The following is a 275,080-nucleotide window of genomic DNA, read 5'->3' on the forward strand; positions in this document are numbered from 1 at the left end:
TGTTTCCGCTCCCGTGCTTTGTAGACCTGATGCGGAGAAACCTTTTGCTTTGGAAGTTGATGCCTCTTCCGTAGGAGCCTGTGCCATTCTTACCCAGAGAAACTCCAAGGGTAAGACTGTAACATGTGGTTTCTTCTCAAAGACTTTCTCGCCAGCAGAGAGCGATAACTCCATCTGAGATCGAGAACTACTTGCTATAAAACTTGCCTTGGAGGAATGGCGTCATTTGTTAGAAGGGTCTTCACATCCGGTCAATATCTACTCTGACCACAGGAACCTTCTATACCTTCAGTCTGCTCAATGTTTGAATCCCCGCCAAGCAAGGTGGTCTTTATTCTTCTCCAGATTTTATTTCTTCATTCATTTCCGCCATGCTGACAAGAACATCAGAGCTGATGCTGATTTTAAGGTCCTCTGATGTCGTGGGTTTGGACTCATCGCCTAGGCATATTATTCCTCCGGATCATTTTATTCCAGCCATTCTTCAACAATTTCCTCCAGGAAAAACTTTTGTGTCCGCCAGATTGAGACACAAGGTTCTGAAATGGGGTCATTCTTCTTTGTTGGCAGGTCACCCTGGACTTCGCAAGACCTTACTTTTAATCTCCCGGCACTACTGGTGGCCGCATCTTGAACGTGATGTTTCAGATTTTTCGGTTCCTGTGTAACCTATGCCCGTGACAAAACTCATTGGCAGAGACCTGCGGAACTCTTACAGCCTCTGCCCATTTTGGAGACTCCCTGGTCTCACATCGCTATGGACTTTATTAGCGATCTGCCTCCATCTCGTAATAACACAGTCATTTGGGTGGTGGTTGATCGGTTTTCCAAGATGGCTCACTTTATTTCTCTACCTGGTCTCCCATCTGCTCCACAGCTGGCAAAGCACTTCCTGCAGAATATCTTTTGTTTACATACAAATCATATCATCTCGGATTGAGGAGTTCAGTTCATTTCAAAGTTTTGGCGAGCTCTCTGTTCCTGTCTTGACATCAACCTGGACTTCTCCTCTTCCTATCATCCTCAGTCCAATGGTCAAGTGGAGAGGGTTTACCAAATTCTGGAGACTTATTTGTGTCATTTTGTCTCAGCTCGTCAGGACGATTGGGTTCATCTTCTTCCTTGGGCCAAATTCCGAATCCACGAGGACTTTTCTGTTCTCTGTTGTATAAGGACATCATATTCGTCCTCCTCTCCCAGTCTCTGTTTCCATCGGTGTGCCAGCTGTTGATGTCCTGATCATGACTTCTCGTCGATATGGCAATAGACTCGGCAATTTTTGTTTCAAGCCTCCTCTCACATGAAAACCCAGGCTGATAAAAAAAGATCTCCTCCGTCTTTTTCTCTTGGTGATAAAGTATCGTTATCATGCAAGTACATTTGTTTCAAAATTCCCAGTTACAAGTTGGGTCCTTGCTTCCTGGGTCCGTTTATGGTCCTGCAAAGAATTAACCCAGTCTCATATAAATTCAGTTTGCCGTCTTCACTTTGTATTCCAAACTCCTTTCCAAACTCCATTTGTCACTCTTCAAGCCTCTAGTAATTAACTGTTTTTCTCCAAAGAACATTACCTGTACTATTGTTTCTGGTTCCTCAGATGTGTTTCAGTTTAAGGAGATCTTGGCTACCAAGACGGTGCGAGGTAAGAAATTCTTCTTAGTTGACTGGAAGGGATTTGTTCCTGAGGAAAGATCCCGGGAGCCCGGGGAACACATCCTGGATCGTGGTCTCCTCAAATGTTTTCTCAGCCCCAAAAGGAAGGGGAGACCAAAGGGTAGGGGGTACAACTTACGCTCCTGCTACTCACTCTGGCCATGAGCACATTGTCCCCCCCTCTTCCCCAGCTGGCGAGCTGGGATTCGCATCGCGGGATGCGCCTGCAAGATAATCCCAGCCCGTCACTCACCTCTGTTCTCTGCTGCTTCCTCTCAGCTCAGGCGCGTGTGCCCACGGCTCCTAGGGCGCGCGCACGTCAGAGCTCTAAGATTGAAAGGGCCAGTGTGCCCGTAATTATCCATTGCACCTGTCACACGGTTATAAGTTTCTGCACCTCCCACATACCCCTGCTGGATTTTTGTTGCCCTAGTGCCTGTGAGAAAGAATTTCTGTGAGTTGCCTTGCCGTTTTCTGACCTCTTTGTTCCGTGACCTGACTTTGCTCCTTTGCCGCCTGCCTACTGACCTCCTGCTACGTTCCTGACTACGCTCCTGTGCCGCCTGCCCTGAGCTTCTGCTATCCTGACCACAAGTTGCCGCATCCTACCTGTGCCTCTACACTCCTCAGCTGCCTGTGTGGTTGAGTCGTGCCAGGGGTAGCGTCTTGGGTGCCGCCTGCTGCTGCACATATACATATATTTTATCCTAAGCATATTATTAAAAGTTAAGTTTTACGTAATGCATATCCTCAATACTTACTTGTGGTTTGATGCAGAGGAATGTCTGTAACTGGGGAGCAGCACATATGTTTAGCACTATCCATATCTGTGAAGTGTTGGTGTGGAACCATGTCAATCTACTCTGATGCATCAGGCATTGGTGGGTTGAAATCCTGGCTGATCCATGCCTGATTCATCTTCACAAAGGCCAGTCTCTCCACATTTTACTTGGACAGGCGAGTTCTCCTTGGGGTTACTATTGCCCTCGCCACACTAAACACCAACTCTGATTGCACACTACTAGCCGGGCAGGACAGCTTTTCAGGGGCAAACTCTGCTAGTTGCGGCTACAAATCAAGTTTGGATGCCCAGAAGTCCAGCTGATCTTCAAGGTGTGTCGGCATGGTCATGTCAAGGTATGCCACCACCTGCTGGTTCAGGTCCTGATCCAGGTCTACCTTCTGCTGATGAGGTGCTTCACTATGCGGGTGAAGAAAGGTATTCATCAGCAACTGTACTCTCTGGCTGCTGTTGATGGAGCTGGTACTGCTCCTGCCACCCCATCCTTCCCCAGCAGCCATGGCAGTGGAAGGTGAGCACAGAGGGCCCCCGAGTCAGACCTGCGAGAGGATGGACAATGGGGCAGATAGGCATTGACCAACTGACTACATAGGATGTCTCTGTAGTAGGTCAGTTTGTCCTCCCTCTCAGTGTGTGGGCAAAAAGGCCCCCATTTAGTTCCGGTATCGAGGGTCCAATAAGCTGGAGAGCCAGAAGTCATCCCGCTGCTGAATGGTGACATATCGGCTATCACTACGCAAGGAAGTGAGCATGCATCGTGCCATTTGTGCAAGTGACTCGGAGGGACTCCCTGCCTCCATCTCCACTGCATACTGCCATGGTGTATCTGGGTACTCTGTCTCGCCTTCCTCATAACTCTCTAGCTCCTCTAGCTGCTCCTGTCCCTCCTCTCCTGTCAAATGACTAGAAAAACCACCTCTCTCGCGAAACCTAAACTGTGCTCCACTGTGCCCCTCCCCCTCCACCTCCTCCAGTTCAGCCCCCACAGGGCTCATGTGGCCGTGAGATGTAGCCGCCATGTCTCCAGTGTCCTTACCAGCCATCATATCAAACACGTGTTGTAGTAGATGAAGCAGTGGAATGACGTCGTTCATCTCGTAATCCTGGTGACTGACAATGATGTGGCTTTCTAAAAGGGCCTGAGCAAATGGCAGGTGTCACATATGAGCTGCCACTGGTTGACATTGAAGTTACAAAGGGGAATCCCCCTATCCACTTGGATCATCAAGAAATCGGTGATGGCTTTTCTCTGTTCCTATCGGAGAGAGGGTGGAATTCCAACATGTGGAAACGTCTCAAAGAATACCATACCTACTGTGAAGCATGGGGGTGGAAACATCATGCTTTGGGACTGTTTTTATGCTAAGGGACCAGGACTACTGATCCGTGTAAAGGAATGAATAAATGGTGCAATGTATCATGAGATTTTGAGTGCATGCAAAGTTTCCTTCTCATTGTTAGGTTGTCTTGCAGATGGGGGGAACACTTTAGGAACTGCTTGACAACCAGATTGAACACATGTGCCATGCAGGGTGCATGGCTCAGGCTTCCTTGTCGCAGTGCAGAAAAGATGCTCTTCCCGTTGTCGGCTGCCATGGTTCCCATTTCCAGTTTTAGTGGAGTAAGCCATGATTCGATTTCTTCATGAATGACTTTAAGAAGTTCCTCCCCTGTGTGACTCTGTTCGCCAAGACAAACCATGTGAAGAACAGCGTCACACTGCCATGCCCTGCACACATGGTATGCTGGAGGGGCACTGAGACTTGTCCGTGCAGTGGGGGCTGAAGACATGGTGGAGGACGAGGAGGCGGAGTTGCGTACTGTCACAGGCATTTGGAGCGACAGATGATGGGTTTGACACACAGCTCCCTTCGGCTGAGGTGGTGGAGCCTTTGCTGGCTGAAACAGGGAGCGGCGTGCCACTGGGTGATGCAGCAGGCTTGACCACCACATCTGAGCCACAGTTCTCCCAGGCCGCTTTATAGTGAAGCTGCATATGTTGGCACAGGGCTGTGGTGCCAACATTGGGACTCTGGCCACGCTTCACCTTCTGCCGACACATCTTGCATGTGGGCATGTTAACCTCCTCCAGATGCTTGAGGAAAAACTGCAACACCGCCGAGTAGCTGATTTTCCCACCAACAATCTGCACTGATTGACTGCTACTGCCGCTGATTCCAGGAACCCCTGTTTTACTACCTCCCTGGAAGGTAGGCTTCCACGAAGCAGGTGGTCTCCCCCCGGGCACGTTTTGGCTCCAGACTTTCCACTTCTGCCACCATGCTGACTTCCAACCATGCTACCACCTTGCTGACTCTGCTGTTGTGTCATGGCAACCTGCAACCCTCTTCTCCTGATGATGATGAAGTCCCTTCTGCACCCGGCTCCCAAGTGCGATCGGCTTCATCATCATCATCAAGTTGTGTCTGCACGTCACTGATGTCCTTCTCAGGTTCCTCAACAGTGTCTGCTTCAGGAGCCTGAACGCTCGCAACATCACCTCCCATGCCACTTTCCTCATCACTACTTGCCCACCTAGCAGAGGAAGAGGCGGATGTCTCCTCCACTTCTTGGCTGGGCAGTAGCTGCTGACTGTCCTCTATTAGATCATCCTCACTAAATAGTGGAACTGAACCCACAGCATAAGATACTTCTGTGGGGGAGGGAACAGCATAGGCCAGAGGCAATGGGAGGACAGGGACTGCTCCCAGGCCATGCCAACTGAGGGTTGTGTCTGAGGAACCCACCGACTGTTGACTGGCGGTGTCAGATATCACTTGTGATGAAGTGGATGATCGTGCTAACCAATCGATGACTGCAAATGGGTTGCTGGTCGAGACATGATCACTAGCTAATACCGGGAGCTCACGCCTCTTGCTACGACTCCTGGTGCCACTTGCCCCTAGTCTGCTCTCACCTCTGCCTGATGTATTTAGGCCTCTGCCACTCCTCTGTGCATGCACTGGCACTTCTCTGCCTTACATACTTAGTGTGTAAATGAGGGGAGGACCGTGCACTCCAGTATGCTTAATAAAGTATTTGTGTACAACACCAGCCGGTGTGTACTTTTTCCTGGACTTTCACAGTATCTAGGCCCTTGAGACTTTAACAGGAACAAAATAGTACAAACTTAGATGTACGTATGCGGTATGCACTTACAAGGGGAGGACAATGCACTCCAGTACGCTTAAAAAAGTATTTTTGTACCCACCAGTGCTGTAGCACAAAGACGATGTATACTACACCCAAAATTCTCTCTCAATCTCACTCCCTTTTCCATCAGTGCTTCTAGGCAGGATTTGGGCTTGAGCTGAGTCGCTGCTGTTCTGTGCAACACACTGCTCTCTGTTCCTCTCTGTAATAGAATGCTGTGGTGATTGGGAGGTGAATTGCTGCTGTAAGAATGCTTTTTTGTGCAACACACATTGCTCTCTGTCCTTCTCTCTGGAAAAATGCTGCTGGAAAAATTATTTTCTGGCCAACACACAGCGCTGTCTGTCCCTATCTATCTCTCTGCAATGAAAGGCTGAAGTGACTGGCCTCAATATGGCTGCCGAATATACAGGGCTGTGACATCCCAGGGGTGACTGGCTGCTAATAGGCTGCATACTGCATGTGATTCAGGGTCATCCCGCCTACCCTTGTTCCTGCTTTCCCAGGATTCCTTGTCCCGTGTTATCACATGTGGATCTGCCATTTTAGATACCCTGGACCACACTAAATGGAGTTTAGTGAAGCCATTATGAGTTTAATGAATGCGATATTCACATTCGTTGCAAATTGAATTTTTCCAAAAATTTGTAACAAATTCGGATTCGTCATTTTTTATTTACTAACTTTTTTTATTTTATAGGAAAAAAATAGTTTATGAGGGGACCCAGGGTGTTTTTATATTAATGTTTTTATATTATATGCAAAATCATAGGATGTTGCAGAATCTTGTAATACCTTTTTTATTGGATTAACAGTAGCTTGTAAAGACAAGCTTTTGGGATTTCTTCCTTTATCAAGTCAAAAGCATTCATGAGCACACAAGAAAAAATATACAGGTTCCATCTCACAAAATGTGCAGGGCTTAAAATAACAGATGTGGCGAATTTAAGAAGGTAGGGACCAGGGGTGAGAATGGTAATTAAAGAGTACTCTGCCCCTAGACAGGGGACAAGTTGTCTGATCGCGGGGGTCCCACCGCTAATAAACCCGCAATCTCTCCTGCAGCACCCCTTGTCATCTGGCGCACGGAGCGAGCCCTGCAGGCGGGACCCCCACGTTTAGATATCTTATTTCCTATCTTTGGATAGGAAATAAGATGTTTAGGAGCTGAGTACCCCTTTAAGCAGGACATGGGGAGATGTAGGAGAGAAGACAATCCAGCTACAGGACCATAGACTACAAATAAGGATGAGGCATGAGAGGGTGAGAAGGGGAGGAGCATCACTGGACACATCCTATGATTTTTGCATTTGCATCACTGGACTAAACCTCAACTATGAGAGACATAATGAGAAAAAAAATCCATAAAATCTGATTTTTTAAAGAATTTATTTGCAAATTATGGAGCAAAATAAGTATTTGGTCAATAACAAAAGTTATCTCAATACTTTGTTATATACCCTTTTTTGGCCATGACAGAGGTCAAACAATTTCTGTAAGTCTTCACAAGGAAGGAGGTTTTCACTCCAAATTTCATGATACATGGAACCATTCATTCATTCCTTTACATGGACCAGTCGTCCTGGTTAGTGTTGAGCGGCATAGGCCATATTCGAATTCGCGAATATTCGCGAATATATGGACGAATATTCGTCATATATTCGCTAAATTCGCATATTCGTAATATTCTCATTTTATTTTCGCATATGCGAAAATTAACATATGCAAAAATTAGCATATACAAAAATTAGCATAAGCGAAAATTGGCACGCCAGTCTCACACAGTAGTATTAGAGCCTTCTTTACACCACACAAGCTGGAAGCAGAGAGGGGTGATCACTGTGATGTGTACTGTGAATCGCATTGCGAATATTCGCGAGCAACACTAGTCCTGGTCCCTTAGCAGAAAAACAGTCCCAAAGCATGATGGCCCACATTTATCATTGTAGTGTAAGTGAAGCATTTTTTTACACCTTTTTTTTTTTATGTGCTGGTAATGTGTAGGAGCACCAAATTCATTAAATGGTCAAAGAGCATTTGATAAATTTTGTGCAGGTCACATTTTCTGAAATTTCTGTCTTCACATACACCAAAAAGCTACATCATGTCTGGGCTGGTGTAGTTTTAGAGACTTTTTAGTTGCTTTGCGCCTTTTTTTCTCCTTTTTACAAAAAGGGGCAATGATAAATCCCTTCCATATCATGTCTATTGCCAAAATCAGTGGATTGCAACTCAAAATCAGCAGAAATGTGTAAACAAAAAGGGTCAAAAAAAGGCACAAAAAACCCTGCTTGCTCCTTTTTTGCCCCTTTTTTAGACACAAAAAACAGTCTAAAGACAATGATAAATGTGGGCCGTTGTTTCCACCCCCATGTTCACAGTAGGTATGGTATTCTTTGGATGTAACTGCGCATTATTTCTCCTGCAAAAACGACTAGTAGAGTTTTTACCAAAAAGTTCTACTTTGGTTTCATCTGACCACATGACTTTCTCCCAATCCTCTTCTGGATCATCCAAATGCTCACTGGCAAACTTTGGATTGGCCTGGACATGTACTGGCTTAAGCAGGGGGACACGTCTGGCACTGCATGATTTGAGTCCCTGGTGGCGTAGTGTGTTACTGATGGTAGCCATTGTTACTTTGGTCTCAGTTCTCTGAAGGTCATTCACTAGGTCTCCTCGTGTAGTTCTGGGATTTTTGCTCACCGTTCTTGTGATCATTTTGACACCACGGGGTGAGATCTTGCGTGGTGCCCCAGTTCGAGGGAGATTATTAATGGTCTTGAATGTCTTCCATTTTCTGATAATTGTTCCCACAGTTGATTTCTTCACACCAAGCTGCTTGCTTATTGCAGATTCAGTCTTCCCAGCCTGGTGCAGGTCTACAATTTTGTTTCTGGTGCCCTTCAACAGCTCTTTGGTCTTGGCCATAGTTGAGTTTGGAGTGTGACTGAGGTTGTGGACAGATGTCTTTTATACTGATAACAGGTTCCATTGATATAGGTAACAAGTGTAGGACAGAGGAGACTCTTAAAGAAGAAGTTCCAGGTCTGGGAGAGCCAAAAATCTTGCTTGTTTGTAGGTGACCAAATACTTAGTTTCCACCATAATTTGGAAATAAATTCATAAAAAATCAGGCAATGTGATTTTATCGATTTTTTTCTCATTATGTCTCTCATAGTTGAAGTATAACTATAATGAAAATTACAGGCCTCTCTCTCTTTTTAAGTGGGAGAACTTGCACAATTGGTGGCTGACTAAATACTTTTTTGTCCTACTGGGTATAGATAGACAGCATCTGTAACTAAGCTGGGGCTTAGCATTAGCCAATAAAGGGGCTAATTCAAACCTCCACCACCATTATAACAACAGTTATAATACAGGGAAAAGTCAAGTTTTGGCAGGCTTGGGACCATCATAAAAGCTAAACCGAGACTGGAGCAGAAGCATGTAGTATAAGGTTGGAGAGGGCCAAAATAAACAGCCATTGCCACCATGATGGAACTAAACTGCTTCTGCTTGGTTTGTATATTGCTGGTTATGAAAAATAGGGGGACTCCAATTTATTTATTTATTTATACATGCATAAAGAAGTGTGGATCAAAACCAAACTATGAAAATATGAATATAATATGAAACCAATAAAAACTTCATATCACAGTGCAGGAAATTAGCTCTCACAGAGTTCTGTAGGCAAAAAAATTTAAAAGTTATAGGGGTCAATATAGGGTGATCTTAAAGGGGTACTCTGGTGGAAAACAAATGTTTTCAAATTATCTGGAGCCAGAAAGTTAAATAGATTTGTAATTTACTTGTATTCAAAAATCTTTTTCCTTCCAGTACTTATCAGCTGCTGTATACTCCACACGTTGTGAAGTTCTTTTTAGTCTGAGCACAGTGCTCTCTGCTGATACCTCTGTCCATGTCAGGAACTGTCCAGACTAGAAGCTAATCCCCATATCAAACTTCTCCTGTTCTGGACAGTTCCTGACACCAACAGAGGTGTCAGCAGAGAGTGCTGTGGTCAGGCAAAAAATAACTTCACAATTCATTTACAAATCTGTTTAATTCTGCGATTTGCGGCTATTCCGGGTCATATGGGTCTATAGTGACCCCCCACATGTGACCCCATTTTGGAAACTACACCCCTCATGTAATGTAATAAGGGGTACAGTGAGCATTTACGCCCCACAGGTGTCTGACAGATTTTTGGAACAGTGATCCGTGAAAATGAAAAATGTAATTTTCCATTTGCACAGCCCACTGTTCCAAAGATCTGTCAAATGCCAGTGGGGGGTAAATGTTCACTGCACCACTTATTAAATTCTGTGAGGGGTGTAGTTTCCAAAATATTGTCAAATGTGGGGGGTCCACTGTTCTGGCACCACGGGGGGCTTTGTAAATGCACATGGCCCCTGACTACCATTCCAAACAAATTCTCTTTCCAAAAGCTCAGTGGTGCTCCTCCTTTTCTGAGCATTGTAGTTTGCCCGTAGTGCACTTCAGGTCAACTTATGGGGTACCTCCATACTCAGAAGAGATAGGGTTACAAATTTTGGGGGGTATTTTCTGCTATTAACCCTTGCAAAAATGTCAAATTTGGGGGGAAACACACATTTTTGTGAAAAAAAAATATATTTTTTTTACATATGCAAAAGTCGTGAAACCCCTGTGGGGTATTAAGGCTCACTTTATTCCTTGTCACGTTCCTCAAGGGGTCTAGTTTCCAAAATGGTATGCCATGTGGTTTTTTTTGTTGCTGTTCTGGCACCATAGGGGCTTCCTAAATGCAACATGCCCCCCAACCAAAATTTGCTCTCAAAAAGCCAAATATCACTCCTTCTCTTCTGAGCATTGTAGTTCGCCCGTAGTGCACTTCAGGCCAACTTATGGGCTACCTCCATACTCAGAAAAGATGGGGTTACAAATTTTGCGGGGTATTTTCTGCTATTAACCCTTGCAAAAATGTGAAATCTGGGGGGAAACACATTTTAGTGGAATTTTTTTTTTTTTTTTTACATATGCAAAAGTCGTGAAATACCTGTGGGGTATTCAGGCTCACTTAATTCCTTGTTACGTTCCTCAAGGGGTCTAGTTTCCAAAATGGTATGCCATGTGGTTTTTTTTGCTGTTCTGGCACCATAGGGGCTTCCTAAATGCAACATGCACCCCAAAAAACATTTCTGATAAACGTACTCTCCAAAATCCCCTTGTCGCTCCTTCGCTTCTGAGCCCTCTACTGCGCCCGCCGAACAACTTACATAGACATATGAGGTATGTCCTTACTCGAGAGAAATTGGGCTACAAATATAAGTATACATTTTCTCCTTTTACCCCTTGTAAAAATTCAAAAATTGGGTTTACAAGAACATGCGAGTGTAAAAAATGATGATTGTGAATTTTCTCCTTCACTTTGCTGCTATTCCTGTAAAACACCTAAAGGGTTGAAACACTTACTAAATGTCATTTTGAATACTTTGGGGGTGCAGTTTTATAATGGGGTCATTTGTGGGGTATTTCTAATATGAAGACCCTTCAAATCCACTTCAAACCTGAACTGGTCCCTGAAAAATAGTGAGTTTGAAAATTTTGTGAAAAATTGGAAAATTGCTGCTGAACTTTGAAGCCCCCTGATGTCTTCCAAAAGTAAAAACACGTCAATTTTATGATTCAAACATAAAGTGGACATATTGTATATGTGAATAAAAATTTTTTTGGGGGAATATCCATTTTCCTTACAAGCAGAGAGCTTCAAAGTTAGAAAAATGCAAAATGTTCACATTTTTCATAAAATTTTGGGATATTTCACCAAGAAAGGATGCAAGTTACCACAAAATTTTACCACTATGTTAAAGTAGAATATGTCACGAAAAAACAATCTCGGAATCAGAATGATAACTAAAAGCATTCCAGAGTTATTAATGTTTAAAGTGACAGTGGTCAGATGTGCAAAAAACGCTCTGGTCCTAAGGTGTAAAATGGCCTGGTCCTTAAGGGGTTAAAGGGGTACTCCGGTGGAAAACTTTTTTTTTTAAATGAACTGGTGCCAGAAAGTTAAATAGATTTGTAAATTACTTCTATTTAAAAATCTCAATCCTAGCAGCTGTATGCTACAGAGGAGATACTTTTATTTTTTAATTAATTTTTTGTCTTGTCCACAGTGCTCTCTGCTGACACCTCCATCCATGTCAGGAACTGTCCAGAGCAGCATAGGTTTGCTATTGGGATTTTCTCCACAGTCCCTGATACGGGCATCAAGTGTCAGCAAAGAGCACTGTGGAGAAGACAAAAAAGAAATTCAAAAAGAAAATAATTTCCTCTGTAGCATACAGCTGCTGATAAGTACTGGGAGGATAAAGATTTTTTAATAGAAGTAATTTACAAATCTTTTTAACTTTCTGATGCCAGTTGATTTAAAAAATAAAAATTTTCAACCGGAATACCCCTTTAAAGTGAAGCTATTAACTAACCTTTCCCTAGTCCCCCTCCCCACCTGTCCCTGACACTAACCATCTCTATCCCTGTATTAATTTGTATTGAAATCCCCGATAAAATACCTGTTTTATGCCCTCTTCATTAGCTCAGTGTTGAGCTCTCTTCACAGGGTAGGAAGTGGGCGTGGCCCGGCAGGCACAACGTCATCAAATTTCACGCACCACGTGCGCACGAGCGCTGTGCTCACTCTCTGTTTGTTTCATGTACAGGCAAAGAGCGAGCTGTGAACAAGCATTTCAGACCACACTACACCACGCTGCGCTGCCAGCTGTGGTCCGAATGTGCTCATTGCAAGGGGGGGGGAAAGGAATTCTGAGCCATATAGGGTGACACCTAGTGGCCAGGTTTTCTAATGTAAAAAAAAAACAGTAAAAACAATCTTTTTTTTAATTAGCATATATTAGAAATATTTTTTATTTTTGCATAATCTTTTTAGTAAAAAAAAAATTACTTTAATGAGAGTACCCATTTAAGGACTCAGCAAATTTTCGTTTTTACATTTTTCTTTTTTCCTCCTTACCCATATAACGGGTTGTTTTTTGTGTCACCAATTGTACTTTGTAATTACATCACATATTTTATAATATAACCTGCGGCGAAACAAGAAAAAAAAAATGTGTGTGGTGAAATAAATAAAAAACGCCATTTTGCAACTTTTGGGGGCCCTCGTTTCTATGCAGTGCACTATTCGGTACAAATTACACCTTATCTTTATTCTCTAAGTTTATATGGTTACAAGGATACCCCATTTATGTAGGTTTTATTTTATTTTAATACTTAAAAAAATGATAAACTACATGCACCAAAATTATAAACACCAAAAAAGAACCCTTACTACAAGGTAATTAACTGTGCATTGAAAACTAAACACACCAAAAGAGGAAATGATGCACAGGACCGTGCAAAACTTTTTTTCACTAAAATGCTGGGTTTTCCCTAAATAGGAGAAAATGACCCACAAAATACTTAACCCCATTTATTCTGAGTATGGAAATACCCTATTTGTGGACATCAAGTGCTCTGCTGGCACACTACAATGCTCAGAAGAGTAGGAGCGCCATTGAGCTTTTGGAGAGAGAATTTGTTTGGAATGGAAGTCAGGGGCCATGTGCGTTTACAAAGACCCCCGTGGTGCCATAACAGTGGACCACATTTTTTCACGGACCACTGTTCCAAAAATCTGTCAGACACCTGTGGGGTGTAAATGTAGTTTCCAAAATGGGGTCACATGTGGGGGGTCCATTGTTCTTCCATTCCGGACAAATTTCTCTTCCAATGCCCAGTGGCACTCCTTCTCTTCTGAGCATTGTAGTTCGCCCGCAGAGCATTTTACGCCCACATATGGGGTATTTCCGTACTCAGGAGAAATTGCACATGGGGGGGACAAACCTCCAGCTGTTTCAAATCTACAACTCCCAGCATGTCCTGACAGACCGTGCATGTTGGAAGTTGTACTTTTGCAACAGCTGGAGGCACACTGGTTGGAAAACCTTCAGGTAGGTTCTGTTACCTAATTCATTATTTTCCAAGCAGTGTGCCTACAACTGTTGCAAAACTACAACTCCCAGCATTCTCTTCGGTGATCAGTACGTGCTGGGAGTTGTAATTATGCAACAGCTATAGGCACGCAACTACAACTCCCATCATGCCGAGACAGTTGTTTGCTGTGTGGGCATGCTGGGATTTGCAGTTTTGAAACATCTGGAGGGCTACAGTTTAGAGACCACTGCACAGTGATCTCCAAACTGTGGCCCTCTAGATCTTGCAAAACTACAAGTCCCAGCATGCCCAGACAGCAAACAGCTGGGCGTGGCCCGGCAGGAAGTGGGCATGGCCCGGCAGGCACAACGTCATCAAATTTCGCGCACCACGTGCGCACGAGCGCTGTGCTCACTCTCTGCTTGTTTCATGTACAGGCAAAGAGCGAGCTGTGAACAAGCATTTCGGACCACACTACACCACGCTGCGCTGCCAGCAGTGGTCCGAATGTGCTAATTGTAAGCTGTTTGCTGTCTGGGCATGCTGGGACTTGTAGTTTTGCAAGATCTAGAGGGCCACAGTTTAGAGACCACTGAACAGTGATCTCCAAACTGTAGCCCTCCAGCTGTTGCAAAACTGCAAATCCCAGCATGCCCAGACAGCAAAAAGCTGTCTGTGCATGCTGGGAGTTGTAGTTTTGCAACATCTGGAGGGCTACAGTTTAGAGACCACTGTACAGTGGTCTCCAAACTGTAGCCCTCCAGATGTTGCTAGGCAACTCACCGGCTTACGTAGGATCCAGGGAGCCGCATCGCCGTCCTCTGCCGCCGATCACCGCCGCCGATCGCCGCCCGCTGCCACCGATGGCAAAATGGACTTCGGCACTGGTCTCTGTCGGTTTCCCCGTTCTGCCTAGCCTGCTGTGGGTGGGCACAACGGGGGAACCGTAAGTTAACCCCCCTCCTCGCCCCGATCTGCTACTGGTCGTCGCTTCTTAATGACCAATAGCAGGGATAGGAGGGGTTGCACTCCTATGCTTTCAGAGGGATCGTGGGTGTCTTGGACAACCCGGATTCCCCTTATTTTTCCGGGTCACTAGAGACCCGTATGACCCGGAATCGCCGCAAATCACCAGTGTGAATTCACTGGTGATTGCCGGGATCGCCGACATGGGGGGTCTGATGACCATCCCCCCCCCCCCCCCCCCCCCTGGGCATTTGCGCGGGGTGCCAGCGCGTGGTGGGGACCGAAATTCCCATGGATGTACAGGAACAGCCGGGGTCCTTAAGTACCAGGGTGTCAGGGCATAACTGTACGCCCTGGGTCCTTAACTGGTTAAGGACCTGGGATGCAGTGTGTAACTGTACCCCCTGCGTTCACAAGAGGTTAAACATATTTCTTTAATAAAATTTAAAAAAGTTCTTTTTTTTTAATTTGTAAAAATAAAACAAAACTTATACAAATTGGATATCATTTTAATCACACTGACCTACAAAATAAAGAGAACATGTCATTTTTTACCGTAAAGTGTACTGCTAAAAACAAAACTCCCTTTTTCTCAATTTTACTACATAAAGACTTTTTTTTCAGTTTCATTGCAGACTTCCTGGTAAAGAAAATAGTGTAATTACAGCGTACATTTGGTCCCATGTAAAACAAGCCCTCATAGATGAAAATGTTATGGCTTGAGGAAGAAAAGATGAAAATGCAAAAAGAAAAAAAAAATGACTGCGTCCTCCAGGGTTTAAAGATTTGTGCTGTGATGCATTGGGTTTTATTTTTAAATTATTTTACATTTTTTCACCTATATATTTGAACTTTTTTATGTCCATAATGACGCAGGATGTATATTTACGTCCTGCGCTGACTCCCACCATACAATGCGGGGTCGCGCGGTGACCCAGTGTCATATCGGGTCGTCCCGGCGGCTATCAACAGCCGGGACCCGCGGCTAATACCGGACATCCTCCATGGGCGGTGATGCCCGGTATTAACTCTTCAGACGTGGCGATCAAAGCTGTTCGCCGCGTCTAAAGTGAAAGTAAAACCTTCTGGGCAGCGTAGTTGGGCTGATTGTGACCATCGCGGTGAAATCATGGTGTCCCGATCAGCTGTACGGACCTGAGGAGGATCCCTACTTGCCTCCTCGTTGCCAGATTGATGATTCACTGCACTGTGACTGAGAGCTAGGCAGGATCAGTGGAGCGCCAATAACACTGATCAATGCAATGCTATGGCATAACCTTGATCAGTGTCTGCAATCAATGTATTGCATGTTATAGTCCCCTATGAGGGTTATAACATTGCAAAAAAAAAAAAAATGTTAATAAATGGGATTTAACCCCTCCCCTAATAAAAGTTTGAATCACCCCTCTATTCCCATTTAAAAAAAACTATATAAATAAAAATAAATATAAACATATGTGGTATTGCTGCGTGCGTAAATGCCCGAACTATAAAAATATATTGTTAATTGAACCGCACGTTAAATGGCGTACACATAAAAAATTCCAAATTCCAAAATAGCGTATTTTTGGTCACTTTTTTATACCACAAAAATTTTTATAAAAAAGCGATCAAAAAATCTGATCAAAACAAAAATGGTACCGATAAAAACTTCAGAATAAAGATAAGGTGTCATTTTTATTTAAAAAAATGCACTGCGTAAAAATGAAAGCCCCCAAAAGTTACAAAATAGCGGGGGTTTTTTGTTAGTTTTTTTTGTCGCACAATGATTTTTTTTTTATTTCGCTGCAGATTTTTGGGTAAAATTACTGATGTCATTGCAAAGTAGAATTGGTGCCACAAAAGCCATCATAAGAGTCTGTAGGTGCAGAATTGAAAGGGTTATGATTTTTAAAAGGGGAGGAGGAAAAAACAAAATTGCAAAAACGGAAAAAACCCTGAGTCTTTAAGGGGTTAATAGCAAAATGTTACATCATGTTGCTCTTGTTTTCACATACAGCTGAAAGTTCCCCACCCCAATTTAAAAAAAGTGCACAATGTTTGTAGATATTAGGTGACCACATGTGATTCGCTGCCCCACTGCACGCACTTTGAATGATTTCATAATACAGATCCTGTATATTCTAATACTTGCACTAATCCATATATAATATCATGTAGGCGCCATCATAGCTGTGCCAAATGTAAAATCCATATTTTACTATACAGTAAATACAGTGTAGAGTGTAATTTATTATGAATACACAGTCAACTATACTAATAACCCGATTTTCAACAAGGTCATTGAGAAATATATATTACACAATTTTTGGACATCATGGCGCAGTTTATTACTTTTTTTATTAAATCAAACCATACAAAAATTTGGACATATATGTTTTTTCTAACCAGTTTAAGTTATTGATGATCTTTAATGTTTTTCATTTTTGGATAATGTGAAGTTTTGTTTCTGAAAAACTTTTTGATAGCACTTTTAACCTCCTGGTTTCGTAAGGTATATATTATTGGGTTTAATAAAGGTGTCAGCACTGTGTAGAGCACAGATATTAACTTATCTGATGGATAATTCACGGGTGGTCTTAAGTAGATAAATACACATGGTCCAAAAAAGAATGTAACAACCAAAATGTGGGAAGCACAGGTAGAAAATGCCTTCTGCCTCCCCTCTGATGAATGGATCTTTAAGATTGTTGTAATAATGCCAAGGTAGGAAAACATTAAAATAACAAAACAGATAAGAGAAATCATCCCACTATTGCCAATAATGAACATATCTATAAAGTATGTGTCAGTACAGGCAAGAACGGCCAGTGGATGGACATCACAGAAGAAGTGGTTGATTTTGTTTGGACCACAAAATGGAAGCTGGTACGTAAGAAAAGCCTGAGTGAATGAATGCAGAAATCCTGCAAACCAACTTAATGCCACCAACCAGAGGCAAAACCTGTGATTCATGACTATATGATATCGCAGTGGATTACAAATGGCCACATAACGGTCATATGCCATGACGGTAAGTAGGAAGCACTCTGTGCCTCCAAATAAGTGAAGGAAGAAAAGCTGAGATATACATTGGCTGAATGAGATTGTCTTTCTGTCTAAAAGGATATTAATAAGCATCTTTGGTATGGTGACCGTTGAGTAACATATGTCCAAAAAAGACAAGCTACTAAGGAAGAAGTACATTGGAGAACGTAGATGTGAATCTATATGTACTGCGGTTATAATGGACAGATTCCCAGATAAAGTAATTAAATACAAAACCAGAAAAACAACAAAGAAAATAAACTGTGTTTCACGTGAGTGGGAGAGACCACTAAGTGTGAACTCCAAAACTGAACTGTGATTGTTAAATGGCATTTTGTGCTCCACCGAGACCTGTTTATAACAGAATTGGACAAAGCTTTATAGAACTGAACACACACTTGGCATATAAGAATAGGTGCTCATGCTAACAGCTACATTATTGCTTCTTAAAACCTCTCTACAGAGCTATATTATTATGTCTATTGACTTTTATAAGTGTCTTCTGTACCTCTGCATGGCTGCAATTTCATACTTACAGATAAATGACTTTAAAAGCTGATATATGAGCCAGTTGCTGACAGTGTAGGGTTTTGGAATAATATTCCTGATCTATTATTTATATAATTCCTTCTACTTCATTTACACTTAGAAATTCCCATGAAACTCTTGCAAGAACACAAAAATAACTCTTTCAATTCTAATTAATATAATTGATAAATTATGTTTCCATTATAGAAGCCATTGGGTACAATTTCCACACTCGCTAGATGTAAACAAAATCTTTGTCTCTAAAATCCCTTTTAGGGTGGGTTCACACTACGTTTGTAGTGTACGGTTGCTGGATCCGGTTGGGAGGGGCAAAAACCGGCCGCTCCCATATCCCAGCCGGATCTGGCCCGAACCCCATTCATTTCAATGAGCCGACCGGAGTCAAACGCTGACTCTGGTTGTCTCATTTTTCCCCGAATACGGTTTTCTGAGCGGACCGGAGTCAAATGCTGTCTCCGGTTGTCTCATTTTTGCCCCGTATACGGTTTTCTGACCGGACCTAAAACCGTGGTATACCACGGTTTTAGGTCCAGTCAGAAAACCGTATACGGGGCAAAAATGAGACAACCGGAGTCAGCATTTGACTCCGGTCGGCTCATTAAAATGAATGGGACTCGGGCCAGATCCGGTTGGGATATGGGAGTGGCCGGTTTTCACCCCTCCCAACCAGATCTAGCAACCGTACACTACAAATGTAGTGTGAACACACCCTTAGATGTACTGAAGAGCTCCTGATAAGGATGACTGATCTTGGTGATCGGTGCTCATTTACTAGACCAATTTTATTGATGGGCAAAACAATCAGTGGCCAGATCATTTGTGTGGCCTTAAAATTATAAATTGTTGGCCACACATACTCTGTTTACAAAGGGTGATGTGCGGCCGATAACAATGATTTTATTGGCTGCACAAAAGATCCAATCAGCCAATGAACAAACTGATTGCTGGCCCTTTTATACAATTATCTGGAATTATTAACCCTAAAGACACTCATGAAGCTGATAATCAGCCGTATAAAAGAGCCTTTACTCACATGTCTTTATCCAGAGGCTGGGGTGAGAGGTAGATGGTGTAGCCAAAGGTCTAGATTACAGGTATAGAATACAATGGAGAAGAAATAAAGCTGTATGATTCATTCTAACTGGAACAGTGAAATGATATAGTTTTATGAAAACAAATAAGTGCATTCCGGTATAGGAAGGCAGGAATACTGGCAAATAGGCACAAGATAGCTTCACATAGTCTCTCAACAAAGATTTATACCTTACCCCATTGATACTCTATACGGTTAAGACATGGCGGCTGTGAAGGCCAGAGAGGCAGGAAAAACTTGCTATTATGTTTCTAAAGTGAGTTCATGATCATATGACATCTTGTGGCATAGCACATTGGGGGAGATTTATCAAAACCTGTCCAGAGGAAAAGTTGCTAAGTTGCCCATAGCAACCAATCAGATCGCTTCTTTCATTTTTCAGAGGCCTTTTCAAAAATGAAAGAAGCAATCTGATCTGATTGGTTGCTATGGGCAATTCAGCAAATTTTCCTCTAAGCAAGTTTTGATAAATCTCCCCCATTGTCCAGCTGAAAGATTCCATCAACCATATGGAAAACAGCTGCCATGGAGGGATAAACTTGGTCTACCACCATGCTTACATCAGTGTTACTGTCCAAACATTTTTCCAAATGTATCATAGGATCCAGGGTGTGCCATAAAAACATTCTACACACCATTACACCACCTCCAGCAGCCTAAACTGTTAACCAGGGTTCACCAATCCATACGGTTTCTGCCAAATTCTGATCCTCTCCTCATGTGCAACATACATCTGGATTCATCTGCCCAGGCTATATTTTTTTTCTTGCACCCCACCCACCTCTATCAGGTGTATTTAAGGTGCCTTGGATGTTTCAGATCCTGCAATGCCTGCTGAACTGTTCACACAGAGGCATATTCATAGTGTAGGGTCCGTCCCAAAATGAGGTCACCTTACCTTGGTGCGACGGTCCAAGCTATTTGGCTGCCAAATTTGCAAGCTAAGTACCTCACTGTTTCATAATTTCATATTTTCATTTGTTGCATTACAACTGTATAGCTTTTCATGTTTTATCTATATACTCATGTTTCATCTATATACTCATGTTTTATCTATATCTTTGTGCTAGCAGTGTGCTGCTGTATTCTCCTGTTGCTGTATATTTTTTTTCAATGACCATTGATCACATTTTTAGCACCCTTGGCCCACTGAAGTTTTCCCTTTCTCTTTTTCCCTCATACAGCAATCACAGTCAGACTGGTTGTCTACTGTTAGTACTATATGTAGTGTTTTTTACTTTTTATTTTATTTTGTGTTAGTGTAGTGTAGTGTTTTTAGGGTCGCACAGGGGGGGGGGTTCACAGTAGTTTCTCGCTGGCAGTTTGAGCTGTTGCAGAAAATTTGCCGCAGCTCAAACTTGCAGCCGGAAACTTACTGTAAGCCTCCGCCCATGTGAGTGTACCCTGTACATTCACATTGGGGGGGACATCCAGCTGTTGCAAAACTACAACTCCCAGCATGTGCTGACAGACTGTACATGCTGAGAGTTTTAGTTTTGCAACAGCTGTAGGCACACTGGTTATGTATCACGGAGTTTGTGACCTTACTCAGTGTTTCAAAACCAGTGTGCCTCCAGCTGTTGCAAAACTACAACTCCCAGCATGTACGGTGCATGGTGTAAGGTGACTGCTGGGAGTTGTAGTTTGCAACAGCTGGAGGCACACCGGTCGTGAAACACTGAGTTAGGTAAAAAAAAACTCTGAGTTTCACAACCAGTGTGCCTTCAGCTGTTGCAAAACTACAACTCTCAGCAGTCACCGACAGCCAACGGGCATGCTGGGAGTTGTAGTTCTGCAACCAGCAGATGCACCACTACAACTCCCAGCATGCACTTTAGCTGTTTGTGCAAGCTGGGAGTTGTAGTTATACAACAGCTGAAGGTACACTTTTCCATAGAAAAAATGTGCCTCCAGCTGTTGCAAAACCATAAGTCCCAGCATGACCATAAGGGAATGCTGGGAGTTGTGGTGGTCTGCCTCCTGCTGTTGCATAACTACAGCTCCCAGCATGCCCTTTTTGCATGCTGGGAGCTGTTGCTAAGCAACAGCAGGAGGCTGTAACTCACCTCCTGCTGCTGCTCCATCGCAGGCTGTCCCTCGCCGCCGCCGTCGCTCCTGGGGCCCCGATCCCAACAGGGATGCCAGGGATCGGGGTCCCCAGCACCCGGGGTGCATGTCCCGCACCCGCTCACGTCCTCCGGAAGAGGGGCGGAGCGGGTGCGGGAGTGACGCCCGCAGCAGGTGCCCTGATTGGTCGGCCGGTAATCCGGACGACGAATCAGGGCGATCGTGAGGTGGCACCAGTGCCACCTCACCCCTGCAGGCTCCGAACAGCCAGTAATTCCGGGTCACCGGGTCACTGGAGACCCGATTGACCCGGAATCGCCGCAGATCGCTGGACTGAATTGTCCAGCGATCTGCGGCGATCACCGACATGGGGGGGCATAATGACCCCCCTGGGCGATATGCCGGGATGCCTGCTGAACGATTTCAGCAGGCATCCGGCTCCGGTTCCCAACCGGCTAGCGGTGGGGGCCGGAATTCCCACGGGCGTATGGATACGCCCTGCATCCTTAAGGACTAGGGATGCAGGGCGTATCCATATGCCCTGCTTCCTTAAGAGGTTCAAATTTCCGACTACCGTATCACTTTTAGAATCCAACAATTTAGAATCCAATTACTTATCAGACTCCCCTCATGTAAATTGAAGGCAAGTACAATACCATGAGCACCTGCTCAGTTTGTGATTAGCTCCAAAGGAAAAATAGTAACTATTGCAGACGTTTATAGCAATTGAAACAAAAAAAGTAAAAGTGAGCTATGATGGTATACAAAATATATAGCACCAAATGCGTTTCTGTTACTCAATGTTTAGTAACTTAATCAGTGGTACATATTATGAATCTGCAGTGTCTGCAGTGTCTGTATTAAATCATAACCTGCAATAAAGATAACACCACTATTTTCATATTAAAGTCCATTTAGACCATCAAAAACTCCTCCTGTCAAAAACATAAAATATACACAATACAGGGAGTGTATAATATATAGCTCATGAGTTTCACATATCATATTGGTGGCAGTTTTTTTGAAGAATAATTCTCCTGCAAAAAAAATTAAAATAAATGCCAACTGGACTGCCCAGGGATTCCACTTGTTCATTATAGTGTGTTCTAGTAGTACCTAAAGAAAGAAATCTGAAACTATAGCCATGCTTTTCAGTGGAAATAGCCTGTAAAGGAAATCTTCTGGCCAGGCCAGTACCCACAGTTATGGAGATGAGGATTCTGCTTGTGGAGCAGAGCGCCACCTGCCGTCTTGCAGGAAGCCAAGTTTGCCCGGCTTCTGGCGCTTTAGTATGAAAATGGTGGTGTTATCTTTATTGCAGGTGATTGTTTAATACAGTCATTGCAGATATGCGCCACTAATGAAGTTACTAAACATTGAGTAACAGAAACGCGTTACGTGCTATATATTTTGTATACCATCATAGCTCACTTGTACTTTAGTGTTTTAATTGCTATTTGCCCTTTGGAGCTAAGCACAAGCAGCGCAGGTGCTCATGGTATTATCGCAACAAAGAAGCAGAGAAATAATCGGCAACTCACCGCGGCCAACTGAGTAAATCTTCTTTTATTTCATACTCACAAAAGTATCATATGGGAAGAGGGTAGTGGGGGGACACAGGATGGCGACCAAGCTCCGTTTCGCACGATGGTCGGAGGAAGCACGACCATCGTGCGAAACGGAGCTTGGTCGCCATCCTGTGTCCCCCCACTACCCTATTCCCATATGATACTTTTGTGAGTATGAAATAAAAGAAGATTTACTCAGCTGGCTGCGGTGAGTTGCCGATTATTTCTCTGCTTCTTTGTTGCGATTCCATGCACTATTGCTAGTCAGAGCACCACCTCCAGCAATCCCAGTCCTGGTCTGTCATTTCATCACCGTTCTACACCTAAGGGGAAGTAGTGTCGTGCTGGCTATCTATGAACTGTGCTCATGGTATTATACTTACCTTCAGAATACATGGGGGGAGTCTGATAAGTGATTGGATTCTAAATAAAGTATACAAAAAAGAAGGTTGCAGCAGCACTCTTGGTCAAAAAATGGAGGCTCTTAGTGCACTTTTTGATCAAAATGTGTCCCTCATCCACCACGCAGAGTTGGCCTCTTGTCAGATGGGACCCTAACACTCTCATTCCACTCACCTCTGCTGGGCATATGGCTTCTGACTGGGTGACATGCAGGATCGACTATCAATTTAAAAACCTCCTGTGAACAGGGAGGGGTGCATGGCTACAGAGGGTGCCACTCCACCTAACTTGCATAGCAAAAACAAAAAGACAAATAGCCAGCACAAGTACCTAATACACTGGTGCACGCTGCTGTGGCAAATACAAAGTATACAAAAAAGAAGGTTGTAGCAGCACTCTTGGTCAAAAAATGGAGGCTCTTAGCGCACTTTTTGATCAAAACGTGTCCCCCATCCACCACGCATGGGTGGCATGCAGGATCCACTATCAATTTAAAAACCTCCTGTGAAACAGGGAGGGGTGCATGCAGGGGCGTAGCTAGAAACCACAGGGCCCCGGTGCAAAAATTTGCCCAGGGCCCCCCTATCACCTGACAACTCGCTTCCCCAATCCCAGGTGACCCCTTACTCAAAGATATCAGTGACTACAGCACTGATGATACACAGTCAGAAGAATACACAACTATATAAGTGACTAACAGGCTGGGCCGGACAGACAAAACATATGCCCAGGCATTTAAGAATAAGCAGTCCATTTTTCTAGTGGGGATCCAACTGTTGGGACCCTCACTTATCACCTTGGTTCCAGTTGCTCTCCAGCTGTTGTAAAGCTATAACTCCCCTCATGTCTGGAGAGGCTAGGCATTATAGGAGTTGTAGCTTTGCAATAGCTGGAGAGCCACAGATTAGGCTACATCGTCACCTATCATCACTGCAGAACTAACAAGTGACTACAGCTCTGATGGGACAGTCAGGAGAATACACAATGATACCAGTGACCTGTTGTCTTTTCTTCTCCATCTGGTCCAGACGTCAGGACTTCTTCCAGCTCCATCTTCTCTACAGAGTCTGACACCCGGACATCATTAACTCCTCACTCTGTCAGTAGATCCTCATCCTTTGTATGAAGATATGAATCATTATTATTCTGCTAAATACTGTACCCCCTGAATATAATACTGCCACCCACTTTATCCCCTGAAAATAATACTACCTTCCACTGTACCCCTTGAATATAATACTGCCACCCATTGCACCCCCTGAATATAATACTGCCATCTACTGTACCCCCTGAATATAATACTGCCACACACTGTTCCCCTGAATATAATACTGCCACCTACTGTACCCCCTGAATATAATACTGCCACAAACTGTTCCCCTGAATATAATATTGCCACACACTGTATCCCCTGAATATAAAAACTACCATACACTGTACCTCCTGCATATAATACTGCCACCCACTGTACCCCTGAATATAATACTGCCACCTCCTGTTCCCCCTAAATAAAATATTGCCACCTACTGTTACCCCTGAATATAATCCTGACACCTACTGTGCTCTCTGAATATAATACTGCCACATACTGTTCCCTTTGAATACAATCCTGCCACACACTATACCCCTGAATATAATCCTGCCACACAATGTACTCTTTGAATATAATACTACCACACACCGTACCCTCTTAATATAACATTGCCACACAGTGCCCATGAACGTAATACTGCCACCCACTGAACCCATGAATATAATACTTCCACACACTGTGCCCTTGAATATAAACCCTCAAAAATAACCACGTTATACGCTGTACCATATAACCCTGCCACACACTACCTTCCAAATATAATAATCCCTCTATAATAATAATACTAATACTGTTGCATACTGTTTATTCTCAGTTTAGCTGAATCACACCTGTCCTCCTCCAGACCCCTCTGTCCTCCTCCTAGCTCCTCTGTTCCAACCCCCCTTTCCTCCCAGACCCATAAGTCCTCCTACATGCTCCTCTTCCCCCCTCCCTAGACCATCCGCCACCCCCCCCCCCCCCCGCCCCTCCAACACACACACATGCATAATACATACATAACAACCTAAAAAAAGAGTCCAAAAAATGGCTCAATTAAAAAATAAAATAAAAGGGGTCTGCTAGAGAGAGACCAAATATTAACCTACAGTACGCCACAAAGGCGTAACCCTTGAGCCCCAATGAAAATGAGGTACAAATAATCAGTATGTAAAAATATATATAATTTTATTTAATACAAAGACATGAAATAAAGATATGCATATAGGACGGAAAAAATTAATAATATACAGTCAATGTAAATACATTAATAAAAATTCATCTCAAAGTTACAACATATATTAAATAAAAAGCAGGGAGGGGGTGGAGTCCATATAGGTAGAATATAAAAATGTATATATATATATGAACCAATAAAAAAATGTGTATGTAAAAAATATATGATATATATTATAATATATATATATATATATATATATATATATATATATATATATATATATACATATATATATATGAAATAATCAATGTATATATATATATATTTATATATGTAAAGCTACATAAGTATAAGTAGTCCAATAGATATTAGTAAAAAAGGACACAACACGATTAAGGTATGTATATATATATATATATACACACACATATATATACATTGATTCTTTCATATATATCATATATTTTTTACATACACATTTTTTATTGGTTCATATATATATATATATACATTTTTATATTCTACCTATACGGACTCCACCCCCTCCCTTTGTTCATCCTGCTTTTTATTTAATATATGTTGTAATTTTGAGATTAATTTTCATTAATATATTTACATTGACTGTATATTAATTTTTTCCATCCTATATGCATATTTTTAATTCATGTCTTTGTATTAAATAAAATTATATATATTTTTACATACTGATTATTTGTACCTTATTTACATTGGGGCTCAAGGATTACGCCTTTGTGGCGTACTGTAGGTTAATAATACATACATATACACGCACATCATACACACACATACATTATACATAAACACATACACCTGCCGCTTCCAGATCTCCCAGCATAATACATCTCCACACATCATACATACATCTTGCTTACACACATCTATCATTTATACACACACCATTCATACACACACATCATTCATGCATCATACATACAGTACAGAACAACAAAGGAAAAAACCAAGGTATTCAGGGACATAAATTTCAAACTTTATTGTTTTAGAAAAAAGGACATACATTTAAAAACATTTAAAAAGGGGGGTACAGAATATCGGGATGGTCCTACAAATGCACAACCGGAGGTCCATAAGACAAAAGGTTAATCACCAAGGAAATATCTATATATACAAGTGGCTATAAAGAGCCTACTTTATAATAGCAAAAATGTCTCAACTAATGGCTATAATAACAAAAGTGTCCCAGCTAGTGGCTATATTTGGTAAGGTAACAGCCATATACATTTATACATCTAGCAAGAGGATGTTAATATCACCTTCCAAGGACACACCAGGACCTCCGTCACCCAACGTTTCGCAATTAAATGCTTCTTCCTGGGCGTAGTTTGCTGTGGGTCTGCCACCTATTTATACACCTAAATAGCCTATCATATGTGTCAACGTAGTATTGCCTCACCTCCGGGTATGCGTCATCCCTGCTTCCTTATTTCGCGTCGTGTCACATGACCCGTCGTGTCATGTGACTGCATATCACGAGGTCTAAGGGTCACGGGATTCATTGTACCATCGCGAGATCCTACCATCGCGAGATCCTACCATCATGTAGTATCCCACTGCCTAAGTCGAGGACATGTCAGGTGACCATCCTGGTCACATGACACAGCCTGAATTAAAGTATAATACGGGGAACTAGATCCCAAACCATGGAGACCACATTAATAATGATCTCCCTCTATATATTGGAGACTCCAATAGAGTGCTACCTACAGGTAAGAAAAGTGAAAGTTTAAAAGTAGAAAAGTGCAATAGTTGTCGATACCGATAAATAAAAAAAAAAAATAAAAAAAATAATAAAATAAATAATAGATAAAAAGTGCAAAAGTGCAGTGTTTGCCACAATCATTAATTCAGCTGTTAGGACACGTAGAACAGTTATTGTAAACTGTAAGAGTAATAAAGAATATAAAAGGTATTAAATAATTAGACAAAATAACCTATATATATCATCCTAATGACCTATTTCATATTATTCTCCCTCTTCTCCAACAATTCATTGCCCATATATATCATCCTATATATTATTCACCCCCTTCTCCAATAATTCATTACACATGAAAATTATTATTATATACAATACCAACAATAAATTACAATTTCATATTATGTACAGTCACATCCCTATATACAAACAATAGTGACTTAGCACCTATAGAGTTATGTTAAAAGATATGGCTCGTACCACAGGCACAAATATACTCATGGTCGAGTCATATCAGGTAACACCCAGTGTACAAGGTGAAATAATTAAGTATTAATTTTCTTTTATTTAGGATGGAGGACCACCCGTCGAAAGGACAGATAGTACTCCAATGGCCAAGTGAGAAAGAAGTGTAGTATGTGAGTGTCATAGTGATTAAACTAACTGTGATTGTAATTCCACATATAACACGTACAAAGACATACAGGGCCCACATTTACACATTGAATTCCACACGTCCAAAACACCACGTCACAACCAAACAAAAAACGACAAAATCAATATCAATTACAAAAACACCACGTGAGGTACATACCGTGACCATCACCATTGTGAAAAGACGTGACATATCTTGTGCTGTACTGGAAAGAAAGGGGGAATAATTATACGTGTTCATAGATATGTTGACATGTTAAAATACCTGTTCTAAGCGAGTCACTAGGTATAATGAGTAAACCCCATTTGGGAGAAGTGGGTCCTGATATTGAGCATCTTAGATACATTAGTACCATATGAAGGAGGGGGGAAGAGGGGGGGGGGGGAAACAGGGAAGGGGGGGGGAAGAAAGGGGAAAAAAAGGGGGAAGGAAAGGGGAAGAAAAGAAAAGGGGTGGGGAGGGGGGGGGGAAGAAAAGAGAAAAGAAGGAAGAGAGGGGGGGAAAAGAAAAGAAAAAAGGGGGGAGGGGGAAAAAGAATAGACAGAAGAAGAAGAAAAAAAAAAAAGAGAGAAAAGAAAAAAGGGGGGGAAAAAGAAGAAGAGAAACAGGAAGAAGGGAGAAGAATAAAGTTACCCCGTCATATGGTGAACCGAAAATTAGGATTGTATGGTCCACAGTATACTACATGAACCCCAATGGGTAATGTCAAAGGTGTAGTGCAGTTAATCAGGTCATGTAGCAAAGTCACAATTCACAATAGATATTACATATTGCACTTAGTCCATAGGATATATATTGCACAAATGTCCAGGATATTCCTCCTATAATCGCAATTATGTGTTTGATCTTGTATAGGGTATGTCCCATAATTTAAGGAATCAGGTGTCGCACCATCCGAAGATATTCATTACATAAGGCTACTAACTCAGTATTCCTAGGTAAAAAGGGAGGAAAAGTAAGGTGTAAATTCAGTTAAAATTATTTAAAAAAATGAAAAAAGGTTAAAACCCTATGTCAGAGATTTCGCATCACTCCCAAAAGTCTACAGAAAGGGGACAAAGCTGTTAACCTCATTTAGGCCTTGGGGAATCATCGTGTCAAGTCGAAATATCCAGCGTGTTTCCCGTTGGGCTACCACTTTCTGCCAGTTCCCTCCTCTTGGGCCAACAGGTACATGGTCAATGCCTCTGAATCTCAAGAGGCTGGCATCACAATCATGTTTAATCTTAAAATGTCGGGGGATAGTTTTCACACATGGGCGATCTGGTTGCTCTAGGGCCATTCTTATGTCGAGCACATGTTCCCGAACCCTTCTACGGAGCGGGCGTATAGTTTTGCCAACATATAATAGCCCGCAGGGACATATTGCAATGTAGACGACACCTTTTGTTGCACAGTTGATGTGATGTCTAATGTCATATGTGTGGGAGTTTGTAGAGTTTTTAAAGGTAGTACACCTATCCATGTTTGTACATGCAACGCAGTTGCCACATGGATAGCTTCCCATTTTGGGTCCCCTTGAGCCAAAGATGTAGGGTTCAGATCTAATTATATAGTGGCTTTGTACAAGTTGATCCTTCAAGTTTTTTGCACGTCTAAAGGAAATGGATGGCCTTGTCCCAACAATACTGTTAAGTGTTTCATCATTTTGTAAAATTGGCCAATGTCGCTCCAAGATTTCCCTTACTTCTGCACTACGTGAGTGAAAATCGAATATGCACCTCACCTGTTTAGAAGGTTGAGTGGCAGATTTTGGTAAATGAAGTAAAGTAGTCCGATTGCTTCTTTTAGCACGCCAGTATGCTCTGTTGATGACACGATTGCTATAGCCTCGTTCTCGGAATCTAATTTTTAGGTCTTGTGCCTGTTGTTCAAACAAACAATCGTCAGAGCATAATCTCCTGGCCCTTAAAAATTGTCCCACTGGTATATTCCTTACCAGGTGATCCGGATGTGCTGACGTAGCATGGAGTAGGGTGTTAGCGGCTGTTGCTTTTCGGTGTAAGTTGGTTTGTACTGTGCCGTCTTCCGCCACCTGTATACCAATGTCCAAAAAGTCGATGTTAGTTTTATTGCATTTATATGTAAGGCGTATATTCAAGTCATTTTGATTGAGGTAGCCTATAAATTCCTCCAATTCATTCACTGTACCCTGCCAGACAATCAAAATATCGTCAATATAACGGCCCCACGAAATCACCTTGTCGAGGTGAGGGGCCGTATCAGACGTAAAGAGGGTCCTCTCCCACAGCCCCAGGAACAGGTTAGCGTATGAGGGCGCACAAGACGCCCCCATCGCTGTGCCCTGGCGCTGCAGGTAGAGGGCCCCCTTAAACATAAAGAAATTTTTGCTGAGAGCAAAGGTAAGTAGTTCAATAATAAATGCACATAGATCCACGTCAGTGTTGTTTGCCTCCAGAAAGAATTTTGTTGCTGCTATTCCATCTGAGTGACGTATAGAAGTGTACAGTGATTCAACGTCACATGTCACTAAAAACATATTGTCTTCCAACTGTAACCCCTCCAGCCTTTTTAGGATGTCATTGGAGTCTTTGATATAAGATGGTAATAGCTCCACTAGTGGTTTAAGGTAAAAGTCCACTAACCTGCAAGCCGGTTCTGTTAAAGAATTGTTGCCAGATACTATTGGCCTTCCCGGAGGTGTAATCGGGTCCTTATGTATCTTGGGGAGCAAATAAATTGTTGGGATTTGTGGGTGTTCGGGTAGCAAGCCCGCCATCTGTCTCTGAGTTAGGATACCCTTTTCCTTGGCGTCATCGAGGATCTGGCCTAATTGTTGCCTAAAGGAGGATAAAGGATTAAATGTAAGTCTCTGATAACATTGAGTGTCCTTTAGTTGTTTATACATTTCTTTTTCGTACAGAACCGTGGGCCATAATACCACGTTGCCTCCCTTGTCGGAAGGTTTTATCACTATATTGGTCATCTCTTGCAATTCCTTAATCGCCTTCCTCTGGCAAAATGTCAGATTATGATATTTCTTAGTTTCAGGGATAGTTTTCAGTTCCCTTATCACAGTTTTAACAAATACGTCTATCTCTGGGAATAAAGATAATGGTGGAAAAGTAGTACATTTTGGAAGCAGGTATTCAGGATACCTGCCTTTAGGTGTCATATCTTGTTCTTCCAAAAGTGATTGTAAATCTCTCATAATAATTTGGTCATTATCAATAGTTCCCAAAATATCATCCTGTTCTTTGCTCCGGTTGGTATGTAGCTTATGGAGTACCAGCTTCCGTGCAAATAAGTGAATATCCCTTACTGTGGAAAAAAGATCATAATTAGGTTCAGGACAAAAGGATAACCCCAATCCTAAAATTTGTTCCTGTGTAGGCGTAAGTACGTTATCAGATAAATTTATTACCTTTAGCGGCTGCCCTACGTGGGTCTGATTGTATTGTTGTCTGGTTTGTCGTCTCTCCCCTTGGCGTTGCCTATAGTCAATACGGCGACGGTTACCACCCTGGTTACGTCGGCCTGAAGTGGTTGAGGATGTCACAGAGCTTGCTCCCACAGAGGATATGGAGGACATGGATGCAGTACGAGGTAGATTTCCTTGTTCATGTCTCCATCTATAGACTTTATTTTGCTGGAAATCCTGGAGATCTCTTTGGAATTTCCTAATCTTTGTAGTTTCTATTTTCACTTCCCATTCCTTAAACCATATCTCTAACTCCTGATTCCAGGAATTGAACTCTTCTGTGCTTAAATCAGATCGTATCTTTCGGGAGATTTCTTCAATTTCTGTTTCCAATGTCTGAAGGGTATGGACATTATGCCCCACAAGAAGTTCCAGAAAAACCTTAGAACAAGTAGTGCAAGCAGCTTCCCAATCCTTCTTAAAGGTCTCATTTTCAATAGGGAAGGAAGGAAATACCTGTATCCGTAGTCCTCGCGGGACCAAGCCCTGTACAAGATACTTTTCCAAGGTAATTTTATTCCACCAAGTTCTCGCCCTTTTCTGTAGAAGATTTTTGAGTGTGCGTTTGATCTCTGACTTAGAACTACTTTCTGCACCTGCAGAACCATCTCTAGAAAATGCTGTATCAGCCCGTGCTGACCACGATAGCTCACGGCTCCCCTTTTCTTTTCTTCCCCTTTCCTTCCCCCTTTTTTTCCCCTTTCTTCCCCCCCCCCTTCCCTGTTTCCCCCCCCCCCCCTCTTCCCCCCTCCTTCATATGGTACTAATGTATCTAAGATGCTCAATATCAGGACCCACTTCTCCCAAATGGGGTTTACTCATTATACCTAGTGACTCGCTTAGAACAGGTATTTTAACATGTCAACATATCTATGAACACGTATAATTATTCCCCCTTTCTTTCCAGTACAGCACAAGATATGTCACGTCTTTTCACAATGGTGATGGTCACGGTATGTACCTCACGTGGTGTTTTTGTAATTGATATTGATATTGTCGTTTTTTGTTTGGTTGTGACGTGGTGTTTTGGACGTGTGGAATTCAATGTGTAAATGTGGGCCCTGTATGTCTTTGTACGTGTTATATGTGGAATTACAATCACAGTTAGTTTAATCACTATGACACTCACATACTACACTTCTTTCTCACTTGGCCATTGGAGTACTATCTGTCCTTTCGACGGGTGGTCCTCCATCCTAAATAAAAGAAAATTAATACTTAATTATTTCACCTTGTACACTGGGTGTTACCTGATATGACTCGACCATGAGTATATTTGTGCCTGTGGTACGAGCCATATCTTTTAACATAACTCTATAGGTGCTAAGTCACTATTGTTTGTATATAGGGATGTGACTGTACATAATATGAAATTGTAATTTATTGTTGGTATTGCATATAATAATAATTTTCATGTGTAATGAATTATTGGAGAAGGGGGTGAATAATATATAGGATGATATATATGGGCAATGAATTGTTGGAGAAGAGGGAGAATAATATGAAATAGGTCATTAGGATGATATATATAGGTTATTTTGTCTAATTATTTAATACCTTTTATATTCTTTATTACTCTTACAGTTTACAATAACTGTTCTACGTGTCCTAACAGCTGAATTAATGATTGTGGCAAACACTGCACTTTTGCACTTTTTATCTATTATTTATTTTATTATTTATTTTTATTTTTTTTTATTTTTTATTTATCGGTATCGACAACTATTGCACTTTTCTACTTTTAAACTTTCACTTTTCTTACCTGTAGGTAGCACTCTATTGGAGTCTCCAATATATAGAGGGAGATCATTATTAATGTGGTCTCCATGGTTTGGGATCTAGTTCCCCGTATTATACTTTAATTCAGGCTGTGTCATGTGACCAGGATGGTCACCTGACATGTCCTCGACTTAGGCAGTGGGATACTACATGATGGTAGGATCTCGCGATGGTAGGATCTCGCGATGGTACAATGAATCCCGTGACCCTTAGACCTCGCGATATGCAGTCACATGACACGACGGGTCATGTGACACGACGCGAAATAAGGAAGCAGGGATGACGCATACCCGGAGGTGAGGCAATACTACGTTGACACATATGATAGGCTATTTAGGTGTATAAATAGGTGGCAGACCCACAGCAAACTACGCCCCGGAAGAAGCATTTAATTGTGAAACGTTGGGTGACGGAGGTCCTGGTGTGTCCTTGGAAGGTGATATTAACATCCTCTTGCTAGATGTATAAATGTATATGGCTGTTACCTTACCAAATATAGCCACTAGCTGGGACACTTTTGTTATTATAGCCATTAGTTGAGACATTTTTGCTATTATAAAGTAGGCTCTTTATAGCCACTTGTATATATAGATATTTCCTTGGTGATTAACCTTTTGTCTTATGGACCTCCGGTTGTGCATTTGTAGGACCATCCCGATATTCTGTACCCCCCTTTTTAAATGTTTTTAAATGTATGTCCTTTTTTCTAAAACAATAAAGTTTGAAATTTATGTCCCTGAATACCTTGGTTTTTTCCTTTGTTGTTCTAATTTTGCATGGTATGGGAACATACAAATAAATATTGGCATTTTGTATGCATACATACAGTACATACACACACACATCATTCATACATCATATATACAGTACATACACACATCATTCATACATCATACATACAGTACATACACACACATCATACATACACCATACATACAGTACATGCACACACATCATACATACACCATACATACAGTACATACACACACATCATACATACACCATACATACAGCACATGCACACACATCATACATACACCATACATACAGTACATACACACACATCATACATACACCATACATACAGTACATACACACATCATACATACACCATACATACAGTACATACACACACATCATACATACACCATACATACAGTACATACACACATCATACATACACCATACATACAGTACATACACACACATCATACATACACCATACATACAGTACATACACACACATCATACATACACCATACATACAGTACATACACACACATCATACATGCACCATACATACACCATACATATAGTACATACACACACATCATACATACACCATACATACAGTACGTACACACACATCATACATACCCCATACATACAGTACATACACACACATCATACATACACCATACATACAGTACATACACACACATCATACATGCACCATACATACACCATACATATAGTACATACACACACATCATACATACACCATACATACAGTACGTACACACACATCATACATACCCCATACATACAGTACATACACACATCATACACACATCATACATACCCCATACATACAGTACATACACACACATCATACATATACCATATATACAGTACATACACATATCATACATACCCCATACATACAGTACATACACACATCATACATACACCATACATACAGTACATACACACACATCATGCATACACCATACATACAGTACATACACACATCATACATACAAACTCTGCCTCTGGACCCGAAATCAACACGTACCCCCCAGTCCCCCCTCCCCTCCGGACCCGACATTAACACCGACTCCCACCTCACCCCCCCCTCTCCGCACCCAAAATTAAGCACCAGCAACCCGACCACCTGGCCAACCCCGCCGCTCCACCGGACCCCAAATTAAGCCCCCCGCCGCTCCTCCACACCCAAAATTAAATTAACCCCTCCTCACTCACTTGCGGCCGCCATAAAGTTCTGTGAGGAGACCTGCTGGTGATCCGGTCCCTCCTCTGCGCTCACTCGTAGGCCATTGCTGCAGGCATTAGGAGCGTGTCAGCATACGGTGAGGGGAGGAGGGGGTGTACGTCTCGGCAACATTAGGTGTGCTTAGGGGTTGTGGTAGAAGGGGGAAGGGGGGGTTGAGGCTAGCGCCGCTGCCACAAGCCTCCCCTTCAGGCTAGCGCCGGGCCTGGTCCTGGCAACGCTGCTGCCGCAGCGTCCGCGGCGACTAGTCTCCCGTTCAGGCCCAGGATCTCGGCTTTGCCTGAGGGCCCAAAGTGCGGCAATAGTATAGTATAGGGGCAGGGGAGCCCTGCGGGCCCCTGTGGTCAGGGGCCCGGTCACGAAGGCGACCTTTATAGCTACGCCACTGGGTGCATGGCTAGAGAGGGTGCCACTCCCCCTAACTTGCACAGCAAAAACACAAAAAAGAAAAATAGCCAGCACAACTACCTAATACACGGGTGTATTACACAGATATGCTAGTTAGGGGGAGTGGCACTATCTCTAGCCATGCACCCCTCCCTGTTTCACAGGAGGTTTTTAAATTGATAGTGTATCCTGCATGTCACCCAGTCAGAGGCTACATGCCCAGGAGAGGTGAGTGAATTAAGCATGTTAGGGTCCCATCCAGCAAGAGGCCACCTCCACGTGGTGGATGGGGGACACGTTTTGATCAAAAAGTGTGATAAGAGCCTCCATTTTTTGACCAAGAGTGCTGCTGCAACCTTCTTTTTTGTATACTTTATATAAGTGATCCGGTAGTCAGAAATGTTAAATCACCATCACAATTAACATTTTTTAAAGGAGTACTAATTAAGGTTACATTTTAGGAAAGGCACATATCCCTAACCGTTATTTGTGTTTCCATTTAGATCTTATTCTAAGTCACTCTCTAAGCTAAAAGAGAAGTTGCAAGACCAACTAAGGACTAAGGAGGTCAACATGAAACAATTTACTGAATAGTTGTCCATCTGACCTCTATGATGTTTAATTTTAGTGACCAAACGGAAATAGTCAGCATCTCCAGTAATACGATAAAGATGTGCAGGTGTACACTGATATGGCAAATGTAAAACAAAAGAAAAGTTGCAGCCGTGCTTTGCAAACACTAAGGCACATGAGCACTATAAATGTGGAATACTTTAAACTGCATTTCAGCTATATTAACTTAAAATGTAAATTTCAGACTCCTAAATGTACATTTACATTACATTAAATGTAAAGCACCCAAGTTACAGATCCCTAGTTCTTACATATGGATTTCTACATGACTAGGGGATAGTCTAGACTGTTGTGAAACTTGGTAGAAAAAGGCCACAGCAGCCCAATTTTATTAAATAACATATTTTAACAATATAAATAACCTTATAAATATTCCCATAACAATTAGGTAAACATTACCCATAACATTTTAACAGTGCAAGAAAAAACAGTGCAAGCAAAACGATCCTACAACCACTATCCCAGCGGGAGGGAGGCTTGAAGGCAGCACGAATGTTCAGTCTCCTACTTAACCCTTTGGCGTATCTCACCTGACCCAATGGCACCTCTTTCGGAGACCATTTCCCTTTGGGACTGCCCCCGCAGGGATTTCCACCACGGGGTGGGTACCACCCCAGCTCCACCATACTAAACTCTCCATACTCTTCTTCAGATCTCTCCCAATGCCTCCAAGTCCTCCTCCAGACCCTGCCACTGTGACAAGCAGAACCCCAACTACACCCCTACAACCCCCAGAGCTATATAAAGGTGGGCGGGCAACTTTCTCCTCCATAGCAGAACTGGAATCTACTTCCTATCCTGCCTGACTTCCCTCCCCAAGCCACCCCCCTTTAACCCCTTGTTAACCCTACCTAAGCTATCATCCTCCCCCTGTCATGTGCCCCTCCTCTCCCATACTGTCCGCTCCAGGGCTTCTTGACTAGGGGATAGTCTAGACCGCTGTGAACCACCCATACCCCCCAAAAATAAGCATAAACCAACTTGGTAGAAAAAGGTCACAGCAGCCCAATTTTATTAAATAACATATTTAAACAATATAAATAACAATAGAAATAACCTTATACATATTCCCATAACAATTAGGTAAACATTACCCATAACATTTTAACAGTGCAAGAAAAAACAGTGCAAGCAAAACAATCCTACAACCACTATTCCAGCGGGAGGGAGGCTTGAAGGCAGCACAAATCTTCAGTCTCCTACTTTACCCTTGGCCGTACCTCACCTGACCCAAGGGCACCTCTTTCGGAGACCATTTCCCTTTGGGACCGCCCCCACAGGGATTTCCACCACTGGCTGGGTACCGCCCCAGCTCCACCACTCTCCATACTCTTCTCCAGATCTCTCCCAATGCCTCCAAGTCCCCCTCCAGCCCCTGCCACAACGGGCATGAGTGACCTCTTACTCGCGGCCAGCCGCCCACAAAGCCACGGCCCATTCCACTACCTCCTGGATGGAGAGCGCCCACAAATCAGTCCCAATGGCGTTCAGATGAATACCATCGGACGCCATCATGTCCCTCGAAGGCACCTCCAAGTCCCTGTGTCACACAACAAAACCCCCATTTCTGGCAATAAAACGACCCACCGACCGATTCACCTTGGCCCGGGCCCCGCCCTGACCTTGCCTGACGCCAATCCAACCGCGCCACTATATCCGACCACACCAACAAGATCCCCGGGAACGAGGACCACAAGTGCAACATATCCAGTTTCATATCCCGCATGAGTGACCTGGACGTCCTCACTCGCAGATCACTCCACCCACATGCAAGACTAGAACATCAGGGTCCCTATACACCCCTAAATAAGACTGAATAAAAGGCAGCAAGCCCGGCCACAACATGCTCCCCTTACTCAACCACCAAACCTGGGCCACACCCCTGTCCAACCCCAACTGCCTCCCAGTCGGGCAATCTGCCAGTCGGGCGAACTGCCGGCCCTGCAAGACACAAGTAAAAAATAAATAAAACAACAACCACCCCGCAATGACCCACAAACAGCAAACACCAGCAAGCCCCCAGCAGGCCGTTTCCGTGGCAGCCCCTATTCGAAATGTATGGGAACTAAACTCCCCAGAGGATCTGTCCAACAACCCCAAACAATGCCGGTGCATTGCCGTGGAATGAGATTTGCCATAGAATGAGATGGTCCGCCTCCATCACATCCTATTGGCTCTCTCTTGTCACGTGACATATTTAAACGTCACGCATCGATGCGCACAACAGTGTCAGTTTGGCTATCACAGGGAGAGGATCTCCTCACCCTGTGATAGCTGAAGCTGTACGGAGCTCTCATGGCCTCTGTGGCCCGACAGAAGTTCACACATGTACACAGCTCATACGGCTGCCTCATATACATTTACTGTTGATGCACAGCGCTATCGGGATCCCTATGCCCGATGGCGCTGTCATCAGGATCCCCAGGCCCGCAGCTCTACTCCCCGTCCTCCGCCCCCCGCAACTGTACTCCCCGTCCCGTTAACGCTCAGGGAGCGGGGAACAGAAAGTAGAGCATCGGGCGCAGGTAAAGTAGTACTGCGCATGCGCAGCACTACGCGAATAACTTAACCTGCGCCCGATGCTCTACTTTCTGTTCCCCGCTCCCTGAGCGTTAACGGGACGGGGAGTACAGCTACGGAGGGACGGGGAGTAGAGCTGCGGGGGACGGGGAGTAGAGCTGCGGGGGACGGGGAGTAGAGATGCGGGGGACGGGGAGTAGAGATGCGGGGGACGGGGAGTAGAGATGCGGGGGACGGGGAGTAGAGATGCGGGGACGGGGAGTAGAGATGCGGGGGACGGGGAGTAGAGATGCGGGGACGGGGAGTAGAGATGCGGGGACGGGGAGTAGAGATGCGGGGGACGGGGAGTACAGCTGCGGGGGACGGGGTGTAGAGCTGCGGGCGTGGGGATCCTGATGACAGCGCCATCGGGCATAGGGATCCCGATAGCGCTGTGGATCAACAGTAAATGTATATGAGGCAGCCGTATGAGCTGTGTACATGTGTGAACTTCTGTCGGGCCACAGAGGCCATGAGAGCTCCGTACAGCTTCAGCTATCACAGGGTGAGGAGATCCTCTCCCTGTGATAGCCAAATTGACACTGCTGTGCGCTTCGATGCGTGACGTTTAAATATGTCACGTGACAAGAGAGAGCCAATAGGATGTGATGGAGGCGGACCATCTCATTCTATGGCAAATCTCATTCCACGGCAATGCACCGGAAAACCTGAGTGAACTGATATCGAGACAAAAACTCTCCGTTCTCATGAGCCAATAAGGACTCCCCCTCTGCGGGTGAAGCACCATGAACTCCAGGAAGCACTCCAGCGGGCACATAGGGGACCCACCCACCGAGGCCAAACAGACCACAAACCCCAACCCAACTGATTCTTCTTGGAACGACTAATGCAGCACTCCAGCACAGACCCCTCCAGCCTAACATCCGACACCAACAAGCAAACTGCCACCTTCCTGCTGGGGCGACCAATTCAGATACCCGAATGGCCCAGAAAAAAGCCAAACCAAAGGACAGTTTAAACAGCACTAGTGTTGAGCGGCATAGGCCATATTTGAATTTGCGAATATTCGCGAATATATGGACGAATATTCGTCATATATTCGCTAAATTCGCATATACGTAATATTCTCGTTTTATTTTCGCACATGCGAAAATTCCCGTATGCGAAAATTAACATATGCGAAAATTAGCATATACAAAAATTAGCATAAGCACGACAGTCTCACACAGTAGTATTAGAGCATTCTTTACACCACACAAGCTGGAAGCAGAGAGGGGTGATCACTGTGATGTGTACTGTGAAAAAAAAACGAATATTCGTAATTACGAATATATAGTGCTATATTCGCGAATATTCGCGAATTCGCGAATATGCGATATTCGCGAATAAAATTTGCATTGCAAATATTCGCGAGCAACACTAAACAGAACTACCTCGAACCCCGAAAAACATACATGCCCCAAAACCTCAACCCACTCCAGTAACAGAGAAAAAGACACCGGGCGCAGGGAGTCCCGGACCACCACCCCCTTCCTAAAACCTTTAGCCGCCTGCCGAACTAAAAAAGACTTGGTCGCATCCCCCAAGCCCCAGACCTTGAACCAAAATGCAATGGCCGTCAGCCGGCACCCAAGCCCAGATGGAGACACTCCATCACTAAACAACCGCTCCACATTAAACAAAACCAGTACTTCCCAATCACCCAGCCTACGCTCCCCACTAACCTCTAACAACAACGTCTCCCATTCCCCCCAACAACAACCAATGCCAGACCACGTGGTCGCACTCACAGACAGCTGCACCAGTGCCAGAGCAGCCCTCACACCACGTTCCACAGCTGATCCGGGCAAGGAATGCCCCGAACCTCCGCCTCCGGTGCCAGCTCCCGGAACCGCTCCCACTGGAAAGGAGTCAGCAATGTCATTGAGAAACCCAGGCACATGCAAAAGCCACACCACCGGCAGGGAGTTTGCTGTCTGCGCATTAACCACCCGCACCACACCCAAGTTGTCACACTGAAAACACACCTTCCGATTCCGAAGGCAGTCGCCTCAAATCTCAACCGCCACCAAAATGGGGAACAACTCCAAGAGCGCCAGATTACACACCAAACCAAACACTTTCCACGCCTCTGACCATGCACCCGCACACCACTGACCCTGACAATAGGCCCCAAACCCGTGACCGCCCGACGCATCGGTGAACAATTCAATGTCCCAATTGGACACCTGTTGTTCCATCATCAAAGTCCTGCCATTATACAACCCCAAAAACTCCTGCCACATCAACAAATCTGCCTGTAGATCGTCCGTCAGGCGCACAAAATGACAGGGCCACTGAACCCCCGCCGTGGCCACAGCCAACCGGCGGCAGAAAACCTGCCCCATCGCGAAATTAAGGCGGCCCAACAACGACTGCAGATCACGTAATTGAGTCTTGCGCACCCGAGCCGCCGACCGCCAACCTCAAGTCCTCCAACTTCTGATCCGGAAGCCGACATTCCATGGCAACCGTATCAATAGCGATACCAAGGAATTTCAGTTCTGTAGCAGGCCCCTCCTTTTTGTAGGACGCCAAAGGCACCCCAAAGCAGGCCCCACCCTTTCCATGGTCTGCACCAATATGGTGCAGAACGCCGACCCCCAAGGACCAATGAACAAGAAGTCATCCAGGTAGTGCAAAACGGAAGCCACCTGCGACTCCGAATGCACCACCCACTCCAAAGACATTGCAAAATACTGAAAGTAAGCACACGAAATGGAGCAACCCATCGGAAGAGACATGTCCACAAAAAACTCCCCCCTCCAACAACACCCCAACAAATGAAAACTGGCCGGATGCAATGGCAGAAGCCAGAACGCTGCCTCAATATCAGTTTTAGCGAGCATCGCCCCGACTCCGCACTTCGGGACCCAGACCAAGGCCTCGTCAAAGGATGTATACGAAACAGCGCAAAGGGCTGGATCGATACCATCATTCACCGTAGTACCCGCGGGGCGCGAGAGATGGTGAATCAGGTGAAATTTATTCGCCTCCTTCTTCGGCACCAAACCAAGTGGAGAAAGACGCAAATCTGGAACAGGAAGTTCCGCAAACAGCCCGGCCATCCGGCCCAAACTCACTTCCTTCAACAACTTCTCCTGCACAACCTCGGATGGCGAAACGCTGAAACTAAATTCCTAATGCGCCCCACCGGACAGTCAGATTCACACGGAATCCAAAACCCATCTGCAAACCCCACAGCCAACAATCTAGCAATCCTCCTATCGGGGTACCTGTCGAGGTAGGGAAGCATCCATCTCACCATCACTGGCATCGCCCCTCTTCTGGTCGGCATCACCTACCCCACGCCCCTTCCTTTTTCTGAAACACCTGGACAAGCTATGGCCCCCCCGCATCCAGAACACTCATGCCGGAAGTGGCAGGACTCGCCAAACTTACACTGACCCTCATTAAACTGCCAGCAGTAACCCTTTCTTGCCCCTGCCGGCTGCCCGGACCCAGATCCAAAGACTAATGTCCTTGTGATTCCACCGCAAGGACGCCCGAACCGCCTTCCGCTGACGAAACTGCTCGTCATAACCGAGCCAGGCCGTACCGCCATAAACTCGGTATGCCTCCCCTATGGAATCAAGATAACAAAAAATAACGGAACAGTGTTCCGGCACCTTCTCACTCAATCCTACCGGCGAGGATAGCAAAGGCCTGCAACCAATTCACAAATGTACGATGAATGAGGAGATACCGCCACCTCTCCTCCTGCTCTTTTTTAGACTTGTCCGGCTTAACCCGATCAAAGTTAAACTTCTCCAGAGGGAGCAGGGAGAAAATTTCCCCATGCTCCCCTTTCCAAATGCGCCCCCAGCGGGCCCTCAAAGCACACATACACATCCACCAAATGCACCTCCTCACCCCCCCCCCCTTTGCCAGTGCTGCACCGACATCCTGCGCACTCACCCCCACGGCCCCCGAGGACCCCCCCCCACCTCATCAGGCGGTCCAGCCACCACAGGAACCAGATTCACACCAGACCGGCCGCCACCTGGGACCCGCCTGCACCCCGTGCCACTCCAATAGCACCTGCACATCCCACATTAACACGTGCAAACCTGCCAACAACCCCCCCCCCCCCACAACCCCAGAACTGGAGAAGGTGTTTGACGCATTTTCTCCTCCAAAGCAGTACTGGAATCTACTTCCTGCCCTGCCTGACTTCCCTCCCCAAGCCACCACCCTTTAAACCCTTGTTAACCCTACCTAAGCTATTATACTCCCCCTGTCATGTGCACCTCCTCTTCCATACTGTCCATTCCAGGGCTTCTTACATGCATTTCCAACTTCTCACATGCATTCTTTACGGTACATGTATTCAGGGCCATTTGCATAATTTTGCAAAACAGTTGGTTCACAAGAAAGCGCAGAAACATCCAATTTCATTGTTATAAATGAATCATCATATTCTGGTACTTGATAAAACTGTTACAGTACAATGTACACATATTGTACATAATACTGTTATCATTTACACATAGGTAATACAGCAACTTTGCATAAATAAAGGTATGTCCTCATTGGCATTGGGAGCTTGCATCAGGATGCTCATGATATCTTATATAAAATTGGACAGTCTGATGGATCCCTTTATATAGCGATGAGATCTGTCTAGCCCCTTTTGTATCTATACTGTTACATATCCAGCATTCTTTGCTTGAGGAAAAAGAGTGCTGCTGCAACTTTTCTTTTGTTACTTTAGTGCCCTGCATGGGTGGCACGCTAAACTCTCTGTCTTGGACATGATAAGTGTTTGTCACACCCAAGACAATATAGAATAATAAAAATAATAATATAGTATTTTTTTTCTGTAGAAAATTCAAAGAAGAACGTATGTTAGTCCATAAAAAATGTCTACTTCTTTTTCTAATAAAAACAACTCATGTCCATATGTCATGCAAGGCTCGGAAGAAGTGTGAATAGATCCTTAGGGAAATAAGGGCATTTTTTCTGGCTTTTAAACATAATAGTTGACCCAATTATCCGGTCGCTGCAGTGTAAGGGGCTTTTGAACCACAAATAATACAAAAGTTTGTGTCTTGCAGTTATATCAGATATAAAGAGGGCTCAAGTCCCGCAGGAACGTGTGGGAACTGAGTTCCTGCACTTTTTTCATAGCAGGAACAACATTCCTATTAGCAGGACCAACCCTTGAGTGAAAATCTTGGGTGAGTACCCACACTTTTTTTTTCCAGGACTTGACCCCTGGGTATAAGCACTGTGTCTCTCAAAGCACAATAGTATTCAGCAGTGTCTTCAGGCACAACATGAGCCTTCTTGAGATATGTTGCTCTTTCGTTAGGAGGAACAGACATTATAAATGTTACAGCTATACTACTGCCATTGTATGCAGTAGAAAGAACATTTTGCCTTCCATCTGCTTCTTTTTTGTACCAGAAAATGATATCATGGCAAGTAACATTCTGATGGAAAGAGATTGGGATGTCTTGTCCTTCAGTTTTTCTTATGCGATAGTCCTGAAAGACTTAACATTGTGTTGTACTGAATACTAAAGAGAACAAAATGAAAAGCAACACAATTAATATCAGCAATGGTAGAAGAGAGACCAGCGTAAATGGGATCGGTAAAGATGTATCATAAGTCAATGATGAATCGTGAATACTATAGATGAGGCTGTAGAAGAGACATCAACTTTTAAGTGTATTCATTGTGTTATGAAAAGCTACAAAAAATGTCCGTATATGTTCTATCACAAAGTGTAGTTGGTTTCAAAATCTCTGCTTGCATTCATTTGATTTAAAAACAGTAATTGTTTACATTCAATAGCTATAAATCTGTCCTGGTCATGTGATACACAAGTACTCAGCTTTTTAGAGAAACAATACAATTATTAGGTTTATGTTATGTAACAAATTGTGACCCTGTGTGACCCATCCACCAGGACAGAATATATATATATTGGAAATGAACAATAGGGTTTTGTATTAAGTATACATTTATATATATATTTTAAATTATATAATCCAACCAAAAACATAAAATGTTCCAGCTCCCCTAAAAAATAACTTTTAATCTATAAGTTATAAAACATGTGCACAAAACAACCAAACTAACCCTATGATATAATAAATACGCTTTCTTTGCTGTAACATTAAAACTCTGTAAGATATTGGGGTTAGACTGGGTTGACACCTGCGGTTCAGGCTCAGTTGGATCGTCCGTTAAAAATACGCTGAACACCAATAAAGCAAATAGAGTCCATCAAGCGCCGCTGTGTGTCAGGGATCAGTTTTTTTTTTTGTTTGTTTTTTTGTTCTTCTCCAATCACTAGAGATGTTGCGAATTGTTCGCCAGCGAACTTGGCATGTTCGCGTTCGCATCGCCGGGCGAACATATGTGAAGTTCGATTCACCCCCTATACTTTAACATTGCGGTAAACTTTGACCCTGTGAGTCAGAGTCAGCAGACACATTACAGCCAATCAGCAGGAGTCCCTCCCTTCCAGACCCTCCTACCTCCTGCACGGACGCCATTTTACCTTCATTCGACATGCTGCAGGCTTAGAAAGTGGAAGGACAGAGAAGCTGCTCCTGCTGTAATAGGGAAAGCGATAGCTAGGTTGCTGCTAGGTGGTGTATTCAGGGTCCAGGACAGCACCCAAAAAAGCCCTTTTTAGGGCTCAAATATCAGTCCGTGTGTCTTGCAACAGCTGGAGGCACCCTGGTTGGGAGGTAACCGCTGGTTAAAAGGGGTACTTCAGTGTAAAACTTAAGTTCCTTCAAGCAACTAACTACAGTATTAAAAGGGCTATAAGTTCAGTCTGTGTGTCTTGCAACAGCTGGAGGCACCCTGGTTGGGAGGGGACCGCTGGTTATAAAGGGTACTTCAGTGTAAAGCTTAAGTTCCTTCAAGCAACTAACTACAGCATTTAAAGGGCTATAAGTTCAGTTGGTGTGTCTTGCAACTGCTGGAGGCACCTTGGTTGGGGACCTCTGCTTAAAAGGGGAACTACGCTGGCAACCTTTTTTGCTCATTGTCACACTAGTGCAAATCACATTTGGTGTGACAGTTGTTCAAATAAAAAAAATAAAAAAAAAACACTTTTGGCTGTGAAATAAAACCAGTGCTACCTAAAGGGGGGCTCTAACTATGTGCTACCTAATATGGGGGAATCTATATGCTGCCTAAAGGGGGGATCTAAATATGTGCTGCCTAAAGGGGGCTCTATGTACTGCCTAAAGGGAGGCTCTAACTATGTGCTGCCTAAAGGGGGCTCTATGTGCTGCCTAAAGGGAGACTCTACCTATGTGCTGCCTAAAGGGGGGAATATATGTGAGGCCTAAAGGGGGGATCTAACTATGTGCTGCCCAAAGGGGGCTCTATGTGCTGCCTAAAGGGAGGCTCTACCTATGTGCTGCCTAAAAGGAGGCTCTACCTATGTGCTGCCTAAAGGGGGGATCTAACTATATGATACCTAAAGGGGGGCTCTATGTGCTGCCTAAAGGGGGCTAAAGCATGTTATTCTAAAGAATTTAGGAATAATAGGTGATTTATGCCCTTTATGGATTAAAACCAGACTCTGCATCAACTATGTAATTTTCCAAGGGAGTTTTGCCATGGATCCCCCTCCGGCACGCCACAGTCCAGGTATTAGTCCCCTTGAAACAACTTTTAAATCCCTATTGTGGCTAGAAAGAGTCCCTGTGGGTTTTAAAATTCGCCTGCCCATTGAAGTCAATGGCGGTTTGCCCGGTTCGTGAACATTTGCGGAAGTTCGCGTTCACCGTTCGCGAACCGAAAATTTTATGTTCGCGATATCACTACCAATCACAGAGCAGAGCACCAGAAAATACTATGCTGGAGTAAACCCCATTTTAGTTGTCCTCATAAAAGCTCATGAACTGGGTAAGAGTTGAAAAACTTTTGTCATATCTTTGAACAAATGAATGAAGCTGAGATAATTTATTGCAAGTCAGGAGTTACATTCAAGCTCTTCAACTTCTATTGTCTGACTGACAGTATGAGAGGAGACAGAGAAAAGTTTACTGTTTGTGTTTCCTGTGTATTTATATGTCATACAGTTCACACTTCCTATCAGGCTTTATTGAGAGATAAGATGATCAGAACAGCTTTAACTAGCTTTACTTCTCCAATCTCCATCTACCAACATTTGCATTTTTTACAGCTATAACTCTTGCCCTTAATAATTCAAGAGATGAGTGATCTTTTTAAAAGTTTGACTTGCCGGGCTTGCAATTTTATTCTTATGTGATGCAAACTGGCAATACAATAAGCTCCTAAACACATTTATAACACTGCCTGACAGCTCTAAAGTCATGTATAACACTGCTAGGTGTGTATTCAACTAGTTTTAAAGTGGTTTTAAGGGTCAGTTATGGTATCATGCTGTAAACGATACTGATTGCTTAACACGGAGGTATCAGAAGACGAAGTGGCCTTTTCCAAACATGACAAAAATTATCCCCTTTTGGGAGCATAAATTGGTTTTGAGTCTGGCAAATGAAGAAGACGGCATGGATTTTTCCAGGTATTCCTAAAATTGTCCCATTTTGGCAGTTGAAACAGGATTGGTGTCCGAAAAAAGTGAAGTAGAATTAGCTTTTGTATAACAAGCTAACAAAAATGATCCCTTTTGGGCATCATGGGTTGTGTGAAGGCCTGGTTGAAACTACCAGCAATCAAGGGTGATGGTGGACTGGTGGAGCCTGTAGTAGCCAACATACAGCCGGAGGTTGTAAAAAAAAAAAAGATTTTTTTCAAATTTAAAAAAAAAATTCACATTTTTACAGCATGGATAAAAGTAGCAGCAGCAAGGGTGATAGGCGGACTAAAGGTTTATAGTAACCAGTAAACAGCAGGAGGAGGCAGAACAGTAATATCCAGCATATAGCAGGAGGAGGAATATTATTAGCCATCATACAGCAGGAGGAGGACTAGTAATATCCAGCATACAGGAGGAGATTTTATATTTAACTTTTTCACTTTTATCAAGGTCTGGCTGAAGGTAGCAGCAGCAAGGATGAGGCATTACTAGAGGGATCTGTAGTAGGTAGGGTACAGCAGGAGGAAACAGACTGGTAAGAAATGTAGTATAAAGCAGACAGCAGGAGGTTTCCAAACAGAGAATTTAAAGGAAAAAAAAGAAGAAGAAAGCAAGGGTGATAGCAGACTGGTGGAACTGATATGATCCAGCATACAGCAGGAGGAAGTGGATTGGTAAAATCTGTAGTAGCCAGAAGGTAGTAGGCTATCAGCCCCCAGTGTTTCTACTACCATTAGAAGAAGTAGATAATAATCTGACAACATTACTGCACCTGGATCAAAAAGTAAAGGACCACTGCAAACACCACAGGAAATGCGTAACACAAAATAAACATTGTGCAAAGCAGAACACGCTACATTACCCCATCCATGAAACACTATTATCTATCAGGTATGTTGTATTGCATACTTACAGTTGTATATATGCACTTTCGCTGATGTTTTTTATGTCATTGGGTTATACTGTATGCCAGTGATGGTGAACCTATGGCACGCGTGGCACAGGTGGTACGCTGGGCTCCCTCTGTGGGCACGTGGCCATAGTTCACCAGGCAGGGCAAACGGGGACATCCCTGTGACCTGAAAGATCTTTTCGGGACACAAGGATGTCCTGGTTACCTTTCTGCGCCCCCCCGTTAATTTAAAAAATGCACGGGCTGCCAGGAGGTAGCACACGCAGAGACGTCACTGACATGGAACTATACTGCTTACCTAATGTGGGGGAACTGCAACCTAATGTGGGGGAACTGCAACCAAATGTGGGGGTACTATATTGCCTAACTAATGTGGGGGAACTGCAACCTAATGTGGGAGAACTGCAACCTAATGTGGGGGAACTACAACCTAATGTGGGGAACTACAACCTAATGTGGGGAACTACAACCTAATGTGGGGGATCTATAATGCCAACCTAATGAGGGGGAACTACAACCTAATGTGGGGGATCTATACTGCCTAACAACTGTGGGGGAACATACTGCCTACCTAATGTGGGGGAACTACAACCTAATGTGGGGGAACATACTGCCAACCTAAGTAATTTTTTTTAAAACTTATACCTCCGTATTCTGATTTGATTGCTGTGCTGGCACTTTGAGGGAAAAAAAGTTGACTTGCATTATGGTTTGGGCACTCGGGCCCAAAAAGGTTCGTCATCACTGCTGTATACTGTGAAAGGAATTACTGTGTGTGTACAACCTGCAAACAGCCTAACTCTGATCTCGCGTCCTGAAAGGTAAAGAATGAGAAATAGCTGTGCTGCATAGTTGGGGGCTCTCAGGGGATCAATAACTAAATATTCACCTTGTCATCACTCTGAAGGGTCTGAAATAACTAAAAGCTACAACTAAAAGCTGATCGCGGCCATAGTTCACCAGGCAGGGAAAACCGGGACATCCCTGTGACCTGAAAGATCTTTTCGGGACACAAGGATGTCCCGGTTACCTTTCTGCGGTCCCGCGTTAATTTTAAAAATGCACAGGCCGCCAGGAGGTAGCACACGCAGGGCCGTCACTGACGTCCCGTGCGTGCGCCCATAGGAACGGAGGAGCGGAGCATCAGAGGAGCATCAAGGAGGACGCACGCTGGCAGCATGGTAAGTTACCAACTTACCAGCTACACTTCAGCTTCGGTGCTCCAACCACCGCTCCTCCAGTCCTGGGACCTACTGTCATAACCCCTGACCGGAGGAACGGTGGATGGAGCACTGTGAGGCAGTACACAGAAATACAGCCTCCAGCCATACACTGTATATGGCTGAAGGCTGTATGTCTGTGGGGGAACTATACTGCACCTAATGTGGGGGGACTAAACCTAATGTGGGGGAACTACAACCTAATGTGGGGGAACATACTGACAACCTAATGTGGGGGAACTGCAACCTAATGTGGGGGAACTGCAACCTAATGTGGGGGAACTGCAACCTAATGATGGGGGAACATACTGACAACCTAATGTGGGGGAACTGCAACCTAATGTGGGGGAAATATACTGCTTACCTAATGTGGGGGAACTGCAACCTAATGATGGGGAACTGCAACCAAATGTGGGGGAACTGCAAATTAATGTGGGGGAACTATACTGCACCTAATGTGGGGGGACTAAACCTAATGTGGGGGAACTACAACCTAATGTGGGGGAACATACTGACAACCTAATGTGGGGGAACTGCAACCTAGTGTGGGGGAAATATACTGCTTACCTAATGTGGGGGAACTGCAACCTAATGATGGGGAACTGCAACCAAATGTGGGCGAACTGCAAATTAATGTGGGGGAACTATACTGCCAACCTAATGTGGGGGAACTACAACCTAATGTGGGGGATCTATACTGCCTACCTAATGTGGGGGAACATACTGCCAACCTAAGTAATTTTTTTCTAAACTTAAACCTCAGTATTCTGATTTGATTGCTTTGCTGGTACTTTGAGGGGAAAAAAAGTTGGCGTGCATTACGGTTTGGGCACTCGGGCTCAAAAAGGTTCGCCATCACTGCTGTGTACGGTGAAAGGAATTACTGTGTGTGTACAACCAGCAAACAGCCTAACTCTGATCTCGTGTCCTGAAAGGTAAAGAATGAGAAATAGCTGTGCAGCATGGTTGGGGGCTCTCAGGGGATCAATAACAGCAATGAGAACATAAATATTCACCTTGCCATCACTCTGAAGGGTCTGAAATGACTAAACGCTACAACTTAAAGCTGATCCTGAACCTAACATAAAGCAATATGTACATAAAGATTTTGACTTGTTTTTACATCATTTGTTACAGACAAGCTTGAGGTAGGTAACATTATTATTTAGAGTATTATTCATTTTAAGTTCTCTATTTTTAGTAGTTCATGCAAATAACAAAAACTGAATAGAAGTCTGGCAAAGGAGGATAAAAAAAAATTGGGAATTCAGATAATGACACCCAATCACACTTGTCCTGTTGCACTCCAGAAATAGGAGTAGCAACTTGTGTTCTTTAGTCATTTTAGTGCATAGTAAACCAGTTGCAGCAGTATTTTTCCTTCAAAGAGTGTGCTTGTGAACTACAGAGCACAAAAGTTTATGTTCAGTAGTTACACCAGGTGAGACCATTGTGTCTCTCAACGCACAATAGTATTCAGCAGTGTCTTCAGGCAAAATGTAAGCCTTCTTGAGATATGTTGACCTTTCCTTGGAAATTACTGACATTAGAAATGTTCCAGCATTGGTTTTGCCCTCATAATGACTGGAAAGAAATTCAAGCCTTCCATCCATTACTTTTTTGTACCAGAACATGGTGTTATGACCACTAGCATTCTGGTGGCAGGAGATAGTGACTTCTTGTCCTTCCGTAGCCCTTATCTGATGATCCTGAAACACTTGACATTGGATTGTAGCAAAAACTATAGACAAGAGAATACAATGAATCCATATCAGTGGCAGTATGAAGACTAGCATAGACCTAGCAAATATCTTTAATAATTTCATGACTAAATGCCATTCTTCTTTAAACTTTATTAAAACATGTTGCAGAAGATAAAAGCCTAAGATTGTAATTACTTTACTAGACAAAAATTACATACCTATGAATAAGTAAAATGATCTGAGATAGTTCATTGCAGATTGAGTTCTCTTGCACAGTTTGTATATCGTGACTGACCCAATTAAGAAAAGTTCACTGTTCAATGTTTCCTGTGTGACAGCAACTCATGCATTTTTTGTCACATCCTGTCAGGCTGACGTTATACTATGGATAGATAGAAGTATGGATACATAGATGAACCTCTTTTAGAAAATAAACATAAATTGCAATATAAGAGGTCTTCTATTTATGTAGTCTTTTCCCAAAAAAAAAAAAATAATAATGTACGGTGGCCTGAATCTCACACATGAAACCTAGTATAGATAAGGGATGCTCTTCTCAAAGAGAAGAACCAAGATCCTAATAATGTGAAGCTGTTCTTTATACCAATATTATGGCAACTAACTATGCAAATATTGCAACAGCTTTCTTTAAACTTTTTTTTAAATGCTGCATAGGATGTCATTAAAAATAATGTACAGTAACTCCCGAAGTGAAGTTCAATAGTAAAGGAGAAAGTTAAGTGTAACAGTCTTACCGTGATCAGCTGAGAAGTGGATCCGCTGACCTGTGTGGACAATGGCTGAACCGCACCAGGGAGCGGAGTCTAAGGTGCTGCTGGTTTTCACCAGAGCCCGGCACAAAGTGAAATGGTCTTGCTGCGGCAGGCGGCACCCAGGTTGCTACCCCTGGAACGATCCATCCACACAGGTTGCCCAGATGTAATTTGGCACAGTGAATGAGCATAGTCAGACGTAGCATGGGTCAGCAGGCAGGTGACAAGGAAGCATAGTTGGGTCACAGGCACAAGGTCAGGAGGCAGGCGGCAAAGGAGCAAAGTCAGGTCACAAGCTGGAGGTCAGGAACACTAAATGGCACACTCACAGTAACGCTTTCTCTAGGGCTCTAAGCACAAAGATCCGGCACCATAATAGGGAAGTGCCGGACTAATATAGAGTCCGCCCAGCAGACAATCAATTATGGGCATACTGGCCCTTTAAACCAGCAATACTGGCATGCAGAGCAGGGTAGCTGACAGGAGCAGCATGAGGTGAGGGGCATAGCGAGTCCCAGAGCCGCCGGTAACACTAGATGGGGAGCGCTCACAGACAGACAGAACAGCCAGAGCGTTGCCCCTAGCAACACCAGGGACATGCGTGCGGGTGCCAGGATAGGTAGGAGAGGGGGGGGATCACGGCCAGGAGGGATGGCCAAAGCACTGCCCCTAACAGTACCTCCCCCCCCCCCCCCCCTTGGGTCTCCCTCTCTTTTTGGGTCTAAGAAAATCTCGAACCAGGCTGCAATCCTCCGGTTCCAAAGACCTTTCTTCAGGGCCAGAGCCCTTCCAGGTAACAAGAAAATAACGCTTTCCTCTCACAATTTTCATGGCGAGAGTCTCCTTAACCTCAAAAATGTCTGAAGAACCAGAGACAGGAGTTGGGGCAACAACTTTTTGAGAAAAGCGATTAATGACCAGGGGCTTGAGCAGAGAGACATGGAAAGAATTTCGAATGCGAAGGGTGGAGGGCAGATATAATTTGTAACAGGTAACAAGGACCCAAGTTGTAACTGGGAATTTTAAAGCATGTGTACTTAGAGGAGAGCCAGACATTGTCAACAGGAGAAAAAGATGGAGGAGGTCTTCTTCTCTTGTCCACTCGAGACTTTATTTGGAAGAAAAAAGATAGAAATGAGTGTCAAGTCTCCTGCCAGATGGGCACAAAATCTCTGATTAGGGTATCTACAGCCGGCCCTTCAGAGGAAACTGGAAGAGGAAGAGGTGGACGAGGATGAAGACCATAGAAGACAAAAAAGGGAGAAGTATTTGTGGACTTAGAGTCTCTATGATTGTAAAATAAATTCCGCCCAAGGCAGACGATCAACCCAATTGTCCTACTGGGCAGAAACAAAATGTCGCAGGTAGCCTTCCAGGACCTGATTAACTCTCTCCACTTGCCCATTGGATTGAGGGTGGTAGGCGGAAGAACAAATGGCACGCCAGAATTTGGAGACAAATTGCACCCCACAATCCGAGACAATGTGGGAAGGAAGACCATGTAGATGAAATTTTTTTGGGGAGAAAGTGTTTGGCCAACTAAGGAGCTGAAGAAAGACTGGGCAAAGTTATAAAATGTGCCATTTTGGAAAACTGATCAACGACCACCCAGATGACGGTATTGTTACCGGAAGGAGGAAGATTGGTGATGAAATCCATTGCTATATGAGTCCAAGGGGTATAAGTATCTGTAAGAGTCCTGCAGGTCTAAACCGAGGAGTCTTGTCACGAGCACAGGTGGTACAAGAACTGACAAAATCTGTGATATCTTGTTTCCGATGAGGCCACCAATAGTGTCAAGAGATTAACTGAAAAGATTTCTTAATCCCAGAGTGACCAGCCAACAACGAGGAGTGTCCCCAACTGAGGACACGACATCTGAGACAAGGAGGTACGAACGTCTTCCCAGGTGGGACTTGAAGAAGAGAAGCTGGGGCCGCAGTAATAAGGTACTCAGGAGGAATGATATGATGAGGAGTGACATCCTGACCAACAACATCAGAGGATTGAGAAAGAGCATTGGCCCTAACATTCTTCTCAGCAGGACGAAAATGAATGATGAAGTTGAATCGGGAGAAGAAGAGCAACTATCTAGCTTGATGAGGATTAAGGCGCTGTGCAGTTTGTAAATATAGGTTTTTGTGATCAGTATAAATGCTGATAGGATAGGTAGAGCCCTCTAAAAGATGTTGCCATTCTTTTAAGGCAAGTTTAATGGCGAGGAGTTCCCTGTCACCAATTGATTAGTTTCTCTCTGCAGGAGAAAAGATCTTGGAAAAGTAACCAAAAGTAATGTTCTTTCCTTTAGAGGACTTTTGGGTAAGAACTGAGCCAGCTCCGACAGATGATGCGTCTACCTTCAAACAGAACGGTTTTCCAGGATCCAGTCTTGAGAGAAGAGGTGCAGCAGCAAAGGCAGACTTTAACTGAGAAAAAGCCTCTTCAGCCTCGGGAGACCATTTTTTCTGTAATTGTTCTTTTTGGTAAGGGCTACAATTGGGGCAACTAGGGAAGAAAAATGAGGAACAAATTGACGGTAGTAGTTGGCAAACCTTAAAAAACGTTGAATAGCCCAAGACCAGAAGGACGTGGCCAGTCCAAAACAGCAGAAAGCTTAGAAGGATCCATCTGAAGACCTTGATGGGAGACTATGTAACCCAAAAAGGAAAGCTCGTTCTCTCAAAGAGACATTTCTCCAGCTTGGCAAATAGACGATTCTCCCATAGACGAGGACTTGGCGGAAAGGTCCACGATGAAGTTTTAGATTGGAAGAGAAGACCAGGATATCGTTCAGATAGACCACCATGCAGGAATACAATAAGTTACGGAAGATGTCATTAACAAATTCTTGGAAGACTGCTGGGGCATTACAGAAGCCGAATGGCATCACTAGGTACTCAAAATGGCCGTCACAGGTGTTAAAAGCTGGTTTACATTCATCACCTTCATGAATGCGAATTAAATTGTATGCTCCTCGTAGATCTAATTTGGTGAAGATTCTGGCTCCACATAGATGGTAAAAGAGTTCCGAGATCAAGGGCAAAGGATAGCGATTTTTTATTGTAATTTTATTAAGTCCCCGATAGTCAAGGCAAGGATGAAGAGAACCATCCTTTCTTCCAACAAAGAAGATTCCTGCTCCAACAAAAGAGGTGGATTTCTGGATAAAACCCTTTTGTAAGTTTTCTTGAATATATTTTTCCATAGCTTGTGTCTGGAACAGACAGCGGGTAAATTCTTCCCTGAGGAGGTGTAGTACCAGGTTGAAGATCAATGGGACAATCGTAAGAGCGATGTGGAAGAAGAGTCTCTGCTTGTTTATAGCAGAATACATCAGCATAAGTCACCATAGTGGAAAGGTATGCTTGAATTAATGAGTGGTGAAGTAATAGTCTTAGGTAGAAAGGGTTCCAGACAGTGACCTTGACAATTAGTTCCCCAATGAGAAACTTCTCCAGAATTCCAATCATATTGAGGAGAATGACACTGAAGCCAAGGAAGTCCTAGAAGAATTCTGAAGTACAATGTGGAAGCACAAAGAACTGTATCTTTTCCTTATGCAACACTCCCACTTGCATAGTAAGAGGTTCAGTTTGGTAAAGGACCATACCTCTCAGGTTCTCTCCGTTACCTGAAGAGATATACTGAGGCTTGTCTAGCCGAGATACCAGCAACCGATGCTTTTGGGCCAGGGTAGCAACAATAAAGTATCCCGTGGAACCAGAGTCCAGGAAGGCAGAAGCGAAGAATGACGACTTTGTAGGAGTATGAACTTTAACAGGCATGGTCAAATGTGGAGAGGTACTATTCACACCCAGAGATGCCTCTCCTACGTGCCCTAGGTGCGAGCGTTTCCCGGACGCTAAGGATGAAGAGTACACTCTTTAAAAGTGTTCAGGACATTGCATCGTTGGGTTCTTTCTTGTGAAGAAAGTCTAATGCGGTTCACCTGCATGGGCTCTTCTGCTGGTGGAATAGGAGAAAGTTGTAGAGGACGTTGAAAGATGGGAGCCAAATGGGGAAAACGCAGTGACCGGTGTGGTTCTCTCTCTCATCCTAGCTCCTCTTGTCTCTCCGAGAACCGCAATACGAGTGGCAAGATTAATTAGATCAGTCAGGGAGGTTGGAAGATCTCGAGTCGCCAAGGTGTCCTTAATCCTACTAGAGAGACCCTTTTTAAAAGTATCGCACAAAGCCTCATTGTTCCAGGCCAGTTCGGAGGCCAAGATGTGAAATTGTACTGTCTTTTCTCCCACCGAGGAATTTCCTTGAGAGAGATTCAGTAAAGCAGTTTCCACAGAGAATGCCCGGGCCAGTTCCTCAAAAACATTACGTAATTTAGCAAGGAAAGTCCAGAGGTTAGAGGACAATGGGTCATTGTGATCCCACAGCAGGGTGGCCCAGGCCAATTCTTTTTGAGAAAGAAGGCTGAAGACAAATGCCACTTTGGCATGTTCAGTGGTCCGCTTGGAGTTCTAGGTGCATGGAACACTGAGTTATGAAGCCCCTGCACAACTTCGGATCACCATCATATTTAATAGGCAGAGACAGACAAATTTTGGAGCCAACTGAAGCAACAGGAGCAGGTGCTGCGGTGGGTTCTGCCAGTGGTGGTTGCGGCTGTTGAGAAGCTTGGAGTTGCTGCACCAGCGCAGAAAACTGAAACATCTGCTGTGCTTGCTGTTCCAACTGTGCAGACTGTCGAGCCACAATTGTAGAGAGGTTGGCAACACTTGGTAGAAGAACCCGTGCTGGATCCATGGCCGGATCTTACTGTAACGGTCTTACCATGATCAGCTGAGAAGTGGATCCGCTGACCTGTGTGGACAATGGCTGAACCGCACCAGGGAGTGGAGTCTAAGGTGCCGCTGGTTTTCACCAGAGCCCGCCGCAAAGCGGGACAGTCTTGCTGCGGCAGGCGGCACCCAGGTTGCTACCCCTGGCACGATCCATCCACACAGGTTGTCCAGATGTAACTTGGCACAGAGAATGAGCGTAGTCTGACGTAGCATGGGTCAGCAGGCAGGCAGCAAGGAAGCGTAGTCGGGTCACAGGCACAAGGTCAGGAGGCAGGTGGCAAAGGAGTGAAGTTGGGTCACAGGCACAAGGTCAGGAGGCAGGCGGCAAAGGAGCAAAGTCAGGTCACAAGCTGGAGGTCAGGAACACTAAATGGCATGCTCACAGTAACGCTCTCTCTAGGGCACTAAGCACAAAGATCCGGCAAAATAGGGAGGTGCCGGACTAATATAGAGTCCGCCCAGCAGACAATCAATTATGGGTGTACTGGCCCTTTAAATCCAGCAATGCCAGCATGCGCGTGCCCTAAGGGACAGGGACGCGTTCCCCAGTGAAGCAGAGCATCTGCCTGACTACATCTCCCGCTGAAGCGTATGGGGTGGATTGTGGCTGGCAATAAGTACGCTTGGATAAATCCCCCTTTCACCCTTCTCCTCCATTATATATCTCCCATCAACAAAGGAAGAAGCTTTTGACTTCATATCCCATCCTCATGTATTGTTGTCATATCCTGTCCCAATATCCTGGCCTCATATCTCAACCTCATATGTCGACCTCATATCCAGTCCTCCTAGCTTGATCTCATATCCCGTCCTCATACCCTTACCTCCTATCCTGTCCTCCTATCTCAACCTCATATCCTGTCCTCCTATCCCGACCTCCTATCTTGACCTCATATCCTGTCCTCATATCCCGTCCTCATATCCCGACCTCCTATCCTGTCCTCCCATCTCGACCTCATATACTGTCCTCATATCCCATCCTTATATCTAGACCTCCTATCCTGACCTCCTATCCCAACCTCCTATCCCAACCTTCTATCATATCCTCATATTCTGTTCTCATATACCTTCCTCATAGCCGACCTCATATCCCGTCCCCATATCCCGACCCCATATTTTGCCCCATCTTTGTGAAATGGGGTGTGGCTTGCAAGCCATACCGACACATTCATCAGGAGATGCAGAGTGGAGCTTGTGGAGTAAGGTACTGGAAGTCCCATATACTTGCATGGGACTTAAAACAAAAACCCATATTTTAAATAAGGGTGTAATTAAGGGTTAAATTAACTATCCTAAATTTTTAGTGGACATATAAGTAACATGTGACCAAGTATTATCGAAATATCTCCAGTTATGCAGTAACATATATTTCCCATAGACTTGTATGGGACTTTAAACCAAAACCCCGACCCTGGCAAATGGGGGTGAGTAAGGGTTAAATCACCTATTCTATGTTTGTTGTTGACATATAAGTAACATGTGTGCCAAGTTTCATGTTAATATCTTTAGCCGTTTGGATGTGATGCTAGAACATAAATACATACACACATTGGGGTTTATTTACTAACGTGATCCCGACTCTTTTTGCCGGGTTTTGCAGCCAAATTGTGTCGCACATTCCATGCAACACAATTTGTGAACCAAAAAAACAAAACCCTCCATTTTCCAAGAAAAACCCGAAAAGGGGCGTGACCACAGGAGAAAGTGGGCATGGTCCCGACAAAAGAGGTGTGGCCCCAACAGTTTTGGAAAATCCCAGCACATTTACTAAGGTTTTCACAGAAAATGTGGTGGATTTGAGCTGAAGAAAACCCAACAGATCAGAACAGTTGTAAAAAAAAAAGCAAAATGTAGGGAAAAGTGCGAAATGTAGGGAAACCTTAGTAAATACCTTGGGAAAATACCTGTCGGAAATCAAAACCCACAAAGAAAACTACACAACACTCTTAGTAAATAAATCTCATTGAGTTTTATATATTTACATAAAGAAATGACACTCTGCTTCAGAGGTTGGCATTCTTTTTTGACATGATGCCTTCTTTAGAGGTTGGCATTCTTTTTTGACATGATGCCAATGGATACCTCTAACATACTGCAGAAACATAAATGGGATCCCCCAAATCAAAATTAATAAATCTATTTTCCCATAATTTTTTCGTTTCTTTTTTAACGCCCAGTGATGGATATATTTGTCATGATCAGGTGCCTATTCCTGCAACATGACGAAGATATATATATACAGTGGGGCAAAAAAGTATTTAGTCAGCCACCAATTGTGCAAGTTCTCCCACTTAAAAAGATGATAGACCTGTAATTTTCATCATAGGTATACCTCAACTAGGAGAGACATAATGAGAAAAAAAAATCCATAAAATCACATTGTCTGTTTTATACAGAATTTATTTGCAAATTATGGTGGAAAATAAGTATTTGTTCAATAACAAAAGTTAATCTCAATACTTTGTTGTATACCCTTTGTTGGCAATGACAGAGGTCAAACGTTTTCTGTAAGTTCTCACAAGGTTTTCACACACTGTTGCTGGTATTTTGGCCCATTCCTCCATGCAGATCTCCTCTAGAGATGTGATGTTTTAGGGCTGTCGCTGGGCAACAGGGTTTCAACTACCTCCAAAGGTTTTCTATGGGGTTGAGATCTGGAGACTGGATAGGCCACTCCAGGACCTTGAAATGCTTCTTACAAAGCCACTCCTTCATTGCCCGGGCAATGTGTTTGGGATCACTGTCATGCAGAAAGACCCAGCCACGTTTCATCTTCAATGCCCTGGCTGATCTCAAAATCCCATGATACATGGCCCCATTCATTTTTTCCTTTACAAGGATCAGTCATCCTGGTCCCTTTGCTGATCTCACTCAAAATCCCATGATACATGGCCCCATTCATTTTTTCCTTTACAAGGATCAGTCATCCTGGTCCCTTTGCAGAAAACAGCCCCAAAGCATGATGTTTCCACCCCCATGCTTCAAAGTATGTGTTCTTTGGATGCAACTCAGCATTCTTTCTCCTCCAAATGACGAGTTGAGTTTTTACCAAAAAGTTCTACTTTGGTTTCATCTGACCATATAACATTCTCCCAATCCTCTTCTGGATCATCCAAATGCTCTCTAGAAAACTTCAGATGGGCCCGGACATGTACTGGCTTAAGCAGGGGGACACGTCTGGCACTGCATGATTTGAGTCCCTGGCAGCATAATGTGTTACTGATGGTAGTCTTTGTTACCTTGGTCCCAGCTCTCTGAAGGTCATTCATTAGGTCCCCCCATGTGGTTCTGGGATTTTTGGTCACCGTGATAATTTTGACACCACAGGGTGAGATCTTTTGCGTGGAGCCCCAGATCGAGGGAGATTATCAGTGGTCTTGTATGTCTTCCATTTTCTAATAATTGCTCCCACAGTTGATTTCTTCACACCAAGATGCTTGCCTATTGCAGATTTAGTCTTCCCAGCCTGGTGCAGGTCTACAATTTTGTTTCTGGTGTTCTTCGACAGCTCTTTGGTCTTGGCCATAGTGGAGTTTGAAGTGTGACTGTTTGAGATTGTGGACAGGTGTCTTTTATACTGATCACAATTTTAAACAGGTGCCATTAATACAGATAACGAGTGGAGGACAGAGGAGACTCTTAAAGAAAAAGTTAGGCTAGGTTCAGACTACGGAATCTCCAGGCAGAAAATTTCTGCCCGGCGATTCCGAGTGCGGCCAGCGCCGGCTGAATCAGTCGGCGCTAGGACCGCACGGACACTGCAGTCTCCAATAGACTGCAATATGTTCCGCGCGGATTTCCGCCTGAAGAAAGAGCACCGCCTTTCTTCAGTCGGAAATTTCTAAGCGGATTTTCAAAGCGGATTTTCAAAGCGGATTTTCCGCTTCACAAATTCCGAAGTGTGAATTTGTGAACGGAAAATCATTCACTACACTATACATTTTAGAAAGCGGAATTTCTGCCTGCAATTTCAAAGCAAAATTGCAGGCGGAAATTCCGTAGTCTGAACCTAGCCTTATAGGTCTGTGAGAGCCAGAAATCTTGCTTGTTTGTAGGTGACCAAATACTTATTTTCCACCATAATTTGCAAATAAATTCTTTAAAAATCAGACAATGTAATTTTATGGATTTCTTTTCTCATTATGTCTCTCATAGTTGAGGTATACCTATGATGAATATTACAGGCCTCTCTCATCTTTCTAAGTGCAAGAACTTGCACAATTGGTGGCTGACTAAATACTTTTTTGCCCATCTGTACATCAGGAAATGTAACTGCTAGCCGATCAAGGACCGATCAGAGTGGTCCTCTGTCCAGCTAATACGTATAACTTTGTAAGACAAAAACCTTGGGGTCAACATGGGGTCACTTGTAGGGGTGCAGTATCATTCTGCCAGCTCAAATCCTTTGAAGACATGGACCGTGTCTATACTTCATAAAATTATGTGCTTAAAGTCGAATTCTGTGGCCAATCATCAAAATATGGCCTAAGTGGAGGCAGCGTCTAACATGGGACAAACAGGGTAATAAATGTGGGGGTACATTACTTCCATTTCAGAAGCAATGTACAAAAAAATTGCAAATGTTAATTATTTTCACTGACTGTAATAAATCCAACCACACATTAAGGGAGTAAAGTACTCACTACTGCCATAGGGGAATACTTCAGGGGGGTTATTTTCCAAAATGGGTGTCACATCTGTGTATGCGGTATGGTTCTGGCAGCTAGAATCCTTTGCAGGCATGGAGTGGGACCTATCATTTGTATAAAATTACCCTGAAAGCCAAATGTTGCTCATCTCCTTCAGGGTCCCAGCATGTTACCTTGCAATCGAAAGTGGCCTACCGTGGGTACTGCCTAACATGGGACAAGCAGCGTAACAAAATATGGGGTGCATTTTCTTAATTTTAGAAGCTATTTTTTTTATGTGTCCCACTAATTATGCATATGTGGGAAAAAAAGCTTTTTTTGTACACTGACTTATGCTAATACCATCAACACAAGTGGCCTAAGTGGGGGTATTGACAATGATGGGATAAATAACGTAATTTATGGGGGAGGGGAGCATTTCCTTCATTTCAGAAGTGATGTACAAAAAAATATGTACAGTACAACAAATGATGCCTTTTTGAAAGAAAAAGAAAATTTCTAGACTTTAAAATAATTTCATACACACAAAAAGGACTAAAAGTGCTCACTTTTAGCTTAAATTATAACTTTAGGGGATATAGTTGCCAGAATGGGGTCACTTGTGGAAGTGCGGTATAGTTCTGGCAGCTAGAATCCTTTGCAGGCATGTGCAGTCCATAATTAATTCAGCCTAAAATGATGCCCTGATAGCCAAATGGCGCTCCTTTCTTTCTGGATTTTACCGTGCGTCCAGACTACCAAATATGGCCAAAGCGGGGGTAAGTGCTGAACAGGGGGCAAACAGTGTAATATAATATGGGGTGCATTTCCTCCATTTCAGAAGCAATGTACAAAAAAATATGTCCCACAAATGATGCATTTCTGACTATGTCAGAACTGTTTTGATCTGCAAAACATTACCAGAGTTTTTCTCTAATAAAGTCATACATCCCATGTTTAAATAAACAGGCTGGGTCTTTAAGGGGCGTACCGGCCATATTAGCTGCGTCCTTAAGGGGTTAAGCACCATCAGGTTCCCAGTTGTATTATTAGATGCCTTCCAATTCCTATAATTGTATTCCCTGTGCACTCCAACTCCACAGGGAATAGCAAGTCCCAATGAAGACAATTACACAAAGATAAACAGTATTGGTAAGATTTTGCCAAACATTGGTCCTCAAACACAACAATCAAAAAATAGAATGTTGTTTATCTCATATACAGCCGAATGCATGGGGCCCGTCAGAACAAAATTATAGAAAAGTGAAGCAGCAGAGAAAAAAACACCATTTAGGATAGATTTACATATGTCAGTGGTGTCAGGCTCAGTATTTTAACTTAACTGTTCACAACTGATGGCACGACTGATGCTTAAAAAAGTTCCTCAATTGTCATCAGTATAAACCATCAGTTGCCATCAGTTTGAGCAATTACATTTTTTTTTTTTCAAATTTTGTACCACTTGCCCACCAGGATTGACAATGCCTACCTTGAAAATAAAGCTGGGGGAAAGGTAGGCATAGTCAATCCTGGTGGGCTAGTGGTACAATAACTGGAAAAAAAACTGTAATTGCTCAAACCAGAGTGCCTTTAGCATTAGACAGGGTGCCTCCAGCACTAGAACTCCCAGCATGCCCGCTGGGAGCTGCAGGGAGTTGTAGTTTTGCAACAGCAGGAGCACCCTGGTTGTGCAGTATTCATTTAGTTTTTTTCGAAGATTTGTCTATGCATGTTATAATAATTTTCCATGACGGTGTGTTCTCTTCTTTATACATGAGGATAGAAGCTTATTGCTTCTCCCTGTATTTCTACTTCCTGACTACTTATTGTGTTAGCTATAAACGAATTGGATAGGTCCTCTATGCTTGTAAATGATGTGAGTATAATCTGTGCTTATGCTGTGAACCTGTTAGTTCCAAATATGTAAGGCCTGTTGTAGACTGTTATAGAACATATTTTATTGAATCCTTTTATTTGAAAGTACTTGATCTCTACTTTCTTTCTTGGATGGGGCCCGGATGCATTGTGAATGTTACTCAGTTACCATACATGCTTATGGTGCATTGGCACAGTTTCTGTATATTCATTGGTGATAAAAGAACCTCTGTGGGACTCAGTGCACAGAAATACACAGCAGTGTCTTCCATGAGAAGATCAGTCACCGTGAGTGGAGCTGTGGAGTTTGTTTTATAATGTTTTATAAAGATCCTACTGCGGAATGTTTCCTCTACAAAGTGAAGGCCTGCATAGTCAGCCCTAGCTATATACTCCAGGTACTGGCCAGGTCTCTGTCTATACCAGAATATGTATGGGTTTGATGAGGTTTCATATGTACAGTGAAGAGTGACAAAGTGTCCTTCATGTTCTGTTAGTAAGGAGGGTATCTGCGTCACTGTATTGTTCTTCTGGCATTGTATTATATCAACTGTAAGACAAAAAGTAAATAAATACAAGTGATAAAGAATATATATTATTAAATAACAAGTCCCATTATTCACTGAATACTTTTCATAATGCATTTCATATGAACTAGGTTAGGTTTATATTTACCTGATATTATTATCCAAAGCCAGTGGTAAATGAATAACTTCATGTTCCTGGTGTTCTGAGCAGCGTTCTATTTAAAACAGGATGTTATACAGAGGAATAGGTGTGGCATTTGTGTTTCTGAAGGCAGTCATGTCACCTAATTTAGACAACATTTTGTTCTGGTTGGTGCAAATCACACAACCTGTAAATACAGTTTACATACATTATAATATAAGTAACCAGTTAAAATGAATAAATTATCTCCAAATGTTTAGTACAAAAACTACACAAAATTGAATTGTAAAGTTGCTTTTCAAACAAATCAACTTACATATTACATACATATTTTAATATATTGCTTCTTTTGTAATTATAAGACAATTTGCTATTTACTTGCTGTTAAAATTCTCAAACTTTATATGTTTTTAATGTCACTGAAAAAATGACCACTAGGTGGCTCTGTTCTGTTCCCTGCCACATGTACAACAGTTAATTTGGTCTCCTCTCAACCTGGCAGGAGACCAAAATCAGGAAGTGCGCGCAGGGCATGGCGAGGCACAGCTCTTGCAGGCTTCAGGGACATTGAACTGGCTGGAGAATGCCCACTTTCTCTTGCTGGGAGCTCACACAATGTGAGCAAGAGGAAAGGTATGAATTTTTATTTTAAGAGCAGGAGGGGTGTTAGGAGTAGTTAGGGAATATAATCTGAGTTAGTTTAGAAAATATGGTTTGATGACAGGTACTCTTTAACCCCTTTAGGATGCCGGGCGTATCCTTATGCCCCCGTTTTAAAGTCCTTAAGGACTGAGGGCGTATGGGTATGCCCATGGGAATTATGGTCCCCGCCGCTCGCCGGGCGGGGACCGGACCGGGGTGACTGCTGATATGTATCAGCAGGCACCCTGTGCAAACTCCCTGGGGGGGTCCTGAGACCCCCCATGTCGGCGATCGCCACATATTGCCGGTCAATTCAGACTGGCGATTTGCGGCTATTCCGGGTCAACCGGGTCTCTAGTGACCCGGTGACCCAGAAAAAAGGGTAAATGCGGCAACAGGAGCAACAAGATCGGTGGCAGCAGCGGCGGCAGTCCCAGCGGCAGGATACAGCAGGATGTGAGGCCTGTTCACCTCCTGCTGCAACAACTCGCAGCATGCACAGCCAAAGGGCATGCTGGGAGTTGTAGTTTTGAAACACCAGGAGTTCCAACTACAACGCCCAGCATGCCTTTGGTAGTCTGTGCATGCTGGGGGTTGTAGTTATGCAACAGCTGGAGGCACATTTTTTCTATGAAAAAGTGTGCATCCAGATGTTGCATAACTACAACTCCCAAAATGCACAGACTACCAAAGGACATGCTGGGAGTTGTAGTAGTGTGCCTCCAGCTGTTGCAAAACTACAACTCTCAGAATGCCCTTCTACTGTCAATGCATGCTGATTGTTGCAGTTTTGCAACAGCTGGAGACACATTGGTTGTGAAAATGAGTTTGTTATCTAACTCAGTGTTTTGCAACCAGTGTGCCTCCAGCTGTTGCAAAAATACAACTCCCAGCATGCACTGAGAGACTATACAAGCTGGGAGTTCTAGTTTTGCAACAGCTGGAGGCACACTGGTTGCGAAACACTGAGTTAAGTAACAAACTCTCAGTGTTTCGCAACCAAAGTGCCTCCAGCTGTTGCATAACTACAACTCCCAGCATATATGGTCTGTCAGTGAATGCTGGGAGTTGTAATTTTGCAACAGCTGGAGGTTTGACCCCCCTCCCCATGTGAATGTACAGGGTACATTCACACGGGCGGGTTTACAGCAAGTTTAGCTGCAAGTTTGAGATGCGGCAAATTTTCTGCCACAGCTCAAACTCCCATCGTGAAATTGACTGTAAAGCCGATCGTGTGAAAGTACCCTAAAAACACTACACTACACAAAGTAAAAAGTAAAACACTACATATACACAGTCCCCCCCCCCCCCCCCCCCCCACAATAAAAAAAATAAAAATTTCTTGCACGGCACTGTTTCCAAAAGAGAGCCTCCAGCTGTTGAAAAACAACAACTCACAGTATTGCCGGACAGCCACTGACTGTCAGGGCATGCTGGGAGTTTTGCAACAGCCAGGCCTCAAATGCGCATGGCGCTCTCTCACTTCGGAGCCCTGTCGTATTTCAAGGAAACAGTTTAGGGCCACATATGGGGTATCTCCGTACTCGGGAGAAATTGTGTTACAAATTTTGGGGGCTTTTTCTCCTTTTACCCCTTATGATAAGGTAAAGTTGGGGTCTACACCAGTATTTTAGTGCAAACAAATTTATTTTTACACTAACATGCTGGTGTTGCCCCATACTTTTAATTTTCACAAGCAGTAAAAGGACAAAAAGACCCCCAAAATTTGTAATGCAATTTCTCCTGAGTACAGAACTACCCCATATGTGGACGTAAAGTGCTCTGCGGGCGCACAACATGGCTCAGAAATGAAAGCGTGCCATGTACATTTGAGGTCTAAATTGGTGATTTGCACAGGGGTGGCTGATTTTACAGCCGTTCTGACATAAATGCAAAACAATAAATACCCAGATGTGACCTCATTTTGGAAACTTCACACCTCACGGAATGTAACAAGGGGTATAGTGAGCCTTAACACCCCACAAGTGTTTGACAAATTTTCGTTAAAGTTGGATGTGAAAATGAAAAAAAATAATTCACTAAAATGCTGGTGTTACCCTACATTTTTTATTTTCACAAGGGAGAATAGGAAAAAAGCCCCCCAAAATTTGTAGCCCCATTTCTTCTGAGCAAGAGCATACCCCATATGTGGATGTAAAGTGCTCTGTGGGTGCACTACAATGCTCAGAAGAGAAGGAGCGCCATTGGGCTTTTGGAGAGAGAATGTGTCCGAAATTGAAGGCCATATGTGTTTACAAAGCCCCTGTAGTGCCAGAACAGTGGACCCCCCCACACATGTGACCCCATTTTGGAAACGAAACCCCTCACGTATAGTAATAAGGGGTACAGTGAGCATTTACACCCCACAGGTGTCTGACAGATTTTTTCATTTGCACAGCCCACTGTTCCAAAGATCTGCCAGTGGGGTGTAAATACTCACTCCCCCGCTTCTTAAATTCAGTGAGGGGTTTAGTTTCCAAAGTGGGGTCACATGTGGGGGGGGTCCACTGTTCTGGCACAACGGGGGGGATTTGTAAACGCACATGCCCTCCCACTTCTATTCCGACCAAATTCTCTCACCAAAAGCTCAATGGTGCTCCTTCTCTTCTGAGCATTGTAGTTCGCCTGCACAGCACTTTACATCCACATATGGGGTATTTCCATACTAAAAAGAAATGGGGATACAAAATTTGGGAGCTTTACTCCAATTACCCCTTGTGAAAATGAAAAATTTGGGGTAACACCAGCATTTTAGTGAAAAAAAAATCGAATTTTTAATTTCCACATCCAACTTTAGCAAAAATTTGTCAAGCACCTGTCGGGTGTTAAGGCTCACTGTACCCCTTGTTACGTTCCTTGAGGGGTGTAGCTTCCAAAATAGTATGCCATGTGTTTTTTTTTTGCTGTTCTGGCACCATAGGGGCTTCCTAAATGTGACATGCCCCCCAAAAACCATTTCAGCAAAATTTGCTTTCCAAAAGCCAAATGTGACTCCTCTTCTGAGCATTGTAGTATGCCCGCAGTGCACTTGATGTCCTCACATGGGGTATTTCCATACTCAGAAGAGATGGGGCTACAAATTTTGGGGGGAGTTTCTCCTATAATCCCTTGTAAAAATGTAAAATTTGGGAGAAAACCAGCATTTTAGTGGAAAAAAATCTAATTTACACATCCAATTTTAACGAAAAGTCGTCAAACACCTGTGGAATGGTAAGGCTCAGCGGACCCCTTGTTACATTCCTTGAGGGATGTAGTTTCCAAAATAGTATGCCATGTTGGGTTTGTTGCTGTTCTGGCACCATAGGGGCTTCCTAAATGGGACATGCCCCCCAAAAGCAATTTCAGAAAAACTCACTCTCCAAAATCCCATTGTCGCTTCTTCCCTTCTGAGGCCTCTAGTGCACCCACAGAGCACTTGACATGCACATATGAGGTATTTCCTTACTCAAGAGAAATTGGGTTACAAATTTTGGTGGGCTTTTTCTCCTTTTACCCCTTGTAAAATTTCAAAAACTGGGTCTATAATTTTGAATTTTCTCGTTTACCTTGCTGCTATTCCTGTGAAACACCTAAAGGGTTAACACACTTTCTGAATGTCATTTTGAATACTTTGGGGGTGCAGTTTTTATAATGGGGTCATTTATGGGGTATTTCTAATATGAAGACCCTTCAAATCCACTTCAAAACTGAACTGGTCCCTGAAAAATTCCGAATTTGAAAATTTTTTGAAAAATTTGAAAATTGTTGCCGAACTGTGAAGTCCTCTTATGTCTTCCAAAAGTAAAAACATGTCAACTTTAAGATACAAATATAAAGTAGACATATTGTATATGTGAATCAATATATAATTTATTTGGAATATCCATTTTCCCTACAAGCAGAGTTAGAAAAATGCAAAATTTTCATGAAATTTGGGGATTTTTCACCAAGAAAGGATGAAAGTAATGACGAAAATTTACCACTTTGTTAAAGTAGAATATGTTACGAAAAAATTTCTTGGGATCAGAATAATCAGTAAAAGTATCCCAGAGTTATTAATGCATAAAGTGACAGTGGTCAGAATTGCAAAAAAGGGCTCAGTCCTTAAGGTGAAAAAGGGCTCAGTCCTTAAGGGGATAAACAGTTTTAACATTTAAAATTTTTACTTGATTCTGTGAAGTTTCATCTGGTCCATGTTACATAGTAAAACATGGATGTTTTAGTCTTTACTTGAGCATAGAGCTTTTGCATGTGAATCTAAGGCTATGTTCAAATTGATAATTTTAGATTTTTATTAGTGGTTCCTGTGTTTTTGACAGAAAAATAGCACAGTCTGCATAACTTTACTTTCAATCAAAAAATAAACAAAATACCTGATGAATTTGCAGGGATAACTATGAAAACATCTGGTAAAGATGCCATCATGACTTAATAAAAAAAAAAAAATCTAGATTTCTCTTTTAAATCCTTTGAGCTGTGTTTGGCTACCCTCTGGTGGCGCATATCACTCATTCTAGTCAACATTAAAGGGAATCTATAACTAGAAAACATTCCCCCTTTTGTGCAATAATTCATTAAAAACTTTTTTGTTTTCTTTTTAATATCATTTGTAATTTATTTTATCTTATTTTTCTGTTTATAAACATCTGTTTATGCTCCATTTTACACCACTGTTATACTTCACACGGTCTACATGAATTTTCCACTGCAGAACACAATAAAATTTGCATGTGTTAGGGCCTATGCAAATTCCACTAAAAAATTCCAAAGTAGCAGCCTCCCATTGTTTTCAATAAGATTCTACAGCACTGTGCACACTGCAAAATTTCTGTGGCTAAAATTCCAGATAATGGGCATTGTCATTAATGGGGTGGTGCATGTTGACACAGCCATTGTGCCAATTGTTTAATTTTGCTGCTATCCACTGCATATGGAATCTCCACCTAGAATATTTCATCCCCATGGGGAATTCCTTACATTTGTGTGGCAAAACCTAGCACCCTAATGCGCTCAATACTTTGGAGTGCCTTCTCTTAAATGTTTGCTTCATTTATTTTACACTGCTCAAAAAAAATAAAAAAATAAAAAAGAAACAATAAGATTACACATCCTAGATCCGAATGAACAAACTAATACTTTCGTCTTTACATAGTTGAATGTGCTGACAACAAAATCACACAAAAATTATCAATGGAAATCAAATTTATCAGCCCATGGAGGTCTGAATATGGAGTTACACTCAAAATCTAAGTGGAAAACCACACTACAGGCTGATCCAATTTTAATGTAATGTCCTTAAAACAAGTCAAAATGAGGATCAGTAGTGTGCGTAGCCTCCACGTGCCCGTATGACCTCCCTACAATGCCTGGGCATGCTCCTGATGAGGTGGTGGATGTTCTCCTGAGGGATGTCCTCCCAGACCTGGACTAAAGCATCCACTAACTCCTGGACAGTCTGTGGTGCAACGTGGCATTGGTGGATGGAGCGAGACCTGATGTCCCAGATGTGCTTAATAGGATTCAGGTCTGGGGAATGGGCAGGTCAGTCCATAGCATCAATGCCTTCCTCTTGCAGGAACTGCTCACACACTCCAGCCACATGAGGTCTAGCAATGTCTTGCATTAGGAGGAATCCAGGGCCAACCACACCAGCATATGGTCTCACAAGGGGTCTGAGGATCTCAGCTCGATACCTAATGGCAGTCAGGCTACATCTGGCAAGCACATGGGGGGCTGTGTGGCCCCCCAAAGAAATGCCACCCCACACCATTACTGACCCACTGCAAAACCGGTCATGCTGGAGGATGTTGCAGGTAGCAGAACGTTCTCCACCGCATCTCCAGACTCTGTCACCTCTGTCAGATGTGTAACCTGCTTTCATCTGTGAAGAGCACAGGGCGCCAGTGGTGAATTTGTGAATCTTGGTGTTCTCTGGCAAAAGTCAAATGTCCTGCACGGTGTTGGGCTGTAAGCACAACCCCCGCCTGTGGATGTCGGGCCCTCATACCACGCTCATGGAGTCTGTTTCTGATCGTTTGAGTGGACACATGCACATTTGTGGCCTGCTGGAGGTCATTTTGCAGGGCTCTGGCAATGCTTCTCCTGCTCCTCCTTGCACAAAGGCAGAGGTGGCGGTCCTGCTGCTGGGTTGTTGCCCTCTGATGGCCTCCTAAATGTCTCCTGATGTACTGGCATGTGTCCTGGTAGTGTCTCCGTTCTTTGGACACTACGCTGACAGACACAGCAAACCTTCTTACCACAGCTCGCATTGATGTGCCATCATGGATGAGCTGCACTACCTGAGGCACTTGTGTGGTTTGTAGACTCCGTCTCATGCTACCTCTAGAGTGAAAGCCCCGCCAGCATTCAAAAGTGACCAAAACATCAGCCAGGAAGTATAGGAACTGAGAAGTTGTCTGTGGTCACCACTAGAGATAAGCGAACTTTTGAAAAATTTTCCCAAATTTTTCGAAAACATATGCTTCGATTCTAATTAATTCACGGCAAATCTATATTAAAAACGACTATTTCTGGCCTACAGAGAGCCTCAACAGGGGTGTAGAACACTTTGCTGTGTTCTAACACGTATATGGAGTGTGATGGCGTGGTGAAATAATACTGCTATTCAGAATGACATGCAGATTACAGGCATCGCTTTTAGAATCACTGCCGCAGAGCGGCACAATGACAGAGCCTGGAGGTGGCATCAGTATGAGGAGACCATATAGTGGCTGAATGACACAGCGTGGAGGTGTTGGCATCATGAGGAGACCATATAGTGGCTGAATGACACAGCGTGGAGGTGTTGGCAGCATGAGGAGACCATATAGTAGAGGAATGACACAGCGTGGAGGTGTTGGCAGCATGAGGAGACCATATAGTGGCTGAATGACACAGCCTGGAGGTGTTGGCAGCATGAGGAGACCATATAATGGCTGAATGACACAGCGTGGAGGTGTTGGCAACATGAGGACACCATATAGTGGCTGAATGACACAAAGTGGAGGTGTTGCAGCATGAGGAGACCATATAGTGGCTGAATGACACCGCGTGGAGGTGTTGGCAGCATGAGGACATCATATAGTGGCTGAATGACACAGTGTGGAGGTGTTACAGCATGAGGAGACCATATAGTGGCTGAATGACACAGCTTTGATGAGGCTGAAGCATGAGGAGACCCTATAGTGGCTGAATGACACAGCGTGGAGGTTTTGGCAGCATGAGGAGACCATAAAGTGGCTGAATGACACAGCCTGGAGATGTTGGCAGCATGAGGAGACCATATAGTGGCTGAATGACACAGCGTGGAGGTGTTGGCAGCATGAGGAGACCATATAGTAGCTGAATGACAAAGCATGGAGGTGTTGGCAGCATGAGGAGACCATATAGTGGCTGAATGACACAGCCTGGAGGTGTTGGCAGCATGAGGAGACCATATAGTGGCTGAATGACACAGCGTGAAGGTGTTGGCAACATGAGGACACCATATAGTGGCTGAATGACACAAAGTGGAGGTGTTGCAGCATGAGGAGACCATATAGTGGCTGAATGACACCGCGTGGAGGTGTTGGCAGCATGAGGACACCATATAGTGGCTGAATGACACAGTGTGGAGGTGTTGCAGCATGAGGAGACCACATAGTGGCTGAATGACACAGCTTTGATGAGGCTGAAGCATGAGGAGACCATATAGTGGCTGAATGACACAGCCTGGAGGTGTTGGCAGCATGAGGAGACCATATAGTGGCTGAATGACACCGCGTGGAGGTGTTGGCAGCATGAGGACACCATATCGTGGCTGAATGACACAGTGTGGAGGTGTTGCAGCATAAGGAGACCATAAAGTGGCTGAATGAGACAGCGTGGAGGTGTTGGCAACATGAGGAGATCATAAAGTGGCTGAATGACACAGCTTGGATGGGGCTGAAGAATGAGGAGACCATATACAGTGGGGATCAAAAGTTTGGGTACCCCAGGTAAAATTTGTATTAATGTGCATAAAGAAGCCAAGGAAAGATGGAAAAATCTCCAAAAGGGATCAAAAAGATTAAACATTCTTATAATATGTCAACAAAAGTTAGATTTTATTTCCATCATTTACACTTTCAAAATAAGAGAAAACAAAAAAATGGTGTCTGCAAAAGTTTGGGCATCCTGCAGAATTTATAGCATGCACTGCCCACTTTGCTAAGCTGAGACCTGCAAGTGTCATGGATTGTTCTCAATCATCATCTGTGAAGACCAGGTGATGTAAATCTCAAAGGTTTTAAATGCCCAGATTCATCTGACCTTGCCCCAACAATCAGCACCATGGGTTCTTCTAAGCAGTTTGAAGAAATCTGAAACTGAAAATAGTTGACGCTCACAAAGCTGGAGAAGGCTATAAGAAGATAGCAAAACGTTTTCAGATGTCAATATCCTCTGTTCGGAATCCTTGCTAGATTAGCTAAACTACCCCCTTCTACCCTGTTTATTGGAGGGGACTTTAATATCCCATTTTCTACCTCTTCGGACAGGACCTCCCTAGATCACCCCACACCCTCACCCTCACTCATTCGTAATTCCACCCTATTTCGACAATTAATTAGGCGCCACCATTTATTTGACCTTTGGAGGGTGCTGAACCATACTCGCAAAGAATATACCTTTTATTCGCACCCCCACAAAACCCACTCCAGAATTGACACATTTATGGGTAACCTTATGGGCCTCCGCCTGGTTGACAAGGCCCTGATCCACCAGATTACTTGGTCAGATCACGCGCCTGTTACCCTTGATCTTAAACCGACCTCCACTCCACGGAGAGTTTGCCATTGGCGCTTGAATGAATCGCTGCTTAAGACGGAGGCTCATAGGGAATTCCTTAAGACTTGTCTTGAAGAATTTTTTGCCCAAAACACAGGCTCAGTTTCTTCTTTATCCATTCTATGGGAAGCCCACAAGGCAGTACTTAGAGGCCACTGCATCGCACTGTCTTCCAGACTTAAAAGAGATTCGCTCAGATTGACCAATGATACTAAAAAAAAACTGAAAATTTTGGAAGACAAAATGGCTAGATGTCCTTCTGTGCCTACACTCCGATAAATTGTTAATCTGAGGTCTCAACTGAAAGACATTGCAGTTGGGAAGGTTGAGAGGCTTCTTACCTTCATAAAACACAAATATTATATGAAGGCAAATAAATCAGACTCCTTGTTGGCTTCCCAACTGAATTCACAAACAATACAGACTAACCCATTCGCCCTAAAGGACTCCAAAGGCCATCTGGTATACGACCCCTCACATATGGCTAACTTGTTCCATGATTTCTATCATAAGCTATATAATCTCCCTCCTTCCCCCTCCACACAAATAGATGAGAATTTGTCCCGAATCCAAACCTATCTTGCCTCCTGTGATCTTCCGGTGGATGAACCGGATGATTTATGTACATTGAACACTGGTTTCACCGTTGAGGAGATACAGGAGGTGATCAAGGAATTACCCAATGGGAAGTCCCCAGGACCCGACGGTCTACCATATCTCTATTATAAAACGTACTCTGGAATTCTCTCCCCACATTTGGCACGACTGTTTAATTCCTTTATGCAAAATTCCCCCATCCCATCCACTATGCTAAATTCATTCATCACAGTCATCCCGAAAACTGGTAAAGACCCATCAGACTGTTCATGCTACAGACCCATCTCTCTTTTAAATTCGGACTTGAAATTATTTACTAAACTTCTAGCTAATAGGCTAGGCTATATCATCCCCTCTTTAATTAATAAGGACCAAGTGGGCTTTGTGCAGAATGGACAGGCAGGGGACGGCACCCGACGAAACATTGACCTGATAGACATATTGAACAAGACAAAAGCTCCGGGTGTCTTCCTGAGCTTAGACGCAGAAAAAGCGTTTGATAGAATCAGTTGGCCTTTCCTAATGTCAACTCTACGCGCTTACAGACTTTCGGGCCCTTTCCTCGATGCCGTCTCCTGCCTTTATACCTCTCCCACAGCCCAAGTCCGCCTACCTCATGCCACGTCTCGTAGCTTTACCATAAAAAATGGGACTCGCCAAGGATGCCCCCTATCCCCATTACTATTTGTTCTTTGTATTGAACCTCTTGCGATTCGTATCCGCAATGACCCTAACATTCAAGGAATTAAAATCAATTCAAGGGAATTTTAAATCTCCCTATTTGCAGATGACATCCTTTTGTCGCTCTGTAACCCCCAGATCTCCCTACCGAACCTACATATAGCCCTTTCTTAATATAGCAGTCTATCGGGTTATAAAATAAATTCCCACAAGACCGAAGCCCTGCCAATAAATATTTCTGATGAAGTCCTCAGGTCCTTAAAATCCTCCTTCCCGTATAAATGGCAATCTGACTCCATATCTTACTTAGGAATTCACCTCAGCACTAAATACTCAACTTTATATAAGGCAAACTTCCTACCCCTCCTGAATAATATCAAAGCTTTATTGAAAAAATGGTCTTCACTCCCGCTGTCCTTCTTTGGGAGGATGGCCACAGGGGGGATTACATCAAGAGGCGTAAACTGAAGGTTTTGCCATGGCCTTCACAATCTCCTGACCTCAACATAATTGAAAATCTATGGATAGACCTTAAAAGAGCAGTGCGTGACAGACAGTCCAAAAATCTCAAAGAACTGGAAGACTTTTGTAAGGGAGAATGGGCAAAGATACCTCAAACAAGAACTGGAAGACTCTTGGCTGGCTACAAAAAGCATTTACAAGCTGTGATACTTGCCAAAGGGGTCAGTACAAGATATTAACTCTGCAGGGTGCCCAAGCTTTTGCAGATGCCATTTTTTTGTTTTCTGTTATTTTGAAAGTGTAAATGATGAAAATAAAATCTAACTTTTGTTGACATATTATAGGAATGTCTAATCTGTAATTTGATGCCTTTTGGAGATTTTTCCATCTTTCCTTGGCTTCCTTATGCACATTAATACAAATTTTTACCTGGGGTGCCCAAACTTTTGATCCCCACTGTAGTGGCTGAATGAAACAGTGTGGAGGTGTTGGCAGCATGAGGAGACCATATAGAGGCTGAATAGCAAAGCCAGGAGTTGGCAGCAGCATGAGTAGACACTAGGCCTTCACAATCCCTAAGATTATAACATGAATTCTGAAATTTAAACCGAAGATTTTCAGTAGCTAGTACGATGATAACAACATTTTTATTCCCAGACGCAGGCCCAGCAGCATCAGTAAACCATATATTGACTGAATGACACAGCATGGAGTTGGCTGAAGCATGAGACCATACAGTGTCTGAATGGCACAGCCAGGAGTTGGCAGCAGCATGAGTAGACACTAGGCCTTCACAATCCCTAAGATTATAAGATGAATTCTGACATTTAAACCGAAAATTTTGGGTAGCTAGTGCTACCATAACAAAAGTTTTATTCCCAGACCCTGGCCCAGCAGCATAAGTAAACCATATATTGCCTGAATAACACAACCTGGAGTTGGCTGAAGCATTAGGAGACCCCAGGGCTTCACAATCCCTAAGAAAAAAAGACGAAGTTTGAAATTTAAATGGAAGATTTTGGGTAGCTAGTACTACCAAAACAAAAGTTTTTATTCCCAGAACCAGGCCCAGCAGCATCAGTAAACCATATATTGCCTGAATGACACAGCCTGGAGTTGGCAAAAGCATGAGGAAACCATTAAAAAATATAAGAATTTTAAATAGAAATCTAAGATTTTGAAATTGAAATTGAGGATTTTGAAATGGAACTTTTAACTCCCAAGTTTTAGTGTCCCGGGCCCCGGCATGTGGGTACAAAGGACCAAATCTAACAAGAAGTCACATGTCACATGGCAGCGCTATGACGGAACCTGGAGGTGGCATCAGTAGGAGGAGACCATATAGTGTCTGAATGGCACAGCCTGGAGATGACTGAAGCATGAGGAGACCATATAGTGTCTGAATGGCACAGCCTGGAGTTGGAGGTAGCTGAGGAGACAATAGGGTCTCACAAACAATCTCTAAGAATAAAAGATTAATTTTCCATTAAAGATGTATGGTACCTAGTGCTACCATAAACATATATAGGTAATGTCCTAGGCCCAGCAGCTTCACTAAACCATGTAGTTTCTGAATGACACAGATAGAAGCAGGCAGCAGCATGAGTACACAAGAGGGGTTCACAACCCCTAACATTAAAATGTGAAAGTTGAAATCTCTATTGAAGATGCATGTTAGCTAGTGCTACCATGAAATATAGAAACAGACATAAAACTGGGAATTACACTTAAAAAGTTCTTTATCTCAATATTCATTCATGTACAAACTTGCAATGAGATATACAGAACATAATCACCCGGTGCTCAATGAACTGCTCAGAGATCAATCCACTCTGTGTCTTCAGAACTCTCCATCCCAGACTTGCTGCTTGTTGGACTGTACGTTCCTGGCCATGTGGATGCTAATTCTAATTCAAGTCACCACCTGAAGAACCACTCCTTTATTGGGGGTGTCTTGCTAATTGCCTATAATTTTCACCTGTTGTCTGTTCCATTTGCACAACATCATGTGAAATTGATTGTCAATCAGTGTTGCTTCCTGAGTGGACAGTGTGATTTCACGAAAGTGTGATTGACTTAGAGTTACATTGTGTTGTTTAAGTGTTCCCTTTATTTTTTTGAGCAGTGTATTTTTTGCCATTTGACCCATCCAAGTACAAGCTCATAGAATAGACCATACTGTATTACATTATACATTAAGATGTTTGGTTTTCTAGAACTGGGCTCTCACCCATCTAGATCATCCACAAATAGCAAGTCATTCAGAAAATGGACATCTGAAGTACAGTGATCCCCTGATCTGTGATGGCCCCTACATACAATAATTTCAATATACGATGGTCTCTTAGAGGCCATCGCATGTTGAAGGCAGCATCAACATACGATGCTTTTGTATGTTGGGGCCATCGCATAAACGGCTATGCGGAAGCACAGACTGCTTCAGCTGCCATCGTATTGCCGTTTAAGGTGCCCTGTGTGGTCCGTTGATGGTCAATCACCTGTCCCCGACGTTCCAGACCGTCCTCTTCAGGCTCCGCTGCATCGCCGTCGCTCTCCTTCATCGTCATTACTTTGCCGCACAAGCCATCAGGTCATCTAATAGGAACCACGCGCGCAGCAGAGACTGTCCGGAGCGGCGGGGACACCCCGGGGACGTGGCGACAGCGATGGAGGGCGACATCCAGGGCAGCGGTGATGGTCTGGAGCGGTGGGGACAGGTGAGTATAACTGCCTATTCTTTTCATTGCACAGATCCCTCAACATACGATGGTTTCAACTAACGATGGTTCATTTGGAACGGATTACCATCGTATGTAGAGGGATCACTGTACATGTTTAGCATTACTTGCATACAGTATATTAAAAGAATCTTTAGATATGTTCAAAAGCATGTTGCCTATTATCTTCACCTACCACCTCTACCCCCTCTATAAACAGTGGGGATATATAGTAATTATTTATTTAGCAAATGAATATGTATAAAAGAAACATAAAATGTCTTCAAAATTGGTCATTTTGTGAAAATTGTGTAGAATATCTTGTAGGTCCACCTTCACCTCCAAACATTCTATTGGCTTTCATATGGTGGTCTTATTTTTGCATGTATTTGAAATGACATTCACTAATGTGTATAAAATGAGTAGTTGAAAGCAGATATGGATGGAATTCTAGAGATCATATTATGCATTTGTTTGTTATAATTGTCATAATCTTTAGATTTAGTGTTTTTGGTGAGGGAAAACCATTGAGCTCACACAGTGTGTCACTCAAAGCACAGAAGTACACTCCACCGTCTGAAGCTTTAGCATCTAAAATCATCAAAGGAATGACTTTTTTCTTTATGTTGTGCTTAGCTGAAATTCTTGGAGTAGCGTTTACTTCTTCTGATCTTCCAAGACTTCTGAGAATATACTGGAGGCCCCGGCCAGGATATTGAACATACCAGAAAAGATATGGAGCAGTATCTGTGGTACTGTATTCACAATCCAGGTTAATAAATTGTGTAGCCTCCACAGTTACTGCTCTTTTTGGCTGTGTTACACTGTTTGATGTACAGCTTCCTATCAAGAAAATGAGAATTAATCAATATTTCCATAAAAATATATTTTGGGCTCCCCTGGTCCTAAAACTACCTGAGAAAGAGAAGGCAATGACAGCCCAAAAGGAAAACTTCATGGTCGTACCAGGTGTCTTCTGTCCTGTGGTGTGTGCACATTTTCTGTTTCAGCAAGGTTATGATGTAAAGAAAAAAACACTTGGTAAAGAGAAGGTGGAGCTAAATGTGACATTGCTGCGTGATGATTTGTACTGCATTTCACTCATGTTTCTTACAATGGTCTGTAATGTACATAGAGTCATTCACAAGGTTGGTTCAGAAATTGATATGGTGCCTTTATTAGCTTGTTTCTTAAAGGGGCTATCCACCATAACCATAACATTTTAGTATATACCTGGCAGGCAGTAATGGACATGCTTAGGAAGAATCTGCGCTTGTCTTGGGGCTAAATGGCTATGTTGTGAGATTACCATGACACTTTGGCTAGCTTTTTGTGGACTGACTACAAATCCCACAATTCCATTCTCCTCCCTCCCACACATTAGCCACCCCACCCATTGAAACATAAATGAGCTGCATCCATTCAAAAGACCTGTGGTTTTCAATCAGGATGCCTACAGCTGTTGCATTAGTTGCAGATTGATCTCTCTCCCACCAAGCGATTCCTCCACACATTGAAGCAGACAGGCTCCCTGTCATCAGCTGACTAGTGAGTCAGGTCTCGGCCGCATTGCAACCTGGGAAAAATCTGAGACAACAGTCATTTTGTATGCTGATAAAAATAAATATTGGAGTGAAAATCACAGAAGAATTGTGAGAAAACCGTCACACACAGGTACAGACACTATATTATGAACTACTCTAACTTTACAGCCCCTGTAGCATAGTCAAATAAAAAAAAAATCCTGGAATGCCCCTTTAACTTCAAATCTCTACATTTCTGGATTATCTTCAACAGCATCTGAAAAATTGTTTAATTTCCATCTTTGAAAGACTGACAGGAACTGTGCCTGCTGCATTGCCCAATATGACCAATGACAAATCCTCAGCATTCATATATAGTTTAATACAATCTTGAAGCAGGGACCCATCAGTTATCTCCATCAGTTGTCTTCTCCTAGCCACAGCCATACACCAGAAGCTTACAGAAAAATCTGCTACAATATGAAAAGGGGGAGTATTCATCATAATATAGCTAGGGGAGTATTCATCATAATATTTTCAGGGCCACTATTTCTGTTAAGGGGTTGTACTAAGGCAGCATTACTAGTAAAGTTGAGCAAGCTTTTATAAAGCATGGTTCACCTGGCTGGCAGAACTTTTCTTTTGGTTTCCGGTAAACGATTTCTACACAAACCAGCAATGCAATAGCCCTCAAAACATGTGTATAACACTGCCTAAGAACTAGATGACACTACAAGGGTCATCTAGGAATGCATTCGGTTTTAAAGGGGTACTCCCGTGGAAAACATTTTTTTTTTAAATCAACTGGTGACAGAAATTTAAACAGATTGAAAAGTGATCCCACCAATAAAATCTTGGAGCAGCTCAGATCCTTTTTAATAAACAGGGTCGGATTGGGAGTCGTAGATGAGAAAACTGCAGAACGTCTTATGCCGTCTCATCCTTCTAAACCAAAATGGCACTTACTCCCAAAAATTCATAAAAATGTCAACCCCCCCCCTCCCAGTTGCCCGATCGTGGCCAGGAGGGGGTCAGTGACTGAGTTTCTCTCCAAATTTATCGATTGGACACTCAGACCCATCTTATCATGCATGCCTTCATATGTTAAAGATTCATGTGACATCATCCAGTTCACTGAGACTTTTTATTGGCAAAAGACCTTTATGTTAGCAACCATAGACATTGAGAGCCTGTACACCCGCATCCCTCACAATGCGGGTGTACAGGCTATCCGTTCTATTCTGAGCACTGCTAACAAAAGTCCTGAATTTATGAATTTCATCTGTGACGCCCTGCGGTTTGTGCTTGATCACAATACCTTCCGTTTGGAATCTCAATGGTTCAAACAAATATCCGGGACCGCGATGGGGAGTGCTACCTCATGTTCATACGCCAACCTCATTTTGTCATTCTTCGAAAAATAATATTTCTACTGTGCAGATAATCCCTATATGAAGCACATTAAAGGTGTACTCCGCCCCTAGATGTCAGATCGCCGGTGTCCCGCTGCTGGGGACCCCCAGGATCTACCATGCGGCATCCATCTTTAGCGGCTTCCGGAACCACTGGAGGTCCTCAGGCTGAGTCCATCTCGACCACGGGTACGGAAGATCGTGACGTCACGACTCCGCCCCTGTGTGACGTCACACTCCGGCCCTCAATGCAAGTCTATGGGAGGGGGCATGACAGCTGTCACGCCCCACACAGGAAACTCTCCCTATTTCCACCTAAAAGCCCTGGGAAATGGCACTGTTTGTGGGGGGAAATAGGGAGAAGTTCCTGTGTGGGGCCACCCTTTTTAGGATGAGTAACACTTGCCAAGAAGGGAATTAATAATGCGGGAGTAGGGCCTTACAGGGGAAGTTTTTACTTCCACCGGTTACAATGGACCATACGTTGTTCCTTTCCACCTTTTAGAGGTCTTTGCATCACATCAATACTTGGTGGTGTATGTGGCACATCCATATTTGTGAAGTATTGGTGTGGCACCATGGTCAATCTACTCTGATGCATTAGGCAATGGTGGGTGGAAATCCTGGCTGATCCATGCCTGATTCATCTTCACAAAGGTCAGTCTCTCCACATTTTTCAAGGACAAACGAGTTCTCCTAGGGGTGACTATGGCCCCCGCCGCACTAAACACCCCCTCTGATGGCACACTACTGGCCGTGCAAGACAGCTTTTCAAGGGCAAACTCTGCTAATTGGGGCCACAAATCAAGTTTGGCTGCCCAGAAGTCCAGTAGATCTTCAAGGTGTGTTTTCATGGTCATGTCAAGGTATGCCACCACCTGCTGGTTCAGGTCCTGCTCCAGGTCTACCAGCTGATGATGAGTTGCTTCACTATGCGGGTGAAGAAAGCTACTCATCAGCGACTATAGACTCAGGCTGCTGCTGATGAAGCTGGTACTTCTCCTGGAAGGTGAGCGCTGGGGGGCTCCAGAGTCAGACCTGCAAGAGGATGAAAGATGGCAACTGACTGCGTAGGATGTCTCTGTAGTAGGTTAGCTTGTTCTCCCTCTAAGTGGGTGTAAAAAAGGCCCCCATTTTGTGCCAGTAGCGAGGGTCCAATAAGGTAGAGAGCCAGACGTCATCCTGATGCCGAATGGTGACACTTCGGCGGTCACTACGCAAGCAAGTGAGCATGCATCGTACCATTTGTGCAAGTGACTCGGAGGGACTCCCTGCCTCCATCTCCACTGCATACTGCCACGGTGTGTCTGGGTCCTCTGTCTTGCCTTCCTCATAACCCTCTAGTTGCTCCTGCTCCTCGTCTCCCATCAGATAACTAGAAAAACCGCCCATCTCATGAAACCTAAACTGTGCTCCACTGTGCCCCTCCTCTTCCTCGTCCAGTTCACTCCCCACAGGGCTCATATGGCGATGAGATGTAGGCGCGACGTCTCCAGTGCCCTGACGAGCCATCGTTTCCAACACGTGTTGTAGTAGATGAAGGAGTGGAATGACGTTGTTCATCACGTAATCCTGGCGACTGACTAATAAGGTGGTTTCCTCAAAGGGTCTGAGCAAAGGGCAGGTGTAACGTATGAGCTGCCACTGGTTGACATTGAAGTTACACAGGGGATTCCCCCTATCTGCCTGGATCATCAAGAAATCGGTGATGGATTTTTTTTTGTTCGTATAGTCGGTCCAAAATATGGAGGGTGGAATTCCAACATGTGGAAACATCGCAAATCAGACTATGTTGGGGGATACCGTTCTGACGCTGCCGCTTAAGGAGGGTATGCTTTGCAGTGTACGAGTGGCTGAAGTGCATGCAATGTTTCCTTCCCATTGTTAGGATGTCTTGCTGATGGGGGGAACACTTCAGGATCTGCTTGACAACCAGATTGAACATGTGTGCCTTGTAGGGCGCATGGCTTAGGCTTCCTTGTCGCAGCACAGACAAGATGTTCTTCTTGTTGTCGGTCACCATGGTTCCCATTTCCAGTTTTCGTGGAGTAAGCCATGATACGATTTCTTGATGAATGACTTTTAGCAGTTCCTCCCCTGTGTGACTCCGTTCGATAAGGCAAACCGTGTGAAGAACAGCATGACACCGCCATGTCCTGCACACATGGTATGCTGGAGGGGCACTGAGACATGTCTGTGCAGTAGAGGCTGAGGACACGGTGGAGAATGAGGAGGCGGAGTCACACACTGTCACGGTACCAATGGCCTGAGAGCGTGGAGGAAGCGGCATGAACTGTCCAAGTTGCTGCTGTGGCTGTGCAGGAACCACATTCACCCAGTGGGCCATACAGTACATATATTGTCCCTGACCATAGTTACAGCTACACACATCAGCGCTGCCGTGGACTTTGGTACACACCAACAGGCTCAAGGACTGGCCCACCTTCTCTTCCACAAAATTGTGCAGGGCTGGTACTGCCTTCTTCCCAAAGAAATGACAGCTTGGGACTCTCCACCTTGGCTCGGCACAAGTCATCAGTTCTCTGAAAGGTGCAGAGTCCATCACTAGAAAAGGGAGGGACTCCAGCACCAGCAACTTGGACAGGAGCACATTCAGCTTCTGCGCCGTTGGATGAGTGGGCACATACTGTGGTCTCTTGGACATGGCTTCGCCGATGGATTGCTGGCGGAATGACTGACTCAAAGTAGGAGAAGCAGGAGATGGGTATGACACACAGCTCCCTTCGGAGCCTTGGCAGGCTGAAACAAGGTGCGGCTTACCACTGGGTGATGCAGCAGGCTGGACCACCACATCGGAGCCATGGTTCTCCCAAGCCACTTCATGGTGACTCTGCATATGTTGACGCAGGGCCGTGGTGCCAACATTCGGACCCTGGCCATGCTTCACCTTCTGCTGACACATCTTGCATGTGGCCATGTTAACCTCATGCTTGATGAAAAACTACCACAATGCCGAGTAGCTGATTTTCCCACCAACAGTCCGCACTAATTGACTGCAACTGTCGCCGACTCCAGTAACCTCTGTTCCACTACCTCCCGGGAAGGTAGGCTTCCGCAAAAAAGGTGGTCTACCCCGGGCACGTTTGGCTCCAGACTTTCCACTTCTGCCACCATGCTGACTGCCAACCATGCTACCATCTTGCTGGCTCAGCTGCTGCCTCACGTGCAACCTGCAACCCTCTTCTCCTGATGATGAGGAAGCCCCTTCGGCATCAAGCTCCCAAGTGCGATCGGCTTCATCATCATCGAGTTACATAGTTAGTACGGTCGAAAAAAGACATATGTCCATCAAGTTCAACCAGGGAATTAAGGGGTAGGGGTGCGGCGCGATATTGGGGAAGGGATGGGATTTTATATTTCTTCATAAGCATTAATGTTATTTTGTTCCAGGAATGTTGTGTTTGCACATCACTGATGTCCTCATGTTCCTCAACAGTGTCTGCTTCAGGAGCCTGAACACTTGCAACACCACCTCCCACGCCTCTCTCCTCATCTCTACTTGCCCGCCTAGCAGAGGAAGCGGCGAACGTCTTCTCCACTTCTTGGCTGGGCAGTAGCTGCTGACTGTCTTCTATTAGATCGTCTCAGTAAATAGTGAAGCTGAACCCACAGCATAAGATACTTCTGTAGGGGAGGGAACAGCATAGGACAGAGGCAATGGGAGGACAGGGACTGCTCCCGGGCCATGCCAACTGAAGGTTGTGTCTGAGGAACCCACCGACTGGGGGTGTCAGATATCACTTGTGATTTAGTGGATGACCGTGTTAACCAATCGATAATGGCAGATGGGTTGCTGGTCGAGACACAACCGCTAGCTGATACCGGGAGCTCAGGCATCTCGCTGCAACTCCTGCTGCTGCGACCTCTGCTTGATGAATTTAGGCCTTCGCCACGTCCTGGCACTTCTCTGCCTGACATACTGCGTATATGAGGGGAGTACAATATGCTCCACTACACTTAAAACATTATTTGTCTACAACAACAGCCGGTGTGTACTTTTGGCTGGCCTTTCACAGTATCTTGTCCCTTGAGACTTTACAGGAACAAAATGGTACACCACGTAGATGTACATATGTGGTATGCACTTATGAGGGGAGTACAATGTGCTCCACTATGCTTAAAACAGTATTTGTCTACAACACCGGCAGGTGTGTACTTTTGGCGGGCCTTTCACAGTATCTAGGCCCTTGAGACTTTAACAAGAACAAAATGGTACACCACGTAGATGTACATATGTGGTATGCACTTATGAGGGGAGTACAATGTGCTCCACTACACTTAAAACAGTATTTGTCTACAACACCAGCAGGTGTGTACTTTTGGCTGGCCTTTCACAGTATCTAGGCCCTTAAGAATTTAACAGGAACAAAATGGTACACCACTTAGATGTACGTATGTGGTATGCACTTATACGGGGAGTACAATGTGCTCCAGTACGCTTAAAACAGTTTTGTCTACAACGCCAGCAGGTATGTAGTTTTGGCTGGCCTTTCACAGTAACTAGGCCAGTGAGACTTTAACAGGAATAAAATGGTACTCCACTTAGATGTACACACTGTTTATACTTAATAGAGGACAATATGCTTTTAGTGCTCTGCTCACCCTAACTGGCTGTCTACTATAAGCTTTTCAGTTTTTGTACACACCAGTGCTGCAGCACACAGTCGCTGTGTACTACACGCAAAATTTCACTTTATATCTCAATCTCTCTCCCTTCCTTATCAGTTCTTCTAGGCTGGATTTGGGATGGAATTGAATCACTGCTGTCTGCAATAGAACGCTGATGTGAGTGGCTGCAAGATGGCTGACGATTATATAGGGCTGTGACATCACAGGGGTGGCTTGCTGCTGATGGGCTGCATGCTGCAAGTGATTCAGGGTAATCCCGCTGACCCTTGTTCCCACCTTACCACATTCCCTCAAGTTCGCTAGGAATGCAGATTTTTGTTATACCTAGCTAGAAATGCTATGTTTATTATTAAACCCAGGAAATACAGGTAACTTGGCCTAAAAGGCTTATTCTCCTGTTTTGCCTGTGAGTTGTATGCAAGCAAGGATTGGCTAACCTGCAGTCATGTGGTCTAGCTGTTAGCTACAACGTATGCTGGGCTACCCTGACTTTATCTCAATGTTACTATTTCCTCATCCTATGCTGAAATGGTGCCAGCACGCCATGTGTTTCTCATGTAGGGAACAGGTAAGATGCTGGAAGCACAAAGAGTCAAAGAGATCTAAGCAGCTAACTTTGTAGTTGAGTTGTGGCAGGGAGAAGCTGTCATTGAGGTCTGGGTTGGATAAAAAAAAATGAAATGCCGCTGCTCCACTCTTGCATTAAGGACCTCCAGTGTCTTGAGTGGAACTTTGGTTTCCTAAAGGTCCAGTAGGGTCTAATTTCCAAGTCATTAACCGATGCTCAGGCAACCTGGGTTTTATAAAGGAATCCCCTTCCTTCATTCTTGGCTTAAACAGTAATGCCTATTTTGTTCCTGTGATCTGCAAAGGTGAAATATTTTTGATACTTCCTTTTTGAGTCAGCTCACATATTTCACCATGTCAATTTGTCTGCTGCCTGCCGTGATCCCTGTCTGTCTGATAACCACATACTGTCTTCCATGACTTCTGCCTGACAACTTGGTAATGCCATCTGCTGACATCTGCTCAGTTCCTCAACAACATTTTGCTAAGGGAGACTACTCTTGGCATAGAAACCTAGGGACTAGAAGCTCTATACTGTATATAGCATAGTCAATTGATTTATTTAGATCTTTATTATTACAGACAACATTTTGCCTTGGTATGAGTTGGACTTTTATTTTGGTTCTATATATATATTTTCTTTTTGCTATATGTTATTGCTTTTCAGAAGGAAATTTGAGAATGGAACTTGCTCTACTATTCTTAGTAAAGACTGAGAAAAGATTAACAAACAAAATACACATTTGAAGGAAGAACATTGTGCACCATTATATAACAAGATTATTTGTAGAAATCTTAGATTCCTCATATTGAGCATTATTCAAAAAATTGTTTTCTAAATGTCATTGACTTTAGGATCACAGATAACTCGAAAGTTTCTTGTAGGGTAATGTCTGTACTGACACACTGTGTCACTCACAGCGCAGATGTAGACTCCAGTGTCAGAAGGAACAAGATCAGATATCCGCAAGGGAATAAACTTTTTGTCTAAAAGTGTGGCTGAAAACTTTCCATTGGATGATCCATCTTCTAACTTAAATCCTGCTATTCTTAAAATATTCTGAGGGTTTTTCCCAGGATACTGAACGTACCAGAATAGATATGGTGATGTACTTTTTGTTTCATATTCACAGTCCAAAGTTATAGAGTCCCCTTCCCTTGCAGTTTCTTCAAGGCTCGACTGTTTTACAAAGTCAGCTCTGCAAATACCTGCTGCGATAAAGAAAATGAATAGTGGATGTGATGATGAACAAGGTAAATGGAATTACATGAAAGCAGGTGTCCTTACCTGGCAATGCAATCCATAATAGTAGATACAATCTCATCTTCATAGCCATCGTTTGTTCTCTGGTAGGACCGTATTTACCAAAAAATGAATAAAACACAGAAGTATAGGAGGAGGAGTACTGGAAGATGCAAGAGTTTAGGCACACGCCCTTTGTATGCTATGTAATATCAGACCAGGTGCATCTCTGTAGTTTCTCAAAATATAGCACATTTACAGGAAATGTCTGTTCAGTACATAATGGTGGAGGAATTATAGTTATTAATATGTATTTTATCAATACTGAAAAAGACTGGCAACTTTGGTTCTCTTTGATGATTCAGGTAAAATAGAAGTTAGTGCACTGGCAATGAAATAAGCCTCAAAACTTGTATAACACTGCCTAAGAGCTCTAAAGCCCTGTATAACACTGCTAGGGTCACCGAGATGCAAGTAGTTTTAAGGCTAAGTTACATCGACATGCGGTAACCCATGGTAACTAACAGCTTGTTTAGAAACCCATTGCACTAGCGGATTTTGTATCCCTTTGAACACTAAAATGCAGCTGCATAAAATATCCCTTTTGTTGGCAGATGCCTGCCAGTGATAAAATGCACACAGGTATTGGAAGATGCAATTGACTTTTTCTAAGTGTTCCAAAATTCTCCCTTTTGGGGAATTTTTACGGGACTTGTTGTCCAATAATAGTGATGAAGAAACAGATTTTATATGAAAAAAAAAATGATGCCATTTGTGTATGTGTAGGCGTGGCTGGTAGTAGCGGCAGCAAAGTTAATGGTGGACTGGTGATAGTTGTACTCAGCATACAGCAGGCAGTGGTGGACTGGTTGGAGTTGTAGTCTCCAGTGGACAGCAGGTAGTCATGGACTGTAGGTATTTGTAGTATCTAGCGAACAGCAGACAGTAGTGGACTGGTGGTTGTAGTAGCCAGCAGACAGCAGGGGTAGAAGTAGTACTGGCTAATCATTGACATTTGGCACAGGAGTTTTAAATTCCTCACTGATCCATACCTCATTCATTTTAACATACATGAGTTTTTCCATGTTGCTGGTAGACAATCTTATTTGCTTAGGGGTGACAATGCTGCCAGCCATGCTGAACACTCTCTCTGATGCTACACTGGAGGGTGGATAAAGTATCCCTGGTTTTTGCCAGATGCCTGCTGGAGTTAAATGAACATCTAGGTATCGAAAGATGCATTGTCTTTTTTTCAAAGATTCCAAAAAGTATCCCTTTTCGTGAGTTGCAACAGGATTAGTAACAATGTCTGAAACAGTGAAGAATCTGACAACTGAAGAAATTGCTTTTGTAAATTTTGAAAATTTGTAAAAACTATAAAAAATTAGCTTTTTGGGAGAAGTAAAAGATACCTTTACACAATAAAGAAGTGTTTTTCTTTTAATTTAGAAATTATTTATGAATGATACAAAATTCTCCTTAAATTAATTTTTTTAAGTTAAATTTTCAAAAACAAAGTTTAAAAAAAATATATTTTAAACTTTAAAAAATGATATGCAATTCTCCCTTTAGGGGAGGACATTAACACCTTAAGGACTCAGCCCATTTGGGCCTTAAGGACTCAGACAATTTTATTTTTATGTTTTTTTTTTTTTCCTCGCCTTCAAAAAATCATAACTCTTTTATATTTTCATCCACAGACTAGTATGAGGGCTTGTTTTTTGCGTGACCAGTTGTCCGTTGTAATGCCATCACTCATTTTACAACAAAATGTATGGCGCAACCAAATAAATACAATTTGTGTGGGGAAATTAAAAAGAAAACCGTAATTTAACATATTTTGGAAGGTTTCATTTTCACGCTGTACAATTTACGGTAAAAATGACATGTGTTCTTTATTCTTTGGGTCACTACAATAAAATTATACCCATGATAACATACTTTTCTATCACTGTTGTGCTTAAAAAAAAATCGCAAACTGTTTAACCAAATTAGTACGTTTAAAATCCCCCTATTTTGAAGACCTATAACTTTTCAATTTTCCGTATAAGCAGCGGTATGAGGGCTCATTTTTTGCGCCGTGATCTGTACTTTTTATTGATACCATATTTGCCTATATAAAACTTTTAATACATTTTTAATAAATATTTTGTGAATAAAATGTTATAAAAAAGCAGCTAGTTTGGACTTTTTTTTTTTTTACATTCACGTCGTTCACCGTATCATTAACATTTTATTTTAATAGTTGGGATATTTATGCATGCGGCGATACCAAATATGTATATAAAATATATATTTTTACGCTTTTTGGGGGTGAAGATGGGACAATTTACGTTTTTGTTGGGGGAGGGTTTTTTTCACATTTTTTTAAACTTTTTTTTTACTTTTATTTTTACACTTCAATAGTCCCCATAGGGGACTATTTATAGCAATCATTCAATTGCTAATATTGTTCAGTGCTATGCATAGGACATAGCACTGATCAGTATTATCGGTCATCTTCTGCTCTGGTCTGCTTGATCGCAGACCAGAGCAGAAGACCTGTGGAAGGCAGCGGAGGCACGTGAGGGGACCTCCGGCTGTCATGCTTGGATGATCGGATCCCCGCGGCACCACTGGGGGCGATCTGATCATCCATTTTAGTGTCCGCAATGCTGCAGATGCAATATTAAAGTGATAACTCCCATGTGAGTAAACAGAATCATTTATCTAAAATGCAAATGTCTGCCAAGTATAGTAGAGAGCTGCAATTGTGCAGCTAGTCAAAACATGCTCTCCTTAATTATAATATTAGCAGAAAAAAAACATGAAATTGTCCCTGTCCAAACGTGTTTCCATGCAGGAGACCTAGTATCATTAGTCGCCCGCACATCATCAGGGGACAAGCATCTCATAGATATAAAGGAATCTAGACTATGCACGACAGTAATGTATACTGCAATTCTAGGGCTAAAGATAGGAGAGCCAACTCAGAAATTCCTCTGAGTGAAGGTGCTGACAAAAATTCAGTCAGTCCATAAACAGGTGCAAATATATAAAAAGCACTACTAAGGTTATCCAAAAACGTCCCGCAGGTAATTACTGCTAGGCTGGTGTAGCCTAAACTTGTCCGGTATGCAGTAACCTGAAATAGAAAAGATACAGTGCAATACTGATAAATAGTCCTTGCTCTCTTCAAAACAGTGGATGCAAGCATTACATGGGGCTTTATCAATGTCTAAAACCCACCTCTGTGCTGTGTCCTATTGGCCTTGGAGCCGAATGACGCATGAACATCAACAAACCATTGCTAAACCTGGGGTCATGTGATAGCTGAAAGGTAGGCTAGGTATACTGTGACGTTATCTTGATGTCCCAGTACTTCCTCCTTTCCCGTAGGTGTCCAAACTCCATATGTTCCTCATCCCTTGTGCTATTATTGCACATATTGCCAGGTTCTGTGAGCCATGATAACCTTAAAATTTGCATCAAATGAGGGCTTGCTAATTTTTACTCCTTATGATTGATATATATATATATATATATATATATATATATATATATATCAATCATAAGGAGTAAAAATTAGCAAGCCCTCATTTGATGCAAATTTTAAGGTTATCATGGCTCACAGAACCTGGCAATATGTGCAATAATAGCACAAGGGATGAGGAACATATGGAGTTTGGACATGGCTCTGGTGACATTTTTTTATTTATGATGTGGTTCTTTTTGTTTTGGGGAGTAATAACAGACAGCTTGTGGTTTTGTATGGCTTATCGCAGTCTCAGACTCTGCTCACAAAATCAGGGGTATGATATCACAATATCTTAGCTTTAACCCCTTCTGTTTTTGCATTTTCATTTTTCCTCATTACCTTCTAAAAATCATAACGCTTTAAATTTTGCACATAAAATTCCAAATTATGCTTATTTTTTGTGCCACCAATTCTTCTTTGCAGTGACATTAGTCATTTCAACTAAAAATCCACGACGAAACGGAAAAAAAATTCATTGTGCAACAAAATTGAAGAAAAATTTTATTTTGTAACTTTTGGGGACTTCCGTTTCTACGCAGTGAATTTTTTGGTAAAAATAACACCTTATCTTTATTTTGTAGGTCCATACGGTTAAATTGATACCCTACTTATATAGGTTGGGTATTGTCGTACTTCGGAGGGCTCATTTTTTGCGCCGTGTTCTGAAGTTTTTATCTCTACCATTTTTGCATTGATGGGTCTTTTTGATCGCATTTTATTCATTTTTTCATGATATAAAAAGTGACCAAAAATACACTATTTTGAAAATACACTATTTGCGTGTACGCCATTGACCGTGCGGTTTAATTAATGATATAGTTTTATAGTTCAGACATTTTCGCACGCGGCGATACCACAAATGTTTATTTTTATTTACACAGTTTTTAGTTTTTTTATGGGAAAAGGGGGTAATTCAAACTTTTATTAACTTTTGTTAACCTTTGTTAACCTTTTTTTCACTTTTTTTTGCAGTGCTATAGCTCCCATAGGGGGCTATAGCGCTGCACACACTGATCTTTTACCCTGATCCCTGCAAAGCCATAGCTTTGCATGGATCAGCGAGATAGGGGCTTGATTGCTTAAGCCTGTAGCTCAGGCTAGGAGCAATCAAACGCCGATTGGACGCGACAGAGCAAGGTAAGGGGGCCTCCGCTCGCGTCCTAGCTGATCGGGACATCGCGATTTTATTGCGATGTCCCAATCAGCCCGACTGAGCTGCCGGGAAGCGTTTACTTTCATTTTTAGACGCATCTAAAAGGTTACCAGCGCGTGGCACAACGATCGGTGCCGCACGCTATTAGCCCAGGGTCCCGGCTATCATTAGCGGGCGTGACCCCGGCGTGACCCCGTTTTAAACACCTGGACCGGGCGAGAGGCGTACAGGTAGGAGTTAACCCAGAAGGAGTTAACCCAGAAGTGTAATAGTTCAGTCCAATACAAAGCCCTCCTACCACAGGGTCACTTTATACAATTTCTCATTTGTCACTGTAGGCCTTTCCAGGCTAACCAAGACTCATTCTCTGCACCATAAATGTAAAGAAATTTGGTAGTACAATGGAGGCCTCATGTACTTTCAGAAGAGTCATGTTATAGGCTTGACAATTTATTCCACATCAAAATTTGCCAATTGATAACCAAACCCTATTTGCCATTCTCTAATATCGATATAAAAGTTACGGTAACTTTCATTAATGCAAAGCCTAAAATTGAAAACTCTGCAGGGATTCAGCCAATAGTATAGGAAATTACACTTAATGGACCTCATTTACTAAGAGTGGAGTGGAGTTTTATGTGTGTGTGTGTGGGGGGGGGGGGAGGTTCCAGACAGGTATTTTTTTAAAGTTTATGTTTTTATTATGTTAGTAATTTAATATCATACTTTACACTGGCTCTACTGCTGGCTGTCAGAGATATAGACTGTATTAGACTGTATTTTCTATAAAATTACTTGGACCCTTGGCTGGGTATTTACTTTTAGGCTTTGCATTAATAAAACTTAAAGGGGTACTCCGTCCACAGACATCTTATCCCCTGTCAAAAAGAATAGGGAATAAGATGTCTGTGGGCGGAGTACCCCTAAAAGTTTTATGTCAGTTTTATGTAATGGGAAATCGGGTTTTGGTTACCAACTGGTAATGTGAAGTGGAATTCATACCGCCCTCCAACCTTGAGTTGCATTTTTTTTTTGTGTTTACGTTTTCAAAAGTAATCTCTAACTTCAACCGACTAATATACATTAAAAGCTCTAAAAACAAACAAACAACAAACCAGTATAATATAAACAACATAAAACTTGACTAAACTTTTGACACTTAATAAAAAAAATAGTTATTACAAACTTTTAACTAACTAGTTTAAAAACTTATCTCTAGGGGTCTTAAGAGTGAAACATCATACAAGAGATGCCAACTACTTTGTGTAAAGTGACAATAATAAGAATCTAGGGAGCTGATATGACTAAGCAGTAGGAATTATTTTGGTTCATTTCCAGGAAATATTTTTCCCGAAGGACATGTCTTTCTAATAAAGCTGCCGTACACTCCTATACTGGAGTCAATTGAAAAGATGGTGATGAACATGTACAGAGCTTATTTATGACACTAAGCAGTTATGTTTGACCTCATTGTTACATGGATAAGAACAGGTAAGGGGAGAAACCTTGATCTGTAGCAGAAGTGTTTGGTGGGTATTATGCTGTACATAATCTAAATAAAGCATCATATTTATGCTATGCATTATGCAATCACTTTTCACCCTCCATCATGTACTAATATAACTACGTAAAAATTGGTACTACTTTTATATATAGTCATTTAACTGGGTACAAACTGTTACACAGTAAGGAGTTGGCAAGTTGCATACACCATAGGGGAACATTCATCAATGTTTGCTTATGTATTCCTTTTTTAAGTCATTTTTTTCTTACAATTTTTTTGCTCATGTGCGACTTATTTATCAACTGGTTTCAGCCTGTTGATAAATTTCTTTCATGTAATCAATTTGGAATAAATTTAGTAGGTTTTTTCATGTAAGGCGACTTTTTTGCGACTTTCGCACTTGATAAATCTCTGATCACTGCAAGTCAAAAATCACTTTTTTTTCACATTTTTATTTTTTGCTTAGGACACTGCGCAATCAAAAAAATCGCAGAAAAAAGAGAGTAGTCGCAAGTGCGACTTTTTTGCAACAATTTTAAGCAAAAAAAACTACTAAATGCTTTGATAAATGTCCCCCATAGTCACCTTATTGGTGTAGAGCTATTTAATGGTGCCATATAAAAAGCAGTGTTTACCTTAATTATGAAATCCCTTTAAAGTATTACTGTCATTTAACATGTCTCATAGAGACAAGTCAAAAGTTTAGTTGGTTGGGAGCTGGATGTTTACACCTCCACCAATCTGTGGAACAGACCACTGAACTTCTCTCTGGCTCCCTGCTCTTTCCGCCATGCTGGAAGAGATGGATTATATAGCAAATCTATGGAACCTTTCTCTTGCAGCAACTGGACAGAGCAATGAACAAGGGAGAGAAGTGCTCAGCCCTTCTCCTGGCACCTTCTAGTGCATGGTTAGGGTCTGAATACCCAGACCCTGACCAACCACATAACTAGACATGTCTCTCTGCCATTTTAGAAAGTTTTTTTGAAAATACAGCAACCTATATGATTTATGCAATATTTAGTGCAACCTATTCTATTCAGGGCCTTAGCACAGATGTTTACTGCTATTTCATGAAATACAAATTGAATTTTAGAATAAACATTTTAAATAAGGAAATTACTTGTTCAAAGTTAGAGATCACTGGAATTTATGGTGTCATAGGGTAATACAGTGATCCCTCAACTTACAATGGCCTCAATATACAATAGTTTCAACATACAATGTTACAGACAGTCCAGATCTGTGGAACATGTCAATGGCTGGAAGAACTGAATAGAATGGGAATTCACTGGTAAAATCCCTGTATTACTGAAACATATGCAGTGACTGGCTGTCTGGTAGCGCCTCCCTACAGTACAGGGAGGTATAACATGTTCTGTACTGAAATTTACCTATGCCACAGTTAGCTGCTACTTTGGACACCAGGTAAGGGTGGCTCATTTTACTTTCTTAGGACATTGCGTGTACTGTACAGGACCCTGAAGAAGCTCCTGTCCTCTACATAGACAGTGATTTGCATATCCCTGCTCATCTTTATTACTTTTACTAGCTGAGTACCCAGCGTTGCCCGGTTTTTCCTTCCTCATCCTTGTTGGGGAGGAAAATCAACAGAGGAGGAAGCTTTTGACTTCATATCCCATCCCCATATATTGTTGTCATATCCCAACCCCATATCCCGTCCTCATACCCCGACCTCCTATCCCAACCTCCTATACAGTCCTCCTATCCCGTCCTCCTATCCCATCCTCCTATTTCGACCTCCTATCCCGTCCTCATATCCCGACCTCCTATCCCTTCCTCCTATCTCCACCTCATATCCTGACCTCCTAAATTGACCTCCTATCCCACCCTCCTATCCCAACCTCCTATCCCATCCTCCTATCCCCTCCTCCTATCCCGACCTCCTAACTCGATCTCCTATCTCGACCTCCTATCTTGACCTCCTATCCCGACCTCCTATCCTGTCCTCCTATCTCGACCTCCTATCCCTTCCTCCTATTCTGACCTCCTATCCCGACCTCCTCTCCCATCCTCATATCCCGTCCTCCTATCCCATCCTCCTATCTCGACCTCCTATCCCATCCTCCTATCTCAACCTCCTATCCCGGCCTCCTATCCCGTCCTCCTATCCCGTCCTCCTATCCCATCCTCCTATCTCGACCTCCTATCCTGTCCTCATATCCCGACCGCCTATCTCGACCTCCTATCCCGTCCTCAAATCCCGTCCTCATAACTCAACCTCCTATCCCTACCTCATATCCCGACCCGTAATATGTGCACCAGGTATTGAAATATCCCCAGCCGTACAGATTTTATGTGGGAACATACATTTCCCATTGATTTTCATGGGATTTTAAACAAAAACCCTGCACCTCACAAATGGGGGTGGGTAAGGGTTAAATTAACTATCCTATATTTTAAGTGGATATATAAGTAACATGTGACCAAGTATTATCGAAATATCTCCAGCCGTTTGGAAGTTATGCAATAACATATATTTCCCATAGAGTTGTATGGGACATTAAACATAAACACCACCCCTGGCAAATGGGGGTGAGTAAGGGTTAAATTGCCTATCCTATGTTTATTGTTGACATATAAGTAACATGCGTGCCAAGTTTCATGTTAATATCTTTAGCCGTTTAGAAGTTTTTGTGGAACATACATAAATACATACATACATGCACTTTTTCCTATTTTTGGATGACATTTTAGAGGTTTCAGAACCAATTCCCAGGTTTCCATAGAGTTATGGTCTCAACATACAATGGTTTCAACATACAATGGTCATCCTACGATTAATATTGTAACTTGAGGGACTACTGTATTTGGTAGAAATATTTTTAACATAGTGAATATTTAGAAAATGATCTTGTCTCTTGCTTTATACTTTTTATGTTTAACATGGCAGTTTTAATGGCATCTTAAACATATTTGCAGATTTTAAAACAATCAATAAAAGAGACATCTAAAAAGTCAGTGCTTGAGACTGTTTGGGACGCTGTTTGATTTTTTCTGCTTTTGCGTCCCGCATGACAAACTCATACTAGCACAATTTGTCTGTTGTTTGTGTTGTCGTTATTAAAAACTCAATAAAAGTATTTGGAAAAAAAGTCAGTGATTAAAATTCAAAATATACTTTGTGTGAAAATCCAATAATCAGTCTCAACTTAAAGGGGTACTCCCATGGAAAACTTTTTTTTTTTTTTTTTTTTAAATCAACTGGTGCCAGAAAGTTAAATAGATTTGTAAATCACTTCTATTAAAAAATCTTAATCCTTCCAATTTTTAGGGGCTGTATACTAAAGAGAAATCCAAACAAGAAATGCATTTCCTCTGAGGTCACGACCACTGTGCTCTCTGCTGACCTCTGCTTTCAATTTTAGGAACTGTCCAGAGCAGGAGAAAATCTCCATAGCAAACATATGCTGCTCTGGACAGTTCCTAAAATGGACAGCAGAGGTCAGCAGAGAGCACTGTGGTCATGACATCATCAGAGGAAATGCATTTCTTTTTTGGATTTCTCTTTAGTATACAGCCCCAAAAAAGTACTGGAAGGATTAAGATTTTTTAATAGAAGTGATTTACAAATCTGTTTAACTTTCTTGTACCAGTTGATTTAAAAAGAAAGTTTTCCATGGGAGTACCCCTTCCTGGTGAGGTGGTACTTAACGCACCAGGACGTACATTTACGTCCTGTGCATAACCGCGGGCATCGGAGCGATGCCCGTGTCATGCGCGGCTGATCCCGGCTGCTGATCGCAGCCAGGGACCCGCCGGCAATGGCCGACGGCCGCGATCTCGCGGGCGTCCGCCATTAACCCCTCAGGTGCCGGGATCAATACAGATCCCGGCATCTGCGGCAGTGCGCGATTTGAATGAATGATCGGATCGCCCGCAGCGCTGCTGCGGGGATCCGATCATTCATAACGCCGCACGGAGGTCCCCTCTCCTTCCTCCGTCCGGCTCCCGGCGTCTCCTGCTCAGGTCTGTGATCGAGCAGACCAGAGCAGAAGATGACCGAAAACACTGATCTGTTCTATGTCCTATACATAGAACAGATCAGTATTAGCAATCATGGTATTGCTATGAATAGTCCCCTATGGGGACTATTCAAGTGTAAAAAAAAAAAGTAAAAAAATGTAAAAGTAAAAGTTAAAAAAAAGTGAAAAATCCCCTCCCCCAATAAAAAAGTTAAACGTCCGTTTTTTCCTATTTTACCCCCAAAAAGCGTAAAAAATTTTTTTATAGACATATTTGGTATTGCCGCGTGCGTAAATGTCCGAACTATTAAAATAAAATGTTAATGATCCCGTACGGTGAACGGCGTGAACTAAAAAAAAATAAAAAAAAGTCAAAAATTCCTACTTTTTTAAAACATTTTATAAAAAAAAATTATAAAAAATTAATTAAAAGTTTTTTATATGCAACTGTGATATCAAAAAAAGTACAGATCATGGCGCAAAAAATGAGCCCCCATACCGCCGCTTATACGGAAAAATAAAAAAGTTAGAGGTCATCAAAATAAAGGGATTATAAAGGTACTAATTTGGTTAAAAAGTTTGTGATTTTTTTAAAGCGCAACAATAATATAAAAGTATGTAATAATGGGTATCATTTTAATCGTATTGACCCTCAGAATAAAGAACACACGTCATTTTTACCATAAATTGTACGGCGTGAAAACGAAACCTTTCAAAATTAGCAAAATTGCGTTTTTCGTTTTAATTTTCCCACAAAAATAGTGTTTTTTGGTTGCGCTATACATTTTATGATATAATGAGTGATGTCATTACAAAGGACAACTAGTCGCGCAAAAAATAAGCCCTCAAACTAGTCTGTGGATGAAAATATAAAAGAGTTATGATTTTTAGAAGGCGTGGAGGAAAAAAATGAAAACGTAAAAATTAAATTGTCCTTAAGGCCAAAATACTTAAGTCCTTAAGGAGTTAAATACAATATAATTATGTCAAATGTATCCTTTTCATATACAGTGTTCCTTCAAGTTATTATATTAATCGGTTCCAGGACGACCATTGTATGTAGAAACCATTGTATGTAAAGACCAGAACTCTATGGAAAAGTGATAACTCGTTCTGCAGCCTCCAAAATGTATTCCCAAAATAAGAAAAAAATAATATCTTTAATATAGAAAAAATATACATTCTAATATCTAAGAGTGAGAAATAGCTGCTTTAAGCTATAAAACGCTTCCTACAGAGAGAGCAGGTGCCTCTTCAGAGTTTTGTACAGTACACACAGTATATCAAAAAAACTAATTGTAGCTGCCTTTACCTGGAGTCCAAGGGATCAGCTCATCCTGGCACAGCTAAAGGGCAGTATAGGACATGTAGCGCCATACTGTACCATGCAGAGAGGATGTTAGTCAGCCAATCAGTGCATGCATTTCAGTAATATGGCTGTTTTGCCAGTAAAATACCTGCTCTTATTGGTCAGATTTTCAATTCATACTTGCCATGGATCTGGACTGCCTATTGTATGTTAAATATGGTTTCAAGTTACAATGGCCAGGAACGACCATTGTATGTTGAAAATATTGTAACTTTCATTAATTGAAAATTATTTTAATAATAATGCATAGACTTACATATATTTTCTTTGCATTTACATGGCACAGCTATACATTGCAACCCTTGTCAATAAACTTTGGGTTGATGGACACAATTCAAAACATATCATTTTATCATGTACTGAAACCTACTCTTTTAAGACCCATAATGGAGATCTGTAATGTAACAGAAGTCACTGAATTTGTTTTTGTGATTTTTGCCTTTAATCCAAACATTCAGTACTTTGTCTTTTTCATTTTTCTGCTGATTTACATCTTGCTTCTTAGCGGGAATATTTTGATCATGTTGACCATCAAAGCAGATTATCGCCTTCACAATCCGATGTACTTCTTCCTCGGTAAACTCTCCTTTATCGATCTCTGCTATTCTAGTGTAACTGTGCCCAAGATGCTGATTGATTTCCTTTCAGATAGAAAGACTATTTCATTCAATGGCTGCATCACTCAACTTTACTTTTTCCACTTCTTTGCTTGTGCAGAATGTTTTATTTTTACAGCTATGGCGTATGATCGCTATGTTGCTATATGCAAACCCATGCAATATTCCACCATAATGAGTAAAAAGCTTTGTCTATGGATGGTAGCAGCAACCTGGGCTATTGGTTTTGTACATTCCAACATCCAGACAATGCTTACAATGGGACTATCATTCTGTGGCCCTAATGAAATTAACAGTTTTTTTTGTGACATCCCCCCATTGATCAGACTTGCATGCACAGATACAACCATGATTGATGCTATGATAGTGGCCAACAGTGGGATTGTGTCCCTAGGGTGCTTTCTGTCTGTCTTGATATCATATATTGGCATTACTAGGGCTATATTTAAAATACGCACAGTTGAAGGACGACACAAAGCTTTTTCAACCTGTGCTTCCCATCTCACAGTGGTAACCATTTTCTTTGGACCTTGTGTCTTTATCTACATGAGACCATCCAAAACCTATCAAGCGGATGAAGTGGTCACTGTGTTCTACACAGTTATAGCACCTATGCTGAACCCAGTCATCTACACCTTGAGGAACAAGGAGATGAAAACAGCAATGAAAAAATTGTGGGGGAGAAATACCAAATAAATTGTCTATTACAGATGTCAGTTTGTTGAAGTGTCTTACAGTACCATTAAGGTACAAAGTAAATATACTGTATAATTTTTAACCAAATGTAGTTTTAACTCCTTTAGGACACTGCCCATTTTGGCTTTGAGGACAGCAGCTTTCATTTGTGCCTTTTCATTGCTCCTTGCCTTTTAAGAGCTATAACACTTTATAATTTTCTCCACTTTTTCACTTTTTCCATCCACAGAGCCCTAATGAGGGCTTGTTTTTTGTGGGGCCAATTGTATTTCACAATGGCACCTTTTATTTTACCATAAAATGTATTGCGAAGCAAAAAAAAAAAAAAACATTTTCGGGGGGGGGGGGGGGGGGGGGACTTTGGTTAAAAAAAATTGCAACTTTGCATTACGTAAAATGTTCACAGCACTTTATGGTAAAACTGACATGTAATCAGCAATACTGGCATTTAGTATATATGTTTTTTTAACCATTATAATTTAATAGTTCAGACATTTCTGCATCCAGTAATACCAAATATGTTGGGAGGTGTGTCCCTAAGGGGTAAAAAAAAAAATACAGTAATATTGGGTAAAATTAATTAAACAAAAATAATAGTCAGATTTTTTAAATTCTGCCTTTGGGTATAATGTTTATGTGTATCCATCGTAGTAAGACATTTGTTTTACACTGTGAATATTCTTTGATTTTGTAACAATTACATATATACTTTATGGATAAATGTTTATAATAAAAGATATATGTGTTTAATGTAGGTAGCAGTTATGCAAACAGCATGGCTCTCAGCGCTACCCCGTTTGCATAACTCCCATTAAAGTCAATGGGAGTTACCTAAATTGTGTAACTTCCCCACCTCAGCTGCTTTCAGGTTTCCTGTCCACTTTAACAAGGTGGGAATACCATTTAACCCCTTCCCCTAGCTGCAATTTTTGTAACTTCTCATTTTATAATAGTTATAATGCTTTTTATTTTTTCACATACAGAGCCTTATGAGGGCTTTCTGTTTTTATTTAATTTATTTATTTATTTTTGGACCAATTTTACTTTTCAAAGGCACACTTCATTTTACCATAACATTTTCTGCGAAACAGGAGAGCTAAATAAATTATGGGCTCAGCACTGTGGTCATGATGTCAGCAGAGAGCACTGTGTTCCAAAAAGAAAAGAATTTCCTCTGTAGTATTCAGCAGCTAATAGTATTGGAAGGATTAAGATTTTTTAATAGAAGTAATTTACAAATCTGTATCAGGGTTAGAAAATAGCAGGCAGCACTCCAGGTACTTGTGCAATAAAACCGCTTCTTTATTTGCTCGATTAGCAGGTTACAGCAGAGAGGAACACACCAACAGTTTCACATCCACCAGAACGCTTTCTCAAGGCCTTGAGAAAGCGTTCTGGTGGACGTGAAACTGTTGGTGTGTTCCTCTCTGCTGTAATCTGCTAATCGAGCAAATAAAGAAGCGGTTACATAACTGTATGGCAATGAACCGTGAAATCAGTGATCTTTTAGTACAGTCTGCCACGATTAATTGCAGCATGCCCTCTGCATGCTGCAATTAATCGTGGCAGACTGTACTAAAAGATCACTGATTTCACGGCTCATTGCCATACAGTTATGGCAAACTACCATGATGGGACTATCGTACAGCTGATACCTGTCGCTCAGCTTGTGAGCTATACGCATTGACCACTGAGCACCATAAAAAGGGACGTCAGCAGTCATAAAGCTGTTAAATGATACAGAATATATCCACCACTGAGATCTAGGAGACACGCAACTTGACTCCAATTGACTACTTTCTTCATGCTTAAGTGATGTGGAACAGATGCTAACAGAGCTGAGGATGGGGTAAAACTTTGTAACATTCAAAGGAGATATATAACGAGGAAAAAGCGTACCCCTACCCACAGGAATATTCCGCACTGACTTTCCATTAAAAAAAAATAAATCACATATTGTCTAAATAATGGTGTTATGTTGAGTATTTTCAGTGCTGTTTTTTCAAATTTTACATGTCACTATCTGTATAAAAAAATTATTACAGTTTCCATGCTTATCACTTAGACTCCTAATAAGCTAACACTTCCTTATCTCTTATTAGCAGCCAAATAATTATCATTACAGACAGGATTACATTATAAGGTAATGCCTCTCTTATAAAGCTAGATATCTGATAACACAAGAAGGCACAAGATCCACCTTGAACAATAGAGGATAAACACAGCTCAACTCTCTGTACAGTGAGTTCACACATTACGGAGGACATCCCTAGAACACTCTGCCTTTCTGGTTGGACTTGATGGACGTATGTCTTTTTTCAACCATACTAACTATAGAAATCAATGAGGCAAATAAAAAAAAAAAAAAACGTCTGGAGCACTTATTGTCTTGTTGTCTATAACAACCAATCGTGTACAAAATGAAAGCTGTAATTGTTTATAATAAGTAAAAAAAACTTTTTTTCTACTAGACAGTGGTTCAAATCTTCACCAATGAGTCTACCCTATTCACTGGTATCCTGTGCTTATGTGACAGCTGTAAAGCATATTTTTCAAGTACAGTACTTAAAAAAAAAGCAGTAAAAAATTACTTTGTCTATGATCATGAACTGAAAATAAAATACTGAATTTATCGGGATATACCACGCACCGGCCTATAACACGCATCTTCATTTTTCCAAGGAAATTTGGGTAAAAAAAAGTTTTTTACGAAATATCCTTGTTAAATTGAGGGTGCGTATGTGTGCGTGTACACCCCAATAAACTGTTTCAGGCCCAGCAGAAGCCACTGCAGATCAATGATTTAAAGCAGGTGCTTTAAATCAATGAACAGCAGCAGCTTCTGCGAGGCCAGAGTCCCGCCGCCACTGCCCGATTTCCTCCCCATGTCCGGTATTATAGTTGCCTGTCCTGGGGAACATGCTCCTTCAGGCTCTAGCGGTGTCCTGCGCTGTCACTGTGCGCCGTGCACTGACAGTGACATCGCATTGAGGATGTCACTCGTCATTGCGCAGTGCACAGCAACCGCTCAGGACCCCGCCGGAGCTTGAAGGAGCACAGTCCCCAGGACATGTAACTATAAGACCGGGGATGGAGGAGGGAATCGGCACCGGGGATGGCGGCGGGACTCTGGCCCCAGGACAGGCAACTATAAAACAGGGGATGGAGAGGGAATCGGGCAGCAGCGGCAGGACTCTGGCCCCACAGAAGCCGCTGCAGTTCATTGATTTAAAGTGCCCACTTTAAATCATTGATCTGCAACTGCTTCTGCGGGTCCAGAAAAAGTTTATCAGCATATAACACGCAGATAGACTTTAGGCAAAAAATTTTATCCTAAAAAAATGTGTGTTACATGCCGATAAATATGGTAATCTACTATAAGAAAAGCAAAACACATTAGAAAAAAATAATCAGTATAATCCCTTTAACTTGGTCTATGTTTAGTAAAAATCAAAACATGCAGAGTTCATTTGCTCATACAAACTATTGAGATGATCCAATTTACTGGAAATAATCTTGTAACCTAAAATAAACCTCCGCCGGATGTAATCCCATTAGAGTCAATTAAATTGTTTTTATCCTCTGAGTTTATATTATGACTCTTCTAACAACACGTCTAGTGTCTACTGTGTATGGGCTAGTCCCCAAAGCATCAATAACAGTTCCATAGGGAAACATGAATTTCTGATACTCTAGTTTTCTAATTCAGAAGGCTACTGTGTGTTTCAACATTAAATCTGGTTTCAAACAAATGGTAAATATTTAAAGATCCACTTCCTAAATGTCAAAAGGAGTATGCAAATGCAATCTTTACTGAAGGTGTCCAAAACTCGACAGATGGTGACAGCACACTGAGAACTTAAACATATATATTTACTTGATAAATAAAAAAAATATTCCAGCAAATCTGAATCAAATGGATAAATGGATTTAATTTAATAGTTAAACTTTGGAGAATTAATCTTCTAGGGTTTTATGTGTGTGTGTGTTTTTTTTTCCCTTTTTCTTTCTCTTGTGGCTTGGGGTGGAGGGTGGCTATGACACAAAAGAGAAAAACTGGGATAAGTAATATTAAATGATATTTTGATACCTAATTTAATTTATTTTTTTGTTTCACGGTAGAAAGCTCTTTTTAGTTCTCTTAGAAGAAACCTATCTAAAACATTTATAAAAAAAACTGTGTAAATATTATACACTGCTAGAAATAATTTCCAATTGTGTTAAATTTCAGTGTACTCAATGGGGGAGGTTTATTAAAACCAGTCCAGAGTAAAAGCTGCTGAGTTGCCCATAGCAACCAATCAGATAGCTTCTTTAATTTTTCAGAGGCTTTGTCAAAACAGAAAGAAGCAATCTGATTGGTTGCTATGGGCAACACAGCAACTTTTCCTCTGGACAGGTTTTGACAACTCTCCCCCTATATGTTACAGAAATAGAACATTTTCTCATTAACAGAAGAACAAGGAACTCCAGCTCAGTTGTAGATCAATATGCCATCTTTATTCACTGGACGCTACATGGATCACAGGTAAGACAGCATGTGACGCGTTTCGCCAGGTGCTGGCCTTACTCATATGAGTAAGGCCAGCACCTGTCCAAAAAGCGTCACATCCTGTCTTACCTGTGATTCATGTAGCGTCCAGTGAAAAAGATGGCATATTGATCTACAACTGAGCTGGAGTTCCTTGTTCTTCTGCTTCTAAGTTCTCGGGTGCAGTCCGCACCCTGCTCCTTGCTCGTGTCATGGGCTTGGGGTGAGCTGATTCACATTTACCTCTTGCATTCTCTCATAAACTTACGTAGCAATTGGAGATTTTCCTAGTCTTGATGACGGAAAATATAGATTTTATTAAAGACAGGAGCCGAATATTATGCAAATTCTTCTTTGCTAGCTTATATAGCAGCAAAGTAAACAAAGGGTTAAAGAAAAAAACATAGTGTAGTGCCGTGTACAAAACGTAATGTAATCATGCGTACAACATATGTTTTCAGCCAATCATAGTAAAGTCCCAACTGAAATATCCTCTTCTTTGTAGCAAAGGTAAGTATTCAACATCAAAAGTTCAATAGAGAAAACGGTAACTGGAAAAATAAAACTTGACCACGAAGAATCCATCCAGGAGGTGGAAAAGCAGTCTTGAACAATGAATCTTCTGTGAAGAGTCATTATGCTGAAAAGAGAGAAAGAGACAATGATACAATAGGGAAGGTAATGGGAGGGATAATATTTGCCTCCTGTCTTTAATAAAATCAACATTGTCCGTCATGAAGACTAGGAAAATCTCAAATTTTATTGCAAGACTGGAGGCTCATATTATGCATTTTTAAGGCTAAATAGAAAATAAATCATAAATATAATGCTATAAATAGAACAGTATTATAAAACGTAAGAAGAGACATGAGGAGAAGGTCTAGAATAGAATGTCTTAAAAGTAGATTCAGAAGACCAATTAGCTGCTTTAAGAATATCAGATAAAGAACCTCCAGCTTGGAAAACTTTAGTGGACAGAGCACTTCTAGTGGAGTGGGCTTGAAATAAAGAAATGTCTATGCCAGATAAAGACATGAGCTGTCTAACCCATCTAGCTAAAGTAGGGGAGGAAACCGGAGCATGAGGTTTACATTAAGATAAAAGCAATTGTGAAGAGGGAAGTCTGATAGGGTTAGTTTTAAGTTCATAAACTTGAAGACAGCGAACAGCGCATAAATTATTATTAAGAGGAAAGACTGGATAAAAAAATTATTGTAGGTTGATTTTTGTACGTCTGTGAAAAAAAAATTTGAGGTGAGAATTGTCTATGTGAGATATCTAATGCACAAACATCTGATAGTCTTTTGAAAGAAATGAGACATACTAACATGGTCAATTTGAAGGTTAACATTTTTAGAGAAAGAGAATCATTGCCACCAAGTGAATCAATAAAGGAAAGAACTATATTGACATCCTAGGTAGAATTATATTTAGGTAAGGGAGGTCTCTTGAATTTAATACCTTTCATAAGTCTACAGATTAAAGGGTGTTTACCTACAGGTAAAGAATCCATAGGGGTATGATAGTAAGATATAGTGGATCTATAAACATTGATGGTGCGATAGGCTTTCATAGATTCAAAAGAGGAGGAAAGAGAATTCAGGATGTTAAAGATAGTGGAATGAAAGGGATCCAAATCCCGTTGTGAGCACCAATGTAACTAAAATTTCCAGGCAGATCGGTAAGCTGACATGGTACCTGGGGCCCAAGCTCCTGATAAGAGTTCTCTAGCTGATTGCGAAAGTTCAAGGAGAGATGATGAAGTCCCGAAATCCGCCACGCAATTAGACGAAGGGATTCTGGATTGGATGTGGATTCCCTGATGGATCTAATAGGATTGATTGGAAGCAAGGAAGAAGATGAGGATAATCCATGCACAAGCTTGAGTTGGCCACCAAGGAGTTATTATAATTAGAGTCGATCTCAACATCCAAGTTTGGAGAAGAACTCGAGGAATCATCGCAAAGGGAGGAAACGCGTAAAGAATCTCTTGAGGCCAGATTTGGCGAAACGCATCCACACCTAGGGCTTCTGGATCTGGTTGCTAACTGAAACATTTTTGGAGTTGGCAATTGAGATGAGATGTGAAAAAGGTCTATTTGAAGAGGACCCCAAAGAATGTTGATTTGAGAAAAAATTGCAGGATCCAAGCGCCAAGCGCTGCAATCGGAAAGGTAACGAGAATTCCAGTACGCAACAGAGTTCGGAGAGACCTGGAAGGTACTCTGCTTTGAGGATAATATCCTTGTCCAAGCATAAATGCCAAAAATCTTTTGAAATATTTGATAAAGTTTTTGATCTGGTGCCACCTAGACGATTGACATATTGGACAGCAGAAATGTTGTCCATTTTCAGGAGAACACAACAATTAGATTTTTCCCCAATAAAACTCTTCAAGGCAAAAAATTCTGCCAGGAGTTCTAAACAATTGATGTGTAATAACGATTGGTCTGTGAAACATTTGCCCCCTGTGGATAATGGGCCATAACGAGCTACCCAACATAGGAGACTCGCGTCCGATTCTATAATAAGGTCTGGAAGAGAATGAAAAATGGCTTTCCCATTCCAGCATTCTATGTGGTTCAACCACCAAAGTAATTCGTTCCTTGTTTCGGAAGTAAGTGATATTAAATCCATGTAACCTAGACCATTCCTCAAGTGTTGAATTTTTAGGCGTGCAAGGGCTCTGAAATGAAGGGGAAAAATGGCTTGAATTGAGGCAGAAAGGAGTCCTACAATTCAAGCGATGGTACGTAGTGAAATCATCTGTTTGTTTAAAACAGCATGAATTTCCCTTCAAATAGTTTTTAATCTCCTAGTAGAAATGCTTAGGGTTGCTAAATTGGTGTCGACCATGAAGCCTAAGAATTCTACTTCCCTTGAAGTGGTCAATACAGTGACCCCCCGACCTACGATGGCCCCGACATATGATGAAATCGACATACGATGGCCTCTCAGAGGCCATCGCATGTCGATGTCAGCATCGACATACGATGCTTTTTTATGTCGGGGCCATCGCATTAAGTGCTATCCGGCAGCGCCAAATGCTTAAGCTGCTCAGTTGGCATGGCCCAGGAGCAGTTGGCATGGCCCAGGAGCAGTCCCTGTCCTCCCATTGCCTATGTCCTATGCTGTTCCCTCTCCCACAGAAGTATCTTATGCTGTGGGTTCTTCCTCTGCTAGGCGGGCAAGTAGTGATGAGGAGAGTGACATGGGAGGTGGTGTTTCCAGCGTTCAGGGTCCTGAAGCAGACATTGTTGAGGAACCTGAGGAGAACATCAGTGACATGCAGACACTTGTTAATGATGATGAAGCCAATCGCAATTGGAAGCCGGGTGCAGAAGGGGCTTCATCATCATCAGGAGAAGAGGGTTGCAGGTTGCCCGTGAGGCAGCAGCTGAGCCAGCAAGGTGGTAGCATGGCTGGCAGTCAGCATGGTGGCAGAAGTGGAAATTCTGGAGCCAAACTTGCCCAGGAGAGACCCCCTGCTTCGCAACAGCCTACCCTTCCCGGGAGGTAGTGGAGCAGAAGTTCCTGGAGACGGCAGCAGTAGTCATACCCTTCTTCTGTCGCTTTAGATGCTCCTGCTCCTCCAACTTTGAGTCAGTCATTCCACCAGCAATCCATCGGTATAGCCATGTCCAAGAGACAACAGTATGCACCTACTCATCTAACGGTGCAGAAGCTGAATGTGCTCCTGTCCAAGTTGCTGGTTCTGCAGTCCCTCCCTTTTAAAGTGGTGGACTCTACACCTTTCAGAGAACTGATGGCTTGTGCCGAGCCGAGGTTGAGAGTGCCAAGCCATCATTTCTGTGTGAAGAAGGCAGTACCAGCCCAGTACAATTTCGTGGAAGTGAAGGTGGGCCAGTCCTTGAGCCTGTCGGTGTGTACCAAAGTGCATGGCAGTGCCGACGTCTGGAGCTGTAACTATGGTCAGGGACAATACATGTCCTTTACGGCCCACTGGGTGAATGTGGTTCCTGCACAGCCACAACACCAACTTGGACAGTTCACGCCGCTTCCTCCTCCACGATCTCATCCTGTTCGTGTCCTCAACCTCCACTGCACGGACAAGTCACAGTGCCACTTCAGCATACCATGTGTGCAGGGCACGCTGTTCTCCACATGGTTTGCCTTGGCGAACGGAGTCACACAGTAGAGAAACTGCTAAAAGTCATTCATAAAGAAATTGGAACATGGCTTACTCCACGAAAACTGGAAATGGGAGAATCATGGTGACTTACAACGGGAAAAACATCTTGTTTGTGCTGCAACAAGGAAGGCTGAGCCATGTGCCCTGTATGGCACATGTGTTTAATCTGGTTGTCAAGCAGTTCCTGAAGTGTTCCCACCATTTGCAAGACATCCTAACAATGGGAAGGAAACTTTGCATGCACTTCAGCCACTCCTACACCGCAAAGCACAACCTCCTTGAGCTGCAGCGTCAGAACGGTATCCCCCAACAACGTTGAGATTTGCGACATTTCCACACATTGGAATTTCACCCTCCATATGTTGGACCGACTATACGAACAGAGAAAAGCCATCACCGATTTCTTGATGATCCATGCAGATAGGGGGACTCCCCTGTTTAACTTCAATGTGAACCAGTGGCAGCTCATACGTGACACCTGCCGCTTGTTCAGGCCCTTTGAGGAAGCCACATTATTAGTCAGTCGCCAGAATTACAGGTTGAACAACGACATTCCACTGCTTCATTTACTACAACACGTGTTGGAAACGATGGCTGGTCAGGGCATTGAAGACAAGGCGCCTACATGTCACGGCCATATGAGTCCTGTGGGGGCTGAACTGGAGGAGGAGAGTGAGGGGTACAGTGGAGCACAGTTTAGGTTTTGCAAAATGGGCAGTTTTTCTAGTCATCTGACAGGAGGAGCAGGATCATCCAGAGGAGCTAGAGGGTAATTAGGAAGGAGAGACAGAGGACCCAGACACACCGAGGCAGTATGCAGTGGAGATGGAGGCAGGGAGTCCCTCAGAGTCACTTGCACAAATGGCACGATGCATGCTCACTTGCTTGCATAGTAACCGCCGAATTGTCACCATTCGGCAGAGGGATGACTTCTGTATCTCCACCTTATTGGACCCTTGCTTCTGGCACAAAATGGGGGCCTTTTTACACCCACTGAGAGGGAGGACAAACTGACCTACTACAGAGACATCCTACATAGTCAGTTGGCCGATGCCTATCGGCGCTATCGTCTATCCTCTCTCAGGTCTGACTCGGTGTGCCCTCTGCGCTCACCTTCCACTGCCATGACTTCTGAGGAGGGATGGGGTGGCAGGAGCAGTACCAGCTCCATCAGTAGCAGCCTGAGTCTACAGTCGCTGATGAGTAGCTTTCTTCACCTGCATAGTGAAGCAACTCATCATCAGCAGGTAGACCTGGAGCAGGACCTGAACCAGCAGGTGATGGCATACCTTGAAATGCCCATGCCAACATACCTTGAAGATCCGCTGGACTTCTGGGCAGCCAAACTTGATTTGTGGCGCAACTAGTAGAGTTTTCCCTGGAAAAGCTGTCCTGCCTTGCCAGTAGTGTGCCATCAGAGTGCTGCAGGGGCCATAGTCACCCCAAGGAGAACTCATCTATCCACGAAAAATGTGGAGAGACTGACCTTTGTGAAGATGAATCAGCCATGGATCAGCAAGGATTTCCACCCATCTATGCCTGATGCATCAGAGTAGATCGACCATGGTGCCACACCAACTATAGCCACTATTTGTTCTCCTCATGCTGCCGCCAACTCCAGGCTGTGTCATTCAGCCACTATGTGGTCTCCTCATGCTGCCGCCAACTCCAGGCTGTGTCATTCAGCCACTATGTGGTCTCCTCATGCTGCCGCCAACTCCAGGCTGTGTCATTCAGCCACTATGGGGTCTCCTCATGCTGCCGCCAACTCCAGGCTGTGCCATTCAGCCACTATATTTTCTCCTCATGCTGCCGCCACCTCCATGCTGTCTCGCTCAGCCACTATATGGTCTCCTCATGCTACCGACAACTCCAGGTTGTGTCATTCAGCCACTATATGGTCTCTACATGCTGCCGCCAACTCCAGGCTGTGTCATTCAGCCACTATGTGGTCTCCTCATGCTGCTGCCAATTCCAGGGTGTGTCATTCAGCTACCATGTGTTCTCCTAATGCTGCCGCCAACTCCAGGCTGTTTCATTCAGCCACTACATGGTCTCCTCATGCTACTGACAACTCCAGGTTGTGTTATTCAGCCACTATGTGGTCTCCTCATGTTGCTGCAAACTCCAGGCTGTGTCATTCAGCCACTATGTGGTCTCCTCATGTTTTCGCCAGATCCAGGTTGTGTCATTCAGCCACTGTATGATCTCCTCATGCTGCCGCCACCTCCACACTGTGTCATTCAGCACAATATGGTCTCCTCATGCTGCCACAAACTCCAGGCTGTGTCATTCAGCCACTATGTGGTCTCCTCATGTTTCCGCCAGCTCCAGGCTGTGTCATTCAGCCACTATATTGTCTCCTCATGTTACCGCCAGCTCCAGGTTGTGTCATTCAGCCACTGTATGGTCTCCTCATGCTGCCGCCACCTCCACTCTGTGTCATTCAGCCACTATATGGTCTCCTCATGATGCTTGTACATTAAACATTTTTAAGGTAGCACTAGCTACCATAAATCTTCAATTTAAATTTGAAAATTAATCTTTTAATCTTAGGGATTGTGAGGTCCTATGGTCTCCTCATGCTGCTGGGACATTACCTAAACATTTTTATGGTAGCACTCGCTACCATGAATCTTCAATTTAAATTTGAAAATTCATGTTTTAATCTTAGGGATTGTGAGGCCCTATGGTCTCCTCATGCTGCCGCCAACTCCAGGCTGTATCATTCAGCTACTATATGGTCTCCTCATGCTGCCGGGACATTACCTAAACATTTTTATGGTAGCACTAGCTACCATAAATCTTCAATATAAATTTGAAAATTTATCTTTTAGTTTTAGAGATTCTGAGGCCCTATGGTCTCCTCCTGCTGCTGGGACATTACCTAAACATTTTTATGGTAGCACTAGCTACCATAAATCTTCAATTTAAATTTTTAAATTCATCTTTTAATCTTAGGGATTGTGAGACCCTATGGTCTCCTCATGCTGCTGGGACATTACCAAAACTTTTTTATGGTAGCACTCGCTACCATAAATCTTCAATTCAAATTTGAAAATTCATCTTTTAATCTTAGGGATTGTGAGGCCCCATGGTCTCCTCATGCTGCCGCCAACTCCAGGCTGTGTCATTCAGCCACTATATGGTCTCCTCATGCTGTTGGGACATTACCTAAACATTTTTATGGTAGCACTAGCTACGATAAATCTTCAACTTAAATGTGTAAATTCATCTTTTAATCTTAGGGATTGTGAGGTCCTACGGTTTCTTCATGCTGCTGCAAACTAAAGGCTGTGTCATTCAGCCACTATATGGTCTCCTCATGTGTCTGCCAGCTCCAGGTTGTGTCATTCAGCCACTATATGGTCTCCTCATGCTGCCGCCACCTCCATGCTGTGTCATTCAGCCACTATATGGTCTCCTCATGCTGCTTGTACATTAAACATTTTTAAGGTAGCACTAGCTACCATAAATCTTCAATTTAAATTTGAAAATTAATCTTTTAATCTTAGGGATTGTGAGGCCCTATGGTGTCCTCATGCTGCTGGGACATTACTCGAAACTTTTTTTATGGTAGCACTCGCTACCATAAATCTTCAATTTAAATTTGAAAATTCATCTTTTAATCTTAGGGATTGTGAGGCCCTATGGTCTCTTCATGCTGCCGCCAACTCCAGGCTGCGTCATTCAGCCACTATATGGTCTCCTCATGCTGCTGGGACATTACCTAAACATTTTTATGGTAGCACTAGCTACCATCAATATTCAATTTAAATTTGAAAATTAATCTTTCTATTTTAGGGATTGTGAGGCCATATGGTCTGCTCATGCTGCCACCAACTCCAGGCTGTGTCATTCAGCCCCTATATGGTTTCCTCTTGCTGTCGCCAATTCCAGGCTGTGTCATTCTGACATTATGGTCTCCTCATGCTGCTGCCACCTCTAGGCTTTGTCTTTGTGCCGCCATGTGACTACTTATTGGATAACAATGAACCATAACTGATTAAATGAAACATTTGCACTTTCATAGTCACGGGGGTACTGAGAGGCAAGGGCTGGAACAGGTAATATCTTACCTGGCGGAGGACACCCCAGCTCGAATTTAAGATACAAGTACGAGCTTTTTCATTGCAGCCACTTCTAGCTTTATGCTTCCACTTATCCAATGGCACAGAAGCTGAATGTGTTCCTGTCCAAGTTTCTGGTACTGCAGTCCCTCCCTTTTCAAGTAGACACTTAGAGTATGGGGGTGCGCTGAAAGGCAGGGGCTGGAACAGGTGGTAGCTTGCCTCACGGTGGACCACCAGCTCGATGCTCACCAATTGGGTAATCAAAAATGTAAATAAATAAATAAAAATTAAATAAAATAAAAAATTACATAAAAAATCTGCCACATCCAGACATTCTGCAGCAGTGATTCTAACAGCGATGCCTGTAATCTGCATGTCATAGTGAATAACAGTATTATTTCACTAACACAGCACACTCCCTATGCATGTTAGGACAAGGCAAAGTGTTCTGCACCCCTATTGAGCCTCTCTGTGGGCCAGAAATAGCCATTTTTAATAACAATTTGCAAATAAATTCAGACCAAACCAAATTTTTTCAGAAAATTAGCAGAATCGGCTGAATCGAATTTTTCTAAAATTCGCTCATCTTTAGTTATGAGCCATGGAATTGCAAAGCATTAAACTCCAAATCCCGGCCTGGTTGGCACATCCAACTTTTTCTCCGCATTGACTTATGCAGAGAAAAGGTCAGATTTATTGACAGCCGAGGAGAGTAACTCGCTTGTAACTCTCGAAGGAATGAGACCTGGTGCAATCACAACTTTTGACATATCAACTTTTTAATATCTATTAAAATTAGATTCAAGTTTACAAGTAAACCCAATTGTATTAAAGGGGTACTCCGGTGGTCAACGTGTTTTTCCGTTTTTTACTTACCCTATTTGTTTTGTTTCATTTCTATTCTTGTTGTTTAGCCCACTCTGTTTCCGTTCTTTGTTGTTTTTTTATCCCCCACTTTGTTTTCCTATCTTTGCTTATATTTTCTGTTTATTGCTGTGCTGAAATCTACAAATCCCAGCATGCCACATGCCTTGCTGGTTTGGGGCGGCTCCTTTTTTTTTTTTTGTTTGTTCTGCCCTTTACCCACCCTACTATTTTCCCGGGTCGCCCCCCTTATACACAGCACACTAATATAATCAGCCCTGGTTGGGATACACTGTCATACACACACAAAAAGGACTACAACTCCCAGCATGTGTCATTCAGGAGTTTTCAGTCTGTGGTATAACACCAGCATGCTGCCACTGTAGTCTTCTGGGGGTTGTAGTTCACCACACCTCTATAGGGCATACACCAGTGTTTTCCAACTAGGGTGCCTCCAGGTGTTGCAAAACTACTACTACCAGCATGCCCGGACAGCCAAAAGCTGTTCAGGCATGCTGGGAGTTGTAGTTTTGATATAGCTGAAGACACCCTGGTTGGGAAACAATGCACTTTGCTTGTAATATACTGAATAAGCTAGGCCAGTGTTTCCCAATCAGTGTGCCTCCAGCTGTTGCTAAACTACAACTCCTAGTATGCCCAAATGTATCAAATACTTCACAATTGTTTCTCTAGAAATGATGTTTTTATGAATTCTGATAAACACACAGTATAGCATGAACATCTATATATGCCCCCATATGAACCTATGAACAAACCGCTGTAATTGTGAGAAAATTACAGCATAGGGAATATGTTTCCATAGGGAATAAAATATATAAATACACTAAAAAAGCTGTTTGTACAGGGAGAAAAAACATAATAAAAGGCAACCCTATGTTTCATGTTATTTTCTTTCTTTCTTCATATGTGGTGACATACTCAGAGCTCTCTATCTATATCTTCATTTTTTTGCACCTTTTCTGTACTGAAAGTATAACTTGGAGAGACTTTGGAAGTTTCAAGGAGGCTGAGAACCACTCAGAGAGCTTCGAGGTACCTCACTTTCTTCAGAACATCAGATGAACAACTCTATATGATACTATTATAAATATGACTATGTATTCATGACCAACGTGATTTAGTTGATAAAATATTATCTGCCATGTTTGATAAGTAATGAAATGTCCCATTTTGAAATAAATTTAAAAAAAAAGACATGAGGCACTTGAACCTTTCCTCGGTGACAGAGTTTGTCCTCATTGGTCTTCCCCACCCTGAAGTGATGAAAATCCCACTTTTCATGTTATTTTCCTTCATTTACTTGTGTACACTTTTGGGGAATGTTCTCCTAATTTTAGTTGTAAAAGGAGATCCTCACCTTCACAAACCCATGTACCTCTTTCTTCTTAACCTTTCTTTCTTAGACATTTGGTTGTCTACAGTTACATTGCCTAAAATGTTGACAAACTTTGTACAAAATGAAACAACTATTTCCTTCCAAGGATGTATCAGCCAGTTGTATTTCTTTCACTTTTTTGGAAGTACAGAGTGCTTCCTTTACACCATCATGGCCTATGATCGTTTTTTGGCAATTTGTCGTCCGTTACATTACCCTTACCTCATGAACTCGAAGCTCTGCAGGCGGTTTGCTGCTGGTATTTGGTTCACTGGATCTCTTCACTCAATGATACATACAACATTAACCTTCCGTCTCCCCTTTTGTGGTCCAAATAGGATTGACTACTTTTTTTGTGATGTAATCCCATTGTTAAAACTTGCATGTGCAGACACTACTCTAAACAAAGCAATAATAATCACTAACATTGGGGCTGTTGCTTTACTTTGTTTTATCATGATTTTGATATCCTATGCCCATATAATAAGCACAATTCTGAAGATCAAAAGTTCTGAAGGTAGACGGAAAACCTTCTCCACATGCGCGTCACACATGATATCAGTATTTTTCTACTATGGTCCGCCTGTATTTATTTATTTGAGTCCTAACTCGATGGACTATGTAATAGAAGAATCAATTGCTGTGTTTTATACTCTAGTAACTCCAATGTTAAATCCCATTATTTACTCTTTTAGAAACAATGACGTGAAGGCATCTTTAAAAAGAATCAAATGGAAGAAGCCAGAAAGATAAAAATCGGTGATTTTCCGAACTTTGGTGACGGAAAATATTGATTATATGAAGGCGTGAAGTGAGTATAATTGCATTAATCTCTCTTTAATGCTCAAATAGATAGACATTAAATATATTTCAGTGAATACATATAGAGAAAAAAACTGGAATCTGCGTGGTAACAAGTGGCTGATGCATCCAATCATGAACAAGCATAGTCTATATAAACTGCCATCTTGACTGACTCCTCTTCTTTCAAAGTGCAAATCAGGAACCAGGAACATAAAATACTATCCATCCGAACTAGTAGAAATTCATCGGGAACGTAGTAGAAAGAAGTTAAACAGATAAACTCAGAAACAAGGTAGTAAAACATCTTGGTTGATGTCAGCATCCAGAAGGTCTGATTCTAGAACTCTAAAATAGAAATTTACAGAAAATAGTATAGGGATGGGTTAAACGGAGACATGATGCTCGCCTCCCGTCTTCATAAAATCAATATTTTCTGTCACCAATTTTATATCAGATGGGAGGCATTGCAAATTTAAAGCTAACACAATCTATATATAAAAAACTCAATGGGGGATATTTATCAAAGCTGTCTATGTCCCGCATCAATGTAGACCAAACTACAGAGGGTTTGGCTGGTCTATTGTGCACCTAATTTATCAAAAGGCGCACAGCTCTTGATAAATTCTGCGCACTGACTTCAGGATCTATGCTTTAGATTGTATTTAAACCTGCTCCAACATGGTCTGACATTTCGGCGTACTTTCAGCCGATGCGACTTGTCGCAGAAAAGTCGCTTTTGATAAATTCAATTTTCCAATGCATTTCAGTCTAAAATAGACTAGAATGCATCATGTTCTAAAAATCCTCTAGAGCAAAAGTCGCAAAAAAGTCGCACATATTTAGACTGGGACTTTCTGTGCAACAAATTTAGAAAGGAAAAAACAGTCTAAATCCTTTGATAAAATCCCCCAATGTGTGTGTGTGTGTGTGTGTGTGTATGTATGTGTGTATGTGTATGTTCCAGCATCATGTGCAAGAGGCTAAAGATATTAACATGAAACTTGGCACACATGTTACTAATATGTTAACAACAAACATAGGATGTGTAATTTAACCCTTACTCCCATTTGCCAGGGGCGGGGTTTTTGTTTAAAGTCCCATACAAGTCTATGGGAAATATATGTTACTGCATAACTTCCAAACGGCTGGAGATATTTCGATATTACTTGGCCACATGTTATTTATATGTCCACTTAAAATATAGGATAGTTAATTTAACCCTTAACTACCCCCATTTGTCAGGGTCGGGTTTTTGTTTAAAGTCCCATGCAAATCAATGGGAAATGTATGTTCCCACATAACTTCCATATGGCTGGAGGTATAGGATGTCGAGATAGAAGGACGGAATATGAGGATGGGATATGAGGATGGGATAGGAGGTAAGGATAGGAGGTCGGGATAGGAGGTCGAGATAGGAGGTCGAGATAGGAGGTCGGGATATGAGGACGGGATATGAGGACGGGATAAAAGGATGGCATAGGAGGTCGAGATAGGAGGAGGGGATAGGAGGACGGGATAGGAGGACGGGATAGGAGGACAGGATAGGAGGTCGGGATAGGAGGTCGGGATAGGAGGTCAAGATAGGAGGACAGGACAGGAGGTGAAGATAGGAGGTCGAGATAGGAGGATGGGATAGGAGGTCAGGATAGGAGGTCGAGATAGGAGGTCGTGTGAGGAGGTCGAGATAAGAGGATGGGATATGAGGACAGGATAGGAGTACGGGATAGGAGGATGGGATAGGAGAACGGGATAGGAGGACATGATAGGAGGACAGGATAAGAGGTCAGGATAGGAAGTCAGGATAGGAGGTCGGCATAGGAAGTCGACATAGGAGGACGGGATATGAGGTTGGGATATGAGGACAGGATATGAGGATGGGATATGGGGTTGGAATATGACAACAATATATGAGGACAGTATATGAAGTCAAAAGCTTCCTCTGTTGATTTTCCTCCACAAGAAGGATTAGGAAGGAAAAACCGGGCAATGCCGGGTAGTCAGCTAGTCAATATATATAAAACTCAACGTGTGTGTTTATGTGTGTGTATGTTCCAGCATCACTTCCACACCGCTAAAGAAATTAACATGAAACCTGGTACACATGTTACTTATATGTCAACAACAAACATAGGATAGGTAATTTAACACTTACCCACCCCCATTTGTGAGAGCTGGTTTTTTTATTTTAAGTCCCATGCAAGTCTATGGGAAATAAATTTTACTGCATAATTTCCAAATAGCTGGAGATATTTTGATAATACTTGGTCACATGTTACTTATATGTCAAATAAAAATATATAATAGTTACATTTACCCTTAACCTGCCCCTATTTGTGAAAGATGCGGTTTTTGTTTCAAGTCCCATGCAAGTATATAGGACTTCTGGTGCCTTACTCCACAAGCTCCGCTCTGCATCTCCTGGTGAATGCGTCAGTCCGGCTGGCAAGCCACACCCCTTTTATTTTTAGCTTACAATATCTTTACTACAAAGCAGCCCCACCTGAGGATGGGATATGAGGATTAGAAATGAGGATTAGCTATGGGGACAGGATATGAGGACGGGATAGGAGGATCGGGATAGGAGGTCGGGATATGAGGACGGGATATGAGAACGGAATACGAGAATGGGATATGAGAACAGGATATGAGGAGGGGATATGAGGTCGGGATATGAGGTTGGGATATGAGGTTGGGATATGAGGTCGGGATATGAAGGTTGGGATATGAGGTCGGGATATGAGGTTGAGATATGAGGGCGGGACATGAGGACGGGATACGAGGACGGGATATGGGAATGGGATTTGGGGACAGGATATGAGGTTGGGATATAAGGACAGGATATGAGAATGACATATGAGGTCAGGTTATAGGGACGGGATATAGGGACGGGATTTGAGGACGGATTTAAGGTCGGGATATGAGGACGGGATATGGGGACAGGATATGAGGTTGGGACATGAGGTCGGGATAAAGGGATGGAATATGAGAATGGGATATGAGGTCAGGTTATAGGGACAAGATATGAGGTCGGGATATGAGGACAGAATATAGGGACGGGATATGGGGACAGGATATGGGGTCGAGACATGAGAACAAAATATGAGGACAGGATATGAGGTCGGAATATGAGGAGGGGATTTGGAGTCGGCATATGAGGAGGGGATATGGGGTCAGGATTTAGGAACAGGATATGAGGACAAAAGCTTCCTCCTTTGTTGCTTTTCCTCCCCCACAAGGATAAGGTAGGAAAAATCGGGCACCACCGAGTACTCAGCTAGTTGGTGATAAAATAAAATATTACACATTAGAAGGTAATATAGATATGGAAATGTGAGATTGAGGTCTAAAGTAAAAAGCCTTAAAGGTAGAATCAGAAGACCAATCTACCACTCAAGTTGATGATTGAAGCGAGAGGCAAAAAGATCTATCTGTATAGGACCCCAAAGAGGGAGTATCCTCTGAAAGATGAAAGGATCTACAGGGTGGGCCATTTATATGGATACACCTTAATAAAATGGGAATGGTTGGTGATGTTAACTTCCTATTTGTGGCACATTAGTATATGTGAGGGGGGGAAACTTTTCAAGATGGGTTGTGACCATGGCGGCCATTTTGAAGTTGGCCATTTTCAATCCAACTTTTGTTTTTTTCAAGAGGGTCATGTGACACATCAAACTTATTGGAAATTTCACAAGAAAAACAATGATGTGCTTGGTTTTAATGTAACTTTATTCTTTCATGAGTTATTTACAAGTTTCTGACCACTTTAAAATGTGTTCAATGTGCTGCCCATTGTGTTGGATTGTCAATGCAACCCTCTTCTCCCACTCTTCACACACTGATAGCAACACCACAGGAGAAATGCTAGCACAGGCTTCCAGTATCCATAGTTTCAGGTGCTGCACATCTCGTATTTTCACAGCATAGACAATTGCCTTCAGATGACCCCAAAGATAAAAGTCTAAGGGGGTTAGATCGGAAGACCTTGGGGGCCATTCAACGGACCCACGATGACCAATCCACTTTCCAGGGAACTGTTCATCTAGGAATGCTCAGACCTGACACCCATAATGTGGTGGAGCACCATCTTGCTGGAAAAAGTCAGGGAACGTGCCAGCTTTAGTGCATAAAGAGGGAAACACATCATCATGTAGCAATTTCGCATATCCAGTAGCCTTGAGGTTTCCATTGATGAAGAATGGCCCCACTATCTTTGTACCCCATATACCACACCATACCATCAATTTTTGTGTTCCAACAGTCTTGGAGGGATCTATCCAATGTGGGTGAGTGTCAGACCAATAGCAGTGGTTTTGTTTGTTAACTTCATTATTCACATAAAAGTTTGCCTCATCACTGAACAAAATCTTCTGCGTAAACTGGGGGTCCTGTTCCAATTTTTGTTTTGCCCATTAAGCAGCACCTGAAACTACGGATACTGGAAGCCTGTGCTAGCATTTCTCCTGCGGTGTTACAGAGATATTGTTATTGAAAACCTGAACTAGAGTTCTCTGGATCTCATGCTGGCAATAGGTTTACCTTCCAACAAGACAATGATAACACGGGAGTGTCACTTACACCTACAATGATGAATGCCCCCCATGTTACAGTTTTTATTTATTTCTGCTAGAATATTAAAACAAAATCATAATTTGTAAACATAACCTAAAATAAAAAGAAATACAGAATAAAAAAAAATATTGTACACGTCAAAAGTAAAGATATTTGTTATCATAGTTTAGGGGCATTCCTCATGGTTTCCTAGCATGAAAAAACTTGACTAGATTGCCATTGTATCCGTTAATTGATAATATTGTTGATTGTGTCCATGTATAAACATGTTTTAAGTGGGACAGCTTTATAAAACAAGGTCAGTCTTTCATTCATAGTACACAAATGCAGCTTATTATATAAATAAACTTATGATTCTGGACAGCATCAATATGGCCCCATACAAAAGCACCATATGTCACTTCCTGTATTATTTGTACATGTGGGGAATGTATTTAGGTCTTTACTCCAGTTTTCTGGCAGACAAAAAGTTAAGTAAAAGTAAAACATTTTTGTGCATACCATATTTGCACAGAAATATACAACTTTTTTGCTATTTTTGTACCACGTTCACCCATATGGCTTTGATCTCCTATAATTTTAAGTAGACATTTTAAATAGTTCTAGCAAAATCTATGCCAGCTCGAAGTTCGTGTACATTCCAGTGTGTGGTGCATGGGTAGCCAAAGATATGACAAATGTATTAAAGGGAAACTGACAGCAGGATCACAGCCAATAACCTGAATATACCGCTTAATAGTTCAGGATACACTTTACCTGGAAAAATCTGTTAAGTTGTTCCATATATGCAAATTTCATTTTTTGAGCTTTGGAGATGGTCTCCTTCCTTTTGAGCAATACTGGAGTATTTCTAAGAAGGAACTCACCTCCATTCACCTCAGAAAATGAAATTTGTATATAAGTTGATCATGGTGCAACGAGAAAAAAATTATGCTTGATAGCCCACTGGAGCTGATCGGACCACCACAATGAAATCACAGGGTCCCAATCATGCTGAGAAGACATGCGGAGTTCTCGTAACTTCCTTTCGGCTTGTCTGATTGGCGCTTTAATAGTAGAGGCAGCCTCAGCAGCCAGAACTAATGGAGCGCTGATAACACTAATCAATGCTGTGCTATGGCACAGCAATGTTTAATGTATGCAATCTAAAAAGAAAAAAAAAGGATAAGTTAATAAACGTGAATAAGCCCCTTCCCCAGTTAAAATGTAATTCACCGCCCTATTCCAATTTTTTAAATAAAATAATGTAAACAAAAATAACCATGAGCATATATGGTATCACTGCGTGCATATATGTCTGAACTATTAAAATATAATGGTAAAATAAAACAATAAAAAAAAATACCCATTTCCAGATTTGTGTATGTTTTATCACTTCATATAGGGAAAAAAAATTATATAAAGCTATCAAAAGGTCCCATCAAAACAAAAATGGGAGAAGATAAATACTAAAGATCACAGCACAAAAAAAAAGTTCTCATACATTCCTGTATATGGAAAAATAAAAGAGTAATATGGGTCAGAAGAGTAAAATGTTAAGCATACTAATTTTAGTACAAAAATTTTAAAAGTAGTACTATTAAACTAAATATATATATACCTTGGGTATCCTTTTAATTATATGGACCTACAGAATAAAGTTAATGTCACATTTTTACCTAAAGGTGGATGCCCCCATATTTGCAAAATGAAATTTTTTTGCCCCACAAATATATATATATATATATATATATATATATATATATATATATTTTTTTTTTTATTTTTTTTTTTGCTTCACTGTAGATTTGGAAGAAAAATAAGTGATGTCATTATAAAGTACAATTGGTGACACAAAAAACAAGCCCTCATATGGGTCTGTAGTTATAAAAATTTAAAGCGTTATTATGGCTATTAGAAAGCAGGGAGGAAAAAACGAGAGTGCAAAAAAAAAAAAACTTTGATGGAGAACTTCAGCCAAAACTAACTTATCCCCTATCTACAGGGTCTATATGGGTCTATATGAGGTCTCATTTTTGCACCATGATCTGTAGTTTTTAACTGTACCATTTTGGTTTTGAAGGGACTTTTGAATCCCTTTTTATTATAATTTTTTTCTACTATATGAAGTGACCAATGCGCAATTCTGGACTTTGATATTTTTTACGCACGCACATGGCAATACCACATATGTTTATTTTTACATTATTTTATTTATAAAATGGGAAAAGAAGGATGATTAAAACTTTTATTAGGGGGAGGGATTATACACATTCATTATTTTTATAAAAATTTTTTTTTAGTCCCCATAGAGGACTATAACATGGAATCTTTCGATTCCTAACACTTCTTTGCCTTATGTTGCTTTAGCTTGCCAAAGCAGGCTGGAGCCAAAGAGAGAAGACCGGAGGCAGGTTGGTACCCTCCGGACGTCATGTAAGGTGATCTGGACTTCACGATTACCCCACGGTGAACCCGATCACCCATAGCAACAAACCGGCAACATTGAATTGCCGGCTTTAGGTCATGTGATCGGCTTTAGTCACAGGATCTTAAGGGCTAATAGCCTTGCAGTGGCAGCTTCAGGCTATTAGCTGTGGTCCCTGTTTTTTTATTCCAGCCGGGGGCCATGCGGTATGGAGCAGTATGATGTCACAATGGGGGGTGGGGGTTGGAGGTTAAAAGCACTGAAAGTGAATGTGGCATAGCCTTCTTAATACAATCAAGCAAATTTTTTGGGGTTTAATTAAACATACAGTATTTCTAGCTTGGTGTAACATAGCTACCCATTCAAAAACATTGAGAGTGAATGTGGAATAGCCATCTAAGGTTAAGTTACATGTATTTTCCTGTGTTTAATCAAACATATAGTAGGGGATTTATCAAAACCAGTCCAGAGGAAAAGTTGCTCAGTTGCCCATAGCAACCAATCAGATCGCTTTCATTTTTTAGAGGCCTTTTCAAAAATGAAAGAAGTAATTTGATTGGTTGGTATGGGCAACTCAGCAACTTTTCCTCTGGACATGTTTTGCTAAATCTCCCCCATAGTGTTTCTACCTGGGTTTAACATAACTACGCATTTAAAAGCATTGGGAGTGAACACAGAGTAGCCATCTTAAGTTTTTTTTTTTTCTGGGTTTAGTCAAACATACAGTATTTCTACCTGGGCTCACCAAAATACATATTGAAAAGCAAACAGAAAGTAAGCAGTTGCCAGGCTACCAGCATAGGATCTACGTCTCTACACAGGCACATAGAGTGGCATCACAAGGGACAATCATGGGACAGTTGAGATGCCCCACAATGTGAGGAAAACCTTGCCCCTGCTGCTGCTGCTCCATCAGATCCCTCTCAGTTGTCTAGCAATCAGGCCTCTTCCAAAGGCAGTGCACTCTCTGTTTTGTTCTCATCAGTGTTATACAGTATTTGCCCAGTCACCCTCTTGTTGTGAACCGTAATTTGCACCTGGCTAAGTTGTCAATGATGTGGGTGATACCGTACCATCTTGTTGACTACACAGCCTTTAGGCAACTGATGGGGTGTGCCCAACCTAGACATACCATTAATTTAAAAAACAAAGTCATCCCCACTTTGCAAAATCATAAGGCGGAGATAGTGGGCCTTTCTATGCAGTTGTCAATGTGTAGCACAGTGTGTGCCACAGTAGATACCTGAAGTAGTAGCTATGGCCAGGGACAATACATGTCTTTTATTACCCACTGGGTCAGCATCCTGTAGAATGAGGCTCTACTGAAACAAGGTCAAGAAATAGAAGTGATACTCTCATGAATGCTACGATCTAGTTCACTTGGCACCTACCCTACTCCTCATCCGGGTCCTTCTCCATGGACATCTTGCATCTGCCCACAGGAAAGAGCATAGCATACCCTCCCCCTTCTCACCTCTCTATTCAAAAGTTCAAAGTCAAGCACTACCATGCTGTATTACATCATCTTCTAAGTATGGGCAATATAGGCTTCCCTGTCTGCCATAGGAAGTTTCATACTGGCTCTCTACTCTCAATCTGACATGGAAACGTGGTCGCTGATAATGACACAAACATCATAAAATTCCTGCATCTAGGTGGCATTACACATTCCTTTGTATGGCACATGTGCTAAACTTTTCTTGAGAAATTGTGACTAAGTGCAGGAACATTTGAATTTGGTTTAGCCGTTTGTATGCTTTTAAATATGCCCTCTTTGACCTACAGCGCCAAAATGGTCTTCCTCAACAACACCTAATTTGCAACATTCCAACAGGGTGTAACTCAACATTAGAAACATAGAAACATAGAATGTGTCGGCAGATATGAACCATTTGGCCCATCTAGTCTGCCCAATAATCTTAATACTATCAATAGTCCCTGGCCCTATCTTATATGAAGGAAAGCCTTATGCTTATCCCATGCATGCTTAAACTCCTTCACTGTATTTGCAGCAACCACTTCTGCAGGAAGGCTATTCCATGCATCCACTACTCTCTCAGTAAAGTAATACTTCCTGATATTACTTTTAAACCTTTGCCCCTCTAATTTAAAACTATGTCCTCTTGTGGTAGTTTTTCTTCTTTTAAATATGCTCTCCTCCTTTACCGTGTTGATTCCCTTTATGTATTTAAAAGTCTCTATCATATCCCCTCTGTCTCTTCATGTTAAGGTCCTTTAACCTTTCCTGGTAAGTTTTATCCTGCAATCCATGTACTAGTTTAGTAGCTCTTCTCTGAACTCTCTCTAGAGTATCTATATCCTTCTGGAGATACGGCCTCCAGTACTGCGCACAATCCTCCAAATGAGGTCTCACTAGTGTTCTGTACAGCGGCATGAGCACTTCTCTCTTTCTACTGCTTATACCTCTCCCTATACATCCAAGCATTCTTCTAGCGTTTCCTGCTGCTCTATTACATTGTCTTCCTACCATTAAGTCTTCTGAAATAATTACTCCTAAATCTCTCTCCTCAGATACTGCGGTCAGGACTGTGTCACATATTCTATATTCTGCCTGATGGTTTTTACGCCCCAGGTGCATTATCTTGCACTTATCCACATTAAATTTCAGTTGCCAGAGTTCAGACCATTCTTCTAGTTTGCCTAAATCCTTTTCCATTTGGCGTATCCCTCCAGGAACATCAACCATGTTACATATCTTTGTGTCATCAGCAAAAAGACATACCTTACCATCGAGACCTTCTGTAATATCACTAATGAAGATATTAAACAATATTGGTCCCAGTACAGATCCCTGAGGTATCCCACTGGTGACAAGACCGTGCTCTGAATATTCTCCATTGACTACAACCCTCTGTTGTCTGTTACTCAGCCACTGCCTAATCCACTCAACAATATTGTAGTCCAAGCTCAATGACTGTAGTTTATTGATAAGTCTTCTATGTGGGACAGTGTCAAAAGCCTTACTTAAATCTAGATATGCAATGTCTACTGCCCCTCCGCCATCTATTATTTTAGTCACCCAGTCAAAAAAATCAATAAGATTTGTTTGACATGATCTCCCTGAAGTAAACCCATGTTGTTTTTCATCTTGCAATCCATGGGATTTTAGATGTTCCACAATCCTATCCTTTAGTAGAGTTTCCATTAATTTCCCCACTATTGATGTCAGACTTACTGGCCTATAGTTGCTTGATTCCTCCCTACTACCTTTCTTGTGAATGGGCACAACATTTGCTAATTTCCAATCTTCCAGGATGGCTCCTGTTACCATTGATTGGTTAAACAAATCTGTAACGGTTTTTCTAGCTCACCACTAAACTCTTTTAATAATTTTGGGTGTATCCCATCAGGCCCCTGTGATTTATTTGTCTTCACTTTAGAAAGCAAACGTAGAACCTCTTCCTCTGTAAAGACACATGCATCAAACGATTCCTTAGTTTCCCTCTCTAATAGAGGTCCTTTTCCTTCTTTTTCTTCTTTAAAAACTGAACAGAAGTATTCATTAAGGCAGTCGGCTAGCCCCTTGTTCTCTTCTACATACCTTCCTTCCTATGTTTTTAATTTAGTTATACCTTGTTTTATTTTCCTTTTTTCATTTATATATCTGAAGAATGTCTTATCCCCTTTTTTCACAGACTGAGCTAGTTTTTCTTCTGTCTGTGCTTTAGAAGTTCTTATAACTTGCTTGGCCTCTTTCTGCCTAGTCTTGTAGGTTTCCCTATCTTCATTGCTCTGGGTTGTTTTATAATTACCAAATGCTAGTTTTTTGTTTTTTATGATTTTGGCCACTTCTGCTGAGTACCACAGTGGTCTCTTCCTTTTTCTGCTTTTACTGACAAGTCTAGTGCAATTTTCTGTTGCCTTTAATAAAGCATATTTTAAGTAGTCCCATTTCTCCTGAACTCCATGTAATTTGTTCCAGTCTGATAGGGACTCATTTATGACTAATCTCATTTTTGAAAAGCCTGTTTTTCTAAAATCTAAGACTTTTATTTTTGTGTGGTGTGACTTCTTCACTGTTCTCATATTAAACCACACTGATTGGTGATCACTAGATCCCAAGCTTTCGCCAACAATAACATCATATACCAAATCCCCATTTGTGAACACCAAATCCAAAATGGCCTCCTTCCGCGTTGGCTCCTCAACCACTTGTTGTAGAGATAATCGCGGTAGGGAATTTAGAATATCTGTACTCCTGGCAGAACTAGCTAGTTTGGTTTTCCAGTTTATATGCGGAAGATTGAAGTCTCCCATAATGATAACTTCTCCTTTCATTGTCATTTTAGATATTTCTTCAACTAGTAGATCATCTACTCCTTTAACTTGGCCAGGTGGTCTGTATATCACACCTACACGAGTTACTGCATGATTACCAAACTGCAACGTAACCCAAACTGACTCTGTGGTTGCCTCACTAACTTGTATTGGGTTATATTTTATGCTATCTTTCACATATAGGGCCACTCCTCCTCCTTTCTTGCCTTCTCTGTCTCTTCTGTATAAAGAGTACCCTGGTATGCATATGTCCCTGTCATTCCTTTCATTAAACCATGTCTCAGTAACAGCCACTAAATCTACATTCTCAGATGCCATTATTGACCCAAGTTCATTGATTTTATTACCTAGACTGCGGGCATTTGTAGACAGGACTCTGAGCTTGTCATTTCTTAACCTCTGGGCTAATTACATGTTTGGGCATTGTTTCGGGGGGCAATTGGACTCATGGATTTTCACTCTTTTGCCCCCCCCCCCCCCTTCCTAGTTTAAATACTCCTTAGCAAATTCTTGGAATTGTTCACTGAGTACATTTGTTCCTTTGAGAGAAAGATGCAAACCATATTTTTTGTACAGTTCCTTTCTATTCCAAGTAGAGCTATCATGAGACACAAAGCCAAATCCTTGCTCTTGACACCATTTACTAAGCCATAAGTTGAACTCTTTAATGTGCCTCTGCCTATCATGCTGAACGCTATGCACAGGCAGAACTTCAGAAAATGAAACAGTGGATGCAAAATCCTGTACATCATTACCAAGTGTGATAAAAGATTCCTTCACCTCTGAAACTTCATTGCAAGCCAGGTCATTTGTCCCTAGATGGACAAGAACATCAACTTCCCCTTCCTGCTTTGCTTGCTTAACAATATTAAGAATACGTCTTCTATCTCTTCTAGCAGTGGCTCCCGGGAGACATCTCACAAAACCATTTTCCTTAAGCTCCACACTTCTTATAATTGAATCACCCAGCAACAGCTGCTTCCTTTTAGATTTTACTTTATCTTTTTTGTCCTTGGCTGCAGTCTTGTATACATTAGACATAGGAGTCGATGGTTCCACACCTTCTGAGCTTGAGCCAATATCCATGTTGCCCTGACATTCTGAAAGTGCTGCAAATGAATTACGGAGACGCACAGACTGTGGGACATGTCTTCTATCCACAACTCTAAGTCTTCCCGAACCAACAGTAACCCATCTGACATTTCTAGGGGTCCTCTGTGGCAGTGGAATTGCAGCAGTCCCAGTCTGAGTTTGTTTAACAGTTAATTTAAGCATCTCAGATTTCAAAAAATGCTATTTCCTGCTGCAGTAAGGAGAACTGTCTACAGATCTGGCAGCATCCAAACCTCCTAAGATTGGAACCTGAAATAAATGCACAACAATTCATGCACAGAACCAAGTCTGCCATTTTAAATAGGAGAAAAAATTCAAAAAATAAAATCTTACCTTTTTTTTTTGAGTGTAGCCACCTCCAGCCAACCTCCTGACTATCTCCTGCAATATCTCTCCAATGCACTTAGAAACAGCAGCACTTGTATACAGCAGCATGTTGGACTGCCTGTACCAGCAGCGCAAAGCAGTGGCAGACTTTCTAATGCAGGAGACAAGGCAATTTTTGGAGCCAGTGTGACTTTCAGCTGAGGCTTTGGAAGCTAATCAAAAACATCTGTTACATGCTCAAGCTTTTTGAAGAGGCAACAAGATTTGTCAGCAAGGACAACAGTTGAATTAGTAATGTTATGCCACAGAAACTCCTTCTAGAGAAAAAATTAACATGATGATTAAAGGGGTACTCCGGCACTTAGACATCTTATCCCCTATTCAAAGGATTGGGGATAAGATGCCTGATCGCGGGGGTCCCACCGCTGGGAACCCCCGTGATCTTGCACGCCGCACCCCGTTAAAATCAGTCCCCGGAGCGTGTTCGCTACGGGTCTGATTACTGTCGATCACGGGGCCGGAGCGTTGTGATGTCACGGCTCTGCCCCCGTGTGACGTCACACTCCGCCCCCTCAATGCAAGCCTATGGGAGGGGGCTTGACAGCCATCACGCCCCCTCCCATAGACTTGCATTGAGGAATGGGGCGTGACGCCACATGAGGGCGGAGTCGTGACATCACACTCTTTCGCTCGCATGGTCGGGACCCGAAGCTTCCAGCGTTGCCAGAAGCCGTTGAGATGGGTGCTGCAGCCGAGATCCCGGAGGTCCCCAGCAGCGGGACCCCCGCGATCTGACATCTTATCCCCTATCCTTTGGATAGGGGATAAGATGTCTAGTGGTGGAGTACCCCTTTCAGGAAGGAGGGAGTAAGGTTCAAAACTGTCTGGCAGTAATATAGAAGTTCTTCTTGAGGAGGAGTTAAATGAGAAAGTGGGACCGTCGAAGGGATAGGAGATGGGAAACCTACACAAGGTCACAGTGATGATGACAACGAGGACCATGAGGACCAACCCTGGCAGTATGGGATAGAGGAGGAACAAGCAGGGTCCTCGGAAAAGCTTTCAAGAATGGTGAGCTGTATGCTTTCTTGCTTGAGCAGTGACATATTGTGCGCATGAAGAAAAGAGATGAGTACTGGATAGCCAAACTCTTAGACCCTCGGGAAAAAGCCAGAATGAGGGATTTTTTTTTCACCTTTCAAGAAGGAGGCTAAATTGCATTTTTATAGGGAGGAGCTATACAGACAGCTTGTTATGGCTTTCCCACACTAAACACCTGAGGAAGGGGTCCACTCTCTGCTCCCCCCTGAGTTAATGCTCCAATCCTTCTGTCAGCACTATACCTGCAAGAGGCAGTAGGAGCAGCACGATAGAGTACATAATGACAAAGTTTTTACATCTAGTATTTCACTCTTACCTGAATTATCATGATAGGGAAAAACATCACAACCTGAACAACCAGGTTGATGCATACCTATGATGTTTCCCTTCCCTGGCAGACATCCTGAGCCAAGACCCCATGGACTTCTGGGTCACCAGATTAGACCATTGGCCAGAAATTGCCCTGGGTTTGCCATGGGTTTTCTGTCTTATCCTCCTTCCAGTGTAGCAACAGAGAGAGTAGTTCATCACCCCTAAGCAAACAAGATAGCCAGCAATGTGGAAAAACTCATGTTTGATAAAATGAATCAGACAGGGATCAGTGAGGAAGTTAAACCTCCTGTGCTAGATGTCCTGTTGTCCGCTGGCTACTGTAACTCCCACTAGTATGCGATTGCCTGCTTGTGCAGTGTGTTTTTAAACAAGCTGTTAGTTACCATGGGTCGGCGCACATCGGCATAACTTTGACATTAACTTTTCCTCAAAAGTGCTTTAAAACTACTTGAACAGGTGATCCTAGCCAAGTTTTACAGCTTATTTTCTTGCCGGTTCACAAAATGAAACTTTGCCGAACCCCTAAACCTAACATTTTGTTGCACAACCTTTAAAGGCAGTCACAGCAATCAAGTGATTTCTGTAACTCTCAATGAGACTTTTGCACTCATCTACAGGTATCTTGGCTCACTCATAAAATACTGCTCCAGCTCTCTCAGGTTTGAAGGGTGCCTTCTTCAGACTGCATGCTTCAGCTCCTTCCAAGGATAGGATTCAGATCAGGGCTCATAGAAGGCCACTTCAGAATAGTCCAATATTTTGTTCTTAGCCATTCTTGGGTGTTTTTAGCTGAATATTTGGGTCATTATCCTATTGGAAAACCTATGACCAGTGACTGAGACCAACCTTCCTGACACTGGGAAAACAATTTTTCTCCAGAATGCCTAATAGTCTTGTACAGATTGTACAAGGGTCCCAGGTGGCTTCTGCCTGACCTACTGGCCTTGATTGATAGATCTATCTCTATATTCAAATAGGAAGACATCAATAAAGGCCAGTGGGGCAGGAATAAGCCATTAAAGGGGTTCTCCGGTGCTTACACATCTTATCCCCTATCCAAAGGATAGGGGATAAGATGCCTGATCGCGGGAATCCCGCAGCTGGGGACGCCCGTGATCATGCACGCGGCACCCCGTTTGTAATCAGTCCCCGAAGCATGTTCGCTCCGGTTCTGATTACGGGCGACTACAGGGCCGGCGGCGTGTGGGACTAAGCTGCGGGACTCCTGCGATCAGGCATCTTATCCCCTATCCTTTGGATAGGGGATAAGGTGTGTAAGCACCGTAGAACCCCTTTATTTGTAATTTCCAAGTACAGAACATAGTCCTGGACTACACTTAGGCCCTATATACAGTATAGAGGACCTTTGGAGGACTAATGAAATTGTCTAAAGGGCCTGTTAAATGTCACATGTTATATGTTTATGTTACCCAGAGAGTCACCAGCTTAACACATGACCCGCAGCTTGACCTAGGGGCTTCTAGTTCAGCCCCCCTTTATAAGGAAGGGAGGTGCTGCAATCGCTCTCTTCTTTTCTTTTTTGGTTCTCTTCCTAATGGTGTACAGTCAAGACCAGAAGTCTCAGTGCTATTGTCCAGCTACCAGGAAGGCCTCAAATCTTCCGTCACTTCCAATAAGTCAAGTCTATGTCTGCTGTCACTACCTACAGTCCGGCCAAGCCTAAAGTCCATTACAAGTATAATTGGTCCCAGCAAGCTGCAAGGTCATTCTGTGTTCCTGGCCACCTCTCTGGGATTCTGGCTGAGCTGTAGAGACTATAAAAACTGTCTTACCTCAGTAAAGCCTCTGTTAAACCATAACCTGGTCGTGGACTCTCATTTTACTGCCTAGCCATTGGAAAAGCGGAGATATCGTTTGGGTGGCTCCCGATACCCAAAAACCACTCTTGCCCCTGGGGTTAATACCATCTGCCCCATCCACCTACACCATTGCACCCAGTGGGCCCGCCATTCAACGTGGCTCACCACATATTAAAATCTGTGCAGAGAAAAAGTTGACCAGTTGCCAATAGCAACCAATCTGATTGCTTCCTTCATTTTTCAGAGGCCTTTTTAGAGATTAAGGAAGCAAAGCAACCTGACTGGTTGCTATGGGCAACTGGTCATCTTTTATTTGCACAGGTTTTAATTAATCTCCCCCATAATCTACATAAACAGTTAATTATCTGGGCAGACTGTGCATTACTTCTCATATACTGATCCAGAGTTTTTATTTATTAAATTTTTTAGTCGGTTCCACAGTGGAATGCGTTTTGTTTGTAACATAGGAAATAATCCCTGAATACATTTTCTCCCTGGACTCCTTCAGGCTATAAATGATAATTTAGCATCATTTAGAAAAACAGATCACTGAGAATAACAGAATGCAATGAGCTGTAGGCAGTCCTAGGGTTCTATTCATACTGATGGTGACGAACTATTTGGGTAATACATTATCTATGGTGACTATGGTCCAGGACAGCTATAGAGCTCATCTCCAAAAGTGTCCTAATTTCCAGGCACAGAAAACCAGTTTCTTCTGAACTGTAACACATATTCTTCTGAATGACAAGGATCTCTAGATTGTATAGTGATATTGAGCCTGTCTTATATTCCCTTCTATCGCCTTAGACTATGACATTTAGAATTAAATGGACGGAAGAAATTCATCTCTGTTTGTGAACTTCGTATTGAAAGGACTGCCATGTGTTGATGAACTACAAGTACCTCTGTTTGTATTTCTCTGTATCCTCTACACCTCCACATTGGTGGGAAATGTTCTCATTATTGGAGTGGTTAAAGGCACTCGCTCTCTTCATACCCCCATGTATTTCTTTCTTGCTAACCTTTCCTTTTTGGACATTTGCTTGTCTTCTGTGACTTTACCCAGGTTACTTGCAAATGTTTTATCTATGAAGACGATTCCCTTTGGTCAGTGTGTATCACAGTTATACTTCTTCCATTTCCTAGCAAGTGCTGAGTGTTTCCTGTACACAGTCATGGCATACGACAGGTTTGCAGCTATATGTCGTCCTTTGCATTATAGCAGCATCATGAGCTGGAAATGTGTCTATGTGCCTTGCTTTTGGGGCCTGGTTAGCTGGTTCTCTGCATTCAATCACTCATACAGTACTCACTTTTCACCTTCCGTTTTGTCATTCCAATGAAATAGATTACTTCTTTTGTGATATTATCCCAGTGCTGAAACTAGCATGTGCAGACACAACACTGAATAAAACTATGATATTGGCCAACATTGCCTCCATCTCCCTAAGCTGCTTCATCCTAATCATGATTTCCTATATACACATCATTGCAGCCATAATGAGAATTAAAACTGCAGACGGGAGGAACAAAGCCTTCTCTACTTGTGTATCTCATGTTATGGTGGTGACATTATTTTATGTTCCTTGTGTATTCACTTACATGCGTCCAGACTCTGGCTCTTCCTTTGATATGGCTGCAGCTGTATTTTATACATTAATCACTCCTTCCCTAAACCCCATTATCTATAGTCTGAGGAACAAGGAGGTAAAGGAAGCTCTGAAAAAAATATTGCTTTGAATCTACTTAAGACAACTGATACATTTCTTGGTTAGGAGCTTTTCTGTAACTTGATTCTGACTTTACTATACAGTTTGCAAATGCAATAAAATACAATGTATTAGCAAGATTTATGCAAAATAAATATGCAATGTGGAAAATACAGTTACATAGGTCTTGGTTATATAGAGCATCTGAAACACACATTTTACTGGCCAGCAAACCCCACAATACCTCAGCCATACTACAGCATAGTAGAAAAGTAGAGCTGGCACTAGGCAACCACACACAAAACCGCACTGTACTACAAACAAAACCACACTGTACCACAAACAAAACCATTTACATTTTTATGCAGGAATACAGATGTGGATAAGTGGAAAACCTGGCAGAGGTTTCCTTTCCTTCCAGTAGAAAGATCCGACTTTGGCAGGTAGCGCTACACCGGCGGGGAGACACAGGAGTCAGGTGTAAAGTGGGGATACTTTTTATTAAGATTCATAAAAAGTATAGTACAGGTGCAGACAACGCGTTTCAGAGGGGCTCCCTCCTTCGTCAGGTCCTAGTTCAGTTACACCCCTGCGAAGACCCTGCTTCTGTAAATACATCGGGATTGCACTAGAGAGCCCCCAAGTCACACACGTCTCCTCACATATGTGGTGTCCCAGCACCAAAGGCTGTCCTGTGGGCTGTGGATCTCCTCGGGCAGACCTGCTGTACAGGTGTTGGGCTCATTAAGAGACTAGTTGTTTGAGCGCTTTATCAAATGTTTATTATATTTTTCATATGCACTGTATTTTATGTTATTTATCGATGTTGTACCTTTAAGAGCAGAGGAGCAATGTAAGCCGTGTGACCCTGCCTATAGAGCAGTGGGGGGGGGGGGGGGGAGTTGCCCCAGCCTAACAGCAGTTCAATGCTAGTCACTGGTTTCTACTGAGCTCAAGTGTGGTCAAGGAGTTAGTTGTATGTGGAGAAGCTCTGAGGGAAGACCATGCACCAGTCTCTTCTCAAATCCTATCCAGCCATTCTGTGAGTGATCTCCCGTACAGTGGAAAGTTATGCCCTGGCGGAGAAAGTCACAGGACCTTGTCAGAACCCTAGTGGCCTGGAAAGTCTTCCATCCATGAGTGAACTCTGTGCACCCTTTAATCCCTATAACTTTTTTTTAGTAACACCCAACCCTTCAATATCATCTTCCCATATGAGAAGGAAAAATTTGTTTTGCCTCTAAACTCTCAATTATACCAAAATCCCCCCATGGATTAATTAAACTACAAAGTTGTAAACACAACCTATTTTCCTTATCCAAAATAAGTTTAACTATACGGGCCAGATAATAAAGTTTGAAATCGGGGCCGCACAGCCCCCCTCTCCAGGTTTAGCGCATAGGACCTCATATTTCAGTCTCGCCCTTTGCCTCCCCCAAATTAAACGATTTCACTTCCTATGAAACTGATTAAACCAGAATTCTGGAATCCAAACTGGGGCTGAGTTTAACAGAGAGAGAAGCTGTGGCAAAATTATTATTTTTATCAAGGCCACTCTGTCTGCCATAGAGAGGGGGAGTTTCCCCCATACCTGCTTCTTTTTCTCAATTTTCTTTACTAAGGGATTGATATTAGCTTCCATAAACCTTTGCGGGTTGATTGTAATCAATTAACTTGTAATTACAATGTATATTGTGATCAATATACATTAACCCCTTAAGGACTTAGGGTTTTTCCGTTTTTGCACTTTTGTTTTTTCCTCCTTACCTTTTAAAAATCTTAACCCTTTCAATTTTCCACCTAAAAATCCATATTATGGCTTATTTTTTGTGTCATCAATTCTACTTTGCAGTGACATCAGTCATTTTACCCAAAAATTCACGATGAAACGGAAAAATATCATTGTGCGACAAAATCGAAGAAAAAACGCAATTTTGTAAATTTTGGGGGCTTCCGTTTCTACGCAGTGCATATTTCGGTAAAAATTACACCTTATCATTATTCTGTAGGTCCATATGGTTAAAATGATACCCTACTTATATAGGTTTGATTTTGTCGTACTTCTGGAAAAAATCATAACTACATGCAGGAAAATGTATACGTTTAAAAATGTCCTCTTCTGACCCCTATAACGTTTTTATTTTTCCACATACAGGGAGGTATGAGAGCTCATTTTTTGCGACGTGATCTGAAGTTTTTATCGGTATGATTTTTGTTTTGATCGGACCTTTTGATCACTTTTTATTCATTTTTTAATGGTATAAAAGTGACCAAAATACGCTTTTTTGGACTTTGGAATTTTTTTGCGCGTACACCATTGACCGTGCAGTTTAATTAATTATATATTTTTATAGTTCGGACATTTACGCACACGGCGATACCATATATGTTTATTTTTATTTACACAGTTTTATTTTTTTTTATGGGAAAAGTGGGGTGATTCAAACTTTTATTAGGGAAGGGGTTAAATGACCTTTATTAACACTTTTTTTTTACATTTTTTTTGCAGTGTTATAGCTCCCATAGGGACCTATAACACTGCACACACCGATCTCTCATGCCGATCACTGGCGTGTATTAACACGCCTGTGATCAGCGTTATCGGCGCTTGACTGCTCCTGCCTGGATCTCAGGCATGGAGCAGTCATTCGTCGATCGGACACCGAGGAGGCAGGTAAGGGCCCTCCCGGTGTCCTGCAAGCTGTTCGGGATGCCGCAATTTCACCGCGGCGGTCCCGAACATCCCGACTGACTAGCCGGGATACTTTTGCTTTAGAAGCGGCGGTCAGCTTTGACCACCGCTTCTAAAGGGTTAATACCGCACATCGCCGCGATCGGCAATGTGTGGTATTAGCCGCGGGTCCCGGCCGTTGATGAGCGCCGGGACCGACGCGATGTGATGCGGGGTCGCAGCGCGACCCCGCTTCATATCGCGGGAGCCGGCGCAGGACATAAATATACGTCCTGCGTCGTTAAAGGGTTAATCAGGGGCCAATTCATGTCCTGGGAAAGACTCAATCGCTGATTCAAATCTCCTAAAGCAAGTCAATCCATAATCCAAGCAAAATTGAATTTTGCACCTTCTCCTCATTTCCCAGTGTCTGGTTAACTGTACACATCTCAAAATCAAGGGCATCCCAACAAACATCCCCAGTTAACAATAACAGGGATGCACCCCAGGGGATTTACATCAACAGCCCTCCATTGACAAGGCTGTGCACACCTAGAGCTGGGTTACACTGGGGTCTGCCACACAATTCACGGCACCGTTGACATACTAGGAGCACTAGTCTTAGCAAAAAAAACCCTGGGCCACTCACTAAGATTTAGTGGTAACCTAACAGGAATACACTGTATAATGCAGGGGGATCCATGATAAGCAGTTTCCTTCCTCTTCTGGAAGCAACATACACACGTGAGACTAGATTGAAATAGAAAGAAAGTGCGCCAAATGTAAGAGTACCTCTCTCGAGATCTGTGCAAGAGTGACGTCAGCTGATCAACATACAGTATGTGCGTGGCCCTGACACAGAACGCATCAACATCTGGAAGGCTTTTATCCGTTGTGGAACAATACAATTGGACCTGGGTATTGTTCCTTCTCTGTGGTTATTTTGCAGTGTGTATCTTATGCATCTCTTATCATTGACTTTTTCTAATCCTATGTTTACTGATCCCCTGTTGAACCCTATTGTTGCTAGGAATCAAACAGCAGGGAAATGGGTTGGGATATTTGCAACATATTTTTATGTTTCAAACTAGGAAATGTTTAGCATTTTCACTGGGGGACTAGTTAGGGTGGGGCTAAACTTATTTGCTTGACTTCACACTCTTGGTACAAATAATTTAACCTGCCAGAGCCTTTTTATAGTATTGGTTTTCCAATGATCATTCAGATATAATGCTGGAGTAATACTGGCTATTTTTTCACAATATTCATAATAAATTTAAAATGTTTCTACTGTGATAGCTTGATTTTATTTGTAACCTTATCAAAGTCCCTACTAAACTGTATTACAAATAAAACGGCAGATCCACTTCTGTCTCTATCAGTTTTTCTCCTTATGTTAAAGATGTGATCTAGTATTTTGTTTGGTAACAATATGTGCTCATTTGAGGAGGCTCTACAAACACTTCTCGAAATGTAATTTGGACTGGTTGTAAAAGCCATTACTTCTTCATTAGCCTGGCGGCCAAAACCTGTTACTGCTCCCGAAAAAGGAGAAAGGAAAGCCCCTGCGTCTTCCAATACCTACTTGTATGTTTTAACACCAGCAAGCAACTGCCAATAAAAATTTATCATTTTTGGACTTTTCTAAATTTTATAAACTATATAAAATCTGCTAGCACAGTTTGTTTTTAAATAATCTGTTACTTTCCATGGGTTACCAGAATATGTTGCTGTAACTTTGACATTAAATTAGCCTTAAAAAAACTTTAAAACTACCTTAAAACATACCTAGGTTACCCTAGCAGTGTTGTATAGGGCTTTAGGGCTCTTAGGCAGTGTTGTACACATGTTTTAGGGTTATTGGTGAGTTTTGGACAGACCTTTTTTGCTCAGAACTGAACTTTTTGACAAACGTTGGAATACCTGCAAATTTTTGAATAGCTTGCTCAATTAATTTATGTTATTTTTTAAGGTAGTGTCCAGTTCGGTAACAAAGCTCTTTAATGTCTCCCTTATAGTTAATGGACTAATAGCAAATTTTACTATCAATTAACACTAACAGCAAGCACTGGTGTGGTGCTGTGCAGCGTCCGTTGCTGGGGCCGCTCTGCCAGTGGGTCGTTCCCCCCATGGGCACTGGTGTCGCGGTGGTGGTGGTCACAACCCAGTGCTACGCCATTTTATGCTAGGGACATAAGGGACCCACTCTGAATAGGTGGCCTTGACGTGGCGAGTGGGCTTGTACTTTTTGATCATAAATGTATACTAACAACCTGTTAGTTTTTGATATTATGCTGAGAAGCAATCAGATCATTATACAAGATTGTAGATGTGCACCATGTCTGTTTTCTACCCGAATTCACACTGTGTTTTCTATCCCCTCCTTTTTTTTGTTTGAACATGTGCTGCACTCTTCCCCACCCCCTCAGCCCAACCCTATATAAGTAGTAGTTAGCTACACAAGGGCCATTTCTTTCCTAGCAGCCTCCCAATCTGACTGAGAGAGCATGGTAAATGAGCTTTTACACCTTCTTCACACTGGTGTGGTGCTGTGTGGCGTCCGTTGCTGCCGTGGCGCAGTGTCTGCGGGGAGGTGTGACCCATAGACTGGTTTTAGTGGCATTGGGGCCGCTCTGCCAGTGGGTCGTTCCCCCCGTGGGCACTGGTGTCGCGGTGGTGGTGGTCGCCGCCCAGTGCTATGCCATTTTATGCTGGGACGTTAGGGACCCACTCTAAATAGGTGGCCTTGACGTGGTGAGTGGGCTTGTACTTTTTGATCAAAAATGTATACTAACAACCTGTTAGCTTTTGATATTATGGTGAGAAGCAATCAGATCATTATTCAAGATTGTAGATGTGCACCATGTCTGTTTTCTACCCGAATTCACATTATTATAACCGAAACTGTAGGCAAAGTGCATATAACCAGTTTAATAGACATCTATATGGTATTTGCAAATTGGGCTACACAGCGTTTATAACACCATCAGAGGCTATGAGAAAATACTGTGTATTCCATCATTATATATACATCGGATCAGTTCTATAGTTGAGGCAGTTTAGAAATCTGTGGCCAAGCACCAAAATCCCGATTGCCTCCCTATTAGTAAACCTCAAAGGCCTGGCAGTTATTACATATTTTCCCAGTAGATGTCACTAATGTATAAGCAATACATTATGCATTGTAATGCACATAGGCAAACAGATAACACTTTAGTGCAATGTTAAAGGGGTTATCCAGCAAAATGGTTTCCTCAATAAAAGTGACCAAGCTGTGTGATAACATAATAAAATCCTATATTTACCTCTCTCACTGACCCATAGCCTCTGGTATCACGTTGTCCAGTCTCCAGTGAACTTTGCTTCCAGGAACTGCAGAGAATACATCACATTGCTGCTCAACTGATCACTGGCTACAGCGCTGTTTAACCTCAGTCAGTAATAGCAAATGTGGTGTCAATATTTAAAAAAAAAAAAAAAAGACCCCCAGGAATTATAGACCTGTTAGTTTAACTCCTGTTATATGTAAACTGTTTGAGGGTTTTCTAAGAGATGCTATTTTGGAGTAGCACTATGAAAATTAATGTAAAAATCCATATAAGCATGTGTTTATGAGGGATCGGTCCTGTCAAACTAACCTGATCAGCTTTTATGAGGAGGTGAGCTCCAGACTGGACCAGGGGCAATCGCTGGATGTCGTGTATATTGATTTTTCAAATGCATTTGGTACAGTACTACATAAAGTAACTGGCTCAGCAATAGGAAAAAGAAAACAGGGTAGTTATTATTGGTACATACTCCAATTAGGTCACTATGGGGTACCCCAGGGGTCAATTTTGGGACCTAGTCTATTTAATATAATTATTAACTAGCTGAGTACCAGTGTTGCCCGTTCTTCCTACCTTAACCTTTTGGGAGAGGAAAAGCAAAAATCATGCCCTCGTCCTTGTATACCATACTCAAATGCCATCCTCATATCCCATTCTCACAACCCGATCTCATATTATGTCCTTATATACTGACTTCATATCCTGACCCCATATCCTGATCTCATATTCAGACCTCTCATCCCTTCCTCATATTCCAGCCTCATATCCTGTCATTCAAGCTCCAGAGGCTTCTAGCAGCCTGTTGGGGATGTGGATTATTTGACCTGCTTCTCATACTGTTTACAAAGTATCCACCAGATGCCATTTTTACCTCAGTGCATGCACATGTTAAGCAGTATAAAGTAATACAGTATGTGTCAGACATGTTTAGGCTCACAGTACCCAAACAGGGATATATAGACAGAGATTAATTTACCACTGCACTACATCCTGTATTCATTAGAAGCAGATAGCTTGTGGTACTGGGTTACTGCACATGTATATGTCTCCTAAATATAAGGGTATTTGTGTATACACTAAAAACCTCTATATAAGTCCACCTCTTTAAGTTGACCACCCTCTTATCCAAACCAGAGATCATTTGCAGATTGTCATCAGTGCCAGCTTTAGCCATAGGCAGAGTAGGCGGCTGCCTAGAGCACTCCCTTAATGAGGGGGTCACCTTTTTTTGTGAAGCCGGCAGCGCTGCGTTGGCTTCTCTATCCGACTGTCAGGAGCGCAGATTTTCACTTCATACACTGTAATAATTACTGTGTATGTCATGTGATGTGACAGTGCTGTTCCTAACACCCGGATAGAGGAGCCAGCGCAGTGCCGCTGCACTCTCCTTCACGATTATCCAGGGCTTGAGTCTTGCAGGACAGACCCTAAAAATGGTTAATATATTGTTTTCATATTATGTTGTGTTATTTATATATGTTTGTACCTTTAAGAGAGGAGCTGTGTAAACCCATGTGACCCTGCCTGCCAAAAGGAACCTTTAAATTCTTAGCCATATAGTGTAGTGGGGAGGGGAGTTGCCCCAGTTCAGCCTAGAGCTGTCCGCAGAGCACAAGTCTGGTAAAGGTGTGAGGTGTGTGGAGAAGCTCTAAGGGAAGGCCCAGATCAAATCTATCTTATCCAATCATTCTGCAAGGATCCCCCACGCATAGGAAATTCAAGCCTGGCGGAGAAAGCTACAGGACCTTGACAGAACCCTAGTTACCAGGATGAATCTTCAATCCTATCTCATGTCAGTATCAATCTATTGGGTAAAAGCACCACAAGTCCCATCAAAGCAACAGGGCTCCCAAGGGGTTATGCTGCATCCTCTCCACTCTGCACCATACTGTCTGTGTATTAACATCTACATCCTGATCAGTAAAGACAGTTATCCACAACCTGACATTGGTGTGTTCCTTTACTCCCCCCTGTCTGGCCCAGGAGAAGCTGTCTCCAACCTTGGACCATGTATAGGCTAATGGTGCCCTGGCGTCACAAAGTGATAAGGTATTTCCTAGCACCCCCCGTGGCTACCACAAATGTGTCACCTCAGTAGTAAGGTGATTATATGAAGAGGAGGTTTGTTACAGTTTGTGTGAATCCAGTAGTAAGGATATAACATGAGGAGGGGTTTGTTACAGTTTGTCACCCCAGTATTAACCCCTTAAGGACGCAGAACGTAAATGTACGTCCTGGTGCGGTGGTGCTTAACGCACCAGGATGTACATTTACGTCCTGTGCATAACCGCGGGCATCGGAGCGATGCCCGTGTCATGCGCGGCTGATCCCGGCTGCTGATCGCAGCCAGGGACCGGCCGGCAATGGCCAACGCCCGCGATCTCGCGGGCGTCCGCCATTAACCCCTCAGTGCCGGGATCAATACAGATCCCGGCATCTGCGGCAGTGCGCGATTTCAATGAATGATCGGATCGCCCGCAGCGCTGTGGTGGGGATCCGATCATTCAGAACGCCGCACGGAGGTCCCCTCACCTTCCTTGTTACGCCGAGCGCTCCGGGTCCCCGCTCCTCCCCGGAGCGCTCGCAGCGTTCTCTCATTCGCAGCGCCCCGGTCAGACCTGCTGACCGGGTGCGCTGCGATATTACTCCCAGGCGGGATGCGATTCGCGATGCGGGACGCGCCCGCTCGCGATGCGCATCTCGGCTCCCGTACCTGACCCGTTCCCCGTCTGTGTTGTCCCGGCGCGCGCGCGCCGGGTCTCTGCCATTTAAAGGGCCGCTGCGCCACTGATTGGAGCAGCAGGCCTAATCAGTATTCTCACCTGTGCACTCCTTATTTATACCTCACTTCCCCTGCACTCCCTCGCCGGATCTTGTTGCCATTGTGCCAGTGAAAGCGTTTCCTTGTGTGTTCCTAGCCTGTGTTCCAGACCTCCTGCCGTTGCCCCTGACTACGATCCTTGCTGCCTGCCCTGACCTTCTGCTACGTCCGACCTTGCTCTTGTCTACTCCCTTGTACCGCGCCTATCTTCAGCAGTCAGAGAGGTTGAGCCGTTGCTGGTGGATACGACCTGGTTGCTACCGCCGCTGCAAGACCATCCCGCTTTGCGGCGGGCTCTGGTGAATACCAGTAGCAACTTAGAACCGGTCCACCAGCACGGTCCACGCCAATCCCTCTCTGGCACAGAGGATCCACCTCCAGCCAGCCGAATGGTGACATTCCTCCTCCCGGCTCCTTCTGCTCTGGTCTGAGATCGAGCAGACCAGAACAGAAGATGACCGATAACACTGATCTGTTCTATGTCCTATACATAGAACAGATCAGTATTAGCAATCATGGTATTGCTATGAATAGTCCCCTATGGGGACTATTCAAGTGTAAAAAAAAAAATGTAAAAGTTAAAGTAAAAAAAAAAGTGAAAAATAAATTTAATAGACATATTTGGTATCGCCGCGTGCGTAAATGTCCGAACTATTAAAATAAAATGTTATTGATCCCATACGGTGAACGGCGTGAACGTAAAAAAAAAGTCCAAAATTGCTACTTTTTTAATACATTTTATTTAAAAAAATTATGAAAAATGTATTAAAAGTTTTTTATATGCAAATATGGTATCAAAAAAAGTACAGATCATGGCGCAAGAAATGAGCCCTCATACCACCGCTTATACAGAAAAATAAAAAAGTTAGAGGTCATCAAAATAAAAGGATTATAAACGTACTAATTTGGTTAAAAAGTTTGTGATTTTTTTTTAAGCGCAACAATAATAGAAAAGTATGTAATAATGGGTATCATTTTAATCGTATTGACCCTCAAAATAAAGAACATATGTAATTTTTACTGTAAATTGTACGGCGTGAAAACGAAACCTTCCAAAATTAGCGAAATTGCATTTTTCTTTTTAATTTCCCCACAAAAATTGTGTTTTTTGGTTGCACCATACATTTTATGATATAATGAGCAATATCATTACAAAGGGCAACTGGTCGCGCAAAAAACAAGCCCTCATACTAGTCTGGCGATGAAAATATAAGAGTTATTATTTTTAGAAGGCGAGGAGGAAAAAATGAAAACGTAAAAATTAAATTGTCTGAGTCCTTAAGGCCAAAATGGGCTGAGTCCTTAAGGGGTTAAGGAGATTTTCATGAGAAGGAGGTTTGTTACAGTGTGTCACTCCAAAAGTAAGGACATTAAATGGGGGAGGGGGGTTGTTACAGTGTGTAACCCCAGTAGTAAGTTGGGGCGTGTCAACGGGCAGAACCAATGGCGGCGGAAAAATAAGCTTTTGCCTTGGGTGGCATAAATCCTTGCACTAGCATTGATTGTCATACTACTAAGGGTGTAAGGATTGCGGTCACAGGGGGGTGACTGTGACCAGGCCCAAAGTGGCGGGGAACCTAACAAACTGCACACTTATCCACCTTGCTCCTATACACAATCTTGTAGCAATGTGCATAAGAGCAAAGTGAGTGACTGCGGGCCCTCACAGAAGCAGAGAGAAGATCTCAAGTACCTGCTATCAGATACAGAAACAGTGGCCAGTGAACTTACCTTTCTGTATGGGTCCCTCAGGCAGATTGATAAACCTGGGCCATTGTCACCATTATACACATCATGCATCTGGTAACTGTTTATTTTATTCCTCTGCATGGGTAAGACATAACAATGTAAGAATTCAGGTAAAATCTGACATCACCACTTGTAACTCACTAAAATGGCCTTAAAGGACAAGTATCATATAAAAAAAAAAACTTATCTGCAGGGGTCCGAGTGCTGGGGCCCCCTGCAATCTCCTGTTTAGAGCCCCTGCTCTCCTTTACATGCCTCCTCCATAAAGCTCTATGGGAGAGCCAAAGATTGCTGAACAGTTCTCCCATAGAGCTACAGTACATGGAGGGGGTGTGGCGGCTCCCGCTTCAGGCGGGGGTTGTGACGCGCCTCTGTAAAGGAGACCCGGAGCTCTAAACAGGAGATCGCGGTGGGCCCTAGCGCTCGGACCCCTCCCCTTTGGATAGGGGATATGTTTTTTTTACATGAAAATTGTCCTTTAACTTTCTTCCTTCAGGGGTCACTGACACTAACTCAGCTCTGCAAATACAATCTATGGAGAACCTTCAGAAATATCATGTGAGGCTTCTGGATATGAATTCACCAGTTACTGGCTGGCCTGGCAAAAACATGTTCCACTAAAAGAACTTGTGTATATAGGACATACTGACCCATCTGATGGCTACACCAGAATCACCGACCACCACAGAACTTTCTGCAACAAATCTGCCATATGAGAATTCACCTAATATCATTGGTTTCAAAAATTCACACCCCATACTGGGAAAACACATTAATGTACATTGATGACTTGGCCAGGGAGAAGGAATGATATTTTATTTCCTCCCAGTCGTGTGTAAACTATGTTTATCTTAGCTACCGAAGATTCTGGTCATGTGACCCTGTACAGTTACGACTGTATATATATATATATATAGGAAATATTGTGCGCTAACAGAAGAGATGAAGCTTATCCTCAGCATCTTTCTTCTGCTCCTCTATATGGGTAAGAGAACAGGTGAGGGGAGATATAATGATATATATGATACTTGTGTCACCAATCCAGTCATCTCTTTTCCATTTCTCTATGTTATTCAGGGGTCAGGGCTGAGGTTCAGCTCCTACAGCCACAGTCAGAATCTGTACAATATGGAGGACAAGTCCAGTTATCATGTATTACTTCTGGATATCAGTTTACTGACTATCTCATTGCTTGGCTCAAACAAGTTCCTAGAAATAAACCTGAGTACATGGGTTATATATATCCTTCGGATGGATGGACATATTTCACAGATTTATTTAAAGGAAGATTTACCTTTAGGACGGATAATAGTAAGAACATGGCTTACCTGGAGATAAGAGAAGTAAAGTCAGAAGATGCTGCTGTTTATTACTGCGCTCGAGATCCACAGTGATCATATAACTCCCCGGCTCATACACTAATATCCTGTACACATTATCCTCATATCTCTGCCACAACGACGGGTACAGACATCTGTGATAGGGCACAATATATATAACAGATGTCAGCTGCTGGTGCCCATCATCAGATAAGCCTTGTTGGCAGTTACTAGAAAAGGCGCCTGGTTATCTTCCTAGTAGAATATATTTTTTGGTGTCTGTAGTGGATACCAGTAATAATAAATGACTATTCTCTGTATTTATTTATGATCAGTTGGATGAAACAGAAAGGTTAAATACATTTTATCTCATGAATGATTTTGTCCAATAGTTGTGACCACCTGCTGATTTCATGCTGGTCACAAATACACAGCCATGCAGGGGAACAATACGCACAACCAGCACGTAGGACATTATCATTTGAAACATAAATCTTACACAAAATATCATGTGCAAGAAGAAATGTAGGAGACCATTGAGGCTTGTGACTGGCTGCAGCCACCCATGCTAAGTAAACAAGGAAGTCAATAGGGTACTTTCATTGTGCAGTTTGGAGCACTAGTGGAGTGGTAGGTATGGGGACAGAAAACCCTTTAAAATTTTCATAAATGATTGACAAGGAATCACTAACCCTTTTTGTTAAGAAGAATAGGCCACTGCCAAACACCTCTGACTGTGACCTATCTCTCATAGGAATTAAGGATTTACATGTCAAAATCCAGCACTCCTAATCCTCCAACTCATCATTGTAGTTCAGGACTGCAACGAAGTTCAAACAACACCCAATATGATTAAAACATTATGTGGTGACACGGGGTGGTGTTAGTGGAAATACCTGATCACTTTGTGACGCCATGGCACATTTATCCTATACATGGTCCAAGGTTGGGGACAGCTTCTCCTGGGCCATGGAAATAAAGTTTGAAGAAAAAATGCACTGTAGCGGCACTTCCACCAATAGAGAGGATATGCAGGTAGTTGTAAGTTTCAAAGTAAGCTCCTTTATTAGAAGGCTTGGTACAGGCTTGGTGGCAAAACACATTTTGGGAGGGTAATCTCCCTTTCTCAGTTGCAGGTATATGGGTCGCATGCAAGATGGAGGGGTGAGGGAGTATATATACACACAGTAAAAAAATAAAATAAAAAAAAGACGAAAAGGGTGCCAAAATGTTAATAATCGTGATGTCATGAATTAGCATAAACATTGCCATCAATTAGCATAAACATGAGAAGAAGTGCTAAAGTGTGATAAAGACATTCTGATACATTATATTATTAAATATATATATATATATATATATATATATATATATATATATATATATAAAATATATTAAAAGCAATGCACAAATACAGGTAAGGTATGATGAAGATAAGTAGCACCAATCCAGAGGGGTTGTACAGTCCCAAAGTGTTTCGGTGCCAATCCGTGGCACGTGAAGATGTTTTGAAGATGGTTACCTATCAGGTAGTGTTGTGTATGGACAACGACCAATCACGTAGCAGTCATGGAAAAAACAGGTATTCGGGTACCTCATTGTGGATGGCGACCAATCACGGAGCAGTCTTGGAGAAAACAGGTATTCGGGAACCTTGGTATCAGTAATAGCTGACATTCTCAATGCATTCGTTCAGCATGGTACCAGGGATTTGAGGGTGAAAACTCCAAAAGTTTTCTCTTCTATAGAGGGTGGCAAAACATTGGTTGGTGTCGATGGGAATATGTTCGATTGGAGTGATGCTGAAACATTTGAAATTGCAGTCATTTTTAGCTGCTCCATGATGGGCCAGACACATCTACGTCAGGTTACGGATAACTGTTTTTACTGAGCAGGGTGCAGATGGTATAACACACACAGCTTGCCTTTGATGGGAGAGTGCAGCGTAACCCCTTGGGAGCCCTTTTGCCTTGCTGAGATTTGTGGTGTTTACACCAAACAGATTAATACTGATTTGTGAGACGGAAGAATGAGTTCTGGTTGCTAGGCTCCTGTCAAGGTACTGAAGACTGTTCCGCAGAGGCATGAATTTCCTCCTTGTGAGTAATACTTGCAGGATGACCAGTTGAGAGATTAGATTTGAAGTAGGCCTCTCCTTTGAGCAGCACACCTGAGCTAAGCTGTGCTAAGCTTTTGCTCAGAAGCTTTGTTGGAACTAGACTGACTATTTTCTCCCCTGCAACTTACTATACAGGGGATACTTTAGGGTTTCTCAGTGGCAGGCATGGTCACATGGGATTCACTGCTCACAATTAAAGATAAAGTAACATGGAAAACATATGTACATGTAACAATAATGAAATTAATTTAAGAAAATATATTATTCTGATATTATAGTACTTACATATTTAATCCAACAACAGAACTCTGGTGGACCCAACACCTTGTGCTGCCAAGCTGCCACAGACAGTCCAAAGCTATGGGGACAGCTACTGGTGCTGGGACACCACTATATTTTATTAGTATTCATTAAAATACAGTATTAAACATTACATAGTATTAGATACAGGGCTCAAGTCCTGCAGGAATGCATGGGAACTGAGTTCCTGCACTTTTTCCACAGCAGGAACACTGTTCCCATTAGCAGGAATCCTGCAGAACAAGCCCTTAAGTGGAAATCTTGGGTGAGTTCCCACCCTATTTTTCTCAGGACTTGAACCCTGATTAGATGGTACATGACAAAACTAGTGCAAAAAGAAATTAGCTACCTGTTCTATAATTGTGTAAATACACTCGCACTTTTTTTTGTATTTTTTTCACTTGGTGTACACTATGTTTATACTGAGTTCCCCTTGGGTTAAGAAGGACTAGTACAAGTAGTGATAAGCCCAGATGTACATCACTATGATAAAATGGAGACTTATTGTCATGTCTGTCTTGGTCTGTGTTCACACACAGCCTATTGGTTTTGCTTTGTGTGAACAGTTTTATGTTCCCTGGTTAGGGAAAGTTAATGTCTCTGGCTTTTTCAGCTTCAGCCTCTGTTAACCAATAGCCTTTTGGTTGTGTCTATTTAATGTCAGCCCAGTCTAGCCACTATCATGGTGATTATCCTCATTATATCCTGACTTGCTGCAATGCTGGACATGGTGTTAATTGAGGCTGGGTGAAACTCTTCTCATTTGAGCTTTTAATCTACTATCTCTGTTTTAGCATACACTTTGTATTTTCTGGTTTTAGCCTTGTTATTTGGCATGCTCTTTTTTAAGCTGTGTTTGTTTAGTCGGTTTTAGGATTTATTTATCCTTTCTGCTATGTGTCTGTTCACACTGTGTTTTCTCTTGTATCCGTTTATATGAAGTTCTGTGTTTTATATTTTGGTTTTCCTACTGGGCCAGCATCCTGACCTTGGTGGAGTGTGAGGCTGGCCAGTAGTCTATTTGGATTTATTATTAATGGCTACTCCTGTAGTGTAGTGGAGTGTCCAATTTGTGTTTCCAGTGTCCTATGTTAGGCATCCCTGTTTCTGCTCCATGGGGACATCCTTGTCTACTGGAGGTGTTCTGAAGGGATTGTGATATCTGTCTTGTGTTCAGTGTGATCATTGTTCTATAAATTTATCCTGTGTATCTGGCATTCCTATTACCTGTCCATGGGGACTTCGTGTCTACTGGAGGTTTTGCATAGGGAATGCGTATATTCCTGATTAGTGATAGATCCCTGTTTCTGGTCCAATGGGACATTATGTCTATTGGACGTTCTGGGGGGATTATGCTATATTCCTGTCTGTTCCTATAGTTAATGTTTTCCGTTTTCCGGTCTAGTGTTTTGAACTCTATGTTCATTTGTTCTTGATTTCAGATCTCTGGAGTTTTGTACATGACTACTGATCTATAGTGTCCTCTGTTCACGACCACTGAGTCCTCTATTCATGTCCGATGATCTATGGTGTCCTCTGTTCATGTCTGCTGATAGTGTCCTCTGTGCTGTTCTCTGATCTGTGTACTCTGAACTTATATATTATAGAGCTGTATGTTCCTGTTATGTTTCTGGTTTGTGACCGACTATTTATTAGTATGTGTTTTTAATTAGGCCCCTGCACTTTAGTTCATGAAGGGACCGGCGCCCAGTTGTTCATCCACCGGTTGGGTGGATGGGCAAGTAGGCAGGGAGAGATGGTTTTAGGGTCAGTTTAGGGCTCACTCTTCCTGTCCCCTGGTCAGTCCCTGACACTTATCTTGATTTTTGTATTCAATATTCTGTACTACTCTATACCTATGCCAGGGTTAGCTGCTCCTTTGGACACCAGGTAAAGGTGGCTTCATTAAATTTTTTTGGCGACACTGTATACTGTACAAGACCCTGAAGAAGCTCCTGTCCTCTACATAAACAGTGATTTACACCTTCCAGTAGATCTTTCTTACTTTTATATGTAAAGACTTGCTTTATCTGTATTAGGTATCGACTTATTTTATTATAAGAATAAAGTTGCAGTTTACAAAAGTCCCCTTTTGAAATCAAAACTAAAACCACAATACTGTAGTTTGCACAGAGAAGCTCAGTAGATTTTTTGAAATAATTTTTTCTTAAAGGATATCATCATATATATGATGTCTTACACAGGAATAGTCATCTAAAATTAATATTCTTAGACTCTCATGTGGTGTGAAGAGGGCAGATGGAATTACCCTAGGGGCAGATGGCATTAACCCCTTGTATTCATGATGCCAGGGCATGGTTTATCCTCTACACCACCCAAAGGAATACCACTGGATCCTGGGCTAGGCACGGAGGCAAATAATGACCCAACACCAAGTTAAGGAACAACGGCAGCTTTACTGAGTCAGACAGGTGAGTCTATACAGCTTGGCTAGGCCCACAGAGGTGACCAGTGACTTCAGAGACCCCAGGGCTTGCTGGGACTTATAGTAGACTTGGACTATTTGATGCAGGCCACGCTGACTTGGACTGACTTGACTGAGATTGACTATACCCCGTTTGTAGGTTACCAGGCTTTGACTTGGACCTGGGGGGTAGTGGACTTGTGGATCAGTAGTAGACTTTGGCCTCTTCTGGACTCCAGACACACTCTTATAGGACTTGACCTTACTGCAACTCAGCTAAGCAGGTAGAGAGCAGAGCTCCAAGAGAGAGAACTAGCTCCACCCAGGGCTTATATGGGGGAGACTAGGAGGGGTCCCATAGGTCACCCTTAGGGCACATGGTCACTAGTACCTCACTGGGTTACAATCACATGACAACAGGTCTTGAAGGCACAACACATTTTATATGCAATACACTATATAACACAGGCACTTAGGAATATACATAGGTTACAGGTGAAGGGGGGGCCCAGGGGTCACTATATGGAGACTGCCCGACGGGGCAGCAAGGGTACAGGGGTGCAACTCCTGTACTGGGCCACCACAAACTCCTCCTCTTAACAACAGCCGTCCTTGGGGCCCAGTCCTGGAGGGCAGACTACATTAAAGTGGCCACTGGAGCTTGGTGATAACAAACAGTTCCTGGGGTATTGATACCAAATGTCCTTCTCAGGGCTGGTGAATAAATAACAAATAACTGGGGACGAGTCCATGTGGCATTGGTGAAAATGTCCTTACATGCGCCTTTGTTAGCAAGGGTGTTGATAACTGAAATGGTTATGGAATGTGAAGTTTTTGAGTCTTGTAACTGCATACATAAACACCCATTTAATTCGGATCAGGCTGCCGGAGGCTTTCTACCCGAATGCCTAAGCTGTTGGGGCCATTTGGCAATAGCTACTTCTCCTCAAAACACTATACACAAGGATATAAATTTTTAGACAACATAACATTATTACCTTTATACATGGTAGGTCTGTTATTATACTTGTTTATCAAGCTCCCAGGAGAACTCTCTGGCCAGAAGAGTACCCTGAACATGGTGGACAGGAAAATAGACATTTGACATTACTGACTATTATCGACTGGATGATATACACTGGTTAGCTACAGTCCTAACTAGACATGGCATTTGACTAGTTTATACACAAAGCACTATGTACACATTAGCATTTTCTATGCTAGACTGACTAGATATCAATGTATATTACACTGATAACTTTATACAAAGGTACTATTACTATTCTCTGTACTTGGCTGGTAACTGTCCCTGGCAGTGAGGTAGTGAATACGCTTCACCTGACATAGTCAGGATACCGAACTGGAGCTGCAAAGATCCGGCACTTGCAGGACTAAGGCAGTGTCTAGGAGCAGGGAATGGTGTCGATGCAGGTAAGGCACAGGTGTGGGTGTCGGCGGTGCAACTTCAAATAGCAACATAAAGGAACAAAGGAAGAGTCCAAGAGAAATCGCACTCACCATCCACAGGCTTTATTCATAGGAGTGTCGGCATAGCTAGCACGGGCAGGGGCACACCGGGGCATGTTGTTTCACGCTGGTGTGCGCTTCTTCTAGCCGGAGTGACATTGATAGTCAGGATACCTCCTTTACAAATTGCCAGGGGTATAAAAGACATTAAACGTGTTTTTGTACAAACACGTTATATACATTTATTACAATGTGCCTGAAACAATACAACAACGACAATATTTGCATTACTTGTGCAAAAATGTATTATATATATATATATATATATATATATATATATATATATATTATTCTGAATATATATTTTTGGAGTACAGCTCCACAGTTCTGGTATGTTTAGAGTTCTCAGTAAAAGGATCACGGCTAGAAGCTGGGCAGGTACACTTATGCAAATGGTTACAGGAGTTCTTGGTGAGTCCACCAGGCACTTTTCTTAAACGTTGCAGGAACCTGAAAACAACAATAGTACTTCATAAAACAAAGTTAGTGACTTATTAGCAAAGTTATCACTTGTAGACTCTTCAGCCCGGGTATTTGCCATCGCAGCCTCGCCTGTTGGACTGCTTCCGAGGCTGGGACATATAACGGGGTCCACAGGACTGTGCCCCCTCCAATGGGCTCACTTGGGTATTCCAATTTACCCGGGATAAGGTAGACTCGGTAATGGTGGGGCTGATGGTAACCATCATTTGCACTGCAGCAGACTGCGCCACTGGAGGAACAGTAGTTGGTGCCTGTTGGGCCGGCCAAATCTCCTTCTCTGCAGGAGGAGGCCGAGGCACTTTAGTTGGTGCCTGCTGATTAGGCCAAACCTCCTTGACCACAGAAGTAGGCTTGGGCACATCTGTAGATGACTTGTGCAGGAACTTTGGTGCCATGACAGGCACCTCGGGCAAGTAGACCTCTTCCTCTTGGACGGTGCCTCTGACTTTAGGGGGAAGCAAAACAAAGGGATCCGCGTCCCAGTGCGACGGGAAGTAGGAACAAGGAACCTTTGTTGGATTTTTCGGACGGGTCCCCACTGCCGCCTACTCTCCTCTCATACTTTGTACAGGAGTGTATTCCCTAATCTCCCCGCTCTCTAGAGAATGCAGGGGTGTGGGGAGATAGTCTCTTTGGACGGCACGACGATTGATCAAGATGGTCCCACCATGACGACAGTCCATGAGGTTGCCAAACCCCCGCACTTTGTCAAAGTTTACAACTGTGGCTCTTGTGCCGTTCCAGGGGTGGCTCTCCCTCTCAGGGATGGTCCAACATTCTAATATACAGGGCCTCTAATTCTTTAGTGTCTTGCTGCTACACTTATCGCACTTCATATGGTAGCAGCTTTTGCCCATATTCCTTCATTCTTTGTGTCCTCATGCCCTCTACAATTTTGGCCACCTGGGCTTCTCTTATAGCCCTCTCGGACTGGGCCGTCTGAACTGGGGGATGGGGCTTCCCTGGCAGGGAAAGAAGGTGCTCTCTCATGTACTGGATCAGTCCTGGCTCATCGCCAAATAGCCACCGGGGCAACGGTGGTGACCAGGGGAGTACTACAGACTTCTGGACCTGGGGCGGTTTGCTCTGGGCTAGGGGTAGAAGGAGGGGTAGAGAAAGTGGACTCACGGGTTACTCACTTTTGACTCCTCACCAGGTCCGGTGGTGAGAGGACAGCCTCACCAGCGATGATCCTCGGGAAGATGCCGGCAATCCCTCCGCCGGGGTTGCTGGCCAGTCTCCATCGTTCTCGGGCAGCAGAACTTGGTAGCAGGCCTCTTCGGCCCCGATGGAGATCAGTTGTAGACTATCTGCTTGAAACATTTGCTCCATAGCAACTTTCTGGGCCTCCGGCGCCATCTTGGGACACTCTGACCTCATGCTTGCCTGTTCCGCCATGTTGCTCCACTTGCAGACTTCCAGCTACTGAGAGGATCCGTTGGCGCTGCTTCTTTTATGTAGGGCTTCAGGAAAATGGCCGCCAGACGGAAGTGCGTCAGCGGTGCAGCGCTGACTTCCGCTCCCCCAGCAACAAGGGACGGATCTTTACAGTTCCACTTCGGCATTGATATAGCAACATGGTTTCCACACCCAAGGGCGGGACGTTGACCAGCCCTGGATATTTTCGCGCGCTTCTCTGGCACATCTTTAAAACAGCTTGGCTAGGCCCACAGAGGTGATCAGCGACTTCAGAGACCACAGGGCTTGCTGGGACTTATAGTGGACTTGGACAATTTGATGCAGGCCATGCTGACTTGAGACAGATTGACTTGACTGAGACTGACTATACCCCATTTGCAGCTTACCAGGCCTTGTGGATCTGGGGCTGCATGGTAGACTTTGGCCTCTTCTGGACTCCAGACACACTCTGACAGGACTTGACCTTACTGCAACTCAGCTAAGCAGGAAGATTTCAGAGCTCCAAGACAGTGAACTAGCTCCACCCAGGTATTATATGGGGGAAAAAGGAGGGGTCCCATAGGTCACCCTTAGGTCACATGGTCACTGGTACCTCACTGGGTTGCAATTGTGGTGTCAGTTGGGTGCAATGCAAGGTAGCTGTTATAACCCATGGGGCAGATGTTATTAACCCCTTCTTGTCATGACTCCAGGGACGTGGTTTAGCCTTCACCACTTGAAGGTAATACCACTGGTCCCAGGCTAGACATGGGGGCAATGAAGACACCAATGCCAAGTTATGGACAATGGTAGCTTTACTGAGAGTAGACAGACCAGTGACACAGACCTCGCAGGCTTGCCGGGACTTGCAGTATGTAGAGACACTTTAGTGCAGGCCACAGTGATTATATAGAAGACTTGACTTGACTGACTTGACAATTGACATAATGATGACTTTGAGCTTACTTGAGCTGACTTATGGCTGCAGACTTGAGGTCTCCAATGCTCTGGACACACTCTGAGACGACTGCACTGGACCTAAGCAGGAATAGCAATGAGCTAAGAGAGAGATTGCAGCCCCTCCCTTGGTTTTATAGGAGGGCTGTGCTAGGAGCCCATATGTCACTTGGGGGGTCACCTGGGTGCCTCCTGGGTAACAATTACATGGTAACAGCTATTAAAGAAACAGTACATTTTATAATAGTGTGCTGGACATGCTACTATATGACCTGTTTAATAGTTTTAATACATATAGATACCATGAGCCTATCCCATTTTTATATCATTTAAATAAATGAATGTATGTGCTAGCCCTTGGGGGGGTGTATGGTAACTGGGGTGTTTAGGTAGATGAGGGGTTAAGGTTAACCCTATAGTTCGTGACACCAGGCTGAGGGCTAGTATGCTGAGGTAATTCTCCGGCCTATTGCCGCCCTTCCCAGTAACGATAGGTGCATGCATAAAATGACTGAAGGTCCACAAGGTACTTGAACTTGGATAAACTTTACTTAAATGCTTGCGGTACATCCAGTGCACAATAACAGTCTCATGCAAACAGTCTCTATATAGTTCAGTGACTGACAGTTGTTGCGGACCTTGAAACGTAATACAAGTCTCTGAATTTAGGGTAGTTTGCGAAGATCCGTGCGGATTTAGGGGATAGATAAGGTCCGGTGATCCTGCAGAGTGCTTAGGGATTGATACACTCACGATTCTGAATAGATCAGCCGTTGCCGCAAGGCTCAAGCATAAATCACTGCGGAAGATAGCTGCGCAGATCCTGCTCGTTTGACAGCCCAGGAACAAGAGAGAGAAATCATGGCCGCCGCTCCCTTATATGGGCAGGGGCGGGGTTGTTTTGATTGGTTCGAATATCTGTCACTCACCGTCACAAAGCATGGTGGGCACAATACGTCACAGGGACCTCCAAAGGTCCTTAAAGGGGTACTCCGGTGAAAACCTTTTTTCTTTTAAATCAACTGGTGGCAGAAAGTTAAACATATTTGTAAATTACTTCTATTAAAAAATCTTAATCCTTCCTGTACTTATTAGCTGCTGAATACTACAGAGTAAATTATTTTCGGAATACTCTCTGGATGTCAGCACAAGCACAGTTCTCTCTGCTGACATTATTATAATAATAACACTTTATTTATTGTTGTCCTTAGTGGGATTTGAACCCAAGTCCCCAGCGCTGCAAGACAGCAGTGCTAACCACTGAGCCACCATGCTGCCCTTAGCATACATCTGCTATGCACGGTTGCTAAAATGGACAGAGATGTCAGTAGAGAGCACTGTGCTCGTGATGTCATCAGTGTTCCAAAAAGAAAGGAATTTCCTCTGTGCATTGAGCAGCTATTAAGTACTTGAAGGATTAAGATTTTTTAATAGAAGTAATTTACAAATATGTTTAACTTTCTGCCACCAGTTGATTTAAAAGAAAAAAGGTTTTCACCGGAGTACCCCTTTAATCAAAAACCTGATCACGTGACCCGCAGGCCCTGCTATGCTCCGTACAGGTAATTTACTAGTTGAATACATTAGTACTATTATATTTACATAAATCCTGAATAAACTATTAGTTTAATGACTATCTAGATGAGAGGTGACAAGGGGCAAACTAGACAAAAATCACTCGACGTCCTAGGAACTCTGGCTATGGGGACCTACATACACAGGTACCGGATAGGATGCGGTACCGGGACACCACATGTATAACATCTAAAATATGTATATATAATTACAGTGGTATATTTGCCCACTTGTTTGCCCATAGTCAAAATGGTGTATTGTATACCTGCGCATGCGCAGTGTTCCTATGCCTTTTTGTATCCGAAACTTGCGCAGTAACAGAGACAGCGAAGTGCGCACCTATCTATGTGATGTATGCGCAGTCGCAAGCACATACGGTATGTTCAGGGAATGGCAGAGTCAGGTGATGTGTCATATGACACGCCAAGTATATTATGTATGATCTTTTTATGGAGATTATAGTGCACTATATGTTTATGGTAATGTGGATGATTTTTGCACTTATATAGTCTTTGATTGCACGATGTACTATTTTTTATTTTACTGTTTATACTGATTATGTCACTATGTACCCACCCCTTTGTGGGCGTGCTATACCCTATATATACTGTTCATTTGCACCTTATTGTATGCTTGAAAAAGTCCTCATTGAGTGGGTTGAAACATCGCTACACATTTTGGGTCAATAAAAATCACTTTATAACGGATCGCTGGAGTGCCGCCCTGTTCATTTTGGATACTGTACTATTTGGGACTTTTTGGTCAAGTTCAACATAGGACTGAGCACCCGCCTGGATCCAGGGACCTACAATCCCTCACAGTGCCACCCCTGCTTTCATATTTTCTTTATAATACAACTTATGTACATAGGGGATAACACATAAAGGGGGCCCTGGGGACATGGAGAGACTCTCCCTGACAGGGCAGGAGAAGTACAGGGAAAAACCATCCTGTATTGGGCCACCACACAATCACATGACAACAGGTCTTAAAAGCATAACACATTTTATACGCAATACACTATATAACACAGGCACTTAGGAATATACATAGAGTACAGGGGTCACTGTATGGAGGCTGCCTGACAGGGCAGCAAGGGTACAGAGGTGCAACTCCTGTACTGGGCCACCACACTCCCCTGCTGTGTTATATACAAACTCTAAATATGAGAAAGATTAGGAGCTCTTACTTTCTGTTTACAGAAAAAAGAACCTGTTCCTACAATGTAAGTGTGGTAAGCTAAGGGTGGCATGTAATGTGAACAATAGTAACATGGATACTTGGCTGGCTGGTGGAATGTTCATGATGCCAGTAGTGTGGTGTGAAGATGTTGGTGGTAGTAGTCTTGCAGATCATTTACCACAACTACAAAGGAAGTTGTCATCCAAGTGCCGGAATATAACTCCTCAAACTTTAGATAACCACTTGTAAAGTCCACTGAATAATGTTGCAGGATGACAATAGAAATGTACAGATCAAGTTCTGCTGATAAGATAACACTGCTGCATGGATTGTAGTGAATTGCCACAGTCACAGTTTACTGGCTTGACTCTGCTCTGACAAGTGACTGTTGACAATGGACGACAGACGATGACAGACCCGAGCATGCTTACGAACAGAGTTCCATTGGTATTGCATACAGTCAGGAAGGACACAATGGAAAGAATAGGATATTCATTTAATTTTCACTATGTGGTCCGTCAGACACTGCTAGTGCCCCCAAAGCCTTGACTGAGATGACTGAGACTTTTCCCTGGATGGCAGGATCTGTGTGAAGGAAGTGTAGCAAGTTCTGGACAGGAGACTGGTAAGCTGGGATTGAGACCTGCTCCCATAAGGTATGGGAGCACAGCAAGAGGAGATCCTTTCTCACTACTGGCCAGGGCCAGACTGTCTTACTGAGAGCTCCTCCCTTTCTGTGAGACCAGGGTGGAGGAAGGGCTGACTGGCCCTGATTGGCTAAGACTGTTGCTGTGGCTACTCACTGTTCCTTTACTGAAAGACAACAAACTCTTTCAGAGAAATTAAAGGCACAGTTACAATAATTGGTGACACAGTTAAAGGGGTACTCCGGTGAAAACCTTTTTTCTTTTAAATCAACTGGTGGCAGAAAGTTAAACATATTTGTAAATTAGTTCTATTCAAAAATCTTAATCATATCTGTACTTATTAGCTGCTGAATACTACAAATGAAATTCTTTGCTTTTTGGAATGCTCTCTGATGACATCACAAGCACAGTTCTCTCTGCTGACGTTATTATAATAACACTTTATTTATTGTCGTCCTTAGTGGGACTTGAACCCATGTCCCCAGCACTGCAAGACAGCAGTACTAACCACTGAGCCACCATGCTGCCCTTAGCATACATCTGCTATGCACGGTTGCTAAAATGGACAGAGATGTCAGTAGAGAGCACTGTGCTCGTGGTGTCATCAGTGTTCCAAAAAGAAAGGAATTTCCTCTGTAGCATTCAGCAGCTATTAAGTACTGGAAGGATTAAGATTTTTTAATAGAAGTAATTTACAAATATGTTTAACTTTCTGCCACCAGTTGATTTAAAAGAAAAAAGGTTTTCACCGAAGTACCCCTTTAACCCCTTAAGGACCCAGGACGTACTAGTATGTCCTGGTGTTTCTCCGGTCTCTGCCGCGCCCCGGGCAGAGATCGGAAGCGGATGCCTGCTGAAATGCTTCATCAGGCATCCAGGGCAAACGCCGAGGGGGGCCATGTAGGTCGCCGCAAATCGCAAGGGAAATCGCCCTTGCGATCTGCAGCGATACCGGGCTGATCGGGTCTCTGGGACCCGACCGCCCGGTAATTTCGCTTGATCCCGGCTGTCACAGACAGCCAGGACCATGCTAAAGTATAGGAGCGAGGTGGAAAGCTTGCAACCTCCTCCTATTCCCTGCGATCCGTCGGTTAGTTAACCGATCAATCGCAGGGGGGGGGGGGGCGGTTACTTCCTCCCGCCCTGCCCGGCCCCTTGAAGTCCGGAGAGGACGGGAGGAAGACCGGAGGATGCGGCGGGGGACAGGGGAGTGCTGGGGACCGGCCCCGGTACTTACCTCGTCCCTGAAGACCCGGATCCCGGCGATGAAGACGGCAGCGGCGGCGGCGACAGGTGAGTGGATCTTCAGCCGCGGTCGGGCCCTTTACAGCAATGCTTTACAGCAATGCACGTCGCCGTAAAGCGACATGCATTGCTGTAATGGGACCCTGTAAACTACAACTCCCAGCATGCCCAGACAGCCCTTAGCTTCTGGGCATGCTGGGAGTTGCAGTTTTGCAACATCTGGAGGACCACAGTTTGGAGACCACTGTGCCCTTCCAGATGTTGCAAAACTACACATCCTCAGCATGCCCTTACTGTCCAGGCATGCTGGGAGTTGTAGTTCTGTAACATCCCGCCCGTGTGACTGTACCCTAAAAACACTACACTAACACAAAATAAAATAAGTAAAAAACACTACATATACACATACCCCTACACAGCCCCCCTCCCCTCCCCAATAAAAATGAAAAACATCTGGTACGCCACTGTTTCCAAAATGGAGCCTCCAGCTGTTGCAAAACAACAACTCCCAGTATTGCCGGGCAGCCGTTGACTGAGTTTTGCAACAGCTGGAGGCACCCTGTTTGGGAATCACTGGCGTAGAATACCCCTATGTCCACCCCTATGCAAATCCCTAATTCAGGCCTCAAATGCGCATGGCGCTCTCACTTCGGAGCCCTGTCGTATTTCAAGGCAACAGTTTAGGGCCACATATGGGGTATCGCCGTACTCGGGAGAAATTGCCTAACAAATTTTGGGGGGCTTTTTCTCCTTTCACCCTTTATGAAAAGGTGAAGTTGGGGTCTACACCAGCATGTTAGTGCAAAAAAAAAAAAAACTTTTACACCATGTACATTTGAGGTGATTTGCACAGGGGTGGCTGATTGTTACAGCGGTTTTGACAAACGCAAAAAAAACAAAACCCCACGTGACCCCATTTCAAAAACTACACCCCTCACGGAATATAATGAGGGGTGCAGTGAGAATTTGCACCCCACTGGTGTCTGACAGATCTTTGGAACAATGGGCTGTGCAAATAAAAAATTTTGTACAGCCCACTGTTCCAAAGATCTGACAGACACCAGTGGGGGTAAATGCTCACTGTACCCCTTGTTACGTTCCTCAAGGGGTCTAGTTTCCAAAATGGTATGCCATGTGCTTTTTTTTTTGCTGTCCTGGCACCATAGGGGCTTCCTAAATGCGACATGCCCCCGAGCAAAATTTGCTCTCAAAAAGCCAAATATGACTCCTTCTCTTCTGAGCATTGTAGTTCGCCCGTAGTGCACTTCAGGTCAACTTATGGGGTACCTCCATACTCAGAAGAGATGGGGTTACAAATTTTGGGGGGTATTTTCTGCTATTAACCCTTGCAAAAATGTGAAATTTGGGGGGAAACACACATTTTAGTGACTTTTTTTTTTTTTTTTTACATATGCAAAAGTCATTAAACACCTGTGGGGTATTAAGGCTCACTTAATTCCTTGTTACATTCCTCAAGGGGTTTAGTTTTCAAAATGGTATGGCATGTGTTTTTTTTTTTTTTTTTTTGCTGTTCTGGCACCATAGGGGCTTCCTAAATGAAACATGCCCCCCAAAAACCATTTCTGAAAAACGTACTCTCCAAAATCCCCTTGTCGCTCTTTTGTTTCTGAGCCCTCTACTGCGCCCGCCGAACACTTTACATAGACATATGAGGTATGTGCTTACTCGAGAGAAATTGGGCTACAAATACAAGAATACATTTTCTCCTTTTACCCCTTGTAAAAATTCAAAAATTGGGTCTACAAGAAAATGCGAGTGTAAAAAATGAAGATTGTGAATTTTCTCCTTCACTTTGCTGCTATTCCTGTGAAACACCTAAAGGGTTAAAACACTGACTGAATGTCATTTTGAATACTTTGGGGGTGCTGTTTTTATAATGGGGTCTTTTGTGGGGTATTTCTAATATGAAGACCCTTCAAATCCACTTCAAACCCGAACTGGTCCCTGAAAAATAGTGAGTTTGCAAATTTTGTGAAAAATTGGAAAATTGCTGCTGAACTTTGAAGCCCTCTGGTGTCTTCCAAAAGTAAAAACACGTCAATTTTATGATGCAAACATAAGGTAGACATATTGTATATGTGAATAAAATAAAAAAAAATATTTAGAATATCCATTTTCCTTTCAAAGTTAGAAAAATGCAAAATTTTCAAATTTTTCATCAAATTTTGGGATTTTTCACCAAGAAAGGATGCAAGTTACCACAAAATTTTACCACTATGTTAAAGTAGAATATGTCACGAAAAAACTATCTCGGAATCAGAATGATAACTAAAAGCTTAGTTGACTGAGTCCTTAAGGGGTTAAAGACCTTCTTACCTCACAATGCATAGAAGTTCAGATTGGGGTCAGAGACAGGCATCTTGAGGGGTAACAACCATCCGGCAGAGCAGGTAGTAAAGGTGTTCCGCTCTGGTCCACCACATAAGCAGGGGTGTTTCCAAGGGGGGGGGCTAGCCCACTCTACATTGAACTGTGCCCCTCCATGTGCCCCCAACTCAAATCCCCCCCCCCATGAGGGCCCAACTACCATCGGGCATTTGCCCAATGAATAGTGCCATCCGCAGGGCCGGGTGCAATAAAGAAAATTGTCCTGGCCTCATTTTACTAAAAGCACCTTTTTAAGACACGCTATAGTTAAATGCTCTGACAGAGGGAAGAGCCATTGGCTCCTAGTCCTGCCAATCACTCTTGTGGCCGCCCCCAATATCAAGGGCGGCCACAAGAGCGGCCGCTGCATCCATACATTAAACAGGAGGATCGCAGCGGTTGTCAGGAGGAGTGACATCCTGCGTGATCTTTCCATAACTGCAGCTACTACTACTCCTAACATGGAGCACACTCTGCCTCATGCTGGGAGCTATAGTACCTGCATTAATAGACAGATCGCAGTGGGTGTCAGAAGTTATACTCGCTGTGATCTGTCTATTAATGCAGGTACTACTGCTCCCAGCATGGAGCAGAGTGTGCTCCATGTTGGGAGTAGTAATACTTGCAGATAAGAACAGATCACAGCGGGTATCACTACTGACATCCAATGTGATCTTCCTGTCTATAGCAGAGATGGAGCAACTGTATACAGCGCTCGCATCCCTGCTCTGCACTATACTCCAGGCCGGCCACTCATTCATTCATCTTTTTCTCACAGCTGTGATTGGCTGCAACCATCCGGCCAATCACAGCTCTGGGCGGAAAATATGAATGAGTGATATGAATTTCTATTGACCTCACTGGCTGGAGTATAGTGCGGAGAGGCGAGCGATGTGTAGACCCGCTCGCATCTCTGCTATATTATGGACGATCGCATCGGGTGTCAGGACTGAGACCCGGGGCGATATGTCTAAAGTACAGGTACTACCACTCCCATCATGGAACAGTCTGTTCCATGCTGGGAGTAGTAGTACTACATTAAAATGTTAAAAATTGAGAAAAAAAAAAGTGAAACACACACACTTTATTAAAAAATAATAAAAATTGGGTTATAAAATATATACATTGCGTTTAATAAAAAATGTTCCATCACTGCTGCATCCTTTTTTATTTTTTTATTTATTTTTTGGTACCCAACAAATTTTGGGTACCAAAAAACAACGCCAAGGTGCAATTTCCACACAAATGAAAAAAGTAAAAAAAAGCCAGAAAAAACGCATGATGACGTACATTGCACTGGCAATTTTTCAGGCGTTTTTTTAATCCCTAAAAACGCAGGATGAAAAACCAAGTGAAGACTTAGCCTAATGGGGAAAACCATGTTAAGGGGCCTGTCTACCTACTTAAGTGACCTAACGATTTAATGTGGGGGAGCTATCTACTCTTCCCCAACTCGTTTATCTACCCACTTTACTGTGTGGGACACCAATGGGGATATTATTACTGTTTAGAAAGCTATAGGTGCTGGAAAAGTGCAGAAACTAAAATGTTTGGCAGGTTCTGTGGAGATGAAGGTGCCTGGAAGAAATCCTTGTATCTGGGCCCATGAAAAAAAAAAAGGAAAGTAAACAACTCCAATCAGAGAAGACATTACCTGATATAACTGTTTGTAATCCCTTATGGTCTGCAGAGCCTGTGTAGAGCTGATATCTAACTATTTGTTCACTGTATAGGGGGATTTTTCTTTCCTGTATACTGGTATTGTTAGTATAATTGGTCTCAGTATACAGGATTTGGTCAGTAACAGCACGATGGTAATATATGGTGATGTATGGCTCCTGTGCCATTGTGAGGCGACAGGAAATTTAGGCATGCTGGGAGTTGCAAAACTACAACTACTACTCCCAGCATGCCTGGACAGCTGTTAGCTGTCAGGGCATGCTGGGAGTTATAGTTTTGCAACCTCTGAAAGTCCATAGTTTGAAGACTACTGCTTTATAGGCTAAAGCAGCAGCGTAAAGCAATATTCCCATCTAATAAAGTTATTCTCTATCCACAGTATAGGGGATAACAAGCAGATTGGTGGGTGTCTGACTGCTGAAACCACCACGGATTCTGAGGATGGGGACATAATTGCCTCTAGACTGAATGGTGCGAACAACACGTAGAAACGTTATGCGACAGTATAGATAATGATTGGAGCAGTGGCTGGACAGGTGTGGTCTGCACCGTTCACTCCAGGGACAACTGTGTCTACATCCTCAGGATCGGCAGAGGTTCCCTCAGTCAGATCCCCAACTATGTGCTTGTTATCCCCTATACTGTGGATAGGAGTTAACTTAACCTCTTAAGGACCAATGACGTTGTGGAACGTCATGGCACCCTGGGCCTTAAGGACCAATGACGTTCCACAACGTCATGGCGTTTTCCGGTCTCTGCCGCTCGCCGGGCAGAGATCGGAACCAGATGCCTGCTGAAATCCTTCAGCAGGCATCCAGGGCAAACGCCGAGGGGGGCCATGTAGGCCCACCATGTCGGCGATCGCCGCAAATCGCAAGGGAAATGGGACCCGACTCTGGGACCCGACCGCCCGGTAATTTTGCATGATCACGGTTGTCACAGACAGCCAGGACCATGCTGGAGCCTAGGAGCGAGGTGGCAAGCCTGCCACCTCCTCCGATCCCCTGCGATCCGTCGGTTAACTAACCGACCAATCGCAGGGGGGGCGGTTACTTCCTCCTGTCCTGCCCGGCCCCTTGAAGTCCGGAGAGGACGGGAGGAAGACCGGAGGACGCGGCGGGGGACGGGGGAGTGCTGGGGACCGGCCCCGGTACTTACCTCGTCCCTGAAGACCCGGATCCCGGCGGCGGAGAAGGCGGCAGCGGCGACAGGTGAGTAGATCTTCAGCCGCGGTCGGGCCCTTTACAGCAATGCACGTCGCCGTACATGCATTGCTGTAATGGGACCTTGTAAACTACAACTCCCAGCATGCCCAGACAGCCCTTGGCGTCTGGGCATGCTGGGAGTTGCAGTTTTGCAACATCTGGAGGTCCAAAGTTTGGAGACCACTGTGCCCTTCCAGATGTTGCAAAACTACACATCCTCAGCATACCCTTACTGTCCAGGCATACTGGGAGTTGTAGTTTTGCAACATCTGGAAGGGCACAGATTGGGAACCACTGTATTAGTGGTCTGCAAACTGTAGTCCTCCAGATGTTGCAAAACTACAACTCCAAGCATGCTGGGAGTTGTAGTTCGGCAACATCTGGCTCTAAAGAGCAACAACAGGAGGCACACTGGTTGGGAAACAACAGGAGGCACACTGGTTGGGAAACATTGTCTGTTTCCTAACTCAGTGTTTCCCAACCCGTGTGCCTCCAGCTGTTGCAAAACTATAACTACCAGCATGCACTGATGGACTGTGCATGCTGGGAGTTGTAGTTGTGCAACAGCTGGAGGTCCCCCCCCCCCCTGTGAATGTACAGGGTACACTCACATGGGCAGGGGCTTACAGTGAGTATCAGGCTGCAAGTTTGCGATGCAGCAAATTTTGCGCAGCAGCTCAAACTCGCTGTAATCCCCCGCCCGTGTGACTGTACCCTAAAAACACTACACTACACTAACACAAAATAAAATAAAAAGTAAAAAAAACACTACATATACACATACCCCTACACAGCCCCCCTCCCCTCCCAATAAAAATGAAAAACGTCTGGTACGCCACTGTTTCCAAAATGGAGCCTCCAGCTGTTGCAAAACAACAACTCCCAGTATTGCTGGACAGCCGTTAACTGCCCAGGCATGCTGGGAGTTTTGCAACAGCTGGAGGCACCCTGTTTGGTAATCACTGGCGTAGAATACCCCTATGTCCACCCCTATGCAAATCCCTAATTCAGGCCTCAAATGTGCATGGCGCTCTCTCACTTTGGAGCCCTGTCGTATTTCAAGGCAACAGTTTAGGGTCACATATGGGGTATCGCCGTACTCTGGAGAAATTGCCTAACACATTTTGGGGGGCTTTTTCTCCTTTCACCCCTTATGAAAAGGTGAAGTTGGGGGTCTACACCAGCATGTTAGTGTAAAAAAAATAATGTTTTTACACTAACATGCTGGTGTTGCCCCATACTTTTCATTTTGACAAGAGGTAAATGGGAAAAAAGCCCCCCAAAATTTGTAATGCAATTTCTCCCGACCACGGAGATACCCCACATGTGGGCGCAAAGTGCTCTGGGGGCGCACAACAAGGCCCAGAAGGGAGAGTGCGCCATGTACATTTGAGATGATTTGCACAGGGGTGGCTGATTGTTACAGCGGTTTTGACAAACGCAAAAAAAACAAAACCCCACATGTGACCCCATTTCGGAAACTACACCCCTCACGGAATGTAATGAGGGGTGCAGTGAGAATTTACACCCCACTGGTGTCTGACAGATCTTTGGAACAGTGGGCTGTGCAAATTAAAAATGTTGTACAGACCACTGTTCCAAAGATCTGACAGACACCAGTGGGGGGTAAATGCTCACTGTACCCCTTGTTACATTCCTCAAGGGGTCTAGTTTCCAAAATGGTATGTCATGTGGGGGTTATTTTCCTGTCCTGGCACCATAGGGGCTTCCTAAATGCGACATGCTCCCCGAGCAAAATTTGCTCTCAAAAAGCCAAATATGACTCCTTCTCTTCTGAGCATTGTAGTTCGCCCGTAGTGCGCTTCAGGTCAACTTATGGGGTACCTCCATATTCAGAAGAGATGGGGTTCCAAATTTTGGGGGGTATTTTCTGCTATTAACCCTTGCAAAAATGTGAAATTTGGGGGGGAAAACACACATTTTAGTGAATTTTTTTTTTTTTACGTATGCAAAAGTCGTGAAATCCCTGTGGGGTATTAAGGCTCACTTTATTCCTTGTTACGTTCCTCAAGGGGTCTAGTTTCCAAAATGGTATGCCATGTGGGTATTTTTTGCTGTCCTGGCACCATAGGGGCTTCCTAAATGCGACATGCCCCCGAGCAAAATTTGCTCTCAAAAAGCCAAATATGATTCCTTCTCTTCTGAGCATTGTAGTTCGCCCGTAGTGCACTTCAGGTCAACTTATGGGGTACCTCCATACTCAGAAGAGATGGGGTTACAAATTTTGGGGGGTATTTTCTGCTTTAACCCTTGCATACATGTGAAATTTGGGTGGAAACACACATTTTAGTGAAATTTTTGTAAAAATGTTTTACATATGCAAAAGTCGTGAAACACCTGTGGGGTATTAAGGCTCACTTTATTCCTTGTTACGTTCCTCAAGGGGTCTAGTTTCCAAAATGGTATGCCATGTGGGTATTTTTTCCTGTTCTGGCACCATAGGGGCTTCCTAAATGTAACATGCCCCCCCAAAAACCATTTTAGAAAAACGTACTCTCCAAAATCCCCTCGTCGCTCCTTCGCTTCTGAGCCCTCTACTGCGCCCGCCGAACAATTTACATAGACATATGAGGTATGTGCTTACTCGAGAGAAATTGGGCTACAAATATAAGTATACATTTTCTCCTTTTACCCCTTGTAAAAATTCAAAAATTGGGTCTACAAGAACATGCAAGTGTAAAAAATGAAGAATGTAAATTTTCTCCTTCACTTTGCTGCTATTCCTGTGAAACACCTAAAGGGTTAAAATGCTGACTGAATGTCCTTTTGAATACTTTGGGGGGTGCAGTTTTTATAATGGGTCATTTATGGGGTATTTTTAAGATGAAGACCCTTCAAATCCACTTCAAACCTGAACTGGTCCCTGAAAAATTGTGATTTGGGAAATTTTGTGAAAAATTGGAAAATTGCTGCTGAACTTTGAAGCCCTCTGGTGTCTTCCAAAAGTAAAAACTCGTAAATTTTATGATGCAAAAATTTTATGATGCAAAAAAAAATTATTTGGAATATCCATTTTCCTTACAAGCAGAGAGCTTCAAAGTTAGAAAAATGCTAAATTTTCAATTTTTTCATCAAATTTTGGAATTTTTCACTAAGAAACGATGCAAGTTACCACAAAATTTTACCACTATGTTAAAGTAGAATATGTCACGAAAAAACAATCTTGAAATCAGAATGATAGGTAAAAGAGTCTTAGAGTTATTAATGCTTAAAGTGACAGTGGTCAAATGTTCAAAAAACGCTCTGGTCCTAAGGTGTAAAATGGCCTGGTCCTTAAGGGGTTAATATTATGGGAAAATCCCTTTGACTGCATGGTTTTTGGTGCAGAAGCCACACCAATTTCTGTGCCAAAATAATTATAATTATTTACTTACTTTTGTCCTGGCCCCCAGTACTTTTGTCCTGGCCCCCAATTTATCGATAGTCTCGGAAGCAGGATGGAGAGGAAAGATCAGGGGACCAGAAAGGTAAATGGGACCTGCGAGGACCTACAGGGGAATGAGGCTAGGTAGGTTTCTTTTTTCTATTTGCCTCCAGCCCCAGCAATATATTCATTATTTTTTTTTTTTTAAACAAAGCTTACTGTTTAACATCAGTTGTGTTATTTATGTTGGCCATTATAGGGTATAATACCTGCAAGATTACTATTTTGTTTTTCAGAGCAAGTCTAAAAAAAATAATAATAATAATATCTGCATCATTTAAATGTCATGACAACCATCAGATGTGTAGAACCTGCTACAAAAGAGAAGAGTGAGGAATGCGAAAAAAAGAATTGCACCAGTACATCTACTAAAAGGAGCTTTATGTTTAACCCCTTAAGGACCAGGCCATTTTACACCTTAGGACCAGGGCATTTTTTGAACATCTGACCACTGTCACTTTAAACATTAATAACTCTGGAATGCTTTTAGTTCTCATTCTGCTTCCGAGATTGTTTTTTCATGACATATTCTACTTTAACATGGTGGAAATTTTTTGTGGTAACTTACATCCTTTCTTGGATGAAAAAATTGAAAATGTAGCATTTTTCTAACTTTGAAGCTCTCTGCTTGTAATGAAAATGGATATTTCAAATACATTTTTTTAATTCACATATACATATGTCTACTTTATGTTTGCATCATAAAATTGACAAGTTTTTACTTTTGGAAGACATCAGAGGGCTTCAAAGTTCAGCAGCAATTTTCCAATTTTTCACAAAATTTTCTAACTCACTATTTTTCAGGGACCAGTTCAGGTTTGAAGTGGATTTGAAGGGTCTTCATATTAGAAATACCCCACAAAAGACCCCATTATAAAATTTCACCCCCCCCCCCCCCCCAAAGTATTCAAAATGACATTCAGTCAGCATTTTAACCCTTTAGGTGTTTCACAGGAATAGCAGCAAAGTGAAGGAGAAAATTCTCAATCTTCATTTTTTACACATTTTTACAAGGGGTAAAAGGAGAAAATTTATACTTATTTGTAGCCCAATTTCTCTCGAATAAGCACATACCTCATATGTCTATGTAAAGTGTTCGGCGGGCACAGTAGAGGGCTCAGAAGCAAAGGAGTGACAAGGGGATTTTGGAGAGTATGTTTTTCTAAAATGGTTTTTGGGGGAGGGGGCATGTTGCATTTAGGAAGCCCCTATGGTGCCAGAACAGCAACCCCCCCCCCACATGGCACACCAAATTTTCACTAAAATGTGTGTTTCCCCCCAAATTTCACATTTTTGCAAGGGTTAATAGCAGAAAATACCCCCCAAAATTTGTAACCCCATCTCTTCTGAGTATGGAGGTACCCCATAAGTTGACCTGAAGTGCACTACGGGCGAACTACAATGCTCAGAAGAGAAGGAGTCATATTTGGCTTTTTGAGAGCAAATTTTGGTCGGGGGGCATGTCGCATTTAGGAAGCCCCTATGGTGCCAGAACAGCAAAAAAAAAAAAAAAACATGGCATACCATTTTGGAAACTAGACCCCTTGAGGAACATAGCAAGGAATAAAGTGAGCCTTAATACCCCACAGGGGTTTCACAACTTTTGCATATGTAAAAAAATATATATATTAAATTTAAAATGTGTGTTTCCCCCCAAATTTCCCATTTTGCAAGGGTTAATAGCAGAAAATACCCCCCAAAATTTGTAACCCCATTTCTTCTGAGTATGGAAATACCCCATGTGTGGACGTCAAGTGCCCTGCGGTCAAACTACAATGCTCAGAAGAGGAGGAGCGCCATTGAGCTTTTAAAGAGTTAATTTGTTTGGAATGGTAGTCAGGGGCCATGTGCGTTTACAAAGCCCCCCCGTGGTGCCAGAACAGTGGACCCCCCCACATGTGACCCCATTTTGGAAACTACACCCCTCACAGAATTTAATAAGGGGTGCAGTGAGTATTTACACCCCACTGGCATTTGACAGATCTTTGGAACAGTGGGCTGAGCAAATTAAAAATTAAATTTTTCTTTTTCACGGATCACTGTTCCAAAAATCTGTCAGACACCTGTGGGGCGTAAAAACTCACTGAACCCCTTATTACATTACGTGAGGGGTGTAGTTTCCAAAATGGGGTCACATGTTGGGGGGTCCATTGTTCTGGCTCTATGGAGGCTTTGTAAACACACATGGCCTTCAATTCCGAACACATTGGCCCTCATTTACTAAGAAAATCGGGTTGTAAGTCTATGTTGCTTTCTTACCCGACTGCTTTTTTCCCCTGGTATTTATTATTATGTCGCATCCTGTTTGTCGCACGTGGGTTTTGTAGGTTTTGGTTTCCAACTCCTCTGAGCTGTCGGGAAAAAATCCACAACAATTCAACAAATTCGGGTTGGAAACCTTAATAAATACGTGGGAAAGCTCAGAAATGTCGGGTTACGCCCCTTTTTCGGGTTTGGGAGAATCCACATCGGGTCCGTCGGGAAAAAATGTCGCATAGTGGCGCAGACTGGCGCACGATGTCTGCGACATGGCGCAGACAAAGATGCGCCAAAAAAAAACGACAAAAGAGGTCGGGTTTAGAATAGTAAATGAGGGCCATTTTCTCTTCAAAATCCCAATGGCGCTCCTTCTGTTCTGAGCATTGTAGTTCGCCTGCCGAGCTCTTTACATCCCAATTTGGGGTATTTTCTTACCCAGAAGAAATGGGGTTACAAATTTTGGGGGGCTTTTTTTCCTATTTTCCCTTGTGAAAATGAAAAATTTAGGGTAACACCAGCATTTTAGTGGAAAAAAAAGAATTTTTTTCATTTTGCCATCCAACTTTAACGAAAATTTGTCAAACATCTGTGGGGTGTTAATGCTCACTATACCCCTTGTTACATTCCATGACGGGTGTAGTTTCCAAAATGGGGTCACATGTCGGTATTTATTTTTTTTGCGTTAATGTCAGAACCGCTGTAAAATTTGCCACCCCTGTGCAAATCACCAATTTAGGCTTCAAATGTACATGGTGCGCTCTCACTCCTGAGCCTTGTTGTGCGTCCGCAGAGCATTTTACGCCCACATATGGGGTATTTCCGTACTCAGGAGAAATTGCGTTACAAATTTTGGGGGTCTTTTTTTTCCTTTTACCTCTTGTGAAAATAAAAAGTAAAGGGCAACACCAGCATGTTAGTGTAAAAAAAATTTTTTTTTACACTAACAGGCTGGTGTAGACCCCAACTTTTCCTTTTCATAAGGGGTAAAAGGAGAAAAAGCCCCCCAAAATTTGTAGTGTAATTTCCCCCGAGTACGGAGATACCCCATATGTGGCCCTAAACTGTTCCCTTGAAATACGACAGGGCTCCGAAGTGAGAGAACGCCATGCGCATTTGAGGACTAAATTAGGGATTGCATAGGGGTGGACATAGGGGTATTCTATGCCAGTGATTCCCAAACAGGGTGCCTCCAGCTGTTGCTAAACTCCCAGCATGCCTGGACAGTCCGTGGCTGTCCAGAAATGCTGGGAGTTGATGTTTTGCAACAGCTGGAGGCTCCGTTTTGGAAACACTGCTGCAAAATATGTTTTTAATTTTTATTGGGGGGGGGACAGTGTAAGGGGGTGTATATGTAGTGTTTTACCCTTTATTATGTGTTAGTGTAGTGTAGTGTTTATAGGGTACATTCACACTGGCGGAGGTTTACAGTGAGTTCCCTGCTAGGAGTTTGCGCTGCGACAAAAAATTTGCCGCAGCTCATACTTGAAGCAGAAAACTTACTGTAAGCTTGCCCGGGTGAATGTACCCTGTACGTTCACATGGGGGGAAAAACCTCCAGCTGTTTCAAAACTACAACTCCCAGCATGTACTGACAGACCGTGCATGCTGGGAGTTGTACTTTTGCAACAACTGGAGGCACACTGGTTGGAAAACCTTCAGTTAGGTTCTGTTATCTAACTCTAATATTTTCAAAATATTTTCCAACCAGTGTGCCTCCAGCTGTTGCAAAACTTCAACTCCCAGCAAATACTGATCACTGAAGGGCATGCTGGGAGATGTAGTTATGCAACAGCTGGAGGGATCGCAACTACAACTCCCAGCATGCTGGGATTTTCAGTTTTGCAACATCTGGAGAGCTACAGTATAGAGACCACTGCAAACTGTGGCCCTCCAGATGCTGAAAAACTACAAATCTCAGCATGCCCAGACAGCAAACAGTTGTGTGGGCATGCTAGGAGTTGTAGTTTTGCAAGATCTGGAGGGCTATAGTTCAGAGACTACCATATAGTGGTCTCAAACTGTAGCCCTCCAGCTGTTGCAAAACTCCAACTCCCAGCATGCCCAAACAGCTGTCCTGGCATGCTGGGAGTTGTAGTTTTGCAACATCTGGAATGCTACAGTATAGAGACCACTATATAGTGGTCTCGGACTGCAGCCCTCCAGATGTTGCTAGGCAACTTACCGGCTTTTGTCGGATCCAGGGAGTTTGCTGCACGACATCGCCGCCCACCGATCTCCGACGCCGATAGTCGCCCGCAGCCTCCGCAGATCGGTAAGTGGACTCCGGCGCCGGTCCTCTGTCATTTCCCCATTCTGCCCCGCCTATTGTGGGTGGGCAGAACGGGGAAAATGAAAGTTAACCCCCCCCACCCCCGATCTGCTATTGGTGGTTGCGTCTAGACCACCAATAGCAGGGATAGGAGGGGTGGCACCCCTGCCACCTCACTCCTATCTCTTCAGGGGGATCGTGGGTGTCTTAGACACCCGCGATCCCCCTTATATTCCGGGTCACCGGGTCACCATAGACCTGTAATGACCCGGAATCACGCAAATCGCAAGTGTTAATTCACTTGCGATTTGCGCCGATCGCCGACATGGGGGAGGGGTCTGATGACCCCCCTGGGCATTTGCGCGGGGTGCCTGCTGATAGATATCCGGTCCCCGCCGCGCGCCAGGCACAGGTACGCCCTTGGTCCTTAAGTACCATGGCGCAAGGGCGTATCATTACGCCCTTGGTCCTTAAGGGGTTAATATTGTGGACAATCACATTAGGGTATGTTCACACAAGGGGGATAATCTGCAATTGTTCCACAGTGAATTTATGTGCTGAAAAGCTTTAGTTTATAACATGAGCAGCACAGTTTATATGATATGTGGAAAACTCATTTGCAAGCTGTGAAAAATTTAAATAAACTGTGGTGCGAATTGTGTTAACTGCCTTGGGGTGTAGTGTAGTTGGGGTGTTGCTTTGGTATATGAGGGGTTAATTTAACCTCTGTCACTCGTGACGCCAGGGTGAGGGTTAATAAGCTGAGGTAAATCTTCGGCCTATCGCCACCCTTCCCAGAAACGATAGGTGCGTGCTTAAATGAATGAAGGTCCACAATAGAGATGAACTTGAACTTGCATAAACTTTACTGAGGTACTTGCCAATTAACAGCAACAGTCTTAGCAATACAGTCTTTATACAGTACGGCAGTGATTGACAGATGCTGAGGACCATTGACTTATCCAAAGGACTATTAGAATTATGATTGGTGCAGAGATCAGTTCGGAGTTAGGGGTCTATTTAGGTACGGGGATCTTGCAGAGTTAACAGGGATTGAGATAACTCACAGTTTTGAAAAGATGGCCGTTGCCGCAAGGCTTGGGCCTAGTCACTGCTGATGACAGCTGCGCAGATCCTCCTCCATCAGCAGCCCACGAGGTAAGAGAGCGAGTAATGGCCGCCGCTCCCTTATATGGGCAGGGGCAGGGTCGTTTTTGATTGGTCCGTGTCAGCTGTCACCCACCGTTACAATGCATGGTGGGCGATCACCTGACTTCCTCCAAAGGTCCTTGAACCAGAAAACCAGAGAGTTTTGGAATGCATCACGTGACCCGCAGATCCTGCGACACCACAACAAGGTAAGTACACTTTATGTACATATTTACACATTGAACTTGAATAACATTAACTATTAAAGGGGTGACAAGGGGCTGACTATTGATGAGGACCCCACCGGTACCTAGGGACTTTGGGGACCTCACCACAAGGTAACGGATGCAATTCGGTACCTGGACACCACAACTACAGCGGGGAATAAAAAATCTGCAATATATCTGCAGTATTAAGGATTTTCCATACTGTGAATTGCCTTTTTTTTTTTTTTTTTTTTTTTTTTTTTTTTTACATTTACATAATTCACCCAAGCTTTTACAAGAAATCTAAACCATTTATGTTCCCTGTTGCTAGGTATCAACGCATTATTTGTAAAAGTTCTGATTTATCATTCAAATAAAGCAAGATGAGTGATATTTTGCTCCACTTGTGTTACTGAGAGTCCAATCTGATGTGGTTTTTGGTGGCTCTCTCAGTCACACACATGTAGGGTCAGATTTCTGTCAGTAAGAGATCAGGACATCAAGAGATTTGTTGCCCTCACCACCCTTTACCCACCTAATCCCACAAATACCCTACTAACCCCCCCCCCCCTCTCTGCTTGTAAGGAAAATGGATATTCCAAATCATTTTTTTTATTCACATATACAATATGTCTACTTTATGTTTGCATCATAAAATTGATGAGTTTTTACTTTTGGAAGACAACAGAGGGCTTCAAAGTTCCGCAGCAATTTTCCAATTTTTCACAAAATTTTGAAACTCGCTTTTTTTCAGGGACCAGTTCAGGTTTGAAGTGGATTTGAAGGGTCTTCATATTAGAAATACCCCATAAATGACCCCATTATAAAAACTGCACCCCCCAAAGTATTCAAAATGACATTCAGTAAGAGTTTTAACCCTTTAGGGGTTTCACAGGAATAGCAGCAAAGTGAAGGAGAAAATTCACAATCTTCATTTTTTACACTCGCATGTTCTTGTAGACCCAATTTTTGAATTTTTGCAAGGGGTAAAAAGGAGAAAATTTTTACTGGTATTTGAAACCCAATTTCTCTCGAGTAAGCACATACCTCATATGTCTATGTTAATTGTTCGGCGGGCGCAGTAGAGGGCTCAGAAGGGAAGGAGCGTCAAATGGTTTTTGGGGGGCATGTCACCTTTAGGAAGCCCCTATGGTGCCAGAACAGCAAAAAAAAACACATGGCATACCATTTTGGAAAATAGACCCCTCGGGGAACGTAACAAGGGGTAATGTGAACCTTAATACCCCACAGGTGATTCACGACTTTTGCATATGTAAAAAAAAAAAAAATTTTTACCTAAAATGCTTGGTTTCCCAAAAGTTTTACATTTTTAAAAAGGGTAATAGCAGAAAATACCCACCAAAATTTGAAGCCCAATTTCTCCCGATTCAGAAAACACCCCATATGGGGGTGAAAAGTGCTCTGCTAGCGCACTACAGGTCTCAGAAGAGAAGGAGTCACATTTGGCTTTTTTGAAGGAAATTTTGCTCTGGGGGCATGTTGCATTTAGGAAGCCCCTATGGTGCCAGGACAGCAAAAAAAAACCACATGGCATACCATTTTGGAAACTAGACCCCTCGGGGAACGTAACAAGGGGTAAAGTGAACCTTAATACCCTACAGATGTTTCACGACTTTTGCATATGTAAAAAAAATTAAAAAATTTACCTAAATGCTTGGTTTCCCAAAAAATTTACATTTATACAAAGGGTTAAAGCAGAAAATACCCCCCAAAATTTGAAGCCCAATTTCTCCCGATTGAGAAAACACCCCATATGGGGGTGAAAAGTGCTCTGCTGGCGCACTACAGGTCTCAGAAGAGAAGGAGTCACATTTGGCTTTTTGAAAGCAAATTTTGCTCTGGGGGCATACCGCATTTAGGAAGCCCCTATGGTGCCAGGACAGAAAAAAAAAAAACACATGGCATACTATTTTGGAAACTAGAGCCCTCGGGGAATGTAACAAGGGGTTAAGTGAACCTAAATACCCCACAGGCGTTTCACGACTATTGCATATGTAAAAAAAAAAAAAATGTACCTAAAATGCTTCTATTCCCAAAAATTTTACATTTTTAAAAAGGGTAAAAGCAGAAAATACCCCCCAAAATTTGTAACACAATTTCTCCTGAGTACGGCGATACCCCATATGTGACCCTAAACTGTTGCCTTGAAATACGACAGGGCTCTAAAGTGAGAGCGCCATGCTCATTTGAGGCCTAAATTAGGGATTGCATAGGGGTGGACATAGGGGAATTCTACGCCAGTGATTCCCAAACAGGGTGCCTCCAGCTGTTGTAAAACTCCCAGCATGCCTGGACAGTCAGTGGCTGTCTGGCAATACTGGGAGTAGTTGTTTTGCAACAGCTGGAGGCTCCGTTTTGGAAACCGTGGCGTACCAGATGTTTTTCATTTTTATTGGGGAGGGGAGGGGGGCTGTGTAGGGGTATGTGTATATGTAGTGTTTTTTTACTTTTTCTTTTATTTTTTGTGGTAGTGTAGTGTTTTTAGGGTACAGTCGCACGGGCGGGGGTTCACAGTAGTTTCTCGCTGGAAGTTTGAGCTGTTGCAGAAAATTTGCCGCAGCTCAAACTTGCAGCCCCATACTTACTGTAAGCCTCCGCCCATGTGAGTGTACCCTGTACATTCACATTGGGGGGGGGGGGGGGGGGCGGGCATCCAGCTGTTGCAAAACTACAACTCCCAGCATGCGCCGACAGACTGTACAAGCTGAGAGTTTTAGTTTTGCAACAGCTGTAGGCACACTGGTTTTGAAACACTGAGTAAGGTCACAAACTCAGTGATACATAACCGGTGTGCCTCCAGCTGTTGCAAAACTACAACTCCCAGCATGTACGGTTCATGGTGTAAGGTGACTGCTGGGAGTTGTAGTTTGCAACAGCTGGAGGCACACCGGTCGTGAAACACTGAGCTAGGTAAAAAAAAACAGTTTCACAACCAGTGTGCCTTCAGCTGTTGCAAAACTACAACTCTCAGCAGTCACCGACAGCCAATGGGCATGCTGGGAGTTGTAGTTATGCAACCAGCAGATGCACCAATACAAGTCCCAGCATGCACTTTAGCTGTTTGTGCAAGCTGGGAGTTGTAGTTATACAACAGCTGAAGGTACACTTTTCCATAGAAAAAATGTGCCTCCAGCTGTTGCAAAACCATAAGTCCCAGCATGCCCATAAGGGAATGCTGGGAGTTGTGGTGGTCTGCCTCCTGCTGTTGCATAACTACAGCTCCCAGCATGCCCTTTTTGCATGCTGGGAGCTGTTGCTAAGCAACAGCAGGAGGCTGTAACTCACCTCCTGCTGCTGCTCCGTCGCAGGACTGTCCCTCGCCGCCATCGCTCCTGGGGCCCCGATCCCAACATGGACACCGGGGATCGCGGTCCCCAGCACCCGGGGTGCACGTCCCGCACCCGATCACGTCCTCCGGAAGAGGGGCGGAGCGGGTGCGGGAGTGACACCCGCAGCAGGCGCCCTGATTGGTCGGCCGGTAATCCAGTGCCACCTCACCCCTGCAGGCTCTGGCTGTTTGGGGCCGTCAGAGACGGCCCCAATCAGCCAGTAATTCCGGGTCACCCGGTCACTGGAGACCCGATTGACCCGGAATCGCCGCAGATCGCTGGATTGAATTGTCCAGCGATCTGCGGCCATTGCCGACATGGGAGGGCATAATGACCCCCCCTGGGCGATATGCCGGGATGCCTGCTGAATGATTTCAGCAGGCATCCGGCTCCGGTCCCCAACCGGCTAGCGGTGGGGACCGGAATTCCCACGGGCGTATGGATACGCCCTGCGTCCTTAAGGACTCGGAATGCAGGGCGTATCCATTCGCCCTGCGTCCTTAAGAGGTTAATCATGCACCTTGTATTTATATTTTGATATTTCTGAGTTTTTAACCATATTTCTGAGTTCTGTTAATTATAGATTTTAGTCTGTAGTACATTTGTCGGTTTTCAGGATTATGTATGTCCATTCTGCTTTAGCCTTGTATCTTAGTCTGTGTTCACACTGCTAGTCTAGTTAGTATAATTCCTGTTCTGGTATCCTGGATCCTCCATGTTGTTTGGAGTTTGGTTTTGTGGAGTCTGTTTAGACTCATCTGTTTCTCAGTCTAGTGTTCCGTGTATTACATTTTGGTTTCCTTCTAGGTCAGTATCCTGATCACAAGGTGGAGTGTGCCTGCTGGCTAGAAGTCTATCTAGAGTTATTATTGCTGTCAACTCCTTTTGTGGAGTAGGGTGTCCAGTTTGTTTCAGTTCTGAGTACAGTGTGAACAGTGTCCTATGTTCCTGATCAGTTTGGTGTTTGACATTCAGTTCTTCTGTTCATTCCCTGCATATTCAGGTTTCTCCAGTGTACTTATTCCATTCCTTGTCTTGTTAATTTATTCATGTCTGCCGTTCATCTGGATTCTGGTTTTTGAATTGCTTGTTAGTACACTTTATTCTGCCCTGTTTGCCTGTATATATTCTGTTTTGTATATATGCTTGTATGGTAGTTTTCCCGCTATGTTTCTGGCCTGAGATCAACTATTTATATTATTAGTTTTTACGCCCACTGCAGGGGGACTGGCACCGTGGTTGTCGATCCGCCGTTTAGGTCCACCCCCGGTTATGACAGTTACTAGAAAGTACAATGTTTTGTCTACTAAATATAAGGATACTCTCTGAATATACACTGTATATACTGTAATATACACTGTATATACACTGAAACCTCTCTATAGGACCACCTCTTTCAATTGCCCTCCCCCTTATCATAGCCAGATTTCATTGGCAAATTGTCACTCCACCAAGAATGTAATGATTGTGGTCACATGGGGGCGTGACTGTGACGGGGGTCAGGAGTGGTGGGGGAGCCTGAGCTACTGTACACGCATCCACCTTGCTCCAATACACAGTCTTGTAGCAACGTGCATAACAGCAAAGTAAGTGGCTGTTGGCACTCACAGACACAGAGAGGAGATCCCAAGTAGCTGCGATCAGATGCAGAAGCAGTGGCCAGTGAACTTACCTTTCTGTACGGATCCATCACATTTCTCTAATAGGTAACATAGTAACATAGTACGGTCGAAAAAAGACATATGTCCATCAAGTTCAACCAGGGAATTGAAGGGTAGGGGTATGGCGCGATATTGGGGAAGGGATGGGATTTTATATTTCTTCATAAGCATTAATGTTATTTTGTTCAGGAATGTATCTAATCCTGTTTTAACCCCTTAAGGACTCAGGGTTTTTCAGTTTTTGCACTTTCGTTTTTTCCTCCTTACCTTTTAAAAATCATAACCCTTAAAATTTTCCACCTAAAAATCCATATTATGGCTTATTTTTTGCGTCGCGAATTCTACTTTGCAATGAAATTAATCATTTTACCCAAAAATGCACGGTGAAACGGAAGAAAAAAAAATCGAAGAAAAGACGCCATTTTGTAACTTTGGGGGGCTTCCATTTCTACGCAGTGCATATTTCGGTAAACATTACACCTTATCATTATTCTGTAGGTCCATACAGTTAAAATGATACCCTACTTATATAGGTTTGATTTTGTCGCACTTCTGGAAAAAATCATAACTACATGCAGGAAAATTTATACGTTTAAAAATGTCATCTTCTGACCCCTATAACTTTTTTATTTTTTCACGTACAGGGCGGTATGATGACTCATTTTTTGCGCCATGATCTGAAGTTTTTATCAGTATGATTTTTGTTTTGATCGGACTTTTTGATCACTTTTTATTCATTTTTTTAATGGTATAAAAAGTGACCAAAAATGCGCTTTTTTTGACTTTGGATTTTTTTTGCGCGTACGCCATTGACCATGCGGTTTAATTAATGATATATTTGTATCGTTCGGACATTTACGCACGTGGCGATACCACATATGTTTATTTTTTTTTTTTTTTTTACACTGTTTTATTTTTTTTATGGGAAAAGGGGGGTGATTCAAACTTTTATTAGGGAAGGGGTTAAATGACCTTTATCAACACTTTTTTTTTACTTTTTTTTTGCAGTGTTATATACTATAACACTGCACACACTGATCTTTTACACAGATCCCAGGCGTGTATTAACATGCCTGTGATCAGTGTTATCGGCGCTTGACTGCTCCTGCCTGGATCTCAGGCAAGGAGCAGTCATTCGCCGATCGGACACCGAGGAGGCAGGTAAGGGTCCTCCCGGTGTCCTGAAAGCTGTTCGGGACGCCGCAATTTCACCGCGGCGGTCCCGAACAGCCCGACTGAGCAGACGGGTCACTTTCACTTTCACTTTCGAAGCAGCGGTCAGCTTTGACCGCCGCTTCTAAAGGGTTAATACCGCACATCGCCGTGATCGGCGATGTGTGGTATTAGTCGCGGGTCCCCGCCATTGATGAGCGCCGGGACCGACGCGATATGATGCGCAATCGCGGCGCGATCCCGCTTCATATCGCGGGAGCCGGCGCAGGACATAAATATACGTCCCGTGTCGTTAAGGGGTTAAAGCTGTTAATTTTTCCTGCTGTGACCAGTTCCTGAGGTAGACTGTTCCATAAGTTCACAGTTCTCATGGTAAAGAAGGCCCCTTGAGACTAAACTTTTTCTTCTCCAGACGGAGGGAGTGCCCCCTCGTCCTTTGGGGGGTTTTAACCTGGAACAGTTTTTCTCCATATTTTTTGTATGGGCCATTAATATACTTATATACGTTTATCATATCCCCCCTTAAACGTCTCTTCTCAAGACTAAACAATTGTAACTCCTTTAATCGCTCCTCATAGCTAAGATGTTCCATGCCCCATATTAGTTTAGTCGCGCGTCTCTGCACCCTTTCCAGCTCCACAGTGTCCGTTTTATGTACAGGCGACCAAAACTGAACAGCATATTCCAGGTGAGGCCGTACCAATGCTTTATAAAGGGGGAGTATTATGTCCCGGTCCCTTGAGTCCATGCCTCTTTTTATACATGACAATATCCTACTGGCTTTGGAAGCAGCAGCCTGACATTGCATGCTACTCTGTAGTCTGTGATCTACAAGTACACCCAGATCCTTCTCTACCAGTGACTCTGCCAGTTTAATCCCCCCTAAGACATACGACGCATGCAGGTTATTAGTACCCAGATGCATAACTTTACATTTATCCACATTGAACCTCATTTGCCAAGTGGATGCCCAGACACTTAGTCTATCCAAGTCATCTTGTAACTTATGCACATCCTCTATAGACTGTACCGTGCTACAAAGCTTGGTGTCATCTGCAAAGATAGAAACAGAGCTGTTAATACCATCCTCTATATCATTGATAAATAAATTAAACAACAGCGGGCCCAGTACTGAACCTTGGGGTACACCACTAATAACCGGGGACCAATCAGAGTACGAATCATTGACCACCACTCTCTGGGTACGATCCATGAGCCAGTGTTCAATCCAGTTACAAACTAAAATTTCCAAACCCAAAGACCTTAACTTACCTGTCAGACGTCTATGAGGGACAGTATCAAATGCTTTAGCAAAATCCAGAAACACTATATCCACAGCCATTCCTCTGTCAAGGCTTCTACTCACCTCTTCATAAAAGCAAATTAGATTGGTTTGACAACTTCTATCCTTAGTAAACCCATGCTGGCTATCACTTATAATACAATTATCCCCTATGTATTCCTGTATGTAGTCCCTTATAAGTCCTTCAAACAATTTACCCACAATGCACGTTAAACTTACCGGTCTATAGTTCCCTGGGGAAGACCTAGAGCCCTTTTTGAAGATTGGCACCACATTCGCCTTGCGCCAGTCCCTTGGCACAATACCAGACACCAGAGAATCTCTAAATATCATGAACAGGGTACAGATATTACTGAACTTACCTCTCTAAGAACTCTTGGGTGCAATCCATCTGGCCCTGGAGATTTGCTTACATTTATATTACTTAACTTACCTTATACCATCTCTACATTAAGCCAGTTCAGTACATTACATTATGTGTTACCAGCACTGACCTGGCCAATGTCAGCTCCTCCTTCTTCCCTAGTATATACAGAACTAAAGAACCCATTCAGTAGCTCCGCATTCTCTTTATTGCCTGTGACAACCTTCCCATTATCATTATTAAGGGGTCCTACATGCTCTGTCCTTGGTTTTTTTGCATTTATATATCTAAATGCAAAAAAAAATATTTAGGATTAGTTTTGCTTTCTTTGGCCACCTGTCTCTCGTTTTGAATTTTTGCTGTTTTTATTACATTTTTACAGATTTTATTAAGCTCCTTGTACTGTTTAAATGTTATAGCTGACCCATCAGATTTGTATTTTTTGAAGGCTATTTTTTTGTTGTTTATTGCTCTTTTTTAACATCATGTGTCAGCCATGTAGGATTTAGTTTTAATCGTTTATATTTGTTCCCCTTTGGTATATATATTTAGCTGTATAGTTATTTAGAGTCGATTTAAAGATGTCCCATTTACCTTCTGTATCAGTATCTGAGAACACCTCCCCCCAGTCTATGTCCTATAGTGCAGCCCTCAGCCCAGGGAAGTTTGCCTTTTTAAAGTTATATGTTTTTGCCTTCCCCGCCTGTCTTTGTTTTCATCATTTTAAGTCAAAAGTAACTATATTGTGGTCGCTATTACCAAGGTTTTCCCGCACAGTTACATTACCAATCAGCTCTGCATTGTTGGAAATGATCAGATCCAACAAGGCATCACTTCTTGTTGGGTCCTCCACAAACTGGCCCATAAAATTATCCTGCAATAAATTTAGGAATTGTCGCCCCTTTGTAGTTTTAGCCAACCCCGGACCCCAATCTATATCTGGATAGTTAAAATCTCCCATTATTACCACTGTACCTGCCCGGGCGGCCCTCTCTATTTGTTTATGCAGCCGACCTTCTATCTCTTCAGGTAGGGCTGACTGAGCAAATTTTGTTGCTCTCAACAAAACCATACAGTTGAAATCTGGGTCATTGTCACCATTATACACATCATGCATCTGGTAACTGTTTCTTTTATTCTTCTGCATGGGTAAGACATAAAAATTTAAGAATTCATGTAAAATCTGACATGCCCACTTGTAACTCACTATTATGGCCTTCACTTTTTTTCCTTCAGGGGTCACTGACAGGGTCTTATTGAGCCAACCCAGCTCTGCAAATACAATGTATGGAGAACCTGCAGACATATCATGTGAGGATTCTGGATATGAATTAAAAAGTTACTGTCTGGTCTGGCTAAAACATGTTCCAGGAAAAGAACTTGTGTACATAGGACATATTGACCCATCTGATGGCTACACCAGAATGACAGATTCATTTAGGTTAAAAGTTTAATTAACCTCTTAAGGACCCAGGGCGTATGGATACGCCCTCACACCCTGGGCCTTAAGGACCCAGGGCGTATCCATACGCCCTGGTGTTTTCCGGTCTCTGCCGCGCGCCGGGCAGAGATCGGAACCGGATGCCTGCTGAAGGATTTCCAGGGCAAACGCAGAGGGGGGCTATGTAGGACCCCATGTCGGCGATCGCCGCAAATCGCAAGGGAAATCGCCCTTGCGATCTGCGGCGATACCGGGCTGATCGGGTCTCTGGGACCCGACCGCCCGGTAATTTCGCATGATCCCGGCTGTCACAGACAGCCAGGACCATGCTAACGTATAGGAGCGAGGTGGCAAGCCTGCCACCTCCTCCGGTCCCCTGCGATCTGTCGGTTAGTTAACCGACCAATCGCAGGAGGGGGGGCGGTTACTTCCTCCCGCCCTGCCCGGCCCCTGAAAGTCCGGAGAGGACGGGAGGAAGACCGGAGGACGCGGCGGGGGACGGGGGAGTGCTGGGGACCGGCCCAGGTACTTACCTCGTCCCTGAAGACCCGGATCCCTACGATGAAGATGGCGGCGGCGACAGGTGAGTAGATCTTCAGCCGCGGTCGGGCCCTTTACAGCAATGCACGTCGCCGTAAAGCGACATGCATTGCTGTATTGGGACCCTGTAAACTACAACTCCCAGCATGCCCAGACAGCCCTTGGCGTCTGGGCATGCTGGGAGTTGCAGTTTTGCAACATTTGGAGGTCCACAGTTTGGAGACCACTGTGCCCTTCCAGATGTTGCAAAACTACACATCCTCAGCATGCCCTTACTGTCCATGCATGCTGGGAGTTGTAGTTCTGTAACATATGGCCCTTCAGATGTTGCAGAACTACAACTCCCAGCATGCCTGGACAGTAAGGGCATACTGGGAGTTGTAGTTTTGCAACATCTGGAAGGGCACAGATTGAGAACCACTGTATTAGTGGTCTGCAAACTGTAGTCCTCCAGATGTTGCAAAACTACTACTCCAAGCATGCTGGGAGTTGTAGTTCGGCAACATCTGGCTCTAAAGAAGTTGCCGAACTACTACTCCCAGCATGTTTGAGAATGCTGAGAGTTGTGGTTTTGCAAGAACTGGTGGCACACTGGTTGGGAAACATTGTCTGTTTCCTAACTCAGTGTTTCCCAACCCGTGTTCCTCCAGCTGTTGTAAAACTATAACAACCAGCATGCACTGATAGACTGTGCATGCTGGGAGTTGTAGTTTTGCAACAGCTGGAGGTCCCCCCCTGTGAATGTACAGGGTACATTCACATGGGCAGGGGGCTTACAGTGAGTATCAGGCTGCAAGTTTGCAATTCAGCAAATTTTGCGCGGCAGCTCAAACTCGCTGTAACCCCCCCGCCCATGTGACTGTACCCTAAAAACACTACACTACACTAACACAAAATAAAATAAAAAGTAAAAAACACTACATATACACATACCCCTACACAGCCCCCCTGCCCAATAAAAATGAAAAACGTCTGGTACGCCACTGTTTCCAAAATGGAGCCTCCAGCTGTTGCAAAACAACAACTCCCAGTATTGTCGGACAGCCGTTGACTGTCCAAGCATGCTGGGAGTTTTGCAACAGCTGGAGGCACCCTGTTTGGGAATCACTGGCGTAGAATACCCCTATGTCCACCCCTATGCAAATCCCTAATTTAGGCCTCAAATGCACATGGCGCTCTCACTTTGGAGCCCTGTCGTATTTCAAGGCAACATTTTAGGGCCACATATGGGGTATCACCGTACTCGGGAGTAATTGCCTAACAAATTTTGGGGGGCTTTTTCTCCTTTCACCCCTTATGAAAATGTGAAGTTGGGGTCTACACCAGCATGTTAGTGTAAAAAAATAAATTGTTTACACTAACATGCTGGTGTTGCCCTATACTTTTCATTTTGACAAGAGGTAAAAGGGAAAAAAGCCCCCAAAATTTGTAATGCAATTTCTCCCGACTACGGAGATACCCCATATGTGGGTGCAAAGTGCTCTGGGGGCGCACAACAAGGCCCAGAAGGGAGAGTGCACCATGTACATTTGAGGTGATTTGCACAGGGGTGGCTGATTGTTACAGCGGTTTTGACAAACGCAAAAATAACTAAACCCCACATGTGACCCCATTTCGGAAACTACACCCCTCACTGAATGTAATGAGGGGTGCAGTGAGAATTTACCCCCCACTGGTGTCTGACAGATCTTTGGAACAGTGGGCTGTGCAAATTAAAAATGTTGTACAGACCACTGTTCCAAAGATCTGACAGACACCAGTGGGGGTAAATGCTCACTGTACCCCTTGTTACGTTCCTCAAGGGGTCTAGTTTCCAAAATGGTATGCCATGTGGGGGTTATTTTGCTGTCTTGGCACCATAGGGGCTTCCTAAATGCGAAGTGCCCCCCGAGCAAAATTTGCTCTCAAAAAGCCAAATATGACTCCTTCTATTCTGAGCATTGTAGTTCGCTCGTAGTGCACTTCAGGTCAACTTATGGGGTACCTCCATACTCAGAAGAGATGAGGTTACAAATTTTGGGGGGTATTTTCTGCTATTAACCCTTGCAAAAATGTGAAATTTGGGGGGAATCACACATTTTAGTGACATTTTATTTTATTTTTTTACATATGCAAAAGTCGTGAAACACATGTGGCGTATTAAGGCTCACTTTATTCCTTGTTACGTTCCTCAAGGGGTCTTGTTTCCAAAATGGTATGGCATGTGTTTTTTTTTTGCTGTTCTGGCACCATAGGGGCTTCCTAAATGCAACATGCCCCCCAAAAACCATTTCAGAAAAACGTACTCTCCAAAATCCCCTTGTCGCTCCTTCGGTTCTGAGCCCTCTACTGCGCCCGCCGAACACTTTACATAGACATATGAGGTATGTGCTTACTCGAGAGAAGTTGGGCTACAAATATAAGTATACATTTTCTCCTTTTACCCCTCGTAAAAATTCAAAAATTGGGTCTACAAGAACATGCGAGTGTAAAAAATGAAGATTGTGAATTTTCTCCTTCACTTTCCTGCTATTCCTGTGAAACACCTAAAGGGTTAAAAGGCTGACCGAATATCATTTTGTATACTTTGGGGGGTGCAGTTTTTATAATGGGGTAATTTGTGGGGTATTTCTAAGATGAAGACCCTTAAAATCCACTTCAAACCTGAACTGGTCCCTGAAAAATAGTGAGTTTGGAAATTTTGTGAAAAATTGGAAAATTGCTGCTGAACTTTGAAGCCCTCTGGTGTCTTCCAAAAGTAAAAACTCGTCAATTTTATGATGGAAACATAAAGTAGACATATTGTATATGTGAAAAAAAAATTAAAATATTTTGAATATCCATTTTCCTTACAAACAGAGAGCTTCAAAGTTAGAAAAATGCAAAATTTTCAAATTTTTCATAAAATTTTCAAATTTTTCACCAAGAAAGGATGCAAGTTACAAATTCTTTTTACCACTATGTTAAAGTAGAATATGTCACGAAAAAACAATCTCGGAATCAGAATGATAACTAAAAGCATTCCAGAGTTATTAATGTTTAAAGTGTCAGTGGTCAGATGTTCAAAAAATGGCCGGGTCCTAAGGTGTAAAATGGCTGGGTCCTTAAGAGGTTAAAAACAGAAAAAGAAAACAATAGAAATGAGCGAATCGAATATGACGAATCTGAATTTGTTACGAATTTCAGGAAAAATTTGGTTCGCTACGAATGCGAATATCTCTGTGATTTTGTTGCGTGAATCGCTTCATTAAACTCTAGTGCGGTAAAGGCTCCAGGGCATCTAAAATGGTGGATCCACATGTGAGGACATGGGGCAAGGAATCCTGGGAAGGCGAGAATAAGGGTAGGCGGGATGACCCTGAATCACATGCAGGATGCAGCCTATCAGCAGCCAGTCACCCCTGTCACAGCCCTTTATAATCGGCAGCCATAATCTGGCTCGTCACTTCGTCCTTTCACTGCAGAGAGATAGGACAGACTGTGCTTTGTGTGTTACACAGAAAAGCTTTTTCCAGCAGAGTTTCACCTCCTAGTCACATCAGCGTTCTGGTGGACAGAGAGCAGTGCGTTTTTCACAGAAAATAATTATTACTGCAGCGATTAACCTCCCAGTCACTTTCTACAGCATTGTATTACAGAGAAGGGCAGAGAGCTGTGTGTTGCCTCATAAGTTTGAACAAGCTGGCTCAGGTGTAGAAACCTTGGCAGAGGTGGGAGGAATACGTTTTTAGCGCAACTGTGTGTCTTTGTTCCACAACAAATGGCCTGCTGATTATACTAGTCTGTAGACGTATAATACATACCCAGCAGTCCATTCCTAATAGTCTTTGAGAGAGTGCAATTTTGGATTTAGTACACAGCGACTGTGTGCTGCAGCACTGTTGTGTACTGCTGGTGTTGTGCACAAATATTCAGCCCTCATGAGTGCATACCACATACCTACATCTAAGCAGTGTACTAATTTGTACCTGTTAATCTGTCAAGTACCTTGATACTGTGGAAGGCCAGGCAAAAGTAATCCGGGGCTGGTATTTTACTCCAATACTTTTTTAAGCGTACTGTAGCATATTTTTCTGCCCTCATTAGTGCATACCACATCCCTAAATCTAAGTAGTGTACTATTTTGTATCTGTTAATCTGTCAAGAGCCTAGATACTGTGAAAGTCTAGGCAAAAGTAATCACCGGCTGCTGTTCTAGACAAATACTGTTTTAAGTGTAGTGAAGCATATTGTACTCCCCTCATTCTCTGCCTAAGTATGTCAGGCAGAGAAGTGCCAGGACGTGCACAGAAGAGTGGCAGAGGCCTAAATTCATCAGGCAGAGGTCGCAGCAGACTTGGGGAGAGTGGCAGCAGGAGTCGCAGCGGAGAGGCCTGAGCTCCCGCTATCAGCTAGTGGTCGTGTCTAGATACTGTGAAAGGCGAGGCAAAGTAATCACCGGCTAGTGTTTTACTCAAATAATTTTTTAAGCATTCTGTAGCGCATTTTTCTTCCCTCATAAGTACATACCAGATACCTACATCTAAGTAGTGTACTATTTTGTACCTGTTAATCTGTCAAGGGCCTAGATCCTGTGAAAGGCTAGGCAAAAGTGATCAGCGGCTGGTGTTTTACTCCAATACTTTAAGCATTCTGTAGCGCATTGTCCTCCCATCATATGTGCATACCACATACCTACATCTAAGTGGTGTACTATTTTGTACCTGTTAAAAACTCTCAAGTGCCTAGATACTGTGAAAGGGCAGCCAAAAGTACACACCTGCTGCTGTTCTAGACAAATACTGTTTTAAGCGTAGTGAAGCCTATTGTACTCCCCCTCATATACGCACTAAGTATTTCAGGCAGAGAAGTGCCAGGACATGCACAGAGGAGTGGCAGAGGCCTTAATTCATCAGTTACAGGCAGAGGTCACAGCAGACTAGGGGAGAGTGGAAGCAGGAGTCACAGCGAGAGGCCTGATCTCCTGCTATCAGATAGCGGTCATGTCTCGAACAGCAACCGATCTGCCATCAAGAATTGGTTAACACGGTCATCCACCTCATTACAAGTGACATCTGATACCCCCAGTCAACAGTCGGTGGGTTCCTCAGACACAACCTGTGGCCTGGGGACAGTCCCTGTCCTCCAATTGCCTCTATCCTATGCTGTTCCCTCCTCTAAAGAAGTATCTTATGCTGTGGGTTCAGTTCCACTATTCAGTAAGGAGAATCTAATAAAGGATAGTCAGCAGCTACTGCCCAGCCAAGAAATGGAGGAAACATCTGCCACTTCTTCCGCTAGGCGGGCAAGTATTGATGAGGAGAGTGACATGGGAGGCGGTGTTACCAGCGTTCAGGGTCCTGAAGCAGACACTGATGAGGAACCTGAGGAGGACATCAGTGACGAGCAGACACAACTCGATGATGATGAGGCCGATGGCAATTGGGAGAAGGGGCTTCATCATCATCAGGAGAAGAGGGTTGCAGGTTGCCTGTGAGGCAGCAGATGAGCCAGCAAGTTGGTAGCATGGTTGGCAGTCAGCAAGGTGGCAGAAGTGGAAATTCTGGATCCAAACGTGCCCGGGGGAGACCACCTGCTTCGCAGCAGCTTACCTTCCCTGGAGGTAGTGGAACAGGGGTTCCTGGAGATGGTGGCAGTAACAGTAAATTAGTGTGGACTGCTGGTGGAAAAATCAGCTACTCGGCGGTGTGGCAGTTTTTCATAAAGCACCCGGAGGTTAACATAGCCACATGCAAGATGTGTTGGCAGAAGGTGAAGCGTGGCCAGGATCCCAATGTTGGCACCACAGCCCTGCGTCAACACATGCTGCGCAACCATAAAGCGGCCTGGGAGAACCATGGCTGCGATGCAGTGGTCCAGCCTGCTGCATCACCCAGTGCCACGCCGCTCCCTCTTTCAGGCAGCCAAGGAGGCGCAGAAGATGAATGTGCTCCTGTCCAAGTTGCTGGTGCTGCAGTCCCTCCTTTTTCAAGTGGGGGACTCTGCATCTTTCAGAGAACTGATGGCTTGTGCTGAGCCAAGGTGGAGAGTCCCAAGCCATCATTTCGTTGCGAAGAAGGCAGTACCAGCCCTGTACAATTTTGTGAAAGAGAAGGTGGGCCAGTCCTTGAGCCTGTTGGTGTGTACCAAGGTGCATGGCAGCGCCCACGTGTGGAGCTGTAACTATGGTCAGGGACAATACATGTCCTTTATGGCCCACTAGGTGAATGTGGTTCCTGCACAGCCACAACAGCAACTTGGACAGGTCACGCCACATCCTCCTCCAAACTCTCAGGTCATTGTTCCTGTGACAGTGTGCGATTCCACCTCCTCAGCTTCCACTGCCCAGACAAGTCTCAGTGCCCCTTCAGCATACCATGTGTGCAGGGCACGGCGGTGTCATGCTGTTCTTCACAAGGTTTGCCTTGGGAACGGAGTCACACAGGGTAAGAACTGCTAAAAGTCATTCATAAAGAAATTGAAGCATGGCTTGCTCCACGAAAACTGGAACCACGGTCACTGACAACGGGAAGAACATCTTGTCTGCGCTTTGACAAGGAAGGCTGAGCCATGCGCCCTGCATGGCACACATGTTCAATCTGGTTGTCAAGTGGTTCCTGAAGTGTTCCCCCCATTTGCAAGACATCCTAACAATGGGAAGGAAACTTTGCATGCACTTCAGCCACTCGTACACCGCAAAGCACGCCCTCCTTGAGCTACAGTGTCAGAACGGTATCTCCCAACATAGTCTGATTTTCGACGTTGCCACACGTTGGAATTCCACCCTGCATTTGTTGGACCGACTATACGAACAGAGAAAAGCCATCACAGATTTGATGATCCAAGCGGATAGGGGGACACCCCTGTGTAACTTCAATGTCAATCAGTGGCAGCTCATACGTGACACCTGCCGTTTGCTCAGGCCCTTTGAGGAAGCCACATTATTAGTCAGTCACCAGAATTACAGGATGAATTAAGTCATTCCACTGCTTCATTTCCTACAAGTGTTGGAAACTATGGCTGGTCAGGGCACTGGAGATATGGCACCTACATCTCACGGGCACATGAGCCCTGTGGGGGCTGAACTGGAGGAGGAGCACAGTGGAGCACAGTTTATGCTTCGTAAAATGGGCGGTTTTTCTAGTCATCTAACAGGAGAGGAGGAGCAGGAGCAGCCAGAGGAGCTAGAGGGTTATGAGGAAGGCGAGACAGAGGAACCAGACACACCATGGCAGTATGCAGTGGAGATGGAGTCCCTCCGAGTCACTTGCACAAATGGCACGATGCATGGTCACTTGCTTGCGTAGTGACCGCCGAATTGTCACCATTCGGCAGTGGAATAACTTCTAGCTCTCCACCTTATTGGACCCTCACTTCCGGCACAAAATGGGCCCCTTTTTTTACACCCACTGAGAGGGAGGACAAACTGATCTACTACTGAGACATCCTACGTAGTCAGTTGGCCGATGCCTATCGTCGCCATCGTCCATCCTCTCGCAGGTCTGCCTCGGGGGGCCCCCTGCACTCACCTTCCACTGCCATGGCTGCTGGGGAGGGGAGGCAGGAGCAGTACCAACTCCATCAGCAGCAGCCTGAGTCTACAGTCTACCCTGGAGCAGGACCTGAATCCGCACGTGGAGGAATACCTTCACATGCCCATGCCAACACACCTTGAAGATCTGCTGAACTTCTGGACAGCCAAACTTGATTTGTGGTCGCAACTTGCAGAGTTTGCCCTGGAGAAGCTGCCCGGCCAGTAGTGTGCCATCAGAGCGGGTGTTTAATGCAGCGGGGGCCATAGTAACCCCAAGGAGAAGTCGTTTGTCCACGAAAAATGTGGAGAGCCCGACCTTTGTGAACATGAATCAGGCATGGATCAGCCAGGATTTCCAATGCCTGATGCATCAGGGTAGATTGACCATGGTGCCACACCACTTCACAAATATGTACATTGGTCCCTCAACATATGATGGTAATTCGTTCCAAACGACCCATCGTTTGTCGAATCCATCGTATGTTGAGGGATCCGTGCAATGTAAAGTATAGGAAGTTCTACTCACCTGTCCCCGCCGCTCCGGACCGCATTCTCACCGCTCCCGATGCTGTCCCGCTGCTCCGGCGTCTTCTTCGGGATCCTCCGGCTTCTTCCGCATCTTCTGCAGGGTCCGGGCCTTGCTTTCTGGTGACATTATTACGCTGCTGCGCCGGCACGGCGTGCGTAGTGAGGAGGAAGTGGACCGGGAGCAGCGGGGATAGGTGAGCGAACCTGTCCGTGATGCTTAAACTGCTATCCGACAGCAGCTTAAGCATTTTGCGCTGTCGGATAGCAGTTGATGCGATGGCCCCGACATATAAAAGCATCGTATGTCGATGCTGACATCGACATGCGATGGCCTCTGAGAGGCCATCGTATGTCGATTTCATCATATGTCGGGGCCATCGTAGGTCAGGGGGTTACTGTATAGTACCAAACAGATTTAAGGCGCTGCTCCCTAGTTACAAACATTTCTCCGCATCAGACCTTTTTTCACCCACCTTCATCACAGGGTACTGTTATTGCCGCCCACCACACCACACTGTCACCGGGTCACTTTCAGGACTCCTAATGCTGCTGCTGCTGCCGCCACCGCCACGCTGTGTCATTCACCCACTATATGTTCTCCTCATGCTGCCGCAAACTCCAGGCTGTGTCATTCAGCCACTATGTGGTCTCATCATGCTGCATCATTCAGCCACTGTATGGTCTCCTCATAATGTTGCCACCTCTAGGCTCTGTCATTGTGCCGCCATGTGACATGTGACTCCTTGTTAGATTTGGTCTTTTGAAACAACACTATTTATTCAAAGTAAATGCCGGGGACCGGGAAAATAAAACTTGGGAGTGTAATATTACATTTCAATTTAAAAATCTTAAATTTCTTCTTATAAAAATCGATGTAATCTTTTCAAATCTGAGGCCCTATGGTCATCGACATCATATATTAGCTGTGGAATTACCACAGGAATCCAATTAAACAGGTTGGAGCTATAACAATGAACCGTAACTGATTGTCAGTGGAGGGCGGTGGCACTGAGAGGCACGGGCTGGAACAGGTAGCTCGCCTCGCTGCAGACCACCAGCTTGATGCTCACCAGAATAGATACTCAAAAAATGTTAATAAATTCAAATAAAATAAAATAAAAATTACATAAAAAAATCAATTTATTCTCTTAAATTTTGACACCATATGGTCTCCCTGCTGCCACTTCCAGATGCTTTGCGGCAGTGATTCTAATAGCAATGAATGTAATCTGCATGTCTTACTGAATAACAGTATTATTTCACTAACACAGCACACTCCCTGTGCGTGTTAGGAGAAAAAAGGAATTCGCCATGAATAAATTCAGCTTGAACCTAATTTTTTCGGCAAATTTGGCAAATCGGCCGAATAGAATTTTTCAAAAATGTGCTCATCTCTAAAAAACAACATGGGCTACATGGAAATAAAGAATGATCAGTATGAAGATACTGCTGTGTATTACTGTGCTTGAAGACCACAGTGTTCATGATTAGAGATAAGAAAACTTTAGAAAAATTTGATTCGGCTGATCCACCGAATTTCGGTTTGATTCGAATTTATTTGTAAGGAATGTACATTAAAAACGGCTATTTCTGGCCTACAGAGAGCCTCAATAGGGGGTGTAGAACACTTTGCTGTGTTCTAAGATGCATATGGAGTGTGTTGGGGTAGTGAAATAATACTGTTGTTCAGTATGACATGCAGATTACAGGCATCGCTTTTAGAATCACTGCTGAAGAGCGGCACAATGACAGAGCCTGGAGGTAGCATCAGTATGAGGATACCATATAGTGGCTGAATGACACAGTGTGGCAGCATGAGGAGGCCATATAGTGAATGGCCTCCTAATATTCGCGTTTTATTTCCGCACATGCGAAGATTCGTGGATGCGAAAATTAGCATATACAAAATTAGTATAAGCGAAAATTCGCATATGCGAAAATTAACATATGCAACTTTTCGCATATGCGAAAATTCGCACCCCAGTCTCCCACAGTAGTATTAGAGCCTTCTTTACACCAAACAAGCTGGAAGCAGAGAGGGGTGATCACTGTGATGTGTACTGTGGAAAAAAAGAAGAAAAAAAAGAAAATTGGTAATTACGAATATATAGTGCTATATTCGCGAATTCGCGAATATGCGAATATTCGCGAATAAAATTTGCATTGCGAATATTCGCGAGCAACACTATCAGGCATTGGTGGTTGGAAATCCTGGCTGATCCATGCCTGATTCATCTTCACAAAGGTCAGTTTCTCCACATTTTTCATGGACAGACAAGTTTTCCTTGGGGTTACTATTGCCCCTGCCGCACTAAACACCCGCTCTGATGGCAAACTGCTGGACGGGCAGGACAGCTTTTCAAGGGCAAACTCTGCAAGTTGCGGGCACAAATCAAGTTTGGCTGCCCAGAAGTCCGGCGGATCTTCAAGGTGTGTTGGCATGTCAAGGTATGCCAACACCTGCTGGTTCAGGTCCTGCTCCAGGTGTACCGGCAGCTGATGAGTTGCTTCACTATGCAGGTGAAGAAAGCTACTCATCAGCTACCCCCCCGTTTAGACCTGCGAGAGGATGGACGATAGCGCTGAAAGGCATCGGCCAACTGACTACATAGGATGCCTCTGTAGTAGGTCAGTTTGTCCTTCCTCACAGTGGGTGTAAAAAAGGCCCCTATTTTGTGGCAATAGCGAGGGTCCAATAAGGTGGAGATCCAGAAGTCATCTCGCTCCTGAATGGTGAATTCGCCTGTCACTACACAAGCATGTGAGCAAGCATCGTGCCATTTGGGCCAGTGACTCGGAGGGACTACCTGCCTCCATCTCCACTGCATACTGCCACATTGTGTCTGGGTCCTCTGTCTTGCCTTCCTCATAACCCTCCAGCTTCTCTGGCTGCTCCTGCTCCTCCTCTCCTGTAAGATTACTAGAAAAACCACCCATTTGGTGAAACCTAAACTTTGCTCCACTGTGCCCCTCCCCTTCCTTCTACTCCAGTTCAGCCCCCACATGGCTCATGTGGCCATGAGATGTAGGCGCAACATCTCCAGTGCCCGGACCAGCCATCGTTTCCATCACGTGTTGTAAGAAATGAAGCAGTGGAATGACATCGTTCATCCCGTAATCATGACTAATAATGTGGCTCCCTCAAAGGGCCTGAGCAAATGGCAGGTGTCACGTATGAGCTGCCACTGGTTCACCTTCAGGGCTCAAGTCCTGCAGGAACGCGCAGGAACGACGTTCCTTTGCTTTTTCCAGAGGAGGAACGCCGCCCCTGTTACACTAGTCCTGCAGGACAGACCTCTAAATTATTCTTACCCTCCTTCCCTCTCCTCCGCTGGCACGGACTGCTAGATGCTGGAAATGTAGGACCTGTGATGATGTCACCATCACATGTTGGGGGCGGAGCTTAGCTGTGGAGGAGAAGAAAGATCGTGGTTGAAGGACCTGTGTGATGCTGTAGAGGAGGCGGGGCTGAGCTGGAGGAGAAGTCACATGTCACTCCAGTAAGGCAATTACATGGAAGGAGATTTGTTACAGTGTGTCACCCCAGTAGTGAGGAGATTACATGAGGAGGAGGTTCGTTACAATGTGTCACCCCAGTAGTAAGGAGATTACATGTGGAGTAGATTTGTTACAGTATGTCACCCCAGTAGTGAGGAGACAACATGAGGAGGAGGTTTGTTACAGTGTATCACCCCAGTAGTAAGGAGATTACATGAGGAGGAGATTTGTTACAGTGTGTCACCCAAGTAGTAATGAGATTATATGAGGAGGTTTGTTACAGTGTGTCACCCCAGTAGTAATGAGATTACATGAGGAGGAGGTTTGCTACAGTGTGTCACCCCAGTAGTAAAGAGATTACATAAGGAGGTTTGTTACAGTGTGTCACCCCAGTAGTAAGGTGATTACATGAGGAGGTTTGATACAGTGTGTCACCCCAATAGTAATGAGATTACATGAGAGGAGGTTTGTTACAGTGTGTCACCCCAGTAGTAAGGTGATTACATGAGGAGGTTTGATACAGTGTGTCACCCCAATAGTAATGAGATTACATGAGAGGAGGTTTGTTACAGTGTGTCACCCCAGTAGTAAGGATATTACATGAGGAGGGGATTTGTTACAGTGTGTCACCCCAGTAGTAAGGAGATTACATGAGGAGGGGATTTGTTACAGTGTGTCACCCCAGTAGTAAGGAGATTACATGAGGAGGGGATTTGTTACAGTGTGTCACCCCAGTAGTAAGGAGATTACATGAGGAGGGGATTTGTTACAGTGTGTCACCCCAGTAGTAAGGATATTACATGAGAAGGGGATTTGTTACAGTGTGTCACCCCAGTAGTAAGGAGATTACATGAGAAGGGGATTTGTTACAGTGTGTCACCCCAGTAGTAAGGTGATTACATGAGGAGGAGGAGGTTTGTTACAGTTCCCACACTTTTCTTTCCAGGACTTGACCCCTGTTCACCTTGAAGTTACACAGGGGAGTCTGCCTATCCGCTTGAATCATCAAGAAATTGGTGATGGCTTTTCTCTGTTTGTACAGCCAGTACAACATATGGAGAAATCCAACGTGTGGCAACTTCACAAATAAGACTATGTTGGGGGATACCATTCTGACGCTGCAGCTCAAGGAGCGTGTGCTGTGCGGTGTACGAGTGGCTGAAGTGCATGCAAAGTTTCCTTCCCATTGCAAGAATGTCTTGCAAATGGGGGGGGGGGGGACACTTCAGGAACTGCTTCACAACCAGATTGATCATGTGTGCCATGCAGCGCGCATGACTCAGCCTTCCCAGTCGCAGCGCATGCAAGATGTTCTTCCCATTGTCAGTCACCATGGTTCCCATTTCCAGTTTTCGTGGAGTAAGCCATGCTCCGATTTCTTTATGAATAACTTTTTAGCAGTTCCTCCCGTGTGACTCTTTTCGCCAAGGCAAACCTTGTGAAGAACAACGTGACACTGCCGTGTCCTTCATACATGGTATACTGAAGGGCCACTGAGACTTGTCTGGGTAGTGGAGGCTGAGGACACGGTGGAGGATGAGGAGGCGGAGTCGCACACTATCGCAGGACCAACAGCCTGAGAGCGTGGAGGAGGAAGCAGCGTGACCTGTCCAAGTTAGGGTTGTGGTTGTGCAGGAACAACATTCACCAAGTGAGCCGTAAAGGACATGTATTGTCCCTGACCAGAGTTACAGCTCCAGACATCGGCACTGCTATGCCCTTTGGTACACCCCGACAGGCTCAAGGACTGGAACACCTTCTCTTCCACAAAATTGTGCAGGGCTGGTACTGTCTTCTTCGCAATGAAATGACAGCTTGGGACTCTCCACTTTGGCTCGGCACAAGCCATCAGTTCTCTGAAAGGTACAGAGTCCACCACTTGAAAAAGCAGGGACTGCAGCACCAGCAACTTAGACAGGAGCACATTCAGCTTCTGTGCCATTGGATGAGTGGCCGCATACTGTTGTCTCTTGGACATCGCTTCGCCGATGGATTGTTGGCGGAATGGCTGACTAAAAGTAGGAAGAGCAGAAGCATCTGGAGAGACAGAAGGAGGGTATGACACATGGCTCCCTTCGGCTGAGGTGGTGGAGCCTTAGGTGGCTGAAAGAGGGAGCGGCGTGCCACTGGGTGATGCAGCAGCCTGGACCACTACATCGGAGCCACGGTTCTCCCAGGCCGCTTTATGGTGGCAAAGCATATGTTGATGCAGGGCTGTGGTGCCAACATTGGGACCTCCTCTGTGCACATCCTGGCACTTCTCTGCCTGACATACTTACTGTGTTTATGAGGTGAGTACAATACGCTTCACTATGCTTAAAACAGTATTTGTCTAGAGCAGTATCTAGGCCCTTGACAGATTAACAGGTACAAAATGGTACACTACTTAGATGTAGGTATGTGGTATGCACTGATAAGGGCATAAAAATGCTCTACAATACACTTAAAAAAGTATTTGAGTACAACACCAGCTGGTGAGTACTTTTGCCTGGATTTTCACAGTATGTAGGTCCTTGACAGATTAACAGTTCAAAAATAGTACACTATTTAGATGTACGCATGCGGTATGCATCGATGAGGGCAGAAAAATGCGCAACAATACGCCTAAAAACTCAGTATTTTTGTAAAACACCAGCCCGTGATTACTTTTGTCTGTCTTTTCACAGTTTGTAGGCCCTTGACAGATTAACAGGTACAAAATAGTACACTACTTAGATGTATGTATGCGGTATGCACTTATGATGGCAGAAAAATGCACTACAGTACCCTTAAAAAAACTATTTTTTTAAAACACCAGCAGTACACAACAGTGCTGCAGCCAAAAAAAGTTGTGTAACAAACACAAAATTGCATTCTGTCGCAGATTATTAGGAATGGACTGCTGGTTATTATACCATCTACAGACTAGTATAACCAGCAGATGATTTTTTGTGGAACAAAGACACTGAATTGCGCTAAAAAATTATTCCAGCCTCCTCTGTGTCAGGATTCGGCAGGCTGGAGGTGGATCCTCTGTGTCAAAGAGGGATTGGCGTGGACCGTGTCGGTGGACCGGTTCTAAGTTGCTACTGGTTTTCACCAGAGCCCGCCGCAAAGCGGGATGGACTTGCAGCGGCGGTAGCAACCAGGTCGTATCCACCGGCAACGGCTCAACCTCTCTGACTGCTGAGATAGGCGCGGTACAAGGGGTTAGACAAGAGCAAGGTCGGACGTAGCAGAAGGTCAGGGCAGGAAGCAAGGATCGTAGTCAGGGGCAACGGCAAGAGGTCTGGAACACAGGCTAGGAACACACAAGGAACGCTTTCACTGGCACAATGGCAACAAGATCCGGCAAGGAAGTGCACGGGAAGTGAGGTAATATAGGGAAGTGCACAGGTGAAGACACTAATTAAAACCCATGCGCCAATCAGTGGCGCACCGGCCCTTTAAATCGCAAAGACCCGGCGCGCCCTAGGGAGCGGGGCCGCGCACGCCGGGGCAGCACAGACAGGGAGCGAGTCTGGTAAGCGGGTCGGGATGCGCACCGCGAGCGGGCGCGTCCCGCATCGCGAATCGCATCCCAGCTAGAGACATTATCGCAGCGCACCCGGTCAGCGGGTCTGACCGGGGCGCTGCGAACAGGAGAACGCTGTAACACTCTGCTAAGGTTTATGAAGGTGAGGCAGCTTGTTGAAATGTACGAGGCAACTCACAGCTATCTGCCCCTCTCTGTAATACTATGCTGAAGAAAGTTTAATGGGAGGTTAAGGCCTGCAGCTGCAGTAAAAATCATTTTCAGTGAAAAAAACAATGCTCTCTCCACGGGAACGCTGATGTGACGAGGAGGATGTTAAACGCTTCTGGACTGCGCTTTTTTTCTGCTGTAATACACACACACAGGCTCTGCGTCCTATGATCCTCCTGCAATGTATTGTAATGAAGGGAGGAGTCAGAATTATGGCTGCCGATTATATAGGGCTGTGACATCAAAGGGGTGGATGGCTGCTGATAGTCTGCCTCCTGCATGTGATTCAGGGTCATCCAGCCTACCTGCCTTCCCACCTTGCCTTCCCGCCTTCCCAGCGTTCCTTTCCCCATGTACTGACATGTGGATCCACCATTTTAGATGCCCTGGAGCCTGCACTGCAGTAAATGGAGTTTAATTAAGCGATTTGTGCAATAGAATCGTGGCGATATTCGCACTCATTGCAAATCGAATATTTCCTGAAATTCGTAACGAATTTGGGTTCGTCAGCTTCGATTCGCTCATCTCTCTTCATGATACTAGTATAGAGTCTTACAAAAACCTGTCTGTGGTTTCCATACAATTTGAAATCATTTATCAGAAAGGAAGACGATATGATAGGGTTAAAAAAAAAAAAGTGATCTTCAGGTTTTTTTTATTTTCTCTTTGATATTTTACTAGTAGAAAAGCCAGAACTAATAATAAGAGAAAAACTTTATTAAAACTTTGTGTTGTCCTTATTGTCCTTAGTACTCTAGGCTATTGGTCTGTATCCTTACTTTCTCTAGCTATAAGGGAACTCCCAGGAACCACAACAACTGGGGGCGGGGGTGCTACACATCGGAGACCACTGCTCTAACACAAGCCGTGCCTCTTTTCAAATCTGTTTTTGAAAGCAATACAAAATTATTCTTACTGTATAAAGGCTCATAATTAGTGTTGCTCGCGAATATTCGCAATACGAATTTTATTTGCGAATATCGCATATTCGCGAATTCGCGAATATTCGCGAATATAGCGCTATATATTCGTAATTACGAATATTCGTTTTATTTTTAAATTTGTTTTTTCACAGTACACATCACAGTGATCACCCCTCTCTGCTTCCAGCTTGTGTGGTGTAAAGAAGGCTCTAATACTACTGTGTGAGACTGGTGTGCGAATTTTCGCATATGCTAATTTTTGCTTAAGTTAATTTTGTTTATGCTAATTTTCACATATGTTAATTTTCGCATACGCGAATTTGCGCATATGCGAAAATAAATCGAGATTATTACGAATATGCGAATTTTCGCGAATATATGAGGAATATTCGTCCATATATTCGCAAATATTCGCGAATTCGAATATGGCCTATGCCGCTCAACACTAGTCATAATATCTGTATATATATATATATACTGTGTAATGCATAAAATAAGAAATTAGAAAAACAGAGTTGGATCTGCTACTTCCTCATTGATCTGAATTAGGGAATCCAAACATTCTGCTACATGCTACAGAAACAACCCAAGTCAGGTGCATGGAGGGGGGTTTTAGCCACAGAATTTTCTGCCACAAATCAGCCATATGTGAATTTACCAAATATCGTTGGTTACAAAAATACATCCCCTTACTGGGATAACACATTGAAGGGACAGTGGGATCAAGGTATTTTTATACGAATATATTTATACTAAAATATTTTTATAATAATATTTTATTTCCTTCCAGTTGTGTAAAATATGTTTCTCTTAGGTTTTAAAGATTCTGGTCATGTGACCCTGTACAGTTATGACACATATACTGTATATATAGGAAATATTGTGCAGTAAGAGAAGAGATGAAGCTTATTGTCAGCAGCTTTCTTCTGCTCCTCTATATGGGTAAGAGAACAAGTGAAGGGAGATGTGATTTTATATATATATATATATATATATATATATATATATGGGATAAGTATTTAACTCAAGGCGAGTCCACCATACTTTGCATATTCCTATATATATATATATATATATATATATATATATATATATATACACCTATATCATCCAGTCATCTCTTTTCTATTTCTCTATATTATTCAGGGGTCAGGGCTGAGGTTCAGCTCCTTCAGCCACAGTCAGAATCTGTAAAATATGGAGGACAAGTCCAGTTATCATGTATTACTTCTGGATATGATTTTCGTAGCTATTTCATTGCTTGGCTCAAACAAGTTCCAGGAATTGAACCTGAGTACATGGGTCGTATATATCCTTCGGATGGATGGACATATTTCACAGATTTATTTAAAGGAAGATTTACCTTTAGGACGGATAATAGTAAGAACATGGCTTACCTGGAGATAAGAGAAGTAAAGTCAGAAGATGCTGCTGTTTATTACTGCGCTCGAGATCCACAGTGATCATATAACTCCCCGGCTCATACACTAATATCCTGTACACATTATCCTCATATCTCTGCCACAACGACGGGTACAGACATCTGTGATAGGGCACAATATACATAACAGATGTCAGCTGCTGGTGCCCATCATCAGATAAGTCTTGTTGGCACTTACCAAGAAAAGTCCCAGTTTTATTGCCTTTTCTCATACATTTTTACGTAAAAAAAATTACATTTTCTGTGCGATACTCCCACATAGAAGATGTCTGTAGTGGATACCAGCTATAATAAATGACTATTATAACCTGTCCCTGCAATGTAAGAAGCTGTAATACTTGTTACTTATCATAACTGTAGGTGGGGTTTGAATCCCAAGCACATAGCAGACTCCTGGGACATGCATATGTTTTATATCCAATGTTTTGTACCTGATGTCAGGCACCTAATTTTTTGGGTCTCTATGTTGGAGAAACAGGACAGAAACTGAAAGCAAAGTCCAATTGCCTCTGAATAAAAGACAATAAGACTCATTTATCTGGGGCCAAACATTTTTGCATCCCAGAACACAATGTCCATTACAATAAACATGTTCTATTAAAAGGCTGTTTTAAATCTCAAAGAGACAGCAGTGTCTGTGAATATAGACTTATTCTTTGACTTTCACCCATGGTGCAGCGGTTAACTTGTAGTAGATGTGTGGTTGCTGGACTAGGCCTTGGCCTACCTTCAGGAACACCAGACAAACTCCTCAGGTCCTCACTTCACTGTGCCTCAGCTAAACTGGAACAAGAGAGTGAGCTGAACCCTGACCTCACTATATAAGGGGACAATTTAGAGAGATCCCATTGGGTAGATAAGTCACATGTTCACCACTGCATACTCCTCTTAACAACAAGGTCCTTAGCAACATAGATTTCTTAAGGTAACAGTGCATATGAAATACAATATACAAACTCTTTTGTATAAAAAAAAAAAAAAAACACCATTTAGTGCAATATAGAGAGTTCTGAGGAAAGGGGACCCATGACGGACATTGAACAGCATCTGCCACACAGGATGGGCAGAAATACAGAGGAGCACTTTACTCTGTACTGGGTCACCACATCTCTGTTACATGTTATTTTATAAAACAACAGATAACTCCTTTAAATTGTCCCCGTTTTTGCAAATGACAAGGAAACTTTAAAGGAGTTTTTTTTTTTTTTAACTAATATGGTGCTGGGGCAGTGAAAAAATAGAAAAAAAACATACTTAGGCTGCATTCACACTATGATTTCTTCACATGGCTGCTGGATCTGGTAGGGAAATTATCAAACTGGCTGCTGCTGTATCCCCACCGCACCAGCGCCAGATCTCATTCATTTAAATGAGCCAACCGGAGTGAGATAGTGTCTTTGGTCGGCTCATTTTTGCACCGCATCCATTTTTTTGCCGAACTGAAAACCATGGTATGCTGCAGTTTTAAGTCCGAAAATAAAACTGACAGCCGTAAGAAAAAATCGTGGTGTGACTGCACCCTTACCAACCTTGCACCTGCCCCAATGTTCGCAGCTCCCGTTTGTCTCTGTCTGGTTCCCTGATCTTTTCTCTTCTTTATTCTTCAAAGACTAGCAATCAATGCAGGACCTGCTGCTCAATCATTCACTGGCAGGTCGGCAGGTCCTGCATCAATCCCTAATCTCGGAAGCAGGAAGGAGAAAGAATATCAGGGGACCAGGTAAAGGGGAACAGGAGCTGCAGGGGTATCTTTTTTTCCCACCCAATCACCATATTAGTTTTTCTAAAACATCATCTACCTGAGTAATTTACCTTGAACAACTGCCATTCAACAGGTCAGACGCGGGTCCGTGCTAACCCGTGCACTTTCCATTGGAGCTGCTCTTTTCTACATGGCGAGTGCTGCTCCATGCTAGTGACAGCCATCTTAATCCATAGGACTGATATCCAGACATCCGCTTACTGAATAAACATATTGGGGCATTCTGAGACTTGCAGTTGCCGCTCTATGCCAGTGAAAGCCCGTTCCAATCACAGGACAGCGATCCAGACATCTGCTTACTGCATAAGCACATCAGGGCATCATTGCAGTTGCTGCTATTGAGATCTCAGCTATTTCATGCTCTTTAGGCCAGACACAGCCTGTGCCAATCTGCAATCACTGAATCCTTCATGGTGGTGAATGGTGCTGTGCACCAACCTTTTATATTTGCTCCTAAGGAATATTTTCTACATTTACTTTAAGTGAATTCCTTCAGAGACCATACCTTTGCCGCATTATGGACATTTAATTCATTCATTTTTAGGTGATTTTATTTTATGCCTGTGATTTTATTATTATTAACATTGATATCTTACTACATCTTAAGTAAGGGCTCTGCTTTGTTGTTAGTTGTTTAACCCCTTAAGGACTCAGGGTTTTTCCGTTTTTGCACTTTCGTTTTTTCCTCCTTACCTTTTAAAAATCATAACCCTTTCAATTTTCCACCTAAAAATCCATATTATGGCTTATTTTTTGCGTCGCCAATTCTACTTTGCAGTGACATTAGTCATTTTACCCAAAAATGCACGGCGAACCGGAAAAAAAAATCATTGTGTGACAAAATCGAAAAAAAAAAAAACACCATTTTGTAACTTTTGGGGGCTTCCGTTTCTACGCAGTGCATATTTCGGTAAAAATTACACCTTATCATTATTCTGTAGGTCCATACGGTCAAAATGATACCCTACTTATATAGGTTTGATTTTGTCGCACTTCTGGAAAAAATCATAACTACATGCAGGAAAATTTATACGTTTAAAAATGTCATCTTCTGACCCCTATAACTTTTTTATTTTTCCATGTACAGGGCGATATGAGGACTAATTTTTTGTTTTGATCGGACTTTTTGATCACTTTTTATTCATTTTTTTAATGGTATAAAAAGTGACCAAAATACGCTTTTTTGGACTTTGGATTTTTTTTGCGCGTACGCCATTGACCGTACGGTTTAATTAATGATATATTTTTATAGTTCGGACATTTACGCACGCGGCGATACCACATATGTTTATTTTATTTTTTTTTTACACTTTTATTTTTTTTATGGGAAAAGGGGGGAGGATTCAAACTTTTATTAGGGAAGGGGTTAAATGACCTTTATTAACACTTTTTTTTTACATTTTTTTTGCAGCGTTATAGGTCCCATAGGTACCTATAACACTGCACACACTGATCTCCTATGCTGATCACTGGCGTGTATTAACACGCCTGTGATCAGCATTATCGGCGCTTGACTGCTCCTGCCTGGATCTCAGGCACGGAGCAGTCATTCGTCGATCGGACACCGAGGAGGCAGGTAAGGGCCCTCCCGGTGTCCGGTCAGCTGTTCGGGACGCCGCGATTTCACCGCGGTGGTCCAGAACAGCCCGACTGAGCAGCCGGGTCACTTTCAGTTTCACTTTAGAAGCGGCGGTCAGCTTTGACCGCCGTTTCTAAAGGGTTAATACCGCACATCGCCGCGATCGGCGATGTGTGGTATTAGCCGCGGGTCCCGGCCGTTGATGAGCGCCAGGACCGACGCGATATGATGCAGGATCGTGGCGCGATCCCGCTTCATATCGCGGGAGCCGGCGCAGGACGTAAATATACGTCCTGCGTCGTTAAGGGGTTAATATTTATTTATGCTAAATAAATGATATGCTTAATTAATTTTATCTTTGGTTCAGTTAATCTATTTTCACCCATAACTATATCATTTGTTTAGTTTACTAACACCTATATATATAACCACACCCCATACTGGTATACTTTTTATTTCATATTACCGTATATACTCGAGTATAAGCCGAGTTTTTCAGCACGATTTTTCGTGCTGAAAACACCCCCCTCGGCTTATACTCGAGTGAACTCCCCCACCCGCAGTGGTCTTCAACCTGCGGACCTCCAGAGGTTTCAAAACTACAACTCCCAGCAAGCCCGGGCAGCCATCGGCTGTCCGGGCTTGCTGGGAGTTGTAGTTTTGAAACCTCCGGAGGTCCGCAGGTTGAAGACCACTGCGGCCTTCAACATCATCCAGCCCCCTCTCACCCCCTTTAGTTCTGAGTACTCACCTCCGCTCGGCGCTGGTCCAGTCCTGCAGGACTGTCCGGTGAGGAGGTGGTCCGGTGGGATACTGGTTCCGGGCTGCTATCTTCACCGGGGAGGCCTCTTCTAAGCGCTTCGGGCCCGGCCTCAGAATAGTCACGTTGCCGTGACAACGACGCAGAGGTGCGTTCATTGCCAACGTACTTCTGCGTCATTGTCAAGGCAACGCCTCTATTCCGGTCCGGAAGCGCGGAGAAGAGGCGCCCCCGGTGAAGATAGCAGCCCGGACCACCTCCTCACCGGACCACCTCCTCACCGGACCACCTCCTCACCGGACAGCCCTGCAGGACCGGACCAGCGCCGAGTGGAGGTGAGTACTCAGAACTAAAGGGGGTGAGAGGGGGCTGGATGATGTTGAAGGCCGCAGTGGTCTTCAACCTGCGGACCTCCGGAGGTTTCAAAACTACAACTCCCAGCAAGCCCGGACAGCCGATGGCTGCCCGGGCTTGCTGGGAGTTGTAGTTTTGAAACCTCTGGAGGTCCGCAGGTTGAAGACCACTGAGGGCGAATGATGAGAAGAGGATGATGAAGGGGGGGGTGTGGGATGATAAGGGGATGATGAAGGGGGGATGTGCGGGATGATAAGGGGATGATGAAGGGGGGATGTGTGGGATGATAAGGGAATGATAAGGGGATGATGAAGGGGGGATGTGTGGGATGATGACAAGGGGATGATGAAGGGGGGATGTGTGGGATGATAAGGGGATGATGAAGGGGGGATGTGTGGGATGATGACAAGGGGATGATGATGAGGATGTTAATGACGGGTCTGGATGATGACAGGGGGGGGATGAGGTATTTCCCACCCTAGGCTTATACTCGAGTCAATAACTTTTCCTGGGATTTTGGGTTGAAATTAGGGGTCTCGGCTTATACTCGGGTCGGCTTATACTCGAGTATATACGGTACTTTTTTTTTTTTTTTTTTTTTTTTTTTTTTTTTACCTTCATTTTTTCTTTCTTTCTTTTCTTTTTCTTTTCACTACATCTCTATGTAGTATCCATTTTCTACAATCCTTTGAGGACTGGTCTATATAATTTTCTTTATTATATATACTTTTTTCACTATTCCAGGTCTATTCAGGGTATAGACTATACCAGTTAACCCTGGAAATGTTTCTGCTTTAGTGAGCTGCACATCCTTTTTATCTATTTCTAAAAAAAACACTGGTCTATTGAATGGAAGGGATCACAGGTATGTTTCAATGGGTGTGGTGGCTAATGTGTGGGAGGGAGAAAAGTGACATCACACTTACAAATAATAAACTATGGGACTTGTAGTTGAAGTGAGGGAGCTCCAACAGGAAAGAGCCAGTTCACAAAAAGATAGCAACAGCGTTCTTATCCTTCCTAAGCATTTCCATTACTGTCTGGCAGGTACGTACTAAAATCAAATTATGGTGGATAACCCCTTTAAAATAGAAGGTAAGTTGAGTGAAATGTTGCTCCACTGGCATTACGTAGAATTCATCTAATTTGATGCGTTGTTGTTTTTTTTCTTGTGGCCCTCTCAGTCACGTATATGTAGGGTCAGATTTCTGTCACATAGAGGGATTTTTTGCTCTCTACATCTATATGTGTGACCTCACCAGTCTCCACCCACCTAATCCCACCAATAGCCCCCCCACCTCTTCCAATCACTATTGTCACAGGTCTTAAAATGAATAGAAAAAATTACAGAAGAGGGAGATTATGGTCAAATGAGTACATTTGGCAAAAAACTTTGAAGTAGATTGTATAGTCATTCCCTTTTTGTCTTCCCTACATAGTCTAACTGGCAAGTCAATTTCACCAAATAGAAAAAACCTTTTGTTCTACAGCTAGATAAACCCCTGATGTAAATCTCTCCTGTCATGACAATGGAGACAGTTTTAGTGGGCAACACAAATGGACATCCACCGCCTCTAAAAGTAGCGCAGAGTTTACATTGAAGCTATGTTCCTTCATGGCTTTGTCTCTGGTAATGGCTGTGCACTTGCCAATCTCTAGGGGATCTGCCCTATGGTAGGTCATACATGGGTGTCCTGCTAGGACTTCATTAATATCTTTGCCGGTCAGCAGGACCGGCCAATACTTAAAGGAGATGTCCCACGGAGAAAAATTGTACAGGTTTAGGTGCATAAATTAAAGTTATATGAGTTTGTAAATCACTTACCTCACCCATCCTGCATGGAAATTATGTTTTCAGCGATTCTTTGGTCAGTCAGGAAGCTCAGCAGTTACAGTTTCTGGTGACTTTCGACCCCCCATTCACCTCCGTTATACTGGGGGCCGTGACGCAACACATTCCCACAATACCCCACGCAGCCTTCAGTTCGGCTGCCCGCCCCGTGCACGGCCTCTGCCCGCCCCATCTCATAAATAATCATTTTCCCCCCTCCCCTCCTACGTGGTTGGCTGAGCAGCTATGAATATGTAATAGCTGCTTCAGCCAATTAGAGCAGCCCCTGCGCACACTTTCACTTTCATTCTTATCCCACGGCAGGTTAGAGCAGGAACTGGCAGTGTTCTGCCCTGCCTCAGTCAAAAAAAACCTGTAATCACCCTCATTTGTGCCCTGTATTTGTCCCCCTGCACTCTCCCCTGTCCAGTTTAGCGCTGTGTCCTCCCGGCAGCACTATATTACCGAGGACTCAGCGCTGATCGGAACAAGAATACAGACTTCTCTAGCCCAGGAGCGCACTCCCCTGCATCTGGGCTATAGAAGTATATGTCCCTGCTTTGATCAGCGCTGAAGCAGCAGTCATATAGTGCTACAGGTCAGGAGAGGGCATGAGATATATATCTTTTCTAAAGAGTTGAAAATAAATCGTGTGTGCAGAGGCAGGCACCCCCCCCCCCCCCCCCCTGCATGTAGTACCATTTTTTTGCAAACCAGTGTGCCTTCAGCTGTCCGGGCATGCTGGGAGTTGTAGTTTTGCAACAGCTGGGGGCACCCTGGTTGGGAAACACTGTTCTAGGCTATATAAAGTATTTTCCCCTAGGCCAGTGTTTCCCAACCAGTGTGCCTTCAGCTGTCCGGGCATGCTGGGAGTTGTAGTTTTGCAACAGCTGGGGGCACCCTGGTTGGGAAACACTGTTCTAGGCTATATAAAGTATTTCCCCCTAGGCCAGTGTTTCCCAACCAGTGTGCCTCCTGCTGTTGCAAAACTACAACTCCCAGCATGCACAGACAGCCTTCAGCTGTCCGGGCATGCTGGGAGTTGTAGTTTTGCAACAGCTGGAGGCACCCTGGTTAGGAAAAACACTGTTCTAGGCTATATAAAGCATTGTTCTCTGCTTCTATTCCAGTGTTTTCAAATCAGGGTGCCTCCTGCTGTTGCAAAACTACAACTCCCAGCTTGCCCGTATAGCCTTCAGCTGTCCGGGCATGCTGGGAGTTGTAGTTTTGCAACAGCTGGGGGCACCCTGTTTGGGAAACACTGTTCTAGGCTATATAAAGTATTTTCCCCTAGGCCAGTGTTTCCCAACCAGTGTGCCTTCAGCTGTCCGGGCATGCTGGGAGTTGTAGTTTTGCAACAGCTGGGGGCACCCTGGTTAGGAAAAACACTGTTCTAGGCTATATAAAGCATTGTTCTCTGCTTCTATTCCAGTGTTTTCAAATCAGGGTGCCTCCTGCTGTTGCAAAACTACAACTCCCAGCTTGCCCGTATAGCCTTCAGCTGTCCGGGCATGCTGGGAGTTGTAGTTTTGCAACAGCTGGGGGCACCCTGTTTGGGAAACACTGTTCTAGGCTATATAAAGTATTTTCCCCTAGGCCAGTGTTTCCCAACCAGTGTGCCTTCAGCTGTCCGGGCATGCTGGGAGTTGTAGTTTTGCAACAGCTGGGGGCACCCTGGTCGGGAAACACTGTTCTAGGCTATATAAAGTATTTTCCCCTAGGCCAGTGTTTCCCAACCAGTGTGCCTTCAGCTGTCCGGGCATGCTGGGAGTTGTAGTTTTGCAACAGCTGGGGGCACCCTGGTTGGGAAACACTGTTCTAGGCTATATAAAGTATTTTCCCCTAGGCCAGTGTTTCCCAACCAGTGTGCCTCCTGCTGTTGCAAAACTACAACTCCCAGCATGCACAGACAGCCTTCAGCTGTCCGGGCATGCTGGGAGTTGTAGTTTTGCAACAGCTGGAGGCACCCTGGTTAGGAAAAACACTGTTCTAGGCTATATAAAGCATTGTTTTCTGCTTCTATTCCAGTGTTTTCAAATCAGGGTGCCTCCTGCTGTTGCAAAACTACAACTCCCAGCTTGCCCGTATAGCCTTCAGCTGTCCGGGCATGCTGGGAGTTGTAGTTTTGCAACAGCTGGGGGCACCCTGGTTGGGAAACACTGTTCTAGGCTATATAAAGTATTTTCCCCTAGGCCAGTGTTTCCCAACCAGTGTGCCTTCAGCTGTCCGGGCATGCTGGGAGTTGTAGTTTTGCAACAGCTGGGGGCACCCTGGTTGGGAAACACTGTTCTAGGCTATATAAAGTATTTTCCCCTAGTCCAGTGTTTCCCAACCAGTGTGCCTCCTGCTGTTGCAAAACTACAACTCCCAGCATGCACAGACAGCCTTCAGCTGTCCGGGCATGCTGGGAGTTGTAGTTTTGCAACAGCTGGAGGCACCCTGGTTGGGAAACACTGTTCTAGGCTATATAAAGTATTTTCCCCTAGGCCAGTGTTTCCCAACCAGTGTGCCTCCTGCTGTTGCAAAACTACAACTCCCAGCATGCACAGACAGCCTTCAGCTGTCCGGGCATGCTGGGAGTTGTAGTTTTGCAACAGCTGGAGGCATCCTGGTTGGGAAACACTGTTCTAGGCTATATAAAGCATTTTCCGATGCTTCTAGGCCAGTGTTCCCCAACCAGTGTGCCTCCTGCTGTTGCAAAACTACAACTCCCTGCATGCACAGACAGCCTTTGGCTGTCCGGGCATGCTGGGAGTTGTAGTTTTGCAACAGCTGGAGGCACACTGGTTGGGAAACCCTGGCACATTTGGAGGGTGCAAAAGAGAAATGTTGTATCATTCTTACTGTAATTAAAAAATAAGACATCCCCTAAAAATAAGCCATAGTGGTAGATGTGTTTTATTGAAAGTAATGAATAGGGACCCCCCTACTCATCTGCCCCAGGTACCTCAGGGATGTCACCATGTCATGAAGCGGTGGCGTCCTTATATGCCCGTGTTTTTTCCAAACCAGTGTGCCTCCAGCTGTTGCAATACTACAACTCCCAGCATGCCCGGACAGCTGAAGGCTGTCCGGGCATGCTGGGAGTTGTAGTTTTGAAACAGCTGGAGGCACACTGGTTGGGAAACACTGGCATATAAGGAGGGTGCAAAAGAGAAATGTATATATATATAAACACACACATGCACATACAGACACATGTGTAAGTGTGTGTGTGTGTATATGCACATGCAGACATACACATGTGCAAATGTATGTATGTGTATATATATATATATATATATATATATATATATATATATATATATATATATATAGATATACACAAACATACATGGGTTAATATATATTTGTTTTCTTTGTATTGCATGTTTCACTTGTGCACATTGATTTACCATGATGAGGCTTTCTTCCTCCAAGCTAGATAAGCAAACTGCTTACATGGCTGGATCACTAGCCGGGGAACACATACATGAGTGGGGATTGGATGACACAGGCTGCCACCTGTGCTGGGGAAGCTAGGGGGATAGCAGAACGGGGGAGGGTGGGGGAGAAGAGAAATGTGTGGGCGTTATTGCATTAATGAGGGGGTGGAGAAGTAAGGCAGTGTAGGCTGGGCTGGAACCCATGTGCAGACCGGAAGACAGAGAGGTACATGAAGCAGGAAGTAACTGAGTTTCAGCTGGGATTGCAGGCGAATGGAATGGGCAATTTGGACGGGGACCAGGTCATTATGAAGGTAAGAACATGTACTTTAATATGAGCTTTTTTTGTTTTTTAAATTGGGGCATGGGATTTCTTCTTTAACCTCTTAAGGACCAATGACGTTGTGGAACGTCATGGCACCCTGGGCTTTAAGGACCAATGACGTTCCACAACGTCATGGCATTTTCCGGTCTCTGCCGCTCGCCGGGCAGAGATCGGAACTGGATGCCTGCTGAAATCCTTCAGCAGGCATCCAGGGCAAACGCCGAGGGGGGCCATGTAGGCCCCCCATGTCGGCGATCGCCGCAAATCGCAAGGGAAATCGCCCTTGCGATCTGCGGCGATACCGGGCTGATCGGGTCTCTGGGACCCGACCGCCCGGTAATTTCGCATGATCCCGGCTGTCACAGACAGCGAGGACCATGCTGAAGTATCGGAGCGAGGTGGCAAGCCTGCCACCTCCTCCGATCCCCTGCGATCTGTCGGTTAGTTAACCGACCAATCGCAGGAGGGGGGGCGGTTACTTCCTCCCGTCCTGCCCGGCCCCTTGAAGTCCGGAGAGGACGGGAGGAAGACCGGAGGACGCGGCGGGGGACGGGGGAGTGCTGGGGACCGGCCCCGGTACTTACCTCGTCCCTGAAGACCCGGATCCAGACGATGAAGATGGCGGCGGCGGCGACAGGTGAGTAGATCTTCAGCCGCGGTCGGGCCCTTTACAGCAATGCACGTCGCCGTAAAGCGACATGCATTGCTGTAAAGGGACCCTGTAAACTACAACTCCCAGCATGCCCAGACAGCCCTTGGCGTCTGGGCATGCTGGGAGTTGTAGTTTTGCAACATCTGGAGGTCCACAGTTTGGAGACCACTGTGCCCTTCCAGATGTTGCAAAACTACACATCCTCAGCATGCCCTTACTGTCCAGGCATGCTGGGAGTTGTAGTTCTGTAACATCTGGCCCTTCAGATGTTGCAGAACTACAACTCCCAGCATGCCTGGACAGTTTTGGCATACTGCGAGTTGTAGTTTTGCAACATCTGGAAGGGCACAGATTGGGAACCACTGTATTAGTGGTCTGCAAACTGTAGTCCTCCAGATGTTGCAAAACTACAACTCCAAGCATGCTGGGAGTTGTAGTTCGGCAACATCTAGCTCTAAAGATGTTGCCGAACTACTACTCCCAGCATGCCTGAGAATGCTGGGAGTTGTGGTTTTGCAACAACAGGAGGCACACTGGTTGGGAAACATTGTCTGTTTCCTAACTCAGTGTTTCCCAACCCGTGTGCCTCCAGCTGTTGCAAAACTATAACTACCAGCATGCACTGATGGACTGTGCATGCTGGGAGTTGTAGTTTTGCAACAGCTGGAGGTAAACCCCCCCCCCCCCCCCCCCCCCCCTGTACCCTAAAAACACTACACTACCACAAAATAAAATAAAAAGTAAAAAACACTACATATACACATACCCCCTACACAGCCCCCCTCCCCAATAAAAATGAAAAACGTCTGGTACGCCACTGTTTCGAAAATGGAGCCTCCAGCTGTTGCAAAACAACAACTCCCAGTATTGCCGGACAGCCGTTGACTGTCCAGGCATGCTGGGAGTTTTGCAACAGCTGGAGGCACCCTGTTTGGGAATCACTGGCGTAGAATACCCCAATGTCCACCCCTATGCAAGTCCCTAATTTAGGCCTCAAATGCGCATGGCGCTCTCACTTTGGAGCCCTGTCGTATTTCAAGGCAACAGTTTAGGGTCACATATGGGGTATCGCCGTACTCGGGAGAAATTTCTTAACAAATTTTGGGGGGCTTTTTCTCCTTTCACCCCTCATGAAAAGGTGAAGTTGGGGTCTACACCAGCATGTTAGTGTAAAAAAAAAAATTTTTTACACTAACATGCTGGTGTTGCCCCATACTTTTCATTTTGACAAGAGGTAAAAGGGAAAAACACCCCCCAAAATTTGTAATGCAATTTCTCCCGACTACGGAGATACCCCATATGTGGGCGCAAAGTGCTCTTGGGGCGCACAACAAGGCCCAGAAGGGAGAGTGCACATGTACATTTCAGGCGATTTGCACAGGGCTGGCTGATTGTTACAGCGGTTTTGACAAACGCAAAAAAAAAAAAACTCACATGTGACCCCATTTCGGAAACTACACCCCTCACGGAATGTAATGAGGGGTGCAGTGAGAATTTACACCCCACTGGTGTCTGACAGATCTTTGGAACAGTGGGCTGCGCAAATAAAAAATTTTGTACAGCCCACTGTTCCAAAGATCTGACAGACACCAGTGGGGGGTAAATGCTCACTGTACCCCTTGTTACGTTCCTCAAGGGGTTTAGTTTCCAAAATGGTATGCCATGTGGGGGTTATTTTGCTGTCCTGGCACCATAGGGGCTTCCTAAATGCGACATGCCCCCCGAGCAAAATTTGCTCTCAAAAAGCCAAATATGACTCCCTCTCTTATGAGCATTGTAGTTCGCCCGTAGTGCACTTCAGGTCAATTTATGGGGTACCTTCATACTCAGAAGAGATGGGGTTACAAATTTTGGGGGGTATTTTCTGCTATTAACCCTTGCAAAAATGTGAAATTTGGGGGGGAAACACACATTTTAGTGAAATTTTTTTTTTTTTTTTTTTACGTATGCAAAAGGCGTGAAACCCCTGTGGGGTATTAAGGCTCACTTTATTTCTTGTTACGTTCCTCAAGGGGTCTAGTTTCCAAAATGGTATGCCATGTGGGTATTTTTTGCTGTCCTGGCACCATAGGGGCTTCCTAAATGCGACATGCCCCCGAGCAAAATTTGCTCTCAAAAAGCCAAATATGACTCCTTCTCTTCTGAGCATTGTAGTTCGTCCGTAGTACACTTCAGGTCAACTTATGGGGTACCCCCATACTCAGAAGAGATGGGGTTACAAATTTTGGGGGGTATTTTCTGCTATTAACCCTTGCATACATGTGAAATTTGGGTGGAAACACACATTTTAGTGACATTTTTAAAACATTTTTTTACATATGCAAAAGTCGTGAAACACCTGTGGGGTATTAAGGCTCACTTTATTCCTTGTTACGTTCCTCAAGGGGTCTAGTTTCCAAAATGGTATGCCATGTGGGTATTTGTTCCTGTTCTGGCACCATAGGGGCTTCCTAAATGCAACATGCCCCCCAAAAACCATTTCAGAAAAACGTACTCTCCAAAATCCCCTCGTCGCTCCTTCGCTTCTGAGCCCTCTACTGTGCCCGCCGAACACTTTACATAGACATATGAGGTATGTGCTTACTCGAGAGAAATTGGGCTACAAATATAAGTATACATTTTCTCCTTTTACCCCTTGTAAAAATTCAAAAATTGGGTCTACAAGAACATGCAAGTGTAAAAAATGAAGATTGTGAATTTTCTCCTTCACTTTGCTGCTATTCCTGTGAAACACCTAAAGGGTTAAAACGCTGACTGAATGTCATTTTGAATACTTTGGGGGGTGCAGTTTTTATAATTGGGTCATTTATGGGGTATTTCTAATATGAAGACCCTTCAAATCCACTTCAAACCTGAACTGGTCCCTGAAAAATTGTGATTTTGGAAATTTTGTGAAAAATTGGAAAATTGCTGCTGAACTTTGAAGCCCTCTGGTGTCTTCCAAAAGTAAAAAATCGTAAATTTTATGATGCAAATATAAAGTGGACATATTGTATATGTGAATAAAAAAAATAATTATTTGGAATATCCATTTTCCTTACAAGCAGAGAGCTTCAAAGTTAGAAAAATGCTAAATTTTCAATTTTTTCATCAAATTTTGGAATTTTTCACTAAGAAACGATGCAAGTATCGACAAAATTTTACCAATAACATAAAGTAGAATATGTCACGAAAAAACAATCTTGGAATCAGAATGATAGGTAAAAGCGTCTTAGAGTTATTAATGCTTAAAGTGACAGTGGTCAGATGTTCAAAAAACGCTCTGGTCCTAAGGTGTAAAATGGCCTGGTCCTTAAGGGGTTAAGGATGTCTGTCACTTGTCAGTCACTCTGATCAGTTCGGGTACTGGGTTACTTACTGCACATATGGTAGTAAACAATGTTACTTGGAGGTACAATATTTTATCTCCTAAATATAAGGGTATCTGAAACCTCTACCCCTTTGAGTAGACTACCCCCTTATCCGAACCAGATTTCATTGGCAGATTGACATTCCACTAAGGGTGTAATGATTGTGGTTACATGGGGGTGCGACTGTGACCAGGTTTGGAGTTGCAGGGGAAGCCTGAGCTACTGCACACCCTTAAACCTTGCTCCTATACATAGTTTTATAGCAACATGCATAACAGCAAAGTTAGTGGCTGGGCAGAGAGGAGATCCCAAGTACCTGCTATCAGACACAGAAGCACTGGCCAGAGAAATCGTATCTTTCTGTATGGGCTGTCACACTTCTGTAATGGAAAGCACTGACTTAGCTAAATGGTTGCTATGAGCAAAAACAAACAATTTTGGTTTCAGGTAGAAACATTGGGGTCTTTCTCATCATTATATACATCATGCGCCTGGTAACTGTGTTTCTTTTTTTCCTATGCATGGGTAAGACATAGACAGAAAATAATAGGAATTCAGGTAAAATCTGACATCACCTCTTGTAACTTACTATTATGACCTTAACTTTATTCCTTCAGGGGTCACTGACAATGTCTTCTTGAGTCAAAACGGCTTTCAGAATATAACCTATGGAGAACCTGCAGACATATCATGTGAGGCTTCTGGATATGACTTCACTAGTTACTGGTTGGCCTGGCTAAAACAGGTTCCAGGAAAAGAACTTGTGTATATAGGACATATTGACCCAGCTGATGGCTACACCAGAATCACAGATTCATTTTGGTTAAGAGTTGAATTAAGAACAGAAAAAGAAAACAACATGGGCTACATGGAAATAAAGAATGTTCAGTTTGAAGATACTGCTGTGTATTACTGTGCTCGAGGACCACAGTGTTCAGGTTACTAGTGTAGAGTGTTACAAATACCGGTCTGTGGTTTCCATACAATTTGAGATTCATTTTCAGAAAGCTAGAAGATAAAGTAGGGTTACAAAGTCAATAAAAAATGTTCTAAAGGTTTTTTATTTATTTTTTTTCTCTTTGATATTTGACCATTATGTGGTGGTCCATAGTACTCTAGGCTAATAATCTGTATCCTGACCTTCTCCAGCTATTAGGAAACTCTGAGGAACCACAACAACTGGGGGGCTTCACATTGGAGACCCCTGCTCTGGCACAAGCTGTGCCCCTTTACAAATCTGTATTTGCAAGTAATGCTAAATTATTGTTACTGTATAATATCAGCATTCATGGTGTGCAATGTATAAATAATGAAATAAGAAAAATGTATATTGCACAATAACTGGGATGAAATAAAGCATTATTCATTCTCAAGGGCCAAGCCATCAATGCTGAGTAGAATATGTATAGAATACCTTGAGCAGCGATCCCCCCCCCCCCCACACACACACACACACACCCCCCTTTAATGTGATTTCCCGGTATGGGATGTGTATTTTTGTAACCAACGATATTGGGTGAATTTACATATAGCAGACTTGTGGAAGAAAATTCTTTGGCTAAAAATCCCATCAATACATCTGAATTTCCCTATTTAGATCAATGAGAAAGTCACACCATTTCCTCAACCGATCTGCACATGTGAATTACCACTTACAGACGTTATGGATATACTGTAGTTGGAGTACAGAAGTAGCAAAACTGAAACTTGCAGTAACCACATGAGGAAAGGACATCCAACTCTATGTTTCTCTTAGGTGCTGAACATTGTGGTCATGTGACCCTGTACAGTCACGACACATACACTGTATATATACAGGAAATATTGTGCGCTAACAGAAGAGATGAGGCTTATGAGTCTCCGCATCTTTCTTCTGCTCCTATATATGGGTAAAAGAACAAGTGAGGGGAGATATGAGATATAGATAGATAGAGAGATAGATAGATATGAGATAGATAGATATGAGATAGATAGATAGATAGATATGAGATATAGATAGATAGAGAGATAGATAGATATGAGATAGATAGATATGAGATAGATAGATATGAGATAGATATGAGATAGATAGAGAGATAGATAGATATGAGATAGATAGATATGAGATAGATAGATATGAGATAGATAGATAGATATGAGATAGATAGATAGATATGAGATAGATAGATAGATAGATAGACAGATATGAGATAGGTAGATATGAGATAGATAGATAGATATGAGATAGATAGATAGATAGATATGCGATAGATAGATAGATATGAGATAGATAGATAGATAGATAGATAGATATGAGATAGATAGATAGATAGATATGAGATAGATAGATAGATAGATAGATATGAGATAGATAGATATGAGATAGATAGATAGATAGATATGAGATAGATAGATAGATATGAGATAGATAGATATGAGATATATTTATTAACTGTGTCACCAATCAAGTCATCTCTTTTCCGTTTCTCTATGTTATTCAGGGGTCAGGGCTGAGGTTCAGCTCCTTCAGCCACAGTCAGAATCTGTACAATATGGAGGACAAGTCCAGTTATCATGTATTACTTCTGGATATCAGTTTACTGACTATCTCATTGCTTGGCTCAAACAAGTTCCTAGAAATAAACCTGAGTACATGGGTTATATAAATCCTTCGGATGGATGGACATATTTCACAGATTCATTTAAAGGAAGATTTACCTTTAGGACGGATAATAGTAAGAACATGGCTTACCTGGAGATAAGAGAAGTAAAGTCAGAAGATGCTGCTGTTTATTACTGCGCTCGAGATCCACAGTGATCATATAACTCCCCGGCTCATACACTAATATCCTGTACACATTATCCTCATATCTCTGCCACAAAGACGGTATAGACATCTGTGATAGGGCACAATATATATAACAGATGTCAGCTGCTGGTGCCCATCATCAGATAAGTCTTGTTGGCACTTACTAGAAAAGGTGCCTGGTTATCTTCCTAGTAGAATATATTTCTTATGACTCCTGACATTTTCTGTGCGATACTTCCAGATAGAAGGTCTCTGTAGTGGACACCAGTAATAATAAATTACTATTCTCCGCATTTATTCATGATCAGTTGGATGATACAGAATTGTTATATACATTTTGTGGGAGATTTATCAAAACATGCCCATAGCAACCAATCAGATCTCTTCTTTCATTTTTCAGAGGCCTTTTCAAATATGAAAGAAACAATCTGATTGGTTGTTATGGGCAACTTTTCCTCTGGACAGGTTTTATAAATCTCACCCCTTTATCTCTACCATGAATGATTTTGTCCTGTAGTTGTGACCACTAGTGTTGGGCACGAATATTCGCATTTCGAATTTTTATTGTGAATATCGTAAATTTGCGAATTCACGAATATTGCGAATATATTCTCTATATATTTAAAATTACAAATATTCACTTTTTTCTGCATATGTGAATATTCACATATTCCTTCTTTTCACTTGTGGGCCAATTAGAATGATGCAAATACACTTGTCAGAGGTTATCAACAACATCCCTAGCAACCAATAGTAATGTTGCCCACCCCTCACTGTTTTCTTCCTCGAATATGCGAATATTCACATATGCGAATATAACGAATATGCAAAATTTGAGAATATAGGACGAATATTCGTCTATATATTGGTGAAATATCATGAATTCCAATATGGCCAATGCCGCTCATCACTAGTGACCACCTGTTGATTTGATGGTGGTCACATATGTATAGCCATGCAGGTGAACAGTACATACAACCAGCCCACTTATCAGTGCTAGGACATTATCATCTGGAACATTTATCTCATACAATATATCATGTGCAAGAAGAAGTGTAGGTGACCATTGAGGCCAAGAGGTAGGAACATATAGTATTCTGCACAGATTTGATGCTGTATTCTATCATTTAGTTTACACTGGAATCTGCAGCATAAAATCATGCGCATCAAATCTGAGCTGAATACTGTACATGTGAATACACCATTAAAGTTTCCCCAATGATTTACTAGGAATCACTAACGCTTTTTGTAAAGAATATGCCCTGTCAAACACCTCTGACTGTGACCTCTCATAGGAATAAAGGATTTGCATGCATGGATCTCTTTCAGATGCTCCAACAAAATACAGGGATTAAGTATAGAGCCAGATCAAACAGGCATTAACTAATATTTTATGTTTCTATCCCTGTTCCTTGGCTTATTCTAAGGGAATACAGTTCACTGGTCAATTTACCCACACTTCCTTTATTCCAGAAAAAAAAACATGGACCGCCTTTAGTTATCAGTGTATATATAGTAATTATTCTACCCCTAAAGTCACAGGACATGTCAGAGGGTGGTCACAGTGGTCCGTTCTTTTTCAGGCAGTTCATTGGTTTGCCATAATCCTTCATAAAATAGTCATATGCAAACATCTGAACAAGTTTATTTATCCTCGTAAATCAATAAAAAAGTATGACCTTTATGTATGGCCTCCTTCTTACTGTAAAATGTTGACACTAGCCATGAATGTGAAATACAACTTTAAGATAGATGACGCATGCAACCCTAGAGGATGCAGGACATACCTGTTTGCCACAGCTGTCTGCTATTTGGTGTACCAGGACGTACATGCACGTCCTGAGTCTCATCTGGACTATGATGCAAGTGCAGGAGCTGAGCTCACTTCATAGACCAGTGTTTCCCAACCTTTTTCGGGTCGGGGCACGCCTCGGAAATTTTTTTTTCCACGGGGCACTGCTACCGAGGTTGACGAGCAAGAAAAAAAAAAAAAAGGAAAAAACGGTAAAAAACGCAATGCACTATATCTATTTATCAGTGGGTATGTAGTTTAAAGTGCTGCTTTATACAGCAACTCACCAATGACGTCTTCTCTAATTTGCATCGTTGCCTTCTCTTCTCCATCTGGTCTGGGCCATCATCACGACTTCTTCCACACACAATTCTTCACCGTTAAACCTGCAAAACAAACCTATTAGGCGCCAAGCTTTTTTTTCTTTTTTTTTTACATGGGTGATAGAGGGGTGTAGAGGGGTGGACATGGGTGACAGAGGGGTTTAGAGGGGTGTACAGAGGGGTGTAGAGGAGTGTACAGAGGGGTGTAGAGAAGTGTACATGGGTGACAGTGGTGTGGAGCAGCGTACATGGGTGACAGGGGTATAGAAGAGCGTACATGGGTGACAGAGGTGTAGAGGAGCATACATGGGTGACAGGGGTTTAGAGGAGCATACATGGGTGACAGGGGTGTAGAGGAGCATACATGGGTGACAGGGGTGTAGAGGAGCATACATGGGTGACAGGGGTGTAGAGGAGCATACATGGGTTACAGGGGTGTAGAGGAGTGTACAGAGGGGTTTAGAGGAGTGTACATGAGTGACAGATGGGTGTACATGGGTGACAGAGGGGTGTAGAGGAGTGTACATGGGTGACAGATGGGTGTACATGGGTGACAGAGGGGTGTAGAGGAGTGTACATGGGTGACAGAGGGGTATAGAGGAGTGTACATGGGTGACAGATGGGTGTACATGGGTGAAAGAGGGGTGTACATGGGTGACAGATGGGTGTACATGGGTGACAGAGGGGTGTAGAGGAGTGTACATGGGTGACAGGGGTGTAGAGGAGCATACATGGGTGAAAGGGGTGTAGAGGAATGTACAAAGGGGTGTATAGGAGCGTATATGGGTGACAGGGGTGTAGAGGAGTGTACATGGGTGACAGAGGGGTAGAGAGGAGTGTACATGGGTGACAGAGGGGTGTTGAGGAGTGTACATGGGTGACAGAGGAGTATACATGTGTGATAGATGGGTGTAAATGGGTGACAGAGGAGTGTACATGTGTGATAGATGGGTGTACATGGGTGACAGAGGGGTGTAGAGGAGTGTACATGGGTGACAAAGGTGTGTAGAGAAGTGTACATGGGTGACAGAGGGGTGTAGAGGAGTGTACATGGGTGACAGATGGGTGTACATGGGTGACAGAGGGGTGTAGAGGAGTGTACATGGGTGACAGGGGTGTAGAGGAGCATACATGGGTGAAAGGGGTGTAGAGGAATGTACAAAGGGGTGTATAGGAGCGTACATGGGTGACAGGGGTGTAGAGGAGTGTACATGGGTGACAGAGGGGTAGAGAGGAGTGTACATGGGTGACAGAGGGGTGTTGAGGAGTGTACATGGGTGACAGAGGGGTGTTGAGGAGTGTACATGGGTGACAGAGGAGTATACATGTGTGATAGATGGGTGTAAATGGGTGACAGAGGTGTGTAGAGAAGTGTACATGGGTGACACAGGGGTGTAGAGGAGTGTACATGAGTGACAGATGGGTGTACATGAGTGACAGAGGAGTGGACATGGGTGACAGATGGGTGTACATGGGTGACAGAGGGGTGTAGAGGAGTGTACATGGGTGACAGAGGGGTATAGAGGAGTGTACATTAGTGACAGAGGGGTATAGAGGAGTGTACATGGGTGAAAGAGGGGTGTAGAGGAGTGTACATGGGTGACAGATGGGTGTACATGGGTGACAGAGGGGTGTAGAGGAGTGTACATGGGTGACAGGGGTGTAGAGGAGCATATATGGGTGAAAGGGGTGTAGAGGAATGTACAAAGGGGTGTATAGGAGCGTACATGGGTGACAGGGGTGTAGAGGAGTGTACATGGGTGACAGAGGGGTAGAGAGGAGTGTACATGGGTGACAGAGGGGTGTTGAGGAGTGTACATGGGTGACAGAGGAGTGTACATGTGTGATAGATGGGTGTACATGGGTGACAGAGGGGTGTAGAGGAGTGTACATGGGTGACAAAGGTGTGTAGAGATGTGTACATGGGTGACAGAGGGGTGTAGAGGAGTGTACATGGGTGATAGATGGGTGTACATGGGTGACAGAGGGGTAGAGAGAAGTGTACATGGGTGACAGAGGGGTATAGAGGAGTGTACATTGGTGACAGAGGGGTGTAGAGGAATGTATAAGGGTGACAGAGGGGTGTAGAAGAGTGTACATGGGTGACAGATGGGTGTACATGGGTGACAGAGGGGTGTAGAGGAGTGTACATGGGTGACAGAGGGGTGTAGAGGAGTGTACATGGGTGGCAGAGGGGTACAGAGGAGTGTACATGGGTGACAGAGGGGTGTAGAGGAGTGTACATGGGTGACAGATGGGTGTACATGGGTGACAGAGGGTTGTAGAGAAGTGTACATGGGTGACAGAGGGGTGTAGAGAGGTGTACAAGGGTGAAAGATGGGTGTAGAAGAGTGAACATGGGTGACGGGGGCATAGGGGTGACAGAGGGGTGGACAGGGGGTGGACATGGGTGACAGGAGGGTGTAGAGGGGAGACAGGGGGTCAGAGGGGTGGACAAGGGGGTAAAAGAGGAACAGGAGTGACAGAGAGGGGTGGACTGGGGTAACAAAGGGACAGATGGGTGAACAGGAGGGTGGACATGGGTGACGGGGGGGTGGAATTACATGGGTGACGGGGGGGATTACATGGGTGACGGGGGGGGTGGACATGGGTGACGGGGGGGTGGACATGGGTGATGGAGGGGTGGACATGGGAGACGGGGGGGGTGGACATGGGTGACGGGGAGGGTGGACATGGGTGACGGGGAGGGTGGACATGGGTGACGGGGAGGGTGGACATGGGTGACGGGAAGGGTGAACATGGGTGACGGGGAGGGTGGACATGGGTGACTGGGAGGGTGGACATGGGTGACTGGGGGGGGTGGACATGGGTGACTGGGGGGGGTGGACATGGGTGACTGGGGGGGTGGACATGGGTGACTGGGGGGGTGGACATGGGTGACAGGGGGGATTACATGGGTGACAGGAGGGATTACATGGGTGACAGGGAGGGATTACATGGGTGACAGGGGAGTATTACATGGGTGACAGGGAGGGATTACATGGGTGACAGGGGGGGATTACATGGGTGATAGAGATGGACAGGGAGGTAAACAAGGCAGACATGGGTGACAGGGGGGGTGGACATGAGTGACGGGGTCGGGGGGGGGGTAGAGGGTGGACCTGGGTGACGGTGGGGGGATTTAGACAAGGTTGAGAAGGTGAACAGAGGGGTGGAAAGGGTACGGTACCTTAAGCAAGCCGGCCCGCGCAGCTTGCAGTTCCACAGGAGGCACGGGAGTCCGGCGCAGGTGCACCTCGTTCCGCCCCAGGGCACCATATCCGGCTCACTGCGCCGCAAGGGAGAGGGGGACCCAGGGGACGGAGAGTGAAGGAGGGGGACGCGGGGGACACAGGGAACAGAGGGGGAAGGAGGGGAACACGGGTCACGCGGTAGACGCAGGGGACGGAGGGGAACACAGGAAACGCAGGAGATGCAGGGGGACGCTGTGTGCGCAGTGCGCACGCAGACTTCCCTTCCCCCCTGCGCCGTCAGGCCGGAGCGGGACATTTAAAAAAAAAAATAATAGTAAAAAATAAAAAAAATCACGGCAAAATCCCGCGGCACCACGGGCAGTGCTGAACGGCACACATGTGTGCCGCGGCACCGCGGTTGGGAATCACTGTCATAGACTATGGGTCCTGGCTGCTATCAGCAGTGAGAGATTCGCCGTGAATGACAGGCATCAGCAATCACGCTGATGCCCCCCATTAACCCTTTAGGTGCCGTGATTAATACTAATTACAGTATCTAAAGTATTAGGGGACTTTATAAGACTCACAGGAACCATCTGCAGCTCGATCGCAGGGTCTGATGAGTCAAGATAGGATCAAGATAGTTTTACCATAAAATGCACCGTGTTAAAACAAAACCACCTAAAATTTGTGGTTTTCCTTTCCTGTAAATTTTTTGATCAAATAAAAAGGTATCTGTATTAAATATGGGATTATCTTTTTCTCCCACGTCTAGTGTGGACGTTTGTGAGGTCCAAAAAGACCTCCACCTGTTTGCAAGAAAGTTACTGTTCAAAAAGATTTTTCACGGCAGATCTACGGCATAATTTTGTTCCTCCCGAGATGAACTACTGGCACTCCAGGCATTGGAAGAGCTATCAGACGAACTGTTACGCCGAGCGCTCCGGGTCCCCGTTCCTCCCCGGAGCGCTCGCCTCATCTTCGTTGTTGCAGCGCCCCGGTCAGATCCACTGACCGGGTGCGCTGCGGTCCCGCCTTCAGCCGGGGTGCGATTCGCGATGCGGATAGCGCCCGCTCGCGATGCGCACCCCGGTCCCCGTACCTGACTCGCTCTCCCTCGGTCCTGTCCCGGCGCGCGCGGCCCCGCTCCCTAGGGCGCGCGCGCGCCGGGTCTCTGCGATTTAAAGGGCCAGTGCACCAATGATGGTGCCTGGCCCAATCTTCCCAATTAGCTTAATTGGTAATCACCTGTGCACTTCCCTATATTACCTCACTTCCCTTGCACTCCCTTGCCGGATCTTGTTGCACTTGTGCCTAGTGAAAGCATTCCCTAGTCTGTTCCTAGTCCTTGTTCCTGACCTCCTGCCGTTGCCCCTGACTACGATCCTTGCCGCCTGCCCCCGACCTTCTGCTACGTCTGACCTTGCTTCTGCCTACTCCCTTGTACCGCGCCCATCTTCAGCAGCCAGAGAGGTGAGCCGTTGCTAGTGGATACGACCTGGTCACTACCGCCGCAGCAAGACCATCCCGCTTTGCGGCGGGCTCTGGTGAAAACCAGTAGTGGCTTAGAACCGGTCCACTAGCACGGTCCACGCCAATCCCTCTCTGGCACAGAGGATCCACTACCTGCCAGCCGGCATCGTGACAGTAGATCCGGCCATGGATCCCGCTGAGGTTCCCCTGCCAGTTGTCTCTGATATCGCCCGACAGATCGCCCATCTAACCCACCAGCTGTCGGAAGTGTCCACCATTTTGCACCAACATCCCCTGCCAGTTGCCTCTGATATCGCCCGGCAGGTCGCCCTTCTAACCCACCAGCTGTCGGAAGTGCGCCAACATTCGCAACTTCTTCAGCAATCATCTCCTCCGCCAGCTCCTGCACCCCTTCCGCAGCGAGTGGCCACTCCTAGCCTCCGCCTGTCCTTGCCGGACAAATTTAATGGGGACTCTAAGTATTGCCATGGCTTTCTTTCGCAATGTTCCCAGCACTTGGAGATGATGTCGGACCAGTTTCCTACTGAAAGGTCTAAGGTGGCTTTCGTGTTCTGCCTTCTGTCTGGAAAAGCCCTGTCATGGGCCGCACCGCTCTGGGACCGCAATGACCCCGTCACTGCCTCTGTACACTCCTTCTTCTCGGAAATTCGAAGTGTCTTTGAGGAACCTGCCCGAGCTTCTTCAGCCGAGATTGCCCTGCTGAACCTGGCCCAGGGTGTTTCTTCCGTTGGCGAGTACGCCATTCAGTTCCGTGCTCTTGCTTACAAGTTGTCCTGGAATAGTGAGACTCTCTGCGCGACCTTTAAAAAAGGCCTATCCAGCAACATTAAAGATGTTCTGGCCGCACGAGAGACTCCTGCTGACCTACATGAACTCATTCATCTAGCCACTCGCATTGACATGCGTTCTTCCGGATGGCGTCTGGAGCTCCGCCTGGATATGGACTTTGTTCGCACGAAGCGTTTTTTCTCTCCGGCTCCTCTCTCCTCTGGTCCTCTGCAATCTGTTCCTGTGCTTCCCGCCGCGGAGGCTATGCATGTTGACCGGTCTTGCTTGACACCTCAAGAGAGGACACGAAGCCGCATGGAGAATCTTTGCCTGTACCATACCGGTACCGAACACTTCCTGAAGGATTGTCCTATCCGTCCTCCCCGCCTGGAAAGACGCACGCTGACTCCGCACGAAGGTGACACAGTTCTTGATGTCAACTCTGCTTCTCCACGCCTTACTGTGCCTGTGCGGATATCTGCCTCTACCTTCTCCGTTTCTACTATGCTCTTCTTGGATTCCGGATCTGCAGGAAAATTTTTTTTGGCCTCTCTCATCAACAGGTTCTACGTTCCTGTGACCAGTCTCGCCAGACCCCTCTACATCTATTGTTTTTTCAATAAAAGATTGGACTGTCTCGTACATTTCCACACAGAACCCCTCCTAATTTGCATTGGACCTAATCTCGGAAAAATTGAGTTTTTTTTCTTCAGGTTCTTTGGCCCCAAGAAGAGGGGGAGACCCAAGGGGGGGGGTACTGTTACGCCGAGCGCTCCGGGTCCCCGTTCCTCCCCGGAGCGCTCGCCTCATCTTCGTTGTTGCAGCGCCCCGGTCAGATCCACTGACCGGGTGCGCTGCGGTCCCGCCTTCAGCCGGGGTGCGATTCGCGATGCGGATAGCGCCCGCTCGCGATGCGCACCCCGGTCCCCGTACCTGACTCGCTCTCCCTCGGTCCTGTCCCGGCGCGCGCGGCCCCGCTCCCTAGGGCGCGCGCGCGCCGGGTCTCTGCGATTTAAAGGGCCAGTGCACCAATGATGGTGCCTGGCCCAATCTTCCCAATTAGCTTAATTGGTAATCACCTGTGCACTTCCCTATATTACCTCACTTCCCTTGCACTCCCTTGCCGGATCTTGTTGCACTTGTGCCTAGTGAAAGCATTCCCTAGTCTGTTCCTAGTCCTTGTTCCTGACCTCCTGCCGTTGCCCCTGACTACGATCCTTGCCGCCTGCCCCCGACCTTCTGCTACGTCTGACCTTGCTTCTGCCTACTCCCTTGTACCGCGCCCATCTTCAGCAGCCAGAGAGGTGAGCCGTTGCTAGTGGATACGACCTGGTCACTACCGCCGCAGCAAGACCATCCCGCTTTGCGGCGGGCTCTGGTGAAAACCAGTAGTGGCTTAGAACCGGTCCACTAGCACGGTCCACGCCAATCCCTCTCTGGCACAGAGGATCCACTACCTGCCAGCCGGCATCGTGACACGAACCATCTACTTCTCAAACTTCATGGTTCCCTCAAAGTCTCATCCCCAAGTCACGTAAGTTCCCCCCCATGTCTATTTCTTCCCATCTGGATATTTTTCTGCAGACCACCTGTCATGAGCTTGAGAAAATTTCAAAAAATCATTCTTTTGATAATTGTACACGCATACAGAGGGAAGCCATTGATCAACTCAAATCCTTTAGGGATGTGATTATCAAACCCTCTGAGGGGGTAATGTAGTCATTTGGCCCCTTGAACTGTACAAGAAGGAGGCTTTCAGACAATTGAAGGACTCAACCTGCTATAAACGCTTGACATTTAATCCACTTACCAAATTTCAGGGGGAACTATTTTCTATCCTTCGACAGGCAAATTCCAAGGGAATCATCACGTCACAACAAGAACAACATCTCAAGATTGAATATCCTACGATCGCCACGTTCTACCTGCTCCCTAAAGTTCACAAGCAACTTCCCCATCCTCCAGGTAGGCCAATAGTGTTCGGTTTGAATTTCTGTGAACTGATATGTAAATTAATTGATCATGTCCTCAGGCAAATCATTGAGATGTTACCTTCGTACATTAAAGACACTACAGACGCCTTGAGAAGGATTGAGGATATTCAATTGGACGAAGACATGGTTATCATCACGATGGTCTGCGTGCCGTTGGCGAAACCCTTCAGATGTGGGGCATTGATAGTGATCGTGGTGAGTTCATTTTGGAACTCCTCAATTTTGCCTTATCCCATAATTTCTTTCTGTTTAAAGATGTATATTACTTACATACACAAGGGACTGCGATGGGCATGACATGTGTGCCATCGTATGCAAATTTGTTTTTGAGGGCCTGGGAACGATCCATTTTCATCACCGACCCCATCCCTCACATTGAAAAAGTGCAAATGTGGGCTAGGTTCATTGACGATATCATCTTTGTTTGGAAAGGTTCTCTCTCGGATCGCCAGCGATTCATGGAATCTTTGAACAGGAATACCCTCAACATCAAGCTGACATATAAGGTGGGCAGACACCACATGGATTTCTTGGACATCTCCTTTGACGTGGATAATAAGGGGTATGTACAGACCGATTTATTCCGTAAACCAACTGCCACTAATTCTCTTCTTCATGCCCACTCTGCACATCCCCAGAACCTCATTAGAGGTATACCGATGGGCCAGTTTTTATGCCTTAAACGTATCTGTTCTTCAGAATCTGCGTTTGAACATAGGGCTGTGGAACTCTGGACCAGGTTTTCTGAGAGGGGCTACAAAGAAAGTTGGATTAAACGGGCGTATCTGCGAGCAAAACATACGAGCAGGAACAGTCTTCTTCAGACCAGGCATAAGGACAAGAGTGACAACCAGGTAAGACTGATTACGTCCTACCATGCTCAAGTACCCCAAGTGAAAGATATCTTACTTAAAAATTGGAACATACTGCTGGCTGATCCGGTTTTAAGTCTGTACATACCCAAAACACCTTCCTTTACTTTCAGAAGGAGTCCCAACCTGAGAGACATGTTGGTTCATAGCCATCTCAGGGGCAAGAAATCGGAACCACTGTTCAGCGCAGCGAAACCCAAATTGGGATGTCGCCCATGTGGTCATTGTGTAGCTTGCCCCAATATGTACACGGACACTAGTTTTGTCAATCATGACGGCAGTAGGGTGTTTCAGATTCGTCATACCATTCTGTGCAACACTGTCGGGGTTATTTACCACTTGACCTGCCCGTGTAACCTTCTCTATATAGGGATGACGACTCGTGAATTGAAAAAACGCATTAGGGAACACGTCTTGGGAGTCACAGCAACAAGACATGAAGATGACATCTCACGTCTGACCACAATTCCACGCCACTTTAAAATTCATCACGACTGTGACCCTACTCAAATCAAGGTGAGAGGAATAGACAGGATTCTCCCAGGGGCATGAGGAGGAAATTGGAAAGTGAGATTAGCTCAGATTGAAACTAGATGGATATAGGTTAAATACCCTTCAACCAAAAGGATTAAACGATAATACGAGTTTTGCACCATTTATTTAAGCGCTGTAACTTTATGTAGTGATCCTGCCAATCCGCGTGTGTTTATTACTACTTATCTGGTGGGTTGTTTTTAATGTGTTTGTCTTGGTTACATTGGTTTTAATCCTCTTTTCTTTTTCTCCTTTTGTTTTTAGATATCCCATGGTGTCTACAGTTCTCTCTAGTGTTATTTTGTCCTACCTGCCATGCATCCATTTTCCTACCTCCTGCTGTGCTGTATTTGTAACCCATACATGAATTAATCATTATTTCTTAGCATATAGATAGCTTTATACATCTATATAGATAGCTTTATACATCACCGGTCCATTTATTGGCCATTTTTACTTGTGTTCCTTTTTCACATCATCAATTTATACTCTGTGCTGCCGAGTGGTTTTTTCCAGCATATTCTATATAAATGTATCTATGTGACTACTATCTGTATAGTGGTTTATCATATTAATGCACTTTATTACATATAGCACCACGCGCTTATAGTGACTCGCTTGTATTTTTATTATTATTTTTATTTTCACCCATTTTTTCAATATTATTCTTATATTGGCCATATTTTCAAGAGACTATATTCTATCGCTGATTTTATCCCTGTATTTTTAAATCGATATATTTTTATATCCCCTATCAATTGTTGTTTTTATTATGCACCTATATGGACTTTTTTCGTCCACGGGCACTTTAGTATTGACACTTTCACCTAGCGTGTTTATTTTCACGGATCAAATAGTATTTCTCTATCACGGGTCCTCCCAATAATAGGTTTGGACCATATTTTATTTTATTTTAATACATTTTTACATCACTATTTTGTCTATTCAATCAGTTTAATGACTTTCTGTGTCACTTACCACTCCTTTTTTACTATCATTTCACATTTATGTTTTGGTTTGCTATTTTTGACCACTTTTTTAATAATTAATTAATTAATTTCATAATACACGTCTGTTTAATTATTTTTTCTTACTCTTCTTCTAGGGGATTTTCGTCTATTCACTGATCATCATTTTTCACATTCATCACATTTCTGGTGGGTCTCCCATTCACTTTGTCACCCTTTCACAGTTTGTTGCGCATTTTGGGCTTGCAATGTTATATCTGTATCCACCTGTATGTTTCATGTTGTGTCTTGTTATTTATGTCTATATCGGCCGATCCCCTTGGTGCGGTTTGCGTATACTCGGGATGTTCGCATCCTGCTATGTGCCTAGATCGCACTGCTACTAGTACTCTCCCACTGCGATACGGCGCGGGTACCGCCCCCTGTCATTCAAGCTGTGACACGCGGACTCCTCCGACCATGTGACCGCCCAGTGATGATGCGGGATCACATGACCGGTCTCTGGTAATGTGACCAGGAAGTCTTTGAGCTTATCCAGCGCAGCACTTCTCCAATTGCGGCGCGCAGTGATGATGCGCTAGTCGCATCTCATTACACAGCACCATACTAGGAGGTGAGATAGACAGGTGTGACTTATTACTGGCGATCAGATAGAGAGGTAGGTCCAGTGGTATGAGGGGCAATGAAGGCCTCCTATTGGATTAGACAGCTATCAATCATCTAGAGGAGGGACACCATTGGTGGAGTGATGATATATATACCCACCTGGCAGGAGGTTTAGACACGCCCCCTGATGAAGCACAGGCGCAATTTATGTTGGGGTAGGAGGAGGAGGTAGGTGTGGGGCTGCATGGCAGGAGTACTTTATGGTGTCTCATTCATTTCTCACTTGGTTACTCTCTGTTTATTGTATTCTTTCCCATTTAGGACATTCTTTGATGTGTCACTGGTACATTAATTGTTACACATATGTTTATAGCCATCTTGTAATAATATCCAGTGACCTCTTCCATGTTTACATTTGCATTTTCTATGGTACACCAGCTATTCCCTGTACTCCATGTAGGGCCACACCACTTGCCTGCTCCCATCTTCTGTGACTGCCATTGTAGTGCCTTATTTTATTCTCTTCTTATTTTTATTGTATGTATTTTTTGCATATGTGTTAATAAGTCATTTTACATGATCTGGTTCTATTTTGTTGGTAGTGTTATGTTGTAGCGGATCAGCCGTGGTTTCTTTACTTAGTTGCTGTGTATGTATGAATTAAACCTCTGAACAAGTTTATTTATCCTCGTAAATCAATAAAAAAGTATGACCTTTATGTATGGACTCCTTCTTACTGTAAAATGTTGACACTAGCCATGAATGTGAAATACAACTTTAAGATAGATGACGCATGCAACCCTAGAGGACGCAGGACATACCTGTTTGCAGTGGCGTCTCCAGCATTCAAATTTAGGGGGGGCACATGGGGGGCCAGTGACAAAAGTGGGGGGGCAATTTTAAAACGTGTGTGTGTGTGTATATATATATATATATATATACACACACACACACACACACATAGCTATATATAGATATATATTTATATATATATATATATATATATATATATATATATATATATATATATATATATATATACACAATGATTTTTTTTTCCGTTTTTGCCATAGATTTTTGGGTAAATGACTGATGTCATTATAAAGTAGAATTGGTGGCGCAAAAAATAAGCCATCATATGGACTTTTAGGTGCAAAATTGAAAGGGTTATGATTTTTAAAAGGTAAGGAGGAAAAAACTAAAGTACAAAAAGGGAAAAACGCTCGGACCTTAAGGCGTTGAAACTTTTGGACACTACCATCAACTTTGATAGCGGCATCTAAAGTGTTAATGTCAGACATCAGCCTGATTGGGGATGTCTGGCATTAGCCGAGGGTTCTAGCTAATGATTTATACAACACAGTGGGAGCAGGCACTGGACGTACACATACGCCTTGTGTCTTTAGGGCTCATTTACACGGATGGATCCCCAGCATATTTTACGCTGCGGATCCCCCGACAATGCACACATCGCGGCTGCTCTCGGCCTAGTTCAGAGAGCAGGAGGAGCGGCCATGATGTGCGCGAGTATACACATCAAAGCGTGTCTGCTCATAGCGGAGGATTGCCATTATGAGCAGGCACAGATAGAGGCAGCACTGTAGGGTCCATTGTCGGCGGATCCGCAGCGTAAAATACACTGTGGATTCACCCCTGAATGAGCCCTTAGGATACGCTCACACGTACAGGATCTGCTGCATATTTTCTGCAGCTGATTTTGCTACCTATTGAAGCTAATGGGTTGCAAAATCAGCTGCACAAAATATGCAGCAAAAATATGCAGCAGATCCTGTACATGTAAATGTACCCTTGAGGGGTTAATGTGTTCACATGTTATCCTTCCAGAGGGGTCACTTTCCCTCCTCCAGTGTCCACAGGTCACATTACCAGAACAATTTATGGGAAAATCGCGGCAAAAATTGCGCTGTTTTACCGCGATTTACGAAAAATCGTGGTAAAAGCGCGCAATTTCTGCCGCGATTTTTCCCAAAAATTTTTGTGATAATGTGGCCTGTTGGTGACCTGTGGACACTGAAGGAGGGAAAGTGACCCCTCTGGACTGCTACTATACACATTACTCAGCCCCAGGTTATACTGCTGATCAGGGGGAGAGAGGCAGCACACGGGACATCACTCACCTCACATGAAGGGCCGCTCTGCTGTGTGACCTGTCAGCTCTCGGCCCCTCCTCTCCTGTGCTGGGGGCGGAGCCATCAATGTATCGGGATATCCCTATTTATTTTAAATTGGGGGGGGCCCAAGGGGGGGCACGGCCTGATCTAGGGGGGGGGGGGCATGGCCCCCTCTGGCCCCCCCCTAGCGACGCCACTGCCTGTTTGCCATAGCTGTCTGCTATTTGGTGTACCAGGACGTACATGCACGTCCTGAGTCTCATCTGGACTATGATGCAAGTGCAGGAGCTGAGCTCACTTCATAGACTATGGGTCCTGGCTGCTATCAGCAGTGAGGGATTCGAAGTGAATGACAGACATCAGCAATCACGCTGATGTCCCCCATTAACCCTTTAGGTGCTGTGATTAATACTAATTACAGTATCTAAAGTATTAGGGGACTTTATAAGACTCACAGGAACCATCTGCAGCTCGATCGCATGGTCTGATGAGTCAGGATAGGATCAAGATAGTTTTACCATAAAATGCACTGTGTTAAAGCAAAACCACCTAAAATTTGCAAAATTGTGGTTTTCCTTTCCTGTACATTTTTTGATCAAATAAAAAGGTGTCATTACAAAGTACAATTAGTCGTGCAAAAAACAAGCCTTTAGATGGAAAAATAAAAGGGGTGTGGCTCTTAAAAGGAAAGGGCTGTGTCCTTAAGATGTTAAGCAGAGTGCTAATGTAATTTTCATTACTTGACTTGCAAGCTGGACCAATGCACAAAAAGGGCAGAAAATAAAATGGGTTTGGTTTAACCCTTTAAGGACCCAGCCAATTTTCACCGTAGAACCCGGACATTTTTTGCACATCTGACCACTTTCACTTTAAGCATTAATAACTCTGGGATGCTTTTACCTTTCATTCTGATTCCGAGATTGTTTTTTCATGACATATTCTACTTTGTTAGTGGTAAAATTTTGTCGATAGTTGCATCATTTCTTGGTGAAAAATTCCAAAATTTGATGAAAAAATTGAAAATTTTGCATTTTTTTTACTTTGAAGCTCTCTGCTTATAAGGAAAATGAATATTCCAAATACATTATATATTGACTCACATACAATATGTCTACTTTATGTTTCCATCATAAAGTTAACATGTTTTTACTTTTGGAAGACATCAGAGGGCTTCAAAGTTCAGCAGCAATTTTCCAATATTTCACAATTTTCAAAATCGAAATTTTTCAGGGACAAGTTCTGTTTTAAAGTGGATTTGAAGGGCCTTCATATAAGAAATACCCCACAAATGACCCAATTATAAAAACTGCACCCCTCAAAGTATTCAAAATGACATTCAAAAGGTTTGTTAACCCTTTAGGTGTTTCACAGGAATAGGAGCAAATTGGAGGAGAAAATTCAAAATCTTCTTTTTTTACACTCGCATGTTCTTGTAAACCCAGTTATTGAATTTTTAAAAGGGGTAAAAGGAGAGAAATCTTCCTAAAATGTGTAATCCAATTTCTCTCGTAAGAAAATACCTCATATGTGTATGTCAAGTACTCGGCGGGCGCAGTAGAGGGCTCAGAAGGGAAGGAGCAACAATGGGATTTTGGAGAGTGTTTTTCTGAAATGGTTTTTGGGGTGCATGTCACATTTAGGAAGCCCCTATGGTGCCAGAACAGCAAAAAAAAAAAAAACACATGGCATACTATTTTGGAAACTACACCCCTCAAGGCACGTAACAAGGGGTCGAGTGAGCCTTAACATCCCACAGGTGTTTGACGACTTTTCGTTAAAGTTGGATGTGTAAATTTTTTTTTCCCCCTAAAATGCTAGTTTTTCATTTTCACAGACCATTGTTCCAAAAATCTGTCAGACACCTGTGGGGCGTAAATGCTCACTGTACCCCTTATTACATTACATGAGGGGTGTAGTTTCCAAAATGGGGTCACATGTGGGTATTTCTTTTTTTGCGTTTATGTCAGAACCGCTGTAAAATCAGCCACCCCTGTGCAAATCACCAATTTAGGCCTCAAATGTACTGTCACGATTCGGCTAGCTGGTTGTGGATCCTCTGTGTCAGCGAGGGATTGGCGTGGACCGTGCCAGTGGACGGGTTCTAAGATGCTACTGGTATTCACCAGAGCCCGCCGCCAAGCGGGATGGTCTTGCTGCGGCGGTAGCAACCAGGTCGTATCCACTGGTAACGGCTCAACCTCGCTGACTGCTGAGAAGGCGTGGGACAGAAGGACTAGGCAGAGGCAAGGTCAGACGTAGCAGAAGGTCGGGGCAGGCGGCAAGGTTCGTAGTCAATATGGATAGAAGGAGATCTGGAAACACAGGCTTTGGACAATACTAAACGCTTTCACTGGCACAAGGCAACAAGATCCGGCAAGAAAGTGCAGGGGAAGTGAGGTAATATAGCCAGGGAGCAGGTGGAAGCTAATTAGGCTAATTGGGCCAGGCACCAATCATTGGTGCACTGGCCCTTTAAGTCTCAGAGAGCTGGCGCACGCGCGCCCTAGAGAGCGGAGCCGCGCGCGCCAGCACATGACAGCCGGGGACCGGGACGGGTAAGTGACTTGGGATGCGATTCACGAGCGGGCGCGTCCCGCTATGCGAATCGCATCCCCGCCGGCAATGTCAGTGCAGCGCTCCCGGTCAGCGGGTCTGACCGGGGCGCTGCAGAGAGAGAGACGCCGTGAGTGCTCCGGGGAGGAGCAGGGACCCGGAGCGCTCGGCGTAACAGTACCCTCCCCCCCCCCCCAGGTCTCCCCCTTTTTTTGTCCGGCAACTGCTTCACATGGGACGAGGACACCGGGAGTGATTGTAGGGTTTCATCAAAGGCAGGCAGTACAGCAGGAGTGGGAATGGGGAGGGAGGGCAGAGGGTGAAGCTTGGCACGGGGCAGGGTGTCACCAGGACGGGGGCTATGAGGAGGCACGGCACAGTCCCGATAGGCCTTGGGGAGACCAGGCACAGGAGGAGACACTGAGGCCCGACAGACAGGACTGGGAGCAGAGGAGAGGCATTTCTTGTGGCAAGCAGAGCCCCAATTCTTGATCTCCCTGGTGGTCCAGTCAAGGGTGGGAGAATGAAGCTGGAGCCATGGCAGACCGAGGAGGACTTCAGAGGTGCAGTTGGGAAGGACGAAAAATTCAATCTTTTCCTGATGGGGTCCAATGCACATTAAGAGGGGATTTGTGCGGTAACGCACGGTGCAATCCAATTTAACTCCGTTGACCGCGGAAATGTAGAGCGGCTTGACGAGACGGGTCACCGGGATGCAGAACTTATTCACCAAAGAATCCAGAATAAAATTCCCAGAGGCACCAGAGTCCAAGCAGGCCACGGCTGAGAGGGAGGAGTTGGCAGAAGGAGAAATCCGCACGGGCACCGTGAGACGTGGAGAAGCAGACTTCGTACCAAGAGACGCCACACCCACGTGAGCTGGGTGCGTGCGTGCGTTTTCTAGATGTGGAGGACGAATAGGGCAATCCACCAAGAAATGTTCGGTACTGGCGCAGTACAGACAAAGATTTTCTTCCCTACGGCGAGTCCTCTCTTCCTGGGTCAGGCGAGACCGATCCACTTGCATGGCCTCCTCGGAGGGAGGCACAGGGGTAGATTGCAAAGGATACTGTGGGAGAGGTGCCCAGAGATCAAGGTCTTTTTGCTGGCGGAGCTCCTGGTGTCTTTCAGAAAAACGCATGTCAATGCGGGTGGCCAAATGGATAAGTTCTTGCAGGTTGGCAGGAATCTCTCGTGCGGCCAGCACATCCTTGATGTTACTGGATAGGCCTTTTTTAAAGGTCGCGCAGAGAGCCTCGTTATTCCAAGATAATTCGGAAGCGAGAGTACGAAATTGGATGGCGTACTCGCCTACTGAAGAATTACCTTGGACCAGGTTCAGCAGGGCAGTCTCGGCAGAAGAAGCTCGGGCTGGTTCCTCGAAGACACTATGGACTTCAGCGAAGAAGGACTGGACTGTGGCTGTGGCAGGATCATTGCGGTCCCAGAGCGGTGTGGCCCAAGACAAGGCCTTTCCAGATAGAAGACTCACTACGAACGCCACCTTAGACCGTTCTGAAGGAAATTGGTCCGACAACATCTCCATATGCAGGGAACATTGAGACAAGAAGCCACGGCAGAGTCTAGAGTCCCCATCAAATTTGTCCGGCAGGGACAAGCGGAGGCTAGGAGCGGCCACTCGCTGCGGAGGAGGTGCAGGAGCTGGCGGAGAAGATGGTTGCTGCTGTAGCAGTGGCAGAAGTTGCTGTAACGTGGCGGTCAGCTGCGACAGCTGCTGTCCTTGTTGGGCAATTTGCTGCGATTGCTGGGCGACCACCGTGGGTTGGCAGCGGCACGTCAGCGGGATCCATGGCCGGATCTACTGTCACGATTCGGCTAGCTGGTTGTGGATCCTCTGTGTCAGCGAGGGATTGGTGTGGACCGTGCCGGTGGACCAGTTCTAAGATGCTACTGGTATTCACCAGAGCCCGCCGCAAAGCGGGATGGTCTTGCTGCGGCGGTAGCAACCAGGTCGTATCCACTGGCAACGGCTCAACCTCGGTGACTGCTGAGAAGGCGTGGGACAGAAGGACTAGGCAGAGGCAAGGTCAGACGTAGTAGAAGGTCAGGGCAGGCGGCAAGGTTCGTAGTCAATATGGATAGCAGGAGATCTGGAAAAACAGGCTTTGGACAACACTAAACGCTTTCACTGGCACAAGGCAACAAGATCCGGCAAGGAAGTGCAGGGGAAGTGAGGTAATATAGCCAGGGAGCAGGTGGAAGCTAATTAGGCTAATTGGGCCAGGCACCAATCATTGGTGCACTGGCCCTTTAAATCTCAGAGAGCTGGCGCACGCGCGCCCTAGAGAGCGGAGCCGCGCGCACCAGCACATGACAGCCGGGGACCGGGACGGGTAAGTGACTTGGGATGCGATTCGCGAGCGGGCGCGTCCCGCTATGCGAATCGCATCCCCGCCGGCAATGTCAGTGCAGCGCTCCCGGTCAGCGGGTCTGACCGGGGCGCTGTAGAGAGAGAGACGCCGTGAGTGCTCCAGGGAGGAGCAGGGACCCGGAGCGCTCGGCGTAACAGTACCCCCCCCCCCCAGGTCTCCCCCTTTTTTTGTCCGGCAACTGCTTCACATGGGACGAGGACACCGGGAGTGATTGTAGGGTTTCATCAAAGGCAGGCAGTACAGCAGGAGTGGGAATGGGGAGGGAGGGCAGAGGGTGAAGCTTGGCACGGGGCAGGGTGTCACCAGGACGGGGGCTATGAGGAGGCACGGCACAGTCCCGATAGGCCTTGGGGAGACCAGGCACAGGAGGAGACACTGAGGCCCGACAGACAGGACTGGGAGCAGAGGAGAGGCATTTCTTGTGGCAAGCAGAGCCCCAATTCTTGATCTCCCTGGTGGTCCAGTCAAGGGTGGGAGAATGAAGCTGGAGCCATGGCAGACCGAGGAGGACTTCAGAGGTGCAGTTGGGAAGGACGAAAAATTAAATCTTTTCGTGATGGGGTCCAATGCACATTAAGAGGGGATTTGTGCGGTAACGCACGGTGCAATCCAATTTAACTCCGTTGACCGCGGAAATGTAGAGCGGCTTGACGAGACGGGTCACCGGGATGCAGAACTTATTCACCAAAGAATCCAGAATAAAATTCCCAGAGGCACCAGAGTCCAAGCAGGCCACGGCTGAGAGGGAGGAGTTGGCAGAAGGAGAAATCCGCACGGGCACCGTGAGACGTGGAGAAGCAGACTTCGTACCAAGAGACGCCACACCCACGTGAGCTGGGTGCGTGCGTGCGTTTTCTAGACGTGGAGGACGAATAGGGCAATCCACCAACAAATGTTCGTTACTGGCGCAGTACAGACAAAGATTTTCTTCCCTACGGCGAGTCCTCTCTTCCTGGGTCAGGCGAGACCGATCCACTTGCATGGCCTCCTCGGCGGGAGGCACAGGGGTAGATTGCAAAGGATACTGTGGGAGAGGTGCCCAGAGATCTAGGTCTTTTTCCTGGCGGAGCTCCTGGTGTCTCTCAGAAAAACGCATGTCAATGCGGGTGGCCAAATGGATAAGTTCTTGCAGGTTGGCAGGAATCTCTCGTGCGGCCAGCACATCCTTGATGTTACTGGATAGGCCTTTTTTAAAGGTCGCGCAGAGAGCCTCGTTATTCCAAGATAATTCGGAAGCGAGAGTACGAAATTGGATGGCGTACTCGCCTACTGAAGAATTACCCTGGACCAGGTTCAGCAGGGCAGTCTCGGCAGAAGAAGCTCGGGCTGGTTCCTCGAAGACACTATGGACTTCAGCGAAGAAGGACTGGACTGTGGCTGTGGCAGGATCATTGCGGTCCCAGAGCGGTGTGGCCCAAGACAAGGCCTATCCAGATAGAAGACTCACTACGAACGCCACCTTAGACCGTTCTGAAGGAAATTGGTCCGACAACATCTCCATATGCAGGGAACATTGAGACAAGAAGCCACGGCAGAGTCTAGAGTCCCCATCAAATTTGTCCGGCAGGGACAAGCGGAGGCTAGGAGCGGCCACTCGCTGCGGAGGAGGTGCAGGAGCTGGCGGAGAAGATGGTTGCTGCTGTAGCAGTGGCAGAAGTTGCTGTAACGTGGCGGTCAGCTGCGACAGCTGCTGTCCTTGTTGGGCAATTTGCTGCGATTGCTGGGCGACCACCGTGGGTTGGCAGCGGCACCTCAGCGGGATCCATGGCCGGATCTACTGTCACGATTCGGCTAGCTGGTTGTGGATCCTCTGTGTCAGCGAGGGATTGGTGTGGACCGTGCCGGTGGACCGGTTCTAAGATGCTACTGGTATTCACCAGAGCCCGCCGCAAAGCGGGATGGTCTTGCTGCGGCGGTAGCAACCAGGTCGTATCCACTGGCAACGGCTCAACCTCGCTGACTGCTGAGAAGGCGTGGGACAGAAGGACTAGGCAGAGGCAAGGTCAGACGTAGTAGAAGGTCGGGGCAGGCGGCAAGGTTCGTAGTCAATATGGATAGAAGGAGATCTGGAAACACAGGCTTTGGACAATACTAAACGCTTTCACTGGCACAAGGCAACAAGATCCGGCAAGAAAGTGCAGGGGAAGTGAGGTAATATAGCCAGGGAGCAGGTGGAAGCTAATTGGGCCAGGCACCAATCATTGGTGCACTGGCCCTTTAAGTCTCAGAGAGCTGGCGCGCGCGCCCTAGAGAGCGGAGCCGCGCGCGCCAGCACATGACAGTCGGGGACCGGGACGGGTAAGTGACTTGGGATGCGATTCGCGAGCGGGCGTGTCCCGCTATGCGAATCGCATCCCCGCCGGCAATGTCAGTGCAGCGCTCCCGGTCAGCGGGTCTGACCGGGGCGCTGCAGAGAGAGAGACACCTTGAGCGCTTTGGGGAGGAGCAGGGACCCGGAGCGCTCGGCGTAACATGTACATAGTGCACTCTCACTCCTGAGCCTTGTTGTGCGTCCGCAGAGCATCATTACAAATTTTGGGGGTCTTTTTTTCCTTTTAACGCTTGTGAAAATAAAAAGTATGGGGCAACACCAGCATGTTAGTGTAACATTTTTTTTTATTTTTCTACACTAACAAGCAGGTGTAGCCCCCAACTTTTCCTTTTCATAAGGGGTAAAGGGAGAAAAAGCCCCCCAAAATTTGTAGTGCAATTTCTCCCGAGTACGGAAATACTCCATATGTGGCCCTAAACTGTTTCCTTGAAATATGATAGGGCTCCAAAGTGAGAGAGCGCCATGCACATTTGAGGACTAAATTAGGGATTGCATAGGGGTGGACATAGGGGTATTCTATGCCAGTGATTTCCAAACAGGGTGCCTCCAGATGTTGCTAAATTCCCAGCATGACTGGACAGTCAGTGACTGTCTGGAAATGCTGGGAGTTGTTGTTTTGCAACAGCTGGAGGCTCTGTTTTGGAAACACTGCCATACAATACATTATTATTTTTTATTGGGAGGACAGTGTAATGGGGTGTATGTATGTATGTTGTGTGTTACCCTTTATTATGTGTTAGTGTAGTGTTTTTAGGGTACATTCGCACTGGCATGTTACGATGAGTTTCCCGGCTAGGAGTTTGCGCTGTGGCGAAAAATTTGCCGCAGCCCAAACTTGAAGCAGGAAACTTACAGTAAACCTGTCCGTGTGAATGTACCCTGTACGTTCACATGGGAGGGGGGGGGGGCAAACCTCCAGCTGTGTCAAAACTTCAACTCCCAACATGTATTGACAGACCATGCATGCTGGGAGTTGTACTTTTGCAACAGCTGGAGGCACACTGGTTGGAAAACCTTCAGTTAGGTTCTGTTACCTAACTCAGTATTTTCTAACCAGTGTGTCTCCAGCTGTTGCAAAACTACAACTCCCAGCATGTACTGATCGCCTAAGGGCATGCTGGGAGATGTAGTTATGCAATAGCTGGAGGTACACAACTACAACTCCCAGCATGCCAAGACAGATGTTTGCTGTTTGGGCATGCTGGGATTTGCAGTTTTGCAACATCTGGAGGGCTACAGTTTTAGCGAACACTGCAAAGTGATCTCCAAACTGTGGTCCTCCAGCTGTTGCAAAACTACACATCCCAGCATGCCCAGACAGCAAACAGTGGTATAGTGGTCTCTAACTGTAGCCCTCCAGCTGTTGCAAAACTACATATTCCAGCATGCCCAAACAGCTGTCTGGGCATTCTGGGAAATGTAGTTTTGCAACATCTGGAGGGCTACAGTTAGAGACCATGGTATAGTGATCTCAAACTGTACCCTCCAGATGTTGCTAAGCAACTCACCAGCTTCCGTAGGATCCAGCCGCACGACATCGCCGCCTGCGGATCTCCGTCGCCCGCTGCCTCCGACGCCCGCCCGGATCGGTAAATGGATCTTCGGCGCCAGTCCCCGTCGTTTCCTCGTCCTGCCCCTCCTATTGTGGGTGGGCAGGACGGGGAAAAGTTAACCCCCCCCGCCCCCGATCTGCCATTGGTGGTCATGTCTAGACCACCAATAGCAGGGATAGGAGGGGTAGCACCCCTGCCACCTCACTCCTATCCCTTCAGGGGGATCGTGGGTGTCTTAGACAACTGCGATCCCCCCTATATTCCGGGTCACCATAGACCCGTAATGAACCAGAATCTCGCAAATCGCAAGTGTGAATTCGGCATGCGGCGGGGGCCGGAATTCTCCATGACGTACTCCTACGTCATGGGTCCTTAAGTACCAGTGTGTCATGACGTAGGCGTACGTCAAGGGTCCTTAAGGGGTTAAATTGTGGGCATGGCTATGCGAGATGGGGTGTGGCATGCGGGAGGGATGTGGCTGGACTGCTGCACTCACCAGGAGATGCAGAGCGGAGTTTGTAGAGTAAGATAATGGAAGTCCTATATACTTGCATGGGACTTAGGACAAAAACCCCATCCTTCACGTAAGGGGGTAGGTTAGGGTTAATTTAACTATAATATATTTTTATTTGACATAAAAGTAACATGTGTACTAAGTTTCATCAACATCTCTCCAGCCATTTGGAAGTTATGCTGGAATATACATTTCCCATAGACTTGTTTGGGACTTTAAACATAAAAACCCTGACCCTCACAAATAAGGGTGGGATAGGGTTAATTTATCTATCTAGCCTTTGTTTGCAGTTGACATATAAGTACCAGGTGTCCGTAGTTTCATGGAAATATCTTCAGCCGTTTGGAAGTGATGCTGGAACATACACACATACATATGTAAATACAGTCATGGCCGTAAATGTTGGCACCCCTGAAATTTTACAAGAAAATGAAGTATTTCTCACAGAAAAGGATTGCAGTAACACATGTTTTGCTATACACATGTTTATTCCCTTTGTGTGTATTGGAACTAAACCAAAAAAAGGGAGGAAAAAAAGCAAATTGGACATGATGTCACACCAAACTCCAAAAATGGTATGGACAAAATTATTTGCACTGTGGTGGCGGATGAATGGGTACTGTCTTGTGGGAGTGCAGGGTGCCCCCCTATGAATTGTGCCACTTATGCCCCCCTATGAATTGTGCCACTTATGCCCCCCTATGAATTGTGCCACTTATGCCCCCTATGAATTGTACCACTTATGCCCCCCATGATTTGTGTCCCTTATTTCCCCATGATTTGTGTCACTTATGCCCCCCTATGAATTGTGCCACTTATACCCCCCCTATGAATTGTGCCACTTATGCCCCCCTATGATTTGTGCCACTTATACCCCCTATGAATTGTGCCACTTATGCCCCCTATGAATTGTCCATAAAGCAACAAATTAGACCACAGGTGTGCACATATGGGTGGCTTCCCTGTCTCATTCAGGGCTCCTTCTCCTGAACAAAAGTCCAATGTAGAAAAAAGATTCATACTCTGGGAATTGCAGCAATGTTCACTTTTATCTCACTTATTCATCAAGTCATTATAACAGAGAAATGAACATATTCACCCGGTGCTAATAATGCAGAGATCCTCTCCGCGCAGTGTCTTAAGAGCGGTTCATCCTGAGCTTGCTGTTGCAGGACGGTTCACTCCTGGCCGCATCGAGACTCTGATCCCGAGGGTGTGGAAGAAGCTCGCTGGCGTGCGAGCAGCTGGAGGAACGTTTCAGGAGTCTCCTCCATTTCTCAACCTAACTTCCGTGAACCCATCACCTTCTACTAATACAGGTGAAATCTCATTTCTATATAAAATAGTACAAAACGTATAAATATACATATACCAATACACATACACATAGGAAGAATGAAAATAAAAGAAGTTTCACGTACTTGTCAACTTATGATGGTCATGCGAAACTAATCAGGAGAGTAGTGAACAAATATTGGAGTGTACTAAAAGCTGATGAAAAATCTGGACATCTATTTAAACAGAAGCCGAGATTTATCTATCGAAAGAATAAATCAATAGCCAATCATTTGATACGAGCAGACACCATAGAGAAAAAAGAGTCCGAGCTAAAATACTTGAACACACAAAAAATAGGGACGTTTCCATGTATGTCCTGTCAACATTGTAGTAGTATTATAAAAGGGGATTATGTCACACACCCGACCCAAGGGAATAAAATTAAACTTAAAGGGTTTCATACCTGCAATTCTAAACAGATCATCTATATGCTAAAGTACCCATGCGGCATGTCATATGTGGGGCAGACATGCCGTATGATTAAAGTGAGACTAAATGAACATAGAAGTTCCATCAGGACGTATAAGAAAAAACTAGAAGAAAAAGAAAATATAGTAATGGATAAATATGGTGAAACCAGTCTCGCCAGGCATTTTATTGAAAACAAACACCAAACTAGTGATCTGAGGTGGTTAATATTAGAGGATGTTGAGGGTTCGAAGATTAGATCAAAGGGAGGTATATAGGATACACCACCTGAATACTGTGACACCAAGAGGCATTAATGAACAATGTAACTTCAATGTGTTCTTATGAAATGCTGCTGCTATCCTGAATCTTTTATGTGTATGTCTATTGGTTTATGTATATTTATACGTTTTGTACTATTTTATATAGAAATGAAATCTCGCGAGATTTCCCCTGTATTAGTAGAAGGTGATGGGTTCACGGAAGTTAGGTTGAGAAAGGGAGGGGACTCCTGAAACGTTCCTCCAGCTGCTCGCACGCCAGCGAGCTTCTTCAAATCCTCGGGATCAGCGTCTCCATGCGGCCAGGAGTGAACCCTCCTGCAACAGCAAGCTCAGGATGAACCGCTCTTAAGACACTGCGCGGAGAGGATCTCTGCATTATTAGCACCGGGTGAATATGTTCATTTCTCTGTTGTAATGACTTGATGAATAAGTGAGATAAAAGTGAATATTGTTGCAATTCCCAGAGTATGAATCTTTTTTCTATATTCCCCTATGAATTGTGCCACTTATGCCCCCCCCCCTATGATTTGTGCCACTTATGCCCCCGTATGAATTGTGCCGCTTATGCCCCCCCTATGAATTGTGCCACTTATGCTCCCCCCTATGATTTGTGCCACTTATGCCCCCTATGAATTGTTCCACTTATGCCCCCATATGAGTTGTGCCACGTATGCCCCCCTATGAATGTACCAAGTATGCCCCCCCATGATTTGTGCCACTTATGTACCCCATGATTTGTGCCACTTATGCCCCCTATGAATTGTGCCACTTATGCCCCCTCCATGAATTGTGACACTAATGCCCCCCTATGAATTGTGCCACTAATGCCCCCCTATGAATTGTGCCACTTATGCCCCCTATGAATTGTGCTACTTATGCCCCCTATAAATTGTGCCACTCATGCCCCCATATGAGTTGTGCCACTTATGCCCCCCTATGAATTGTGCCACTTATGCCCCCCTATGAATTGTGCCACTTATGCCCCCTATAAATTGTGCCACTTATGCCCCCATATGAGTTGTGCCACATATGCCCCCCTATGAATTGTGCCACTTATGCCCCCAATATGAATTGTGCCACTTATGCCCCCCCCCCCAATGAATTGTGCCACTTATGCCCCCCCTATGAATTGTGCAACTTATGCCCCCCTATGAATTGTGCAACTTATGTCCACCCTACGAATTGTGCCACTTATGCCCTTCCCTCTATGGTTTGTGCAACTTATGCCCCCCCCCCATGAATTGTGCCGCTTATGCCCCCCATGATTTGTGCCACTTATGCACCCCCTATGAATTGTGCCATTTATGTCCCCCTATGATTTGTGCCACTTATGCCCCCCTATGAATTGTGCCACTTATGCTCCCCCTATGATTTGTGCCACTTATGCCCCCTATGAATTGTGCCACTTATGCCCCCCCCCCTGTGAATTGTGCCACTTATGCCCCCATATGAGTTGTGCCACATATGTCCCCTATGAATGTACCACGCATGCCCTCCCATGATTTGTGCCACTTATGTACACCATGATTTGTGCCACTTATGCCCCCCTATGAATTGTGCCACTTATGCCCCCCTATGAATTGTGCCACTTATGCCCCCCATGAATTGTGCCACTAATGCCCCCCCATGAATTGTGCCACTTATGCCCCCCCATGAATTGTGCCACTTATGCCCCCCCATAAATGTGCCACTGATGCCCCTCCATGAATTGTGCCACTAATGCCCCTCTATGAATTGTGCCACTTATGCCCCCCCATGAATTGTGCCACTAATGCCCCCTATGAATTGTTCCACTTATGCCCCCCTATGAATTGTGCCTCTTATGTCCCCCTATTAATTGTGCCACGTATGCCCCCTATGAATTGTGCCACTTATGCCCCCCTATGAATTTTGCCACTTATGCCCCCATATGAGTTGTGCCACGTATGCCCCCCTATGAATGTACCACGTATGCCCCCCATGATTTGTGCTACTTATGTACCCCATGATTTGTGCCACTTATGCCCCCCCATGAATTGTGCCACTTATGCCCCCCATGAATTGTGCCACTAATTCCCCCCTATGAATTGTTCCACTAATGCCCCCCATGAATTGTGCCTCTTATGTCCCCCTATGAATTGTGCCACTTATGCCCCCTATGAATTGTGCCACTTATGCCCCCCTATGAGTTGTGCCACTTATGCCCCCTATGAATTGTGCCACTTATGCCTCCCTATGAATTGTGCCACGTATGCCCCGCCCTATGCATAGTGCCACGTATGCCCCCTATGAATTGTGCCACTCAGGCCCCCGTATGGTTGGTGCCACTTATGCCCCCCTATGAATTGTGCCACTTATGTCCCCCTATGAATTGTGCCATTTATGTCCCTTTAATTATACCACTCATGCCCCATTACTGGTGCCATTATGCCCCCTATGAATTGTGGACGACCCCCCCCCCCCTTTTTTAGCCTCAAGTGGCTGATAATAGGGAACAATATGTTGCACTTAATTGAATTAGAGAGCAGGGCTAAGACTCTAAATTAACCCTTTAGGCCTGTTTTCTGAAAGATAGCGGTGAAGCTAGAAGAAGAGACAGTAAGGAGCAGCGTGAACATCAACAACTGGAGATTGAGAGATCAGGGCACCAGGTATTATAGGGGGGGGGGGAGATAGGTGACACAGACAATTACAGGGGAATGCCAGGAATGTTATCAATGACCTCCTTTGCAATGACCTCCCTCCCAAATGCTGTACAGACCTCCACTGCCTCCAGCTTTACCAGACGCTGCCCAACAGGACTATGTGCCGTCTGCAGTACCAGTCCTACAATGGATAACTGTGCTGTGTATGTAGCAGAGGTGCTCCACTACTCCACCCCACGCCCCAACGGTCCTTCCATCTAGGTGTACTAGAATACTGCTCCACAATACAGATGTAGCAGAGTCAAATAGGTCAAACATAGCGTTGAGGACAAGGTTCAGCCTTGCTACACCAGACAAGCTCAGCTCTGCTATTTTGCAAGAAGGTATAACTTGAAACTGTTGTCTGTTGACAAACACATCTCTGCTACATCTTACAAATTCTCTCTTCTATGCCCGCAACTTCCAGCTTTTCACCATCAAAGATCAGTTCAGCCACATCCAGTTTAACATTTCCAAACCAGGGTGCCTCCAGCTGTTGCAAAACTACAATTCCCAGCATGCCCGGACAGCCTTCGGCTTTGTTATCGCTGACAAATGTAGGCGTGCAACACCTGATGTCAGCTCTGCTACACTGTACAAGCTCGGCTCTTCTACATCAGCCATAGGAAAGCATAGAAACGCTGGGCGCCCATGCAGGGAACAGAGTGTTCCCTCGCTCCAGCGGCGCTCTGTTTGTAGGGTTGGGTTGCCACCTTTATTGCAAAAAAAAATATTGCGGCCATGCTAATTTGCATAATTCATTATATATGTGTGACATCACAGGAAGCTCCACCCATGTCCAGACACGTCGTGCCACGTACCAGTTAAAGGAAAACTGTCAGCCAGTTCACCCACACTAAACCCAATACACTGCCTTGTAGTGTGGGTGAACAGGAGTCCATCGAGGGGTCCCCCAGAAGATCCTCGGCTGAATTCAGTGAATTGCGCGCAGGGGGCGGGGCTCCAGCTCAATTTACATATTAATTGTCTGTGACTCCACGCCCTCTTGAGAGGGTCTTCTGGGGGACATATCTCCGGACCTACTGGGCATATTTAAGTGACCCCTCATTGGTCTCCTGAACAGGCTGACAGTTTTTCTTTAATATACTCCCAGTGCTGGACCACGCTCATCATTTCAGGACATTTCTCCTTTATCCTGTGATTAATAGGGGTCTCAACTGTGTGTGTGAGTAGCGGAAGTGTGTGTGTGTGAGTAGCAGTGCTGTGTATGTAGTGGGCTGTGGGTATTAGTAGCAGAACTGATTATCTAGCAGAACTGTGTGTGTGGTTGGCAGAGCTATGTATGTAGTGGGGCTGTGTGTGTGGTTGAACAGTGTGTGAGTGTAGCAGAGCTGTGTGTGGTGTCCCGATACCATATCCTATCCGGTACCTTTTATTGTGGGTCCCAATTGTCTAGTTCACCCCTAGTCACCTCCCATCCAGTTGGTAATTGTCCAGCAACCACTTAGGATTTGGATGTATAAGATTGTATAAATGTAAATAAATAGTTAATTACCTGCCCATAGCGTAGCAGGACCTGCGGGTCACGTGGTCAGGTGAACTCTATGGTATTTCTGCTTGAGGACCTTTGGAGGTCCCTGTGACGAAGTCAATCCCATCACACTGTGTAACAGTGAATGACGGATGTTCGGACCAATCAGATTAGCCCCGCCCCCTGCCCATATAAGGGAGCGGCGGCCATGTTCTCGCTCTCTTGTTCCTGTGCAAGCAAGCAAGAAGCATCTACGCTGCTGAGATCAGTGAGTCTAGGCCTGAACCTTGTGGCGACGGCCGATAACTTCTAATTTCTGAGTGTATCAATCCCCACGCACTATGCAGGATCACCAAACCTTATCTATCCCCTAAATCAGGACGGATCTGCAATAACTACCCTAAATTCAGAGACTTTAATATCATTCAAGGTCCGCAACAATTGTCAGTCATTGAGATCTATAGAAACTGTTTGCCTGAGACTGTCATTGTTCATTGGATGTACTGCAAGCACTTAAGTAAAGTTTGCTCAAGTTCAAGTACCTTGTGGACCTTCAGTCATTTTATAGATGCACCTATAGTTTCTGGGAAGGGCGGCGATAGGCCGGAGAATTACCTCAGCATACTAGCCCTCAGCCGGGTGTCACGAACTATAGGGTTAACATTAATCCCTTATCTACTACAACATCCCAACTACCCTACACGCCCCCAAGGCTTACCACATATGTATGCACTAGATGTACTGGAGCTGTGTGAGTGTAGTAGAGCGGTGTATGTAGTGGTGCTGCATGTGGGAATAGTGGTACTGTGTATGCAGTGGAGGCAAGTGTGTATGTAGCAAAACTGTGTATGTGTGAGTATTGGAGGTGTGTATAAGTAGCAGAGCTGTGCGTGTGTAAGGCAAAGTTTCTACTTGGTTTTTTGTCCTGCGTTTTTTGGGTTAAAAAAAAAAGCAAGAAAAAACGCCTGAAAAAAATGCTAGTGCAATTTCCTGTGTCTGGCGTTTTTTCTGGCATTTTTTCATTTGTGTGGAAATTGCACCTTGGCAGTTTTTTTTGGTACCCAAAATTTGTTGGGTACCAAAAGAAAAAAAAAAAAAGGATGGAGTAGTGATGGAAAAAATATGTATTTAACAAAATGTATATTTTTTATAACTACATTTTAATAAATTTTTTATAAAATGTGTGTGTTTCACTTTTTTCTCTATTTTTTTATTTTTTAGGTAATACTACTACTCCCAGCATAGAACAGACAGTTCCATGATGGGATTAGTAGTAGCTGTACTTATAGACATATTGCCCAATGCGATTGTCCATAATATAGCAGAGATGCGAGCGGCTCTATACAGCGCTCACATCTCTGCACTATACTCCAGGCAGGGATGTGAATAGAACATGACTCATTCATATTTTTGGCCCAGAGTGGGGATTGGCCAGATGGTTGCAGCCAATCACAGCTCTCAGAGGGAAATATGAATGATATTCTATTCACATCACTGGCCAGAGTATAGTGCAGAGATGCGGAGCGCTGTATACAGCCACTCTGCATCTCTGCAATAGATAGGACGATCACATCGGATGTCAGTAGTGATGCCCACTGTGTTCTGTTCTTACCTGCAGATACTACTACTCCCAATATGGAGCACACTCTGCTCCATGCTGGGAGCTGTAGTATCTGCATTAATAGACAGATCACAGCGAGTGTAACTTCTGACACCCGCTGTGATCTTTCTATTAATGCAGGTACAACAGCTCCAAGCATTGAGCAGAGTGTGCTCCATGTTGGGAGTAGAAGTACCTGCAGTTAAGGAAAGATCACAGCGGATGTCACTCATGACACCCGCTGTTATCCTCCGGTATAAGGTATAGATGCGGCGGACGCTCTTCTATGGTCGCCTGCACTGACATATATATATATATATATATATACACATATTCCTATTTCCCACACAGAGCTGTGATTGGCTGGAACCATCTGGCTAATCACAGCTCTCTGTGGGAAATATGAATTGGTGTACATACAGTGATTCCTCAACTTACAATGGCCTCAACATACAATGGTTTAAACATACAATGGTGTTTTCTGGACCATTGTAACTTAAAACCAGACTCAACATACAATGTACAGACAGTCCAGATCTGTGTAAGGTGTCAATGGCAGGAAGAACAGACCAATCAGAATGGGCATTTCACTGGTAAACCCCTGTATTACTGTAGTGTATGCACTGACTGGCTGCCTGGTAGTGCCTCCTACAGTACAGTGAGGTATTACATGTTCTGTACTACTCTTTACCTGTGCCACAGATAGCTGCTCCTTTGGTCACCAAGTAAGGGTGGCTCCATGTTACTTTTTTGGGACACTGTGTGTACTGTACAGGACCCCGAAGAAGCTCCTGTCCTCTACATAGACAGTGATTACAGCTCCTAACAGATCTTTATTACTTTTATATCTAAGGACTTTCTTTATCTGTATTAGTTATCTCCAAATTTTTCTTTAATCCTCACTTTTTCCTATTTTTGGATGACATTTTGGGGCTTCAGAACCAATTACCAGGTTTCCATAGAGATATGGTCTCAACATACAATGGTTTCAACATGCAATGGTTGCCCTGGAACCAAGTAATATTGTAACTTGAGGGACCACTGTATACAGCAGTGCAGGGGACCATAGAAGGGTGGCCGGCCGTGTCTATACTTTATACAGGAGGATCGAAACGGGCAATCTGTCAATTAGTACAGGTACTACTGCTCCCATCATGGAACAGTGTGTTCCATGCTGGGAGCAGTAGTGCTACCTAAAAAAATTTAAAAATAAAGAAAAAAGTGACAAACACACACACACTACATTTTCATTATTGTCGGCTATATTTTTAGGTCCCCCCCCGCCCACTTAAATTGATCCCTGTTTTAAAAATTTATAAAAATGTTTTTATAAAAAAGATACATTTCGTTAGATATATTTTTTTCCTTCACTACTGTATCTTTTTTATTAAATTTTTTTATTGGTACCCTACAAAATTTTTATTAAAAAAGGTATCTCCATCACTTTTTTGGATCGCTAAAGTCCAAAAAAATGCCAAAGTTAAAAGCCACATATCGTTTTTCTTGGCGTTTTATCACACCCATAGACTTCTATGTGAGAAAAACCCCACGATTTTGACAAAAAAATTGCCAGTGGCTCAACATGCTGTGATTTTGGAAACCGCCAAGGAGCTGAAAACCGCCAAAAAAGAGTGAAAAGACGACAAAACGATAAAAAAACGCCAAAGTGAAAAACGCCAAGTGGAATAAGAATTTGGCGATTTATCATTGATTTACAGCTAACATCTGGCCACAGCGTTTTTTGGCCGAAAAAACGCCATGTGGCAGAATTGGCGTTTTTCTTGGTGTTTTTCCCCCAAAAATCAAGTAGAAACTTAGCCTAAGGGTATATTATCCCTGCTAGGGGACACCAGATACCTGTTGAAGCATCAGAAGACACTCAGCCGTGACCAGACATCCATGTGCTGTGCTCTGTGCTCCTCCCACAGCAGGGAGAGGGAAAGACAAGACAGGTTAGGTGGGGGGGGGGGTGCAGCTGAGCCTATCAGAGTTCAATATTCAATGCATTGATACATATTCATGGAGGGCAGTTGCTCTAAAGAGGAGGACGGGAGGGAGAAAAACCTCCTGTTGCATGATGGTACATGATGACGTTCCGAGCCTACAGACGGCGGCTTAAGGCAACTTTATGGGCTCGGCAGTAACACTATTAGGGAAAACTACTGAGATTCCGGCAACCCCTGCATAAAGTAATCCAGGAACGCTGCAAGCAATGTAACAGAAATATATTGGAAATTCATATCTTTTAAGGTTTTAAGGTATATGAAAGGTATTATTGTGCACTGCAGTTCTCCTTTATATTTTCACCACTGCACCTGAAGCCATAGAAATGTTTTATTTATACAGTAATCGCCTGTCTGGGCACTTTGGCCCAAAAAAATCCAATATGGCGGCAACAAAAAAAATTTTGATGCCAAAAGTTGCACGGAAATGAACTCTCACATATTTTTATATTTTCAAAGCAGCACAAGAGACCTTTAAAAACGTGAGTTGAAAAGAAAGTGTAATTAATATCGCTGGAACAGAAATAACAGTATTTTTTTTTATATCTTCCCCTACTTGATGAGAGAAGACATCACCTATAGTGTTGCTCGCGAATATTCGCAATGCAAATTTTATTAGCGAATATCGCATATTCGAAAATATTCGCGAATATAGCACTATATGTTCGCAATGATGAATATTCGTTTTTTTGTTTTGTTTTTTTTCACAGTACACATCACAGTGATCATCCCTCTCTGCTTCCAACTTGTGTGGTGTAAAGAAGGCTCTAATACTACTGTGTGAGACTGGCATACAAATTTTCGCATATGTGAAAATTTGCATATGCAAATTTTAGCTTATGCTAATTTCTGCATATGCGTATTTTCCTTTATGCTAATTTTTGCCTCTGTGTATAGAGCCCTGCTTGTCCTCAGTGTACAGAGCCCTGCTTATCCTCATTGCACAGAGCCCTGCTTGTCCTAAGTGTACAAAGCCCTGCTTGTCCTTTGTCCACAGAGCGCTGCTTGTCCTTTGTGCACAGAGCCCTGCTTGTCCTCACTGTGCACAGAGCCATGCTTGTTCTCTGTGCACAGAACCCTGCTTGTCCTCTGTACAGAGCCCTGCTTGTCCTCAGCACACAGAGCCCTGCTAGTCCTCACTGCACAGAGCCCTGCTAGTCCTCAGCGTACAGAGCCCTTCTTGTCCTCAGCGTACAGAGCCCTGCTAGTCCTCACTGCACAGAGCCCTGCTTGTCCTCGATGTACAGAGCCCTGCTTGTCCTCGATGTACAGAGCCCTGCTTGTCCTCGATGTACAGAGCCCTGCTTCTCCTTGATGTACAGAGCCCTGCTTGTCCTTGATGTACAGAGCCCTGCTTGTCCTCACTGCACAGAGCCCCGCTTGTCCTCAGTGTACAGAACCCCGCTTGTCCTCAGTGTACAGAACCCCGCTTGTCCTCGATGTACAGAGCCCCGCTTATCCTCGATGCACAGAGCCCTGCTTGTCCTCAGTGCACAGAGCCCTGCTTGTCCTCAGTGCACAGAGCCCTGCTTGTCCTCAGTGCACAGAGCCCTGCTTGTCCTCAGTGCACAGAGCCCTGCTTGTCCTCAGTGCACAGAGCCCTGCTTGTCCTCAGTGCACAGAGCCCTGCTTGTCCTCAGTGCACAGAGCCCTGCTTGTCCTCAGTGCACAGAGCCCTGCTTGTCCATCCACACTTTCTGTATTTGGTTTCTTTATAGAGACACAATATACTCATTTTTTTAATCAATGTATATTACAAAAAAATACATATAATGTGATTATCTACATCATATATAATGTTTTTGCTAATAACAGATACACCTTCTTAAAAGATTGTGACTATCCTAGCTCCAATGAGTCTTAAAGGGAAACTGACAGGAGGATCACTAACCGAAATACACAGGCTTATAGTGCGGGTGACCCTCTTTTCAACAATGTATCACTCACCCAGATCTGTAAAGCAGGTCCCAGAGATATGAAGCTGAATATATATATATATATATATATATATATATATACACACACACACACTAGCTGAGTACCTGGCGTTGCCCGGTTTTTCCTTCCTAATCCTTGTTGGGGAGGAAAATCAACAAAGCAGGAAGTTTTGGACTTAATATCCCATCCTCATATATTGTGGTCATATCCCAACAAAAACCTGGACCCTCACAAATGGGGGTAGTTAAGGGTTAAATTAACTATCCTATATTTTCAGTGGACATATAAGTAACATGTGACCAAGTATTATCAAAATATCTCCAGCCGTTTGGAAGTTATGCAGTAACATATATTTCCCATAGACTTGTATGAGACTTTAAACAAAATCCCCGACCCTGGCAAATGGGGGTCAGTAAGGGTTAAATCACCTATCCTATGTTTGTTGTTGACATATAAGTAACGTGTGTCAAGTTTCATGTTAATATCTTTAGCCATTTGGACGTGATGCTGGGACAAAGGATAGTACCGAAACATATGTTGGGGTGGCGTCGCTCCTGCTTCACTTCCTTGCATTTTCTGAAACTTTTTCATTGGGTCTGTATTTTATGCTTGCCTTTTTATATGTGTCTATTTACTCACATGCAATGCATTTTCTGCCCTTGATTTGCACATGGTGTGCTATGTTTACATGTGATAGCAGGTAGTGATGCCCTTTTGTTCCAGTTCCCCCCATGGGAGTTTCTTCCCATGTGTTTGTCATGTCTTACTTGTTTTTAATGGACACAATAAAAATTGATTTGTTTAATTTTAGTAAATGACTCTAAAAGTTCTTTTTTTGATTGCACATTTTTAATAATATAATACACTATTGCCAGCATTCTCTCTCCATTCTATTACTGCACTTATCCTTTGTTACTGTGACTTTAGGATTTTATATTGATAGTTGTTCATGACCATTAGATAGCTCTGTTTAATTTCATTTTGTTTCATTTGAAGCATATTTCACTGCTGGTTGTTTCCAGACTTCACATAAAAAGGAAACATTTGGGGGGAGGGATAGTGCGGCTGATGTCTTATCTACAGTAACATCTCCTGTTCTTGCAGTGGGTGGGATACTGGGTCATCATTTCATACATCATGCTTCTAGTAACTATATGAAAATGAAATAAAATCCAAGAATAATCTGACATAAATCCTGATCTCTCACAAATAATGATCAAATACTTAATTATCTGTCTCAAGAGGTCACTTACATTTCTTACAATGCAGCTCTGAAAGTCAAGTGTAAAGAATACCTCTTTTAAATATGTTTAAAAAAAGAATTCCTGTTGCCTCTGGGGATGAGTGTAATGGATACTGGCTGGCCTGGCTAAATCGTATTGTTTACAGTATCTGCCCCTTATAAATTTATAACATCACATTTTTATAACACAGTTAAAGAGTCGGAGAGGCGGTGCCAAGCCACTGCTTTACCCCTCCTTCTTGCCTTGCCCCCCATGATTCATTTACAGAGCTTGGCTTCCAGCACAGAGCCATATACATCAATGACTGAAAGACAGAGCAGCACAAGCTCTCCTACAGCTCAACTGTAAATGAAAAGTGATAGAGTATAGAGCCGTCACTGTAAACCATAGTTAGGCTGGGTTCACACCACGTTTTGTTAAATACGGTTCCCGTATACGGTTGGGAGGAGGGGTGCGGGGCTTAATCGCGGCGCCCGCACTCAGCTGTATTCGGGAACCGTATTTAATGTATGTCTATGAGTCGACCAGAGTGAACCGCAGCCTCCGGTCGGCTTCGTTTTTGGCCGTATGCGGTTTCCCAACCGCAGGCAAAAACGTGGTCCACCACGTTTTTGCCAGCGGTCGGGAAACCGCATACGACCGAAAACGAAGCCGACCGGAGGCTGCGGTTCACTCCGGTCGGCTCATAGACATACATTAAATACAGTTCCCGAATACGGCTGAGTGCGGGCGCCGCGATTAAGCCCCGCCCCCTCCTCCCAACCGTATACGGGAGCCGTATTTAACAAAACGTGGTGTGAACCCAGCCTTACAATTCACTTACTATACAATACCTACTGGTGTCTGCCAGCTCCTGAGTTTAAAATCTCTCTAACACACAGTCTTCATTAGTGATGTCGCGAACATAAAATTTTCGGTTCGCGAACCGCGAACGCGAATTTCTATTGGCAGGCGAATTTTAAAACCCACAGGGACTCTTTCTGGGCACAATAGTGATTTAAAAGTTGTTTCAAGGGGACTAACACCTGGACTGTGGCGTGCCGGAGTGGGATCCATGGCAAAACTCCCTTGGAAAATTGCATAGTTGATGCAGAGTCTGGTTTTAATCCATAAAGGGCATAAATCACCTAACATTCCTAAATGGTTTGGAATAATGTGCTTTAGCCCCCTTTAGGCAGCACATAGTTAGATCCCCCTTTAGGCAGCACATAGATTGACCCATATTAGGAAGCACATAGTTAGAGCCCCCTTTAGGCAGCACATAGTTAGATCCCCCCTTTAGGCATCACATAGTTAGATCCCCCTTTAGGCAGCACATAGATTCCCCCATATTAGGCAGCACATAGATTCCCCCATATTAGGCAGCACATGGTTAGATCCCCCCTTTAGGCATCACATAGTTAGATCAGCCCTTTAGGCAGCACATAGATTCCCCCATGTTAGGCAGCACATAACGTGCCCCTTGAGGCAGCATATAGTGGGATTTGAACCCTAGGCCCCAGTGCTGGAAGGCAGCAGTGCTAACCTCTGAGCCACCATGCTACCCTTACCATACATCTAATATCCACGGTTACTAAAATGGACAGAGATGTCAGCAGAGAGTACCAGAAAAATTAGGCATGTACACATGGATGAAAAATTGGGTATTGTCGCAGCCGCAGCTGTAGCAGCGGCCAGAAAAATTGCAGCACCATAACAAGTGCAGCAGCAGAGGCCAGAAAAATTAAGCATGTACACCTGGCTGGAAAATTTGGTATTGTCGCAGCTTTAGCAGCGGCCAGAAAAATTGCAGCACCATTACAAGTGCAGCAGCAGAGGCCAGAAAAATTAGGCATGTACACATACATGAAAAATTGGGTATTGTCGCAGCTGTTTGTTTCACCATGCAGAAAGTGCCCTAAAACATTGCGTCTTGAACCCTAGTTGGTGGCGGATAAGTCACGCAAGTCATCCGGCATTCAGAGTTCAAATACAGCAGCGTGTGGACCATTTTTAGCCCAAGGAAGCTCATCTGATCAGGCCTTGTTCAGTCAAATGTATCGCCCAGTGTCAGTCCCTTCGGGATCCATCCCTCATTCATCTTAAGAAAGGTGAGGTAATCCAGACTTTTTGACCAAGGCGCCTCCTTTTCTCAGTGACAATACCTCCTGCTGCACTGAAGGTCCTTTCTGACAGGACACTTGAAGCAGGACAGGCCAGAAGTTCGAGCGCAAATTGGGATAGCTCAAGCCACAGGTCAAGCCGGCACACCCAGTAGTCAAGGGGTTCATCGCTCCTCAGAGTGTCTATATCTGCGGTTAAGGCCAGGTAGTCTGCTACCTGTCGGTTAAGTCGTTCTCTGATGGTGGACCCCGAAGGGCTGTGGCGATGCGTAGGACTTAAAAAGCTCTGCATGTCCTCCATCAACAGCTTGTCTGCAAAGCATCCTGTACTTGCCGGCGTGTTTGTGGGAGGAGGAGGAGGATTACTTTCACCTCTTCCCCTGTTAGATCCCTGTTGTGCTGTGACATGACCCTTATACGCTGTGTACAGCATACTTCTTAATTTATTTTGGACCTGCTGAATCCTTTCTGCCTTGCTGTAATGCGGTAACATGTCAGGCACTTTATGTTTATACCGGGGGTCCTGTAGCGTGGACACCCAGTACAGTCGTTCTCCTTCATCCTTTTTATACGAGGGTCCCTCAACAGGCACGACAGCATGAAAGACCCCATTTGCACAAGGACGGATGCCGAGCTACTCATGTCCCGTTCCTCGTCCTCAGTGATGTCAGGGAAGGTATAATCTTCTTCCCTCCAGCCACGTACAACACCACGGGAACCAGATAGGTGACAAGGAGCACCCTGGGATGCCTGCTGTGGTTGGTCTTCCTCCTCCTCTTCAAAGCCACCCTCCTCCTCTGACTCCTCTTCCTCACAATCCTCTTCCAGCGTTGCCGCAGATCCAGCAAGCGATGCTGATAAGGCTGTTTCTGGTGGTGATGGTGTCCACAACTCTTCCTCTTCACGCTCATCTACTGCCTGATCCAGCACTCTTCGCAGGGCACGCTCCAGGAAGAAAACAAACGGTATGATGTCGCTGATGGTGCCTTCGGTGTGACTGACCAGTTTTGTCACCTCCTCAAAAGGACGTATGAGCCTACAGGCATTGCGCATGAGCCTCCAGTAACGTGGCATGAGCCTCCAAGATGGTGTGACACTGCCGTATCCGGGATGTGGAATAGCACCTGGGGAGCTGGGGGGGGTGCCGGTGATGTGGAGCAACACGCAGCAGTGGAAGAGGACTCGACAGAGGATGTTATAAAAGAGGATGGAGTAGGAGGAGTAGAGGAGGTGGCAGCAGGCCTGCCTGCAAGTCGTGGTGGTGTCACCAACTCCTCTGCAGAGCCACGCATTCCATGCTTAGCAGCTGTCACCAGGTTTAACCAATGTGCAGTGTAGGTGATATACCTGCCCTGACCATGCTTTGCAGACCAGGTATCAGTGGTCAGATGGACCCTTGCCCCTACACTGTGTGCCAGACATCCCATCATTTCCTTTTGCACAATGGAGTAAAGGTTGGGGATTGCCTTTTGTGCAAAAAAAATTTCGGCCGGGTACCTTCCACTGCGGTGTCCCAATGGCTACAAATTTTTTAAAGGCCTCAGATTCCACCAGCTTGTATGGTAAAAGCTGGCAGGCTAGCAGTTCCGACAAGCCAGCTGTCAGACGCCGGGCTAGGGGGTGACTTTGAGACATTGGCTTCTTGTGCTCAAACATCTCCTTGACAAACACCTGACTGTGGGCAGATGAGCAGGAACTGCTCAAGGCGAGAGACGGAGAGGCTGATGGTTGAGAGGGGGCAAGGAGGGCAGCAGTGGATGGCGGCTTTGACTTTGTGTGCTGCTTGTACTGACGTGTTGATCCCATAGGCGTTTGTGATGTGACATCATGTGCCTTCGCAAAGCCGTTGTGCCTAGGTGGGTGTTGGACTTCCCACGACTCAGTTTCTTCTGGCACAGGTTGCAGATTGCCACGCTGTTGTCAGAGGCAGACACACGAAAAAAATGCTACACTGCTGAGCTCTGCGATGACGGCATTCTGGTGGTGGCAACAGTTTGCGTTGATTGGTGTCCCGTCTGGCTGACCCCGGGTGCCGATCATGCTGTCTGACTGTGCCAATAGCTCCTTGCGACGACCTCCCCCTGCATCCAACTCTTCTCCTCCTCCTCCTCTCTGTCTCCCCATCTGAACCTTCCCCCTCTTCTTCTCTTCTAGCGGGCACCCACGTGGCATCCACGGACACATCGTCATCATCAACACCTTCACCGATATCTGACACCTCAAGAAAGGAAGCAGCAGCGGGTACAACATCATCATCACACCGTACATCCATTTGTGTAATGCTGCCTGACTGAGACATATCCCTGTTAACTACATCCTCTGGCAATAAGGGTTGCGCATCACTCATGTCTTCAAACTGATGTGTAAATAACTCCTCTGACAGATCAAAGTAAAGCTGCTGTGGTGCTAGTGTTGGTGGTGGCGGCAGGCGGGCAAGTGATGGCATGAGAAGTGCCCGAAGCTAAGCTAGAGGAGGAGAAGGGTGGGGCGTCAAGGTTCCGAGCGGAAGCTGTAGTAGATTGGGTGTCTTGTGATAGCCAGTCAACTAAGTCCTCTGATCTTTGGGGGTTCAGGGTACGTGGCCTCTGAACACTGGCCATTCTAGGGCCAAAGGGAATCAGAGCACCACGACAGCCCCTGAGGGTGGCCTTCCTCTACCTGTCATTTTTTTGGTTAAATTTGCACAAGTCTCACACCAAATGTGATTTGCACTAGGGTGACACAATTTGCCCTGCAGGCAAAACAACTGGCAACTGTGACTTGAACTGACTGACTGGTTTTATTTAACAGCCAAAAAAGGTATTTATTTTAATTTGCACAACTCTCACACCAAACGTGATTTGCACTAGGGTGACACAATTTGCCCTGCAGGCAAAAAAAATGGCAACTGTGACTTGAACTGACTGACTGGTTTTATTTAACAGCCAAAAAAGGTATTTATTTTAATTTGCACAACTGTCACACCAAATGTGATTTGCACTAGGGTGACACAATTTGCCCTGCAGGCAAAAAAAAATGGCAACTGTGACGTGAACTGACAGTGACTGGCTTTATTTAACAGCCAAAAAAGGTATATATTTTTTTTATTTACACTAAGGTCACCCCCAAAGATGATTTGCACTAGTTGCTGGACTGAAAAAAAGTTTGCCAGCGGAGTACCCCTTTTAAACAGTGGTTAGCCAACCAGGGTGCCTCCAGCTGTTGCAAAACACACGGACTGATGTTTGAGCCCTTTTAGTACTGTAGTTGCTGGACTGAAAAAAAGTTTGCCAGCGGAGTACCCCTTTTAAACAGTGGTTACCCAACCAGGGTGCCTCCAGTTGTTGCAAGAGAAACGGACTGATGTTTGAGCCCTTCGAATACTGTAGTTGCTGGACTGGAAAAAAGTTTGCCAGCGGAGTACCGCTTTTAAACAGTGGTTAGCCAACCAGGGTGCCTCCAGCTGTTGCAAAACACGCGGACTGAAGTTTGAGCCCTTTTAGTACTGTAGTTGCTGGACTGAAAAAAAATTTGCCAGCGGAGTACCCCTTAACCAGAGGTTACCCAACCAGGGTGCCTCCAGCTGTTGCAAGAGATACGGACTGATGTTTGAGCCCTTCTAATACTGTAGTTGCTGGACTGGAAAAAAGTTTGCCAGCGGAGTACCGCTTTTAAACAGTGGTTAGCCAACCAGGGTGCCTCCAGCTGTTGCAAAACACGCGGACTGAAGTTTGAGCCCTTTTAGTACTGTAGTTGCTGGACTGAAAAAAAATTTGCCAGCGGAGTACCCCTTAACCAGAGGTTACCCAACCAGGGTGCCTCCAGCTGTTGCAAGAGATACGGACTGATGTTTGAGCCCTTCTAATACTGTAGTTGCTGGACTGGAAAAAAAGTTTGCCAGCGGAGTACCCCTTTTAAACAGTGGTTAGCCAACCAGGGTGCCTCCAGCTGTTGCAAGAGAAACGGACTGATATTTGAGCCCTAAAAAGGACTTTTTTGGGTGCTGTCCTTAAAGCAGATGTTATATTAGTGGTTTAGGAGTGTAGTGGACCCTGAATTAACCACCTAACTATCGCTTTCCCTATTACAGCAAGAGCAGCTTCACTATCCCTCCTCCCTCTAAGCCTACAGCATGCTGAATGAGGGTAAAATGGCATCCGTGCAGGAGGTAGGAGGGTCTGGAAGGGAGGGACTGCTGCTGATTGGCTGTAATGTGTCTGCTGACTCTGACTCACAGGGTCAAAGTTTACTGCAATGTTAATGAATAGGGGGCGGATCGAACTTCACATATGTTCGCCGTTCGCGGCGAACATGCGAGATTCGCCGCGAACTGTTCGCGGCAGAACAATTCGCGACATCTCTAGTCTTCATGTGAACTAGTAAATGTGAGGTTTAGCAGCTAAGCTGCATAAGTGCTTATATTGATTAGTAGTATAGCTGCAGACTATACTAAACTATTAGTTAGAGGACTGTGGCAGAAATTAAAAACTTAGACACAAAACCCGTCCGACGTTTCGCCACAGGCAGTGGCTTTGTCAAGGACTCATGGGCTATGGCGTGCAAACGAGCTCAGCAGGGGTTTTTATAACCTCTTACAATGATGTCACTATCCGTCAGAAAGCCAATCCTGATTAAGTCCCTGTGGATTGGTACTAAAATTACCAGACTAAGCTGCCAATCAGATCCATATTGTGGACCAATGTATTTGGACCACAATGCTTTGCACTGTCCCAACGTTTTGATGGACAGTGCAATAGCCCTATTGAGACAGGAGACGTGTCAGCGCATCCCGACCTGCGTAAGCTAATAGCTGTCAGCGCGATGAGGGGATCGAATGAGGGGTTAGAATTATTTTCCCATCAGGGGTCCCATTGTTCATGTATGCAGCGTACTATGTGCGCAGACTGATAGTGTGCTCTGGCAGTCATCGCAGATACGTATGTCTGCGCAACACTTCTTATCTGTTATATATTAAAGACATTTATCACTATGGGTTCATCACTTGTTGTTACTAATGAGAACAGTGTTATGGGCTACAATGATGAAACATCAGAAAAAGCTTATTATCAGTTTCTTAAGGTAAGTATTTGATACTACACTGTCAGTGATTTTCAAGTATATGCATATTGCATGATTAGGTATTCCATATTGGAATTTAAACCTTACCCTATGACGTGATAAAAATCACGTTAATAAGGGAATACTGCTAAAAGTGTATTGCATGATATGAATATAATATAAGGATGTGCAACACAAAAAGGGAAACATATCCGCACATCCACCATTTGTAATTTGATCTACTTGCTTCTCAGCATAATTTCAAAAACTAACAGGTTGTTAGTATACATTTTGATCAAAAAGTACAAGCCCACTCGCCACGTCAAGGCCACCTAGTTAGAGTGGGTCCCTAACCTGACACTGGCGTAGCGCCCGGCGGCGACCACAGCCTCAGAGACCCCGTGCCCAACGGGGGGAACGACCCAGTGGCCAGGCAGCCCCACTACTGCCCGACCAAGCCCCTGGCTCTGGGCCACTCCACCCCACAGACAAAGAATCACAGAAACAATGGCCACCACAGAGAACCACACCAGTATGAAACCTACCATGTGCTCACTGCCAGAGAGCTGGGAGAATGGTAGGAGGAAACTCTTATGCAGTTTCCTGCAAATTAAAAATGCCTGTACCAAATGGGTGGAGCGGAGTGCTGGCCATGTAAGAAGGGAGAGAGTACAAATGTGCAACACAAAAAGAGAAACACAGCCACACATCTATCATTTTTAATTTGATCTACTTGCTTCTCAGCATAATTTCAAAAACTAACAGGTTGTTAGTATACATTTTGATCAAAAAGTACAAGCCCACTCGCCACGTCAAGGCCACCTAGTTAGAGTGGGTCCCTAACCTGACACTGGCGTAGCGCCCGGCGGCGACCACCGCCTTCGAGACCCCGTGCCCAATGGGGGGATCGACCCAATGGCCAGGCAACCCCACTACTGCCCGACCAAGCCCCTGGCTCTGGGCCACTCCACCCCACAGACAAAGCATCACAGAAACAATGGCCGTCACAGAGAACCACACCAGTGGCGAGTGGGCTTGTACTTTTTAAACAAAATGTATACTAACAACCTTTTAGTTTTTGAAATTATGCTGAGAAGCAAGTAGATCAAATTACAAATGGTGGATATGCGGCTGTGTTTCTCTTTTTGTGTTGCACATTCGTACTCTCTCCCTTCTTCCATGGCCAGCACTCCACTCCACCCATTTGGCCCAGGCATTTTTAATTAGCAGGAAACTGCATAAGGATTTCCTCCTACCATTCTCCCAGCCCTCTGGCAGTGAGCACATGGTAGGTTTCATACTGGTGTGTTTCTCTGTGGCGGCCATTGTTTCTGTGATGCTTTGTCTGTGGGGTGGGGCGGCCCAGAGCCAGGGACTTGGTCGGGCAGCAGTGGGGCTGCCCGGCCACTGGGTCACTCCACCTGCTGGGCATGGTGTCTGAGGAAGTGGTCACCGCCCGGTGCTACGCCAGTGTCAGGTTAGGGACGCACTCTGACTAGGTGGCCTTGATGTGGGAGTGGGCTTGTAATTTTTGATCAAAATGTATACTAACAACCAGTTAGTTTTTGAAATTATGCTGAGAAGCAAGTAGATCAAATTACAAATGGTGGATGTGCGGCTGTGTTTCTCTTTTTGTGTTGCATAATATAAGGATGTATTTAATTTCTGACAGGATTTATTAAAGGTCATAAACCTAGGTAAAGCCCATGTAAGGAGCGCGGATGGTTTTATTTTTGTTCCACATTGGAATCATGATCATGACTGCTCAACTGTATTTCAATCAATGTGATAATCCACTAAAATAATGTTGCTGCAAGACTGCTCTCTCATAGAGAACAACTGTAGATTACCACACTCTACAGTCCTACTCCAGTCCTCAAGCCCAGATACATATAAATGGTCAACTATCCCTCCCGTTTGACATTCACAATGGCACGAGACAAGGCTGTCCCCTGTCACCACTCCTCTATATCCTCTGCATGGAACACCTGCTAAATGCCATAGGGCAAAATCCGAATATCCAGGGCCTCCAGACTCCCTTGTGCCATTGCAAAAGCTCCGCCTAGGCGGATGACCTCCTTCTTTTCCTCTCCGCTCCTCTTACCTCCCTCCCCTCCCTATTGTCTACCATACATACTTTTTCCCTGCATAGCAATCATAAAACAAACACAACGAAAAGCGAGGCCCTTAACATCACCCTCCCCTCCCGAACTGTTCATCATCTGCGCACCGCCTTTCCCTTTAAGTGGCGGACAGAGCACTCACATACCTCGGAATCCAAGTCCCTGCCCTATTGTCTGACACTTTCACCCTAAACTTCCCCCACATGTTGAATATGTTAAGATCCGATTTGTCCAGGTGGGAGTGTAGGGACTTCTCCTGGATAGGGCGGATTAATATCTTGAAGATGAACGTATTACCTCGTCTTCTCTACCTATTCTCCAACATACCCACCATCCTCTCCCGGTCCTTTTTCAGGGAAGTCTCTGCGCTCCTCACTGGCTTTGTTTGGGCACACAAACGCCCAAGGTTGGCACGTGAGATCCTGACCAGACGTAAACCTGACGGTGGTCTGGGCCTCCCAGATTGCCTCTTCTACCATCTAGCTGCGGTCCTAACCAGGGTCCTTGACTGCTACTCTCCTGCCTCTGCCAAGCTGTGGGTAGGGCTGGAGCGGGATGCTTCCCCCCTAGATCCCAAAACTCTCCTATGGCTCCCAGACAAAGTACCCTCCTCTCGCTCTTCTACGAACATGCCCCCAGTGACTGCTCCGATAGATCACGTCTGACGCACCTATCTTCCCCCTGTGGCGCTAACCACTTTCGGATGGCCCCCTGATGCCAATCTTCGGCAACTCCGCATTCTCCCCTACTTTTTCCACATCACAATTCCTGGGACTTTCAAAAACCGATTCTCCCACCTTTGCAAATCTACTCACACCTACCTCCCTGAAACCACTAAGTGACCTCTGTAGGGAAAGTCCCGCCCCATTCACACAGGTCTTTCAATACACCCAACTTTGACACTTTTACTCAAAATCCAAAGATAAGTTAAACCTACATCGCCCCCTTTCCTCGTTCGAAAACCTGTGTGTTGCATCCTCTTGGAATTTTCATCCGACCAGCTCGGTATATGCTCTTCTTCTTGACTCTCTCAAGACGAAACGACTTCCTTACAGATGTGGTTGGGAGAGAGAACTCAACACAGAATTTACGGACGAGGAGTGGGGGAAAGCTTTGCGTTCCTGTCACAAACTGTCAATTTCCTGCAAAGCCCAGGAAACAAACTACAAGATATTAACAAGATGGTACAGGGTTCCCCACCCTTTAGCAAAGTTCTATCCGGGAGTGCCTGACACATGCTGGCGATGTGGTGCCTCAGGTGGTACTATGTCTCATGAATGGCTGACGTGCCCTAGTCTTGCCCTCTTTTGGTCCTAGGTTCTAGACATTACCCACAAACTGACGTCCATACACCTCCCCATGACGCCCACCCCCCTGCTGCTATCCGTCTTCCCGTCCTCACAATCTAAGTGGTCTACCTATCTTGCTGGCTATATGATCCTAGCCGCGAGAACAGTAATACCCAGACTGTGGAAAACCACGACCCCTCCTACGCTCTCCTCTTGGTTCCAGGAGCTCTCCCACCTTCATAGGATGGAAGAGTTGTTGGCTGACTTTAGAAAACAAGCGGACAAACATCACCTAATATGGGGTCTGTGGATTGACTTTTTGTCGACTGAAGGTTACAGATCCCTCCATTTGGGGTCCCCAGACTCTACGAGCTGATGGACTTTACAGAAGGGTATCCAACCTCAAGATGTCAGCCCGCCGTGCCGGGGGGACCCTATCTGTGTGACACGCTGAAAGCTTCACCTCCTCCTTTTCTCTCTTCTTGCCTGCACTTCTCCTTCTGCCTCCCACACCATCCTGCCTCTCTTCCCTTCCCTCTACCCTTCCTTGTCTTCTTTTCCTCCATGTCCTCCCCCCCCCCCCCCTCCTGATTTGTCATAGCCTTTATGATGCAACTGATGTTACTCTTGTTACTTTGTGGTTCCACCCATGCCTATCCTTCTTGCTACACGACTTGAGCTTCTGATCTCCTGACCCCATACGAAGTCATAAGTCGCTTGCAATGTATGTGTTTCATATGTTACCTTATATTGCCATCTGTTCACCTGTTTACATACTTATGTGACAACTTATTTGATGAAAATAAAAAAAATGTACTTTGAAAAAAAAGAAATCACCCACCTTCCCCCATTTTTTAAATAAAATAATGTAATAAAGAATAAAAATAATCATATGTGGTATCGCCACATGCGTAAATGTCCGAACTATTAAAATAAGTTTAGCTAACCCACACGGTGGATGGCGTACTTGTAAAAAAAATACCAATGTCCAAAATTGTGCATTTTTGGTCTTTTCATATACCATAAAAATATTAATAAAAAGCGTTCAAAAAGTCCCATCAAAACAAAAATGGTACCGAGAAAAACTACAGACAATGGCACAAAAAACCTCATACTGCCCCGTATGCAGAAAAATAATAAAGTTATAGGGGTCAGAAGATGGCAATTTTAAACCACACTGGAAGTTATAGTACTTGCAATTTACGCTCAGAAAATCACTGACTCTAAGATGGCAATGCATTTCTGAGCAGAATACGCAGAAAGAACAGACATGCCAATTCTTTCTGTGGATGCTAGAATTTGAATTGCTGTGCCAGATATTTCCTTTGCGGAAATTCTGCTGTGTGCACTGTGCGCCAGAATCCCATTGAAATTAAGAAGACTCTTAAAAAGGTGGGCAGTGCAAAGAAGGGGTAAGACCAGAGGGAAGGTCAAATGGCCAGCGACAAAGGGGCGGCAAAATAAGGTTTTGCCCAGGGTGGCAAAAATCCTTGCAGTAGCCCTGGTGGCCACGGCCCGATATGTTGAACAGGCAGGGTCCCTGTGCCATTTCCATCCCCCCTCCCCTCTGTGCCATCTCAATCAGCCTAGTCCCAGCCAGAGTGATTGTTGTGCAAAACTGAGGCCCTTAGGGTTTTTTGGTTTATTCATTAAAAATCCCATGTCCTACTTTGTTCACAGGGGCGGAGACACCCCACATTGTGCTGCTGAGGAGACTAAGTGAAAACAAATTAACTTTTTTAAATTTAGTCATATTGTGGGAGATGTATGAAAACCTCAGCAGAGGAAAGGTTGACCAGTTGTCCATAGCAACCAATCAAATCGCTTCTTTCACTTTTCAGAGGCCTAATTAAAAATGACAGAAGTAATTTGATTGGTTGCTATGGGCAACTGGTCAACTTTTCCTCTTCACAGGTTTTAATAAACTACCCCCCCCCCCCTCCAGTGTTTTTAGTAAAAATGCCACAAAGATGGCAGAGAAAGGAAATGAGGGGGGGGCAGTTTTTGCTGTTTTTTATTTTTTTTTTGCCAATAAAAAAAAAAAATCAAACAAGAATTGCGTCTGTTCCTAGGCTTAAGCTGGAATTAAACACAACTTATAATTGGCGCTTTTCAAAGCCCACTGTGCTTTATTTTTGGTGTCCCCCCCCCCCCCCTTTCGACAGACGTCTGTCCAGCTGTTGCAAAGCTACAACTCCAAGCATGCCCTGGGCAAGCTGGGAGTTGTAGTTTTGCAACAGATGGACAGCCACAAGGGATCAGTGGTGTGTGGTGTCCCGGTCCCGTATCTAATCCGGTACCTGTATGTTGTTGGGTCCCCATAGCCATAGTCCCTAGGACGTATTGAGCCCTGTAGTATAGTTTGCCCCTAGTCGCCTCTATTACAGCTCAGATATGATAGAAGTCTATAAGGTTTTTGTAAATAGAGTTAAAAATATGTAAAGAAATGGTTGATTACCTGTTTCCATAGCGTTGCAGGACCTGCGGGTCATGTGACTAGGTGAACTCTATGGTATTAAGCTTCAGGATCTTTGGAGGCCCTGTTACGTCAGCAATCCCATTACCCCATGTAATGGTGAATGGCAGATGTTCGGACCAATCAGACTCGCCCCGCCCCCTGCCCATATCAGGCAGCGGCGGCCATCTTAACGCTCTCTTGTTCCTGCGCCACCTAGGAAGAAGCATCTCTACAGCTGTGCTCGCAGTGAGTTAGGGCCGAGCCTTGCGTCTCGGATAATTTTAAATCTAGAGTGTATCAATCCCCAGACACTCTGCAACATCACCGGACCTAATAACTCCCATAAATCCGGACGGATCTGCAAATCTCTCCCTAAATTCAGAGACTGTATAACTAACTCAAGGTCCGCAACAACTGCCAGTCACTAAGCAACTTAAGAACTGTTTTGTATGAGACTGTTACTGTGCCGTGGATATTGCAAGCACTTCAGTAAAGTTGTTCACGTTCAAGTTAAATCTCTTTGTGGACCTTCAGTCATTTCATGCACCTATCGTTACTGGGAAGGGCGGCGATAGGCCGGAACATTGATTCAGCATACTAGTCTAGTCTGGTGTCTGATCTTACATAGTTACATAGTTACATAGTTAGTACGGTCGAAAAAAGACATATGTCCATCAAGTTCAACCAGGGAATTAAGGGGTAGGGGTGTGGCGCGATATTGGGGAAGGGATGAGATTTTATATTTCTTCATAAGCATTAATCTTATTTTGTTCCAGGAATGTATCTAATCCTGTTTTAAAGCTGTTAATTGTTCCTGCTGTGACCAGTTCCTGAGGTAGACTGTTCCATAAGTTCACAGTTCTCATGGTAAAGAAGGCGTGTCGCCCCTTGAGACTAAACTTTTTCTTCTCCAGACGGAGGGAGTGCCCCCTCGTCCTTTGGGGGGGTTTAACCTGGAACAGTTTTTCTCCATATTTTTTGTATGGGCCATTAATATACTTATATACGTTTATCATATCCCCCCTTAAACGTCTCTTCTCAAGACTAAACAATTGTAACTCCTTTAATCGCTCCTCATAGCTAAGATGTTCCATTCCCCATATTAGTTTAGTCGCGCGTCTCTGCACCCTTTCCAACTCCGCAGTGTCCCTTTTATGGACAGGTGCCCAAAACTGAACAGCATATTCCAGGTAAGGCCGTACCAATGATTTATAAAGGGGGAGTATTATGTCCCTGTCCCTTGAGTCCATGCCTCTTTTGATACATGACAATATCCTGCCGGCTTTGGAAGCAGCAGCCTGACATTGCATGCTATTCTGTAGTCTGTGATCTACAAGTACACCCAGATCCTTCTCTACCAGTGACTCTGCCAGTTTAATCCCCCCTAAAACATACGACGCATGCAGGTTATTAGTACCCAGATGCATAACTTTACATTTATCCACATTGAACCTCATTTGCCAAGTGGATGCCCAGACACTTAGTCTATCCAAGTCATCTTGTAACTTATGCACATCCTCTATAGACTGTACTGTGCTACAAAGCTTGGTGTCATCTGCAAAGATAGAAACAGAGCTGTTAATACCATCCTCTATATCATTAATAAATAAATTAAACAACAGCGGGCCCAGTACAGAACCTTGGGGTACACCACTAATAACCGGGGACCAATCAGAGTACGAATCATTGACCACCACTCTCTGGGTACGATCCATGAGCCAGTGTTCAATCCAGTTACAAACTAAAATTTCCAAACCCAAAGACCTTAACTTACCTGTCAGACGTCTATGAGGGACAGTATCAAATGCTTTAGCAAAATCCAGAAACACTATATCCACAGCCATTCCTCTGTCAAGGCTTCTACTCACCTCTTCATAAAAGCAAATTAGATTGGTTTGACAACTTCTATCCTTAGTAAACCCATGCTGGCTATCACTTATAATACAATTATCCCCTATGTATTCCTGTATGTAATCCCGTATAAGTCCTTCAAACAATTTACCCACAATGCACGTTAAACTTACCGGTCTATAGTTTCCTGGGGAAGACCTAGAGCCCTTTTTGAAGATTGGCACCACATTCGCCTTGCGCCAGTCCCTTGGCACAATACCAGACACCAGAGAATCTCTAAATATCATGAACAGGGGTACAGATATTACTGAACTTACCTCTCTAAGAACTCTTGGGTGTAGTCCATCCGGTCCTGGGGATTTGCTTACATTTATATCACTTAACTTACCTTGTACCATCTCTACATTAAGCCAGTTCAGTACATTACATGATGTGTTACCAGCACCGACCTGGCCAATGTCAGCTCCTTCTTCCATAGTGAATACAGAACTAAAGAACCCATTCAGTAGCTCCGCCTTCTCTTGATCGCCTGTGACAACCTCCCCATTATCATTATTAAGGGGTCCTACATGCTCTGTCCTTGGTTTTTTTGCATTTATATGTCTAAAAAAATATTTAGGATTAGTTTTGCTTTCTTTGGCCACCTGTCTCTCATTTTGAATTTTTGCTGTTTTTATTACATTTTTACAGATTTTATTAAGCTCCTTGTACTGTTTAAATGTTATAGCTGACCCATCAGATTTGTATTTTTTGAAGGCTATTTTTTTGTTGTTTATTGCTCTTTTAACATCATGTGTCAGCCATGTAGGATTTAGTTTTAATCGTTTATATTTGTTCCCCTTTGGTATATATTTAGCTGTATAGTTATTTAGAGTTGATTTAAAGATGTCCCATTTACCTTCTGTATCAGTATTTGACAACACCTCCCCCCAGTCTATGTCCTGTAGTGCAGATCTCAACCCAGGGAAATTTGCCTTTTTAAAGTTATATGTTTTTGCCTTCCCCGCCTGTCTTTGTTTTCTACATTTTAAGTCAAAAGTAACTATATTGTGGTCGCTATTACCAAGGTTTTCCCTCACAGTTACATTCCCAACCAGCTCTGCGTTGTTGGAAATGATCAGATCCAACAAGGCATCACTTCTTGTTGGGTCCTCCACAAACTGGCCCATAAAATTATCCTGCAATAAATTTAGGAATTGTCGCCCCTTTGTAGTTTTAGCCAACCCCGGACCCCAATCTATATCTGGATAGTTAAAATCTCCCATTATTACCACTGTACCTGCCCGGGCGGCCCTCTCTATTTGTTTATGAAGCTGAACTTCTATCTCTTCAGTGATATTAGGGGGTCTGTAGATTACACCAAATACTATTTTTTCAGTATTTCCCTCCTTTTGTAATTCTACCCACAATGATTCCACATCCTCAGAATCATCACACACTATGGCATCGTTCACACTGACTTTCATACCACTTCTTACATACAGACAGACTCCACCACCTTTTCTTTTCATTCTATCCTTGCGAAACAATGTAAACCCCTGCAGATTGACAGCCCAGTCATGCGAGGAGTCCAGCCATGTCTCAGTGACCCCAACTATATCAATATGTTCCTCCAGTATCAAGGCCTCAAGCTCCCCCATTTTATTTGCTAGGCTTCTGGCATTTGTGAACATACACTTTACATTTCCATCCTTTATGTTATTGGGGTTAATGGGATTCAAGGGTGTAAGTTTTATTTTCCTATGAAGCTTATTCCTATTAACTATTCTAACCCCTCCCTCCGCTCCACCCCCAGGTACATTTATAATTCCCACCTCTCTATCTACACTATCTTCCCCCTCTTTGCTGTAGGTTCCCTCCCCCCAAGTCCCTAGTTTAAACACTCCTCCACCCTTCTAGCCATCTTCTCCCCAAGCAAAGCTGCACCCTCCCCATTGAGGTGCAGCCCGTCCCTACGGTAGAGCCGGTAACTGACAGCGAAGTCAGCCCAGTTCTCCATGAACCCAAACCCTTCCTTCCTACACCAGCTTCTGAGCCACTTGTTTACCTCCCTGATCTCCAGCTGCCTCTCTGGTGCGGCTCGTGGTACTGGTAGTATTTCAGAAAAGACTACCTTGGAGGTCCTTGCCTTAAGCTTGCGGCCTAAGTCCCTGAAATCATTTTTAAGGACACTCCACCTACCTCTTACTTTGTCATTGGTGCCAATATGTACCATGACTGCTGGGTCCTCTCCAGCCCCGCCCAACAACCTGTCAACCCGATCCGCGATGTGCCGAACTCGTGCGCCAGGCAGACAACACACTGTTCGGCGATCCCGGTCTTTGTGACAGATTGCCCTGTCTGTCCCCCTAATAATTGAGTCCCCCACCACTAGTACCTGTCTGGCCTGCCCTGTACTCCTCCCTCCCTCCTTACTGGAGCAGACACCCCCCTGGCGGTCAGAGGTGGTATCCTGCTGCAGTTCTCCTAGCTCTGTAATGGCATCCCCCTCATCTGCCAAGCGGGCAAACTTGTTGGGGTGTGCCAGTTCAGGACTAGCCTCCCTGACACTTTTTCCCCTACCCCTCTTTCTAACTGTAACCCAGCTAACTGCCTGACTGTCCTGCAACTCCGTCCCACTGTCCTCCCCCACCTCTACTCCCGAGAGTGCCTGCTCAGTGAGCAGGAGACTCCTCTCCATGTTGTTAATGCTTCTCATTGTTGCCAGTCGCCCCTCTAGATGCAGGATCTGGGCTTCCAAACGGACAACTAGCACACATCTCGCACAACAATATGCACCCTCAAACTGTTGTTCAAGGATTGCATACATTGAACAGGATGTACATTGGACTGCATTTTCCAACATGGAGGCCATCTAGTAATGGGGATTTCACAAATGTATAGGAAAAAAACAGACAGTCAAAATTACACTTAAAAATTTTTTGTAGACCTTGTGCGTTCAGAAATTAACACTCACAGCGATCTCAACCTCCTGCTTTCAAACTCCAGTTTTTGAAACTCCTCTTTCACGCCCCCTCTTACACAGCAACACTCAGAAAGAGCAAGCTCTCAATAAGAGTCCCAAGCTAAGATTTATACACCTGTGCCCAATCTACTCCTCCTCCCCCTAGAGGTGGAACAGAGAAAAAAAAAAAAAAAAAGGGTGTTTAAACTCTAACAGTTATCCCACTATGTGCAAAAGAGAAAAACTTACCCAAAATATGAATGTGGGCTATAGGCAGTCGCACCCACTCCACAGATTCACTCCGCACAACAGATAATCACAGTTTTTGAAACTCCTCTTTCACGCCCCCTCTTACACAGCAACACTCAGAAAGAGCAGCAGGAACTGGCAGCAGGAGCCACGACCACTTTAACCTTTTAAGGACATGGGGCGTATGCATACGCCCGTGGAATTCGGGTCCCCGCCGCTAGCCGGTTGGGGACCGGACCGGAATGCCTGCTGAAATCATTCAGCAGGCATCCCGGCACATCGCCGAGGACCCCCCCCCCCATGTCGGCGATCGGAGAAAATCGCATGTCAATTCAGACATGCGATTTTCTGCTATTCCGGGCTGATCGGGTCTCTGGTGACCCGATCACCCGGAAAATAGGGATGATCGGAGCTGTCAGGGACAGCCCTGATCATCCTGAGGGATAAGAGCAAGGTCACAGTGCTGTGATCTCCTCCTATCCCCTGCCATTGGTCAGTACTGATTCTGACCAATGGCAGGGCAGGACAGTAAGTTGCCATGGCAACCCCCCATTCTGCCCACCCCTGGATGTCGAGGGGATCGTGGGAAGAAGATGGAGGCCGGAGAAGATGCCTGGGGACCCCGGATCGTCGCTGGAGACTCCTGGATCCTGGCTCAGGTAGGGAAACCACATGGGGGGGGGGAATGAAAGTGAAAGTAAAGTGATCTTTACTGTGGCAACCACTAGGAAGGCCAAACTGCAACTCAAAGCATGCTGGGAGTTGTAGTTTTGCACCATCTGGAGGGTCACAGTTTGGAGACCACTGTTACAGTGGTGCCCAAATGGTAGCCCTCCAGATGTTGCCAAACTACAACTCTCAGCAAGCCTAGACTGCCCAGGCATGCTGGGAGTTGTAGTTCTTTAACATCTGTCCCTTTTATGATGCCAACATAAAGTGGACATATTGTATTTGTGAATAAAAATAACATTTATTTGGAATATCCATTTTCCTTACAAGTGGAGAGCTTCAAAGTTAGAAAAATGAAAAATTTTCAAAATTTTCATGAAATTTGGGGATTTTTCACCAAAAAAGGATGCAAGTAACGACAAAAATTTACCACCAAAATAAAGTAGAATATGTCACGATAAAACAATCTCAAAATCAGAATATTCGGTAGAGCGTTTTCGAGTTATTAATTCGTAAGGGGACAGTGGTCAGAATTGCGAAAAAGGGCTCAGTCCTTAAGGTGAAAAAGGGCTGCGTCCTTAACCCCTTAAGGACCGGGGTTTTTTCCGTTTTTGCATTTTCATTTTTTGCTCCTTGCCTTTAAAAAATCATAACTCTTTAAATTTTGCACCTAAAAACCCATATGATTGCTTATTTTTTGTGCCCCCATTCTACTTTGTAATGATGTCAGTCATTTTTTCCAAAAATCTACGGTGAAACGGAAAAAAAAATCATTGTGAGACAAAATTGAAAAAAAAAAACCCAGTTTTGTAAGTTTTGGGGGCTTCCGTTTCTACGTAGTACATTTTTGGGTAAAATTGACACCTTATCTTTATTCTGTAGGTTCATACGATTAAAATGATACCCTACTTATATAGGTTTGATTTTGTCATACTTCTGGAAAAAATCCTAACTTCATGCAGGAAAATGTATACGTTTAAATGTCATCTTCTGACCCCTATAACTTTTTTATTTTTCCGCCTATGGGGTGGTATGAGGGCTCATTTTATGCGCCATGATCTGAAGTTTTTAACGGTAACCATTTTGCATTGATAGGACTTATTGATCTTTTTATTCATTTTTTCATGATATAAAAAGTGACCAAAAATGCACTATTTTGGACTTTGGAATTTTCTTGCGCGTACGCCATTGACCGTGTGGTTTAATTAACAATATATTTTTATAATTCTGACATTTACGCACGCGGCGATACCATATATGTTTATTTTTATATTTATTTACACTGTGTTTTTTTATGGGAAAAGGG

General features: G+C 44.0%; 4 protein-coding genes, 1 long non-coding RNA gene and 4 gene segments (V, D, J or C); 4 read left to right on the plus strand and 5 right to left on the minus strand.

Annotated features, from left to right (window-relative positions):
- Positions 1-12,937: 12,937 nt before the first annotated feature.
- Positions 12,938-17,908, minus strand: LOC130367306 (olfactory receptor 4E2-like). Its single transcript, XM_056569747.1, has 3 exons — positions 17,004-17,908; positions 13,332-13,387; positions 12,938-12,966 (listed from the first exon to the last, which is right to left on the minus strand). Exons 1-3 carry the CDS (start codon positions 17,906-17,908, stop codon positions 12,938-12,940), a joined length of 990 nt encoding a protein of 329 aa, XP_056425722.1.
- A 45,369-nt stretch (positions 17,909-63,277) lies between these two features.
- LOC130277220 (T cell receptor alpha variable 38-1-like) lies at positions 63,278-145,488 on the minus strand. The segment is given in 3 exon segments: positions 63,278-63,704; positions 63,830-63,896; positions 145,347-145,488. Coding segments are annotated over 2 exon segments (432 nt in total).
- Positions 78,164-78,682, minus strand: LOC130367385 (T cell receptor alpha variable 3-like). The segment is given in 2 exon segments: positions 78,164-78,549; positions 78,622-78,682. Coding segments are annotated over 2 exon segments (429 nt in total).
- Positions 86,694-87,195, minus strand: LOC130367441 (T cell receptor alpha variable 9-1-like). The segment is given in 2 exon segments: positions 86,694-87,070; positions 87,147-87,195. Coding segments are annotated over 2 exon segments (426 nt in total).
- LOC130277202 (olfactory receptor 4S2-like) lies at positions 94,467-99,943 on the plus strand. 2 transcript variants are annotated; one of them, XM_056527629.1, is made up of 2 exons: positions 94,467-94,485; positions 99,042-99,943. In XM_056527629.1, the coding sequence occupies exons 1-2, from the start codon at positions 94,467-94,469 to the stop codon at positions 99,941-99,943; spliced, it is 921 nt and encodes a 306-aa protein (XP_056383604.1). The 2 variants fall into 2 exon arrangements, with proteins under 2 accessions (XP_056383604.1, XP_056383598.1); XM_056527623.1 differs by lacking the exon at positions 94,467-94,485 and having other exon boundaries at positions 99,017-99,943.
- On the plus strand, positions 114,781-115,713 carry LOC130367483 (olfactory receptor 10G2-like). Its single transcript, XM_056569936.1, has one exon. It carries the CDS (start codon positions 114,781-114,783, stop codon positions 115,711-115,713), a length of 933 nt encoding a protein of 310 aa, XP_056425911.1.
- On the plus strand, positions 132,567-133,479 carry LOC130367543 (olfactory receptor 10G3-like). Its single transcript, XM_056570041.1, is given in 2 exon segments — positions 132,567-132,980; positions 132,982-133,479. Coding segments are annotated over 2 exon segments (912 nt in total).
- A 6,221-nt stretch (positions 145,489-151,709) lies between the features above and the next one.
- Positions 151,710-202,084, minus strand: LOC130277242 (uncharacterized). Its single transcript, XR_008845411.1, has 3 exons — positions 201,962-202,084; positions 201,191-201,336; positions 151,710-151,825 (listed from the first exon to the last, which is right to left on the minus strand). It is a non-coding gene; the product is annotated as an uncharacterized LOC130277242 (long non-coding RNA).
- A 13,496-nt stretch (positions 202,085-215,580) lies between these two features.
- Positions 215,581-216,312, plus strand: LOC130277233 (immunoglobulin heavy variable 5-10-1-like). The segment is given in 2 exon segments: positions 215,581-215,797; positions 215,890-216,312. Coding segments are annotated over 2 exon segments (369 nt in total).
- Positions 216,313-275,080: the final 58,768 nt, after the last annotated feature.

Source organism: Hyla sarda, chromosome 1 (genome assembly GCF_029499605.1).
Source record: "Hyla sarda isolate aHylSar1 chromosome 1, aHylSar1.hap1, whole genome shotgun sequence".
In the NCBI taxonomy this organism is placed as follows: domain Eukaryota; kingdom Metazoa; phylum Chordata; class Amphibia; order Anura; family Hylidae; genus Hyla; species Hyla sarda.

What these genes read in the sequence shown, in the direction of transcription:
- LOC130277202 (XM_056527623.1), top strand. Translation starts at nt 99,017, where the DNA reads ATGGAGATCTGTAATGTAACAGAAGTCACTGAATTTGTTTTTGTGATT.
- LOC130367483 (XM_056569936.1), top strand. Translation starts at nt 114,781, where the DNA reads ATGAGGCACTTGAACCTTTCCTCGGTGACAGAGTTTGTCCTCATTGGT.
- LOC130367306 (XM_056569747.1), bottom strand. Translation starts at nt 17,908, where the DNA reads ATGCCATTTAACAATCACAGTTCAGTTTTGGAGTTCACACTTAGTGGT. An exon ending in AAAAGTGCTATCAAAAAGTT is followed by an intron (nt 13,388 to 17,003) that starts TTTCAGAAACAA and finishes AGAAGGAGTGCC; the next exon opens with ACTGGGCATTGGAAGAGAAA. An exon ending in GAACAATGGACCCCCCACAT is followed by an intron (nt 12,967 to 13,331) that starts GTGACCCCATTT and finishes TGGTGTGTTTAG; the next exon opens with TTTTCAATGCACAGTTAATT.